The 288,358-nt window shown below is 47.2% G+C and overlaps 1 protein-coding gene across 2 annotated transcripts; it reads right to left on the reverse strand.

Annotated features, from left to right (window-relative positions):
• Nucleotides 1-40,063: 40,063 nt before the first annotated feature.
• Nucleotides 40,064-177,011, reverse strand: LOC147669065 (HAUS augmin-like complex subunit 3). Of its 2 annotated transcripts, none has more exons than XM_086948253.1 (6): nt 176,880-177,011; nt 140,753-141,666; nt 97,945-98,366; nt 59,350-59,563; nt 42,777-43,008; nt 40,064-41,557 (listed from the first exon to the last, which is right to left on the reverse strand). In XM_086948253.1, coding segments are annotated over exons 2-6 (1,776 nt in total). In that variant the 5' UTR covers nt 141,659-141,666; nt 176,880-177,011; the 3' UTR covers nt 40,064-41,555. The 2 variants fall into 2 exon arrangements, with proteins under 2 accessions (XP_086804379.1, XP_086804378.1); XM_086948252.1 differs by having other exon boundaries at nt 176,969-177,005.
• Between the last annotated feature and the right edge of the window lie 111,347 nt (nt 177,012-288,358).

Consider the following 288,358-nt stretch of genomic DNA (forward strand, 5'->3'; position numbering starts at 1 on the left):
CGTCAAGGTCTCTTTGGATCTCCTCCAATTTTTGTTTTGCATCCTCTACTGAGGTGTTCTCTTTTAACTTTTTTTCCATCTCATCTAATTCAATTCTTTCTATAATCAAGGTGGCTTGTGCGGTCTCTATAATTAGCAAAAGCCAATCTCTACTGCACCTGTTGGCTATAAACGTCCAGGTTTCTAAAAATTTTTCATTCTTAGTGAACAGACTGGGTTCATTCTTAACTTGTAACCCCTTCGGTATCATCCCCTTCTTGCAGTATTGTATTAGAAAATCTGAATGTAATTCAGTTCTAATAATTTTTTTCTTGTAATTCCAGAGTTCCTTCCACTGTTCTAAGTCAGTATTGTTTGCTGTTATTGTGTTTACACTTTTGTCGGGACAATTAACTAATTTATTAAATTGATCATCTGAGAAACTGAATACTTTAAAGGCGTCCATTGCATTAATTATGAACCACCGTGTGATAAATCACAACTCACTTTTTTTGTGAGGTAAAGAGAGAACACAACTCCCCAGTTAAAAAACTGTACTATGTTATCAGAAAAGTTATGTGTTGGGAGCTACCCTTTCTGTCAGGAAAAGGACTGGGTCAATAACTAAGAAAAAACAGGTTGCCTTTTCCTGAATGTTGTACCTTTCTAGGTGTGCCTCTTCCACTGGAGGTGGCCACCTCTGTATTAACCGGAATTGTGCAATCTTATCTAGGTTACCAAATTTACAACATAGGTTGTCAATCTTCCAATGTCATAAGGGACCATGTATGAAGCATAGATTTGTTAAAAAATATAATTCATTTATTCAAGATAAAGTTTTTGTTTAAAAAGTCATAATGTTACAAAACTGTTGCATTAAAAACCGTTCCACGATATATGTTCAATGTATATAGACAATATTACTAGCACATTTAAAAGACAATATCTAATGAATTTTAAAAAAATTTCTTATACAACATAATTTTCAAAAGCATATTCATAAAAAACACAAATGTTAGGAACAAAACTGTCGACGCGGCGTTTCGGTGCCCCTGATGTTCTTGCACCTTCTTCAGGACTTGTTCCCTGATTGGTCACATCTACAAAGACATATATCACAATATATTTCATTAGGTCCCGTCTTCTATTATCAGTTACATCTTCTATTATCAGTTGCATTTGTTCATTACATCATTTGGTAAATCTAACATTTGGTAACCTATATAGTCTTTTCTGCACACCCCAACTTGAGATTTGTTACAACTCTGTTGGTATACTTATTCCATTTATCTGTAAATTTAGAAGCTTCTAGGCTGTATTTTCTCGCCCACAAGGATAGATGACTGACTCGGTCTTTTATTTACTCTACTGCACGTTCTTACAGATGTATCTCGCTGACGGTCATTTAATACCAGTCGACTGGTTCTAGAGTACGACTCTTTCCACTCTAGTTTTGTTGGTCACTACTTTAGTTATTATTAACTTACCCAGGTTGTGTTCCCTGGGCCCTTTTGATCATATGAGTCTGTTTAACATCTGCTCATATCCTCTTTCCCTTCTTTTAATATGGGACTTCTTCTCAATCAGTTTTTTGGATGTTCTGTAGAGACTGTGGAAATTTAACCACTTCAGTACTGTCAAGTAAAAAGAGAACTGTTATATATCTTCACTTCTTTATGGCTACCTCCTATTCGATTTTTAGAAGTAGGTCTAGATGATCCTCACCGGTTTTTATTTCCACTTGTTACTTTATGTTTCAGGAGGATGCCTCTGGGAGCTCCCTTTCTTATTGGTTGGATACTTCCCGCCCCTGCTCCGTCTGAGGATAGGATAATCTTTGTTAGTGTGTCTCTATTATTCATATATTTCATATAAAATTGTTCCTTTCCTGTTATTTCTTACCTTATTAGATCTTTAGAGTTACTCTTAGTTTACTTCACTCAGGTGACTGATGATCTTTGGATAGATGCCTTTTAACTTGGCTTGAGTTTCTAAAAAAGGGGGGTGAATATTAAGGCTAAGTCAGAAATTGTCTATTTCTTTTAAAAGAGACTTACTTCTCCTAATAGCCTTCCCATAACCCTGTCTTTACTTACTTGCTGAAGGGAGCTGAACTGCGTGGCGTCCTCCTTGTCTCTTGAGTGTTCTCGATCTAATGAGACTGACTCCTGTCTGGTATTTATACCATCACTGATTGGTTCATTATCTGTCTTATCCCTCACACCTGGTTGCTGTTTGTGGGTGTTAAAGCATGGTGACCCGATTGTGGCCGCCATCTTGTAGTGGGATTGAGTTCTGTTTGTTTATTACTATTTTATACTGCTCTCATTCCTGTTCGATCTCTCAGCGTTGTTTACCATTTTCATTCATGTCTGCCTCTTTTGACCTATTAATGGGACTTTGTTCGGTTCCTATGCTGTTTATTTCTAATAGTAATAAATTTCTTTCTATTATTTATAGATATGCCGTGTTTATTTCCTACTAGGTCGTCGCTGGTTCTTTTCCCTGTTTAAGCGAACAACCTTCCTACACAAGTATTGTACCTTCCTCGGTGTCACCCGATCGAATCACGCTCCTTTCGCGAGCGCCATTTTGGATTGGGAAACCATTTATTATTTACTCGACCCCTTCGTGGTTTAGATCTCGGGTCTCTGGTATCCTGCTAAAATGTTCTGGGTTTTTGTTTCCTAACAGGTCGTCGCTGGTTCTTTTTTCTATTGTCGCGAGCAACCATTCTTAACCCGTTTATTTCTCACTGGGTTTAATTAGATCGAGTTACTCTAATTTAATGGATTCAATATTGTTCGTGGCCAGAATTTCTTCTGCTAGTTTTAACAGATTGGATCTGTTGAGAATGTCATGCCGCCCTTTAGATTTATATTCGGGGGCCAGTAGAATCTGATGGCACGGTGGATCATTGTTGATTGACACCGGCGCGCTTGTGGGCTTAATGTTGGAATTTTCAACTGTCCTGTCTGGTTTGATATCGTATAACTGTTGACAGTCGTTGCGAAGCCCTCTTCAAATGTAAGCTGTGACTGGTCGCAACTTTAGGATCGTTGCAGATGGTTTTGGAGTACTTGAATCTTGACATTGCGTTTTCTTTTCCCAGGGAAATGAGAGCCATCGATGGTCTGGAGGTTTCTGGTGTCATCTTGGGCCCGGTTGCACTTGCCGTATCTGAGCTCACCCTGATGATTTCTGTGTGGGCCCTGCTCTCAGTTGTTTTTGGGCCATTGTTTGTTTGCTTTGGTCCTGTGGGCTCCTCCTGGATTCTTGGGTGAGTTTTTCCGGGGTGACTCCCTTGGGGGTTATCCTTTGCTCTGCAGCACTGTTATTGACAGGGGTTTTTTTGTTTTCGACTTTGAAGATAGGGAAGAGTTCCTGGTGGACCATGTTGGAGTTTGCCCTAAGTTTATTTCTGGCTTTGCGCTGGCGTTTACGCTCTCTTTTACTCCGTGGTAAAACTGGCCCCGGAAGGGCCGCCACTGTTGATTCGCTTTGAGAAACGGGGCGGTTTGTTTGCACAGGCTCAAGATGATCATGCCTGGTTGTGGGTCCGTTTGGTGACAAAGGGGGGCCGTTTTCTGCCGTCAGGTTTGATTTTGATTGGGCGCTCTGAGGTTGACCGTTCAGCTTCGTTGGGCCATTGGTTGCTCCTGTGTTTGGAGCCTCACCTTCTTTTGAGTTTGTGTTCTGCTTAGCAGGAACCTCAGTGGGTTTTAGATGTTCTTGCTGTGTGGGGGTTGGCGATTTGGTAAAAACGTTTCCTCCCCTCAACAGCTTTACTTCCCTTATGACTGTAGTTAGACATTCTGGGAGCAGAGAAAGAGAATCTATGATTGGGGAGCAGCAGCAGGTTGATTGGGCAAGCTTCGTAGACGCTTGCGCCCGTAAGATTAAGGAATTGAGTTTGTCTAGTTTACTGTCTATCCCAGACGTAAATAGTGCCAAGGTGTTTAGTAGGTCGACCTGCACCTCCAATTTGATTGAATGGTAATTGAGTGCGTTAACTGTTTGCTGCAGAGTTTGTAAAAGTTGTGGCCAAGCACTGGTCCCGGTATTCTCTTCAATATTTTGTTTTTCGTTTGGGATCGGGCTGGACCTGGGTGAACTTTCAGACGTTTTGAAAAAAAGGGACAGGTCCGTCATAAACTGATCGCTCTGGACAGGCAGTGCTGGCTGGCTTTGAGATATATCCTTTGTGTGTCCAGATGGCGAAAATATCATGTACGGGGGGCTCAAAACTGGTGGTGCTGTTGTGGAAATTGTTGTTTGTGGGGTTGGGAATTGTTGACTGCTAATGGAGTGCTCGGGGTTGGTTTGTCCGTGAATTTGTGCCGTCGTTGTTTGGTGAAAAGAGGCCACAAGTGGCATGGTCGTGGTCGCTGCATTAGTTACCGTGGGTTGAGGCGGCATTACTTGGGCCACTGTTGGGCACATAGTGTTGTCCAGCTGGGTTTGTAACGCTTGACAGGGCCAGTGGTCCTTTTCTGGAGACACTGAAAGCTTGTCCGATGGAGTGGTCAAGTTGAGAATTTTTGCTGTTTTGGTCGTTACAGGTAGACCCAAAAATATAAACCTCTGATGGCTCGATTGCCCTCACGGTTTCAGGTGCCCAATGTTGCCCCAAGTCCCAGTTAACCGACCCAGGTTGGACCAAGTTAATCGAGCCTGGTTGCGCCAGGGGAGTAATGGTTGTTGCCTCCGAAGATTGCGCTCGTGGTTGTGGCGATTCCGCGGACTTAGATGACGTTTTTTTTTAAAGAAGTCCCGTATGCTTAGCGTTTTTTGTGTATTTAAACTATGGTTGGCGTTGGCCGAGACCTCTGTGATGCCGGGTTGTGTTGCTTTCCTTCTTTTGGACGCTGTGTACTTCCTCTCTTTTCCTGATCTCATTGTTTTCCGAGGGCCTAGGCTTGGGCTTGGACTCTTCTGGTTGCTCTCAGGTCCAACACCAGTGGTACTTTGTTGCGGCTTTGTTGCAGCAGCAGGTTTTCGAGATTCTAGCTTCTGGGACTGTATGCAGGTTAAGCGTTGAGAGGCTGTATTAGTGTATGGCACCCCCTGCTCAGCCCGTCCCTCCTGCGCAGGGTCTCCCAACCCTACCCCCACTCGCTGACACCACCTCAACACCCGCCCCTCCGGGTCGGACTGGAGTCCGAAAACAACTGGGGCTGCGTGCTGCACCACTCTAGGAGGCGCGTGCAGGCACCACAGGGCCTGGGGGTGAGATGGAGCCAACAGGGCCTGGGTGGCTAGTCAGGACCCGGCCTGTACTGGATGGAGAGCAAGGGGAGCAGCCCCAGAGCTGGTGGCTGCCGTGACCAGCCGAGCGGTGAGCAGCGAGTGAGTGATAACTGAGGGCGGTAAGCTCTAGGAGGCTGAGGCGCCCACAAGAGCAACAGGAGCGCCGCGAGGGCTACAGGAAGTAAGCCAGTGGGGAGAACTTGTAAAGAACTCAGGAACTCTGGGACTCTATGCGTTGAGCACAAACGCCGAGCAGACACCAGGCAAGCAGCGCGTCAGGGGCGGGGGGACCAGAGAAGGAACCGCCCGCTCACCGGAGTAAACGGTGGTGATGGTGCGAGAGATTTGGTCTCAAATTACCCTCTTGGTCAGCCCCTGTCAATCTCTGTGCCCCCACTCGCGTGCGCCGAATGCTGCCTTACCGTGAGTCTCCCGCAAGTCACTCCGGTCTCCATCGTCTCCCCCAGCGGCTGCAACGGCGTCCGTCGCCTCCCTGTGCCCTCGCCGAGCCCGCAGCTCCCCGCTCTCAGTGCGGCCCCCGCACGCCGCGCACCCGCCGCCAGCAGCCTCTCCACTCTCCTACGCTGCCACGCCTACCTGGCGAGCCTCGGCAGTCACGTTAGTGGGACGCGGCCAATCTCCAGCAGCCTCTAACGAAAAGGGTTTCAGTGACTACATATGTATATAATGGTAACTGTAGATGTTACTTCACTTTATACATATATAAAAAATGAGGTCTTAATGCCTGTTAATATTTTTTGAGAGCTCATCCAATCAAATATATCCAGCACACAGAAATGCTCATGAAAATGCAAAATCTCTGCCTTACTCATAATGCTTTTTAGGTTGAGCCTGGCCACCACACGCGCTCCTGCAAGGCATGCTGTATTTGAGTATGGACTTGAAACCCCAACCACTCTCTGCCCATATTTTTAATTGGTTTGTGTCATTCTCCTTTGTAAACGCTGCCTTCTGATTAGTTATTAGGTTTTTTAGTCCCTCCTTGGTACCGCCTTGTCTGCATCCGTTATCTCCCGTAACAACTGGACCTTTTACTTGTCTTGTTACATGGTCTGCTTTATCCTGGCTGTGCCCACTATTTTGTTAAATGATTTGCCCCTATTCCAACCACTATGTAGCAGCACACCACCCGCTTTTATTTTATTTACTAATGGCGGTCCGCTTTAACTATAGCAGCTGCGCTTATTTATTTATTTGTTCATTAGCGCCCATGTGGCACTTTCACATTCATAGAGGCCGTGCCCCTTTCTTTAGACAAGCAGAGTCAAAAGAATGGTGCGCAGCCTCTATTAAAGTGAAAGCGAGGCATGGGTGCTTTTACAAAAAAAATAAGAAACAGGTTTGTCAACTTGACAAACACGCTTTTTTTTGTCAAAGCACCCCATGCCGTGGTTTCACTTTAATGTTGGCTAAGCCCCTTCCTTTAGACGCGGCTGGTCTAAAGAAAGGTGCACAGCCTTCATGAATGTGAACGCGCCGCATGGCGCTAGTAAACAAACAAATATTTACAATGCAATAGGTCTCTCATTTTCGGGAGTGTAAGCTATTACATTGCCAATAGCTCAAACTCTCATAAATGCAGGACCTATTGAATTGCAAATGCTTGTTTATTCTACAACAAGAACTATCTCCAGAAGCAAGAGACTGCAATAGGGGCTTCCTTTGCAGTGACTTATACCAAACTATATATGGTTTGGTGGGAAAAGGAGGTTGCATGGTCTGCCAGCTACACATAAAATATGGAGAAAGTACTGCTTTCAATGCGCTTTATCAATGACATGTTCCTTATATGGTATGGAGAGGAGAACTTGTTACAAGAATATGCACACAAAAATATGAAAACAAGTTCAAAATCCAACTGACAGCAACCTGGAGCAACATCGAGTATTTGGATGAATCACAAAGCCAATAGTGACAAATTGTACAACCATGTCTTACACAAACCAACACCCTGTAATTCAATCTTGTATGGCAATAGTGGACAACCTACAGGTCTTAAGTGAAGTATTCCATTCAGTCAACTTTTAAGAGCACAGAGAATATGCTCCACGGATATTTTGGGAGCACTTTTCCCAAACAAAAGATTTGCTTCCTACAACATCTAAGGGCCGTTAAAAACCAAGACAAAGGTTTGCCAATAAGCAAACATTTCTGGGCAGTCACGGTGGGAATCCTAGCCGTCTGACTTTTTATGGTATCAAGCACATAAAGGCCTACCCTCCCAAAGGAGACCGTGAATGCATAGGGCTGTGTCCAGAATTATTCTATTATTGAAAACAGAAAAACCCTGGGGACACAATCTTGATGCTGAAATGTATGTCAATATATAGGCCGTTATGTGACAGTGCTATATAACGAAACTGTATGATAATGAACAGTAGTATTATGCAATAGATTATGACATCTCCATATGCGGTTTTAGTTATTTATCAACTAAAGTCCACATACCTGTCTAATTTATTCACTATTCTTTCATCTAAATCCTTGTTATATTTGTTTAGACAAAGTGGAAACAGAACCATGTTTTGAGTGTATTAAAAATATTTTTGGGTGTTTTATCACTCTACATGAGTGTTTAATTGTGATATTAATCCCTTAGCACTGTACAGCCCATTAAATATGTATTATTTTTTCATGGACTGTCTATGTCCCGATGTGAGTACCTACTCCAATTTCATGACAGTATTAGAACATTTTACATTCCGTACTCCCTAGACAGGAACAATTGTGCATCAACCAGAATGTTTATAGAATGTTTATTCATTTGCACTTTATAAAGGCCATTGACAAGTTTGGGGGCATTTTGAAATGGTGTTATTTACTGTATACATTATAGTAATGTATAGGGTATGTGATAATGTTATGTTGGTGGTGGCAGGGAAAGTTTTATTGACTATATGTTAATATCTAGGAAATTTGTTTCATTAGTCATAGATTATATGGTGGAACCTATATGTGCCAGCGACCACAATCTCCTCAATAGAACGATCCAGGCTGGGGTCGGAGAAGATCGCCTTATTCACTATAACCCAAACAAAGGGGTAAGGCACTGGGGCAAAATAAATCCTCCTCAATTTGAGGAAGATACAATTATAGCAAATTATCACTTAATTATGAGGTGTTTACAGCAATATTCCTCCCCAGATGAGGTTGTCCAGGAGTTTGAGCTGCTCTGCTTGGATGTAGCTAAAATGTTGACCAGACCGACCCATCGCAGGGAACCCCAAGAGTTACGGTTGTTTGACACCGAATGCACAAAGGCCCAAAAGGACCTTTTTTTTGTTTATTAGCATTTCAACAGCATACCTACATCTCATTCTTATATGTAAATGATGTTACAAACGCTTAGGTCCCTGTCGCATGAGATAACAGTTACAATAGAACAAACCTCGGTCAGAGAAGCAGTCACATAACACAGGGCCAGTTATTGGCATCTTAACAGTGTACAAACATATCTCATTCCTATATGTAGACGACATTGCAATATCTTAGGTACTTGTCTGATATAACAGCGACCACTCCAGAACAAAAACAGGTCAGAGCAGCAGTCTCATCTAACCAAGCTCATTAGGCCATGACCCAGCTTAGGATCAAGTTTAAATAGTTCTCAACAAGCCAGGGTAATAGCTAGAGTTCTCTGCGACACGACTCTCTGGACTTTATTCTAGGTGTGGAGGAGAGTCAAATGCATCACTGCGGTTTGCCCCGTCTCCTGCGTTGGCTTCCACTATGCTTGGGGGACCAGAATTGTCTGGTTGGAGAGTATGTAGCCACTCAAAGACCGGCCCCAAATATCTTTGGGTCTAGATTGTATTTGCATTCCTTAGTTCCCAATAGACAGACAGCCGGTTTTGACAAAATGTGACATCCTGTATCCAGAACTTACTCAAAGGGGCACATTCCCCCCACCCCCAATTCATAGCCACCCTGTGTTTAGCTAATAACAGCATAACATGGAGTTGCCGAACCTCAATCGGGGTATCTTTGACATATCCTAATAGCCCCACTGTAGGAGTAGGTGCACGTGAATCCCCGAAATTGCATTTATCTTACTAAAAATAACAAGCCAGTATTTAGTAATGGGGGCAGCTCGAGGCTAAGTGCAAGAATGTCACCGGAATGAGGCTACATCAACAACTGTCATCCGGCCGGAGTCCAAAGCTGGGTAGGCGTTCTATAAAAATAATGCAGAAACAAAATGAATTAAATGTAGCTCTTATTGGGAGACAGCATCTGCAACTGACCTCAACAGAACGCCCATTGTTCATCTGAGAGCGGAGGTGTAGCTCTATATTCTAATGGTGCAATGCTTTCGGTATAACCACCTGTGTGGAGCCCTACATTAGGTTATAAAGCCTCGTTATGAGCTTACGCGGTGATGATGCAGCTATTATGTGTTCAAGGGCTTATAATGCGCGTGGAGGATTGGGAAAGGTGTTATGCAGCTGGCGGCATGTCGCTCGAATACGGTGGTACAGGAATATCACAGAGAACCGTGTTGCAGTACCCCGCGGTGATGTAGGTGGGGCACGAAAGCTATTGTCTGGGCAGAGGTCAGCAAATCTACTCACACCTAGTTGTCGCAAGAGCTCCACCGAGCCCCTGTCCTTTAGTGTAGGGATTTGTGGATTATATGACAGGGGCATATAACAGTTCCAGCTGCGCTCTGTTACACAGTCCTTTCCGCACCCAGTGCAATGTCTCTATCGTTTCTACTTTGTTTATTGGGTGTCTATATGGCTGATAAAGTGCAACTGAAAGGGTAACAGGTGCCGCCCGGCCAGTCTCAACTGATACATGAGGCTGAAAAGGGGTAGGGTGTGAGCAATAGTGTAGAAATTGAGCTTGAGCGCAGTAGGCGTGTAGCGGAATGTCCGGGGTGCCGAGTCCAGCTTGAGCCAGAGGGAGCGTGAGAAGCTCCCATGATACCCGTGCTAGTTTCCCAGCCCAAATTAGCGAAATCATGAGAGAGGGCATTGTTTTAAAAAAACACTTGAGTGAGAAGGAGATTGATGAACAAATATATGAATTTAGGTAATATTTTTGCTATCGCTATTCTACCAGCAAGGGAGAGCTGAAGTTTCGACCAGGTTCCAATCTTCCCCTCTTGCCAGGCTACAGCTGGACCATAATTCATCCTCCACAGCTCCTGCCCGTTGGGACTCCGCCATATCCCCAAGTAATGTACCGGGCCATCCGCCCATTTAAATGGAAATTCTGCTGTAAACGGTGCAGTGTCATCCGTGAATGGGAATAAGACCGATTTGGCCCAACTGATTTGGACAGCCCCCAAATTTCAGAATCTCCTGGAGTATTAGGTGCAAGTTGCCCCTCTGGTTGTTTATGTATGAAGTGATATCATCAGCGTAGAGTGAAATAATTAGCCCTCTCGAGGAAAACCCCAGCCCCCTAGCTGTGTGATGCTGCCTGAACCTGGCAGCCAGTGGCTCCATAGCGATGGCAAAAAGCAAGGGGCCCTGCTGCGTCCCTCGGGTGATCTTGAATCAACCCGTTTAAACGGAGTCTGGCCATGGGTTTAGTGTGTAATACTTGAATGTATTTGATAAATGTAGAGCTTAGTCCTAACCTAGCCAGGATGGTAGATAAACAAGACCACTCCAGAGAGTCAAAGGCCTTAGTCGTATCAAGTAATGCCGCCAGTGCCTGTGTGTTTGGGTCCAAGTAATGCAAGACGGCAAAGAATGTGTGGAGGTATTGCGCCATAGATCTTCCGGGGATGAATCCAGATTGGTCTGGGCGACCTATCAATGGAAGAAGAGGCTGTAACCTATTGGCCAGCAGTTTAGCATATATTTTGGTATCCACATTTATCAATGAGAAGGGCAGATAGGAGTCCTGCTCGTTTGGGGGCTTACCAGGTTTTAACAATGATCGTATGATCGCTTCTCTCATAGTTGGTGAGAGCACCCTGGGTTCCAGAGCTTCCTTGTATACCGATAATGGGTGGGGGACAAGCACATCTGCATAGCATTTATAGAAAGCATTGGTTAGGTCATCTGAGCCGGGGCTTTATCAGCAGGTAAACTATTGATTACTTGGATGATGTCAACAATGGTATAGGGGACATCCAGGTATGTCCTGTGGGCTCCACCCAGCCAAAATAACTCAATAGAATCTAGGTAGGTCTGGAGATCCTCCGTTGAGTCAACAGCAGCGGGAGAGTACAAATTGGAGTAGAACTGTGTAAAGTTATCTAATATGTTCTGTTGCCCTCTAACTAGTTTGTGACTGTCATCAGGTAATCCTGGCTGGTGGGAATGGAGGAGTAAACGTACCAAAAGCAGGGAGAAAAGCAGGTGCATTATATGAGAAAGGATTGGGCATGGATGTTGAAGTGGAAAAAAAAATACTTGCTCAAAGGGTGGTAAAGAAGAGAAGGGATCAGACCCTGAAAAGAAAAGAGACAACAAACATTGGTGGGTGGTATCAGAAGAAAAAGTATTGAAAGGGGAGAAAAAAAGAATCAAGAGATGCACATTAGGAGTTGCCCTAAATGGGTTTGGCAGTGTCCCAGGGAGTGCATTTAGTACTGGCTACAAAAGAAGAAATATGGAAAGGGGAGTTCATATATGTATACAAACTCCTGCATAGAAAGACACAGGCAAAAGAGCTCTAAATAAGACGTTGGAGCTAGTGTACAAGCAGAGTACCAATTAATATTGACACAGGGGCATACACGCCTTTTTAATAGATGTGTGTCTATTGCGAAAAGTTTCCAAATAGAGCACTTTCCATTTTTGAATAGTTAGACACAATGAGGAAAAAACAGGTGAATTTTGGTGGTATGGCATAGCTACATTACAATGAGGAATTTCAGCCAGATTAGTGTTGAGACCTGATAAACCTTGGAAAGAGGTGGATAACGAACTTGGGATGTACAGGAGGTTTCCCATGTGACCACCACCAGCATTGCACACAGTTAGTGGCCTTCCCGTATGGTACAAGCTCTTTGTGGGGCACCCCACCCTTGGGGGATGGGAGCATGGGGAAGAGGGAATGGATTTAACTCAGGAGCATGTTAGGATTTTAACTACTGCAAACAAAACCTATGCAGATATAAATATGTGGGCTAAGTGTGGTGGGAAGCATGCAGCCATACAGTGTTTATTGGAAAACAGCAGGAACTGTTCAGGTAGACCAAGGAAGGAGCAGAGCACTGCTACAACAACCTACTAATAAAGGCCGTCACACTTATTGATATAGATAGATTAGAAGACTGGTTAGGTTTTTACCATAATAGAGAGGGTGTGGTGATGTTGTAGAGGGAGTTTAAAGGTTTCTGCCGATGCTACTAAGGTCACAGGTATAGGTGCTTTGCATACAATTTGAGATCAGCAAAATAAATGCCACATATTATGGGAGAAGCTGTAGAAAGAGGTAGCAGAAGGAAGGATGGCAAGTTCATTTGATCATTGCCAGACCTTATGGTTTCACTTTTGGGGGTTGTACTGAGGAAAACTGAAGGTGAATTCAGTATGATACATCAATCACCATTACCGGAATACATGTCAGTCAACTACTTCAGAGCTGAAGGGGACACAGCAGTGTGGTTTAAATCCAATGAGGTAGCAACTGAATTGGTGAGAAAATGTGTTGTATGAGCCAAGTTAGCTAAATGCAATATAAAGTATGCTCTGCGGTCAATTTTTCAGTTTCAAGGAGTTTGTGGGCAAAGTTTTGCCAATTTCTTGTGCAGTTTTGTGCACATTGTTTGAACCTTTCAGAATCATTTTATAATGAAGTTTCATTGCAAAATCAGGACATGAATTGGTTGCACATTATCTTGATTTTCTTAGTAGAAAAGATTCTGGTTGACGTGATGTTGCGCTGAAGTTTAAAGATATGGTGGACGACTTGGGCATGCTCTGGAATCTGAAAAGACCGAGGAACCCAGTACTAAGTTGGTGAGATGGACACAAAAATGGAAACAGGAATGCCTAAGAACAAGATTGAAGAGCTTGTAACTTTGCTTTAGGAAGCATTATAGACGTCACATGGACCAAACTTTTACATACTAGCCTATTGGTTGTGGTTGTGGTTCGGTGATATTCAAGGCATGTGCAGTGGAGCTTGGCACCAGACAAGGTTGCCCCTCATCTCCGCTGTTTGCCCTGGCCTTTGAGACATTTGCTCGGACAGTCTGTTAGGGGATTCATTATTGGGTTTGTTACTGTCTAATGATTGGCTCTACTTTTCCTTGTACGCAGATGATAAGCTCCTGTACATGAGAGGGGATGACTGCGATCTCAGGGGAGCTGTGGCTACTTTGATGGATTTCAGTCTTCATTCGGGTTTGGAGGTAAACTGGGCCAAATCTTTCATCTACTCCATTCAAGGAAATGACAAGGGTTGCAGACTCATTCAGTCTGTAGCCTTCTGCTCCATGCTACCGATGAGTGGTTGGGTTTAAAAAATGGTGGTGCTTCCATAGCTCCTAAATTTGGTTGAGGCCCTCCCAGTGAAACTGCTGTAGCACTTTATTCGAGATTTGGATAGTCTCCTGTTAACACTATATTAGGGCACTTCGCCATGCCGCATGGCCCTTCAGATATTGCACTTACTGACACAAGAGGGTGGCCTGGCTGCCTGTGACCTCAAGCTTTAAAATCTGGCAGTGCAATTCCAATGAGTAGCCCAATTACAGGCCCATTTGTAGGATGGCGTGGGTGCTTGTTAGTGCGTCTTCCCTCCAAAGACCTATTGCTTAACATTTTGATGAGGCCTGAACCCACCTGGACTGTGCACACAAGGAATGTTCTGATTAGAACGGCGCTCTTCATCTGGACTAGGGCACTTCAGAGGACACTCACTAAATTACTATATGAGTGCAAACTCCAGTTTCAGGCTGCGCTGTGTTGGGGGCGGCCTGGGCGATTGTCGGGGCTTTACAGTTGGATGTTGGTGGGGATCACTATCCTGGGTGATTTATTTGTGTATGGCGAGGTTTGCCCCTTCTCGGAACTACAAGAGATATAAGACCTCTCTATGGGGCACTTTCTGCTTTACATCTCCCTTGTGCAGGAGTTGGGCAAATGGTGGGTACGCAGAGTTGCAGAACTGCCAGAACATGCATGCCTTTATCAGCTCTTACTCGTCTTGGGGCAGATGAAGGCGATCACACTGTTACAGAGAGCTCTGCTAAAGGGTGCACAATTGGATCTGATACATCTGTCTGCACTGGGAGGAGGATGCCTTTGCCTGATTCGGCTTCTAGGAGGGTGTCTAGGAAGGCTTGCTTCAAGCTTATCACGTTTTATTACCTGTAGCGGGCTTATCTTACCCCCGACTTAGTTGATATGTATAAAATATTTAAACGGTGCGACAATGTAGTCCTTGGACCAAAACTTTGAATTGCACATTCAGGTTTTTTCTAGAACAGCAGGAACCGATGCTTTAGTCTGTTCAGGGCTGGGAGGTGGGATTCAGAACGTTGCCACAGGGTTGGCGGGAAAAAATTAGGAGCAACGCGTGACTTCATTTTTCCTTGGTTGGTGGCACTTTCTTATGTGGAAGAAAATAGGTCAACAGAGCAGGCTTTCAGTGTAGACAATGAGATAATGGCGGCACCTTTCAATGGTCAGAAAGTGAAGGATAAGCAATTGTTGAAACTATTACAATATTTCATGCTAGGCTGCCTGATGTTTATTGCCAGGTTACTGTTCACATCAAGCACATATCTAGCCTAGAAAACGGATGCTTTTTCTTATTCAAAATTGCAGACATTCCGTGGACACCTGGAGCAGATACGCAGAAAACTAAGAATAATAAGGCTAGTGGAGAAGTCACTTGCGGACAGTATGAGAAAAGCATATAAAGATGCATGGGTAGAGTTTTTGGCAGACGGTGCATGTTGTAGAGGTCAAGGTACTTCAAACATTAAGGCCAGAAGGGAAGTTGTGATTCGTTGCAAATTGAGTAACGCAGATCAGGGCATTTCAGCTATGAAGATTGCAAGAAAACGGGTATAGCCTTGTATAGCAAATTCTTCTGGGGTTATGTGCCCTCAGCTCCAAGCTGGGTAGAAGGATGTTGCAAGGGGGGCTAAAGAAAAAAGGTAGACTGAACACAGTGAGGGTATCCAAAATCAAGCACCATGTGGTGATGTTATTAAAAGGGCTACTGGGAGCTTATTTTTTCCCGCTTTGAACTGTTGTTAATACATGTTTTCAAGCTAAGGCTATTGTTTGGAGCTTTTAGGGTTTATAAATTGCTTGAAACAAAAAAAGGGGAAGTAAAGGAGTGCAAGATGTCAAATTTGTTGAAGGGAAATTGTAATTATAGATGAGAAAATCCAAAACAGATCAGGTATGCAAGGCAGGGAGAATGGTCCTAAAAAACATAGGTAGTTTGAAGTGTCTGGTTGAAGAGTTCACAGAAGCCGGAAGAGCTAAAGGAGCTCTGGTATTTTGTCATATGGATGCGAGGAAACTAGTAACCTCTCAAAGTCTAGCTGTCATGAGGAAAGTGTTGGTGAAAGTGGGTGTGGAGATGCACAACTTTGATACTCAATCTTTTAGCATTGGGGTGACATTTGAAGCAAACAGGTTTGGGTTTTTTCTTGATCTACATCAGAAGATTAGGGCAGTGGTCATTTGACTGTTGTATTTTTTATATTTGGCAGCTAGAAAGTGTGTTTTAAGCAGTATATAACACTTTTTCTTTGTTTTTTAAGTTGTGTTGTGGGGGCTGGGCTTGCTTGTATTTTCAGTGTGGATTATTGGATATTCCTTCATCAGATGGACAGCTAAGCAAATACACCAGAGACAATTTGTGAAAGTCTTTAGTTTTTGGGTGAATGATTTTATGATTGAATGGTGGGGTAGAAGTGGTGCCAGATTTTGCCCTGGTTTCGGAGTATGAGGCCCTGTCCTAATGTGTTGTTAGTTTATCTAGGAAAAACAACTTGGTTCAGCTATAAGGTCTGGGACTTATAAAGAGCATTTGACAACTGTAGGTAGAGTGTGGTCGGGCACATTTTCTGGACAGTGCTGTTGTGTCGCAATTCCTGACCAGGTCCCGAACTTACGGGTCAGGCATGGCAGGCAAGGGAGGTGACGAGGTGGCACGAGCGTGCGCTCTTGAAAAAGGGCAGCCGCAAATGAATAAAGACGTGCCCAAAGATCACTCGTGTCTGCGCCTTATTTAAGAAGCGTGCAATGCAAAATCTGGCGATGAGGATGGGATGAAAATACACCCCCCTCCAACTGCACGCTACAGCCACAGGAGAAGTCGCGCTATTAATTATACAAATGAACGAAGATCACCTCGGCACTGCAGTCCTGGCAAGGACCTCCTGTGAGAAGAGTCCCTAAAGCCCCAACTGAAAAAAAAGAGAGAAAAGGGGCACAGCATTGGGGTAAGAACTCTGGCTTTCACCCCTCCAACTGGCATATAGGCGTCACGTCCGGTGGCCATTTTAGAGTCAGGCGCACCCATAGAAACCCATTGTCTTCAGATCGGCGGCCAGGCAAAGAAGGGAAAAAGAAGCACCCTGAGCCTGCAAACATAGATTTTGAAGTCTTGCAAAGCCGTAAGAAGCGTCAAGAGGGACAGTGAAGACAGCAGTGCATCACCATGTCCATGCGACCTGACCACACAGAATGCAGCACTAGGTCCAGCTTCAGCCGCACCACAAGGGCCAATATTAATGGGGGTATCGCTCCTGCGGCCCCACGAACCGATAATGACTTCCGGAAACAGCATGGGCCCCAAGTGGAAAAGCTAGTTAGAAGATTTCGAAGACTTTATGAGAGGCTCAAGAGTAGATGATCCTGACCATCAACTTATAGCGTTAAAGAATTTAGTGGGGAAAGACATTGGACAAATAATCAAAGAATTACCCCCGGCAGACGCAGCGTCGTATACAGATGTGAAGGACACCCTGAACAGGAAATTTCTCCACAAACGCAACTTAGGTTATGAACGCTACACCTTCAATCTCGCGTTCCAAGAACGCGATGAATCCATGGGTCATTTCATTTCACGATTAAAGCACCTGGCACGATATTGCCAGTTCGACAACTTTAAAAGGGAGGACGCACTTCGCTTCATCATCGAAGGATGCCAGTCCGTATCACAGCAACGTCGACTGCTCAAAACACACTACTCGCTCGACGACATTGACGAACTCAATCAATCAAGAAATTTGTATAGCGCGCTACTCACCCGGAGGGTCTCAAGGCGCTTGGGGGGGGTGGGGGGGGGGGGGGGGTCCGCTACTGCTCGAACAGCCAGGTCTTGAGTTGCTTCCTGAAGGAGAGGTGGTCTTGGGTAGATGGGGAGGGAGTTCCAAGTCTTGGCTGCCAGGTAGGAGAAGGATCTTCCTCCCATGGTGGCTCTTCGAATGCGTGGAACGGCGGCGAGGGCGTGGCTGGTCGATCGTAGCTGGCGGGCGGATGTGTAGAAGATCAGGCGGTTGTTGAGGTACCTGGGGCCTGAGTCGTGGAGGGCCTTGTGTGCGTGGGTGAGGAGACGGAACGTGATTCTCTTGCTGACGGGAAGCCAGTGCAGGTCTCCGGAGATGTGGCTGTGTCGGGGGATGTCCAGGATGTGTCTGCGGAGGCGTTCTGGATGCTTTGGAGTCTTTTCTGCAGTTTGGCTGTGGTTCCGGTGTAGAGGGCGTTTCCGTAGTCCAGTCGGCTGGTGACGAGTGCCTGGGTGACCATCTTCCTGGTTTCGGTGGGGATCCATCGGAAGATCTTTCGGAGCATGCGTAGGATGTTGAAACACGATGATGAGACGGCGTTGACTTGTCTGGTCATCGAGAGGGAGGAGTCCAGGATGAAGGCCAGGTTGCGTGCGTGGTCTGGGTGCGCTGCCCAGGGCAGGGGGCCACCAGGAGTCGTCCCAGGCAGAGGGTGGTGATCCAAGGATGAGGACTTCCGTCTTGTCTGAGTTCAGTTTCAGGCGGCTGTTCTTCATCCACTCGGCTACGTCTTTCACCCCTTCGTGTAGGTTGGTTCTGGCGGTGGTTGGGTCGTTGGTGAGGGAGAGGATCAGCTGGGTGTCGTCGGCGTAGGAGATGATGTTGAGGTTGTGTTGGCGTGCGATGGCTGCGAGGGGGTTCATGTAGACGTTGAAGAGGGTGGGGCTGAGTGATGATCCTTGTGGTACGCCGCAGATTACTTCGGTGGCCTCGGATCTGAACGGGGGAGGCGGACTCTCTGGGTTCTTCCAGCGAGGAACGAGATGATCCACTCCAGTGCCTTCTCTTGGATTCCGATGCTGCTGAGGCGTTGTACTAGGGTGCGGTGGCAGACAGTATTGAACGCTGCGGAGAGGTCCAGGAGGATGAGGGCCGCTGTTTCCCCGTTGTCGAGCAGGGCTCGGATGTCGTCAGTGGCTGCGATGAGGGCGGTCTCGGTGCTGTGGTTGGCTCAGAATCCGGACTGTGAGTGGTCGAGGGATCCGTTTGTCTCGAGGAAGGCGGCAAGCTGTCTGTTGTCTGTCTTCTCGATGACTTTGGCAGGAAACGGGAGGAGTGCGATGGGGCGGTAGTTCTTGAGGTCGGTGGGGTCTGCTGATGGTTTCTTCAGGAGGGCGCTGAGTTCGGCATATTTCCAGCTCTCTGGGAAGGTGGCGGTGTTGAAGGAGGCGTTGATGATGTCTCCGAGTTGGGGTGCGATGATGGAGTCGGCCATGTTGAAGACGTGGTGGGGCATGGGTCGTTGGTGATCCGGAGTGGATGGTGTTCATCGTGTGGATGGTGTCTTCGGTGCTGACCGGGGTCCAGGCGCGTAGGGTGGAGGTGGAGGCGTTGGTTCTGTGGTTGGGTGCGTGGTCTGTTCGCCGAAGCTGTTGTGTATGTCTGCGATCTTGCTGTGGAAGAACGAGGCGAGTGAGTCGCAGAGTTCTTGTGAGGGAGTGATGTCGTTTCCGGCGCTGAGGTTGGAGAGCTCTTTGACGATGTTGAAGAGTTCCTTGCTGTTGTGTGCGTTGTTGTCTAGTCGATCCTTGAATGCTGACTTCTTGGTGGTGTGGATCAGCTTGTGGTGTTTGCGGGTGGCGTGCTTGAGTGCGGTCATGTTGTCTGTAGTCGGGTTTTTCCGCCAGGCTTTCTCGAGGGTCCGGCAGTTCTTCTTGGAGTTCATGAGGTCGTCGTTGAACCAGGAGGCTTTCTTGCTTCTGGGCCTGCTGGGGTGGTTTTTCAGGGGTGCGAGGTCGTCAGCGCAGTTGGTGATCCACTGTGTGAGGTTGTTGGCTGCTTGGTTGGGGTCCGTTGATCTGGCGGGAGGGTTCTGGTTCAGTGATGTGATGAGCTGGTCGGTGGTGATCTTGTTCCAGCTCCTGCGGGGAACCTGTTGCGGGTGGTGGTGAGTCGTGGTCCTTCTGAAGCTGAAATGGAAGCAGCTGTGGTCTGTCCAGTGGAGTCCGGTGGAGAGGCTGAAGGAGATGTACTTGCTGGAGGAGAAGATTGGGTCAAGCGTGTGTCCGGCGTAGTGGGTGGGGGTGTTCACCAGATGCTTGAGTCCGAGGTTGGCGAGGTTGTCCAGCAGGGTGGTGGTGTTGTTGTTGTTGTTGTTCAGGTGGAAGTTGAGGTCCCCTAGGAGGATGTAGTCGGAGGAGGCAAGGGCGTGCAGGCTGATGAAGTCTGCGATGTCTTCGCTGAATTGTGTGCGGGGTCCTGGGGGTCTGTAGATGAGGGTGCCTCTGAGTGTGGTCTTGGGGTCGGTGTGTATCTGGAAGTGAAGATGTTCGGCAGCTGTGAGGGTGTCGTCGGAGTTGGTCGTGATGCGGATGGTGTTCGTGTGGACGATGGCGATGGCGATGCCTCCTCCTGTCTTGTTGACGCGGTCCCTCCGGGTGATCTTGTATCCGTCCGGGATGGTGATGGCGGGCGCTGAGGAGGCGTTCATCCAGGTTTCCGTGAGGAAGGCGACGTCAGGAGATGAGTGTCGAGCAGGTTCCATAGTTCCACGGCGTGTCTGTGGACAGAGCGGGTGTTTAGCAGGATGCACTTCAGGTGGTTGCTGCTGGTGCTCGGCTTGGCGGGTGCGGTGCAGGTCCGGATGCAGGAGAACTTGCAGGATTGGCAGGTGAAGGGTCCGTGGGTGTGTCCTGGGGTGGCTCGGTGGCAGCCGGGGATCCGGTCGGTGTTGAGTGCGTTGAGGGTGGCTGCGTCGTAAGTCCGGCGGGTGGGATGGCATCTGCAGGGGCCAGGGGGTCTGGCGCTGGGCGCGGTCCAGGCGCAGACGGGCTTGCCTTTGGCGCAGCTTCGGCGCGCCCGCTGCGCGTCAGTGTGGACTCTGCCATAAATGGAGAGTGGGGGGGAGGGGCGAGGAAGGAGCAGCTGGGAGGTGGACGCGTGGTGGCGAATGGGAGGGCAGGGGCTACAGAGAAGAAAGGGGGGCAGGCCGCAGGGGAGCAGCGGCTGGGATCGGGGAGCGGGAAAGCGGAAAACGGGACAAGCGGGGAAAAGGCAAAGTACACAAGGGCAAAGGCACCAAGTCAAGGGCACCACACAGGGGAGGAAATGATCAACGAGCTGGCGCAGAGAACGAAGGAAAGCGGAAAAACGTGACAAGCGGAGAAAGGGCAAAGTGCACTAGGACAGAAGGCACCAAGTCAAGGGCACCACACAGGGGAGGGAATGAAACGACGAGCTGGCACAGAGAGTGTAGGAGAAGCCGGGGAAGCAGGAGTCACGGCCTCAGGGGCGGCGGCGGGCAGGCGGAGGTAGCGAGGAGCACCGGGCGCACTCAGGGAGAGCCACGCGGCGGGTGGAGCGACCGTCTCCGACGATGTCAGGTCACTGACATCGTCTCAGACGATGTCAGGTCAACTCATATGCATAAATGACCAAGCTGAAGAACACGGAAGAAAATGGAAGCCAAAAAAACAGAAAAGAAGGAACAAGCCCTCCGAGTTCAATCTCAGCCAGAATCAAGGCATCAGCTGGATCATCGGAGGCCTGACAAACACACAAGCTCGTCCCACGGTGGGACCAGAAGCAACAGGACCCAGAAACAATTGCCGCACTGCTACTGCTGCTGCCTAGACTATCCACACACTAGTACCTGACCAGCCCTGGGCTAGCAATGCAACACATGCGGGAGAGACAATCACTTTGAAGCCATGTGCCAAACCAGGCGTAAAGAAGCTAGGCCAGTCAGACGAAGTGTCGGGACACGTCACCAAGCTAGGGCAGTGCATGGCAGAAGAGACCGATCAACCAGTTCATCCAGGTCCAGCACTCAGTCCCAGGCGTCATATCGCTCCCACCGGTCAACATCAAGAGACTCGTCCGCATAACCTCCCATATCACAGGACAGTGATGAATATGTATGCATGGTAGCTGACCCAGACCGGCTGAAGAAATACCCACGACTAGATATTCAAATGGGTACCTACTCCGCTAAGTTTGTCTTGGATACGGGAGCATCATTGAACTACATTTGCACAACGGAATATGAAAAGATGTGCCCAAAACCGAAGCTAGAACCAGCTGCAGTACGCGTCTACACATGGGTGTCCAAGGAGCCACTGCCACGTCTAGGACGTTTTCCCACAATGCTAACTTAAAAGAACAGATCAATTCAGGCCCAAAGTCACGTCATAGAGGGTCCTGAAACTGCCAATTGCCTACTCAGCCTACCCACATCAGAACGGTTGAAGCTGGTGGAGATCCTATTCAAAGTGGATGACTCACCCGACATGATCATCAAATTCCCGAAGCGGTTCTCAGGCCTAGGAAAACTAACCAACGTCAAAGTTAAATTACACATCAACGAGCAAGTCCCACCAGTGGACCAACACCACAGGAAAGTACCATTTCACCTCCAACAAGTGGTCGAGGATGAGCTTCAAGATCTGCTGAGAGCGGACATCATAGAACGGTCATCCAGACCCACTCCCTGGGTGTCACCATCCCAAACGAGGATATGAAAACAAAGTACGCCTGTGTGTGGACATGCGTGTCCCCTAACACAGCCATAGAACTGGAAAGATACCCCGGACCTCATATTAGCGACATGATTACCCGCCTGAACGGAGCGACAGTCTTTTCAAAATTGGACCTCAACAAAGGATATCACCAGCTTGAATGCCATGAGAAGTCGCGATATATCACCACGTTTACCACTCATCAAGGACTCTTCAGATATAAACACCTCAGTTTTGGCATCTCATCAGCGGCGGAAATCTTTCAAGAAGTGGTTCGGCAGGTGATCCACCACATTCCAAACTCATTCAACTACAGCGACGACATACTTGTGTTTGGCACGACACGTGAACATGACAAGGCCCTAGACCACGTGTGCCATGCCCTTCTAAACACCAACCTCACACTCCGAGACAAGTGTGAATTCCACAAGTCAATTCTTAAGTTCTACGACCACATCTTCTCCAAAGATGGCATGAGGCCAGACCCCGACAAAGTATCAGCACTCGCTGACACCCCGCAACCTTGCGAAGTCAGTGATGTTCGGTCATTCTTGGGCATGGCCAGCTATTGTGCGAGGTACATCAAAGACTATGCAACCATCAGTTACCCACTGTGAGAGCTAACAAGACAAGGCCAACCATTTCACTTGTCCAAGGCATGCAAACATGCTTTCAACAAGATCAAAGGCGCTGTAAGTTCTGCCGCACATCTGGCTTACTGCAACCACAGACAGAAAACGGAAGTCACTGTTGACGCCAGCCCCGTGGGCCTAGGTGCAATCTTTGCCCAATATGACGATGAAAGAGACCAGCGGCATATCATAGCTTATGCCAGTCGCAGCCTCACCGACACGGAAAAGGCATACTTGCAACCGGAGAAGGAAAGCCTGGCCGTTGTGTGGGCATACAAGCATTTCCACGTATTAGTCTATGGGAAGCACTTCACACTCATTACTGACCATCAGGCCTTAATAAACCATTTTCGGCAACCCACGGGTGAAGATGCCTCCAAGGATCGAGAGATGGGGAATCCGCCTGCAAGACTACACCTATACCATTATTCACATACCGGGAAAGGCAGAACACCCAGCAGATTATATTTCACGTCTTACTCAAAACAGAGCCACAGACACGCACCTCTCTAGCTGAAGAACACCTTCACTTTGTGATTGACCAAGCACGCCCTCCTGCAGTCCCACTAGACGCCATTGTGGAAGCCACTGTCAAGGATGCCACACCCCAAGACGTTATGCAGCGCATCCGAGCAGACTCAAAGACCTCTCAAATCATCACTGCCATCAACATGCAAGAACTTTCATCCTTCAGACATGTCAAGGATGACCTTACAATCAGTGACAATGGATTATTATTGAGAGACAGAAGGATTGTCATTCCTCAGCAATTAGGACAAGGGACCATCAATCTAGCTCATGAAGGCCACAGGGGCATAGTAGCCACGAGGAAAGAGCTGAGAGAGAGAGTCTTGTTTCCGTCGCTTGACCAGATGGTAGAAGCCACGCTTCAAGATTGCCCGCAAAGCCAACTAATGGGGCGAGAAGAACCACACGCCGCACTGCAAATGTCTGATCTCCCGGACAGTGTGTGGCAACAAGTAGCCATTGACTTCTTCGGCCCACTAAAATTCTGGAAATATATCATCGTCATCATGGACGAATATTCTCGCTTTCTCATTGCACACCAACTATAATCCACAAGAGCATCTGCAGTCATACCAGTCCTTGACGAAATATTCGCAGGATGGGGGATTCCACTGACAGTAAAAACAGACAATGGACCACCTTTCAATGGACAGGAGTTACTTAGAATTTGCAGACCTATTGAACTTTAGACACCGGAAAATCACCCCCCTATGGCCCCAAGCCAATGAGATGGTTGAGCGCTTCATGGCCACCCTGAAGAAAACAATCCAACAAGCTGAACTGTCCCAGCGTGACATACAACCAGCACTCAATGAAGTCCTGAGAGCTTACAGAACAACACCACACAGCACCACCAACAGATGTCCCACCACCCGGATACTTGGGAGAACCGCGCGCTTCAGGATTCCGACGGATGCAGTCATACACTCCCGACTTCAGATCACGAGACACTAATGAACATTGATGGAGACAAGAAAGCAAAGATGAAAAACTACAGTGACAATCGGCGTCATGCAAAGACATCCAGCATCCAAGAAGGAGATTGGGTACTAGTGAAACAGGAAAAGAGGGCTAAAGCTGGCAGACGATACCATGCTCACCCTGAAAGTAGTGAAGAAGAAAGGAACCATAATCACAGCAGCCTCCACAACAAAGAGGACCACGAGAAACATAGCACACTTCAAGAAGTGCAATCCAGCAGTCTACAGTCGAGAAGACGATGCAGACAGAGTCACAGACACCGCAGACCCAGGAGCCAACAACCTTTAAGAACGTTTTAGCGCAATCAGCATGGATGAGCGCGGAGAACAACACCCTCCTCGCCGGCCACAGAGGACCACTCGAAGGCCGGTCCGACTCATTGAAGAACTTTGAAGAATAACAATCCAAGCTAAATGACAGTTTACAAAAGGGGAGATGTTGCGTCGCCATGCCTGACCAGGTCCCGAACTTCCGGGTCAGGCATGGCAGGAAAGGGAGGTGACGTGAGCGCGCGCGCTTGAAAAAGGGCAGCCGCAAATGAATAAAGACGTGCCCAAAGATCACTCGTATTGGCGCCTTATTCAAGAAGCACGCAATGCGAAAAGTGCTAGTATCTCAAAGAGCTTAGCAAGAAGAAGTGCAGCATATGGCAGTTGAAAAGGCCAGATACAAATTGAACAGGGAAATAAACTGTTTCTGTGCAGGTAGGAGTATTGGTGTGATTTCAGTTCAGTTCAGTTCAAAACGTCTTTATTTCGGTTTGTTAACCATAAAAGACTTCATAATCAATACATACATTATTCTTAAAATGCAGAACAGTATAAATATCCACAATGTTCATTAAAAACATCATCTGTGCATTAAACATTAAAACTTAATTAAATATACTTTAAAGACGTACAGAAATTCATTTCATATGAAAGATAAAAAATATATCATCCAGTTATGTGACTGATAGGTGCCTAGCCCTGATAACCCATACCCATCCTAAAAAATTTGCCACTCCTATGGACAAGCATTCGAGGTATTGGATCTTAAGATCCAGAATGCTTCCATGCACCCCCTTGTCTTTATCCTTTTACAAATGGGTTTAAGCCATTTGCAGCGGGGAGCTATGTATGCTGGACAGGCGAAAAAAACATGGCCTATAGATTCTTTTTGATCGTTACACCAAGGGCAATACTCTGTTTGATATCCACGCCATTTGTGTGTATATGACCTAACTGGTAATGAGCCTATCCTAAACTGATGGTAGAGTTTTCTATCCAAACCTTTAGTGAGGTTATCCCAATAAGGCTCTAAACAGACATCTACCTTATGGCTCAGGAACAATCCTGTCAGGGTTACAGATTGTCATGTTGTTCTTTTACAGTCGCCCAATACAATAGTTTAAATTCTTGTTTTGACGGAAAAACATTGTTTCCCGGATCGGACCACTGCAAACTTAAGCCCATGTTTTGTAGAGTGGACTTCACTACCCGGAACCACGGGAGGTTACCAGACCCCATAATGGATCTTAGGTCCAAGATTTAATTAGCAAATAAAATCAATTCTGGTGTGGTCCAAATGCGTCGCCACAAAGCTACCATCCTATAACATGCTAAATCTTTAATAGAATGGCAGCCCATATCCAAAAGAAGCGGTAATATCGGGGTAGATTGTGGGAGACCAACCAAACTCCGCAAAAACTTGTTTTGAATTTTGTCCAAAGGTGCAAGGTCCACAAAGCCCCATAGATCTGCACCGTAAAGAATTGCGGATCTAATTTTTGCGTTGTATATTTTTATTGCTGGTAATATCCTTTTGGTGTGTGAGCAACGTTGCTCCTTAACCAAACACCCCGTTAAACGAGCAGATTTCAGGCATAAGGCTTCAATCTGTGGCTTCCACTGCAACCTATAGTCTAAAACTACACCCAGATAAGTCATGACATTCACCTGTTCAAGGTCAATGCCATTCATACTAACATGGCTACGTTGTGGCTTATTTTTTGTTAACACCATGAATTTTGTTTTTGAGACATTAATCTCTAAATCATTAGTTTTACAGAAATCCATGAACTTATTTATGGCAGACTGTAACCCCATCTGAGTTTTTGCCAGGATCAACGTATCGTCTGCAAAAATGAGCAGAGGAAATTTTCTACCTCCTAGAACTGGGGCATCTGTAGGGGTGTCTTCAAGATACTGCACTACTTGATTTATAAATAATAGGAATAGGGTGGGAGCAAGCACACAACCCTGCATTACTCCGTGGGTAACTGGAAAGGGCTCAGTACCTGGCCCTGCCTGCCCCATCTTACTCTTGCAAAATTGTTCTCATGCATTCTTACAGTTACTTCCAGGAGATCTGGTGGCATTCCCATTTTGCCCAATGCAGCCCACATCTTCTCTCTCGGTACAAGATCAAAAGCGGATTTGAGGTCCACAAACGCTGCGTAGATTGTCCCCCCTCCTAAAAACACAACCTTCCAATAGATCAAGATAAATCTTAGCACTTGATCGATAGTGCTCGTGCAGGACCTGAAACCCGCTTGCATCGGAGATAATAGGTTGTCCATGCTCATCCAAGCCTGTATTCTTGCCAGAACCATTCTTGCTATGACCTTCTGCAGGGCGTCTATAAGACTGATAGGGCGGTAGTTCCCTGGTAATGATCGATCACTTTTTTTAAAGACCGGTAGGATCTCCGCCCCTCTCCATGAATCAGGAACCCTAGCCCCATTAGCTATGGCATTGGCTAAGATCGTAATATATTGTACCCAATTATGCTGGTCATATTTAACAAGATCTGCCGGGATGCAGTCCATTCCCGGGGCTTTGCCCGCTTGGACCAATCTTAATGCATTCTCAGCCTCTTTAGTGTCAAACGCTACTAAAAAACAATGCGTTGGAGGCAAGGTTAACTGGGCTATCTGAGCATCTCTTGGTGCCTCATTCGGACCACGGAACTGTGATGCATAGTGGGCCACCCAATCCTCTGCCGAAACAGGATTAGATGGTATTTGTGAGTCCTGGGTCCCTCCCCATTTCACAACGTCCCAAAATTTTATCTGGTTTGATGACAAGCATGCCTCCTACAAGTCGTGCCAACAACAATCTTCTCACGATTGCTTCGCCTTCTTTTGGACCTTTTTATAATTTATCCTTTCTGCTCTAATATCAGATAACCCCCTTGTTTTAATGGCCTTAATCAATGTGCAATGGGCCTGACGGCAGGATTTATCTTACTATTTCACACCAGGCAAAGCGCCCCCGACTTTCCCAAAAGTACCCGTCTTCGTAAAGTGGGTTTTCAAATGATCGAACAGTTGCTCATGTAAAAGGCTAATCTGCTCAAGTGGGCCTGAGTTAGCGATCACTGTTTTGGCTCTATTGACAGAGGTTGCAACTTCATTGGATATTTTGTTAAGGGACACTGTATCTTCCAAGACCCTACACCAGCGGACTCTACGGCAGTCATTAGTTAAGATGGCCTCACCTGTCATACTATTAGATGTATTAGTTCTACCGAACCCCCCCTCAATTTTCAGGCTTAGTGTCAGCGGGTTGTGGTCACTCTCGGGTCGTGCTGTAATTACCATATCATCCAGCACTGGCCAAAACTCAATTTTAATTAAAAAGTAATCAATCCTGCTAGAGTTTATACCACTGTCAAACGTTTCCTGCCCTATTTTGTCTGATTTCGCTCGTCCATTCACTGCTCTTAGGCCCCAATCCAAACATAAACCTAGCCAATGTAAAGCTGCCTCAGTAACCCTTTTGTTAGGATTAAGAGCAAGGACTGGTACGTTCCATATTTGGTCAACCTCTCCATAGCCGTCTTCACCCTCGCTAGGTAGGGGTTCAAAGGTGCGGTTTAGGTCCCCTGCCACTAGAATAAATTTGTCCCTCCCAATTGAATCCAATAATTGATCGAGGTCGTCAATAATTGCAGGGCTCCGCCCACCCGGTAGATCCCTTGCGTAAATATTGATAATAAATATATCATTTTGATTATCACTACTAAGCTTTAATCCCAAGATAACCATATTTTGGACTATCAATTCCAGAGGCCTAAAGCCAAGGGATTGCCTAATCCAAATTACCAGACCTCCTAATGGTCTGCCTTTTTGCCCCCTATTGGCTGGGTTATAAAAATTAATATAGCCCATGCGGAAGATTGGATCAGGAGCCCAACTTTCTTGGAAAATTACAATATCGTGCTGGTCTATAAACTCTCCCCAGTCAGCCCTATCTGTTTTCCCCTTTAATCCAGCAATATTCCAGGCGACTAATTTAATCACTGGTTACTGTCTAGAAAATACGATGGTTTGGCTTTGATTGTTGGCCACCTGGGGGTTGATTCTCGAACTCCCTTCCTCGACCAATAACAGGCTGTCTACCACATCGTCTATAACAATACTACTATCACACTCTCCCACACTATTTCTCCCCCCCATCGATTTTAGCGCCACCTCGTCTTTACTACACAGTATTGGGGCACAGGTTTGCAACACCTTGACTTTAGATGGACAGGAAACCACTAGATTTCTAGCTGTATCGCCATTACAGTTTTTATCATCTATCAAACACAAGAGTCAATCAACACCTTCCAGACCACTGAGCGGGTCATACCGATTCAGAAGAGGTGGATAGAACGGGAGATGTGGTACCAGACCCGGGCAAAACCTTCCTCTAGGTCTGTTGTTTTGGAGTGGGTGTATTTGGTGCGATAGTACATTACGCCTGACTCTTTGGGGATAAAAGTATTGTAAAGATAACGATTGAACATCTCCCACCTTACCAAACCTTGGGTTTCTGCGGATAAAATCCACCACCCAGGGATCCCTAAAACTGACTATAATACAGTCCCCCTCTAGATCTTTTGGACAATACCCCACCCAATTTAATCTCCTAACATTAAGGATTTCTGTTGAGGACATAGGTGGGAGAGTTCTGTTTTTATTAAGCCAGAATTTAACTTTGTTGTGGAGATCCCTATGTGTTTCAACTTTCCCCACCTCCAAGGGAACAACCCCAGTTAAGATGATAGTATATGGTGCTGATTCAGGAGGTAGGTTAATACAAGGAGGTTTAGGTTTGACAGACTTAGTTTCAGATTGGCCTTGACCCAAGGGCTTAGTTGCTTTATCTGTCTTACTAGGGGCAGGCTGTGTTTTAGATACTACGTCTTCAGTTGACGTTTTATCCCTATGTTTAGGAATTACCTTATTTTTCCCCGGCTTCAAATGAGCTCGTTGATGCAACTGGGATACTGGATTGGCAGTTGGCCCTACCCTTGAAGTATCATTGGTGGGCTTTGAGTGACCTCCATTTTGGATAATTCCAGTGTTAGCATCAGCTCTAGGTATCTTTCCCAACAGGACTGTGTTTTCTCTAACTAGCTGCTCCAACTGGTCCATTTTATCATTTAACAACCTTGTCCTTTCCAACAATGGCAACATTAGTGACTTCATCAAAAATTCTATTTTTCCCATAAGGGTGTCATCAATATTATTGGACGAGGGTTGAAGCGTGACTTGATCAATGGTTTTTTGGGGCACAGGGGTGTTGGTGAGGGGTATTGTTAAAGTCGAAGTAGGTTTAATTGTACACTTATTTTTGGATAACTTTGCAGTACCCCCCTTTTGGACTTTCTCGACCCTCTTACTCTTGTTATTTTTAGGACTAGGCGATGGTACCATAATCGGACTTGTGTTCCCTGCACTAGATATGGAACTAGAGTGGGCAGCAGTATTATCGGTGTTCAGTAAATCATCAAGAAGGGAGCTACCGGATGATATCTCCAAATCATGGGTAACTACATCATGTTCCGTAATCTCCGATACCAGATCTGGGCTTTTATATAAGTTATCACTAGGATCAAGATCACATAGTGGAACAGGGCATGCAGTCTGCCCCATTTTCCCCAGCAAAGACCGTTTCCCGGTTACTAAGTCAATAGAGAGTCGTTTTTCAGCAAGGGCAATTTCCTTTTCCAATATACTTGTTGTGCGCTTGAAGAAGTGGTCAATAGTGCCGGTAAATACTCCATTTGTTGTCGAGACTTGAACTAGTCTTTCTTTACCTGATCTTAGAGGCATTGTACCGTCTCTACTGAACTACCATCCAACCTTTAAAAATACAACCAGAATTAAAGGCGAAAACAACAGTCCCAATTTAAGAAAAATAAAGATCGGTAACCTAACCCCGTAACAGTACAGTTGAATAAAGTCTCACGTGTAAGAGTGGTGACCCAACCCGACCTCTATCGTCCTCGGACGGCCTCAGACGGCCCGCCCTTCGCACGGCACCGTCCCACGCGCGTCCCACTTGCGCAGGAATCGGCGTTGCTTTATGTAAGGGAAGTTGGGGGCGGGAAGAGTCACAGGTGCGCCTGGTGTACTTCGCGCACTGAGCTCTGGGACTCGCAGTCCCGCACCCTCCTCCTGACAGAGTCTATCAGCACCCCGGTGGCAAAGACCAAAGTTCGGCCAGGTCGGGTCTCCAGACGTCGTTCAAAGCGGCAAAAAGGCAAGGGAACACCAGCACCGGCTACGAGCGGCACCCGTGTGTGTGATTTCACAAGGTGGTATTACTGATCAGGATTTTTTGGTGTTGAAATAGGATGGTATCCAACTTTCCTTTTTAGGGAATGAATACTGCCTACTAGAGATCAGGGAGAGATTATTTAAAAAACCTAACAGTACAGCTATCGTGTTGAATTACTGTGCCTGAGCACTAAGCCGAGCCGGTTTAGGCCCTGCAGAGGGTATGCTGGCACATGGAAGCAATGCTGGGTAAAGGTGTGGAAGGACAGTGATTGGAACAGAAAGAGTATGGTGCCAATTATTTGGTTGGTTGGTTCATTTTCAAGTTGGAAGGTAGTTTAAGGGTGGTGCGGGATAGGTTGCTTAAACACATTAGTTACGTGTTTTTTTAATATGCTTTATTGGAGTAAGACATTCAGCTATCAAAGCAGCTAATAAAGCAGCCTTTAACTCTATCAAGTTGTCCTGGTTTCTGCTGCACTGTTCTGCCCAATGCTGCTGTCTTGTGCAGAGACGGAGAACGTTTATTCTGGGACAAGGAGGCTGGTCCTGAGTAACTCTCATTGAGGGCACTAGATGATGACGTACCCAGGTTAGGTTGCCTCATCTCATCCGGTGGTTAGGAGAGCCCTCCCACCCACATAAATACCCACCAGAGTATCCCACTCAATCGAAGACTCCACCAGAAGGAACAAGGATACCAGAAATGCATTCCCTTCGTATTCACATTGTGGAGGCAGGCAAAATACCACTCATGCTCACAGAGTGACTAAGGGCACCCCCTTGCTAGCTGCTGGGGAAAGGGTGCTATGCCATGATCAAGTACTCCCTGGTGTGGAGGTTGAACTCTCACACCATGGGAGGCTATCAGCAAGGGCTCCAAACCGAGTCAGTGGATTAGCTCTACAAATTACATGATGTCAGCATTTTAGACTTGTGTCGTGAAAGAGAAACACGTAGTTTCTCAAGCTCATTTAACATTACAACCTACTGCCAAGGAAAGTAATATCTATTTTCTCTTTTTGGTGGCATGTTTCAATTTCTGTTTTCTCCAACAACAGTCCATAAGGTACCAATTGTGCTTTATTACCGATTTGCAGGATGAATCTGTCTCATTTGACACCCAAGTGATCTTTAGTGAATAAGTGGTCTGTGCGGCTCAGCAATTACCATTACACCCTTTTGGGTGTAGTCTTTACGGTGATGCACTGGATGCAGTACCCGTATTGCTGATGAAGTTCAGTTGCAAGACTGGTGCAGAAAAAACATCTTCGGTCCAACATGATCAAATCTCTAAATTTCTCTGTAATCATAGAGGGATTTGAGCCCCATATTTCTGTGTAAACGGGAAATCAACAGGTGCTGGAATGGATACTAAGGGAGGGCGCTCAGTTTGGTAAAGTCAAGGCCAGTGATTTGACTTCATTGCCGAGCCCTGCTGTTAAGCTCCCTCATCTTCTTGCCATTTCAAATCAGTACGAGAATCCTTAAGCTAAGACTAGTGGAAACAATTGCTTCGTTAATGAGGTAAAGATGTCAGCTCCAAATTGGAGATTTTTCTTTTTTCCGCATCGAGCAAATTTGAAAGAGTTGGAGGAGTCAGGGGCCCCTTAACCCATCTGTTCCCATTAAGGCGGGTCGCCTGGGTGATTACATTATATGCATGGAGATTGCCCTATCCGTTTAGGCCCTTTTTTTGTCCACTTACAGGCGCAAGATTGGTGATGGAGGGAGCTAGTCATTTTTACTACTCAATTCAAGAACCAGCTTGAAATCTTTATTGCCATTGCCTTAATCATTGGACAGTATGCTGTTCCGTTTGATTGTAATGTTCACAAATATTCCAGAATCTAGACCTTTTACTAATTTTCCCTTTTTTGTCCAGCTTATACACCCTTTGTATGGAGTTCAGGCATTCACTATATGTTGGTGGTCCATCTTTCACCCATTTGATACATCTCTCTCTTCTGGCTAGCAATATTAATACAAAAAAATAATTCCCTGATCTTTACTCAGTTTAGGGTAGTTAGGGTTATGTTGATTAATCCCAAAAATAACTTTTTCCAAGCTTACATACACAGGCTGTTCCAACAGCTTGGATAGTGTCTTACCCAGCTGTCTCCAGAATTCCTCCAACTGTGCACAGTACCGAAACATATGTAGGTCGTCTGCTTTTTCCTCCCCACATTTGGGGCAGCATTTTACCATATGGCTGTTGATCTTAGTCAGTCTTTTTGGTGTCCAGTATGATCTATGAGCAGTAAACTAGTGGTTTTTCCTCAGGGGTGCGGATTTTACTACGCGCCAACAAGTTGCCATTGATGCTTGCCACTGATGGAGGATATCTAGCTCCGGCAGGGCTTTCCCCCAGATCGCACTCGGAGCTTTGTATTCGCTTTTGCTAGCTTGTATAAGGGCCCAGTACCAGTATGATATTTATTTTTTAAAGGTCTTTATGTTTAGTAGCTTTTGCTCAATGTTATCATCCCCAGTTTGATCTTCCATTTGGTGTCTTAACCAACTAGTGAGTTGGTAGTATTTGAATCTTGTAGTGCACCCAGGGTCTTTTCGTTAAGGGTCTCCGAGTCTATGAACAAGTTGTGTTCTATTAGCGGTCCCCAATTACTTAGGTTTCCTTCCCTCAGGGGGATTGCTAACTTGTTCTTCAGACATTCCGGTGTTCCTGGGGAGTCCCAGATTGGCACAAACTTGCTGTAATATGGGATTTTTAACGTTTTTCTTATTCCATAACAGATTTTTGCGGGCGACCTTAAAGTCTTTAACTTAATTTTCTTGAAATATTTGGGATGACGAAATTTGTAGAGAAAGCGGTTTCCTGCTGAATTGACTAAGGCAATCATATATACCGGCCATGACTCCCAGCTGACCGGTAACTTCCTGATAATTTTTAATTGGAAGGCTCTGCAATACTAGAGGATGTCAGGGCTTGCAATTCCTCCCTGTGCCTTACTCCTTAATTTCTTCCAGCCAATCCTTACCACTTTAGCAGCCCAGATGAAACTAATTAAATCGCCTTGTAGTTTTTTTTCTGCTCTATCGTAAAATTCAACGGAATACAGCTAAACAGATACGTAAACTTCAGTAATACATTCATTTTAATTATGTTTGATTTCCCAATAAAAGGCGGCTACAGACCTCCCCATGCTTTAGGGAGCTTCCTTACCTCTTTATGAACTTTGTCAAAGTTCATGCTAGCTATTCCCTCTATATCCTTTATGAGGTCTATACCCAGATATTTTATTTTTTCTTTCACCATTGTGTTTCCGAAGTTGGTATTCCACTCAAGGATTTCCGATTTAGTTTGATTCACCAGATATCCTGAGACTTTCCCAAACTGGTCTATAACCGCTTCTATTTACGGGGGGGGGGGGGAAGACAGCTCGGTCACTAGTAAATACCATTAAATCATCTGCATATAAGGCTACTTTTTTCCCCAGCTTTGGTGTTAAAGTGGTAGTATCCCCTCTTCTTCCTTTAAGAGACCTGCTAGGGGTTCTATATAAAAGTTAAAAAGTAATGAAGAAAGAGGGCACCCTTGTCTTGGGCCTCTCTATCTTTATTTTAAATGTAAGACAGTCATTTACTAGGACCTTAGCTGAGGGTTTTTTATAGATCTGTTTTATTGCATCTTTAAAATTGTCCAAGGTTAAATTTTGCAAGGGTTGCGTTTAAAAAGGCCAGCTAACCCTATCAAACGCTTTTGCGGCGTCAAACGTTAGAATTACTAAAAGTGCGGGTTGGTGAAAAACAATGTCTATACCACTTATGAGTTCATAGGTTCATTCGTATATTTGTCTGCCTTTAATGAACCTTTTTTGGTTTGGATGAATCAAGGACCCTGCCACTACGTATCTTTTGCCCAATATTTGTGTATATATTTTATAGTCTGTGTTTAAAAGTGAGATTGGTCTGTAAGACTCACATTTGTCTGGGTCCTTCCCTGGTTTTAATAAGATACTAATTACTGCATTATTCCAGGAGTCTGGGAGATCTTTTTTCCTCCAAGATGATATCATTCAGTAGTTCCGTCAAGGGGGTGGCCAGTGCTTCTCTTAAAGTTACATAAAGTTTGTTTGGGAGAGCATCTGGACCAGACGCTTTTACTTTTTAAAATCTTTTTATGACTTCCTCTCTTGTAATCTCCTGATTAAGGTCTGTTCTTTGTTCCTGAGATGCGGAGGGGGTTGTTACCTTATCCAGGATTTGTTTTATCTGTTCTGCTGTAGTCAAGGTCTCTTCCGTATAAAGATTATCAAAGAATTTTACAAATTCTTGCCTGATCTCAGTATCCTCTAAGCTACACTCAAGCTGCCCTTTTTGTATTTTTGTGACCTTGTTACGTGTTGATTGGGTTTCTGTCTTCCAGGCCAAACATTTGCCACATTCTTCCCCATATTCATAGTGCAATAGTTTGCTGGCCTCTCATCTGTCCCTAACTATTGCTTCAAGAAAATCCTCCAAGTCTTCTCTATTTATTTTCCTCCTTTCTTCTATTTCCAGTTTTTCCTGCGTAGTTTTTGCTTTTGTGGACTCTAGTTCAAGAGCTGCTAGATCTTTTTCTGTTTGTTTGATATAGATCCTTTTCTCCTCACTTTTGCACCCAGTGATATTAGTTATTTTCCCCCTGATAAAAGCCTTGTATGCATCCCAGGCTATTTGTTTAGTTGTTCCATCTTTATTTAACTGACAGAAAAGTTCTGTGTCCTCCGCTAGTTTTTCTATATGAGTTGTATCTGTGAAGAGGACGCGGTCTACTGTCCACCTCTGGCAGGAGAGAGAGGTTTTTAAAGGTGAGACTAAGGTGCACTGCTGAGTGATCAGAGAGATAGCCTGGTATGTGTTCGACCTTACGTGTACAATTGTGCAGGCTTCTATCTATCAGGAAGAAGTCTATCCTGGATGAGTGTCCCAGTCTTATTTTGTAGGGTGAATCTATAATTTTTATTTCCCTTTTCTTTCCGTACATCCACAATCCTCAAAGTCCTTAATGCACCTACCAACCCACTCTCATTTTTGGTAGGTTAAGGCAGTTCTGGACAGGGAATCTAGCCTCCTTGGGATTTAGGATTATATTAACCCCCTATTATTATGGGAGCTTGGGCTGTTAGAAGAGGAGTAGATTTTTTGGAAAGGTTCCGGGTCATCTATGTTGGGGCCATAGTATCCCACTATCGTGTACAGATTATTATAGATCCTTGCCTTTGCTAATGCCCACCTTCCTTTCCTATCCACCTCCGATGATTCGAGACTTGCTTTCAAAGATTTTTTTAATTAAATCACCACTCCCTTTATGCCGCAATCTTGGTTTGTGCATATACAATGGTCAAATCCCATTTCTGATTTTTAAGAATTGTAGCCCATTCTTCTTTCAGTAAATGTGTTTCCTGTAATATTATTTCACAGTCAATTTTTTTCAAACATTCCAGGATCTTTTGTCTACGTTTTTTTATCCTAAGCCCATTTGTATTCCATGATAAAATATTAACAGCCATCTGTTTGGAGTTTTTAGCGGCGTTTAACTGTCTTTAATCACCTTTGTGACTTTCGAGGGGTCCTTCCTCCTTTTTATTTTGCTCTTTGGACTTTTTTCTCCCCATTTTGCTCCTCACCATGGGCTTTGCATTTCTTTTTTTCCGACATTTTCTAGTGTGATTTCTCTACCGTAAGCCCCCCCCCTCCCTGGAGAAGCCTCCTTTTTCTTCTTTATTCTGAACAGATTTCTGCCCTTTTGAGCTCCTTACCCTTGAAACGTACTAGATTTATAGCAGTCTATCCCATTTTTCCATTTTAGGGGTAATCCTTCCGTTGTGTTTTTATGCTTTCAATGAAGCATTCAACCTCCTTCAGATCTCTTATGTTATGCATCTCGTTATACCACATGATTCTCAAGAAGGCAGGAAAATGCCTTTGGACTGTTGCTCCTAGCAATCTTAACTGCTGCATGTGCTGTCCCAGCTCCCATGGTCTGTCTTGGTTTGTTCTGGATATGTCTGATCTACATCTGCATGACCAGTCATTCTTTGAGAAGGAGCCTGCCTTGAGACCCTCACTTAGAATTCTATCTTTCAGGGTATATGTCTTAAAATTAATTAAGATCTTTCTAGGGGTTTTCCCTTTCCCGAATGGGTCTCGATGTATTCTTTGGATATCCTCTGCAAGGTTAACTGTTTTTGACCAGGGGATTATTTCCTCTAACAGTTGAATTGTGTCCCCTTAAGACCTTCTGTCACATTGAGGATTTTGAGATTGTTCCTCCTGGCATGATTCTCCAGGGATTCCATTCTGTCACTAATCTCAGTTTCTTTAGTTTTCAACCTGTTGATTTCCTCCTGATTAACCTCAGCCTTTTTGCTCAGTGACTACTTCCCCCTCCACCTGGGTGTCACAGTCTATGAGCAGGTTTATTTTTGGGTCGAGCCCCTCACAGGCTTCCTGAATCTTGGACTGATTTTTCTCTTAGGTCGCAAAGTTGATGGTTGATCTGGTCGTGCATCCAGGTCAGTATTTACCCAAATCTCTGGGGTTGGCCCTCTTTGTTCTGGTTCCAGTATCGAGAGTGCCCAGAACCATTTATTTTCCATTGATTCTATATTACTTTCAACCACTCCTGTGGATTTGGGGGTGCCTCTCCTGTGGCTTCGTTACTCAGGTTCATCTCTGTGCTTTTTATTTTCACCCCTTTTTTGCTCTGTCTTGCCGTCCTTCTCCTGTATTTTAAAATATGATCTCAAAGAGAGTGATTTTTTGTATATTGCGCAGACCGGGGTTTTTTAACTTCGCCCGACTTGCTCTAGAAAGCGGGGCTTGTGGTTGCCCTGAAATATGCGTTTTTTGGACCTTTTACCACTTTGGAGGTCATTTTGGCCGAGACAGATTTCTCGTCTTGAAAGACTTGATTTATATTGCCCGACAAGTGTCAGCTCCTAAGACAGTACCCCCCTTCTTTACCAGTATTTTGCTCCAAACCTTGGGTAATAGAGGAGGGAGCTGCTGCGGCTTCCGGGTTCCCAACCCCTTGGTGGCTAGCCGGTCCCAACCCTGCCAGAGTCTTTGCCCTTTGGTCTTCCCTCCTTCTAGAGACCCCCGCTCCTTGTTGTTTAACCAGACCCGTGACCCCTTACACTTACCGGCTTGCGGTGTCTGAGATACTTGCTGTCTCACTTCTCCAACCCCCAGGCCTTGGGGACATCACGCTCTGCTTACTCCCAGCATGTATGGCCATCAGGGTTTTTCTTCCACACTTTCTCCACAGTCAATGCCGTAGCTCTCCCCCGGAACGACAGTCTTGCAGCAGCCCTCCTGTTACTGCGGCGCTTCTAAAAAGCTTCAGCCCACACTCCTGCCGGGCAGCGGTGTGACGCTCCTTCGGGCTCCAACTTCTCCTTTCACTTTCTCGTTTTCTCTTACTCCCTTGATCTGAGCCTCCAGGAACGAGAGGCTACTCAGTGAGAATCCTTTTCAAAGCTCCAACTAGCATCCGAAAGCCAGGTAGGCTTCTTTTTACCAGAAGCTTGAAATGTATTCGAATTGCCTCCTTCCTACCATTTTAGCATGATTCCGGCATTGAACTGATTGTTGTTGGGCTCGGAGCTCCCGACCAAGCTTCTTAGCCGGCCGCCATCTTCTCCTCCCAAATTGGAGAGGTTACAGCTTGCGTACTGTGGTGCCTCTTGACCGCCCCCCAGCAATTCGACTGCTGAGTTGGTTAATTACTTTCTGGATAGGTTTCATCTTCATGGCTCTGCAGAGAATTTTGTTTGAATTTGTTGTTGCATATGAATGTTCCACCCAGACTTGGCTCGAATTTCTGGGGATGTGGGAATATGGACTGTGCACCAGCGAATGCATTCATCTTCTTCGACTTATAAAAGTGCTCAAAATCATAGACACACAAGGCAGCTACCCATCAGCAGCCAGTACCATAAACTGGACACTGTTTAAGATTGCCATTTCTCTGCGACCACCAACTACATGGAGAGGCTTTAAAGCTTGTGGACTGGACAGTTTGTTTCCCCTTACCCAGAGAGCCAGACACAGGCAGCATATGTAGTTCATTTAATCCCTTGAGTGAACCTTCTGGCAGCTGGTGCACGATACACTAGAAGGGCTAAGTGTGACCTAAGGATTTTGTCAAGCTATCTCCCTCGCAGCTGAAGATATTGGCCTTCTGGGCAAGCATGAACTGCAGGCCCTGGTTGGCAGATTCTTGTATCAGGAAATCACCAAAGTCTAATTTTCTTGGGCTTCAATCCAGCAACTGAAAGGCAGCAACTCCTCTAGATCGCTGTGACAGGGAGGTTCAATCGACTCAATCTAAGCAGGTAAAGCAATGAGACAGTTTGCAGCTGTGTTCCTGACATCGTGCAAGGGAACTACGTCACCATTGTGCCTTCTGGCATGTTATCAATGTTATCATTCTCCAAGACTGCTCTTTTGTGGCCAGTCCTGTTGATCATCTGGCATGGGTACCCTATTGGGAGGATAATAACCAGCTCTCCTCTTACGTGTCTGGCCTCACTCACTTGGCCCAGCTCCAGCTTTCCTCTTCTAGTATGCTAGACTCCTAGCGCGATGGTCACTGGCTGGACATAACTATATCTGCAGCCGGCACCAGCACAGGTTGGTGTTCACTTAATTTGTTTCCACTAATAAGGTATAAACTCACAATGGAAGATCAGTAAACCAGGGCCACCAAAGAGTTTCTGGAAACCTCCATGAGCAATTGGTACTTGCATGACACTCACATGGAAGACATAATCAGCCCTTCCAATGGCTCCAAAGATGGATGGTTTTAATACTCCTGGCATAGCAATGAACAATCAATGGTCTCCTGAAAGGGACTGTTTGGGCCTTCTAGCTCCAGTGCCACCGCTGCTTGTCTTTCTGTCGACTAGACTTCTCATGGGGCTTCTTTACTGGTACTAGGACCTACAGAAATGAAAAATAATGTGCACAATCCCGCCAGCATCCAGTAATGTGAACAATACCTTTTATTATAAGCCGGGTCACTCAAAGAAATACATTAAACATTGTTTTGTGTCATGTTCTTGAGAAAAATTATTTAAAATCTAAGTAACCTTATAAAGTGAGACAGTAGGGCCCACTGTGTTCCGATTCAGAATTAGCTAAATCAAAATGCACTCCTCCTCACATAGCTTTACTTGTTGGTGCACCAATTTGGGGCTACAGTGAGACAATATCCTGGGAGGTTAAAGTTGATGGGTAGCAGGACTTGTGGCATCTGCAGCGAAAAAAGAGGGTGCATAGTATTGCTGCATAATGGTTCTAATGGTCAACATAGCAGTAGAGTCCTGGCTCATCATGAGACTGTAGACTAGAGTAAGAGGTCCCAAGCACTCCTTTGTGGGCGGCAAGCAAGGACTCAGTCTTTGGGACGCCACCAACTTAACTATGACATTTGGCGGGAGCCATGACCAAAAGGTATAAAGAACAAATGGTGTAGTGAGCTATCCAAACTAAGCACAATCTATGCATCTCCGACAGCTGGGAAATCTCTCAGGCTGCCTGGCCATTCATTTGTCAGTTGGAAGGTGGATTTCGCTCAAAGTCCTCCCACAAACTGATGAAAGGAAATGAACTTATTTGAAGTGTGTTTGAAAATCAGCAGAAGGATGTGGGCCACCACTGCATGGCAGCATGCTCTGGAAGCACAGACTTGATATACATACATTATATATGTAGGCAGATAGGTAATGGGCTCTCATGGATGTAGTCATTGTAGTGGGAAACAGCGGAGTGCAATCCCCAAGAGCCGAGAAAGGTCCACAGAACAATTTGAAAAGGAAATGGTTTAGTTGTTTCTTTGATGACCCAATGGTTTTGATATCACCAGAGGGAACACTCACCCCTGAGTGTATTACCCATGCTGCAAGGGAGACACCTGATGTTAAGAACTAGTCAACAACTACCCCAAATCACTGCTGCCAGCGACAGATACTCCAGTTTGGGCCTGATCCAGACCAGGATCTGAAGTAGAACCATACACAAACAGGGCTGCAACCAAAAATAAGCAACTGGACACACTGCAACATGTACTAAGCTGGCAATGTGATTTCTGGCTCACAAGGGCTTATCCATCCATCCCCGCCTAGAGAAGTTAGCGTAGAGAACAGTGTTGGTGCATTATCTGCAGGGTGGTCATCTACCGGAGATTGCAATATTGACAAATGTCTATCACTAGTTCCATTGCATTCAGTGACAACACAGATGACAAACACCCCATCAGTAGTAAGTAACAACATTCAATTGCCACTATAGAACCCCATCAAAACATCAGACAGCAACATTGGAAAGTACCCCATGAACCACCCCTCTATTAGCTCTAATTGACCTACTTTTCACCACAACAGCAACATGCATGACACACTGGAATGCTCACTGGCCCATAGCAAATGGTCCAATCAATGATTGCAGAACAAGTGCTTCTTTTTTATAATGATACAAATTGGTGATTTGATCCTTCTTCTCTTTATTATAGGAACGTTGAGGAAGACTTCTTATCAAACTCCGCCACGGCCTGCTCAAACTACCAGAGATCCAAGAATACAGGGAAGAACAGTTTGTGCCTCCATCTGCCACCAGCACATCGGTTCTTTCCACTTCGCTTCATGGTTCCCCAGAATTCTCTATGCCTTTGGTAAGAGCTGGACCATGAGACTGACCACTTTGTCTCCCCTCTACAAACGATTCTCTAGAAGACAAAAACAAGAGGTAAAATGAGCAGATAAATGTAATTGCTGACTTGTGAGATTACATTTCCTTCCATCACACCGTTACGTCTGATAACTTCCTTCACTTTTAAACACCTACATAACAAGCCTTCATGGCTTCAATAAGTCACTGTTTATATGTTTAAGCCTCACATGAAGCGAATCCTATTCTTGGGAGAGGTGTCCCCAGAGCACTATAGTTATATCCCCCTTGTCGTCATCTCCAGGTGATGTAGTAAACCTATACAGAAAAGAGCTGTAGTCCAGCCGTTACTTTTTCAGTGGGAAAGTCACTGAGGGCTTGTACGAGTTGAGAGGGGAAATGCCAGAGCACAGTATGTGTTTCCTTGCCATAGAGTTAAAAACTCTCAACTTTCACAGTATGAGACTAGATTCGCTTTTCCTATAGTCTACTCTTTAAATGTCATGGTGCTAGGGAACATTGCCTCAAACTCCAGGAATGCTTGAAGGTGCCGCACCTCGCAAGAGGTCACCTGCCAGCAATGCATGGGGTTCTTTGAGTCCCCAGTAGGAATGGGACTGGCCTGGCAGCTGGACTATTCAGATAGCAGCTGGACCAATGTTAATATGCATATGACTGGTCTCTGCCTTAAGTGGCAGAGAGAGTGAAAACCGATGGTCTGGAATGTGGCTCGAGACTCGAGCTTGGCAATTCAGGAGACTTGCATTCCGAAAACATCCACTAAAGTCCCTAATAACGAATACAATATGCGTCTAACCAAAGTCCCTAATAACGAATATATATGCGTTGGAACAAACCAGTTCGCAAACAAATACGTTACTGTATCCGTTATCGCCAGTGCACATCCAAAACAAATCTGGTACACTCCCCATTTAGGAAACTCAAGCCACCTAATGCAAAACCCTTAATGCAAAGTTCAAACGGAATTCATACAGGAGCTACGGTGTTGAACTTAAGTGGATCTGCATGGTCCCTTTAGTGGATCCTCATAGAGTTACTTTTATCCCCGTTAGGTCTCCGTAGCAGATTGAAATTCACTGGGTTCCACACCCACCAACCCTTCTTTGTAGGATCCACTCGCCCGTACACTTTTAAAGTAACATAACAAAGACATCATAGGATGCTTGGAGAGGCAAATCTTTAGAAATATGTACTGTAAAGGAAAAAGTATTTCATTTTTAAGACAACAATGACACAGCAGTGAATTTGCATCTTACATTCTTTTTCACTTGGCACACCAGAGAAGGCGTAGGCACAGTACTCCCGCTCCTTCAGCATCTTCTTGAGCCGGCTGGGATCCATGAAGAAATAGACATACAGGTTTCTGTTTTTACAGCACTGGCTGTAGAGAGACGTCCACTTATTTCTCAGGTCTTCTTGGTTGTCAATATTGATGACGTCCACCTGAGCAATCACGTCAAGAAGCTCGTCAATTGACTCGGATAGCTTCTGTTGACGGGGAAAACCATATAAGAAGGGAAAGGGAGTTGACAGAGCACCCAATTTTAAATCTTTACATGATTTTGCAACAATGCTCGTCATTGTATGCAGAGGATTAGTTAGAGGAAAATCAACGAAAGAACATGCTCTGGAATTGAAACCACACCCTCTCCCCAGCAGGCAATAAGGCAATCAAAGAGGAGAAAAGCCTGTTGTACTTCAGTCAAGCAAATATCATCATTATGCCACTGTGTCTAGCCAAAGGCATGAAAAGCTTAATGTTTGGCGTACCCTTTTTCACAAATCAACTTGAAAGTAGGTGGGCCATATAACACTTTAGTTGTTTTCCCCTTGAGATATTCAGCAGCTAAAGTTCACAGCAAAGATTATATTTCCCATCACGCCTGCACAGGAAGTGACATCACTGGATTTCCAACCACCCATGTGCACAGCAAGTGACATCAATGGTTTCACACCAAAACGGTCTCTAAAAGAAGCAGCCAAAAGCAAGAGGACTTCATTTTCCATCATCCATCTGCACAGGAAGCAACATCACTGATTTCCTGCCCACAGCACGCTGCTCTCCGCCCCTATACCAGCACCTACTTAATTTTAGCTTCTATGCGGATTTATCCCTTGGAACACCAAAGGCATACCAAAGTCCAGTTCGTTTGCACCCATTTGTGCATGGACCGTGCCCATCACCAGGGACCCTTGTTTCTCCCCTTACCCAATGCAACCCTGCCATGATCCTCCATTCTTTAAATCCCAGCCCCAAAAACTGCTGCCACACCACACAACACGGAAGGAGCGTTCACATGTGCCTACTGCAAGTGCTCATGCATTCTACCACACCCTACACCCACCACTGCCACACAAACAGCACCCAGCACCCCACTCGCTCAAAACAGCCACCCGCTCATAACACCTACACAAAATACTACACTTGTATGCATGCTCAACACCTGCTCACTCACCAAACAGTTATGGGACCCACTGCACAACCACGCTCAGGACCTGGTCTTCCACACTGAAACATGACTAAAACCTCCAACCTCTGCACCAGACATCACTACAGCCATCTCCACCAGCTACAAGATCACAAGGCAAGGCTGTCGGCACAGGACTAAAGGTGGAGTCGCCATCATATTCAAGGGTACCATCAGCTGCACCAACTACACAGACACTTCCACCATCTATATGAACACCTCACCTTCAAGATACGCATCACAGACAACTTCTTCTTGGAAGTCTGGTTCAGCAAAGCCATCTTGTATCACCAAAGAGCCACCCCTCACTGGAACCAACCAACACAGCAGGAATAGCATCGCAGGGGAGGAGGGGGCTTCTTTCCTCCCTGTGCACTGGCCGGAGCATGCCAGCAACTTCCCAGAAGCCATCAAGGATCTAAACAGCTGGATCACCACATGTACTGACACATGGCTCACTTTGTGTGCAAACCAACGGCAAGAGCCTGACCACATGCCAGCTGGACAAAGAAAAACCGTGGCTGAGGAAGCGCCACTGCAAGCAACTAGAGTGCAAACGAAGAACAAGTCAAGATATCCCAGATATAGAAATCTTCAAATCATCTTTAATAGGCTACCACCGGCAGGAACGGAACAAACGCACAGCTTTTGCAGATCATATCAATGCCAGCCCTAACAGCAGCACAGAAATCTTTGCCATTATCAAAAATGTCACTGTGCCTCCTGCCACCTCTATCAACACCAGTTTCTCACAAGACCTTTGCAACAAGCTCTTGGAATTCTTCTGTAACAAAAATCATCTCCATATACAGCAACTTCTACCCTAAACCGGACCCAGTCACAGTCGCAACTCAACTGCACATCACAGCCGAAGAACGAACCCTGACCTCATAGCCCACCATCACCACTTTCGAATTTGGGGCGCCCATGAAGACATTCACTCGGAGGCACCATCTGACCCATAGCACCATCACATCTTCGCCAAAAGCCTCCTGTTGAACAGCGAAGCACTAAAACCCATCCCCAATGCCTCCAACACATTCCCAGACACCTGCATGTGTGGTGCTGTGCTCAGGGAAAAGCGGTCATCTAGCATCAGACAGAAGAATTGACTCTAAGAGTCAATTCAAAATTAGCTTTATTCGGTTGGGACAATCAACCATAAAAGCACAGAATATACAAACAATTCATTATAAAAACAGAGACGGGTACATCTGGAATCAAACGTGGGAGGGTACAATATAGTACAACTCTTACTGAGTACCATTATTTAAGGGTAGTTGATTTGAAAGTGCATAGGTGTAGCATAATAAGTCACTTCATGTGAGCAAATTAAAACATTAGCAGCTATTGGGTACAGTAAACATAGACATTATTGGATCGGAAGATACATTATAAATATACATTTGAAATAAAAACAGATAAAAAAAACTAATAAAAACAAGCACAACTCCAGTATGAAAGGCCACCAATTTTGCTGTAATGTAATTACATAATAAAAACTCAGTGATATATACAATATAAAGTGCAGGGTGCGTGAATCATCCTGTCCACCACTGGCTTCCTAACAATTTAAAAAGAAAAGGAAAATTCATTAAAACATCATACTTTTTCTGGCCTTAATAGAGCGGAGGATAAATGTAGCAGCAAAGAAGTAGATCCCCGGTTCTTCCATGGTGAGTAATAGTGTCATAGCAGCTTTAATAGTTTTAACCCCATGTTTTTTAAAAAGTGATTTAAGGAACGTAATTCTAAAAGGCAAAAACAAAATCACATAAGAGTAGAAAGTGCATAGTGCTCTGCTTTGAAGTCCCATCACAGGGACATGGGGAGGACGGATACTGTTTCATTATTGGAAACGCAACCAAGTGATGCACTAAACCTAGCCTCGTTCTGATCAGAACAAAAAGATGGGATGGTCTAGTGACAAAGGAGAGATACCCTTGGAAACCAGACGTATCAGTGTACATGTAGTAAAACTGATACGTAGTCTGTTTCCTGACTGTTGCCTTCCTCTTTTCTATCCTATGTGAAAGATAGATGCTTTTCAGTTCCTGTTTGGACAGTGATGGTAAATCGTTAGGATTTCCCAAAATAGATCTGTTGAATATATCACCATAGGATTTGATTAAATAACTAAGCCAGGGTATCTTAAAACCATTCTCCAATCTTAGGCAGTCATTGATAATGGCATTTGTAAAAGAAGTTTCATCTTTTGACCATATTTGTCTCCAAAGCTGTAGTGGTCTCATGGCTATTAGCTCCGACAAATAATTAAGACCGACTTCACTATGTACAAGTTCCATGGATGCTGAAGCTGGGAGGCATAAAAGCTTCTTTAAAAAAATATTCTCTTCAGATTGGAGATTTGCACATGGCTGGTGGCCCCATATGCCCGCCCCATATAATGCGACTGAGGTGCATCTAGCTTTATAAATATCGATCATATCTTTGATCCGCCAATCCCCTAAATTAAAAGCAAATTTAAAAACACCATTAATACTCTAAGTTTAACCTTAACGTTTGACCTCTCATAGTTCCATTCCCCATCTAACAAAGAAGAAATACGTAGGTAACAAAAGGTCTCCACATTCTGTATCTTGTTGCCCTCAACGGAGAATGGTTTCAAACTTTTGAATTTAAATCCGCACACCATTGTAAAGGTTTTAGTCTTGATTATCAACAACAACCTCTTGCTGATAAAGTCTGCAAACCCATTGATTAGCTTCTGGAGGCACACCGGGGTTCTTGATAGTAGTACGGCATCGTCTGCGTAAAGCAGAATTGGTACTGCCTTACCCTCAACCAATGGGGCATCTGCTTGGATTGTTTTAAGGGCCTTATCCACATCATTAATAAATAAAGTAAAAAGTAGTGGTGCCAACACGCAACCTTGGCGAATACCACGCTTAACTCTAAAATTGGGGGTGCATTCTCCATGTTGGCCGTACCTCACTTTAGTTGATAAATTTTCATACATCCTAGCTAAAAAATAAATAATAGGTTTGGGTGCACCGAGATTGATTAAAACAGGCCATAGAAATCCATGATTCACTAAAATCGAAGGCACTGTTTAAATCTACAAAACATAAAAACAGCCGACCCTGTTTGGCTTTGGTATATTTTCCTATTAAAAGTTCCAGGTTGATACTCTGTTCTAGAGTACCTAAGCCTTTTCTAAAACCATACTGGGATTGTGCTAAAATATTATTATCCGAGACCCACTCCTCTAACCTTATCAATAAAACTCTACTCATTATCTTAACCGAGGAGTCTAATAAGGAGATGGGTCGGTAATGTTTTACTTCCGATTTCTCTCCCTTTTTATAAATAGGGATAATAATGGATTCCCCCCATGAGGGGGGGGGCATCCCTACATCACTGCCACGTTAAAAACCCTCATAAGTATGGGCCCCCATAAATCTGGAATCGATTTATATACATCTATGGGGACTCCATCGGCACCTGGTGCTTTCCCCCCCTTGCGGTTACTAATACCTATCAATACTTCATCCAGAGTAATATCTAACTCTATTGTGGGCCACTTAAGGTAAGGGGTTCTAGCATCAGACAGAAAAAGTGACTAAGAGTCAATTTGGCTGACTTCCTGCTACAGCTACAGGGCCACAAAAGCAGATTAAGACTGCCTTGTTGTGTTGATAACCTAGAATGCCTGACAACCAATGTGCAACCTGTTGGGCAGAGATCTGACCCTAAAAAGTTGCACCCGAGTCTGCTAGACAGGAGAGAGTTGTTGAGTGCAGTTTGGTCGACCAAGACTGAAGTCATCACCAGTTAAAGGGAACGGCTTGTATTGCTGTAAGCGGAGGCACGTTGAATAGTGCAACCGTTTTTGACTGGACAGACTTTGAGGGACACTGACCTCTGTGGCCAGACTTTCCCCATCATGCTCGAGGTCTGAGAAGTAGCCCCAGGAAGACATCTCTGAATCAGCATCCTTTAGCATCTTCAGCATCTGCTTTCCTTGCATCAGGACACTCCATTGAAGTGTATGGCAGTTCATACATAGAACCTGAAACTGAACTGGAGACTGCTTTGACTGTTGATGTAACTGTTCAACCAGACCTCTTTGGCCTCTGTGATTCGCTTGCTGACAGAGTTGGTTGCCCAAAGCGGGCCTGTGTAGTAGGTTACAACCTTATAACCATTTTCCAAAAGTTGCTAGACAGTTCATCACAAGGATTTATTACATTAAATGAAACAGAAGTGATGTATTGTTCCTTTAAAAATTCCTATCTACGGAATCTTCCAGTGAATCATTGTCATTGAAGTGTCTATTTGAAGGTAAAAATACAACAATATTTTATAAATTGGTGTCAGATTTGTATTGAGTCTGGTTTCTTTCTTATTCAACTGCTTTGGATTACGATTACTCCTTTGAAAAAGCCAGACTGCTGAAAGCCACAGCTTCCCAGGGTTCAGCTAAGGTTTTTTTAAGAGAATCCAGCAGGACCCAGTACAGGTAGTGAGTTTATTACACTGTGAGGACTCTCAACCACACCATGAAAAAACTCCTTTCCTCACATTGGTGCCTAGCAGTGGGATCCAGAACGTTTGTTTTGGAGTACCAATCAGTTATTACGTTTTAAACGTAAAGAATCTGCCAAGTCAAAACTAGAAGGAAGTTCTTGTGATTGCCAATCAAGTTGCCAAGTTCAGAGTCTAAGCCCAGTTTCCAAGTGTTTGCAAACTTTTAAAACTTGTTGATAAAGTTTGAGGAAGTTAGTCAAAATTTTTGCAAAGTTTCTGGAAGTTGTAAAGAGTCAGGAAACATGGTGATGGACTAGGCCACCCTGTCCACTCTCAGGATCAATGACCTGAGAGTCCTGTGCAAGAATAGGAGGATCAACTTGCATACCTCAGCAAAGAAAGAGGATCTTGAGACACCTCACAGCCTGGGAAGAGACCTTCAGAGCTGAAGCACTCGTGGAGAACACCCAGACAGTGGGGAAGAGGATGATAACAGAAAGGCCATCAACAACAAGGAAGAGGAGGGAAAATGACATCCTGACCCGATCCCCACCCCCACCCCCACCCCCACCCCATCTACTCAAGGCTTCCACTCAATATCTGGCATTGCGAGGAACACAACATTAGAGAAGGGTACCAAGAGACCTCAAGGTCCGAGTAAGACCTGGGGGGGAAAAAGATCGGCCTTAAAGGAGAGGTGACTGGGTCTAGAGGAGAGAAGGGTCAAGCTGGGCATGAAGTCCCAAGGGAAGGTGACCACAACAGAGTGAGACAACCGCAGGGGGCACCAATGATCCTGGATTGTCTAAAGTATGTCAATTGGGATGACAGATAAGTGGCTGGCATCTTGTTAAAGAGCTATCAAGATGAGAAGGGTGGGTGCCCAGCACTGCTGTGTCCTTATTGCGGTAATTGGTGCCAGTGGTGGGGGAGAGGTAGGCTTCAGAGGATGAGGTGACAGACCCTCACAGAAAGCAGCACTTTTAGAGCTCTACGCTCCAGACCGGAGAGCAATACTCCAGGAGCACATCAAAAGCAAATACATTTTCTACGTCCATTATAATATTTGCACCAAAGAGGTTGTGCACGTACACCAAAACGTTTGACTATTTGGTCTGAACCCGAGGAGAATCAACAAATTCAGGAGCACCAATAGAGTGGCAAAACAGACATGGCTGGACTTTGTGGATGTTTAAGTAAAGGCACTGAATGGCTGGATTAATAGAAACAAGGTAGATACTTATGAAGAGCTCTATAATTTGATGGTTAACAAGCAGATCCTTACAAATCGTTCAGAGCAGATACACCAGCATCTGGTAGATTCAAATCGGACTATTCCCTGAGAGCTGGGCAAGATGGCAGATGAATGGGGATCCAAATAGTCCCATGGAGGCGTTCCGAAGAAAGGTGGTCAGGTCCTCATTCAGGGGGAAGAAGTAGGTAAAGACAAAAAAATAGTGTCCCCTAAAAATCCTAAAAAAAAAGCCCAAGGTGGGTAGTCAGCCCATGTACCATACTAGTTCAAGGGGAGGGGATTCTTAGAAAAGGATTAAGACCCTTCAAAGGCTGGGGTGTGTAAGGACTGTCAGCACCAACCAGGGCCGGCTTTAGCGTTGGTGGTGCCCATTGCAACAATGTTTGTGGCACCCCCAATGACCACCTCCACCACAAATACCTTCACAACCACCCTTTAGCAGTGGCCCTCATGTCTCCATAACCACGCTATCGCTCATGCATTTATTTTGTTTTATTGCCCCACTCATACCAGTGTAAGGTGTCCGAGCACTATACAACACATGCACATTACACAGAGACAATGAATCGTAATTGTGTAAATCAGTGTATAGGAAATGTTACATCAGACAGAGGAACAAGGTGTAGGAGTCAAAGGTCATCCTTACTGGTGGACAGTATATTTTAAGAATGCTTGCCTGAAGACCATCACTCCGAAGTTAAAACGTAACATCATGGTTGGGGGTTTGCTTTACTATTGAGAATTGATTTCTAGGCAAGTGAAACCTTTTTGCAACATTAGAATATTGAAAGACTGGGGGAAAATAATCATTACGATCTAATCTATACTGTGTAGTTTGCATGCAGCTCTTTGATGATAGTTAATAGCTCACAATTCTATTTTAGGATTTAAAATTTTAAATTGAAAGTAACAAAAGGGGCTCTCTGACAGAAGCAGTAACGCACGGACCTATTTACATTATATACACTTTGGGATCTGCATGGTACATGTGCTTGCAGCAGGCATTTTAACCTCCTGCGCTACTTCACGAGTCAAAATTTCCACTATCCAAAGCTCTGATTTCTCTGCAGCAGGTCCATCAATCACCAGAGTTGGCTTGACATTTTGATGGGTTCCTGAAAATTGCTGGAGGCAAGGAACGTGTCAGTAGGTTCTTTTAAAACTATATTGTACTTGAAAACACTGCACCCCTCCCAAAGTCAGCACCCGGTGCGTTAGCACCGATCGCACTACCCTAGAGCATGACCTGGCAGCAATGACACAAGAGTGGAGACTGAGTGCACCAAGAAACCACCCACTTGCGGTCTGCCCAAGGGCATTGGCAGTGTAGGAATTGAGATGAAAGTTGGCTCCGGGGATTCGAGAAGGAATACGGAGTTCTCCCTAGTATCACCGGGTGGGATGGAAGTTAAAACCTTTGTTACCTGGCATCCAAGCATGGAAAAGTACAGGCAGCTGCCAAGAATCAATGCAATCAAAGTCAAGGCTCTGAGGGATTCAGGTGCTAGCATAATCACGGTTACTGCCAATCTGGTTTACCCAGTTGAAATCACTTTCAATGAGGTGCACCAGATTGTAAACTCTGACAGTGATACACATTCCCATCCCATGGCTATGGTGGACCTTACTGGCCTGAGGAAGGAGGTTGTGTCTCCTGCCATCACAGTGGAGTGTCTGCTGCGATATTACCTGGAAATTTCTGCCTGGGAATGCGTGGAAAGGAGGGCTAATGTAGCAATGCTCTGCCTCTTTGAGTGAGTGGGTGTGTGATTAGAGCACACACAAGCATACTTACATGGAAGTCAAGGAAGCCTGGAGTCTGGAAGAATGGCCCAGGCCCATAAGAACAAGAGAAAGAACAGGAAGTCTGGTCAGCCGTCTTCCTATAGTCTTCAGGCCGAGAAGGAGCCCAACCCTGAGGGGAAGGGCCTGGTGCCTGAAAAGGAGTTTGTACTACCTTCCAAGCCTCCGCCCAAGATACATTATGTCGGGGATAGTGGCAGGACTGATTCCCGATTCGGTTCCTTCTATTCACAAGAAGCCATTCCCGCTATTGGGGGTCCAGAGGAGCATCAAGAGGAAGAGGCAACCATGTCCCCTCCCAAGGTGAGTGTGGACACCCTACAAAAAGTAAAATTAGTGGGCAGACAGAGTTTGTTCACCAAAGGGAGGCACTTACCTCAGACGCTTGGGTTCTTCAATCTATTCAAGGTTTCCATACAGAGTTCTATGGTTCCCCTCATCAACCCTCCAGACCACACACTCTTGGTCTTCTCTACTTCCCAGGCCACTCTAGTGGACTTGGAAGTGGGGAACCTTCTGGCAAAAGGTGCGATTGTTCTGACTCTGCTTCATCCCTCAGATTTCCTCCGCAACCTCTTCCTGATGGACAAGAGAGATGGGGGGGTCAAAGGATCATGATCAAATTGAAGGTATTTCAACGAGTGGCTGTTTTTCTGCCACCTCAAGATGGAGGGAATCCGTCTCCCCCGGGATCTCCTGCAGCTGAACAAATGGACGGTACCTCTGGACCTAAAAGATACTCATCTCAGGGTACCTACCTACCCCACTCATTGCAGTTCTCTCCAATTCCAGTGGTGTCTTCAGACATTCAATATCATGACACTTCCCTTTCGTCTGTCATCAGCACCATGGTGCTCCACAAAAATCTTGAAGTCCTTGGCAGGACATCTTCAGGCCAGAGGTATCCGTCTCATTGTTTATCTGAACGATTTCCTCCTTATGGGTCAGTGTCCGATAAAACTGACGGAACACCTGCACATGACTGTCGATCTACTGAAATCCCATAGATTTGTCATCAACGAGCACAAATTGGTAATTTCACCAATCCAATCTATAACCTTCCTGAGTTTCATGGTGGATGCGGTCAACGTAGCCCGCAGTCTTCCCTCTCGGAAACTAGCAAAAATAAATCATGAGCTCAGAAGGACAGTACACAAATCCTCCACATTCCTCTGGCCCATCGCCCGAATTGTGTAGTCTCCAATCATCCTCCACCCAGGTCATCTTCCTGGGCACCCCGCACTACCGGGCCTCGCAGCATCTGAAGGCCTACCATCTAAGACGCGGTCTCACCTATGCACAACAGGTTCCTCTGTCAGAGGAAGCCAGAGAACAGCTGCGATGGTAACGCATATGGAAGCCTGGAACTGCAAAGTCCTCTTCGGATCCAGGCACAAACTGGTAATCGAATCCGATGCCAAAATAGCATAGGATGGGAAGCTCGTTGTGGGGAGTCCTCTACCAAAGAAAAATGGCCTTTCACTGAGAAGATGCTCCACATTAACTGTCTAAATCTGAAGGTGGGGTTATTTGTGGTAAAATGTTGGACGAAGGGCAGGATCTGATGCGGTGTCGTTCTGAAAACGGACAAGGTGGCAGCAGCCTGTATTTATTAATCACCTTGGAGGAACAAGATCCAAAACTCTTTTGGACTTAGTCCAAACCTTTCGGCAGCATTGCCCAGAGAATCATATTTCTGTGAGAGCACAGCATCTCCCAGGTCAGACTAATCAGGGTGTGGACTGGCAATCCCACCATTTGCGTGACGCAAGCCTATGGAAACTGGATCCCTGGGTGTTCAGGGAACTGTGGGGTCCTTTCACAGGGGATCTATTCGCCTCCCATCTGGATCATCAAGTGGCCAGATACTTCAGCTGGCGGCTGGAACCCAATCGTGGCAACGGGTGTGTTTCTACAAGACTGAGGGAAGGAGACAGGGTACGCTTTTACCCAGTTTTAAAAAAATATATTTTTATTTATTGGTAGTTTGATTACAATAAAAAGGAAACGTATCACCCACAATATATGGTAGACGTTACTTATACGTTGTAAAGTTACAGCACTACATTACAATAAGCGGCCATGGATAGGTTAGGCACATTACATAATACGTTGGTTAAGCAGCAAAGGTACACAGTTTCTCACAGTAAGTATGATGGTGATCGATTCTGTTAGCAGGTGATCCATCGGCCGTCGCGAGCCGGCCAGCGTATGTAGGTGGTATGCTCTTTTGCGTCGCTAACAGTCGCCCGCAGTAAGGGGTTCCCAAACGTCACATGGTCTTGATCGTGGTGGAAGCAGTTCAGAATATATATTGCTCCTGACAGTAAGTGAAGTATGTCAGCCATTCCTTAAATTTGGGCGCCCTGCCCCTCCCCCATCTACATGCGATTTTTCGCTTTGCGATGAGTAGGCACACAGCTAGTAAGCGCTTAGTGCGGCCTCTATACCCCGGCAGGTATCCCAGGAGACCTATTTCGGGTGTTAGGTCTAACTGTCCTCCAACCACGTCTCTCAGGGCCACTTCCACCTCAGCCCAGTAGCGAGCTATTGACCTACATTCCCATGCAAACCCCCCCACTCCCTCCTGTTTACAGCGGTGACATTTGTTGTTATCGCGTAGTTGGAGTTTGTGCATCTTTACAGGGGTATAGTGCATTTTGTGGAGAAATTTAAAGTGTATTATCCTAAATCTGCTGTTTGCAGTAATGCGTTCCATTTGCCAACAACAATATGTCCAGGCTTTGTTAGTAAGCTGATGACCTAGTTCTGCTTCCAAAACCTGCTAACAGCAACTGGTGTAACGGAAGCAGTGTGGGGTGTTCCACAGTAAACGCAGGGGTGGCAGCACTAACGTCTTGTCTTGGGTGTATGTATAGAAATCTCTCCATTGTGGTGGGGAGGCGGTCTCTGAAAAAATCTATGTTTTTGAATTGCCCCAGGGTGTACATATCTCCCCAGGTATTAACGCCAGAGTTTAGGAGCATACGGTTGCAGATGCCTTCCTGTGTGACTGGCAGGTTTTACTGATCCCGGAGGGGGAGCAACGGGGAGTATAGCATGGGAATTTGGGAACGCTTAGCGAGAGCTTGCCACGCATTATTAGTGCAGGTTACTATTGACTTCTGTCCTCTGCCTTTTTTTTCCCCCCCCATCAGCTCCCAGGAACCCTGTGAGGGGGACAGGTGCCATAAACCCTTGCTCCACCACTAAAGGTGTTATGACGGGTGGAGGCTCAAACCAGTACGCTGCATAGTATGCTCGAGTGCGTAAATAGTAAAGTTCAGGATCAGGCGCTTCAACCCCACCCTGAGCAAACGGCAGTATAAGGGTACTCCACCTAATCCGAGGCCGTTTTCCACCCCATGCCAAGCGAATGAACCGACTTGAGCCTATTGAAGAATGGGTGGCCAGGGGAGAAAGGGATGTTTGTGAACAGGTATAACATTTTTGGCATGACCACCATTTTCATTAAGGCCACTCGGCCTGCGAGGGAAAGCGGCAGGGCTATCCATCTGGAGATCGATTCTTCTACTTTATTAAGGACTGTTCCGTAATTCGCTGACATGAGCTCCTCTCTGTATTTCATTATGTTATTGCCAAGATAACGAACCTCATCCTCACACCACTGTAGTGGGTAGGCCATTGGGAAGGGGGTTGTGCACCTGGTGAGCGGCATAACCGGAGATTTGCCCCAATTTATGAGGATTCCCGATTAGGGCCCAAATTTTATTATTTCGCGTATCATGGCATTCAACCCTTCTTCAGAATCGCTTTTACCCAGTTTGCCATGATAATGAGACTATCCACTCCGGTCCGACGGCAGCAAGCGGACGTGGTGGCAAATTTCCAGATACGGGGATATCAAATATGGTTTCCAGTTCGGATTTCTTGGGATTCTCCTATTAGTCTACCCTAATTTCCGACACTCCTCAATGATCCCCTGGGCAACCATCACAATCAAGTGCTGTATGGTTCTCTGAATCTCATGACTTGGTGGATTACAGGGAATGATGAAAAATCATAGGGCTTTTGAGAAAAGCTGTGGACTTATTCTGCAAGGCATGGGTGGATAGCACTTTCGAACAGGACTGATCGTCTTGAACTAGATGGTTGGGTTGGTGCGGTCAATAACATATGGATCCAGTGGTAACCCAAATTGTCCAATTTTTTTATTTTCTTGTCTCCTTGGCTTCAGAAGGAACAGCTTATTGTAGGAAGGTGGATATCTGACTATATGGTTACCCCAACGTTTTGCATAGTGTTTAGCTGGTTTGACTTAGTTGGCCAGGGATCCTGCTAATCAGGGCCCCAGGCTATCTGCTCTCACTGTAAAATGGACTCCATGTACTTTAGGTACATCTCCAATTGGACATTGGGTCACCTTATGAACCCCTGTATAGTGTACCATAGGTACGCGGGCATAGGTGCATCCAAGGCCTACCAGGGGCTGCAGCATGCATTATGCCACCTCTGGCTGGCCATCCACATTGACACAACTGGCTGATTACTCAGCTGGGGCAAGGTCGAGTAATCACCCCTTGCTTAGGTATAGTATCCCTATACCTACCATTACATATAGACACATATATACCTAAAAGTCACTCCTATGGCAGGCCTTGACAGTCCTGAAGGCAGAGTGCTTGGTGTTCTGTGCGATGGTGCTCTAGCATGAGCTGAGCCTGTCTGCAGCTTTCGGAACCATGTCCTTATAGCTGTTCCATGATATAGCCATACCATATACTCTTAAGTGCATTATAATCCTCGCGGTTAATGCTAACTTTGGTTTGGCTTTATCAAAACATGTTGTGTAAGTTGTCATAGGATTTGGAATACTACCCCCTCGCCAGTTCTGGCGACAGGGGTAGCATTCCACCCTTCTAGAGGGAGAAGACATGTTCCTGTTAATCCTGGTTAAAGTTAACCAGAGCCTCAGCATCACAAAATGGATGCTGCTGCCACAGACACAAGTCTGACCCCCTGCTGCTGGGAGTCCTTCCAGCGAGTGAGGCTTGGACAATAGGTTTCCTGTCTTGGGAGGTGCTAGCACCACCCCAGACAGGCCATAGTGTATTGGGGCAGGGAGGGCTGAATGAAATGAGACACTGCTGGGGCACACAAGGTGCTCCATGCATAGTCCGGTTGAAATCAGTTGCTGGGGCACTCCAGCCCCAGCTCTGGCGTGAAACTGGACAAAGGGAAAGGGGTGTAACCACCCCCTTCCCTGGTCCCACCCATAGGAGGGACCTAGCAGGTAATCCAGCCCCTTTAATCAGTATAAAGCTAGGAGCAGAGTCTAGAGACTTTATATTATCCTGAACTGAAACTTGAAACAAAACTCTGGACCTTCGACATTCTACTGCAACTAGAAGACTGAAGAATCTCCCTTGTGGTCAAGAAGTGACCACCCTGTGCAAACAGGCACCAACAGCGACTTGCCGGTTTGCCTTGTCGATGCTCCTGCCGGAGCCCGAGCACAGAGCCAGACAGGAACTGGACTTCCAGACTTCTGACCCCGACCCACATCTGCAGCAGAGCGGAGACTCGTGGAGGCGGCGAGAGACGTGGGACCGGACATCTTAAAAAACCTGCTTATTGCTAATTGTGCAGCTTCTGAGGCACCCTCGAAGTTGTGCATTGGGGATTGAAAAGCCCCAGCCCAGAGCCACTTTTACACCGACGCACAGCCCTCCACACTACACGAGTGCCGCGTGGGGCCTGCTGTTGCTTTTGAGCTTGACACGCCTTTCCGGTCACTTGCCCGTTAGCCAGTGGCCCCTGTGAAAGCAAACTTTGAATCTACACTGCTGGCCTGGTTGCTCCAGGCCTGCTCCTGCTTCCCTGAAAAAGATAAGCCCCCCCAGACCTTGCTGGTCTGACCCGAAGCGAATATTCGATTCCTGTGTGGATTGCATTTGCCAAGGCTCATTGGGTCCAATCCGGGTCCCGACGCCGCAGACATCTAGATCCATCGTGGAACACCTCGACTCCAGTGCCTGGTTGTCGTCGACACCTCCTGGACCTCGTGGCTGCAGAGCTAAGCTTAACGACATCACCTGATTGCTTCACGACATCACCTGGTTCCTTCCTGGTCACTGGCTAGTGACCCAGACTCTGCCCCCTCTGCTTTCAGGTACTCTTCATCCTCGATCCACCCTTGGATCCAACCGGACCCTTCTCTCCTGGTCGCCTGCAGCATCTTTTTACAGGTCTCCATAGGATTCAGCGACGAAACCAGACAACTTAACACCTATGCACCCAACTCCTGTGGGTGAGGTAACGTGAGTACTCAGGTGCTCCTGTGGGTATTGACTATCCAAGTTTCCTAATTTTCAGTAGCTTTCTCCTAGTCCATTCGGAAGGGTCCTAAATCAACTAGTTTCTGACTCTTACGTTCCCATTGTATTCCTATGAGAACCCGTGTGCGTGTTAAAACACTGCACACGCGTCCCATGGGCCTCCTGCTTCCTAACCTTTGGTAGTTCAGTGTAGTCCCAGCGATTCCCTAGGCCCTAGGCCTACTCCCTGTTCGTGACGTGGTTCTTATACCACTATTTTAGTATATGGTTTGCAACGCCCCCTGGGCTCGACTGTATTTTGTGCAACTTATTGTATGATAATGAAGTATCTTTATGTGCTTGTGCCTCTGACCTCATAAAGAGTTCACAGGGGTTGTGTTAGTAATAAATACATATATAGTTTACATATAACCTGTGTGGTGTCCTTCCATTTGGTATTCAAGAGGTTACATATTGTAAAACAGCTGGCTTCACATGATCTCCGAAGTTTTAGCCTAAGACTGCTTTGTCCATGCTACCACTAGGATAGCTGGTCTATAAGGTTGACTTTACAACCATCACTATAAGGGTTGTCTGGACTGATACAGGGTGCCCACTAGAATAGTGGACACCACATATCAGGCCAACTTCTCACAATTATAGGTCCAACAGTACCTTCCAATCTTTGCAGTCTATGATGAGATTGGTGATCACACTGAGGGAACATCCCTTGGTGAGTAAACTCCATTCGGAGGATTTGGTGGTCTATTCCTCTTGAACCTAGATGTTTCATGTTGTGGGATGTCTATATGGTAGTGCATTTGTTCGTCTCATGGCCTTCAAATGTTGGCAAAACTGGCTACCTTGTTATGCCTCATTTCTTGCAGGAAAGTTTCAGATGTCAGAGCCCTAAAAGTAACAGCTACAGTATTTACCCCAGATGGGGATACTTTCATATTTCGAGGAAACAGAGTGCAATTCTCATGTGGTTTTGTAGCTCAGATTTCCAGATGCCCCAAAGTTTTGTGGTGCATGCAATTAACATATACAAGTACATGACAAAGGATATTCGTCCCCCCGAGGGAAGGACAGCTGCTCATTTCCATTGAGAAACCCATAAGGTGGTCTCAACTCCCACCATTGCTAGATGGGTGAAATGGGTCATGCAGGAAGCAGACATTGACTACTGGGACTTTGACATGGACAGTTGCATTTTCCTCAAGCAGTCAGCTAACAAATGGTGTCTTGTGTCCTACACAATGCATAAAAGGTGTTCTTTTGAGCCATTGCTGTGAAACATATGGAGTGCATGCAGTAGCACAGCAGTGGTGCCATGGACTCTGATGCAAGCAATTTTTATTATCTCTTTCCACACCCATCCGCGAGATACTGAAATACAGCCATGATGGGGTGCACAGGGCCTCGGTGCCACTGTACTGACTGCACTATTCATCGTTACACCCCTGAAGGCATGTGGTAAGTATAACTAATGGTGGGTTAGCATCATCATAGGGGAACGTAGTGGAATACCAACCGCATGGTTTAATGGGAACCTCTTAGACGAGCAGAACATTTGGCTGTGGAACTTCTTCAACTCCGACTCCAGAGATGTCCACTGCACCTGGGGGATTACTGGGGTAGACAGCAAGGCACTCAATTTCTGCTTCAGTGCAACAGTCCAGTGCTTCGGGGAGGCATACTTCGTAATGGAAGGCTTGTTGCTTGGGGTCTCAAGCAGCTCCCAGAGCCTAGAAGACAAGTAACAGACTCAGAAAAGTAGTAAATGAACCATGGACCTACAGCAACACAGGATAAATATCCAACACCTCTCATTCAAATGTAAAAATCTCGGCCCAAATTGCAAACAGACTGATCATTTGCAAACCACATCTGCATAGGATAGGACTGTTCAACACGGATCCAGTAGGCTCACCCCATGCCACATTTTTAGGATAATTACTATATAAATTGGATCATTTTATATTCATTATATGTTAATGTATTTTACGTGGGAATTTTGAAAATATAGCCTTGAACCATCCCTTCCGATCATACACTGGAAACACCAGGACATCCCTTGGATAGAACTTTTATTAATTATATGTTCAGATTCTATCATCAAGGTAAAAGAAAGAAACTATTGGGAAACTCTTCTGTTTCCACTCTTATCCTTTGTTCACCATAGCCAATTCACAGACTCAGCATACATTTCTAGTTCATTAACTGTACTATTGGACCTGGCCCCCCTACATGGGCACTCTACATTTTGCCTTCCCTTGCTGAACCTGTTTTTGTTGACTTTTAGGACTCTGTGCACCTTACTCCTGCTAACCAGTGGTAAAGTACTTGTCTTCTCTCCCTTAAATATGGTAAAATTGGTATACATCTGATTGGGTTATTTAATTAACTTGTAAATTAAATGCTACTAGTGGGCTGCATCACTCAATGTTCTGCATTCTGTCCATCATTGTTCTTTTTGCATGTCACCCCGAGTAACACGGGTATGCCCAGACGTGGGTCCCATGCTTTCCATGCCACTGGAGTCAAGCTATCCTGGCTGATGAGGGCTGAAAGTCCGAAACCGGTCCTAGGATGCTTGTTACCAGTCCAGGGAGAACCTGGCCTGGCAGTTTGGGCTGGACTGTTCCCATGGGGCGCAGGGTCAAGATTTATTTGCATATGGCTGGGTCCAAACTGGAATGGCATGGGGAGCAAAAATACAATGGAATTAGGCCCAGATCTCTGTACTGAGGTGAATGTGTGACATTGTTCTGCATTCTGTCCATCAATTGTTCATTTTGCATGCATCACTCAATGTCCCACCAACTAAAGTAGCACTGTACATGTCTCAGGCCTGCTACTGCCGCCTGTAGTGCAGTTTCAAACCACAATTTAAATCGGCCTGGCAAAATAAAACTTTTGCCAGGCCTAAATCGTCCTTTTTAATACTTATAAGTAGGACTCCTAATTTTATGGTATTTATTTTTTGATATTTCCGTCTGTATTTATCCATATTTCATTTTCGCTCATTTAAAATATTTATTAATATCTATTTTGTGTAAAACTGAATTTGAAATTAGTTTATTGCCACATATATGTAACCAATTAATGTGCATTCATGGTTGAATGCTGGATCGGTTTTTATTATATGAACACTCACAGATGATAAATCAATTCAAATATATGAAAATTTCCGTTTCAAGGTTGTGCATATCTACTGCTGTTTAGGCCTCATCACTGTTTCCTTTATATTTTTTGACCCCTTACCTGTCAATCTTCACAGCTTTTGACCTGACAGTCGTGAATGACCGCATTTAAAATCTCTCTCAAAAAGAGAATCCAATTTCTGTTAGTATCCACATTTAAACCACATTTAAAAATAAATGCAGACGGGATAACACATGTTTTTCTGTCTGTATTTATCTGTAAAATTCAGTAAGAAAGAAAGCCAGGGAGTCTTACTTATAAGTCACCCCCAAGGTCGGCCCTAAAGGCCCTTTGGGCAGGGTGTGTCTTACATATCCTGACAGTGAAAGACACCTACAGGGCCGGACTGGGAACCACAACCGGCCCTGGCAAAATGCTCGGCCGGCCCCCACCTGGGGGGGGGGGGGGGGGGGGAGGGTTGGAGGGGCCGCTGAGCTCTTTGCCGGGTCCGGTTTTCGGACGATTTTGGTACAGGGACGATTTTGCAGCTATGCTGCAAAAACGGCCCTGTAACAAAAACGGACCCCAGGGGACCAAAACCGCCCCCCACCCATGCGGCGCACCGGGGGATTGCCTTGTGCCCGCTATGGCCAGTCCGGCCCTGGACACAAAGTGTTTTTGACATTGGAAAGGCCATCTCTCCCATAGATTAACACTGGGTTTCCCCGTTGCACTTTAGTGAAAACTTCAGATTTGAGAACAGATCAAGAAAGGTTTCTTCCAGTCATTTAAATTGTACTTCAAAACCCCCTTGAATCCTAAAGTTAAACTTCAAATTACTGTTCTGAAAATGCCACTTTTAGAAAGTGAACTTTTTCCCCCCAAACCATATGTGCCTTTCTGCTAGTGTCCTGGGTCACATAACTGTGAATGGCTCTCCTGTTGTGAGTTGTGCATTCATTTCAGACATGGTGACAAATGGTGCCTATTTGTGAAGAGAGAGGGTCTTCCTGACAGGATGGCTGGGGAGGAGCGGTACCCTGCCCAGATTACACTCAAAGGACCCTGCTTGCAACACACAAAGGAACCAGACACCAGGCTTACTTATGCCTTTATCACCCTAGACAGCAAGAGGTCAAACTCAGGGCAAGAACGGAGCAGGACCAGTTTGGAGAGTAGGGCAGGGATTTCTCTCACTCCCTGACTGGCACAAAGTTTGAATGTGGCACCTTCAGAACCTCTCAGCATAATACTCGGCCTATGGGAAATTCAGAAGAAATACTACCTTGGCTGAGTTTGTTGAGACTGGATGTTCTGGTGAAGCACTGTAAATTCAGTTAATTCAATGATGAGGAAGCTACTCCCCTCAGAGTGATCAATAGATATTGGTCCGGTTTCTTTTGCCGATGAATGCTGAAGGAAACTAGGTGCTTGGAACAAGTCCTCAAGGCTGCTTGTGCTGAAGTGTGTGCTGATCCTAAAGCAAATGACATGGAGGCCTGACGTGCCCATATTGCATCAGGCATGAGCATGAACATTAAGCTATGGTACAAGGCTGAGGGACACAAGGTTATGTCTCTACAGAAAAAGAAAGCATGTTACAGATGGGGACTGTCATTCCCACACAAAAGTAAATGTCCCACACTTTGACAGATATGCATTGGCTGTGGTAAACCGAACCGTTTCCTGATGACTTGCAAGGCAAAAAGAGAAGTAAGTGCGTCACAGCGTGAAGACAAAATGGCCGACCGAACGCTAACTCAGCGAGGTTCGACCCGCCCCCACAAGGCCAAGTGGTCACACCAACTGAGACCGCTTGACACCAAACTAAGTTGATTGTCGTCTAAATCAAAGAGTTCCTCCGCATCAGTTTCCAGTGAAAGCGACCATGACAATTTTGCAATGCCGATGTACACTTCAACAAGGCATGCATATGTGAGACTAATGAAATGTGAAAAAATCCAAACTGAAGAAATATCAACATGAAAAGCACCAAAAGCATGCGGACATTGTCCGAAGATCACTCTAAAGATAAACGGCATTCAATATCATACATAATTGACAGTGGCAAGTCAATAAATAATATGCGAGAAGTAGTATCAAGAATTATCTCCATTACCACAACTTACGAAGTCAAAAGCTAAAATATTCACATGGGCTGTTTCACCGCCCTTAAAAAGAGTCAAGGTTACTTTGTAGCCATGATAAAAGACAAGAAAACGGTGTTACAAGCACCTATTCATGTACTTCAAGGAACAGCTTCAAGTGTCTGTTTGCTAAGTTTCAAGACTGCTGCTGATATGGGACTGATATCCGTGAACTACAATATGAATGCTCATACTGAAATTGTAAGTCAATTTCCTTCATTATTTCATGGGTTAGGAACACTCAAACCAATTAAAGTAAAGTTACATATAAAATGAGGATGTCCTGTTGTTCAAACACACAGACAAATTGTGTATCACTTGCAAGAAGCTGTTGAAAAGGAACTTTATTTGTTGCTCAAACATGACATTATTAAATGCTCCACTGGTCGAACACTATGGATTTCTTCCATTGCAGTAGTGCCTAAAAGAGACAGGTAAGTAGCTGTGAGCATATGCGTTGACATGAGTCAGGCCAACAAGGCACTTGAACGAGAGAGACATCCTGGTCTGCACTTTGCTGATATGATAACTCAATTGAATGGTGCTAAGTTCTTCTCTCAACTTAAATAAAAGATATCACCAATTGGAACTTGAAGAAAAATCCAGGTACATTACAACCTCTTCTACGCATATTGATCTGGTACAGTAATGACATATTGGTATACAGAGCCACACAGAAAGAGCAGGACAAACCTTTTATGCAAGTATGTTTTTGCTGAACGATGTAGTCTTAACTCTCAATGCAGGGAAATGTGAATTCCACAAGAAAAGTTTGACATTCTTTTCTCAATGCCTTCTGATGGGGGCTTGAAACCTGAACCAGCTAGAGTGCAAGCGCTGTCTACTACAAATCCCCCATAGGGTGCAGGGGGTTGGGGGTGTTGAGGCACCTGCAGCAAAACAGCCAAATAATAGCAATGGCCTAATACTCTGTGAGCACCCTGCGCAATCCTGAAGGCATCCTGTTGCTGGGACACAATCCAGGTTCCAAAAGTGCAGAATTTAGTTGGCCTTATAATAGTCAACGGAATGTGGTAGCCCATCGGAAGCGGTGGACCCTGGTGCACACCCCAGACCCAGACTGCCTCGCAGGACAAAAAGAGGAAATGGCAGTCATGAGTAGTAGCAGATGCTGACTGTAGTAGTGTGGGGTGTCTATGGTTTATAGCTATGTCCGGGGCAGGCTGGAGAGCAACGAGCAGTCAAAAAAAAAAAAAAAAAAAAAAAAAAAAAAAGACACTGATCTCAGGACCAATCTGTGCTCCGCTGGCTTTGAAAGTCCCCATATCCTTTAGATGAAGGAAGAAATGGCAACCATGAGGCACGAGACAGATTGAGGTGATTGTGATGCCCTGCAGTGGCCGGGCAGATTGACACCGAGGTGATGAACATCTTGCACCATGGGGGCGTGGCTAAGGCGCCGATGTAGAAGGAAGCGGGACTCCGGAGCTCCTCCGTCCCCGCCTCGCTCCGACAAGCATCCTGACCCCCGGCTCGGACCCCGGACCCCCATAAGCACGTGAGAGGGTCTTGGGAGCACAGGGGATGAACTTGGCGCCCCCGGGAAGCCCTGCGACTCCCCCAAAAACTCTTGGTGCGAGGAGCGGAGCTGCCGGAGCGGCGGGCGCCCAAAATGGCGGCTACTGTCCCTGCCTGAGCTGCCTGACGGCACGGAGCCAACGGCGGCGGGGAGAGCGGGAGGGCGGTAGGAATCACCCACACTCCGGCGGAGGTCCCCCAATGCTGAGGGAAGTGAGGGGCACCACCTGACATCGTGGAATTGGAGCGCACAGAGGGCGATGAAACATCGAGCTGCCTGACTTAAAGATGGCGCCGCCCACGTGACTAAGGCTGCCCTGTCTTTGCAGGATACGGAGACCCCGACTCATTCCTACAAGGTGGGCCTGCCCTGCTGCGGAGGGGGGACCCCGGTGCCCCCGGCCCTGGGGAGTACGACACCTGAATTCCCTACTGGCCGGCGGAGAGCTGACTGAGGCGGCGGAACGCACGGAGGCTGCAGCACCGGCCGTTTGAGTAGGAGAAGCTCCCGGGCTGACTGAGAGGCGGGAACACTACCTGACCAGGGGCGGCGAACCACTGGGCACCCGCGGGCTAGAAGCTGACTGGGGGTTAGCGCTTGGGGGCGCCAGAAAACCTGCAACTCCCTGGGGGGGGGGGGGAACTCGCCCTACGTCTGGAGCGGAGACCTGGGCGCCCCCTCTCCCTGAAGGTACGACGCCCGCTCTCTGACTTCGCTGACCACCTGAGACCCCACCTGGTAAGGGGAGCGGTGGTGCGAGGGTGCCGTGCGCCTGCAACGAAGCAGGAGTAACGACCAGCGGTGCTTTGGGTCCCTGGAGAGGCACGCAAGCCTTACCACACGACAGAATGGTGAGAGGCAGCAGAAAGAAGGGCTTCGAGGCTCTGAAACTGGATGACCCGGGGCATCCCATGGAGGAAGACGTGCCGGCAACTGGCCCGGGGAACTCAACCCGTCCACGAGATCCGCCCTTGGGTGATATTATGCAGGCGATCGTAGCGTCGCGGGAAGCCCTTGAAAAGCGGATGGACACCATCGGATCAGACTGGTCCCTCCTGAAGGACGACCACAGGAAGCTGAAGGAGCGAGTCACGACCTCGGAGACAACCTTGAAGGACCTACCTGGGGAAGTGGCTACTCTGAGAGCTTCGCTGGCGGAGGTGGCGCAGAAAGTTCGGGTGCTGGAACTCAGGGCAGAGGACAGCGAAGGGCGCTCCAGGCGTAACAACCTCCGCCTAGTGGGTGTCCCGGAAAAAGCGGAAGGCCGGGATGCAGTCTCCTACTTGGAGAGCTGGCTGAGGGCTGTGGTGGCCCCGGAAGGCCTTTCCCCGTTTTTCGCCCTGGAATGCGCCCACAGAGTCCCGGCGCGCCCGCCCAAACCAGGAGCCCCGCCGCGACCGATTGTGATGCGCCTTCTGCACTTCCAAGATCGCGACCACATTCTCCAGAGGGCCAGGGACCTGCCGGACTTACGGATTGACAACAGCAAGGTCATGGTTTTCCCGGACTTCACCAGAGACGTACAAAGGCAACGGGCCTCTTTCATGGCAGTCTAGCGGAAACTGAGGTCGTTGCAGCTGTCCTATGCCATGTTGTTCCCGGCCCGGCTGAGGGTCGTCGCTGGGGAGCACACACACTTCTTTCTCACGCCACAGGAGGCTTGGAGCTGCCTTGATACTAGAGGGGAGTCCGGCGCGGATGCCCCCCCCCCCCGGCGTCCTCGCCTGGGAGATGCTCTGCTGAAACGACGCCGACGCGGAGGTCTGTCTCCCCGTCGGGATGGCAACAGGAACGTGCTAAGGCGGTGCTGGCAGTTGTGACCATCAGCCAGGGGAACGCCAGCCCTTCCAGTAGTGCATCGGAACAGTCGAAGAACAGTGCACTCAGTCCTAGCTCCAGTAGTGTGCACGATCTTTCGGAGGCGGACCTACCGGTGGCGACTCCCCAGACAGCGGATGGAATCCTTGGCTGACATGAACTGGTGTACCCTGGACACGTATGTAAGGTACTGGGTTGCGAGTTGAGACTGCCTCCGGACGCTGAGAGGTGAAATGTAGATGCCTCCTGGGACTTGTCTCCGAGCTGTGGGGGGGGGGGATGAGCTGTGGGGGTCCTCCTGACTGTTCCGGAGAAGAGGGGTGGGGGCGGGGGGGGCTTCGAACCTGCTTGGGCCGGCGTACTGGCCACCCTAGCCCGCTTTTGTTGATACACTTAATTTGCTAGTGTTTGGATGGGGATTCCACGTTGGTTGCCTGTCCTGGGGAGTGGGAGTTGGGGGAGTTTAGTTGGTCAGTTGGGGGGGGGGGGGCACCTGGGTTTGCCGGGGGGGGGGGGGGGGTCGCTGAAAGAGTGGATGAAGCTCGATGGGATCTGCAATGGGACCCGACTTAGGCTACAAATGTCTCACGTGGAATGTAAGAGGGATGCACACAATGCATAGGCGTCACAAGATCCACTCCTATCTAGTTAGACGAGGCATTCACTTCGCCTTCCTCCAGGAAAAACACATATTAGCTACGGAGGGGAAGGCGCTACAACGTAGATGGCGGGGGCCGGTCTACCACACTGGTTATTCTGCATATGCTAGGGGGGTGGCCATCTGGATAAGGGCGGGGGTGCCGTTTCAATGCACTCAGCAACTAATTGACCCAGAGGGGAGGTATGTCGTGGTGCGAGGCAAACTGGATGGGAGGGACCTGACACTGGGTTGTCTGTATGCCCCGAATGTAGACCAACCTGCCTTTCTCTCCTTGCTGACCAACAGGCTGGCCCCGTTTTTAGTGGAACCTTTGCTCCTTGGAGGGGACTTTAATAGTGTGACTGACACTGCACTGGACAGATCGCACCCCCAACTGCCGAATGCACCGGCTAGCAAACTAGCGCTTGCGCGTTCTGCCTGGCAATGCCAATGGACTCTGGTCGACTCGTGGAGAGCTAACCACCCGTCGGATAGGGACTACTCATTTTTTTCCGCCCTTCATGACCTACACGTCCGCATTGATGCCTTCCTGTGCTCCCAGGATGTGCATGCAGAGGTGTGCCACAGCGAGTATCTCACGCGCACAGTCTCTGATCACAACCCGCTACTTGTGCACCTGCGCTGGTCGCAGCGGCGCCCAGAAATCCCTGCCTGGAAGCTGCGCCCAGAGGCGCTGGAAGATCAGCTCTTCTGTTCCACAATAGCCTCGAACATCGAGGCATACTTTCAGGTCAATGCGGGCACAGCGGGTTCAGCCGCGATTGAATGGGACGCCTTTAAATCAGTAGTGCGGGGACAATGCATAGCGACGGCGTCGGGGGTTCGGAAGACATTACACGGGAGGACGAGAAACTACGGGTGCTAGAGAGAGCGAGGCCGGAGCGACCGGACACTCATGAGGCCCTACTTGAGGCGCGGGAACTGGTGGCGGCGACGGTGGAGCGCCTCCGGTGCTTTGACTACAAGGCCTATCTCACACGCGCACACTCTGAGATTGATAAATCGGGAGCTCTATTGGCCTGGCTGGCCAACCCGGCACGTCGGAGCTCGGTCATCCTTGAACTCAGAGATCACTCGGGAGTGGCGCGATTTGACCAGCAGGGGATTAATGAAATATTCTACGACTACTATACGGAGCTTTACCGTAGCCGCGTCCTACCGTCAGTGGACGACTTCCAGGGATTTCTGGAGGGACTAGATTTGCCGGAGCTGGGGGAGGAAGACGCGAAGCTGCTCGGGAACAAAATTGAGGAGAGGGAGGTGAGTCGCCATCAAGAGTATGGCGAGGAACAAGACACCGGGCTCTGATGGGCTCCCTACGGAGTTCTATCTCACCTACATCGACCTCCTGGCACCCCGATTGGCATGGCTCTATAATGAGGCGAGACGGCTGGGCAGCCTTCCTGTGACCACTGGCGAAGAGCTTATCGTCCCATTATTAAAACCAGGCAAGCAGCCATGGGACAGGGCCGCATATCGCCCCTTGTCCATGCTCAATCTAGACTATAAGATCTTGAGTAAAGTCTTGGCGTCGCGCTTGCTGCCCCATATGTCCGCGTTGATCCACGTGGACCAATCCGGCTTTATCCCGGCCCGCAACACGGCGCTTAATATACGACGGCTCCTACATGTCTTGGAGGCCGAAACCTATGACGGTGATGAGGCGGTGGTGTTCGCAGTCGACATGGAGAAGGCCTTTGACAGCCTGGAATGGCCTTACCTTTTCCATGTCATCCGCACAATGGGGCTAGGCGAGGGCTTCGTGGATTGGACGACACTGCTATACCGGAACGCAATGGCGAGGGTCCGAACGGGAGGGGTCATCTCTGAGATGTGCGGTGGGTAGGGGTACCCGCCAGGGGTGCCCTCTCTCCCCCCTGTTTGCCAAAGCGGTCGAGTCCCTTGTGGCGCGGGCGCGGCTGGGACGGGCATATCAGGGGTTGGATGTCTATGGGCAAGTACACCACATTGCACTATACGCCGATGACCTGCTGATGTTCTTGGCGGACTCGGCTGCCTCTCTGCGTGGGGCTAAATCCCTCCTACAGTCACTAAGCAGGGTGTCCGGCCTCCGGGTGAACTGGACGAAGTCCTGCCTGTTTCCGGCCCGCCCACGTAGAATGTGTCCGCAGTCCATGGACGGGGTGGCGTGGGAAGAGAGGAGTCTTCGCTACCTAGGCACCTCGATCTTCCATGATAAGGCAGACATCCTAGAGGGTAATATCGGGTTGGCGGTCAGGCTCACTAAGGCGAACTTCGACTTCTGGGGAACGCTCCCATTATCACTAATGGGAAGGGTGGCACTCCTTAAGATGGTGACCCTGCCGCGACTGCTCTATTTTTTCAGGACACTCCCGATCTGGATCCCAGTGAGCTACTTCCGATGACTGAAGTCGATGGTGATTGGCTTTCTGTGGGGGGCGGGCAGGCACTTCTCCGTCCCAGAGCAGAAGGAGGACTAGCGGTGCCAGACTAAGAGCTCTACTACCTGGCGGCCCAGCTGCAATGGCTGACACAGTGGGTCGCGAGAGCCAGGGGAGGAGAGGGCGGTTCAGGGGAACCGGCGGGACCGGTTCAGGTGTTATCCCGGATGTTCTGGGACTCCCGGTGGGAGATTTCCACCTCACCCAGGAATTTGCGACGGCCCGGAAGTGTTGGAATAGATATCTCTGGAGGGGCCGTATTGCAGTCCCATACGCACCAGAGATCCCGCTCAGGCTGTGCGGAGCGCTCCCGCATGGGGGCTCATGGCACCGACTGGAAAGCTGAGAAATGCAGGGGCTGACGTCCATGTGAGACCTGTATGAGAATAGAGTGCTGCTGCCTTTTGACCTCTTGGGAGACCGCTTTGAATTGGCGGTGGGGGGGGGGGGGGGGGGGGGACTTCCTCCTTCATGCGGCACTGACGGCAGCAATCCGCAAGCATTGGAAAACAGGCATGACGGAACCGCCACTGTCTCTGGGCTGCCAATACATAGTGATGATGGCGGGAACGGTCAAGGCCGTTATGTGCCTGTATAGGCGCATGGTTTCGAAGGCTGTCACCCCACTGCTGTCCCTGAAGGCGAAATGGGAGGCTGACCTGATGACTGAGATCCCTGAGGAGACGTGGTCTACCATAGTGGCACGGGCCCGGAACGGGACGCGCAGCGCTAGGTTTCAGCTGGTGCACTTTTATGTCCTGCATAGGGCCTACCTGACACCCCTGACAAACTGCATAACTATTTCCAGATTCATCCGGTGACCTGCCCGCGATGCCCGGCGGACTTGGGTGATTTCCAGCATATGTTCTGGTCCTGCCCAGAGTTAAGCTCCTTTTGGCAGGAGGTAGTAGATAGCCTAAGGGAGGTTACAGAGAGGGACTTGCGACTCACCATGGCGCACTGCATCCTACATTGGTTCCCACACACAAAGAACAAAATTACTAGCAAGTTCCTGGACCTGGGGCTACTTTTAGCAAAGCGTGCCATAACATCCAAATGGAAGGCGAGTAGGGGCCCAACTGTAGAGAGATGGAAGGCGAAGCTTAAAAAATGGGCCCGGTGTGAGGGGGAGCTCCGTTTGCAGGCTGCACTTCGAGCAGGCACCGACAGCTCTGGAGGGGGCCAGAGCGTGGGAGAAGTTGGTCTTAGACCCCACACTTTTGGACCTGGATGATGATACCCCTGAGCATAGCCCTGCTCCGGCGGAGCAGCCGCCTGGGGAGACGGCGGCCTAGCCTCCATCCCTTGTTTCCCTACTTCCTACGTGTTGACTGACAGTTTTGGTTGAATACTCCTGATGGTCTGGTTCGGGTCTGGATTAGCCGGGATGAATACAAACTCGCACTGGTGGTACTCTGGCACGCCTGGGGGGGTGGGGGGCAGGGAGAGGGGCGAGGGGAAAGGACTAGGAGAGGGGGGTTGGGCGAGTTGGGAGGGTGGGGGGATGTTGGTCTGGGGGAGGGGAGGGACTTGGTTTGTTAAGGTCGGTTAGAATTGGAGGAGATGAGAGGACCGAAAAGCAGCCCTACTATCCACTGGTCACCTGGTTGTTACTGAGCCATACTGTCTTTCCCAGCTCATGACGGTCTCCATTAATATGCCACTCGACCCCCGGGTTGTGAGCTAATTGGCTGTGTGACACATGCAAAGGAGAATCGTATTCATAACGAATACCGGTTGGAATGGAATATATGGAGTTGCTTGTACAACATGACTTGCTGCAATAAAAAGATATTTACAAAAAAAAAAAAAATGAACATCTTGCACCATGGAAGTCTTGATGAGGACAGTGTCAGCATCCTGCATAAGTGATTTGGGCTGAGTTAGGTTCGCATAGAGCCCAAGCAGTGGCCGTAGGAGGACAAATCTGAGATCCCAAGCAGTTCCTGAGTTCTACACTTTCTGGTGTCTATGATGAACCTCAATCACTCTCATCCCATCCCCACCCCCCTTCCCAATCCTGGGAGTAGCCTTTGGGGAGACCATGAGACTAGCGATAGCTGGGGTGGGGAATTCAAGGTTTGGGATGCCGTCAGTTGACTACATCCCATGTAGTGTCCTTCCCAGGCTGGGTACTCGCCAGAGACAATGCCACAAAACAAGCTTAGTATAACATGTCTTTATTCTTCTACGTGTAACCACAAAATCAACATTCTAAACCAGCATTCAATTTACTACGCTCTAATGCTTACGTCACAGTTCTACGGAGTCCATCAGGAGCCACAAAGATTCTGTCATTACAATATCACACGACACTACATCTCCCCTTAGTTAAATACGAATATCATATGTTTTTTACAAATATATGCATTTAGAGCTTTTCAGTGAGTCTTCATGGTACTTGGATCACATGTCCAGACCGTGTCTGCAGAAACTGGAGACCAGCAGTAGAAATGTTCATGACTGGCATTGGTGACGGAGAGACAGCAGCAGTCAGGAGTTCTTCCAAGGCCGGACTGGCCGTTGCGGGCACCGGGCAATCCCCCAGTGCGCCGCAAGGGTGGGGGCCGGTTTTGGGCCCCTGGGGGCCGTTTTTGTTACAGGGCTGTTTATGCAGCATAGCTGCGAAATTGGCCCTGCAACAAAATCGGCCGAAAACTGGCCCTGGCGAAGAGCTCGGCGGCACCCCCAACCCCCCGAGGGGGGAGGGGGGGGGGGGGGGTCGAGTACTTTGCCAGGGCCGGTTTTGGTTCCCAGTCCGGCCCTGGGTTCTTCACTTGTCATTGCAGATACTGGGCCTGAAAAGACATAAGTGCCTGACGAGCGATGAGCCACACATCCAAAATGCGTGGAATTCTTTTTTTGGGCAAATATTTTTATTATAATATGAAATGAAAAAAGGACACACTACAGCCATGACTATTTGTATCAGGTTATACAGTCTTGCACTACAACCATAACAATGCATCTTTACTGCTATCATCAGAAAGTCCCAGGAGTTAATCTCCATTCTAAGTCATTCCCCAGCAGGCCCATCAACCTTGCAGCTGCAGCCCCATATCATTCAAGTCTTGTCTCCAGACAGAAGTACATAGAATGAAATGCGTGGAATCTGTGCAATTGAATTCCCGGGACATTGGGCAGTCACCATATGTCCTTTGCTGGTCACAACATGAAATGGTTCAGCATCAAAAGGAGCATCAGACTCATTTTCTATGCTGACAAACAAGAACTTGATCTCCTTCCTTGAAGGTGACATCTCATAAATGTTGACGTTTATCTATGTAGGCGTTCCTTTTCCGCTTAGGACAAGTCTTTCATGCAAATTTCTTCCTTGGTATTTGCTCTTCTGTTGGTCCATTGAGGCAACTTGGTCTTCATGGCTCTCCCGAAAATAAAGGTTGCAGGGATTCCACCTGTTGTCGAGTGACGGGTCAAGCAGTAAGTCAGAAGAGTAGATATGGAACAGTTTTAAGGTTGAGCTAGTCTAGTACAGTACGCTGGACACCTTTCCTTAGAGTACTATTAAAACCTTTGACAAGACTATTGGCCTACGGCCAGAGAGGGGTGATCTTCTGATGCTTCACATTGAGATGACTGAGAAAGTCTTTGAATTCTCAACATTTGAAAGGTGGACTGTTGTCAGACTTTCAAATCACAGAAACACCCCAAATCGCAAAGATGCTGTCTAATCTCTCAATGACACATTCTTGAGTGATAAATGAGAGCTCTTCAATCTATGGAAAACAGGCATACTCATCAATGATCACCATCAGGTGATGTCCATTAAGAGGACCAAAGAAGTCCACTTTAATTCTTTCCCATGCATGCATGCCATGGCAAATCTGATATTCTTAACGGGTGTTGAGTGGTTTTCGATGACGGGCGGTTGCATAGATAACAGGCCTTTAATTATTTTTCAACCCTCCTATCGAGATATGGAAACTAGACTATCTCGGAGAGCTCGTTTGGTGGCAACAATGCCATGATGTCCTTCATGGGCCATTAGAATTGTCTGTTGTTGCAGACTCTCCGGAATGACTATTCATGACATTCGTAGAATAAACCCTTTCTGAGTAATGGGCAGCTCATTTTTGACATTCGTAAACTTTTGATATTCACTGTCACTGGTAAGAGGTTGAGGGTGCTGGTACTAAGACTGATGTGTCATAATGTCTTTGTCTCAGTAGGTCACTATCTTGACTTGTGTCAGCAACAATTTGTTCAATCCAAATGGCAGCAGGAGTGCTTGATTTCACTATGACATTTATGTAAGCAGACTTAGAAGGGGTGCCAGGGCATTGTAGAGAAACTCATAAGTAGTCGGCAGGGTTCTCATCTTTCCATGGACGATGCACAATGGTGTAATTGTACTCTTTCAATTGCAGTTTCCAAAGTTAAATGAAAGGAGGCATTTTTGCTTTTTGATTTCCATACATAGTCAATTATGCTTGATGATCAGTCACATGGGCGAAGGGCTTCCCATACAAAAATACGTTAAAAAGTTCACAAGCCCACACCACTGCCAAACTCTCTTTCTAAGGTTGTGAGTAGGTACGTTCAGTTTGGGACAAACTTCGGCTGGTATATGCCACAATACTTGGAGCATTTGGGTGTCCGCTGTGCTGTGGAAGGATGGTGCCCAACCCAACAGGGCTGGCGTGAACAACAACCTCAGTATGAAACTTCGAATCAAATATGCCACTTCAGTAGTGTTCTCAATGGCTTGCTTGATTTTCTGGCAGCTTTGCTCGCACTCATGTGATCAAAGAAAATAAATATTATTTTAGACAAGTCTCTTAATGGCGCACTAACAGTAGCAAATTCTTGTATGTATCTTGAGAACGTAACATGGAAACATCTTGTGAGGGACTGGCACTCGACAGTGCTTGCACTTTAGCTGGTTCGGGTGTCATGCCCCCTCTCAGAAAAGATCTAGCCAAATTTTTTTTAACTTTGTCTTATGGAACTCACATTTCTCGGCATTCAAAGTTAAACTAGCATCAGTGAACAACTGACACTTGAGTGAAAGCTTTGCCATGCTTCTTCTGGGTAACTCTGAAAACCAATAGGTCTTCAATGTAATTGAAGGGATTCATGGCAGGTTGTTTGATACACAATCATCTTTGACTTGCTCTTTGACTAGCTCTGTAGCCGATGACACACCAAAACTTAGTCTCCTGTAAATGAATAGATAACATATGTAGAAAAGGTTGAGGACATATGGTGCCTCCCGAAATGAGAAACCAAGAGCCTTGCTGATCTTTGTGGGGAATTATCTGGCCAGGCAAGAAATTATGGACAAGGCCAGACTACAAGACAAACTCTCCTTCAAAGGAATAACCTTTTTCACAAGACCTGACTTCTGTCATGCGACGGTAGAAAGGAGATGGAGGCTAAGGAAGTTAATCGATCCCTTTCAGAAGATAGGTTGTGAAGCCTATCTCTTGTTTCCATCCAGGCTGAAAGTTATACTGAACGGACAGACTAGAATGTTTCTCTGAAATTAAAGCACAGGGTTTTTTGACGGAGCTAAAGGAAAAGAGAAAATGTGGGGAGGCTGGGACACCTGCTACTAAATGATTAAATGTCTAAATGATTAATTTCACCAGGCAGTGTATTAGCACTAGCTTTAGCGTCTAGTTGTTCGCCTAAGTGAAGGGAGAGAGGTGGGAGCGACACTCTAGGGGCTAGGAGGCAGTCACACTTAGGTCAGAATTGACCTATTTGCCTGTATTGGGGGTGGGGGGGGGAAGGGGCACAGGACAGAATACAGGGACAAGAACCAGGACACATCAAAACTATGAAACTAACCAAAAGGAACTCAGGACACATGTAAGGGAAACAAGGGCTGCATTCATGTTTAAAGAGTTAATTTTGGCAAAAAAATCAGTCGAAAACTTAAAGGCAAAGATAATGGCGTGGGCAGTAAGGGTGGTACAGAGGGTGAAAAATAAAATTCTTTTGAGTCAAGAGGTTCGGAAATAATAAAGACTTAGGATGAGTTCAAAAGTTAAGGTGTTAACAATGAATGTATGTGGGTTAAATGATAGGCTGAAAAGACAAAAAATAGCCCTGTTAATGAAAAACACTAAGGCAGAATTTATATGTTTACAAGAGACCCATATAGAAGGCAATAAGCCTTTTTTGTTAGAACAACTGGGGCTGCGTGTGCTGGCATATTCAAAACAGGGGGCAAAGGTCAGGGGGGTGGCCATCCTAACTAAACTATTTAATGTTAGTACCAGGAAGAAATTAGAAGATCTTTGGGGAAGGTGGGTCCTGATTGAGTGCTTGATTGGAGAGGACTGGGTTACACTCGGGTCCGTTTATGGGTCAACGGAGGACGACCCTGAAATATTCGAGTTTCTGGATATAGAACTGGCTACCTGGGCACCAAGAGTGATCCTCGCAGGAGATTTTAACATCGATGGGGCATCAGGTTTGGGATTGAGCACTAGGGGCGTATATCAAGGGAGGAAAAAGAGGGTGTGCAGAGCAATCCTAAGTATGGCCAGTAACAACGCCTTGATGGATGTCTGGGAAGAGCTTAAAGTGGTCGAGGACGGCTTTACTTACTACTCGGCCCTCCATAGGAAGTGCGTCCGCCTGGATTACTTTTTCACCTCCGGGTTATCTTTAAATGCCCTTACGATAGCAAGGCTACCCCGTATTTTGTCTGACCATAACCCACTATTACTGACAATAATGGGTAGTGGGCTTAAAAAGGCAGGCTAAATCATGGACATTTGAAAGAGAACTCTTGACGGATGCAGACTATATTACACACATGCACGCTTGGATAAAGGGCTTCTGGTATATCAACAGAGGGAGTACTAATCCAGGAAATGACTGGGATACATTTAAAGCTGGGGTGCGAGGTGAAACATTGAGCTTTAGCATAGCTAAGCAGAAAAAGGAGAAAGCCAAGGTAGATCAGGTAAATAGCGACTTGATGAATGCAGAGACTTGAACAGGCTATTGCAGAGGGGCTAGAGCTGGAACAATACTTATGGAGGTCATGGTGGCTAAAGCGGATGCAGAGGAGAACATAGCAGTAAAATCAGCTAAGATATATGATAAGAGAGAGCAATCCTACGAATATAGTGAAAGGGCAGACACTGGCAGTACGCACGAGGCAGAGGTTGGCAAAAGGCGAAATCAATGAGATGAGATAGTAGGGGCAACATGGTTTCAGATAGGGAAGGTATCCTCGAGGTCTTTAGGGAGTTCTATAGCAAGCTTTATCAGGAGGAGCAGGATAGGGATCCTGCAGATATTCAGAGGTATCTGCAAGAACTTCCAAGTAAGGTTCTACAGGATACAGATAGGGACTCTCTCGAGATGTGCTTAGAGGTAGAGGAAATAAAGGGAGCTATGCTCAGCCTGCCTTCTGGCAAAGCGGCCGGACCGGACCTAATACCCGGGGAATTTTATAAAGTATTTTATGCATCAATCATCTCAGAGCTAGTCAGGACACTTAGGGAGGCAAAGATAGGGCATTCCATACCAGCCAGTTGGGCAGGGGCAGACATTATAATCGTTAAAAAAGGAAACCCTGCTACAGAGCCCGGGTCATACCGCCCTATTACACTGATTAATGCGTATGTAAAAAAAAATTCTAAAGCATTAGCGAACAGACTTGCTAGGGTAATAGTACAACTAGTAAGCATTAACCAGCATGGATTTATTCCACAAAGAGGAACCACACTCCATGTTAGAAAGATGATCACGCTATTTGATGTACAAGGGGTGGAGGCGAAACCAATGGCAGCTATGTTATTAGACGCCGAAAAGGCCTTCGACCGCGTGGCGTGGGAATTTTTGTGGGCAGTGTTAAGAAAAGGGAGAATTGGATTAGGATTTATCAAATCAATGCAATCACTGTATATAGGACCAAAGGCGTGTGTAAGGGTGAAGGGTGAATGCTGGTCGTACTGTGCCATTTAGAATTACACTGGGCACACGACAGGGATGCCCGTGCTCACCCCTGCTCTTTGCACTTTATATAGACCCGTTCATTAAGAAACTGGAGTTAAATGAACGAATTAGGCCGCTAGATACTAAAATGGGACCGATAAAGGTACTAGCATACGCAGATGATATCGCGATTATCACACCTTCACCGGCAGAGGCTATCAGTATAATAGAGCAGGAGGCGGAGTATTTGGGATGGTTGCGGGGTACGCATTAAATAAAGCTAAGACACAAATTATAAAGAATACATACGCAACATGCACAGATTCACGGGTGGTGGGCGAAGGGGTCTATTTAGGAATAACTATTACAGCTGACCTGGGCAATTTAGTGGATCTAAACACTTCTCCTATCATCGCGAAAGTGAAGAAAGATCTGGATAGGGTGCACAATCTGCACATGTCCATAGTGGGTAGGGTTAATTTTATCAAAATGAACATCCTTCCGAAATTTTTATACTTATTTAGAACTATCCCCTTATTTTTTTGTCCACTTTTGTTTAGTAGAATAGAGCTTATAATAAATCGGTTTATTTGGTCACAGGGCAAAACAAGAAGGGCACTAAAATTTATGGCATTGCCAAGAGAGAGGGAGGGGTGGGCACTACCGGACCTGAGACTCTACTATTGGGCAGCAATGCTGCAGCAAATAACGTGCCTCATAGGCGGGGCTGAGATGGAAGTAGAACTTTATACCGGCTCAGAGATTTTTGGTTTTATTTTAGGCGAGGAGGCACAAAATGTGTTTCTAAGATATACTGAACCGAGCTACTTCAAGAGGACCAGATTCAAGACACTGGTGGCAGCCTACAAGGTCTGGAAGGCAAAAAAAAGTGGCGGATTTGCTTAACACGATCAGCACATCATAGAATAGAATATCTCCCTTGTTATGGATTTATACAATGTCAATTATATCACTCTGTTGGAGTGCAGGCCTGATGTAGTGCTCATCCACCTTTTAGCACCAATCTACGATCCCCTACCCACTCAAAGTGAGGCAGAGTTTCATATACAATTTACAAACAACCACCAGTGCACATCCTTTTTAGTCACTATTATCAAATGGGCATCCGGCCACGTCAATCCAATATCTCAAGTGTTCTTTTCATCCACAATAGAAAAGCACAATGTTCATTAGTATTCAATGTTCTTTTAATAATTATTTTCTTGTCACAGCCGACGCGCGTTTTGCCCTCCGCGGGCTTTTTCAGGGCTGTAATTTACATACAAGACATAGCACCATATCAGATTTGTATAATATGGGCCACCTTCTATTCATCATTTACCTATTAACATAGGTCTAATCCACACATGTGGATTGTGCCACCACCACCTGCAGAGTTCCGGTGTGCAACTCGTACCAATTTGATTCTCACTCATATTTACTGATCAATTTACTATTATTCCATGTACTGAGGGCACACCCACTTTGTGCGATCAACTTCACCATAATACCCATGCCTTACTCTAAATATTGGGGATACAACAGGGGGTTGCTGAACTGTTCCTATGGAGAGCTAAGGAAGATTTAACTGGCGTGACCAAAGGTGTTAGAGTAACACCCTGGGGCATCCATTTTGTTGGATGTAGTTGCCTCACACACCCAGAAGGGTGTCATGCTTCATCATAGGCGGTTGCTCCTCGTCGGGGAGGCGGTGCAATCCCCGACGGGCTCACCTCAAAGAGGGGCTCTTTGGCGGAGATCTTTTTATCCAACAGCCTTATGGTGAGGTGGGGGTGTGTGGGCAGGACGAGGTGTAATTGCGTGAGGGATATTAAAATGTAGCAAGGACTATGAGCTCGAGCTCGGCGGAGAAGGGTAGGTCTGATAACGCGGACACAGGAGATTAGAGCTAAACCCTTGGGCTCATCCCTGATGTTTTGTCCCGCCGACCCCTCATGTGGCACATAGTCCTTGACTATTAGGCATAGGAGAACCCACAGAGGTAACAAACCACACACATGACACTAGCATGTTTCCCCTCACTTTGTTAAGGTCCTGATGAATCGCGGGTGACTATACCCACTGCGAGAAACATGTCGACCATCTTCACTCTTAGTCTCATCTAGGGTCACCCGACCTAACCTGTTGACACCTAGCGAGCTAACCCCACTTTTTAACTGCAGCCAGGGGACCCCCAGAATAAAGTGAATTCCGGTACCCCTTGCTACATTTTAATATCCCTCACGCAATTACACCTCGTCCTGCCCACACACCCCCACCTCACCATAAGGCTGTTGGATAAAAAGATCTCCGCCAAAGAGCCCCTCTTTGAGGTGAGCCCGTCGGGGATTGCACCGCCTCCCCGACGAGGAGCAACCGCCTATGATGAAGCATGACACCCTTCTGGGTGTGTGAGGCAACTACATCCAACAAAATGGATGCCCCAGGGTGTTACTCTAACACCTTTGGTCACGCCAGTTAAATCTTCCCTAGCTCTCCATAGGAACAGTTCAGCAACCCCCTGTTGTATCCCCAGTGCTAGATACGGACACAAGCTGTTACTGGACCTTCCACCACTCTGAGTGGTAAATTGTGTCCGTTGATCAAATGATCAACTATCTTGCCTCCCTCTTATTGATATAGATTTACTCTAAATATTCCCAGGCACCCACTGTGTATTTGGTGGAACCACGTGTTCTGTTGATTTGATTGCCAGTATGCCAATTACCACAAACTCTTTTAAACTATATTGCTAATATGAACTCTATAGTAGCACTTACCAAGTACTTTTTAGGTGAGCAGCATGTGTTCTAAGAATCTATAACTGGTAAAAAACCTTTGAGCATTGTTCCTGTGAAAGTAAATGGACGTGATATAAACATTGTGGCAAGTATATAGCTAGACAGTCACTTCAGTTATTATATAGGCATTCATTAATCCACAGGCTTACCTCCAAGCCTTTCACTATCACACGTCAAAAATGCTGTATGCGTAGTTCCTTAGTCTAGGATCCATCCACGTGTTGTGTTTCAGAGTTTAGACGCGCTATTTGGAGCCTTGATAAGTTCCAGCTGAAGTATCAACAACGTTTTTGCCATCAGTTACATTGGCCATGCAGATCTCAATGTCTCTACCATTCCAATACACATATATATATATGTCCAAAGTTTTTGCAAACTATAATTTTATTATCACGGTCGTGGGTCCACTCACATAACAATGTCATTGTTTTAAAACTACTACATTACTCTTATATAATTAACATCTTTAGTTAAAATGAATAATAGATCTCTAAAAAGTCCCCAAGTGCGACCAAAGTTGAGACCAATTAATCTATGTTAATCTCAGATCGAACCGTCCCTCCTCGTAGTGCTAACAGTGGATGCTCCAATCAGGCCAACGTAAATATTGTGTCTAAGACAAGCGATATGACAAACACCTTTGAAAGCGTGTTTCATTTCTCGACCATTATGTAACAAGCGACTCGCGGACAAAGTAATCCCGCCTTTAGTATTGCACACGTTAAGCTTAACTAAGTTCTAACAGTCCTAAATTTACTGAGTTCTAGTTTTCGAAGCTTACCGCCATTGCGCGTATAGTGGCGTTGGAAAAGGTAGCCTCCTGCCACGTTTCCCTTCCGAGGCCCTCAGTCTCACCTCCCCTTTGTTCCTGTGAAGGGCGACGACGGACCCATTTCTGGGTCTAGTATCGCAATCTGCAGTCACGATGCGGCCATTTTGAAGTGTCTGAATTTTCTATTGAATGAGTCCGATTCTCATACCCACCATATATCTATGCCTACATTATATCCATTCCCTGAGGAGATGTAAAGCCAAAATGAAGCGTTTTTTGGAGTACAGGTTTCAGGTGATCGCACTTAGCTGTCGCTCTCTTCATGAAACAAAAGGTATTAATCAATTACGATTTAAATTTGCATATCTCAATTCAATTTGTTACTATTTCTACTGGTATCTTCATTGCATAAAATCTATTCGTTCTCTAATATCATATTTTAAAAACAAACGAAACTAATATCACAAACTTATTATACATGTCCTTGAAGGGCACATGACATATCAACTTATCCATCAATCAATGCTACCCCAGACATGAACTCTTTACATTTCTCCCAGATACTACAAGCAATAGAAGGGGGGACATGGCTGTACGATTAAAAGGCTTTATGCCGAGCTTATAGCACACAGGGGAGACGATTTAGGTAAATTTGAAGCAAAATGGATGGATACGTTAGGGACTACAGAGGGGATTTTTGAGAAATCATTGCAGATGGGACAGGAGATGCTCCGCTTTTCATCATTGCAAGCCCAACACTATAAGACCCTGTATAAGTTATACTACACCCCGGCCAGAATTGCACAGTGGGGGGGCACACAAGGGATAACATGCCCAAGATGCGATAGTCAGGAGGGAGATATAGTGCATATGTTTGGCGAATGTCCCAACCTGGCCCCCCTGATAAAAGAAATCGAAGGGTTTCTAGATAGATCGCTGAATTGTAAATTAACGATGTCACACAAAGTAATATTGATGGGATTGGACGGGACTGGAGAGCAATCACAGTTGGAGAACTTTGTATTTGTAGCCATGGCAGTATTCCGTTTATACATAGCTTCAGCATGGCGAGATAAGCTTCCCCCTACTATGCAGCAATGGTTGGCTAGGCTTATGTAAATATATAACATGGAAAAAGCATTATATGCAAGGAAAGGGAAGAAGAGCAGAGCCCTTGGTCTTCAAATATGGAAACCAGTAACAGATTGGAAGAATAGGATGGCGGGAAACACAGAACCGCCGTAGGGATGCTAGGCGCGTCTGAAATTGTAAAATAGGAATATTAATCACGCTGTATCTATGGGGATATGTTTATGATTATTTGATTCTCCTTAACGTTTTTTTCCTTTCTTTTCTTTGCCTGCTGTTCTGATTGTTTTGATTGATGCTCTTGTTTACCCTTTATATTATGTTATGTTAGGCCAAAGCATTGAAACCTGAGATATAGAAATGTCCTAGAAGGTTGAAACTGGATTGTATTTTTTGTTTTTCTTATGTCCTGTGCAGGGCGGGGGGGGTTAAGGGGAATAAATGTTGTAAAAATCTTTGAATAAGAAGTTTAAAACAAAACAAAACAAAAAAAAGAAAAGGTTGTAATGTACCAGCACTTCTCCTAGAGTTCCAACTGATGATATCCTTTAATCAGATCCAGTTGAGAGATACCTTGGCCCCAATCCATTGTGTTATGTTGGTGATGTACAGACCTGGATGTCCTTCTCTTTCAATGGCCTTGTTTGCTTAATGCATATCCACACAGATGCATACAGCTCCTTCACTGTACTTTTTGAGTACTACCACTATGGGAGAAACCCATGGAGTTGAATACGTAGACCGCTCAATGATATCGTGCTTGAGTAAAGATTCCAGTTCCTTTTATCCAGCTTCCGGCAAGTGAAAGGCAATTTGTCTGTGTGTTTGAGCAATAGGACTGACGTCCTTATTAAAGTGTAATTGGACTTTCATAGTCTTGATTTTTCAAAACCAATGAAACAGAGGGAATTGACTTACTATTTTGTGATCAGCATTCATGTTCTAGTTCACGGATATCAGTCCCACATAAGAGGCTGCGCTGAAGCAGAGTAAATAGGCGCTTGGCGCAGTACATAAATGGGTGCTGCAATTTTTATTTTCTTATGCTTCATTGTAGCCACAAATGTCCCTTGACTTTTTAGTGTTGTCGATGCAGCCCATGTATAAACTTTATTTTTTGACGACGTACGTCTTTTGCTTTGGCTTATTTCTCACTTTCATGACTGACTCATTCTCAGCACCTCTGGCCTCCATGTCAGCAGCTTGTCGATCAGCATGCTCCTAAACTCTGGCAGCCATGAGAACTTACCTCAGACTAAGAATTTCTCTCAACATTCATCGTCTGAACAAATCTGATAAACATCAGTCAATCACTCTGAGGCATGTTGCTTCCTCATCATTAAATTCATTGAACTTCGTGTCAGATGAGCGTATCCAGCCTTTCAACAAATTAGTCGATGGTCTCACCAGCTTTCTGTCTTTCTGGACTAAAGATGTAGCTTTCGTAATCTACTTTTGGTATTGGATTGAACTTTATATTCAAGGCTGCTTTGATTGGACTGTATGTAATGGTCAGCTCACAGTATTTTCTTTAGGACTTCTTTTAGACCTTCACCAGCAAGATTTTTAAGGTACTTGATCATTTTCTTATTTGCTTATTTAATCGCATCAATGAAATCAAATGACTCTTTCCAGGCAGTCTATCTGTTGCCAATATTCAACTTTTTGGCAGTATCGAATAGCGTGGTGGTTTCAAGAAGACAGCTGCATTGTAACGATTGGTGCAACATACTGACCAGGAGAGTATAGTTCTCTCTACCACAGCTTGCCGATCTTGTCCATGCAAACCATCTGAGGCCTTGTGACCTGCTGGCCTCTAGATCATCTTTGATAATGCCTAGAAACAGGACTTCTTTCTTGGTCTCCATTGGGGAAGCAAACAGTCACCATTCCGATCACCGTTCTCGGCTTTCTTCACTTTGGAAAAATTTGGAGTTGGTTCTGAGCCCAACTTTGTCGGGGACCCGCTTCAGATATGGATGGCTCTGCAAGCACAACCCCAGGTGCTCTCTATGGGGTTACTCCTTCCAGCTCTGTGGCATGATGACTGTTTATTCCGAACTGGTAAGCAGAGAACTGTTGCCTATATCACTTTGATTTTAAGCATTTTTTTTGCTGTCTGTTACCTGGTTGATCACTGCCTCACAGCACTTCAGTCCACACCAATGTATGGCTTTGAGTTGCGTAGTAGCGCAGTACCTCTTTGTGTGTTCTTTCCCGCAGGTTCTCAGCTACTGATGTGTAGTCCTTACCGTGGTGTTTTCAATCCCTTCAAATGCTTTCCAATTAACTGGGGTTGCTACACCAATGCAAACTATCTGGGAGTGCACTGTCGATCTTCGGGTTACTTGGCCCCTATCTTGGCACCTGTAGTGGTTTCCTCCTCAGCCTGGGTACTTGCCAATGACTACGCCACACACAGTGCTGAGTAGAACACGTCATTCTTCTGCGTGTTATCACAAACCCAACATTCTAAACCAGCATTCAATTTACTAAGCTCTAATTCTTATGTCACAGTTCTACAGAGAACAAAAAAACAAAAGGATGGGTTGAGGGTCCGAGGGAATATTTAACGACCTCTGCACAGTTACATTCCCCCTATCAAGATATAGAATACATAAAGAGTAACTGTGGGTCTTGAAAAAAGAATGTCTATGTGTGTGTTGATGACTATGTGTATGCCTCGAACTTAGGGCAAACAGCCGGATATTTACACTGTGTGAAAAATATCCATCAGTTACTTTTCCTGTGCCGCCCAATTCATCATCTGGACTACTTCACATAGTAGGCAATCCGTGTTGTAACCATCTCTAGAGGTATTATAATGAGATGGTTAACTGCAGTGATGTTGATGCCCAGAGTGATCAGTGGCTGTTATATGTTTGTAACTGAAAGCAGTGCATTGTGAAAAAAAGGGAATGTGCTTGTGTTAAAATTGGAGAGTTTACGCAATAATATTCTGGAGCCGTCCACTTCCAAAGTTATAAAAACATATGAGTGCAAAAAAGTCAGATGGTTCAAACAAATAACTTCTGACTGGGTTTACTGGTCGACATGTTTCTGCGGAGATTTAAAGACCCAAAGTGGGTCTACCGCTTCTTCAGGACCCATTAACTATTTGCTACTGCTCAGAAATTATAAAATACACAGTGAACACACAAATGATAATAAATATCACCTGTTCACTCCTGGTAGTCCTCCTGTAAAGATAGAAGAAATCCAGATGTCAAAGTCACCAAAACACGCAACACATAGACAAACACAAGAACAAAGCAGGATAACAAACCATCATTAGTATGGGTTACCACGAACTGGATTAAATTATTGTTCTTTGTACATATAGGTTCAACTGAACCCGATTTAAAAACAAAATTGCAAATTCAACCTCTGGCTCACCTCAGTTGCGAGAGGAACGTGCTTCTCCTCACCTGGCATGCAGCTCAGGATAATGGGGCACCGCTCTAAAGTATAGAAAAATGTTTAGTCATAACAGTCTCCGCGACCACTGAACAGATAGAGACTCTGTAAGTTTCTTAATTCTAAGAGCCAACACAGCAATTCTCTCCCGTATTGTTCTCTGTGCTCCAAACGTTGTACTCATTGCATTTTAAAAATACTGCGGCTAAGCGATTTGGGTATTTACCATTTCGTATACATACCGCAGACAATCGAAGACCTCTACCGCGGTTGATGCTTGGTTCTTTTTTTTAAAAAAAATACAGCGTTTAAAAATACTGCGGTTAAGCGGTTTGGGCATTCACCATTTTTCCACATAGCGATACAGGTCCCGTATCGGTTGTATATCTAATACTACACCTGATGAGGGCAGCAATACTTTTAAGAGAAACAGACAACAGTTAGTCGGTTTGATTATCTTATAAGAATCGTGCGACATAATGACCAACTTTTGAAACATCATACTCTGTACAGAGGGTAGAGTGGAGAGCAGTTTTCTTTATATACGAATATGTTACTAGCGAGTAAGAGTACTTCTACAGCCTCGAAGAAAAACAACTTAGATCGTTACTCATTCGAGGTTGCTATTAACATCACTCTAACGCTATATAAGTAACGTTTATACCACAAAATACAGGCATTTCGATCTGAGTCTGCTGTTTAAGAAAAAGGTAGACATAGATGATCCTTCCTTTTAGCTCTACTATCAATTAGATTTTGAGTACAACGTTTGGAGCACAGAGAACTATACGGGAGAGAATTGCTGTGTTAGCTCTTAGAATTAAGAAACTTACAGAGTCTCTATCTGTTCAGTGGTCGCGGAGACTTAGGACTAAACATTTTTCTATACTTTAGAGCGGTGCCCCATTATCCTGAGCTGCATGCCAGGTGAGAAGCACGTTCCTCTCGCAACTGAGGTGAGCCAGAGGTTGAATTTGCAATTTTGTTTTTAAATCAGGTTCAGTTGAACCTATATGTACAAAGAACAATAATTTAATCCAGTTCATGGTAACCCATACTAATGATGGTTTGTTATCCTGCTTTGTTCTTGTGTTTGTCTATGTGTTGCGTGTTTTGGTGACTTTGACATCTGGATTTCTTCCATCTTTACAGGAGGACTACCAGGAGTGAACAGGTGATATTTATTATCATTTGTGTGTTCACTGTATATTTTATCATTTCTGAGCAGTAGCAAATAGTTAATGGGTCCTGAAGATGCGGTAGACACCACTTTGGGTCTTTAAATCTCCGCAGAAACATGTCGACCAGTAAACCCAGTCAGAAGTTATTTGTTTGAACCATCTGACTTTTTTGCACTCATATGTTTTTATATCTTTGGAAGTGGACGGCTCCAGAATAAAGTTATTATTGCGTACACTCTACAATTTTAACACAAGCACATTCCCTTTTTTTCACAATTCACAATGCACTGCTTTCAGTTACAAACATAACAGCCACTGATCACTCTGGGCATCAACATCACTGCAGTTAACCATCTCATTATAATACCTCTAGAGATGGTTACAACACGGATTGCCTACTATGTGAAGTAGTCCAGATGATGAATTGGGCGGCACAGGAAAAGTAACTGATGGATATTTTTCACACAGTGTAAATATCCGGCTGTTTGCCCTAAGTTAGAGGCATACACATAGTCATCAACACACACAGACATTCTTCTTTCAAGACCCACAGTTACTCTTTATGTATTCTACAGTTCTACGGAGTCCATCAGGAGCCACAAAGGTTCTGCCTTTACATACCGACACTACACTACACCCGGGAGGACGCTGCTCTTGTCAGACTTCCATCCCCTGGCACACAGAAAGCCTGCCATAAAAATCTAAATTGGAAAGGACATCCATCCATACTGTGAGGGTGGAGAGGGGGCGAATAAGGCCTTTAATGTCTCATGGAGACATCCCTCTCAGGGCACTATTATATCATGCCATAGCAGTTATCAGGCTGTCATCAATCTGAACTGTGGTGTTATGATCAGGGGTCTTTGAACCAAGCTGGGATTTCCATCCTTGAGGTTAATTTTATTGCAGTCCCGATCCTGTTTAGGACACTTAAGAGCCCCCTCACCCAGCCAGGCCGGCACACAGGCTCTACGCAGTGCTCTCATTTGGCAGAATCGATGGGCCTCTGACGCTTGAAGAATGTGGCACCCTTATGTCCGTGCAAATACCCACGAGTCAGTGGCGCAGAAAACATTGTCTCAGATTGGTCAGATCTGGCTCCCAGCTCCCGACATACTCCACCTCACAAATCCTCCTTCCCTGGGGAATATCAGATCATGTCCCTTTCCTCCTTGAGTTAGCCTCCCCTGTGAAGCACTTGAGACCCTTGTGGACTATCAACGCCTCACAGATTAGGACTGTGCAGACTTTGTGGAGACTAAGATCCAATCATTCTTCGAGACAAATCAGGGTATTGTGGAGTCCGCTAGGGCTCTCTGGCCGATCAGCAAACCCACTCCTAGAGAACTGATCAAAGGATACGTCTGCAGCAAAGAGGCATGTAAGTTGCCACAAATGAAAGACTTGGGGTCTCAGAACCTTACTATGGAATGACAACTGAGACACCAGCCTTCAATCAACCTGTACTGCAAATTGAAGCCAGAGAGGTCTGGTTTGAGACAGGTTCCCCCGGAGGAGGCCAGGCAGTGCTGGAAGACCTCAACCCATAGGATATATGACCAAGGGTACAAATCTGGCAAGCTCCTCTACTGGCTGGCTTCCAGGGATACAGCCTCTAGTATAGTGCCCTCTTTTCGAGACACAGCAAACTGCCTTCATGAGTGAACCTCAGTGGTAGCACAGGCCTCTGTGGACTACTATTTCAAACTTTATGCGGAAACCCCCAGGCCCCCGCGAGAACCATGATCTTCCAATACTGTGGGATATTCCACTACTGTTGATTTCCAAATCCTTGACCCACGACCTTGACCAGCCACTTAATTTTGAAGAGATTGGAGAGGAGTGGTCAGTATTGAACCCTGGAAAAAATCCTGATCCAGACGGCTTCCCAATAGAATATTTTAAACGCTTTTGGTCCCACTAGCTCTCCTACCTCCTGGCATTTTACATTGAAGCAGCGAACCAAGGGTCTTTTCCCCCGGACCTGGATATGGCAACTACTGTTGCAATCTCCAAGGCGGGCAGCCTCTAGACTGGTGCTTGTCATATCATCCCACATCTCTTATTAATGTGGATATTAAGATATTTGCTAAACATGTGGCTACTCTACTCTAGGCACCTGGATTTTTCCCTCCATCTACGCTAATCCCATCACTCTGGTTCAGGCTAAAGGGACCCTTTCACTGCACTTCACCTTCCAAAGGGGCACTCGTCCGGGCTCTTCCCACTCCTATTTGCTCTGGCGATCAAGCCACTGGCAAGTCTTAACTGCTGTGATGTTCAGGTGTGGGGGATGGTCTGGGGAGGGGGATTTGAAGAACGTGTGGCACTGTGCATTGATCTATCGTTATTCCTCAGAGATCTGCAGTACTCAGGCTCACTTTGCCCGGAGATTCTCCGCTTATAATGTGAAGCCGTTGGACTGTCAATGTATCTAAATCCCTGCTGGTGCCAACCAAGGAAGACATGGGTAATTGGTCCTGGTGTGCCACAATCCCATAACGCCATCTATCCTTCAAATACCTGGGAGTTACAATTCCAGTCTCCCGGAGTTGGCATGGAGCCTTAATCTGAACCACCTCACAGTTGGGCTGCAGAGAGATCTGCAACACTGGGGCAGCCTGCCTCTGAATCCCCTGGAGCATATAGTTCTATTTAAAATCAAGGTGGTGCCACGCTTTCTATATATTTTTCTCAAACTTTCCCTATTTGTTCCCAAGGAGATGGCTTCAGGCTCGGTCATTGAAGGTTGCCACCTTTCTCCAGATGGGGAAATGCCACAGTATGGCCTTTGGCTAAGGGTGATGCTCTCCATAAGAAGGGGGAATGGGAATGTCGGACCTTTACGCTATTACCTAGCTGAACAACTCTATGACTGGTTTAACTGGGTGGGATCATCCTGCCTACCGGTAGGAATTGAATCTGCTGATGGAAGCAGACTTCTTCCACATGGCCTGGGCCTGTACCAGACTGACCTCCTTTTGGGAGGGAGTGGGGGAGAATGGAATGGACCTTTATGGGGGGGTCGCTTGGATGGTGGTCAAATGTTACATTGCATGTAAATAGAAATTCCAAGAGCCCCAATCATTAGAGAAGTGGAGAGGGGGGTAGATTGGTGTGCCCAGCAGGAGCAACCGATTTACGAGATATGGGGCTGCCCCCGGAAACATGAAAAGATTTGGGGCAAATGGTGGTGGTACGATGGGCTAGATTTTGCAACTACATTGTTGTATACTGGTCTAATGAATAGTGTGTAGATGCTTGGAACTGGTCATATTGTGTGTTACTAGTGTTCTTTCACCAAAAGTCAATAAAAAATGTGGTTATCAAAACACCACCTTGAGAGCTGCTGCATTATGGGAAGGGAGAGAAATGCAGGCTCCCACCATCAGCAACAAAACAAACAAAAAACACAAACCCTGATCTGGTCATTCACCTGCCTCACAATCCCAACCAATAATATCACAGAGGGTGGATGCAGAGCCACCACAGGCTGTGACAGACTATACTGTAGGCAATCACAAGACAATTGGCTTACGATACACAGGTTTTTTCAAATGTGGGTATTGCACGATGTGCAGTTGGGCCAGGGACAACACAAAATGTTTTACAGATATGAGACTGAGAAACTATTCTATACGCAACAATCTCACATGTCACACTAAGTTTGTGGTTTATATTATAATGGGTAAATGTGGAATCATTTATATTAGGAGTTCGATAAGGGATCTCAAGGATCGGATATATGAGCTCATAAGAGCAGTAAAAAAAGCTGTAAAAAGTACCTGTAGAGGCACACATAGGAGCGTGTAAAGCACAGGGACGTCACAAGAACTTTTGAGTTCTTCGGTATAGATCATATACCACGTGACCTAAGGGGAGGAAATAGAGCATTAACCCTTAAGAGATGTGAAGTAAAATAGATTTTGCGTTTACAGACAGCTCTAACTGGACTCAATACAGATCAGGAACTCCGTTACTTTCTAGGACATAGGTAATTTGGTTTATAGTCCTATTACGATTATCGGCACAATAGGGTCGCTGAGTTCATGATTGTAAATAATGAATGCTTTAGCGTTGAATTGTTATAGAGTTGTCGAACATACTTACCAATTGTGCCTTGAACTCAGAATGTATATGTGTATCACAAATAGGTATCAGGTATATTTATACATTAATTACTATATAAAATGTACTAGTTACAACACAGCCAAGTCCCTTGCATTAACAAAGACGAACATGCAGGAGCATGTGTGTACTTTTGTAAATGACTTTGTAAGATACGACCCAATTCTGTCACCTTGTCGTGTTTTTTTTTACATGTGATGATGGATGCGTTATTTGCAATTCACACCACTCATGTATTCACATTATACCTGATTGTCACCACTCACCTGTGAATTTTGGATACTGTCTTTGTGATTATGTTCCTTATGTACTTATATTGTACTTAATTTCCACTGCTCACCCGGGAAAGGTAGTTTAATTTTTTCTATGGATATTTTTTAAAAGTTATAACTAGATGTGGGGAGTTTTTGTATAAGATGCTGTCATATTGTATTACTGAATAAGCTCCGTAACACGGACCAGATGGATTTTTTTTGCTATACACAATTGGGGATGGCTAGCTTTCAGATGGCAGGTTTGATACGAATGATATACAAGATACGTGTGTTGTGATGTATGAGTACATGTGACTTACGGTTTTGCCGATTTCGTTCTAAATTAACACAGACATAAGAAGTATAGTACATGGACTCGATAATTTCCTTTCAGGAGGGATTAGAGAATATAGTCGGATACTATAACCGGACTATGAGGCAAATGCTTCCTATTCACTCGAAGTACTTCAGTACCATTTTAAGATGGCGGTGATAACTGACCTCACGCTCTTCAAGCATATATTTTTGCACGCTTTCGTAAACACAGCGTGTGAGACTGAGTAACTGACACAGAGACGCTGTGCCGGGATATTCGAGACGCCAGACCGTACTCGGGAAAGGCAGTTCTGCCAAGTGTCATGAATCACGGGTTAGACTAACGCATTTCAGTGGGGTGGTCCGCTTCACCACACCGAAATGCGAAGTCATGCATATAGCGATTCCTCAGCTGTGCCTACCCGGTGGGCAGGAGAGCCCTGGCTGCAATTAACTCAATTTTGCTGGAGTCGAGAGGCAGACAGCTTGTGGTACAGTGCCGTGGGGGCTGGCTGAGCTCATGATGCTTGTAACAGTGTAACAAAACTCAACTCTGGAGTCGTCCATCCTAGTGCTGCCCTTAGCTCGCAGAGCCACTGGAATTCAGATCTTCGGGTCTGCTGCCTGCAATGAGCTTTCGGCGTAATTAAATCAATTCCGCGACCGGACCGATGAGTGCTGTTGCTATTTATTTCAGACACATAGGCCTGCCGCCTCCTGCAAAAATACCCTTAATGCCTGCTCTTCAAAACTTTGCTGGGGATTGAGAACACATGGTCAATTTAAATATAAGGACAGTGTGGTAAGTGGCAATATCGGGAATGCTCACCTTCCCTGGACTACTGCTGCCCCCCTAAATAAGTAGGCGCTGTTGCCTGCCAATATGTTAAATTACTTCATAAAGTCTGGATGGGGGTATTGCCTCTCTATCCTGGGAACAGGGACTTAAAGGTTTCATTATCATCCTTGACATTCCTTTGTGGGTACTGTGATTTCAATGAGAGTCGGTGGCCAGATGGGCAGTGGGCTGGTATAGGGATGCACCAGACATATGGATTACATAAATGGCAGACAGACACAATATGTACAAAATAAGATCCTGGACCGTACACGGACCTAATAACATGGCTAAAAGATATAAAGTTCAGGCCTACTTGAAACTGAGAGGGGTGCACATTGCCATCTTGTAAGAAATGCACATGAATAAATGTGAGAGGGCAGCACTTTGCAAAGGATGGAGGGGCCACGTCACATTCACTGAATAATCAGCCTTTGCCAGGTGGACACTGATCCTCCAAGAGAAAATAGATGCAGAGGGGCATTACACTATCCTTAGTGACCTTTTGGCAGGCAGGGATATCACCATATTGAATGTCTGTGTCCTTAACTCGGATCAGGGAACCTCCAGCACTATCTCTCACGCACTTGCCCCATCCATGCCCCTAGCAGTCCTCATTTGAGGGGACTTTAATTGTGTAATGGACTCTGTTCCCAACTTCTCCCCTCAGGCAGGACTGGCTTTTGGCGTGGGTGAGCTGTGCCCAAGCCACTATTTTACAGAGAGGCTCGCGGAGCTGTCTGCATTTAAGTCCTGCAGACAGCAGCATCCCTCTTACTAGACTCCAATGATTCAGACTAAACTGCTTTTAATCATTTTTACTTGAGGCGGGTGCAGTTTTACACCCTATTAACCCCCTTACTTCCCCTTCCATCTCCCTCTCACCCACCTGCCGACACACATCAACACTGCGATTCGCACCACCAACAACCTGGTACAAGCGTGATTGAGCTACGCTGTGGGGAGGTGCAGAGAGTTTGTGCTCAGAGAACAGTTACAGCTTTGATGTGTGAATGACCTGTAAACACAAAATGGAACCCCTGCTACCTTATTTTATTCACCAGCTGCAAGGAGGGCACTGCATTTCTTTCTATGGTGCTATCCAAGCAAGTGCCAGCTCTGCCCTCAGAGATTCTCTTGCCACTCGCTTTGCAACAAAACTTTACACCTGGCAGTAACCCTGGTGTCTCGGACATATGACTGGTCAACCTCCAGATAGGGACTACTTGTACTTTTCTGCCCTGCACAAACTCCATGGCCGCCTTGAAACATTTCTATGCTCATAAGACATGCTAGACTCAGTGGCTGATAAAGAGTACCTTCCAAGGACCAACTGAGACCATAACCCACTCCTTCGGACCTTATCCTGGGGTACAATACAAATTCTTATCTCAAGCTGGAAACTGAAATGCAATACCATGGATAACCCTATTTTTCGTGACACCATATGAGAAAAGGTCTGACAATAATTAGCTGATAACGAAGGAATCACCACCTCTGTACTAAACGAATGGGAGGCGTTCAAATTAGTTGTAAGGGGACAATACATATTCGAGTCTGTGTATTCGTCGAACACGGATGACAAAAGTGCAACCCTGGAAATGACAGATGTCTAGGACAGGATAGACCTGGAAAACCAGAGCTCCAGGGTACACTCCTTGATGCTAAAGAATCTGTTGTAGAGAGAACCAAACGCCTCCGCTGCTTTGGCTACAAAGAATATATGATCTAACCACATGTGGAAAGAGAAAGCTGGACCCCTACTGGCATAGTAAGCCAATCCAACCAAATGGGGGCTTGTAAATCCTAGATACAGACACAACCCGGGATGGCAGAATCCACAAACAGGATCAGATACACCAGGCCTACACAGATTACTATAACATGCTCTAAACTAGTAAATCCGGACAACTGAGAGGACAGTATACAGATATTTCTAGAAGGGCCACCCCTTCACCACCTGCTACTGGAGGATGTGGATGAACTAGTGGCGGAAATATCAGTGGAAGAAATTACGGTGAAGGTGAGGAGAATGGCCAGAGGTAAATTTCCGGTCACAAATGGACTCCAAGTAGAATTTTATGTGACATATTGAGATACTAGCCCCCTCGATTCACCACCCTAAACCATGAGGCACAGGAGGTACACTGCCCCCCAAGGGCTATGAGGGAAGGGCTAATAAATCCCCTAATTAAACCAGGGAGGCCTGCCACAGATGTGACAGCATACAGACCACTATAAATGTTAAATGTGGACTATAAGATACTCCCAAAAAGACTCCTTCATCACATGTAAAATCTTACCCCGACCCTGATCAAAATGGGATTACACCAAGATATAATAAGGCATTGAACCTTCAAAGAATGCTGGCTATGCTGCTGGATGATCTGGGAATCCAAGTGGAGGCTGTGTTTAAGTCCATGGACATCAAAAAGGTATTTGATAGCCATGAGTGTGACGAACTCTATGCTGTCCTATCACAAATGGGTCTGGGGCGGGGACTCCTTCGCTGGACGCGACTTTTATACTCTTCTCCCACAGCGAGAGGGAGAACGGGGATGGTGATTTCCAAACAGTGTTTAGTAAAAAGGGATACCAGACAAGGCTATCCAAGTCCCCAATATTATTTGCCAGTGCAGTGGAACCGCTGGCATGTAGAGCTCAATTGGGCCACCATTTCACAGGGATATGTACCCACGGGATCACATATTATATTACACTTTATGCCGATGATCGGATGCTTTTTCTAGGGAACATAAGGGAAGACCTGGAGACTGCAGTACAACTCCTTAGCAACTTTAGTTTGGTGGCTCAGCTGCAATGGTACCTGTGCTGTCTAAAAGGAGATGTGGAAGGGGAAACCGAGGATGACCCAACACCCCACCCCAGACACCTTGTTGACCCTCCTTCTAGACCCCAAATGGGATGCCCCTGGAAATGGAATTGTAGCAACCTGAAAGTAATTACACACTGTTGGGTGTGCGCCCTCCAGAAGTCACATACTCTTGTGCCCTTCTCACCCACATTTCCTCTAAGGGTCCAGGCTGCTCTAACAAGAGTAGAACACAGAGGGAGACTACATAGATGGGTAGATATGAAGGCTTGAGATGCTTGTTGACCCGTTCCAGGATAGGAACCAGCTAACCTTTACAAGTTTAGATAAGAATACAATGTCTTAGCAGGTCATTTCCTGCTCCATTGCGAACATGCGACGACACTGGGGAAGGGTAGGTACCAAACCACCGACACACCAGGCCTGCCCCTTCTCTGCTCTACGGAGGCAACACACAAACTGGTTTTGGGACTATATCATACACTACAAACAGATATGACCCAACGACTCACACAGCTCAAAAATGGGAGGAGATATAGCAGCTTCAATATCTTAGGGGGACTGGACTAAACCCCAATTAATGATCCCAAAATTATCCCATAATGCACAATTTAACTTAATCAACTACTATGTACTGGCATACCTTACTCCTGGCAGACGTAATACCCATTTCCCTCACACAATGCATGAATGCCCCAGGTGCCGCTTAGAGGGGGAGGGAATGTTGCACATGATATGGGGGAAGTCCACTGGTGAATGGCTACTGGTCGAGATACACCATTTCCTGAAAGATGTTATGGATGATAACTTGAATTATCTCCAATGACTTGTATACTTGGGTTTAACCCAGGCTGTCCAAAAAGAAATTGGAATCCAGATTCATTGATCTTGCATTGATATTGGTCAAACGCTGAATAACAATGTGATGGAAAGCCCTCACCGGACTACAGACTGATAGATGGAAGACAGATCTCCTTGGAGAAGAGGGGGCACGCTCCCCAAAGTCGCAAAGAGGGACATAGGATTATTAGAATTTGCTAGAGCATGGGAGAGCCTCATAGAAACAATGAGAGAGGGGGAGACAGGGAATGAGGAGGATATGACCTCTTCATCTTGAATGCTAACCCCACCTGCTAGCCCTGTGAAAGTGGCTTCAGAATGACGGATCCAAGGTGTGCTCTCACTATCCAGATTGGGAGAGGAGATGATCACTGACACGGAGTGCACCCCGACAACGTTGATCAAGTCCCACCCGAATGGCTACATGGACGCCCTAACCTCCCGATTTCCTTTTTACCACCGCCTTATTATATGATGCAAGACACCACAGGGGTATGGGGAAGTGAAGGGGTGGGAGAGATCATTGTTGGGTTAGCATGGAATTGTTCACCTATTTGTAGACTATAAGCCTGAAATGTAACTACTGTTATGCACTTCTGTACTACCGTGGTGGATGTGGGACAGAGGGGACGACCTTCCGATGCTTAAATATTCCTTTCTACTACCCATTGTTTATCCTACCCTGCCCAGAGATCCCCTGAGATACATACCTATTAGCCATGTGCAAGCATGGTGCAAAAGTACAAAATTCGATAAAATATGTTAGCAAAAAACATTGTATGTACGATCTACGATAATCGAACAGATCATATATAAGTTGTATTGCAAGGGACAAAAACTAAGTCATATCTCCTCCAAAATGAGTACTGTAAATTTGTAAACTTACACCTCTCTAAGAAAATGTACTCTACTATCAGACTCGAGAAATACCACTTGAATTGTTTTTTCCGCCCTATATAAATCCGGTTTTTCAAATTCTCTGGGCTCTATGAGGGAGCCAAGAAACACGGTTCCTGCTTGTCTAATACAGATCGCACCACAGTGAATCTTCCTAACAATGAACTCCTTCGATATATAGCAAGTGCTTTGCTCACGGAAGTGCCAGGTGTGGCATAAACAAAAAGGATGAATTTGGGCCCAAGACATAATGGTGCGGTCTCTAATCGATAAAAACGGGGAGTGGAGTTGGCCTAACGATTAGGGTGGTCGACGTCGAATCTGGGGAACCGGGTTAGAGTCTCGGCAAGGACTCTGAACATCCTGTGATTCTGGGCAAATCACTTAATCACCCCGTGCCTAACAAAAATTAATGTGCCCTCATGTAATGCAACTGGTGCTATGTAAGGCGCTCTGATACCTTCGGGTCGAGTTTGTGCTACATAAAACTCTGTAAAATAAAAACAGTATCATACAGTTCATTTTTGTAAACGTAGTCCTACCAGCAAGTCAATATGAGAAGAATCTTAAAAGGGAACATATTCAAGGGACCACCACATCAATCAAAGTGCACATGAGGCAAAGCAGTTTTGAAGGCCACTGAGGACTTTTTAGTCAAATGAGCATCCTTGATATAACTGGGGTACTTAGGAACCACTCATCAATGCCTGAAAGTATCAAAGAACCACTAGCACCACAAACTATTGGATAACAAGAGCGGACATAGATAGTTACCCTTAAACAAGCACCATACCAAAAATGCACGTAAAATGAGAACATTTCTGTTAAAGACAGCTATGGCAAAGGCACGAGAAAGACGGTGTTAAAGACTTGAGTAGGTTAATGGCAAAATTAAGAAAACTTAATGAACTTTGTTTTGTACAGTCTTCATCTTCTATCGGTGTTCTGTTTAAACCAAAAAAGGGGGTTGCACCACAGAGGGGAACAAAGCTATTTCAGTTCTTATTCAAGCAAAATGTATTTCCTAAAACAAACCGCACATCAGGAGTAGTGTAACTATCAATTAAGCAGCTAAACTGAAATATCTTATGACCTGGATGGGCCTTACCTCATCACAGTTTGGTCTTTTCTCTCAATTCGGGGTTGAGGAGGTATTTGGGAGGAGATACTAGAGTTCCCCATATATGTCAACCGTTCCTCTAGACCAGAGACTTTAGCCCTCAAGTCACTCCTAATTTCCTCAACCAAACGTGCAGTTTGGCCATGATTGTGCAGTTCCACATCCAGAGCCAGAGTGAGCACATCTTGCCGGGACCTCTGTTTCAGGATCTGACACACCACCTCTTCCTGCTTGGAGGACAGATATTGAAGTCGAACCATTTCTGCATCAAAGTCTGCACACAGGACAGGCAACCTGAAGCAGGATGCATTTTCATCGATCAAGGAAAGCAATTTCACACTCAACTGTGCCACATCCTCTTCCAGAGCGTGAAGCTGCTCGTCCAATCCAACCACCTTCCATTCGGGCAACTGAAAGAAATAGAAAAACATTATTCAGCCTAATTAGGCTAACACAGTTGTACATGCCACCATACCGCAGTCACATCAAACCTAATAAAGAGAGCTTACCCCGCATTGGCTTGCCTTGGAAGTTCTATTGTCCAATTGTTCAGACAGGTTTGCAAGCAGACATAGGCACAAGGAAGCAAGTACTCAGACTCTGCCTAAACGTGATTAAATATTTGCACTTGGATGGGCTGCTCTTTTCGTTGCAATTTGGATGTACAGGTGAACTTAGCTGTTCACTAGAAACGTGGAAAGGCACTTCAGGCTCAGAAGTGGTCTGATCAAATCATTAAGGTGTGCTGGCACTACACCAAAACTATAGTGCCAGATGTGAGCTATCAAAACATTAACATTCCAAAAGGTGTATGCCAAGTAAGCCGCTCATAACCACTTTATAATTAAGGCTACTGTGTACAGTTCTAAAGGCCACGAGTGCATGTCAGTTCTGGAAATGTCATTGGGTTGTCTGCCCCATGTTTTGGTGTCAGGGCATTCTCCAGACAAACTCAAAGTTTAAAGACATTCAATGAGACCAGCACGAAGGCCTGGTAGAGAAGGAGATCGCAGATCGATCACAAAAGGCATTCGAATGGTTTTAAATGTACATTTTAAAGGAACAGAAGGGGCAAAAGGGGAGTGGCAGAGGAGGATTTCTTTTTCAGATTCAGAAATAATTTCCAGGAAATATGTTCTTATAGAAATATTGCACACATTTCCAGTACATTAAAAAAAAGGAAAAAAACGGATACTTTTAGTAACCTAAAACAATGCGTGGTTGCATCCTTCAGCCACGACTACTTAAAGATTATACAGTTTAAACTATATAAACTTTAAAACTTCCCCCCATCCAGACCCAATAAAATCCCCAGCCAAAAGTCTCATATATTTAAAACCTTTCGTTAAAAACAGTACATAATTAACAAACAGAAAAATAGTTACTTCTAACCCAATCATCAGTTTAAAGTCCAATGTGCATTTAACAAAGTAGCAAACAATACATTTGACCCCAATCAGGATTCTAAAGTGCAATATGCATAGTAGGTTCTCACAACCTTCCTATTAGGAGAGCCTCTAATTTAATTGACGTCAGTCACCTTACTGATCATAATGACACCCATACAGACCTAGATCTTAAACCCTATGGGGAAGATAATACCAGCTGAGTCTTTATGCTTTTACACAAATATTGACCAACGGAGATAGCTACATCTCCGAATCTACGACTATTAATCAGCTACAGCCCCATTTCTCGAGTTTGAATCTCATTTTTAACACAGGCAGAAGTATCTTTTTCCTTGCCTCGGTGAAGAATACACAATCCAACAATAAGTGGCTCACTGAATATTTCCTCCTTCTCTTACAGGGGCACTGACTGTTGTTCTTTACAACCTCGGTCTTCCGTTTGCGTCCATTTATCAGACCTCCCCTTTGAGATTGAAATTGGCAGCTTCCAGTCTTTAAAGGGGCAAGCACAGTGTAGGTGTAAAATGAGCATCTGCCTTACTGTGGACATAACTACTGCAGCCATATAGTCTTGCTCAGGTGAAGTCCGCTTTAAGGGCGTGTTCGTCTAACACGTTTCAAGTCTCTCTTGGCACATCGTGGCTCTGAGGTGAGAACGTGCTGCTCAGCTGAAAAGGTTTACACTCTTGCTACATTTGAGAAAAATCTTCTCCTTTTCTCATGATCGCGGGCTCCAGCACCCGTGTCTTTGCGTTACAATGCCTAATGATTCCCATACAAAAGGTGTTGAAAACCCTATACATGTTCGTGCCTTATTTTTGCCAAGGGAGCTTCTGTTTCTTAGGGTTTCAGCAGCATCCTCGGTCCTCCCCAATCTGAAATTCAGACTCCGATGGGTGTGCGCGCGGATTCTCTTCAACACAGATTGCATACTGGTATTAGGATTTGCTGAATTGGGGGAGCAATGTATGGGTGTTAGTTTTACCTTGAAATACTCCTCTGTGTTACGTAACCTCTACATGCACACCCATGTACTTTGCTCTCCTTACTGTGTCTCCCATAGATACACAGCATTCAGTTAAGTACTCTCAAATTTGTCCCCGTCTTTCTTCATACAGAGACTCCTGCCATGCTCTTCCATCCACAAACTCTCCTCTGCACTCACTTGCTCTCCTCTAGAAGAGCGATCTTGACTTACTACTGCAGATCAGGAAGAGGTGCGGTCCTTCATATTTCCAAGCGCCCCAGATGTACGCAAACACTCGCCCATGGCCTTGTTGGGCCTAGAGACCAGGGGTTCCGACAGAGCAGCCTTTTAGACACCCAAGCATGGTCTTCAGCGCTCCTCCTCCTCCTCATCGGAGACCTCCGCCACGTGCCCAGAATTCAGAGCACCAAGGAACAAGCATTTACAATGCAATGGTCTCGGCATTATTATTAAAGGTAGAGCTATTGGCATTGCTCATGACTTTTTTTTGTCTTAAAATCATAAATAAATGGCATTGTCATTTACACTGCCAATAGCTTAATCGCTCGCAAATGCATGACCTATTGCATTTTCACCCACACAGAGCCACACACACACAGCCACCCACACAGAGCCACCCAGAGTCATTCACATAGAGCCACCCTCACACAGACAGAGCAGCGTCCACGACCTAAAAACGGAGGCAACAGGCGAGTTCCAGTGGTGAGGTCTCGACTTGCAACAAACTGCCAAGAAACTTCCACAATGTTCCTTGCCACAGAAAACCAGATCTTATCTCCAACACTATCAGCATTGCTACCAATAGCAACACAGCAGCCCCCCTGTGCCCTATGAAAGGACCAGCCTTAACCCCCCCCCCCCTTCTCTCTGCGGGCACACCACCCTCCTCCACGGATGCTCCTGTGCCAGGCAGACTGGCTCTACAATCCTTAATGAAATGCCAGCTCTTGCTGTATCTACAAGGGTTGTGTCGTTGCTACTGTAAGTACGTTATGTACAACATTGTTGCTCTCTCTCTATGTCTAATTGTCATCCCCTTGCTTCTCCTGGGCCAGTCAATGCACACTCGACAGCTACACCCTGCCTATCAGCGTTTTGAAGAGCCTAGAAGCATTTGAATTGTGGATTGTACGCTACACAAATACACATAAAAATGGACGGGCTACACCCGTCTCCCCTCAGTACACTCACAACAAACTCCGAGTCACTGGGGCCTGATTCACAAGCTTGGACACCTGACTATCTAGATCTGATTCACCAAGAATTTCCTGCAACTAGACGTGTCGTACTCCAGCCTTAAGAGTGACTTACTCCTGTATCGGCAGGAGTAAAAGATGCCCCGATTCACAAGGCTTTTTTTTTTTTTTAATGAGAAAGCATGTTACCCCTCCCTGAAAACACACTTTTTCTTACACCTACGCCTGGAGTAGGACATAACTAACTACTCAGCGAAAATTCTATGCATAATGGAACTTGGATGTTTCCTCTGAGGAGCGTACTCTTTCCGCGGTCTGTAAATGAGAGATAGCCTTGCTGCCTAAAGCGCCAACCTGTCCTACCAGTACAGGCCCCTGCTGCTCTGGTTTGGACCTACACAGAGTCTCAACCACCTCAAATAGCCAAGCACAGGGCAGGCGCTCGTCCAGTGCAATAAATACTGATTTTCGAATCTCGGGACCTGAATCCTAATCCCGGCATCTCCACTTCAGAATAATGGTGTGAGATCCTGGGCATATCACTTTATTTCCCTATAAACGGCTGTTTTCTTATCTGGCCATCCCGAAGCGCTTAGAAACAGGTCACCCCACAATAATAAGCGTCCCCTGAACATAGGCCCTCTCCAGCGAGCCTCGGACGCTCTCTCCGGCTCTGGCCCGCTATCACTGCTCATACTTCCACTTAAACGAGCGTTCTTTGCTTCCAGGGGCCCGCGTGCTCCCTGGCGTGGAAGGAGCGGCTGCTTCTTTCCCGCTCATACAATATAGAACCTGTCCTACCAGTACAGGCCCCTGCTGCTCTGGTTTGGACCTACACAGAGTCTCAACCACCTCAAATAGCCAAGCACAGGGCAGGCGCTCGTCCAGTGCAATAAATACTGATTTTCGAATCTCGAGACCTGAATCCTAATCCCGGCATCTCCACTTCACAATAATGGTGTGAGATCCTGGGCATATCAGAAAAAAATCCAAATGTAATATTGTTCTTATAATTGTGTTCCATTTCTTAATCTGAAGTAAACAGCTATCGGTGCACTGCCCAATTTAATGAAAATAGTTTAGGTCCAGTTGGTGCTCAGCCTTGCCAGGTGTAGATTAATTGAATCAACTCATAGAGGAACACCATTTTATAAAGCTAGGTAGCTAAACAAAAGTTGTTCATCGGACTTTTTCTATTGAGTGGCGGACAAATAATTCTGCATGGACAGTACTAACTGAAACAATTTGTGAGACCTATTAAACTAGGCTGGGAAAGAAGTCGTTAACAACAGTGAGTAAAACGCAAACGGAAACTAATGCAGAGGCCCAGTCTGGGTTACACAGACAAAAAAAAAATTATCTTTAAACCTCATTTACACACAGAAACTGAACAGATGTAAAACCACAATGTTCAACACTCCGTCCATCATCTCCTTGTGTTTCCTTTTATATCTAGTTCCAGCGCCTCAAATAACTAATCTACTTACTGCACAAAAACCAATGATTCATTAAAATGAATGTCTCTGAATGACATCAAAATGTTGTATTAATTATGGTAACAATTACAAACCCTAGATCTCTGTTGGGAGTATTTTGCTTTATTACTGGAAGCTTTATGGTCGTTTGTAAACACTGGGAAGTTGTGATCATTTGTGTAGCTGGCAAGATGTCTGTCAGTTAAACGGTCCCTGCTGACATCTGGTGTGAGCTGAAGGTCACAAACTGGGAAGGACTGTGCAGCATTTCATTCTTCTGAGGTTTATTACTGAATTGCTATTAAATCACTTAACATTGTTATAGCTCTGAAATGGTAAATGTTTCCACTGTATGTGTAAAATGAGGCATTGCCTTGATGAAAGGCAGAGGCGTTGCTTGTCTGAGGTTCAGCACAAATAGGGGCCGTGTTTGAGTCTGTCTGTCTGTCACTGGATGTGAGTGCTGTTCTCGTGTTAATCACCAGAGGGGGCGGGGTAGCAGTTGATAGGGCTGTCGTCGAGTTCGCACCTCGATGTGTCGTGGATGAGTGAAAACACACCGTGTGTGACGCGGACCTGAGCAGGGCCACGGAGCAGCTACTTGGGGGGGAAAGAAGAAAGGCCTAGAGGCACCCTGATAGATGGAGGCGCTATACCGATGTGAATAGCACAAGGTGCCCCGGCTCCTCAACTCACGGGACGATCTGCCAGGCGCTATACCTACGAGACCTCGCTATACCATGTGAATGACACAAGGCTCCGTCTCATTATACACCGGATGATCTGCTAGGCGCTATACAGACGAGACCTCGCTATACCATGTGAAGGACAAGGCTCCGTCTCATCACACACCTGATGATCTACTAGGCGCTATACCATGTGAAGGACACACGGCGGTCCTTCTCAGTATACATCGGATGATCTGCTAGGCGCTATACCATGTGAAGGACACACGGCGGTCCTTCTCAGTATACATCGGATGATCTGCTAGGCGCTATACCATGTGAAGGACACACGGCGCTCCTTCTCAGTATACACCGGGTGATCTGCTAGGCACTATGCAGACGAGGCGGCGTTGTACCAATGTGAATATGACATGCCATGCTGTGGTGCGGCAGTGGCAGTGCCACGCCAGGAGAGAGGTGGGCCGGGCCTGGCTCTCTGCCACCGAAGCCGGCCCGGTACTCGCCCCCTCTCCCGCGGTGCCCTGTTTCCTTGCACACTCCTGTGCTCACCTCATGCATAGAGGGCTGCCGTGTTGCGCGCCAGTCTCTGCTCCCTGGTTTAGGGGCCTTGGACCTGCTGTGCGCGCTGTAAGCAGGGGGTGAGAGGGCAAGTTCATCATCTCTGCCCCTTCTCCCGTCGCATCTCTTGGGGCTCAAGCGGTTGTGCACAGTGAACTGCACCTTTCTAGATTGAAGGAGCGCCAACTACGCGCGAGCATAAGAGCACCAGGAAAGAGTAGTAAGCCCCAATGCCGCATAAAGATCAGGTTACATTCACGCAGGTTCGATAACTCCCGAATCACTGTTTCACGAGGAGTTCACAGCGAATCCAATAAAGTATAACAACTTCCCGCCTCCTCGCGGTTTTTTAGTTTTCACTTATGCTTTTTTTCCCTCTTCAAAACCTCGCTCTCTGTTTTCATGGCTAAAATCACTCCCATCCATTCCTGAAGTGCTTAGTAAACGAGAGCAGGTTCCTTCCTCCTGGCACACACCGCGCGCTCTCAGAGTTAGCTGCATACCTCGAGGGTAATAAACATGTTAAAGTTTCCAAAAGCTCCTCTAATTTAGTTTCTGTTTCCATTAGATGCCGGGTCACTTCAAACACACCCGACGGAAAGATAGACCAGAACAAGACAATCCTCACCGGCAGACGAGAAAAAAAAAATGGCGGCCACAAGCGTCCGAACATTTTCGGATTCGGGGGCGTGTTTTGCTGTTCTGAGTGACGGATGACGTCACCATCGAAAGAACAGCAAAACTTACGCCCCCGAATCCGAAATAGACTGGGCTTGTTTGGAGTGACTCCCTTCTCCTCCAATGGCTGGCCTCCGTTTAGGAAGCCAGCCAATGGAGGAGAGAGGCGGGTTCAAGCCCCCTTACTCAAAGTCCTAAAATCTCAGATTTCCGGCTGGCAAGCCAGCCGTCAGTCCGAGACCTAAAAAGGGGAAGGGTACATACAAGCCTCAACTCTCGGATTAGCACCATCCAGCCCTTTAGCTTGTGGACCCACAGGTATATGTATCGATGAGCGAAAGGGAGAAGTCTATAGTTTCAGTGCTTTTTGCGCATCAGCGCAATAAGAATATCAAAGATTACATCATACATTCCCGGTTTGAAAACACATCCAATAAACAGAACTTTATGCAGAGATTAATTGTTACCTCTCTGCCCATTAAAGGCACTATGCCGTGCTCCTCATGTAAATCTTGTAATACCATCATTACTGGGTAACAGTTCACTCATAATGGTCATACCACTAATGCTAACTGTATGTGGAACTGCAAAACTTCCAATGTCATTTATTTTATTCAGTGCCCATGCCTACTTGGATATATAGGAGAAACTTCCAAAAGTATTCAAGTTAGACTATCGGAACATCGCTCTGCCATAAGAACCAAAAAAATCTTGGCTCCAATGGTAAAACATTTTCTAGAGCAAAATCATAGCCCAGAAGAATTCAGGTGGCGTATTTTGGAGAAAATACACACACCTGAAACTAAAGGAGGCAGCTCAATTCAGAAAAAACGAGAAGTCTACTGGATTTTTGTCTTGGATACTTTTAAGCGCGGATTAAACAGCGATATCCCATGGGAGAACGCAATATGTTGATCCTGTGATCCTTTTAATATAATGGCGATCCATTAAATGAGAAAACAGCTAGTGAATGTTCAATACAGAATATTCCTTTATGGTGAACCATTAGAATCAGGGACAAATCTGTTTTTGGCTTCCAATTTCTTTTATAATTGTTGTCATGTTGTACGTTGCCTTATTTTAATTAATTTTAATTATATTTGGGTGATAAATTCTTCAGTTTTCTATCTCCTTGGTAGATCTGTTTGCATTCTTTTGGAAATGCTAAAACATGATGTTCGAAACATCACGTTTTCCCTTTCTCTCTATCCAAAATAGAGTCCTGAGTAATTAGTAGTGAGTCCTTTATCTATTTTCTTATCTGCAAAACCATGTGACCTCTCAGGCGGACCTTCTAGGCGTTTTATTTGACTTACCATCGGCATTGTGAACTGAGCCCTTTGACTATTTTTACTATTTCGAATATCACGTGATTTCTTAGGCGGGCTTTTCCAATCAGCTTGGATTTAAAAAGCCGTCTATTTCACAAAATGGCGTTTTTCAATCCTGCGTAAAACGTCGTAACCAGTCTGCCGCCTCCGGTCCATTTGAATCTTATAATAATAGGTAAGCGCTATGAGATGTTTTTAACTTACCCCGTGTCACTAAATCGTACGTGGTATTTTTAGATTTAGTAATATATTATTCCTTCTTCTTAGCGGTGTCACATCGGCAATCTACCTCATATCAGGAGGAATCCCCTTTTCCCTAACGATACTCGGCGCAGGTACGCTTATGTAGCTACTGTGTAATATTGATATAATACTTATAAAAAGGACTGTGTAATAATTCTTTGTATTTTTTCGCTTTTCAATATTCATAGAGCGCATTCTTTATCTTCTAAATTATCCCGGAGGCATATCGTAAAACTTAAAACTACCAGGTAATTCGCCATTTCTTTGATATACATAATTTTCGCCGCAATGTGAGGTAGTGTCATAGAATTGGTATCCTCCGCTGTCTTTTACATATTTTTGTCTTAAATGAATTGAGTATCAAGTGAAATTATACCCATTTTCTTGCCTTGGGAGCATGGTCTACCCTCTCCGATACAAATATATATGCCTTCATTTATGTTGTGAACGTGTAATTAGCAATACCGAAAAGAGGCCAGTTTTCCCGCAACAAACTATAATGTATCCATTTCTGTGAACTTGGTACTGTCATTTCGGTTTTAAATATTCGTGTCTTAAATGAATCAAGTAACAAGTGAAATTATATCTATTTTCTTGCTCTGGGAGCATTGTCTACCATCCCCAATACAAAATTATATGTCTTCGTTTAAGCTACGATCGTGCAATCAGCAATACCGAAAGGAGGCCAGTCTTCACGTAATAAACAATAGTATATCTATCTTTGTGAATTTGGTACTGTCATTTCGATCATAACAGTGGTCCATTCATCTCCTTGCTGTTTTAAATATTAACAAGGTTTTACAATCTTGTTTTTTCATCAGACATTTTAACATCGCAATAGAAGTTGCTGGACTAAAAGTAGAAATCTGTAAAAATATGAAGTTTCGCAGATGAAGATATATATTGGAAACTGAAATATTATTCATTGTAAGTTCCCAATTATATCTTACAATAAATTTACAGTATAGTTTTAATATGCATGTGCTCAAAGTATTGTACTTATCTTCCCCCCTCCCCCCCTTCTTTAGTTATCTGTCCTAAAAGAAGGATTACTGGCTCCGTATCCTGTTGAGCTAATAATACTTAGAAAATCTGTAAGTATGGATGTACTTCCTGTAGGTTGACACTATAAGACCTGGTCTCCTGATAATTTTGTGACCTCTATAATAAAATATCATTCACTATGTGAAGCGATTCTTATCGTTTACGCTTCTCCTTTTTTGGAGGCCCATATTGAATATGAGCAATGAAATAAATATTATTGTGAACATGTTCTGTTTTTTATTAGAATTCTATAATGGCTTGTCATATAAAGAGAGGTTGGAATGTTTGGTTATAAAAGTTGATAAATTGAAAAATAAATGATTTAATAAGAATGAATTTATATTTTAATGTTCAAATGATTATATGAGATCTTTTCTTATATATTATGTTTTATCTGTAGGTAGTACGTGGCTACTCCTGAAGAAGGCGCTTGTCGCCGAAACGCGCGTCGTGAATTGTGCCACTTTTGAATTCATTTTTTACTTTAATTGTCTTTGTATAACTTTGTGACTGATATTTCTTTGTTGAAGTATATTGATATGTTGTTGCAGAAGAATATACTTCTGTGTAAAATGTGTTTTATGTCTTTTTAAATGAGAATATTAATAAACTATAGAACTTGAAATACACTTGTTTCTTTCCTCTCTGTCGATTTTCTATATGACAAGCCAACTGTAATTGCCTAGGTTGTTGCCTTTCATATGCTATAGTTTTAGTGCATACATTGCTACAAAGGGAGGTGGAGTTAGCCGCTTACCCACCACAGTGCCACATGGGCCTAGTATTCATGTAGAAGACATCCTTAAAAAAAAATTATAATAAGTTTAAGTTCCATCCCCAACCAGACACAATTTCCTTTTCTATGATTTTTTTGTCGCAGGTGAACCAGATCAGCCATCATTCTTAACAGGATATTCAAACGTTGTCCCAACATAATTGTTCTAGACATCAGAGTAGTCTGATCAACTCTAATAAATTACACAGTCGCTCACCACGAAGCAGGAGGTAGTAAGACGTGTGCAGCGAGAGGAGAAAAAGAAAAGAACGCAGAGAATCAAAAAACAGGACTACCAGGGCATAACTTGCATACTATGGACTGTACCTCGCATGTCAATTCCTGGTCAACAGTTCCCATCCCTAGGGCAGTTGCACATAACTGCAGTCGGATAATGAGCACAGATCAAACTTACTCCACATCGAAAGTATCCCTTCCGACTTCAGTAGGTCTAAACTTTTCAGAAAGTTCTCACCTGACTGGAAATGTTCTGCTTTCTAATTGTAGCCTGCAAAAGCTTAAATCAGAGTTTATTTCCTCAGTGGAGACCTCCTTCTCGTGGGAGTGTCTGGACTCAGACCTAGAAACAGGAGATGGCCCCCCCCAGGAATCGTGCCTGTAATACTTGCACACGCTTCGAGCAAGTTTAGAACCACAATGACTGTTACCAATGGCCAATATGGGGCAGCTAGTACAGTGTGCTGATTAGTTGTTGTTCTGCCCCCCCTCTGAAGAACAAGAACATATCTACTACTCAAATTACTACATATTTATACTATACTAATTTTCAACGCTAATCCTTTATGGGTTCCGGAGTGGCGTGCTACTCGCCAGTAAAGCGCTTCAACACCCATCAGGGGTAACAAGTGCTATAAGAATGCAAATCATGCAATTACAATACAATACAATACACACACATTCATCCCTTGTTCCATCACATCGGGAGAGATTCTTCAGGAGTCTGAGGGGATTCTCAGCAGAAACCTAAAACGGGCACTTTTCTTTAAAATGATCGAATGTTTCCATTCTCAAATAGAGTCCTAGAATACAACAAATCACACAGGTTTTTGAAGACATCAAGAGTTTTGTATCCCCTTGCTTATTATTCCGCAATGATTTACTTTTAGCAGGCGATATTGCTCAATTACTATTCAAGTGGACTAAACCTAGCAGATAAGTCCTTCACTTTACACTCCAACGCCACCTGTTTGTCAACTCTTTATGTAAATATGCGGTGCAGAAATCAAAGTCCAATAAAGGTTTTTTTATTTACCTTTCCTCAAGTTGGTTTCACAATTTTCTCTATCACATGCTCACTTTGTCAATTTTAAGGCTCCATGCAAACAAGCATTTGCAATGCAATAGGTCTCGCATTACGAGAGTTTCAGCTATTGGCATTGTAAATAACAATGCCTTTTATTTATGTTTATAAAACAAAAATAAAAGGCATTATTATTTGCAATGTCAATAGCTCAAACTCGCGTAAATGCGACACCTACTGCATTGCAAATGCTTGTTTACAGATTGTGGCTGCTGTTTGACCAGGGCTCACACCCCAGACAACCAACAACCTAATTTCTTTCAGCTCTGGTTTTCAGTGAGGGTCGACTGAACACATTGTTACATGTACTAGTGAGCAGCTTTTATTAGAAAGCTATTTAAATAACACGTTTGATACGGTTTAAAAAACGTCTTTTTATGCATTTCCTTAGTGCCTTGACTGTGTTTCTATATTGATGAACGAAGTTATTTTATGCTTCTCCGATGATGCTGAATGGAGTCCTCCTATTTTTGTGATATATCCCGCTTTTAGGTTTCAAAATCCGGTCATCCTATTCTAAGATCATTTTTTTAAAAACATCATTTTAATAAACGCTTCTCATTGTAGTGATATAATCTGCACGTTAAACATACGCACCTTTTCAGTTCTGAAGCGAGTTTACCACAATTTCCCCTGCGTTTGTGCAGGTTTACATGACAAACATTTCCAAGGCTTGTCTCCTGCCGGGCTCTTCGAGGCAGCACCCACCCCGGCTCCCGCTGTTAACTTGGTATAGTAATGTATTGGTTACTCAATGTTAAATAGCGAAAAGCCTAGAGATGCAATGGTGTGTTAAAATATGAGATAATGTTGCATTTTTAGCATGCTTTATGTCTCTTGCTATGCACGAGGCACGTTATCCCGTGGGGTGGGCGAGTGCTTGGTTGGAGGGAGCTGTACTTGCAATGAAATCTATGTGGGGAGAGTTTTGGTGTTACTGTTTGGGGTTGATGACGAATGGTGCTCGGATCCGGTCTTAAATCACAGCGCTTAACAGTGAGCTGGAGGAAAAAAGCGCTTGGGGTAGACACATGTCTGCAGGTATGAGCTACTCAGGAGGTTCCATGAGATGGTTTTTAGGTGACCACCGACCATCACACACCTCCTGTGCGGAACGCAGCAGTAAGTAAACGCGACCACTCTATATATTTCTGGAGGGTAAGAGGGGGCTGCTGGGGGGGGGTCTGCCTTAAAACCCCCCCACTGGAGCGAGTTTTGAATCGAGGCTGGAACAGAGGCACATGACAGCGTTCACCTCTGCAGCTGGTGACAGGCGGGCGCTGGACCTGAAGGGATGGGCTACATTAATATCACCTCCCATGGCAGCCGTATTACATGGAAGCTGCCCAGTCATGGTGCTAGGTGGACATTGGATGCGTGTCCTCCCTGTACTGAGTGAACTGACTTAGGACTGATGGGGCCTCTCTGTTTGTACATCCACGTCCTATTGCTTTTTCTGTTGTTACCAGCAGCAGGGTGTATTTTAGGAGACCACCCCCTTCAGAGGGCAAGGCTAATGCAAGCCCTGCCGTGTCTGGAGGCGGTCGTGGAGCCCACAAGCAGAGTAGTGTTTGTGAATTCCTGGAGGTGACCTTGTTCTGGTGTCTGGCTCGGAGCGCACTTGGGTTGGGGGCTCTCTTCCGACTTCAGGTGGTGACCAGCCTTCTGATGAATCATGCTCCTGTCTATACGAGGCGGACCCATAAGCCTTGGATGGTGACATGCCGGGGTTGGCAGGCACAGAAATTGATGAAACAAAACTGACACCATGAATGACAGCACGGCGCACTGTCTGCATGTAGCTGCACTATGCAGCCATCTTATGCCCGATGCGGCCTGCCATTTTAACCTTTGTTACCAACAAAAGCGTGCATCTGGGGACTTTTCACTGGTAGCCACAGTGAAGTATCATGTCTAAGCACTAGTGCAAGGAGTGGGCATCTCGGGGTGATGTCGATCAAATTGTCAAGACCACGCGGGTACTGTCGTGGGCACCCGAGTACCACAAGATCGTGGCATCTTTCTGTGTTCGCACAGGAGAGAACAGGTCTAAAAAAAAAAACAATGACGTACCCATGGCTATCTCCCACATCCGGGAACCGGGGGCGGAGAGCCGGCTGGAGCGTTTCCAGGTCAACAGAGGCGGCTGCAACAGGGACGCGGCGTCCGCTTCCACCCGGTCTCGGCTGCTGCTTGAATTATGCAATCCAGGCCAGGTGATGCGGCGGAGATACCAGGGGAGTCGTGACAAAAGAGCCAGGTGAGTGGGGGGGGGGGGGGGAGGGTGTGTGTGCGTTTGTGTAATCGCGTGTGTGTGTGTGTAAGCGTGTGTGTAAGCGCATGTGTGTGTGTGAGCGCGAGCGCCCAGAGAGTCAGCCCGCCAGCAGAAGCACGTCCTCGAGGTGAAATCGCCGAGGTAATGCACGTAACCACCCCCTCTCAGCCATTCCCAGGAAACCCACAACAATAGGTTTTTCGCTGGAGCAGCGCTATGCGCTGCTAACACCAGCGAGACCTAAAAAGGGGGCAATTTCTCATTAGTGCCTCACCCCCAGGGCTTTAAGTGGGCAGGGTCCTGCCGGTGCTCAGAACCGGCATTTCTATAAAGCAGGTTATAAGACAGATCTCTATCGAGGTCTTCATTTTTGCCTCAATATCACGGTGAAAAAGAATGTTATCTCTGCAACAGGATCAGGCTCGCAACAACACTTGGGCTGAAAGGGCTTCCGAACAGGACCACTCTTCACTGCTTGTGATGTAACTTCAAAGAGTCTCTGTTAGACATGGGATTTCTGGTTGGCTAGGGCATGCGCCTAAGCCATGCAGAAACCACCACTCTAGTCAGGGCAAGGGAGTTACACGCTGAAGATAACCCCTGCTCACCCCCCTTGGTATGAGCAGTCAGGCTTATCTCAAAGGCAATGTCTAAAGCGTTTATGCACCACACACTCAAGCATGCACCAGTATCCCCTTAGACACCACAAAGGAAACTCCCACGTAGGTATGTAGAAAAATATAACATTTGTATTTTTAGACAAATGCAGTAGGATCAATGAGTCACAGGTTTGATATAGAGTGTTCAAAAAAGTGCATTAAGTTTCATTAACCGCATTAGTAAAAGCACATGTCTCTTGCAACAGCATAGAGGGGCCCCAGTTGCCACTGATCCTCTTAGCAAACCGAAACACGGGCTCCTTTATCCAAAATAAAGGTGCCCCAGTCACTACTGTTATTTATTAGGATTTCACATGCTCTCCTTATCATAGAAAGGGGCCCCCGTTGCCCCTAGCAAGAACAATAGTACCACTTAAGCCCTCAACCCACTCAGGGTCTCTGAATCAACAGTGTGCAGTGGCTCAGACCCCAAGACTGAGCATTACCTGGGCCTCCGTCTACTCTTGCAGCTACGGGCTTCTCTGTTGTGCGAGGGGGCCCTGGCTGGGGCAGACACCACCACCACCTGCAGGGAAGAGAGCCGCTCTACTCTCAAGCGCTGCTCCTGCTCCAGACTGCCAGGGCCTTGGGTGGCGGGCAGGAGTTCCAAGCGGCCCAGGGAAACACCAGCTTGAGGTTTCCTCCGCCTCCCGGCCGCGGGGGAGGAAGCCTGGGAGACGCTGCATGGGGAAAATGGGGCAGCTATTTCTTGGAGAGGGCGTCCGTTACTATCCGGCGGCTGCGACTGATGTCCTGCTGGGCGGGGCTGAGTTGATGACTGCTTCCCTACGCGGAGATATTCCAGTTGCTAGGCAACGTCTCGCAGCAAAATATGCTGCGGTGCTGCGCCTTTCCGTCGGAGTGAATCCTGGCCCAGGACTCGGTCCGGAGGCGGTGATTGGGCTAAAGGTTCTTGGCGGTTTTCTCTTCTGGTGGGAGGGGGGGGGGGTCGGGGGAGGGCGTATCGCGGCTCCCAGAGGTACACAGAGGAAGCGAGACTGGAGGCGGTTTATAGGTAGGCAGGCACTTAGCGCTCTCCTCCTTTAACGCTGCAGACTCCACAGCGATCACAGCACATGAAGGGCTGTGTGAGGGCATGCACACACAGCGCAGTTTGGAAGAGAAATAATTGGAAACATTGATGTCCCAGTTTCCTACAACAGGAGGCCAGCACACACTGCCCCTTGGAGACTCCTCTCAAGCAGGGGGTGGACACAACACACCGCAAAGTACCTTTCCTTTCCAGAATCAGCTATTGCAGGACAACACCAGACAGCACACAGCAGAGGGGCAGCTCTTCACCTCCAGTCTCTCCAGCTCTTCTCCTTGGCAAAGGTTCCTCTTGATTCATGAAGTAGTCTAATTTACTGAGGGTTTGGGCACATACCTACACCCCAAAATGTCTTTGAAGTAAGGGTCTCTGAACCCAGTACAAACCAGTTCTGTGTTCACTTGGTGCAGCATGACCACAGGGGGGTGGGGGGGGGGGGTGGAGTCAGCATTGTGCAAGGAGACGGGCTACATTCAGGTGTAAGGTGAATCCCCTCCCACCACTCTCAATGCAGCCAGGGTCTATTCAGTGCAGGGCTGGGTCATCAAGGAAGGGCCAGGCACACCTCAACCCCCCGGAGGCCATCTACAGCGAATGCAGATCCTCCGTCACTGAAACCAGACAGTCATTCCACAAACAGACAGAGGATGGTTGGACTAGAAAATAGCCACTTTCTAAAAGTGCTATTTCTAACACAATCTAAAAACCATATTTTCGAAGAAATGTGTTATTTAATTCTGAGTTCAGGGATACCAACCTCCATTTTTCTATTTTGTCCCTATGAAAAGATATGCTTGTTAAATGTTACAAAGCATTCCCCATTCTGTCCTATAGGGGCAAAATAGCCTTTCAATAGTGAAAAACGAAATTGGCAGTATTTCACTATCAGGACATGTTACACACACCAGTACCTAACCTACCTTTCACATACACTGCAACCTGCCCAGGTGGGTACCTTGGGCCAACCATAGCGGTGTCCTATGTGTACTAAAAGGGAAGGGTTGGGCCTGGCAAGTGGGTGCACTTGCCAAGTTGACATGGCAGTTAAACTGCGCACAGGCACTGCGATGGCAGGCCCGAGACATCTTTTCAAGGCTATTCAGGTGGGTGGTACAATCAGTGCTGCAGGCCCACTAATAGCATTTGATTCCCCAGCCTTGGCACACTCAGTCCACTTTACTAGGGACTTATTGGTAAAAAATATGCCAATCAGGGAGAATCAATCACCATACCAATTTATACAGGGAGCACTTGCACTTTGACACAGATCAGCAGTGGCAAAGTGCCCAAAGTATCTAAGCCAGCAAAATCAAAATCCATCACGGCATCAAAAACACAGGATGTAGAGCCATAAAGTCGGGGGACACCATGCCAAGGATGCCAGGTCTAAAAGGCTCGTTCTAGTTCTTTCAGTCTCATCATTTCAGAAATGAATCATTTTCAATATTATATACAACAGAGCCATTGTTGCTTTTTTATCTTGTGCAACTAACAACCATTGACAAAGCCAATAGTCCTGGCTTGTTGTAGGTGTAATGTTACTTGTTGTATTATATATTCAAGGGCAATGACAGAAGCAGCAAAATACCAGTCCAGCGGCACACTATGATAACACAGATTTTTAGCTTGTGTTTTTAAGCCACGCCCTTAATGACATCGGCCACACCCCTTAAAGAACCCAGTTCCGCCGTTCTTTCATCCCACTCAAAGCCCTGCCTGACCCAACATTCCTCTCCTGGGCCCTCCTCAGCCACCGTATTGAGCACAAGGTCATAGAATTAACATAAAACTGGACTGAACGTGGTGTAGAATTTGAGGCTGGGCACTTCTGCACTACAAAGAAAGCGTGCATGCCTTAACTTATGCCCATCTTCACTTCTGAACAACCAACAGGCCAGCTAACTGGGGTAATGTAGATTCTAAATCAGAAAAAAAAAACACGTTGCTTTTATCTCTACGACGATTCCCCAGTCCCTGAGGGAGAAGTCATCTCCTGAAGCATGACACTGCCATTTCTTCACTCTAGTGCATGGATGCACACACCCAGCTGTCTGGATTGGAGTGGCAGGGATGCCAAGTCCAGTATCAGCATCCCTGATAAGACCTCTCTCCAAGCAACAGGTAGAAACATGGCTACGCCACCATTCTGGACATTACAAACAAGAATTCTGGACATTACAAACGAGGCGAAAGACACCTCTACACTGCTCCGGAGAGAGAAACTGTGCGCAACATGGATGCTGAAAAGCATTGTACCCATTCAACCCCCCCCTGGCAGACCACTCCCATTGTTGCCTTTTTTCACTCTCCTTTTCTAAGCCTGAACAACCCAACATGCATTGCCTCCTACTTTTTCTCCAACCAATGAGATGCCTCAGAATTGAAGTATACTTGGCTGCCTAGGATTTGTAGTGCAATAAGCTACCATGGAGCTAGAACCATCACCAAACCGAGACACACCAACAACAAAACAATGATTAAACAGACAGATCTCCCAAGGTGCAGTCACCCAATATTTGATAAGTTGCTGTTGGACTCCCAACAGCTGCTTCAAGCCAAATACCTTCTACATACCACTTTTAAAATCACACTTGGTATTTCTCAAGCAGATCATGCACAATACAAACGGTATGTTATTTTAATTTATAATGCACACAAATCACCCCGGGAGGAGTAAATCAGTACGAATACAAGGCAGAAATTAAAACTTTTAGAATAGGTACGTTTTAAGCAGTTTCCTGAATAGGAGATGATCCTTGTAGATTAGCATTTGAGGCGGCAACTTAATCCAGTACAAGCATTTGAAATACAATAGGTCTCGCATTAGGAAAGTGTGAGCTATTGGTATTGTAAATGACAATTTTTTTAAATACGCGTTGGCTTTGAAAATATATAAATTAATAGTATTGTTATTTACAAAGCCAATAGCTTACGCTTTCCTAATGCGAGTCCTATTGGCTATGGCAATGCTTGTTGGTAGCAAGAAAGGACAGTGCTGTTGTGGTGCCGAGTGATGATGTGGTGGTGTCCCAGAGTGGTGCAGAGTGATGCGGTTGTGGTGCCGAGTGATGCTGTTGTGGTGCCGAGTGATGCTGTTGTGGTGCCGAGTGATGCTGTTGTGGTGCCGAGTGGTGCTGTTGTGGTGCCGAGTGATGATGTGGTGGTGTCCCAGAGTGGTGCCTTGTGATGATGTGGTAGTGTCCCAGAGGGATGTGGTGGTGTCCTGGATATGAGAGAGGGTGAGAGAGAGGGTGAGAGAGAGGGTGAGAGAGAGGGTGAGAGAGAGGGTGAGAGAGAGGGTGAGAGAGAGGGTGAGAGAGAGGGTGAGAGAGAGGGTGAGAGAGAGGGTGAGAGAGAGGGTGAGAGAGAGGGTGAGAGAGAGGGTGAGAGAGAGGGTGAGAGAGAGGGTGAGAGAGAGGGTGAGAGAGAGGGTGAGAGAGAGGGTGAGAGAGAGGGTGAGAGAGAGGGTGAGAGAGAGGGTGAGAGAGAGGGTGAGAGAGAGGGTGAGAGAGGGTGTGAGAGAGAGGGTGAGAGGGTGTGAGAGAGAGGGTGAGAGAGGGTGTGAGAGGGTGTGAGAGGGTGTGTGAGGGTGTGTGAGGGGGTGTGAGGGTGTGTGAGGGTGTGTGAGGGTGTGTGAGGGTGTGTGAGGGTGTGTGAGGGTGTGTGAGGGTGTGTGAGGGTGTGTGAGGGTGTGTGAGGGTGTGTGAGGGTGTGAGAGGGTGTGAGAGGGAGAGGGTGTGAGAGGGAGAGGGTGTGAGAGGGAGAGGGTGTGAGAGGGAGAGGGTGTGAGAGGGAGAGGGTGTGAGAGGGAGAGGGTGTGAGAGGGAGAGGGTGTGAGAGTGAGAGGGTGTGAGAGTGAGAGGGTGTGAGAGTGAGAGGGTGTGAGAGTGAGTGGGTGTGAGAGTGAGTGGGTGTGAGAGTGAGTGGGTGTGAGAGTGAGTGGGTGTGAGAGTGAGTGGGTGTGAGAGTGAGTGGGTGTGAGAGTGAGTGGGTGTGAGAGTGAGTGGGTGTGAGAGTGAGTGGGTGTGAGAGTGAGAGGGTGTGAGAGTGAGAGGGTGTGAGAGTGAGAGGGTGTGAGAGTGAGAGGGTGTGAGAGTGAGTGGGTGTGAGAGTGAGTGGGTGTGAGAGTGAGTGGGTGTGAGAGTGAGTGGGTGTGAGAGTGAGTGGGTGTGAGAGTGAGTGGGTGTGAGAGTGAGTGGGTGTGAGAGTGAGTGGGTGTGAGAGTGAGAGGGTGTGAGAGTGAGAGGGTGTGAGAGTGAGAGGGTGTGAGAGTGAGAGGGTGTGAGAGTGAGAGTGTGTGAGAGTGAGAGGGTGTGAGAGTGAGAGGGTGTGAGAGTGAGTGGGTGTGAGAGTGAGTGGGTGTGTGAGTGGGTGTGAGAGTGAGTGGGTGTGAGAGTGAGTGGGTGTGAGTGTGAGTGGGTGTGAGAGGTTGTGAGAGTGAGAGTGTGTGAGAGTGAGAGGGTGTGAAAGTGAGAGGGTGTGAGAGTGAGAGGGTGTGAGAGTGAGAGGGTGTGAGAGTGAGAGGGTGTGAGAGTGAGAGGGGCTTCTCACCTGGACGCCGCACGCCGACCAGCTTACAGTGGGTGTGAGAGTGAGAGTGAGAGGGTGTGAGAGTGAGGGTGTGAGAGTGAGAGGGGGTGAGAGTGAGAGGGGGTGAGAGTGAGAGGGGGTGAGAGTGAGAGGGGGTGAGAGTGAGAGGGGGTGAGAGTGAGAGGGGGTGAGAGGGTGTGAGAGTGAGAGGGTGTGAGAGGGTGTGAGAGTGAGAGGGTGTGAGAGTGAGAGGGGTTTCTCACCTGGACGCCGCACGCCGACCAGCTTACAGTGGGTGTGAGAGTGAGAGGGTGTGAGAGTGAGGGGGTGAGAGTGAGAGGGGGTGAGAGTGAGAGGGGGTGAGAGTGAGAGGGGGTGAGAGTGAGAGGGGGTGAGAGTGAGAGGGGGTGAGAGTGAGAGGGGGTGAGAGTGAGAGGGGGTGAGAGTGAGAGGGGGTGAGAGTGTGTGAGAGTGAGAGGGTGTGAGAGTGAGAGGGTGTGAGAGGGGGTGAGAGTGAGAGGGTGTGAGAGTGAGAGGGGTTTCTCACCTGGACGCCGCACGCCGACCAGCTTACAGTAGCTGGAGACTCTGCCCTGTTTGCCACCGGAGCCTGCATCAGCCTGCATCAGCAACTCGCCGGACCCGCTTTGCGGGTCCCGCAGCGCGGCCATAACCGCGGAAGCTGCTTTGTTGAAGGGGCTGTTCTCTACTGACCGGCAGGGCTGCGAGCACTAATCAGGGACTCCGAGGACCAGGAGACCCTGCACGCCCTATCACGATCAGCTGGGCTGCTCTCCCTGCCGGCCCCGCCCACCCGCCCACGGAGATAAAGGGCTGCACAATTGGCAAGCGAGTGGGTTTCTCACCTGGACGCCGCACGCCGACCAGCTTACAGTAGCTGGAGACTCTGCCCTATTTGCCACCGGAGCCTGCATCAGCCTGCATCAGCGGGTCCCGCAGCGCGGCCATAACCGCGGAAGCTGCTTTGTTGAAGGGGCTGTTCTCTACTGACCGGCAGGGCTGCGAGCACTAAGCAGGGACTCCGAGGACCAGGAGTCCCTGCGCGCCCTATCACGATCAGCTGGGCTGCTCTCCCTGCCGGCCCCGCCCACCCGCCAATTACACTTATTGCTATTTAAAGGTAGTCTTGTTCCCGCTGCGCGGGAGTGCTCGGGGGGAGCCCGGGAAAAGGGCGGGACAGTCTGTGGCCGTCCGTGGTCGGACAAGGTTGGGTTGAGCCCGGACCCCTGTCAAAATTGCTACCCAAACAATGAGCAGCTTTACATTTATCGTGCGGGACCTAAAGGCACATTGATATAGTTTGTCTTTGAAAGGGAGGGTGATATATAGCATTTAAAGTACAGAAGGTTAAATTAAATTAAATAAATTGAAATTCATCATGCCACTGAGATCAGGGAAAGAACGTTTAGTTCAGTTACAAACATCAAAGGGTGTAGTTTCTGGCCCACTGGATGCCTTCATCATCACTAGAGCCACAGGGATTCTGGAAAAAGAAATAGAAATGGTGGAAAAAAGGCTGTCCTTAGACTTAGTTACTGGAAAGCGCTCTTCGATGGGTGGCTTGGCATTAGCTAAAAGTCATGTCCCCCATGCAGCATCCAACTGCATTTATTCCATGGAGACTGAGGCAATAGTCCATGTGGATGGAGAGGGGGTGGCCCTACCCTCATCCCCAGACACTAGAGTCCCGAAACTTAATGTCAGCCAGTCAAGGGAGGGGGATGAAAGCCAGAATAATGGGGACAATGAACATAACTCGGACAATTCTTCTCAATCTATTGATTCCACCTCACCTAATTTGACTGAGGTGGATCCTATGAGTCCGAAATTGACATCTCGCAAGAGAAAGCACGATTCGAGCCCCCAGGGGGCGAAAGATCAAAAACAGCCTAAATTGAATGACACCCGTAGTGTGCTTCTACCGGCCCCACAACCACCCTATGGTTTTCCAAATGTGTATTGTCCTTCATTCACTCCCTTGGGGTCATCTAATCCTTGCCCAACATGCCTCAATAGTGATGATATACTTTTGGTCAAAATTGAGGCTATGTTAAAAACTATTCTGCTTCCGGTTTTGGAGCAAACAAGGCTGATGACCTCCAAAATCGATGCTCTGGAAACTCTAGTTAATACTAATCTGGGCATACTGCAAAAACTATCCACCTCTAGTCCTGTGGTAAGGGCCCGTAATCTGACACTGGGTAAAACCAAACCAGCTAGCAATCCCCCAGCGATTCAGGTAACTAAGCCCGCACCATCAGGGGTAGCTATTAATAAATTTATAGCAGGGGCAAGGTCAGTTAACACATCTACTACCGCTAGTGGAGGTTCCCTAACACACGCACTAAGGAAAAAAGACCTACCCTAACCTAATCCAGATAAAGCGAACCCTTCTATGTCAGAAGGCAGGACAAAACCATCCAACAGTACTCCAGCTCAGACACCTAGTAGGGGAAAAACTAATCTTCAACCCCCTAGGACGCCGTTTGTGGGTTTACAAAAGAAGCGTTTAGCACCCCGAGTTAATTTACCCCCGGAGGCGACCCAATACACTATAGTCTTAACTGGTGTCGCTCCCTTAAGAGATGGTATTAAGGAGACACAAGGGGAATTGCGTAATAAAGCAATATTTTGGCTAAATAAAAACCGTCCCCTACCACCATCATCTCCAACAGAAATTCTTTATGTAAGGAGAGTAGATTGGGTGGGTAACGGCACCAAAGATCTGGAAGGGGACTGTATTCTAATTTCATTTAAAGACCCCTGGGTGGTCGATTTTATACGACGGAAAGCCAGATTTGCTCGCCAGGGTGATGTCCAATCCTTGGATCTTGCTTATTTTTACCTACATAGACATAGCAATTATCCCTTAGGCCCAATTCAGTGGAGAGCGAGAGACGGGAGGTATAAAGGGCCAAGAACACCTCACTTACAGCAGTACCCCCTACTCTTTAACCACTTTGGGCCCCCGTCTGACCTGGAGCTGGTAGACTGACTGAATACACCTAGTACGATGAATAACCTCATTGATGTTAGCGGGAATGAGGCATACACTCTACATCAAGCCCCAATGGTATTTGAATCTGGTGATCAGTTTACACCACACAAAATGGAATAAATAGTGGCCACGTTAGAGGGGGAAAGCTTGCAAAAAAAAAAAAAAAACAGAAGATACAGGGGAGAGAAACATGCCTACACGGACTACCCTAATGAATCCTTTCCCCCCCACTAATCTTAGAAATAACACAGCAGAACCCACAACAGCAACATTTAATATGGTGTCCTGGAATGTTGCGGGAATGAAGGCTCGCATGGACTCTGAGGACTGGCTGGAGTTTGTCGATAAATATGACGTTGTGGTATTACAAGAGACTTGGGTACCCAAACCAATACACAAAGCAGGCTTCATAAACTTTTTTAAACCTGCAATCAAGAGCAGTAAAGGGCGAGCATCAGGGGGACTGACAACGTGGGTTAAACAGGCATGGGGATATAAAATCACCGAACTTTATGAGGACAATCCCGACCTACTGGCCATCAAGTTGAGCAAGGGAGGCGGACAGGATATGATCATCATTAACATTTATTCTCGTGGCCTCCCTGGTGGTCGGTGTCCTCCGATTGTGGATGTCCTGGATAGACATTTAGCGGGGTTGAGTAAAGAAACCTTAATCCTCCTAGCCGGCGATTTGAACTGTACAATTGAGCCGCTCTACGTTGCAGGGGATAGCTGGGGGTCCGCAGAGGACGCAACATGGAACATACCGGATTTACTGACCAGTAAAACTGTTAAAGCAACGGAGGCTGACTTGAACTGGACTGCACTATGCCTCACTTGGGGGTTAAGGGCAGTAAATGGACGCTCCCCCTCAGACCTTGGCGCCAACTTTACTTTTGATAATGGACTGAGGAAAAGTCGTATAGATTACTTCCTTTTAAAAATGGAATTTTGGTCACTGATGGTTGATATGGAAGTTGTCCCTCACCCAGAAAGTGACCATAACCCCCTGTCATTGAAATTAAGGATGCATGGTTTGGTAAGACCTTAAGACCCAGATCCAGATCCCACGGGGCAAGGGGTGGTAATCCTATCTAACGATCGCAGGAGGTTGAAATGGTCAAACATATCAGGAGACGAAACCCTACAGACTAATATAGAGAATGTGGTTATGATTGCATTAAACAAAATGCTGCCAGAGGATACTGGGAGGGGTACCTTAGAACCTAACACAATCATGGACCTGCATGAACTCTGTTTTGATAAGCTCAAGTTTCTCCTCTCCAAACCATGTCAGAAGGGTGTAGCACGACCACATGCTATTCGGGCAAAGTGGTATAACAAAGAATGTAGGGAGGCTCACAGTAATTTGGTTGACAAAGCTAAATCTAGAAATATGTGTGCTGTGAAGGAGGCTAGGACACGGTATAACAGAGTTCAGTGGGAAGCCAAAAGGGTGTGGGAGGATGGTTATTGGGCCGATCTCTTGGATGCTTCCAAGATGAACAACCAGACCAAATTCTTAGGACATAGTAAAATGGGGGAAGGATGTGGATTCCCGTACTCCAACCAATCATGTGTCCCCAGAAGCCTGGATAATACACTATTCGTCCCAATTTAGTATGGCGGACACTGATCCTCCCCCTATGCTGGATAAGCTGTATATAACGCCCACACGTGGAGAAAATCTGACCTTTACTAATATTGAGGCGGAGTCTGCCCTTGGTTTGACTCAGCGGGGGAAAGCACCGGGGTTGGACCAAATACCAGCGGATTTGTTCAAAGCAAATACAGATCTCTGGGTGCCATATATAACTAACACAGCAAATACCATAGCAAAAGGTGCATGCATCCCCAAATCATGGAAGGGGGCCGAGATCCTTCCAATATATAAAAAAGGAGACCGGTCTAATCCGGGCAATTATCGCCCGATTAGTTTAATTGACTGCCTCCAAAAGGTCATTGCTCGAATGATCTTGGCTAGAGTGCAAGGGTGGATGGAATCAGAAAATATATTGTCACCCATGCAGGCAGGCTTTAGATCTGGGATGAGCACCATCGACCAGGTGTTGCGATTCTGTATGATTTTCTGGAAGGTGGTCATGCTCGGCGGTGGTACTATCTTTGCCGCATTTATAGACCTGAAGTCAGCCTTCGATTTAGTGCCTAGGGGCAAACTGTGTCAGGTATTGAGGGACCTTGGGTTACCAGGAGAACTACTCGAGTTAATCATTAGAATGCATGAAGACAACTACGCGAGGGTAAGGTGGGGAGGCCAAGGACAATATACAGATTCCTTCCCGGTCACTCGTGGAGTTCGCCAGGGGTGCGTCCTTGCGCCCACACTTTTCCTGCTCTTCATTGATCAGGTAGTTAAATTTTTCTCGGCCACCCATACCGACGCCCCATCATTGGCAGGGACAAAATTCCCCATGCTTATCTTCGCCGACGACACCCTACTCCTATCCAAGACACGGATAGGCCTACAGCGGGCCTTTAACTGTTTTGAGGAGTTTTGTGTGAAAAATGATCTCCAGGTAAACATGGGTAAAACAAAGTTCATGGTTCTAACTAGGAATAACATTGTCCGTAGTAATGTAAAAATGAGTGGGGTCAACTTGGAACAAGTTGAAACCATGACTTATTTAGGGGTCACTTGGGACCGCCGTTTGGTATGGAAAGAGCAAATCGCGGCTCAACAGCTAAAATTTGCTCAACTCACCGGTTGTCTTTTGCGTGAGCAGAAGAGATCCATAACAAAACGGGTTATCCCTGCTATGAAAATTTATGATACTAAAATAAACGCCGCCATACTTTATGGCGCTGATTTATGGGGATTTATGGACCTCTCAAGTCTTTATAAAACTCAGTGTAAATTCCTTCGGAACTTGGTAGGGTTAACTCAATCCTCTCCATCGATACCCCTCTGCCATGATATGGGATGCTCTCCAATTAATGATATGGCAAGATTTAGAGTAGTGGCTCTCTGGAGGCGTTTGTGGACCTCCCCGGATCTTACTCTATTTGCAAAGGAGTTAGCAGAAGTGAGGTCGATGGGGGGCTCTGAAAGAATCCCCTGGCTTCGCTCCGTGAAAAGGAGCTTGCAAGATATGGGATTAGAAAATCTGTGGGCTTCTCCTGGTACCAACACCTTCCCATCCAAAAAGGAATTCAAAGAATTATACTGGGCCTCGATTCGCCAATCTTTGGTAATTGCTTCTAGTTCTGGCAGTCTTACGGGAAGATTCCTAAGCTTTAAGCTGGACCCCTCCCGTGAGACTTACTGGGATATCATCACCAGATCACTGGATAAGAAACTTTATCATCAGTTTCGAGTAGGTGCCCTACCGCTGAATTCATTTACATCATCTTGGGGTAAAGAAACCTCAAGCTCCTGTTGTTGGTGCCCAGGCCAAAAGGAAACAAAGGGTCATCTATGGTTTGCCTGCCCGCAGTACTCAGAACCTCGCACCAAATGGTTAAAACCTCTGTTTCAGCGTCTCTCATGTAGAAGGTCCTCCGAGGCAATTTGGGTCTTAAAAACTAATACCTCGGAAATCTTTGTGGTATGCTTGGCTAAATTTTTAGGCTGGGCGTGGGCAATAAGGGCCAGAAGGAACTCTCATTAACTGTACTGTGTATGACTCTATTAATTCTGTAAATTGAAATTTGCAAATTTTAGCTTTTTTAGGTCCAGGTTTATCTCTGTCTTTGTAAATTTTCGAGGTTTAATAATTAGTTTTAGCTGTGATTCAAGTGTAACTTAATAACATGGTTAATGTTTTTCTTTTTCACTTATTGTATAGTGGTTAATATGCCTTGTAATGTTTTTTAACTCTGTCTTTTATGATTTTATCATCGAAATAAAGACATTAAAAACCTGAAAACCTGAGAGGGTGTGAGAGTGAGAGGGTGTGAGAGTGAGAGGGTGTGAGAGTGAGAGGGTGTGAGAGTGAGAGGGTGTGAGAGTGAGAGGGTGTGAGAGTGAGAGGGTGTGAGTGAGAGGGGGTGTGTGAGGGTTAGGGGGTGTGTGAGGGTTAGGGGGTGTGTGAGGGTTAGGGGGTGTGTGAGGGTTAGGGGGTGTGTGAGGGTTAGGGGGTGTGTGAGGGTTAGGGGGTGTGTGAGGGTTAGGGGGTGTGTGAGGGTTAGGGGGTGTGTGAGGGTTAGGGGGTGTGTGAGGGTTAGGGGGTGTGTGAGGGTTAGGGGGTGTGTGAGGGTGAGGGGGTGTGTGAGGGTGAGGGGGTGTGTGAGGGTGAGGGGGTGTGTGAGGGGGTGTGTGAGGGTGAGGGGGTGTGTGAGGGTGAGGGGGTGTGCGAGAGTGAGGGGGTGCGAGAGTGAGGGGGTGCGAGAGTGAGGGGGTGCGAGAGTGAGGGGGTGCGAGAGTGAGGGGGTGCGAGAGTGAGGGGGTGCGAGAGTGAGGGGGTGCGAGAGTGAGGGGGTGCGAGAGTGAGGGGGTGCGAGAGTGAGGGGGTGCGAGAGTGAGGGGGTGCAAGAGTGAGGGGGTGCAAGAGTGAGGGGGTGCGAGAGTGAGGGGGTGCGAGAGTGAGGGGGTGCGAGAGTGAGGGGGTGCAAGAGTGAGGGGGTGCAAGAGTGAGGGGGTGCAAGAGTGAGGGGGTGCAAGAGTGAGGGGGTGCGAGAGTGAGGGGGTGCGAGAGTGAGGGGGTGCGAGAGTGAGGGGGTGCGAGAGTGAGGGGGTGCGAGAGTGAGGGGGTGCGAGAGTGAGGGGGTGCGAGAGTGAGGGGGTGCGAGAGTGAGGGGGTTCTGAGGGTGTGGGGTGGTGTGAGGGAGAGTGAGAGGGCATATGAGGGTGAGAGAGTGTGAGGGAGGGTGAGAGGGTGTATGAGGGTGAGAGGGTGTGTGAGGGTGGGTGAGAGGGTGAGGGTGGGTGAGAGGGTGAGGGGGTGTGTGAGAGTGAGGGTGAGTGAGGGGGTGTGTGAGAGTGAGGTTGAGTGAGGGGGTGTGTGAGAGTGAGGGTGAGTGTGAGAGTGAGGGTGAGTGAGGGGGTGTGTGAGAGTGAGGGGGTGAGAGGGGGTGAGGGTGAGAAAGGGGGTGAGGGTGAGAAAGGGGGTGAGGGTGAGAAAGGGGGTGAGGGTGAGAAAGGGGGTGAGGGTGAGAAAGGGGGTGAGGGTGAGAGAGGGGGGGTGAGGGTGAGAGGGGGGGAGGGTGAGAGGGGGGGGAGGGTGAGAGGGGGGGAGGGTGAGAGAAGGGGTGAGGGTGAGAGAAGGGGTGAGGGTGAGAGGGTGTGTGAGGGTGTGCGAGGGTGAGAAGGTGTGAGGTTCCGAGGTAAATGGTGGCAGAGCAGGCGTTAACAACGATAGAGGCGTAAGGCTGATCTGGGAAGTGGGAATGAGAAGGAGGGGGGCCCTGTCCTGCTCCTGGTAGCCCATCAGCAATGCAAACTTTTACAGTAAAGTTAATTAACAAGTAATTTGCATTTGCAATGCAAATCCATACGCTGGAAGTGGGCATTTCAGAGTTAGATACTGGCGTATCGTGTAGGAGACTATTCGGATCTTAGCATGGGTTATTGAAAATGTGTTTACCATTTCTTGCACGTTATCTTCCCTCTTTGTAACATGCTATGTTGATAAATTACACAGTAAATGTGGCTCCAAAAACATTTGTATACTCTCTACTCCGACCAAGGCTGGAAGTAGTCACTAGTTACAGACCTGAAGACTGGATGTGCTCTCTCTGAACACACTGCAGCGGCAGAACTGTGAATATCGGCCCGATCAGATCTGCACACAATTTGTCATAGATAGACTATAAGCACATTGCATGGAGAGCAAATGTTCCTTCTGCTGGTCTATGAAGCAGTCTGTAAGACATAGACACACTACATGCTCTACTGCACAACCTCATGAACATACTACAAAGTCCGCAAGGGCTAAAGCTAGAGCTAGGCAAACCCAAAGCGCAGCATACATATATGTACGGAAATCTAAGATGAAGCAAAAATAAACACAAGGCTCACGGTGCCCTCAAGCCACAGTCTAGCACACCATGACTGGAGATCCATCTTAGGCGGAGCCATAATGAGCGAGCAGCCAACAGAGCCTGTAAGTCCCAGTGGGGTGCACATGTTACTATGGTAATCCCTAAACTAAAGCCACAATAAACATGTGGTAAATGGAGACTATAAACAACAAGCTCTCGGCATTGCTGAGGGGGAGGCGGGGGAGCGGAGCGCATTCCTTTGAAGTCTGATGGGGGGGGGGGAGCGGCAGCCTTTGAAGTCTGATGTGAGACACAGACAAATGGTGGTGTGCGATGTGGTTGGTTTGTGCACGCGCCTTTCCCACATGAACTGTGGCTAATCCGCCCTTGGCAGACTTTTCGGATCGCTTACTAGAAATCGACAAAACAAGCATTGCTTTAAGCAATGCTTTAAGTAGAGACCTAAAAATGGAGTTAGCATGCATAAATCTTAATTCGCTGAGTTGGACAATGGCACTGAAATTTCAATTAGGATACAATGCTGATAAAAATGTTTGGAGTTCAAAAGTCGGTGAACATAGCAAAACACACATTACTTCAGCACAGCTGAGCCGAGGCCAACCATTCCCAGCAGAAAACTGCCAGATCCAAACACCTGTGGCTTCTTCAGAGAATTCATTGCTCAGCGCCTCTTGGCCGGCACACACTTCTTTATTTTGAAACAGTAAACAATGTTTTATGAACCTCCGAATGGTCCTGGTTTTTAGTTGTATTATCCATGCATTTCTCAAGCTTGTTTTACTTTCTCTTGGTTTTCTACATAATACCCACATGGTGCTACTGTTGACGACACTGTTTGGGTACTCGGGATGAAACTCTGCATTTCCCAGGCCCCTCTATGTTTCTATTATTATACGGGGTTAGCAGAGTCACAGCCTCAACAGGGACTTAGTCATTCTCAGGATTTTGTCTGAATTGTGCTATCACTCTTAACAAAAGAAGCTAAGGATTTCCTAGCAAATATACTGCGGTTTATGTCGCACAGGTACCGCACACTCTGCTGCAGAGCACCATTCATCACACACTATGACAGGAAGAGGCCACCGTGAAAGCCAGAGTAGAGGCAGAGTGTAAGACTAAACGTTTTTCCAGGAGCTAAAAATGAGTTCCCAGCTTCATTAAAAGCCTGGTTATTAGAGGATGCTCACTAGCCCGTCACATTGAAATGAAACCACACTCTCTTGTGAGCTAAGAAAGGCACATGGTGTGCCCTCATAAGAGGATGTAAATAGGAGCAACCACATAACTGCAAACGACGACAATGAAACAAGGCCACGCGCCTTGCCAGAGTTGGTTCTTTATCTCCTCATTACCACGAAATGAAGCAAAAATATATACCTATACATATATGGTTCATGCCAAGGTCGACAACAGTTGTTTTACAAAGTAAACAATCAACATTGCCCAACTTTACGGTTTCTTTCGAGTCCTCGAAATCTCTACACTCCACTAACATTCCTGCTTTAAACTCTACAATACTTCATATTCTTACCTCTGGGTGGTTCGAGATGTTCAACATAAGTGCCCACAATTAACCACGGAGTGCGTGTGCGTGTGCGTGTGCGTGTGCGTGCCTTCAGCCGGCCTCAGTAACGCTGTGTGTGTGTGCGAGCGAAGCGCGTCCACAGACCCTAAGCGGCTCGTGCACCGCTCTGTCTCCCTTGGGAGGCAAAACAACAACAATAGGTCTCGCTGGCGACAGCGCTTTCGCGCTGCAAAGCCAGGCGAGACCTAAAAAAGGGGCAAGGAAAGAAGACTACCAGCCCCCTGATCGGGACTTTCTGAACATAGGGACAAGTGAGCAGAGCTTTGTCGCAAGATCTTAAAAGTCTTGGAGGGGGTGGGGGCAAATAGAGAGTAAGCTTTGAATATTGCTTCCTGTAAGTGGTAATAAAGGAAAGGCGCTTCTAAAGAAACATGTGGAAACATGAGCCTACGATGGCCAAAACTTGTTCTTTTATGGTAAGGGATTGAGCCATCCGGACTCCCAAATGTTCAACTACAAGTTTAGGAGTAGGGGCCATACCAAGTTTTAGGGACCATCAATCAGGCTTTCAGAGCTGCTGGGCCTTCCCAAACATAATAATCTCAGTTTATGCTGCATTTAACTGGAGACACTTTTCAGTCATTCCAGGTACAAATTGCCTCATTCCTGCAGAAAAATATTCTTTCGTTTTAACCAGATATTTGTCTAGTTAGATTAGTAGCCGAGTTTTGTCCACTTATGATATATTATCATAGACAAAGGCTCTGACAATTTTGGCAAGGGGGGCAACAAATGTTAAAACGTGTAGGGCTAAGGCATTAGCCCTGTGGCATCCCTCTGTTCAGAGTCATGGTACAAGACTTACAGGGACCAGGAATAACAGTTTGGGACCTGTTTACACACAATTTAGCACCAAAGGTATAGTTGTCCAAGCTCTGGACACTTAACATGACACACTCTGTCCCAGAGCAACATACATCTGAGAACCATTCAGCTAAACCGCTTAAACCACCACTTCCAAGAAAGCACATTGTGTGTTTTTACTTTTTAGGCTGAGGTTTGTTACTAAAATTCAATACAAAAACATTGTAACTCTGAAATAGTTACATGGCTGGAGACTATAATACTTGTGTTGTGTTTCACAGGAATTGCATGTTTTGCATATGCTCACTCTCTGATATCTACACTGTTGCACAATTAAAACCGTGACAGTCCCACTGCTACCTAGTATGCAGTACAGGACCCTCCTAGCACTTACAATCTTTCTGACTGGCCGTGAATGCATATGTGTGAACCACGCATGCACTTACCACACATGCCTTTTCAACGCAGTTCAAAACACAAATGCATTCTGAAAAGGCATTCCTTTGCCAGTGGGTAATTGCAGCCATTTGTCGTAGGGACAACAATGCACTTTGGAGTAGTATTTTTTACTATGCGAACTGCAGTCTGGGCAATTGTAGGAAAAGCGATGGGCTTAAAGTGAAACATCCATCCAACAAGGCTTTTCCTGAGGCAAGTCGTTGTGATGACATGTGTGGTGGGAGAGTTCATTTTAAAGACCCACTCATGGCTTGGACGGCATTGTTAAGGCACAGCGTGGTTTGAGCCACGTTGTAAAGCCTGTTTCCCCGTCAGAGAACCATGCAAATATGAGATCATGTGACTTCTGAAACAAATGGCACACTATCAAAAAATGTGATGCATGGTGGCGTGGCCTGGTCGGCCAACATGGCGGACACAGATTGATTAATTGTGGCGGACGCACCAAGCTGAATCAGACTAAAATCCTCCTCTAACTCCGGTGAAGTCATCCGAGGTTAAAACGGATGAAGAATCTGCCCCGAGTGCCTGGAGCGGAATCGGAGACAGATTGTTGCAGTGACAAAGAGAGGGGGCTTGAACACCACAAGAGACTCACAGCAGACCAGGCCCAGCGTCCTAAGCCTGCTGCCTGATCCTAAGCAGAAGTGGCTGGGCCCCGAGTAGGGGGCGCGATCCGTCCCTGAGGTGAAGAGACAGGTGGTGCCGGGGGACTAAGAGGGCGCGGCCGTGCTACTTCTGCCCTTACCTCTCTGGGCCCAGATTGGGTGGCAGTCTCGGCTTCAGCCGTAGTCCGGGTGGCGGGGGAGCCTTGGTGGCCCACTGGGGTTCCTGCTGTCATCACGGGGCTTGCCCAGGTGTCAGCCGGTGCGGGGACGTGCTCCTTGGGGCTTTGGAGGGCGAGGGGGGGGCCGGGTGCCGTACCTCCGGAGCCCACTCGTATCAGGGCACGGTGTCCTGGTCCGTGTCACGCCTGGTCTCCTTGTGCACTAAGCCAGAGAAAGCTGCCTGAGACAGACGGACCCGGAGCCGATTCTCGCGTCCAGGGACTCTGCGTTCATTGTACGCAAGCAGCCATATTGTCTCCTACCTGCAGCGACCCCAACTGAGGCTCTGATCTAATGAGGCTGCATTACATTACAGTTTTGCGGGCCCATGCAATACAGTGAGCAAACAAGAAGTGGTGTGCTCTTGTGCGGTATCTATCTGGACCTGGGAGAACCAAGAAGACCCAGATTCCTGCTAGGCTCCTGACTGCACAGTTCGTGGGTGTGGAGGGGAGTGAGGGTGTACCGCAAGCTGGTGGTCCAGCGAGCCAGGTCCCCCTAGAGGCCTGCTTGGCTGTTCACGGATGACAGGAGCGGCTGGATTAGATCCAGTGCAGCTTGTGGTCAGGCAGTAGACGGATTCCCAGAGGGTCAGCCATGGTGCACTCCCTAGAAAGTCCCCGGGAGTGGTTGCTTGGCATCCCCTTGACCAGGAGGGCTTCATTGGACCTGCACCTTCCAGCGGGCATAGTTGGAGTAACCAATTGGTGGTGCCGCAATGGTGAGAGACAAACCAGGAGCCACAGGCCCAAAACAAAGCACCCTGGACCAATTTGCGACGGACATGGGCAGGGGCTCACATCCTGGCCCCATACCAGATAATGCGGCGCTCTTAGCGGCCATCACACAAGCAAGGGACACTTTGGATGCCAAAAATCGGTGTAGTCGGTATGGAAGTCTCATTTATGAGACAGAATCTGCGAAAGGCTGTTGACCGTATCACAGAGGCTGAGACGCGGGTGTCCTCCGTCAAAGATAATGTAACGACACTCCAACGCCAAGTCAATAAATGGATAGTGATATCGCAGGAACTTGCCTCCTGAGCGGAGGATACAGAAGGCTGTGCACAGCGCAACCAACTGTTTCGTTGGTTTTCCGGAGGGCTGTGAGGGTAACTCCATGAATCCCTTACTTACCACATGGCTCAAAGACTTGCTGCCTGCGGACATGATCTCAGCCGGCTTCGTGGTGGAGAGGGCTGACTGGGCACTCCTAAGAAAGCAACCTCCTCTAGAGAATCTGCGCCCGGTCATTGCCAAGCTGCTCAATTATGCAGCCAGAGAAGCAGTGCTACAGTATGCCTGACTGAATAAGGATAAACTAGTCTTTGAGTTCAGGCCTATTATGATCTTCCCGGACTACATGCATCTTGTGCAACAAGAAAGACAGTCTTTCGCAGCCGCAAAACGGACACTGCGCGACCTTAACATGTCATATGTTGCTATATCTTGCCCGGCTCCGAGTAATATATAACTCTAAAACATACTTTTTTGACTCTCCCGAAGCACAGTCTGAGCCCCCGAAATTGAGACTTGTCTAGACCCTTACATACAGGACAGCTCTATCTTAACAGCCTTCGGGAAACTAACAAAACAATCTGATATTACAATCATTGGCAGGACCAGACCCCTGAAGGCTGCAAGATGGTTCAATGGAGTATGTTCAGCTGCTCACACGGAGCTTATACAGGCCCTAAAAAATACCCCTAGAGATAAAACTGAAATTAGGGACAAAAGAAAGTCCTACAAAATTGCAGTCCTCAATAGGAAGAAGGAGTTAAGGGTACAAGCATGGGATGCCCTTCAACAGGCTAGCATACTGAAAGACAGCTCGAATTTCTGGCTGGTAGTTAACAGCCCCTTTCACTCCGAAATTCCTAATTCCAACACGGATTGCTTAATTCCAGCAGATTAAGGGGTTTCGCATTTTGAAAATATTTTTAGTGATCTGAACCTGGGTGTAACAAATGAGCATAGCGAAGAGGGACAAACTAGTACACTACTGCACTTTAGTGTAGAGGAGGTCTATGAAGCAATCACAATACATCAGGCGGAAAGGCCCCAGGCCCTGACGGGGTACCGGACGATCTATATAAAGCAGATCCAAATGTATGGGCTAGCATTTTGTCAAATGTTTTTAATGCCGCATGTTCACAAGGATACCCAACATACTGGTGGAAGGCAGTCATAATTCTCATTTTTTAAAAAGGCACAAGGGACAAGCCTACATGTTAAAGGCCAATCTCACTTTAGATTCTACTGTCAAACTTATGGGAAAAGTCAAACTTATTCGTTTAACGATATGGCTGGATGACCGAAAGGTTATTTCAAACCTGCAATATGGTTTTAGGGCAGGAATACGGACATTGGACCAATGCTTACATTTACACTTAGCAATAGGGAAGTACACCATTGTCAAAAAGGGGATAATACATTTGGCATTTTTGGACCGGACACAAGCCTTCCACTGTGTTAACAGATCAAACTTGTGGTCCATTCTAAGTGATATGGGCCTCAAACCAGAGCTCGTGAATTTCTTACACGCTACTCATGAGAATAACACAGCAGCTGTCAAACAACAGTAATGAGGATTTAACTACCGCCTGGGATGTCAAAAGAGGGGTACACCAAGGTTGTATCCTTGGGAGATTTTTTAATAGCCAGCTGCAAAGAAATCCCTAGACTTGGCAACAAGATGATCCCCGCACTTTTATATGCAGATAACAGTCACATTAGCTAGAACGGCAGTGGGTCTCCAATCTCTTTTAGATGCTTTTATAGCTTTTATGGACTCTTTAGATCTTTCAACACTTTAAGAAATCACATACTAGTTCTATTGGCCCTTGAAAATCCCAAAAAAAGACCAAATTCTATTGTAAAGGGATAGAATTAAAAAGGTTCCAACTTTCCCCTACTTGGGGTACTTTTTGCGAGCGCGCGTCATGGCTCCCACAAATCACACAAAAAAAAGAAAGAAAAATAAAAAATAAAAATAAAAAGAACACTCTCGCTACAGCAACAGGGGCAACACTAAACTTTGCCAAAAGACTAGGGTCAAAGCCCATTTCACACTGATGAAGATACATAAGGAAAAATGTATCCCTATGGCAGTGACATCTGGGGTTATAAAGAAGTAAAGGACATTCAGCTTGAGGAAGACAAGTTTTTACGCAAGATCTTGGCAGTCCCGCACTCCACCCTGGCATATATAACACATGAAGTACAAGGGGTGGGTTACATATCAGACCAGATCGCAGTGGCCCCATTAATGTGATGGCTGAGAGTGTGGGCAAGCCCTATTATACATTTAAACCAAATATTAATTACTGATTGTCTAGCGGTAGATGGAGCTGAATATATCCCCTGGCTAAAGTACTTAAAGGAACTGACAAATTGGTTATACTGCCCGGATTTATTCTGAAGTCCTAAACCCATGGATAAACTTAAAATAATAAATATTAAATACCAGTTTCTGATTAAGCACCAGGGCTTAAGGGAAGAAAAGGAGCCGTTAAATCCAACAGTAAGACGTTATGTTACTTTATCCATGCATAACCAAGTCCAACCTTACCTATGAACTGTTGGTAATTGTTTTGACTGAACAAGATTTCCTTTGCAAATGGCTTCCTGGCTCTTGTCATTTCCCCAGGGCTTTTCTAAACCTGGCACCTTAGAACCCTGTCTAAACCTGGCACCTTAGAACCCTGTCCTTGTGACAATTTCTCTGAACAGGACATTCTCCACTTTATTTTCTTTTGTGATTATTAGGTCTCCTTACGAAAGAAATTTATATTACCTTTACTCCGAGATTGTCACTTTGTGCAAGTTAGGCCAGCCCTACTGTACCTCCAAATGTTATCTCCCCCCATGGTCTGTTTTGGGGTTGCTAGTTTTTTTTTTTAACAGGAGCAATTAGGCGCAGATAAAAAATTGGCTTTTTAACTGTCATTATGTTTTAATAGGTTTTTACTCGGAGACCCACTACGTGTCTTAAACGGGAACTATCCGATTCGATTGAGTTTGCCCCATTGCACATTACACCTTTTACAATGTTTTTGTACGGCAAGTATACAGGGTCTTGGTCGTCTGAATGACACTAGGAATATTGTAAATATTGACTATTTCACTTTGAGTTTCCTTTATTCTGCACTTTGCACTTTATAAAATGTCCATGTACCATATGCATCCCAGTGATTAGATTTTCTGGTTGATTACAGGAACAATGCAAGTTGAGGTTTTTTTGTATTTGACCACGTTTGCTCATTTGCACTTTATATTTCATATTATGTGTTTGTCTTGTATGTATTTTTAGCCTTGGTTACTTGGCTGATATTAGGAATGCTTTAACAAATCCCGTATTTTTTAAATGTGTTAATGAATTGCACTGTTGAAGTATATGGTTACTTTTATGACATTATGTTGTCGAATAAAGCATTCTTGACTTGACTCTTCCGAAGCAGTTTACATGGTCAGACGAGAGGGCCCATTTGAAACCGCACTCCCCACTACCACTGGAGTCTGACTCTTCTAGAGGCTCGCAGCGGAACAGATTACGCAGGACAAAAAACGAAATAGTGACATCGCTCCGGGTCTGACTGGCACTTCTCGTGCCCTGATTGACCCACAGTCTGATACCTCGCGGACATAATTATGCACGTCCATAGTTTGGAGTTACTCCGCCTACTCTGCACCCAAAGAAGGTGTAGACTATGCACTGACCTGCACGGACACTTGCCCCCCATGGTTTATGTTCTATGGGATGGGTGGGATCCATTGGGGAGGGGGGCTCTGGGATCCTTGGTTGGGATCCTGGCGTACTCCTCACAGCAACAGATGCTCCTAGTTCTTGGCAGTATCGGGGGTGGAGGGGTTGCAGAGGGGGGGACATTTGGGATTCAGAGTGGTTATTTTGTTGTTTACATGCGCAGATGCACCTCCCTATCTCCATTTGGCATACTATTACTCACGGACCCCCGCTTATACACATGGCCACTCAGGCAGCAGTAGCACACGTAGGTGACCTGCCAGTGGTGACATGGAATGTTAGTGGGTTGCTCAATAAGGTCAAACAGGGGGGCTGTCCGAAGACAGGCTACATGCTACAGGGCTGACATTCTCCTCCTACAGGAGACATCTCGTGGGCAATAAGGCTCCCTTCCTCGCAAGGTTTGGGTACCAGCAGGTGTTTCCCGCGGTTTTCACTAGGGGTTCCAGCGGAATAGCAATTCCTAGCCACTGCCGCGTTCCCTTCATTTATACCAAACACTAGACTGACCCTGGTGGCAGATTTATCTTCTTGTTGGGAATGCTCTACAAGGAATCACTCAACCTAGGCAGTGTGTACGCTCCCCCACCTCTTGGGTAAACGTTTGTAGAGAATGTCACCCGACTGTGGGGCAAACTCCCTGCGGGCCTGTCTCTCTTAGGGGGCAACTGGAATGATACCATGTCCCAACTTGATCGGAGACTGGGATCCGGGTTAGATCCTCTGGCTGTTGCCACAAAACTGTCACTTGCCAGGGCGCTGGGTTGGGTGGCATACCATCCCGCTGAGACAACCTACACAGCTGTTCATGGTTCCATGTCTTGCCTAGAATACCCGTTTACACCACAAAGCTATATACATAGATTTGCCTGGGTCTCATCTTCTAAGAGGGTTGTCCGATCATTCTCTGGTCACAGTGACACTCCTCTTGCAACATCAAAAGCCTCCCTTTAGATGGCAGATGTCTCCCTGGTATCTGCAGGAACCCGATTATCAAGTGTTAACACAGAAATTCAAGAATATTTCACCTTAAGTACTGACTCAGTACCGTCTATTGCAACCCTGGGGAGGCCCTGAAACCCACTATCAAAAGGCTGGACATCAGCTATAGGGCTAACGACAAACAGAAACGCTCCGCACAGCAGACGGAGTTGGAGACTCAGTGTATATCCTCGGATACTCACTATGCTCAGGATCAAACTCCGACCCTTCAAAGAAACTGGTCCCTTGTGCAACAGCAGCTACACCAACATCTAATTGAGGAAGCAAAAGAAGTCTGGCTGGCATCTCAATACCGCATATACCAATGGGGAGACAAACCCAGCAAAATGTTACACAGACTGTCAAGCTGGGCAAGCCCCAACCACATTTCCAACAATTTGGGGTAAAGATGGTGCCTTACTTACATCCCCTAGGGAGGTGGTGGAGGAGTTTGCGCATCATTTTGCTGCATTATATGCCCGGAAAGAACAGCTTTCGGAGGACCAGATAGAGGTGATTAGATCAGATGCAAGATCAGTTAGATGACCCCATTATCTTAGAAGAGTTGAGGGCTGCTTTGACTGCGATGCGACCAGGGCGGGCCCCCGGGGCCCAATGGGTTCCCTATGGAGTTCCTCTGCTCGAATATGGTCACACTGGGCCCCCACTTGCTGGAAGCAATACATGAATCCCTTGAGAAGCAACTTCTGCCTTCAGACTGGCGCCAGGCTGAAATTGTCCTCTTTTTAAAGCCCGGATTTCCACTGGAGGACCCGTCCTCCTACCGCCCTATCTCCCTAATCAATTTCGAATTCAAGTTATTAGGGAAAGTCTTAGAGACCGCCTGCGGGCCTGCATCCATGATTTAGTCCATTTGGACCAATCCGGCTTTATGCCACAACGGGCCAAACGCCATAACATCCGTCCGATCCATAACACTATGGCCTTGGCTCCGGAGCTAGGCCGCCCGCGGATTTGCTCCTAGCCAATATAGATAAGGCCTTTGATTCCATTAGCTAGGAGTATTTATTCCAAATATTGGAGGCGATCAATTTCGGTCCAATGTTCCTGGCCTGCGTGCGCCTACTGTATACTAAACGAATGGCCTCAGTACAAATTGTGGGTCATCGATCCCCCTTCTTCCTCATCAGCCGTGGCACACGGCAGGGTTGCCCCCTGTCCCCCCCCCCCCCTTCTTTTTGCCTTGGCGGTAGAGCCCCTGGCGGCATGGGTTCATGGGGATCCGGTTTTTAGAGGCTTTGACTGGCCACACTTACAGCCAGACCGTATTGCACTATATGCAGATGGCGTCTTGTTTTTTTATGACAGACCCATGGATCTCGGGCCCGCGTATCCTGCAGATTCTCCGGGGCTTTGGACAAATGACTGGGCTTCACACTAACCCCGCTAAATCAGTATTGTTCCCGGTGTGCAGTCAGCAGGGTAGAGCTATGTGGGCATCTCAGCTCAAACATGCTACAGAAGGGTTCTAATATCTCGGAGTGTTTGTGTCTCCCTGTCTGAAGATATCTTGAGCGCGCAACATAAATCCGCTCCTTGCCAGCCTCTGCAACAAGACTACTGTCTGGTCCTCCCCACCTCTCTCGCTGTATGGACCTTTGGCCATCTTCAAGATGGTCTTGCTCCCCAGAGTGCTCTACGGACTTCAACATTTTCCATATCATATACCACGAGCGTGGTTTGCCCAAATTAACGCTATACATAACAAATTCTTATAGGGGAGGGGAGATTAGAGTAGCGCTACAGACCTGTGCGCAATCCACCTACTGCGGCGGCATCTCTGCCACTGATGTTTACTACAATTACATAGCTGCCCACCTTTTAGTCATCCATGATTGGTGGTATAATTCACCTGCGGACCCTACGTTTGCTCAGGAACATACTGCCATGGAGAGTACTCCCCCCTCCTACGGTTGCTATTTATTGCACAGAATCTGGACTTTCTAAAACATGCTACTCAAACGAAGATCCGATTATGGCGGTACACTGTCCACCGAATGGGGTGGCACATGCGGGTCACACAAATGACGCCCCTGTGGTACCGCAACTATCTGCGCCAGGTGGTCGCATTGAAGGGGTTCCGCCAGTGGGACCGGATTGGCATTTCCACATTAGGTGACGTTATGCAGGGTACCACCCTAAAATCGTTTCAGTAACTGCAGGTAGAATTCCACCTCCATAAAACCCAGTTCTACAGATACCGCCAGTTACACCATGCTTTGAGCTCCTCACTTACAAACTTACCGGACCTCCCTGAATTTCATCCATTGGAGGGCAGTTTCCTCATGGGTGATCTAGGCGCACACACACTGCGACAAATCTACCAAACACTGACCACACATTCCATCACGACTCTTCACAAAACGAGGAAGGCGTGGCAGGATGATGACTGTGCGGAGGAGATAGCTAGTCGCCGGGGCGCTGCGGTAGCCTCCAGATACTGTCTTATTCAGTTTAAGTATGCCCACCGTGCATATTACACCTGTTTCTGTCTCTGGAGGATGGGAGTCATTGTAGCCCCTCAAGGTCTACTCTGCGACAGGGAGGAGGGACCATTTCTACACAAGGTATGGAGTTGCACTGCTTTACAGACCTTCTGGTGCAGAGTTTCGACCTGCCTTAAAGAGGTACTGTCCTGGGACCTTCCATATGATCCTCGACTATTCCTGCTTCATAGCACAGAGGGCATAGGTGAGAATAGCTATAAGCAGCACTGACTTTTCCTTGCTCTCACGATCGCCAAACGTGATATTCCGCAGTTATGGAAGGGTACCTTACCACCAACAATAGGAAAGTGCCGACAAGAGCTGGACAAATGTATGGGCGCAGAGATAGTGTTTCAAGCGAGGGGCTACCCCCAAAAGCATAGAAAAATATGGGCTAGATGGGCGGAGTACTGGGCTATTGTCCTCCCTCTTCCTTCACAATCCCCGTAAATATTTCCATGGGCTTTTTGTGGACCATAATGTATGAGGTATGGTTTATTTTCTTTGGGTATTCACATATATCGCAATTTGCTTGCCAATGCGGGTGAGGTGGGAAGGTCGGAGTAAAGTTTTCAGTTTCTTCTTGTTGGTTTTATATAAGAATGGTACCCATGGGTGTCCCCATGTCTTGTAACATGTCCATATATTGTTTTCAATTGGATTATGTTGGGCGATCGCCCAAATGGTACTATAAAAATGCAATAAAATATGTTTAAAAAAAAGTGTGAGGCTCTATGCCGCATAATTTGCCTTGTGCCGTTACATCATTAAGTTTACTGTGCAGCATAATTTGGTGCTCTGCCACATAATTCCAGTGGCCCTGTATATAGTAAATAAGAGAATGCACATTTATTAATACACTTGTTTCAAACAAAACATTTTAGTCGGGCAAGTGCATTTTTTTACAAGGTGACTTTTGTTCTTGGGTTTTTCTTCAGGTCTTTTTGGAGAAGGGCGGGGGCTACACTTGAGAGGATATATGTGGGGGGAGTGCTTTCCAATGCACTAACCTATTTCTCATCCCATACCTCTATCAATATATCCTCTACCTCCACACTCATTCATTCCAAAACCCATACCACTACTATGATCCCCAAAAATACCCTTTCTAGACTCTTCCCTCCACCACCAGCATCATCTCATACCTCTTTTACCCTTTTCGATGGGTCGGACAGCCCCCGGCCGTCCCACGTCGCGGTGGGCGTGTGCGGACAGCCAGGGGCTGTCCGAACTGCGCACAAAGTTAGGAGTCCTAACTTTACCACTCCTAAACTGAGAAAAATCCTAACTAAGACTTTCGGTATTCACAGACGGCATTTGGGAGTCCTAAAGTTAGGACTCCTAACTTCTGGGGATACCGAAATGAGTAAGTGCCTTCTGTGAATACCAAAAGAAGTAGGTGCCTTCTGTGAATACCAAAATGGTAGTAAGTTTAGGATTTTGTCTTAAGTTAGTTCTGTGAATCGGGCCCCCTGTCTGGATCATATGTTCACGTTCTTAACCCAACTTTTTGTCTTTATATTACTATGCACTCCTTGCACCCCCCTAATGCCTTTCCTGTTGGATGAATCTAGTAAGGTTTCATCCACACAGAAACTTAGATGGCACAGGTGAAAACTGTGGTGCAAGCTCAATTTGGTAGAACAATGGCTTGGAATAAGAGGACTTACCTGGCTGCTAAGTGATCCCAACAACTCTTCAGCATACTTCAGTCCAGTAGAGGTTCTCTGCTCGGTTGCTTCAAGGGAGAGATGCTCCCTCAATCTGCGGACATAATTCTTTTCTAGCTGTAGGAGTTCTTGTTCCAGGTCTTCTTTGTTCTCAGTGCTACATTCCAGCATTTCCTTTGTTACCTCCTTTATCGGTGCAGCATTAAAGCTTGCCTCCTTCACTAGCGTTATATATTCTGTCACAGCTTTCATACAGGTATCCTCTAGGCTGTTATACGGAGATAGATTGTTCTCTGAGAATAAAAGAGGTGTGGTTGGGGGCCTGCAGTATTCATTGTGCCAAGGTATCAGCTTCGGGATTATTTTACTAGTTTGTGAAAGGGTATCATTTTGCTTGATATTTTTATCTCCCAGTTTAGGGTAAAGCTGTCTCAAATCCCTCTCAGCATTTTTCACACAATCATTTAGAGAGTTGGATTGATGTGCCTGAATGGAGCAGCAAGCTTGTACCTTGGCCAATACAGTATTTTGCCGCTTCTTGAGGCATCGGAGGGGCTTTACTTCTTTCTCCAGAACCCATCCCTCCACAGCACTGCTGATCATGGACATTTGCCAGCTCGACACAGCTTGTTCCAACTCCTCTTCCACCATTATGGTCTCTTTGGCAGCTTGCAACTGTTGGAACGCTTTTATTTTGGTTTGGGACACCACATTGCTTTCATCCAAACCACAGAACCAGTTGAGGAAGTGTGCAGACTCTAGGTCCTCGTACAGCCAATCAAAACTATTTCCTTGAAGGTCCGCTGCTTTAGGGTAGCCAATCCTTTGTAGTGTTTCCACAAATGCAGAGCCCCGGGATCTAACACCATCCAAAGTGGATCTCCTTGACTTTCCTCGAGCAAACATGGTACATGCTAGAGGGGGAGGGGTGGAGAAACAAAATAAGAATATAAGAATCGTAGTAAATGCGCTGTATGAAGCACACAACTCTAGGATTACTGAGCATGAAGGAGAAAAATATGACACCACCCAAAAATTAGTTATTAAAATGCATGAATAACTGTTTGGGCAGAAGGAGTGCACAGATATTGAATGAAGTGCTTGCAAAAAGGTTTACAGTGGCAAAAAGCTTATGTCCTACCTTCTTCTTGAGCGTGCTGTAGGGCCCAGTGAGTGGTACAAAAGGGGGTGGTGATGGACGGAGCATCTGAATCAATCAAACACTCACACCCAGTCAAAAGATCTGGGTTTAATCCATCACCGTTCTTTAGCCCACTCTGCCACCCCAGTTCAGACATGGCTATATGCAAATCAGTCTGACCTTGTACCTCATGTGAACAGTCCAGCCCGAACTGCCAAGCCATGTCTTCCCTGGACTGGAAACAGGCTTCCGAGGACCGGTTTCTGGCATTCCAGCCGTCTTCAGCCCGGCTTGCTTGAATCCAGTGGCAAAGTGAGCAAGGGACTCACGTCTGAGCATACCCTGCCACACTTATGGCGGCCAAAAGCGGTACAAAAGGGGGTGGTGATGGACGGAGCATCTGTCCATCACCACCCCCTTTTGTACCGTAGGGCCCAGTGAGGCACTGGAGTCCTGAATATGTTTGGAAAGATGACATGAAAAAAAATAATGCCTTCAGGGTTTTGGTTCAGGGTTCCTCACCATGGTGTAAATGTCTTTCGCTAAACCAAGCGAGAAGTTGCCTTTATAGTGTCAAGTGCTGTGGGTGGCCATTGGCAAAGGATGACCTATGTAAAGACAACATCATTCACGAGATCCAAAATGAAGTGATAAAACATCCAGACAATGCAGCAATGAGTATACTAGATCCTCCTCTGAACCCCTCATAAGGGGGAAGAAATACAGGTTAAGCATTAAATACATCTAAACATTTTTTTGTTTTTGTTTTATATAGTATATACTTGCCCAAGGATATCTGAGCGTTTTACAGGAGTAAACAAGGAGATGATGGATGGAGCGTTTATATTTTTCAGACCCTCACTCCCAGTGAAGCCAGATCTTCCCTGGACAGGAAACAAGAATCCTGGGAACGGTTTGGGGGTTTTACCCCTCATCAGCCAGGCTAGCTGGAATACAGTGGGAAAGTGAGCAAGGGACCCACGTCTGGGCATACTCTGCCAACTGAGGGTAAACAAAGTACACGCAATAAGATAAAAGACTGAGCACTGAAACTTTTCAGACACTCACCTCCAGTCACTATTAGATCTGGGTTGAATCTAAATGTGCCTAGTATAGGAATAGTACGTTTCAATTCTATTAAGGACACAGAGGCGAGGATTATGCTTTTCTCTCTTCGCTTTATTATCCAACCAATAATTTCAGCAGCCAGAAAAGCATCAAACTTCAATCATTTCCTAAAAAGGGGGAAAGAAACCCCAATTTACAAAAAAACCAACAGAAGACTCAAACGGGACTACAATTCCTATAGTTCCAAGAGGTATTGTCCCATAAGGCCATCAAAAGTGTTCATGCCATCTACATAGATCTTGGCTGTCCTTCCTCTTTCTTCGCGTGAAGCACGCAACATCGTTACTGGCCCTGTTTTGCACCATAATTTCCTAAAAGAGACAAAGACAACGTAAGGGGTCACCATGGACAACCTTACTGTGTCAACACTATAAGCACAACCAAACCACCAGTCTGTAACACTAGCAATACCATCAGTAACTACTGTAAATATTGCAAAAAAAAAAATTACTTACGCACATACAGGCAGGCTCACACACGTTCGTGCTACGGGTGGGATAATCCTCGCCTCGGTGTCCTTAATAGAATTGAAACTTACTGCTACTATGCTAGGCAAATTTTGATTCTATGTCAGAACCGGACGCTCCGATTATGCTACTACAAAGCTTGCTTACCACCAACTGAGTGACCTCCATGATTAGCTTGAAATAAAACTTTTGAAGGTGGAATCAGAGGACAAATCCACGGCACGCATCATGTCCTCCAAACGGGCTCCTAGAGAAAAAGCCTTAGAAGCCATTGCACCTCTGGCTGAATGAGCACCTAACTGTTTTGTGTCGATACCCGCCTCTTGCATGACCCAAAGCACCCACCGAGCTATAGTGGGTGAGAAGACTGCTGTGTGTGGTTTTCTTAAGGCAATAAGAGGTTAGCGTTCGCACAGAGGGCAGAATTCTTGAGTTAAATCCTCATATGCCTAAAGACAATTCACGACACACAATTTAGGCGTATCTGAAAAAGCTGGGTATGAAATTGTCAGTGACCACGATTTAGTACGACAGGCCACCGTGAACGTCACCCCATCAGGAGAGAAATCCCTTGCTGAAATGTCCAATGCGCAGACATCCGAAACCCTCCGACAAGAGACCAGGCAAAGGAGCATGGCCAACTTGGCCGAGAGTTCCTTCAAAGAGAGCTATTTATTGGGCTGCCAAGACAGGAAGAGATTCAAAACCAAATTGATGTCCCACAGGACAGAGTAACGCAGTTCCAGGTGCAATGAAAGACGGATGCCCCACAGGAGCTTACAAACAAAATGATGCTCCCCGACTGGAGCACCTTCCACCGGGCAATGAGCCGCCGAAATTGCAGAATGAATAGTATTAAGAGAGCGATACGCTAACCCACCTGTTGCCAATTTAAGATGGGACACCTGCAACCATGGGATCCAGACTACGTCTAAGACACCAACGCATCCACTTTGACCAGGCAGAACGATAACATTTTGAGTTGCTGTCTGCCCAGGTCTTGGATAAGAGTTCCTAGGCTGATCTTCAAAGGCCAGGGAGCAACCAACGCTGCCTGAAAGCCACCTGGCAACGAGGCTGAGAGACCCCTCAGTGACTAGGTGCTATTGCTCCTCATACGGACTCAGAAGGAGCTGAGGAAATCGGGGGGGGGGGAGGGGGGTAGGATTGGATAATCAGTTCCAGAAGAACCGGATACCAAACTTGGGCCCTCCAATACGGCGTCACCATCCCCACCTCCACTCTCTGACGGCGGATCTGAGCAGCTGATTGCATGCTCATCGTGAAGGGGAGGGAGACGCGTAACCCTTCTCCGGGCTCCAATCCTGAAGGAACGCATTGGTGGCTTCTGCGAGAGGGTCCAGCCTCCAGTTGAAGAAGCGCGGGACGCAAAAAGGTCCACTGTAAACTGTCCCCAAACACCCGCCAGCCAACGGAAGACCGGGACATCCAGTCGATTGACTGGAATCGACTAGATGTCTCGAATGCCAATCCACCACCCCGCGAGATACTCCACCGCCAAAAAGATATGACGAGCTGTACTGCATTCGCCATTTTACACGTGCTAAATTGCATGTTGACCTAGATTCCATGTGATGCTCTGATCTTCCATTTTGTTGCATCCCACTTCCATTTGTGCTGCTTGCCCTGTAGTTACACTTCAGCAGTAACAAAGATGTTTTTCACGTAAACCAGTACAAGCTGGTGCGAGAAATCTCGTGAGGTTGTTTTGTACCTTGCGTTTGTTTTGGTGCATTCTATGCTCATCTCTAGGACAGAGGGAGGATGTGCTGTGCAAGGCTCTCCAAGGCCAGAGATAGGGAACGGAATGTCTTTTGCCGCGGAGCACCCAAACAGAATCTGGCCAGGTCTGTATGGGTGGATCTGACGGAGATGTGGTCAGCACCTACGATGGATAGATGGGCGAGAACGCCTACTAGAGGCTTCTCAAACGTGTTGATTTAACTATAAAAGCGGTGTCTGTGGGGTGGAGCTGAGGAACTCAGTCTTGGAGTGGACACACTCACAGGTCGACTTTGGTGCCCGGAGAGATTACTTCCTGTGCCCAAGTCTGTACAGGGTTCCAGACTTGGTGTTTTCGGTGCTTGGCCAGGGATGTTGAAGACGCCAGTGCAGACGCATCTAGTGAGGTGCTTTGTACAATATATATATATATATATATATATATATATATATATATATATATATATATATATATATATATATCCTACTGGCGGTCGCCAGTAGGTATATATAGCTAGGATTTTCTTGAATAGGGATTTCTGAAAATTCTATGTTGAATAACTTTGGCGTTGAAGGATGGAATTGGCTGAAATTTTTAGGAAAATGGCACATTTTGTTTCTGAGCGTCCCCTGAAAGTTAGGGGGGGTTTCTTGAAGTGGGGGCCGAGAAAAAAGGGGGGTCCCAAAACGTGTTTTTAACATTGAGTTTACCATAGGGCGGTTGGACTCACTTTTAGCTCGAACTGCTGAATGGATTTCCACCAAATTTGGTAAAATTGTAGGGACTGGTAGTCCGATGTGCCTTTGCTAGGTCTCAAGATATGTGCTCAAGTGGATTTTGAGTATTTTAGGTTAAAAAAAACTATATATCTGTGACAGCGTCCCGGTAAGCGCCCCGGTTCGCGTACCAGACGCGTAACGGAACTTTGCGAGGAGAAGCGGATTGGCTCTCGGGTGTCTGTAAACATTATAAGCAGTCCGGAGCGGCCGCCATCTTGTGTCTCGGTAGGATCGAGACACAAGAGGTGGCCAAAACAAAGGGGGAAATGACCATAAGGGGCATAGTAGATCCTCCCTGACCCCCTAGGTTTGATGTGGGGGCTTTAAAAGGGCCCCGCGGGCCAAATAAAAAAAAAATAATTCGTTTTTTTTGCGCGGGGAGCGCCCGGTACGCGCACCAGGAAGCGGTCCGGGGAGCGTACTATGGGGAAAAAAGAATGATAGACTTTTCAAATATTGTATGTTTATTGATTGCTCATTTTGTTGTTTTTTTTTGTTTTTTTTTTTTAATTAAAGTAGCAACATGTAGGTACCAATGCAGAGTCAAAAAATAATATACACCGTCTCCTTTGTAGATATCTTGCATGTTGTTTCAGAAGTTATTGTGGTATATGGAATTCATACCATAGTCTGTCAGGAAAGCAGAAACAACATGGAGGCAGGAGATGAAAAAGAGATGTTAAATACACATTGGAGATAATATAGTGGGAGAAAGGAAGTAACTATGAGCAAACTTACTATGTAACACAAAAAAGGTGCACAGTATATTTTAAGTCTCACTTTATATTATATCTTTTGGGGTACTTTTTCAGCATTTTCAAATAAAAAAAAAAAAAAGAATAATGTCCCAAACAATTTTGACTTATAAAATTTACATTTATGGTTCTGATTTTTCAAAATCTAAAAGAATTTGTAACATTAATTCATCTGGTATGTCCTCCTTTTAATTCCATGATTCACATTCATCAACACATTTAATTAATTCTTCGTCTACAGTGTCATCCAAAAAGTCTATTTCTTCTTTTTCTTCGTTAGGATTGTTTTCAATCTTAATTTGAAATGACATTTTATTTTCATTCTGTTGTGCTTCCATTTTCTTGCTGTAAATTGCATAAAAAATATATATATCAGTAGAGATAGGGGACTGTTGGGTTTAAGTTCAGACAGGTACTTGTGAGTTTATAACAGAGAAGTTATCTTTGGGCACTGTATGGTTTCAGGCAGGAAGTAGAACTATTAAAAAGTGCCTGTGAAGAAGCCTAAGTAAATTCATAATTATACCACAGAAGCCTAAATCAATCCATAATTATAATAAACAAGCCTTTCTCAATGTCTAACTCTTACAGAGGGCCAGTATATAACTATCTGAAAACGTTTTCCCAAATTAATTTAAAGTGCATAACATAGTTCTCCTTTCAAATTTTTAAAATAACATCTTACCTTTCAAAAAGAAGTTTAAGTTGTCAGTGAAAATGCTCTTGAAATGTACTTCAGGAAGTAGTAGTCAAAATGGCTGTGTTTCTCTCTCTTTCTTTATGTATATTCAGGTACATAACCAATCAAATGTCATGAAATAAAAGTAGAAAATGAAAGTAACATTTTAATTGGTTGTCAATTCCAACACTTCATATGTGTTTTGGTCATGTAATTTACCTCAGGATATTTAGTCATGCCTACAGCATAAATGTCTCAATGGAATTCCATCAAATTTGGGTAAATGGTAGGGACTGCTATGTAGTAGGGCCTATTCTATATGTGATGAAAGTGTCTCCAGTGGTTTTTCTGTAAATTACTTTCCCACCTTTTTTAAGCGTGCGCTTCCCGGTGCGCGCCCCGGTACGCGTACCGGCAGCGTTACGGGAGTCCTCCATTTTGAGTTTCGGTAGAATTGAGACACAAGATGGAGGGCAAACAATGTTCGGAATGGGTAGAAGGGGGCACGGTAGACACTTCCTGACCCTCTAGGTTTTCTGAGGGGGGCTTAGGACACCCATATAGGCAAAAAAAAAAATTCGCGTGGGGAGTGCCCGGTACGCGCACCGGGAAGCGTACCGGGGAGCGTACTTTGGTGAAAAATAGTAAAAAAAGTAAGAAAAAGAAAAACGTTTTGAATGATCAGAGGTAGGGTAGCACAGAAAAGAGCTATTGGGTTCTGTGGCTGATTTAGGTACCTTTAAGTAGGTTCAAATGCACAGTCTTAAATTTAGGAGGAATATTCTATTCCCCTCATCTGAGAAGTGCACACCATCTCCTCTGTAGATATCTTGCATGTTGTAATGCAAGTTATTGTTGTATATTGAACCCATTCCATAGTCTCTCATGTAAGCAGAAACAGATTTATTCACATGTTTCCGTGCTTTCTCAAAATGTGGACAAAATTGGTTGGACCACTTCCATTTCTGTCTTTGGCATATATTGCAATATACCAAGGCAGTTTGTGGAAAAAGTGTCATCAATTGATCAAAGGTGTCCTTTAAAAGCATTTCCAGACCAACCCCAGTCATAGTGCCAAAATCATTTCCACCACAGTGCACTATTAAGAGGTCAGTGTTTGTCAGATGCATAAAAAAAATTATATTAAAAAAATATAAAATATATTTTTCCTTAAAAAGAAAAATACATTTTTCAGCTTATGATATTTGCAAATAAAAAACCATTGAAATTCACTGAAAAAACCATAGGTTATAGACCATATATAGTTAGGAATTAGCATTTACAAAACCTTGAAAATTCACTGAAAAAACCATAGGTTATAGACCATATATAGCTAGGGATTAGCATTTACAAAACCTTATTTTACTCACACAAAACCATTGAAATTCGCATATATAGTTAGTTGCACTAACTATATATCGCGCACCCGCAATCCACTGCTGATGATGTCACATATTACATCATTCATGACATGGTCAGTGACATCACTGATGACATCTCAAATGACATCACTGATGACATCACTGATGACAACATCCAGTGACTGTATGTTTCTGTAAAGTTAAAATATGTCTTACAGATTGAAGAATGATTGCATGTATAAGTGTCTGGATGAAGGATTTAGTAGGTGCATGACTGACTGTATGAGTGAGTGATTAAATGTGTCTCACTGAGTGCATGGGTTAGTGACTAAACTGTCTTAATTTGTGCATCATTATGTCTGTTGTTCTGTAAACTGCTGTATGTGTTGATCAGTAGCTATATGAGTAACTATATGGGTTATTGATTGATTGCCCAAGTATTTGTATGGGAGACTGAGTGTGTGTGGGTGGGTGGGTGGGTGGGAGGTGTATGACTGTGCATAGATGTGTGAGCAGTTGATTCACTAGATTTATGGGTTCAAAAATGCATGTGGAAACAGCTGTATGGGCGGTTGACTGTGTGCATGAGTGTATTGGTGAGTGAATGGATATCGCAGTGCTACATGTCAAAGTAAGTACATATGTAAAACACAGTACATGAGAGAGTTGACATATATAAATAACTGTGCATAAGAGCCAGTGAATGTGTGAGTGGCAGTATGGATCATTGTGAACTTGTATCAGGGATTGTATAAGAGAGTAAATATGTGTTAGTATATGTTTGAATAAGTAAGGTGTTGTGTGTATAACTGTATAGTTGAGGAAATGGAGGTGTGATTGATTCTTTGCATGACTGACTAGGTGTGTGAGTAACTCCATGGATGAGTGACAGTCTGCGAGTGTCTGTTTACACTGAGTGTATCTAAGGTTATATTAGAGTCTGAAGATGTTCATCGTATTATCATATGAATGATATCAGTAATGTCAAATGAGATGTCATCAGTAATGTCAAATGAGATGTCATCAGTGATGTCATTTGAGATGTCATCAGTGATGTCATCAGTGATGTCACTGACCATGTCATGAATGATGTAATATGTGACATCAGCAGTGGATTGCGGGTGCGCGATATATAGTTAGTGCAACGAACGATATATGCGAATTTCAATGGTTTTGTGTGAGTAAAATAAGGTTTTGTAAATGCTAATCCCTAACTATATATGGTCTATAACCTATGGTTTTTTCAGTGAATATATATATATATATATATATATATATATATGCGCAACAATCTCTGCTTTCTCTCGCATATATATATGTATTCATTGTTTATTGCCTTTCACTCGGTGCCTAAGAATTTACTAGCTTCAGTGACTTATTGCCCACGTCTACGATATTAATAAAGCTCATTTTACCTCCAGAGGAGTGTTGGAATTTGTGTAAGTAAGTGGTGTGCATAAGTTCAGATTACGCAAGTGGGCAAGGCAATACATGAGCTAGGCAGTATTCCCAAAATACTTCTCTAGATTCGCCAATGCCTGAGATCGAGGACCCCCCCCAGGTGATTGACACACCAGACCGCGGAGACATTGTCCATTTTTAACAGGACACAAGACTGTACTTGGTTCCTGGTCCAACACTGGACGGCGAAGGACCCCGCAAGGAGCTCCAGACAATTGATGAGTAACACCTGCTCTTCTAAAGACCAAGCACCTCCTGTGGAAATCTCTCGGCAGCGGGTGCCCCATCCCTACCTGCTGACGTCAGACTATGACGAGGTCCAGAGCGGACCCGAAAATTGCTCAGCCATTCCACTCTTCCATGTGAGTGAGCCACCACGACATCTCATCCTTCACTTCCGCTGAAAGGCAAACCAATTTGTCGTAGGACAACCCTCTCCGAAGGTGATACACTATCGGGCCATGCAGTGCCTAAAGGCGTAGGGGACCTGGGAAGATTGCCTGGATGAAAGAGGACAGAAGCCCCACCACCCGGGCAATCTGCTGGTGTGAGTCTTGGAGATGGTCTGCCAGAGCTCATGCCGAATTTTGGCCATCTTCCAGGATGGCAGGCTCAAGGAAGCGCTGATTGAATCCACGACGAACCAGAGAAAAACCACGCTCTGAGCCGGACTGAAGACGGACTTGTCCACGTTGATCGCAAAGCCAAAGTCATGCAAAAGCGACACTGATTGATGCAGCTGCACCAACAACTTCCTGGGATACTGAGCCATAATTAGGACATCATCCAGGTAAACAATCATACGGACACCCTGAGCAACTCCACCACCGGATGGAGCACCTTTGTGAAGCACCAAGGTGCTGAAGAAAGACCGAACGGAAGGGCGGTGAACTCCTAAATCTGATCCCTCCAGCAAAATTGCAGAAACCGCCAATGTGGTGGGTGAATGGGGACCACCAAGTACGTGTCCTTGAGGTCCAACCACACCATCCAGTCGGACGGAAGAACATCCCGGAGGTGGTGAATCCCCTCCATCTTGAAATGCCGCTACACCAACCACCCATTGAACTCCGTGAGGTTGATGACCGGATGGCACCCCCATAAGGATTGTACACCAAGAAGATGTTGCTTAAAAACCTATTGGGGAGCAGAGTGGAGCGACAAACGGTCCCTTTACGTAGCAACGCAGAGACCTCTTTGTCGACCAGCTGTGCATCCGCGATGGAAAAAGAGCTGGCACGGGGGAGGCACTGCTGGCACGGGGTTTCGTAGAACTCTATATGAAATCCTCGGATGGTCTGCAAGACCCAAGCATCCGTTGTGATATTAGTCCAAGCCCCTTGAAAGAGTGCCAAAACGACCGCAGAGACAGGCGTGCGCCACTGGCAAGGGACTTACCATTTGAACCTCCGCCACCGACGTTCTTAAAGTTTCCACGGCCTCTGAACTGTTGCCCTCTTGTGGGATAAAAGTCGGAGTAATTGGCGTTGGAACTATATTGTCCCCGCCCGGAGCCTGGTCCTGTTGGGAGTGTGTTGCGCACCACGGCTGATCGTGCAGCCCCTGCCACGACTGGCCCCTTGAGACCCGGGGCTGGAAAACCCTCTTCATACTAGACTGGGCCTTGTCCAGTGAAGTAAACGTGGCCACGAATTTGCCTAATTCCTTTACAAAGGGATCTCCAAAGAGACCCCCTTGCGCCACTGCTCCGGCCTCCGAAGAGTCCAGGTCCCCTAACTTAGGGTCCAACTTTATTAACAAGGAATAACGGCGTTCTGTCGAAAGGGCACAGTTAGCGTTGCCCAGGAATATTATAGCATGCTGCGCCCAATTTGAAAGGATGTCTGGGGAGAAGGCAGAGCCTGACACCTTAGAGTCCTCCGCCATGTCTTATATCTTGGTCAAAGGACCTATCGCGTCCAACAGCTTGTCTTGGCAGGAACGCCAAGAACGGTCAATACTTTTGAGGGTTCTTCATATACTTGTCCAAGAAGGTGGCCATCTTGGAGTCGAGCTCTGGTGTGCAGGCGACCTTCCCTTCTAAAGTGGGCCTTGGGCACTCAGACCTCAAACAGCCCCTAGCCTCCTTCTCTAGGGGTTTGCAGAGGCGCCGGCCACAAACTTAGCCACCGTATTCCCAGGGTTCCAGGCCACTGACCCTGGATGAATTATTTCATCCGGGTTCAGCATACCCGAATCGTCCTGCGGCAGAGAGGCAGAAGAGCCAGCAGGGCGCCAAACCCGCGAGGACCCCGCATCATCGTTCGAATCCCCGGAGGAATCCCTATCCTTGGTCGCAGAAAACGGCACGGAGGGCAGGATGGGTTCTGGAACAAGAGGCGGGCAAGAGTGGGGGGAACCTAAGCTCAAAAAAGAGCACTCTTCAAGTGATCAAATGCACCCTTGTCCACCCCCTGCGCTTCTGCAGAGCCACCCTCCGGACAATTCTTCTTTGGGGGTGAGACCCCTCCCCAGGGGTGGGAGTACTGGCAGAATCTGGGGCTTGTAAATGGCCTTGCGCCAACTTGGTGCACTCCTGTACAATCCTCTCAGAGAGGCGCTGTTCCATGGACCCCACAACCTCATTCATACAGCGGTAAATAGGAGTCTACTGCATCAAAGAAAGCATCATCATAGGGGAGGTACTCATCTTGGACCTCCTCCTACACATAGAGATCATCTTGCTCCACTGGTACTAACAGCTAGGGTAACTAACAACCAAGCTGGAAATTAATCAAAGTGTCACAGAGGCAAAACCTGGATGTATGGTCATGGGGAACCCAGAGAGGATGTGGGCTGACCAAAGGACTGCAAGTCTTTTGAACACGCAGGTCAAAGAACTGCCTAAGGCTTGTACCTTTCCCAGGCGCGCGAAGGCCATCAGATAACTGACCACGCTGAAGAAACCGCCTCCCAGCGCAACCGCACAAGAGCACACAAACCTGCCCGCAAGCGATTAAAACGCGGTATCACCACAATACGGACCCCCGCTGGGGCGTGAATTAATGGTGCTGAATGCGGGAAATATAGACCCCCTCACCTTTGCAGGAAATATAGACTCCCTCACCTTTACGCCGCGCTTGGGGCGTAAAGGTGAGGCAGTGAGGGGACAAGGCTCCAGCGTCCAACTCTTGCAGAGCATCTCCTCAACTGAGGAGACCGCACCGTGGTAGCAACGAGACGCAGGCGCGCCCATAGCGGTCCAAACGAGCACCGCAAGACAATCGGCATTGGCCGTGTAAGGAGTGCTCACGCGGCCGATAGGGAATCTGTGAAAGCAGATCCAACCAACAGTAACAAAACAGCAGGAAAATGCAGTACAGTCCCCCATGTGCTTCCCGATTCCAGACAAGTGCCCAGGGCAACAAAGCATACACCAACAGGAAAAGAGCACTTAACTGGCTGCAAAGAGGCGAAGGAAGAGGCAGGACAGCCAAGATGGAGGGTCTATGTAGATGGCATGAACACTGTTGATGGACTTAAGGGACAATACCTCTTGGAACTATGAGATTTGTAGTCCCGTTCGAGTTTTCTGTTGTTTTTTCTGTAAATTGGTGTTTCTTTCCCCCTTTTTTGGGAAAGGATTGAAATTTGATGCTTTTCTGGCTGCTGAAAAAATTGGTTGGATTATAAAGCGAAGAGAGAAAAGCATAATCGGAGCCTCCAGTCCCGACATAGAATCCATCATCTTTCTTTTGCTCATTTTGCACCTCCAGTTCAGACCCAGCCATATGCTGGATCGAATAGTGACTGGGGGTGTGTGTCTGAAAAGTTTCAGCACTCCGTCCATTTTCTTATTGTGTTTGCTTCGTTTTACTTGAGCACCAGAAGCGTTAGAGACTGGCACAATCATTGTTTGTTAGGCACAGTGAGATTAAGTGATTTGCCCTGAATCACAGGATGCCGAGCATCCATGCAAAGACTCAAACTCAATTCCCTAGCTTCGAGGTCGACCACTCTGGCCATTAGGCCACATCCGCTCTAGCCGTTCGGCCACCTGTATTCATTTATAGATATGATATAATATAGCAGAGACATTACTCCTAAGCATTAAGGACTTAATAGAAACAGAACTTTGCATCGAGATTTAGAAGTTACATCAACAATAAATATTGGGTAGTAAGATATAAGCAGGTACGACAAAAGAAGTAAAACATTACCCAAGATTTATCAGTTACGAACGCTGAGTAACAAGGTGTAAATAGGTACCAGTCTTAATTAAGACTAATATAACACCAAAGTAGAGTGATAAATCTCAAGGCAAGCTTCAGTGAAGACTATATGCCCGACAGAAAGATTAACTGAAATGTCTTTCAAAAAGAAGGACTTTCAGTTCGGATTTAAAAGATGACCACTGAGGGAGTGTTGCACAAAGCTTGAGGTAAAGAAATCCAGTTAAGGCTGGTCTAACCTTTTAGAAGGTGAGCGGGTTCTCAATGCAGCGCTCCTGCATACCAAGATTGGTTGCTCTAACCAGATCGCTTTAACATAGTAGCAAGGTGTTGTGGAGTGGAGCTGTGAAGGACCTTGCCAATGATGCAGACAGTTTTGAATTTTGGTCTGGTTGCAATGGGAAGCTGAGATAGCATTAATAATACTAGAGAGGTATGGTAAGTCTTTTTGACCTTTGAACCGAAAAGTGCTGCCGCATGTTGATCTACTTTAGTGGAGCGAGATGCCTTTTTATAAAAATCAGTCAATAGAGTAATGCAGTAGTAGATTCTCGATGGCACCAGTGACTGCACCGGTGAGGTGAGGACAGGGCCTGATAAAGTATCAGCAGCTTAGAAGGCAAACTCTGTATTGGTGATTAATAGCCCAAACTCCATAAGAAAATAGATGACTGGAATGCAGAAATGATGTAAAGTATCACCTGGATATCGGAGAGGGGCAGCACTATGAGCGGGAAGTGCCTTGAGTGTAAGTGGCATTTTGATTCTCTCCCCATAGTACTAGGCCATTTTCGTTTTGGCCATTCATCCAGTCAGAGGAGTCATTTTCCTTTTCACTGCTTATCAAGAGAAAGGGGGTGGCGGCAGTGTGGAATTACCATACCACACACAGCTTGGTCCTATGAAGATCTTTATCAATGGTATCCAGTACATGTCCAAGTAATATCCACAAGTTACAGAAATTAAGAGCCCAAGAGCTGCCACCATCCCAACTGTCTTGCCTCCTTGCTCTACACTCACCCAGAACTCTAGAACCCCCATATGGCATTCGCCATCATCACCTCCACACAGCACCAGACCATACTACACATCTTCCCCTTCACTAACTAAAGAACAAACCAGATCAAAGGAAAACAACATACATAGACCACACATAGAAAACAAAACTACACATGTACAACGACAAATAGCTATAAGATTTAGTCAATAAATCTTCTGGTTATTTTCTTGACAAGGGAACTCCTCCTAGGTATCACAACCAGATCCTTGCTCCACTTGTAAATGTTAGAACCGGCTGTCTCTAGTTGGCAGAGGTATACACTTCTGACAAATAGGGACACACCTTTTCTAGTCAGGGCAAGGGGATGACACCCTTTGATAACCCCTGCTCACCCCCTTGGTAGCTTGGCAGAGCAGACAGGCTTATCTCAGAGGCTGTGTGTTAAGCATTTATGACCACATACAGTAATAAAGTGAATACACTACAAATGGACACGACACAGTAGTATTATAAAAATAAGTATTTTTATATAAGGCTTAGCACAAGACCAAATAACGACAAAAATATACACAATCTTAATAAATACTCTTAGAAGGGAAAATAATAGTTCAAGTGTAGTTTCTTTTTAGCACAAAGTCGTTTCGTATCAAAGCAACTCTTCTTCCTGGAAACACAGTTCTTGGCAACAATGTAACCCACACGGGAGTTACACGACGTCGAGGCAAAGTTAATCCAAAGGTTCGGCGTCGACCGCGAGGAGCGCTACGTCGCGCCCAGAGTCACACTGATCCCCCAACAACACAGTACCTTGGAAAATGAAGCACACGATGATCAGCGGCGTCGAGCACTCCGGCGTCGCGTCGTCTGTGTCGATCAGGCCTCAGCAGATGTCGATGATTCTGTTGCAAGTGTGAGCAGCGCTCACGGCGTCGAGAGGGCACGAGGGCGATGCGATCAGCAGCGGTGCAGACACGAGGTCCCTTGGAGCTGGAGCCGAACTCACTATTCACTGGCGTTGCTGCTGGCATCGATCGGGCCCGGCGTCGAGGAAGCGGAACACTGGAGCCGTTACTCACGATGTCGAGCTGGATTCGGCGACGTCCGTCGGCGTCGAGATTGCTGGTTCTTTCAGAGGTGCTGGATTCACAGGTTCCAGCAAATAGCACTTTAAGCAGATGAAGACCTTTAGCCCTGTGACTTCAACAGGATACTGGCACTCTTCCAGTCCTTGGAGATTTTCTTAGCAAGCGTGAGAGTACACACAGAGTTCCTCTCTCCTGGTTCCTTTGCAAAAATAAAGAAGCACTGCAGGATTCCCCCCAGCAAACAGCACACTGGCAGAAGGGGTAGGCAAGTCCTTGGATCAGCAGGCTTCTTGTCCTTGGTTTCAGGGTTTCTTGTCAGAAGTGATCTAAATTCTTGGTTCAGGGGTCCTTCTCTTATACCCCTTTTCAGCTTTGATCCCTTTGTCCATGCAGAGGAATTTCCCAACATCCTGGGTCTGTTGTGGGTGGAGCCAGGCAGAGGCACCTGGCCTATTCACTGAGCAGGGCTGGGTCCTCAGACGCCCAGCAGGAGGTGGAGCCAGTAATGTCACCGGCAGGAGCAGAGCTATTGGCCTCCTGGTAGGAGGTGGGGCTAGGATCGTCCATGGCAGGCACAGAGCCATCAGCCGCTTGGCAGGAGGTGGAGCCAGCATTGTATCAGGCAGGGCAGGCTATCAGCAACTACTCTCCCCCTACTCTCAACGCAAATGTCCCACTCATCCCACACTGACTCATTCAGACCTCTGGAGCCACCCAGCTCCTGTCACACACACGCAAAACCAGCAGAAACCAGAAATTGTTAGACAAGAAAATAGACACTTTCTAAAAGTGCTATTTTCAAACCCAGAGTCCAAAAACCATCCACACCAACGGATGCGTAATTAAACCCCTAGTTCAGGGATACCAAACTCGACATTGCAACATGCTCCCCGAGCCAGCTAGGATTATAGCATTAATAATCCCGGCGGCCCATTCTAACTAATGGAGAGCAGGTTACCTCGCAATAGTGAAAAACGAAGATGGCTGTAATTCACTATTAGGACATGCCAACTTGGTCGGGCGCGTCCTACCTTATACTTACAACGCACCCTGCCCGTGGGCCTACCATAGTGGTGACTAACATGAAGTTAAGGGAAGGTTTAGGGACTGGCAAGTAGGTGTACTTGCGCAGTCAGCGTGACAGTACTAGACTGCACGTAGGTCTCGCAATGACAGACCCGTAGACATTCTTTTACGAGGCCGCTCTGGTGGGTGGCACAACACGTGCTGCAAGCCCACGAGCGGCATTTGTATTTACAAGCCCCGGCACTCCTGGTGCACTAGACTAGGGACTGACAGTAAACCAAATAAGCCAAACATGGAATTCAATCGATACATCAATTTAACATAGGGAGCACTTGCACCGTGGCACTGATCAGCAGCGGCACAGTGCCCAAAGCATTATCCAGCAAAACATCGTAAAACAGTGGAGGCAAACAGAAAAAATGGAGGAGAGACTCAAGCCAATGATGTCAGGTCTAACAGTAAACAATCTTGTTTCCAATAGATTCTTGACCAACTGATTTCTCACCATCTTCCTCCACAACTTTCTTAACCCTCACCACAGGAGACAAGTTCCATCATTGCCCATTAGCTATCTGTACAGAATTTCCACAAACCCATTTTACCTGTATGGTTTCTCTAAATTTGGACAAACCTTGACTCACAGTAGAGGATCTTTGACCCGAACCTAACCACCAATCTGTACCTCCAAAGCATTTTTGTGCTTACTCTTACTCTCCAATTCACTCACCCTGAACCTACTAACCGCATCACTTGTAGCTCTGGCTTTTCCAGCCAATGCTTTTAAGTGCAACTCATTGTGGATCACACCCGAGATCCAATCCAGACAAAGACATGAGCTGACACACCTTCCTCTCATCAACTCAAAAGGCACCTGACATGTGACTGAATGCAGAGTAGTACGATAAGACCAACTAGTGTCCCTATTGGCATCAGCACAATCCACTCCAGATCCAAGGGCAATCTGCACACACTCCACCAACACTTTGTTAAATCTTTCAACTTTTCCATTATATTGAGGTCAATACAAAGATGTGTGTACATGTTTAATGCCATTTTTGCTGAAAATAAACTTGCATAGATGTGGAAGTGAATTGTACTGCATTATCAGATAAAACCTCTGCTGATATTCCTTCCCTATAAAATACCTCTTTGGAAAACTTGAGTTCACTGGCAGCCACACCTTCAACCTCAACCCATCTAGATAACTGGTCCATCAATACAACCAAATACATCATCTGTACTAGAAAAACATGAAAAAGCTCACCCCCCCCCCCAAAATAATAAATCAACCGATACTTTCTTCCACACACTATCCGGACTCACTACAACTTTAGGCTCAGGAACTGAGAACTGAGGTCACCAAGTGCTTGTCACTAATGCAACACTAAGCACAATCCCCGACAACTTCATCCACCTCTCTGTCCATGGATAGCCACCAGTACCTTGTTCTAATGCATCTTTTGTTAGCCGTCATGCCCAAACGACCAGCATGGGTGGTTTCAATTATTCTTTTTCTGAAACTCCCAGGAGGAATACATTTTTCTACTCTAACAAGAACACCACTCTCAAAAGATAATTCATCAGCCACCTTCCAGTACGTTTGTAAATCAGATGTAATTTTTTCTTCTCTTGGCCTGCCTTACAAAACATATTTAATTACATCCTTAAGATCCACATTCTTATTAACAGCGTCTCACCATTCCTGCACACTGCCACACACAACATCCTAAATCAATGCTATTATGCATTTTTCAACCTCTTCTTCATTAGATTCCACTTGGTCAACAACAGATAGCATTGATAAAACAATCAGCTTTACAATTCTTTCCTCCAGGAATATACACCACATCAAAATTAAATTCAAGTATGTTGACAGATAGCCTAGCAGTAATTTCTTAACTTTGTGCCCATTCAGAATGTCCACCAAAGGGCGATTGCCCATTTGTAGACCAAATGAGCCTCCCCACAAATATAACTTACATTTTTTTTTTTTAAGTTGTTTTTATTGTATTTGAAAATAAGAAACAGATACAGGAAAAAGACAGAGAAAAACAAGCGGCAATATTGCAGCAGCACAAACATTAGCCTTGCAGGAACTTCCGACATACCCATTAGAAGCCTCGAGCTACAGCCAACCGCAAAAAGCGGAGTCCGTAAAGATAGTGACGGCTAAGGGTTTCAACCGCCAGACGTTCCTCAATATCTCTGCTGATTCTTCCATGAGGAAGGGCAATCCAGTTACACTAAATGTCTTGGGAGATTCCCGGGTAGGCAAGTTCCTCCCTCAGTCATGCAGTGCCGCAACAAATACAGAACTCCCCCAACTATGCTCCCTTCCCACCCCCCCGCTGTCCTCCCTCCCCCCCCCTCCCCAGGTGGTGGCGCCAACTCACATTCTCTCTCTTCGCTACACACTCACATCACTCGGGCAATTAGACCTGGAAAAGGTGAAGGGCTCGTAAGGCCGATGGACAGACAGCAGATGGCAAACCATTCGAAAAGAACCTGACTAATGGCCCCCACCGGAACATAAAGTTCTTAAAGTTGCCCAAGAAGATGTCCGCCATTTTCTCCATGCTCATCAACCTCCATAGCTTCGCGTGCCATAGTGACATAGCCGGGCCGTCGGTCTCTTCCAGGCCGCAGCCAGTGTTAGCTTAGCCGCCCCCAAACAAAGCCACATAGTTTGTCTGCTTTCGTCTGATGTTCCAATAATGGATCTCGGAGGCCCAGGATAACAAAGGACAGGGAGTCCGGAATCGGGTATCCTAACATGTCTTTGGTATGAGATAAAATTTCGGTACAAAAAGGTCGAATGACTGGACAGTCCCACCAGATGTGGCGAAAGTCTCCCAGTAAGCCACGGCCCCTCCAGCAGCGATCCGAGGTTGCCGGGAATATGCGATGAAGTTTTGAGGGGTAGAGGTACCAATCAAACATAGTTTTGAAATGGGCATCTCTTAGATCCGCTGAGTGATTGTGGGTCTTAATGTCCCGCCAGAGACCTTTCCATTCACCTTCCGCTATGTCCCTACCCAGCTGACCTTCCCAGTGGTCCATATAGCGGGGACGAGGGGAGACCACCGTGCCAAGCAACAGCTTATATAAAAAGGAGATCGTTCCTTTCATCGTGGCGGTCCGTAGAAGAAAGGCCTCGAAAGGCGAGGGTGGTCTCGTAGCCGCCTCTCTCAGACCGGGCGAAGTTGCCCAGTGGATCAGCTGGGCATATCGGAACTGTTCCGTGGGTGGCAGGCCGTAGTCCCGCATGCAATTAGAGAATGTGAGGGGCTCCGTGCCATGGAATAGATGCGTAAGGGCCCTACAACCGCCCTCCCTCCAAGGCCGAAATGGTCCCTCCTGTAGCGCCGGCGGGAAGGCCGGATTTAAGTGCAAAGGAGTGAAGGGGGAGGGGAACGACGTCCAGCGCTCGTCTCCCGATACCGTGTCCCACACCTTCAGGACAGTGCCTGTGGGAGTGGTGACGTAAGCATTCCTAGGCCTGTCTGGCTTGGGTTTCCAAGCCAGGTCCCAGATCGACCTCCCAGCCACACTCCTATCCATGTGCAGCCAGTGTTTTTCAGATTCCTGCTGCGACCACTCCACCAAGACCCGCAGTTGTGCGGCCTTATAGTACAGGTGCATATCCGGGAGGCTCACTCCTCCCTCCTCCCTCGGGCGCCTCAGAGTCGCATAGGAGAGGCGTGCCCGTCCACCCTGCCAGATGAATTTCAGCAAGAGGGTCTTCAGTCGTCGGAAGAAATCCATCTCCATTGGTATAGGGAGGGCTTGGAAAAGGTATAGAAATTTAGGAAGGAGGACCATCTTGATGGCATTGATCCTGCCCAGCCAAGTAATGTATTTCGGCTTCCACCGATCCAGTTCCCCCCTCACAGCCGACAACATAGGCGGAAAGTTCGCTGCGAACAGGGAGCCAATAGAAGGTGTCAGTCGGACCCCCAAATAGAGCAGGGAGGCCGGTGCCCATGCCAACGGCTTAAGCGGTCGCAATCGCTCTAACTCGGCCGGTGGGAGTGTCAAGTTCAAGATATAAGATTTATCAAAATTAACTTTGAATCCGGCTACTTCTTCAAAGCTGGACAGCAGAGTTTTAATGTGCGGCAGAGATTGCGCCGGGTCCCCCACAGAGAGTAGCACATCGTCCGCAAAAAGGGAGATTTTATGTTGTTCCCCCGAAAAGGGGAGTCCCTTTATCAGCTCCTGTTCACGCAGCGCGATGGCCAGAGGCTCGATGCTTAAGGCAAAGAGCAGAGGTGAAAGAGGGCAGCCCTGTCTCGTACCCCTGGTGTGAGCGAAGCCGGCGGAGCGGTGTCCATTAACCATCACCCTGGAGCAAGGAGCGCTATAGTTCGCGCGAATCATGGTAATGAATTGGTGCGAGAATCCAAAGGCCTCCAAAGTACGGAACATGAAGTTCCAGTCTACCCGATCAAAGGCCTTTTCCGCATCCAACCCCACCAGCACTGCCGGGAGACTGAACCTTGTGGCCTTCTCAATGAGGTGAATCACCCTCCTCAGGTTGTCGTGCGTTTGACGTCCCTTAATAAACCCTGATTGATCTGGGTGAATGATGGCCGGCATCAGATCCCGAAGTCTACTTGCAAGAATAGCGGAGTATAGCTTAGCATCCATGTTGAGTAGAGCTATCGGGCGGTAGGACAAGCAGTGGGACAGGTCCTTCCCCGGTTTAGGAATCACGGAAATCATAGCCTCGGCCATGGAGCCCGTGGTGCGACCCGTGACTGCCATTTCGTTGAAGAGGGGTACCAAAAATTCGCAGAGCTCCGTAGCAAAGGATTTGTAGAACAACGCCGTGTAGCCATCCGGACCGGGAGCTTTGTGGAGCTTAAGGTCCCTGATAGCCTCCAACACCTCCTCTCTAGAGATAGGGGCCGCAAGCAGTTCGTTCCACTCTTTCGACACCCGTGGAATGGGGAGGTCAGCCAGAAAGCGATCCTGAGCTGCTTGATCTAGGGAGTCACCCCTATAAAGTGTCTCATAGAACCGGCCAAAGAGGTGTGCCTTATCTGCATCACTGTGGCGGAGCGATCCCGAAGAGTCCAAGATGCCACCTATATACTCCCTTTCCCGTTTATCTCGTAGTTGACGAGCCAGATGTCTGCCTATTTTATTCCCCTGAGAGTAGGAAATGCGCCGAAGCAGGGTAAACTCCGCACGGTTGGCATAGTGGGCCTTTAATTTACCCCGCACTGCAGTCAGTGGTCTCAGAGTAAGCCTAGACGGGTTAGCTTTGTGGGCCTGCTCTAAGGTAGCCAGTTCCGCCTCCAGGTCCTCCCGCTCCTTCCGCCTCAACCTATTGAGGTTGGCGTTAAGGTGAAGGCACGTGCCCCTTATAGAGGCCTTACACGCATCCCAGGTATTAAAGAGGGAGGTGTCCGATGCCGGATTGAGAGTCCGGAACTCCCCTATTGCCCTTCGCAGTTCCTTGCAGGAGATGTCATCCCTGACAAGCGCCGGTGGAAAATACAATTTCTTCACTCCATCCCCCCCGGATGGCCAGTGTAGCCCTAGTACCAGCAAGCTATGATCCGATACAGACAGAGGGAAAACGCTAGAATCCCGGATATCCCCTTGAAGGGCCTGGCTCACAAAAATATGGTCGAGCCTGGAGTAGGAGTGATGAGCCTGGAGTAGGAGTGATGAACAGGGGAGAAGAACGTGTAGTCGCGCGATTGGGGGTGTAGGAATCTCCAGCAATCAACCAAGCCAAGTTCACCAATCATACCCTGATTCTCAGCGGAAAACACACCAGCACCCGCCCTCTGCGCCCGTGAGCCGTCTAGATCTCTGTCCCAAACCATATTAAAATCCCCCATAAGTACCATAAGGCCTTCGGCAAAGTCCCCCGCCTAAGCATGGGCGAATTTTGCGGATCTCGCGTTCGCGAATTTTGCGGATTTGCGAACTCGCAATCCGCAAAATCCGCGAATTCCCGCGAATTTTTTTTTTTTGTGTTCGCCCGTGTTTCTGCCAGTTCGCGAGGGTTTTTACAATTTCGCAATTTGCGAACTTACCTGTCGGGTCGCAAGTTTTGCGAACTTGTTGTTTCTACGTGTCCAGCCTGTTTGGGACACTCTTCTTCATCACTGCCACTCTCTATCACCACTGCCACTCTCTGACTACTCATGCCACCCTCTGGCCCACCCATGCCACCCTCTGTTTCATCACCACACCCTCTGGTTGTCCAGTGTACATTATTTTCGGCAAAGCAAAGCACACCTTCCCTGCCTCAAGTGACCTGAAATAATTTGGGGCTGATTAATGTGTCACAGAATATTTTTTTAGCTGGCACCTGCTTCCTTAGTGCGCCCTGATTAGTGATCTTTTGCACTTGCTAAGTGCTTTCATTGTTGCAAAATTAGTTACAACACCTGCCCTGCCCCAACTGACAATAATGAATTAGGGGCTGCTTAATGGATTTTAACTTCCAGCCTGGCTCCTGCTTGTCTCCCTTAGCTGTAATTCAGGACCTTTGTGGCATATGTGTAACTATTCTGAGGTTCAGAGCAGGGTCACATAATAGTTGCAACTGGCAACTGAACTCTGGAGGGGCCCCTCAGGAAGCACTACAGGAAATGGCTACTAATGATGAGCCTGAACTTTTGAACCTGGCAAGTAGTTTCAGTTTTGCTAAGATCGTATTTCTGCAATTTAGCACTTATTCGCGGGGCGCGAAGTTGTACTGGGAAGCCGCGAACTCACGCGAACAGTGCGAGCAAAATCCGCTGCTCGCGGATTTTGCGGGAGATTCGCGAATCTCGCGGATTGCGAATTTCCCGAAAATCCGCAAAATCCGCGAGCGAAACGGATTTTCCGCCCATACCTACCCCCGCCCTGTCAAGCAGGTCTCGGAGAAAAGCATTCTGCCCTGAGTTGGGGACATACACCACCACAAACGTACAGGTCACTCCATCGAGCACTCCCTTGACTATAAGCCACGTCCCTTCCTTGTCACAGCTAATCCCCAAAGGTTGGAAATGTAGAGACGCTCGAAAGAGAAGCGCTACTCCTCTATGTTTAGTGGATGCAGAGGCCCTATAGATTAGCGGGAAGTGTCTATGGCGCAGCCGGAGTTCGTCTTTACGCGCCAGGTGGGTCTCCTGGAGTCCCACAACATCCAGGTGATGATCAGTAAGATATTTCCAAACTTTTTGGCGCTTCTGAGGGGAGTTAAGTCCCTTGACATTCCATGTCCCAATACTAAGCGGCATAAGGGAAATTTAGAATCCACCCCTGTCTATTCGATGCGAGTGCCTTCCCACTCCTCCAGTGCCTAGGAAACAGACCCGCCTGGCCCCGCGCCCCCGTCTCCACCGGGTCTACACAGAACCCTGTACCCCTTACAGTGTCCGAAAACTCAAGACCAGCAACAGCTTCCACCCAGTCAACAGTCCCACCAAGAGGCCCGACAACCAAGAGCACCAAGAACACAGAAGCAGTGAGAGAAAAGCATACCATACATTCATACCAGGCGCCACCACCACCCAACCCCCTCCCGCCAAGCCCCCCACAACACCCCAGTGCCCCTCCCCCCAAACCAAACCCCAACTCAAAAACAAACAGATATACTTAGCAGTCCCAACGAATAGTCCAAGATCGGTGCAGCGCACAGAGTAGTCACTGGGAAGGGGACGGGAGACTCCATGCGGGACTCCCAAGGCCTCGGTCCGGGGTGTCTTCTCACAAAGTACCACCATACCCACGGAACCTGAGTACACGAGCCCCTCCGGCGCCCTCAGGCCAGCAGCCCACAAGTCAGGCCGCTCCGGAGCTCTGCTGTGAAGTCGTCAACGTCGCTGAGGCAACGGAGGCCACCGCATCTCCCCTCTCCTGTAAGCTGGTTGCTCGGTCAGGCCACCCGCGACCTGTGCCAAGAGGAGGATCGATGCCGCCTCGTCAAAGGGCTGCCCGCCCCTGAGGCCGGGGACTCATCCTCTATGCCCAGTAGCTCCTTTGCCACCTGTAGGGAGCGGATATGTGCCAGCTTATTCTGCCACCGGAAAACTATGCGGAAGGGATGGCCCCACGAGTAAGGAATGTTGTGGTTCCGCAGAAATGCTGTCACTGGCCTAAACTCCTGTCTTTTCTGAAGAGTCGTTGCCGCCAGGTCCTGATAGAGCTGCGGGCGGTGTTCCCGGAACTGCAGAGTTGGAACGTCTCGCGCTTTTCTGAGGATTCTCTCCTTTAGCTGAAAATCACGGACACAAACGAGTATATCAGGGGGCGGCCCTCCGCCCCTCCGCGGTAGACCAACTCCGTGGACTCGATCCATCCGAATCTCATGCACATCCTCCTTGCCCAGGATCTGAAGGAAGAGCTCCTGCACATAGCCACGTAGATCACCCGCTTCGCCATCCCACGGCACCGCTCGTATGCAAATGTTATTTCTTCGAGAACGGTTCTCTAAGTCTTCCGCATGGGATTGCAAGTCCAAGTTCTGTTCTGTGAGCCTCAGCACGTCCTGCTGCAACTGGTGGACGTCGTTCGCCATGCTGAGATCATGATCCTCCAGCATGGCCACTCTCTCCCCAATGCCGTCCACGTCTCTCCGCACCTCCCGAAGATCAGACGTCAGTTGCGCTCGGAGGTCCGAGATATCCTCCTTGATGGACTTAAAGAGGTCAGTCATGAAAGCTTTGGTGACCGGAGCCTCATCGTCAGACCTTTTAGGAGAGGAGCTCGGGCCAGGGGAAGCCGGCTGCTGGGTGTTCTTCAGCTGGCCGTCTTTACCGTTCTTCCCCTTGCGCAAAACGGTAGACATTGCGGCCCTCTTTGACTTCCTGGGAGACACCACAGACGGTGCCCCCCGCAACAGGACAGAATCTCGTCAATGCCCCTTCCACGCGTCCTCGGCGTGTGCCCAGATCCCCAATTGCTGTCCCTGTTCGTCTCAGTGGGTTTAGGCAGACCAGGTCCAGTGGAGGCAGCCTCCGCAGCTCCAGCCCCCGCCCCCACACCAATACCAAGGGCGTTGTCATACCACCAGTCGCAATGCTGCGAGAAAGTCGAAAGTCTAGGGGACCGACCTTCCCCTGAGGCCCACAACGCAAGCGGGCACCCCGACCAGCTAGGCCTCACTCCAATGACGTCCACCCAGCTCCACTCATTAGACCGGTCTCGCCCGCCCAGTGCTCTAGCAGAGTCTCATCCCCTGAGCTGGAGGAGGGGGGGGGGGGAACCCAAACTCGTGCCAAAAGTCTCCTTTGTGGTGCCAATCGCTCCTACCTGGGGCAGATGTCTGTCCTCACGATCCTCACGGCCCCCTCAATGCCTGTGTCAGCGCTCCTTGCGCACCTGCTGCTCGCACCGGCTCCCCACTGCAGCGTTGCTTAACTCCGGGGGGCCAAGTGCTCGCGCTGCCTTGTGCCACTGCCCCAACCACCAGCAACCGGGCCAGACCGACCAGGCGCGTGCGGGACCAAGCAGGAGGCTGTGGCACTCACCACCTCGTTCCCGCCTCTGCACACTTCTGTGGGGGTCGACCGCGCTCCCCCGGGGGACGTCCCAGCGCCAAACCACAGTCCGGGCCGCCGTGTAGCAGCGCGGGTCCCGGAAGCAGCGCAGACCGCCTCCCGAGCTAGGCCGCAATCCACGGCCTCAATTAGTCTGCTGGCCGCGCTGCAGCTCCAGTGGTTCACGGGCGATAAGCTCCGCCTCCTCCCAGGTACCAGGGGTCACGGTGTTGACCAGGCTATTCCTCGTTGCCGCTAGGCCCCCGCAGCACCCTACCGCAGTGTCCAGGTGCTCTCGCCAGCCTCCGTTCGCCGTACACCACCAGGACTTTCCGAACTGCCGCCCTGCGCCACAGCTCGCAGCGCCGCACAGGCCACGGGCACCGCTGCTGGATCCGGTCCCGCGAACATGGGCTCAGGCACCATCGGGGATCGCACCACTGCCGGCCACCTCTCTGAGAAGGCTCCAGAGCGACCAAAAAGCCCAAGGGGATGCCCGGGGCCGATGCTGAACAAGGCTTTGTAGGGCCCTGCGCCGGAGGGGACTAGAATCACTTCCTACTCCGTCGCCATCTTGGCCACGCCCCAACTTACATTTTTTAACTCCCCAGGTGCAAGCGAACATCTTTCTCGATCACAGAGTATCTGGTTTCCACTTCAGATAATCTTCTTGACGCAAACCCAATGGTAGAATCCATTGTTCCATCACTCTGTGAAAGTACTGCTCCGATTCCATACCCACTTGCATCCACAGTAACAAAAGTTCTGCGACTAGCCACATATGGTTAAAGCTCTTGCGCTGAAATCATTTTTTTTTTTTTAATCATAACTAAATTTCTTTGATAAGAAGTTCAAGTAAAACCTGTTTTTTTCCCCCTTCAACAAGTGTCTGAAACACTTGGTTAGATCTGAATGGTTCCTTACAAATGTAGAATAGAACTCACACATCCCTAGGAAAGATATAAGTTGATCCTTGTCCTGGGGATGCAGAGCCTTTACAATCGCCTCCACCAAACCTTGTTTAGGTTTCACCACTTCAGAAGACAAGATATGACCCAGATACTCTATTTCCTTGACCACAAAAACACATTTGCTCTTCCTTAGGGTAAAACCATTTTCACATAAAGCATTAATACTCTCTTGAGAATGTCACCATATTCCTCAAGTCTTAGCAAAAACCAGAATGTCATCTTGGAATGCCACAAAATTCTTGATACCTAGCAACAACCTGGTCATAATCTTCTGAAAAACGGAAGCAGCAGATGCCAGACCAAATAGCATTCTACAAAACTGAAAGGTACCATCAGGTGTGACAAAGGTTGTAAGAGGACAGGATTCAGCCTCCAACACTACCTAATGGTACGCTGCTTTCAAATCCAGCTTAGTATACCATTCGGACTGTCCAACTACTATAATTAAATCCTCAATTCGTGGCAACGGAAAATTCTATATCCAGATGGCATTGTTTACACTTCTTAAATCAATACAAAGTTGTAGTTCAACTGAGCTCTTCCTGGCTAAAACTACTGGAGATAACCAGAAGGTGGCATCAACTGGTTCAATAATACCATCCTGCTGCATGTTTAAACCAACTGGAAAATTTATAAATGACAAAGACACAAATGTGTTTGCCATGTACCACTGATAGTTGCACTAAAAGTGTGTTGAAACCATAGGAACTAAAGTAGAGGTGAGAAAAAAAAAGTTCTAAAAGTTCACAACACAAAATGAGCACAATAATGAGCATGCCAGTTGATGCGGGGTAAAGGTCCAGTGAACCAAGAAACAAAGAAGAAGAAATCAAAAAATATATATATTCCAAACGTTATGAGAAAAAAAAAAACTATTTAGATTTGAGCATGTCATTCGCTGTTAGCACCTCCGTCCACTGGATGGCAGACTCGAATGATCTGCTAATGCCAGATACGTTGAGCGTGCGGATCACCGCCAGCAAAGGAAAAAAAATCCAACCTAAGTAAATTCCCACAGCAAGGACGAAAAGAACATGCAGGGATCACCTACGTGCAGGGCTCGAGTCGGGGTACCACGCTGGTGGACGGGGTCCCCCCACTTATTTTACTGAGTGGATGCTATCCCCCCCTGCCAAACAGCTGTACTTCACTCTTTGGCCTCTCTGGGACGAGATCGGAGCTCACAGCACGCTGCTCACGCGCGGACTTCTCAGATGCAATCGCATCTAGGGGGTGAGCGAGGGAAGGCAATGAGCCCGATGGTGCAAGCCACCTTTCATGACGTCACTTACTGTTGTGACGTCACTTCCGGTGACTGCGTCCCCCCCACTTCTTTTTTTAGAACTTGTGCCCTGCCTACGTGTGAGAACTTAGTTTGCACTCAAACAGTGCATAGCATTAGAAATGACGTTCCTCGAACGCCGCACAGCTACCGACTGCTGACAACAGCACGATCCTGCTCCGACAAAGACGTGGTCCCAAGACAACCTTGTGAAAGAAAGAGGGACAGTCTGGAGCATGTGAATGCGCGCGCTGGCACAGGGAATAACGGCAGGTAAAGTTTGTAAAGCAATAAACCCAAAAAAATTACCAGACACGCCATAGGTCCTCAGTATTCAAGTTGAGACAGGAAGAAGCGATCAGTCTCCCGGGCTCTAGTAACGCCGCCAAACTCCTTGATCTGTCCGCATTCCACATACCGCTCCTGAGTTTTCCTCATCATCAATGTTGCATTTGCAGCCAGCCCCCAGGCAAGGAGGAGTGCAAACTCTAATTTAGCGATAGGTGGTTGCAATGCTTCCCAATTTGTATGCAGCAGTCTGTGGGCAGGCAACACACAGTGTGTGCCCTGCACCCACCAGGTTTGTGCTGCTTTACTTAATAAATGACGGCTCCAACATTTGTCTCAGCGTGTGCCACACAGTAGCAATGGTGTCAGGAGGTGCTATAAATACATGACGTAAGCATTTTTGTCTGGGGATATGGGCCACACTAAAATGCATTAGTTTAACACCTGATGAGTGGTAATTGGCAGGGCCGGGCCAGATTTGTTAATGTCAAAGAAACAAGTAGAAAACGACAACAGTCAGGGCTCGGCTTCGTTGATTGTGAAGGGCAGGGACGGAGTCTCAAAAGTTCCCTAAATCATGTACTGCAGTGTGTGAAGTTTAGTCACTGCAATTAAGAAAATATTAAAAACGCAAGACCAAACACTCTGAAAGCACAGCACACTGGTGCAGCTGAGCTCATACAGCGTGCCTTGTCAGGTGGTTGGGGGCATTATTATTGCGCGACTAGTGCATTCTTGTGCGGTGTTGGGGACACCAGCACAATAATGCATCAGTCTAACTCCTGATGTGTGGTACTTTTTCAGGGATATACAGTCCTGTTCTGATGCTTTTACTCCTTTTTGTTCACCACTTTCCAAAATCTTTGGAAAATAAACATCACGGACCGCAGTTAACTTTACGATCCTTTTGCTGCTCAGGTCACGTCAGTATATTAGGAGCCAAGGGGGAAAGGAGGGAGAGGCCGCCCCACACTCAGAACATGATAAACAAAACAAGGCCTCACCCTCTAAACACTTATTCCCATTAATTGTGACGGAAACCAGGGGTTTCAATAGCCTTCTCAATTCCCTTATATGTGTGCAGTCCAACTACTCATATAGGTCACAGTGTCCCTTTTCACAGAAAACACAAAATGTCAACTACCATCCACATTCACCACCTTTCATTCGGTGAAATAAAATGTGTGGGAGAGGAGAGAGAGTACCTCACGGTAGAACCGCCAACGGGGTTACTGGCTAACTATTACCAGTGTACCCACTTATCATTGGTAGCTCCCTCTCTTTCAGTGAAAGAGAAAATGAGAAAAAGACAAGACGAGAAGAACCAGTACTTGTTCTCCTTCTTGAGAACCACAGACAGTGGTGATCACTCGTGTAATAGTAAGACAAGACAGACAACACTTACTACTGTGTATTTACATATACCAAAATAACCCAAGTGAGAAATAATAAGTGTAATTCTCACCATTAAGATTGCAGGGCTTGCTGGCCACTCAACTTTTATTCTGGGCTGCAAGCTCTCCAAATTAAAAATGGTTCCTATTAAACCATGCCCAATACTTCATTGCCAATGCCAACATGTTTTGTTGCTTTATTTTTGCGCAACTACATCAGGGCTAACAGGGGTTCATCTACTCATTCTTACACTTTGTGTTTACATACAACACATGTAATGGTAGATACTGACATATAACAAACTTGAGCCAGTTATAAAAACCATCCTATGCCTGCATCCCAGGCATAGTGAGTAGTAAAAAGCTATGGTGGTACTTAGATTATTTAGAGTATAATTACCTGGGGGTTGCGAAGTTACAGCATACCCATAACCCTCCTCATTGGGTCAAACGATCACGCGTCCCTATGAAAACCATCCACAGTCTGGTCTTCTGTAATTGTACATAATGTATGCTTGTAGTGCCAATTACCATGTAGCACATATTCCAAGTGACGTGCCACTTCCATAAACTTAGCGTAAACTCAACCAAATGTATAGGCTCACCTTTAATAACTGCCATATTGTCTGTAAAAGATCTTACCGACCGGCAACGTCCCTCTTACCAATGCCGCGTCCCACCGGCGTTATTTGGAAGCTCCAGCTTGGACAGCCCGGTTCCCTGTGTATTTAGCTCCCAATCTGGTCTCGACCAGCCAATGCGTCTGCGTAATCATCTGATACACGGCGTCCACAAAAGTGGCAGCCATATTAGAGTGTAGGGGAAAATAGCTCTAAACAACTACCACAACGAAGTTAGAATTATAAATGCTACATGTATGCCACACCTGAATGTTTACCGCACAATCCTTAATAAAAATTGTGTTCGAACGAGGTGCAAAATATAATCATGTGTGTGTCACAGGCAAGCTATTTTTTCATTTATATAAAAAATGGGGGAGAGAAACCACCAGATCACACGCCCACAATTTTTCTTTCAAACACAACTGCCACTATGACCAGTCACTCATGCGCTTTTGTTTAACAAAGGGGAACCTTCTGTTATACATAACCCAGGCTCATCACATTGCCCTGTCGGCCATCTTGGAACGGGGTCAGCACCTAATTAAAGTCATCATTGTACAAAACTCCATTTACTGATTTTATTCCATTCAATGGAATCATTCAATCCTTCCCTATCTGCTAGTTCTAGATACATCCATCTGGCCTCTTTCCTAGCCAGTATATTTTCAATATTATGTGTTTCTCCCAACACCCTTTCCAGGACCATCCACTTGAGATCCCTTGGTTCGTGTCTTTTAATCACTAAAGTGTTGTACCAAGCGTGTAGAGAGCTTTGATAGTACTAAGATGTTCCTATATTCGGACCTTCACCTTTCTTGATGTCAAACCGATATAGTGAAGTCCGCAACTACAGGTCAGTCTGTAAATCACACGAGATGTGTTACAATTACTAAATTTTGTAAGATACCAGATCCTCCCATCTCTCAATGTTACCAGCTTTGTTGTCTGAGTCAGACTACATACAGAGCAGCTCGCACACAGATAGTGCCCCGCTGGGAGGGAACTAACATATGGAGCAGTTGGAATCAGAGTGTGGACCAGCTTGTCCTTAAGGTTCGGGGCTCTTTTGCAGGCGAAACGTGGATGTGGCATCTTATCGGTGCCAGTATCGAGGATGGACCAGTGTTTCCTTACAATTTGCCTCATCTTAGTAGATAGTGGATCAAAGGTCGTGACCACTGGTATACAGTCTTGCTTCTCCTTCACATTCCTTTCCAAGAGTGCTTCTCGGGGGTATTTGAAGCTCGCTTCCGTGCTTGCTTGACTACTCTCATTGGATAGTCCCTCTCTACAAGTTTATTCACCAGTTCCTCGGATTGTTCCATGAAGGATTCAGTGGACGAGCAATTGCGCCAATAGCGCAAAAACTGGCCCACAGGGAGATTATCCCTTAAAGCTCGAGGATGGAATGACCGGTAGTGGAGTAACGAATTCCTGTCCGTTGTTTTATGGTGAACATTGATGGCCAATGTACGTCCCACTTTGTTATATGTCATTAGCTACCATTACAGGTATTGTATGTAAACACAAAGTGAAAGAATGAGAAGATGAACCCCTGTTAGCCCTGATGAAGTTGCGCAAAAATACAGCAACGAAACAGGTTGGCAATGAAGTATTAGACATGGTTTAATAGGAACCATTTTTAATTTGGAGAGCTTGCAGCCCAGAATAAAAGTTGAGTGGCCAGCAAGCCCTGCAATTTTAATGGTGATAATAACACTTATTTCTCAGTGGGGTTCTTTTGGTATATGTATATACACAATAGTAAGTGTTGTCTGTCTTGTCTTACTGTTACACGGGTGATCACCACTGTCTGTGGTTCTCGAGAAGGAGAACAAGCACTGGTTCTTCTTGTATTTTCTTTTCCTTTTTCTCATTTTCTCTTTCACTAAAAGAGAGGGAGCTACCAATGATGATAAGTGGGTACACTGGTAATTGTTAGCCAGTAAACCCATTGGCAGTTCTACGGTGAGGTACTCTCTCTCCTCTCCCACACATTTTTTTCAACGAATGAAAGTGGCGAGTGTGGATGGTAGTTGACATTTTGTGTTTTCTGTGAAAAGCTGCACTGTGACATATATGAGTAGTTGGACTGCACACATATAAGGGAATTGAGAAGGCTATTGAAAACCCTGGTTTCTGTCACGATTAATGGGAATAAGTGTTTAGAGGGCGAGGCCTTGTTTTGTTTATGCTGCTCAGGTCACCTCTGAGCTAGGGGTTGCAAGATCAGTCCCAGGGTAATGGAAGGCGATCCCGGGGGTCGCTGATCCAACCCCTGGCGACCTCTAACTGACGTTCATAAAATACAACTATTCAAGGCTGAGGGTAGTAGAAGTATCAACATTGAAGAGTTTGACATTTATATAGCGCAAACATAACCCAAAAGGTGCTAGAGCGCTTTACAGTAGCACATAGAAGATGTAAAAACATTGCAAAATACCAGCTTACAGAATTATAAATGTCTGGGGACGTATGTAATAGAAGTTGCATCAGTGAGCACGCTGTCAAATGGTAGAGTCTACTGTAATGGAGGTAGTGCAGTTAATCTTACTGCAATGGTCAGAGGCCAAGCTATGGAGGTGAGCACGTATGTTCCCACTAAAGATGTAAACGAAGATGTCATTTGAAGGAGAAGGGCTTTCCGTTCTGTTTTGAAGATCGTCATAGATGATGGTGGTGAATAACTTCGGAGGTAAGGAGTTCCATTTTGTGGTTACGTTTTCCGAGCAGGATAGTGCCAGGAGACATTCCTTTTTACAGGTCAGAGGTTCTAGCAATAGTCCTTTGGCATTTCGTGATGGCCTGGTGCTTCTAAATAGCTTAAGTTTGTCCACAAGGTAAGGAGGATTGGATGCGTGTAGGGCCATTGTGGTCATACATGCCATCTTGAATATTATCATATTCTCAATGTCAGCCGCCAGCAAGTAACCAGCATAAGCAAGGTGTGATCATTCCTGTCATTTTCCGTATATCACCGTTCCCCAGCCGAAATTCCTACCTGTATGCTCCTCCAACCTGGTTACAGTCGTTATGCAAGTGAGCCAGAATGGTCAGGGATGTCATCGTCAGAGTTTTTCAAGCATTCCACAAGCACGTCTGTAGTGAGAGTCAGACCACAGGACGACACTGAAAGTAAGTGTATTGCTGAACATGACCCAAGCTCTAGTCTTACCTACAGAGCAACGACCTTTCCTCACCTCTTGGAATAGTACTGCTCCCTCATGGCCCACCCACCTCCGCAAGGTCTCCCTCCATTTGGCAATCTGAGGGGCCGACAGAGGCCTTCTATTTAATAGTGATTACTTTTTTCCCTAGCACAGGTGCTAAATCCACAAATCTACTACTGACTTTATGTTTAGCTGAACAGGGAATCCCCCCAGCAGGCAAAACAATGGAGTGCTTGGGAGGTGCCTGCCTGGGATTACTCCTTCCCAGAATTCTCGCTGTTCCAGACAAGCCCAGCCCATATGTACCATCTGAGCTCTTTGTTTACCCACATCTAGGGCACCTCACTTCTTGTGCCACAAAATGCTGCAATATTCTCCCTGGTGTAAGATACACCCTACGCAAGAAATAATAGTTAAGGAGTTTAAATCTGGCGTTCCTGGAGACTGTGTATATGTTAGTGAGTATCTTGGTCCAGTGTGATTCCGGAATCAGTTCTGGAAAGTCCTCTTCCCATTTTTGACTTAGCTCTTGGATGGCACGTGTAAATCTGTGGGTAATGCTCTATAGAGGAGTGTGATGGCATGCATCCTTCCAGAGGAAGTACATGTGTGGCTGCCTAGGTGCACTGCTATCCCCTTTTTTCCAGTGGTTTAGTATAGTGATAGACAGCGCGCAGTGCAGTAGAAAGAGTCCCAGGTGAATCTTATAAGCCTCTGTAAGATCTTCAAAGGAAAGAAGTATGCCATACTGAAGTAGTGTGGCTCACTGGTTAGAGGCAGCAGACCCGAGAGCAGAGGACGGCCCGGGACCAGGGTTCGATTCCCGGCGCGGCAGGTTTCTGGACCAGGGTCAGCGGACTCGATAATTCTCTCGCCTCGGTGCCCACTCTGATCAGCGATCACACTCGGCAACTCTGGGCATTAGCTTGCTTCATCTTCACTAACGGCCCCACCAGACCGCCGGGGATGCCTGGTCTCACCCTGGAGATACCCATTAAGGGACCATCTCTCAGGGAAGCCAGGAAGGGTTTCGCAGCGGTCGAAGCGCCTTGGGACCCTACGGGTAAGTAGTGCGCTATATAAAATGCCTATACATACATACCTCTAGAGATCACCCACCTGGGTTGAGACCATCCTTGTCCATTCTGTCACCCTGCATAATGCACCATTTTTTTCATACATTCTAGGGCCTGCAAGGTAATCCACACGCTCTTCCTCATGTTTTTACCCTGACCCCACCTCAGCGCTCCCAAAATTAGCAGGTCCAATAATTGGTGTTCCTCAACGAGTCGGTCCAGGTTTTTCATTGTGGCACGTGTGCTTGCTTATTTTAACTAATAAAATCAGAACCACAAGACCTAAAATAAAAAGCAAAATCCTGGTTTGCACATGCTCCGCTGCTCACACAGACCGGTACACTTGAGCGAGCTGCTTTTGAATGAATAGAAGTAAACTTTAGGACAGTGAAATTGTTTCCACTTCCAAATGGCAATAAATACTACGGAGCTATCAAGTTTCCAAGTTCACGTGTTAGTAACTTATTCAGCCATCGTACGCTGGGAGTTGCAGTCCTGTCCGATTTAAATCAGGTGTGTGTTTGTGGGGGGCAAAGGACTACAAATCCTGTGAGTGTGAAGCAAAAACCTGGCCTGGACGATATACTCCCGCACAGAAAGCTGAGAACTCCGAATAATTCCACTAGAAATAAACATAATTTGTTAATTTTTAGACAGCGTCTCTTTCAATATTATTAAACCAATTAGAATTGATAATAAAATAGAAGAAAAATACATTAGTCAAGTCCGTTAAAAAAGCATTAAAAACACACACACAAACATACACGCACACTAAAATGTAAACGCTCTATATGGTGTATAGGCCATGCACGCTGCAGTGCTGACTACCACTACGTAATGCTACAGAAAAGGCAGTGAGCCTTAGCACGCTTAATTGATAAACTCGAAAAAGTACTGGTTATACAAGACATCTCACAAACACGCACATCTCGCATCTAATCAAAACGTATTTCGGTAATCGAAACGCAAAGTGGATATCTACTCAAATACGCAGACTTCTGAACAAAAATTCCTAAATTAAAACGAGGAAGAACCTGTCTCATCGCCAGAAGCCTCAAAACCAAGAAAAAGTATTAATTTCCATCCAGGCTTGGTGTACGTATGCGCACCTCGACTGACTCACCAGCACGGTTGATTCCACGCATAGAGAAGCGACCTTTCACTGCACCGGAAGGACTAACGCTCTGCTCAGTAAGTAGGAATAAGAAATAAGGGGCTGAGAGACCAGCCACCAGGTGCGGTCAATTAACGTGTGGATCGATTTCCTGTAAGTGTGTGTCATGTCTGTAATGCATCCAGGAAGAAGTGGATGAGCTGCAGCGAGCAGCTCTCGTTTTTACCGTTCATAATCCCATGCACAGGCTAGGGTGACACCCTCCTTCCTCCTTATGCGTTGTTGCCTGACCTGTATACTTTTCTGCACGACGGCTACCTACACCGTGCCCTGTGTGCTCTGCATGATTTTTCTGTCCCGCAGATCAGTGCTGCACGTTGTTGATCTACACCAGTGGAGAGCAGTGTGTATTTTGCCACACAAGACCAAAGGTCGCAATAATTTTTCAAAAAAAGGAATCTTATGCATGGGCTAGGGATTGGTTCTCAGCACAGTATCCCCGACTTCTTAGAAAATTAAATAATAATAGCAGAGTAATACGCATTTGCAATGCAATCAGTCTCGCATTTGTGAAAGTTAGAACTTTTGGCATTGTAAATGACAATGTTTTTTATGACATTTCTTTTTATTTTTTACTTATAAATAAATGGCATTGTTATTTACATTGCCAACCTCAATGAAGGTCGAAGTCTCACAATGCCTGTCTCACAAGGCACACAGATACACAGCAGTCACCCGCTTCACAAGGCATAACATACACTCAACTTCCGGCATCACAAGATACAAAATGCACTGCAGTACCTTATGCAAAATGCACAAAGTGGGAGGGGGGGGCGGGAAAGGCACGGACAGCGGGAGGGGGGCGGGCAGGCACACGGACAGCGGGAGGGGGCCGGGCAGGCACACGGCAATCTGTATAACATATAGAGATTTCATATCAAAGTGGTGTGAGGGGGAGAAAAGTGTTGATTGAGACACTGAAGAGCATCTTCTCCCCTTCCACAAATATTAATATCGTTTGTTTCACAGTCCCATATTTTCAGAACGAAAACATTTTCGATTATAATTATCAATAGCAATGTAATTGTGTTTACTCATTCATCTAACACTGCTAACAAGGACTGGTGAAGCCAAAAAGTCCTGCATGTTTTAGGCCTATGTTTGTTGTTTTAAGTCTCATCTTTAATTGCGAAGGCCACACCTCTTTGAAAGGATTCCTAGTTATGCTTCCCTGGCCACGCCGCTTTTTAATAAGCCCCTAACGTTTTCATTCCACTCCAAGCCCTGAATAAAAAAATATTGTTATGGAACCTCTGCAGGTTTGTGCCATATGTACTAAGTCTGTGCGGTTATCATAGATTGCCACCGCGTACCTAACCATCTCATCGCTATAATGCGGCAAACCCAGTGGTATCGACTTCATGAACATGCATTAAGGTGTACATGCCGTTTCGCGGCACACCCTTTTATGTGGTGACATAAGTTGTGTTCAGGTGCTACCGCATGACTAGTGAGATCTCCCTAAAATGTAACTTAGGCTGGACACTTTAGAGCTAGATAAAGGCTTTTTGCATTTGTGAGCTTGTCTTCATTAACCTACATAACATCTGTGCAAAACCCCCATATGTTGTGCTTTTTATAAAGTATGAACCCCAATATTGAATTTAAGCACTGGGAATACTCCACGACCCTTTTCTAAACGATTTACATGCGGCATACAGGCTTTCATGGCACGGGAGGGGGGCGGGCAGGCACACGGACAGCGGGAGGGGGGAGGAAACGGCAAGGAGGGCGGGCAGGCACAGGGACAGCGGGAGGGGGGCGGGCAGGCACAGGGACAGCGGGAGGGGGCGGGCAGGTACACAGACAGCGGGAGGGGGGAGGAAACGGCAAGGAAGGCACTCACCTGGACTTCCTCCGTCAGCGGTCGGCCGCAGAATGGCGAAAACAAACATTAAAAAAAAACGAAACTCCGCCCACCGCCGCAATGACGATCGGAGAGGGAAGAAATCGCGGGAACGCCCACGAATCTGGTCCGGCCCTGACGGACAGATCCGGCTTCTAATGGCTAGCCTCCATTTATGGAGCTAGCCAATGGGAGCCGGGGGACGTTCCTATATCCCATATTGTAATCATTAGATTTCGCCTGCGCGAACTGCACGCACGCCAAGTTGTAAGAGTTGTGCATTTTATCACTGATAAACGTATTTAGCGCCATGGGTCTATCCTGGGGCAGACATTTGGAGGGTTAGTGAGTCAATGAATATATACTAGTTACAGCCAGACAGCCACAATCACATGGTGCCACAAACCGACAAAAAGAGATGCAGAGACTCGCTGCCCGTGCGTAACAAGACACACCAACTCATGAAAGCGCCACACACCAACAGTCGTTGCCTAATGCTGCACACAGTGCACACTTTTGTGAACGGCCACACAGGCATATAGAGGCCTGCTCTCACAGGCATACACACACACACACGCAGGCATAAACTAGTCTTACGGTGCTCCTACCTGCCCTAATTCCAAGCCTGTGCACTGACACACACACTGATACACACATGTGAACAGTCATATAGGCCCATACAGACATACATGCACAGACACAATCGAACACTCATCTAACAGTGCCCCGAGCACGCTGCTTTCTTAGTTTGAAAACTGCACACACACACAGATGCACACTGCAGCATACATGTGTAACCAGAAACAAAGTTCAAGGCAGACGTGCAAACACACCAACACGCACAGTGTTTACTAATGTTCTAGTGCACGCCTGCCTTAGCTCTGGTTCAAAGCTGCACACACACGGAGTGGTAAACGTGATCACATTACTACACCGATCGAAGGCTCCCTGTCCGTCGGGAGGGCGGAGGGCTACGCTGGGAGCTACAGTGACCCGTGGCAGGGTTGGATTAGGAATGCACATCGGCCCGGGCACACAAAAAAAAAAATTGGCCCACATTTGCATAAACACTCCTCATATCACTGCGTTGGTGTAATCTTTAAGAGGGGGGGGATTAAAAAAATGCATGCGTTAGTTTACACTGGTGAAACAAGTGAGGCCCCCTGCCCCCGCTCAGTATGTGCAAACATTAATGGGAACCCGAGAGACAAAGGGAGTGATACCTGTGCTAAACGGAGGTAATGAGCGCCCATCCACCTCTAGAAAGGCCACTCAGACTCCCACTGGGCCACTGACTGTATCAGAAGAACAGAGACAGCGCCCAAATAGCCCCCCAGACTGCTAAAAAAAACAGCCCACTGCAGCCCTCGGACACCGGCCCCTCGGGCATTGCCCGGATGCCCGCGTTATCAATCCGACGCTGACCCGTGGCCGGTGAACAGCGCAGGGGCCTCAGGCTGGCGGGGAAGGGACAGGGCCGCGGGGCCATCGGACGTGAGGCGTGGGCCTCCGGAGAGCGGGGGGGCTGTGTGTCTGCTGGGGGTTCGGGGCAGTAAACATGGCCCGTCCTGCAGCCTTGCACCCCCGGTCAGCCGCCTGTGTATGTGAGTCTGTATGTTAGCTTTCGAGTATTTCTGTATTTGTATTTGTTTCAGTTAGTGAGCGTGTTGTCTGTGTGTGCATGTTAGCATGTGGGCTACCAGATCATGGTATAATTATTTAGCAAACTATAATTGTGGAATTTCTGTTTTTTCAACTGTTTGATTACAACCAGAATGTGTCTAACTGAGATTTAAGGAAATACATAAATATGATACATGATGGGTACCTGGTTATTGCTTATGCTGCCGATGTACTATGGTCAGTGCCATTAGTAAACCAAGCAGTACGGGAGTGAGGATAGGTGATGGTGCCGCTGCCTGCTTGAGGGGGCAGAAAGGGGCTGCGCTACTTACTCCGTCCTCTGCGACATAAATGTATGTTGGTGCGCCTCATGGAGTCCAGCTCGGCCCCCGGCCGCTTTTGCCATTGAATACGGTAACTTTTGCCGATGTCTGCATCGAGTCCCACTGGTTTCCTCAGTGGCGAGCGTCCACGGACGTCACCTTCATCATGGGGCTGTAGCGCACGGCGGAGACACCGTCGCCGTGAGCGTGCACATCGGCAGCTCCGAGACAGACTTACGCGCGCAACCAAATCCCATGCGCGTGTGGCCAGCTCTTGTCTCTCCCTCTCCCATTGACGATGCTGAGCGCGTGGCCAGCTCTTGTCGCCACTCGTTGTCTGCTGAGCCGACGACTATAGTTCTCGGCGAGAACGCGCTTTGCGCGCTTCTAGCCGAGAATTAAAAAGGATTGAGACTTGTGCCGAGGAGCTATTGAGCGAAGAAAGCAATGGTAAATCTATTGACTGAGGAGAGTCTGTGTGCTGAAAATAAGTGAGAAAGGACAAGGCCACGAGGTAAGGTCAGTCCTTAGAGAATTGTGAAAACAATAACCGGTGCTTGGATACTTCACATGTATAACTTGGAACAAGCGTTCACACAGAACCCATTTTCTAACAAAATATGATAGTACAGGAAATAATGGATAGATTTAATCTTATGAAAAACAAGAATATTTTTACAGAAAACAAATTCTGTTTCGGTTTGATCTGAAAGAAAACCCAGCCAGTATTCAAAATAAATTTGGTTCAGCTGAATCGAAGTTTATTCTTTCATAAATTAACAAATCATGGGTCACAAAGTCAACGGTCAGGTGAGTTGTGAAGAGATATTAAGCACAAACCCCAAGTGCTAACAACCAAAATCATCAAAAAAAAAGAGAAAAGGTGACAATGGGAATAAACGTACATGGTATACTGGTTATTGCTTTGTAAGACAGCCAAATTACATTTACATATATTTTAAACACAGCGGATAAAATCCCAGTGTTAGTTCACAATAAGGTCCGTCTTTTTTTGGTGTTGACGACGTTACAACTAGGGGTGGCCTTATTTTGCGTAGTCGCCCCAACGCAAAGCTCCGCGAAACGGTAAAAAATCTACGAGAGCACGCAGAGTTCCATGAACATGCGGAATTGCTTGTTCAGCCCGTTCGCGATGCGTTTTTCCTGTTCGCGAACACGGTTTGCGTGCTTGGGGGTAAATATCTTGCGAACACGCATTTTTGAAAGCGCGAACAGGCAAAAAATTCTATGAAGCAGCGGATCGCTGAATTTTTGGCAATTCAGCGTTCTCCGTGGAACGCAAAATTACCCAAATTCCACAAGCGGAATAGAATTTACTGCCCAGGCCTAGTTTCAATCCTTTCTCAGAAATCGGGGTCTTGCCAGGACAAGGGTGAGCATGGGGAATGGTGGTGAAGCTGAGGTGGTCTCCCGCTTCTGTTAAGACCACTGGATGACCAATGCTGAAATAAGGCATGGGCATTTTCCCTACAAGCTTTCTCTGATAGGGAGTTCGCCTTTACAAACTTATATCCGCGACAGGTTGATATCCATGACACTGCCTTAATTTACATTGTCAGCTTTCCTCATTTTTTATGGTTTTGGCTGTTAGCACTTGGGGTTCGTGCTCAACATCTCTTCACCACTCACCTGACCGCTGACTTTGACTCATGAATCTTTTAATTTATGAAAGAATAAACTTCGATTTGGCTGATTCAAATTAATTTTGAATGCTGGCAGGGTTTTCTTTAAGATCAAACAGCAACAGAATGTAAAAAGATGTTTGGTAACCCAGATACTAGGGCGCTCAGCAATGTATAAGGGAAAGGTCTAATTAAAAATGTAATTCCGGTGCTACCGGGGGGGGAAAGGTCACCACAACAGAATGTATTTTCTGTAAAAATATTATTATTGTTCATAAGTTTAAATCTATACAGTATTTTCCCTTGCTATCCTATTTTGCTGTTAGAAAATGAGTTCCATGAGAACGCTTGTTCCAAGTTATACACTGCACTCCCATGTTCACATAGATGTTTGGGTCGTGCTCTTGTTAATTTGAACTGGATCCTTCACATGCCACGAGCGACTGTCCCCGGTCCTATGGAGAAGTGTAAAATACTGCAGTATTCAGCCAGCATACGTTTCAAAGCGGGTTGGATATGTGTGATAGTGACAGGTGAATGCTTTAGTTCCTATTTATGCTGCTTGTGGGCCTGTAAGTTCTAAGGCGCCACCGAGAACACCTCTATTCTTTCTGCATTTTAAACCGCAAGTTTGACTGGAGGGCTTCGAGTCACCGGCACTCAATGTACCCACTCTCAGGGTGGGGGGTCCTGGTTCTGGACGCAGAGATGCGCAGGCACAAATAAACACTGGTCCCGGAGAGGTCCAGGTGACTGAGCACATGTGCACCTGATAACCTCAATCCCAGAGGCCTCCACAGTCAGGATGAAGACATAAATGAACAATTAACATCAGCACCGGAGTGGTCCAGGTTCGGGGCGCCAAGGCACCTGCACACAACTTAACAACACTCCCATAGCCTTCCAACTTCTGGGAGCTGAGGTGCACATGCACAATTCTGTGGCAGGACAGGAGGCTCAGATTATGCTTTCTCGATTTCTTTACTACAAACAGCAGCCAATAGGAACACAGTAAAGAAACGAAAAACTACAACTCCCATGAGCACTTAGGTAACCATAGAGAGCATATCCCTAAATAAAGAACCATAGAGGGCAAGACTTCCTCTTTCTTTGCTGCTTCGCAGCCAGTTAAGTCATTTTTCCTTCATTATCTTTCACTGTTGTGATTCTTGTATTACTGGCTTTGTGCTTGCCTTGTGCGCTCGTTGCGCTTCACTGCTTGCAGCGTTATTTGTTCTTTCGCCGCCGCCTTCGGCGTCTGCATTGCCGCTGCTACGCTCGTTGCGCTGTGTTCGTTTCAGCTTGCCTTTCCGCCGTCTATCTTTGGAGAGTGCGGGTTCGCCTCTCGTTCGGCTCGGGCGCTTTGGTGCCGCCGTCACTTGTGGAGCGGGACTGGGGACTCGAGCGGTCGCACGTTTCAGTCGCGCGCCGCTCTATTTCCGCATTTGCAGGCGGGCGTCTGCGCATGCGCAACAGCCCTTTGTTGACTTTTCCGTGTTCCTCACGGCTTTCCTGACACGCTAGAGGCGGCGTTCATAACAGCCTGTGCCCACTGCCTGCCGGATTGCTCCCCACTTGACACCCTTTCTTATTTATAGTTGGGGTTGGGTAATAAGTAGAGGCTTTGCCTAGAGTGGCTTTCTGCAAGCCTGTCCCTCCACTTTAAATCACTTTACGTGGGGAGCGTGTTGCTCTCCATAGTTGGCTTGCTGAGGGGTTGTCACTCCCCTGACTGGGTCACTTCTGTGTCCTACTCCTTTTTTCCTGTGTGGGCCTTTATCTTTCTATCCTTTCAGCCTCAATATATTTATCATGGCTGGTTATGAGGAGGAAGACTCTTACTATTACGACGAGGAGCCTGAAGACTCTTTTGAATACAATTTGGTCGATGCACTTGACCAAGGGGTGCAACATTCTGTCAATTCCGCGCTGGTCCGTGCCATTGGGCCGTTGAAGCGTCATCTGACGGACTATGCACAGCAACAAGGTTGGATTCCTTCTTCTGCGTCTGCCAAGCTCTCTTCTAAGTCCCCACGGAATCCACACAAATCGGACTTTGTAAAATTGGCCAAATCTTTGTCAAGCTCCGGTGGTTCTAAGAAGGCTATGCCCTCTACCCCGGATATTGAAGATACCTCTTCCTCGTCCTCCTCTTCTGGTCCCTCTGCCCCTCCTGCTAAGAAGTCGAGGAAGGAGCATTTTGTTGACGCATCGGCGCATCCACCGGTGCTTACCTTTGAGCCTACTGACATAGTCCATCCAAATTCGAAGTCCTGGCTCCCGGCTCCTGAGGTCGCAGAGTACGTCCAAGCCCATATTCGGGAATCTTTTGACCAGGAGGTGCGTTCGCGTCTTAGATCCGAGTGTCCTCGCCCGGATCTGGTGAACAAACTCGCTGAAACTCCTGAGGTGGATCCCACAATCCTTACTTACCTTAAAAAGTTGACGAAGGACCCCAAGAAGGGCATTGATAGATCCTGGCGTCTGTGCCAGGATAAATTGTTAGATCTACTCGGTCCACTCACTAAAATTCTGGACTTAGGTTACCAGGATCAGGGGTCTGCTTATGGCATCGACCCGGACGAGCTGATTGGTTGGGCCCAACGGGCTATTTGCCAGTTGGGCAATGCGAATTGTGCTCTTTCTACGGAGCGTCGCCGTTCCATTCTTCTTAAAATGGACCCACGTTTAACAGAACTGGCTTCTTCAGAATCGGGGCCCCTTGCCCAGGGCCTTCTGTTTGGTCAACCGTTCCTCAAGGAGCTGACGAAGTTTGTCTCTACATTTAGTGGCCTGGATAAGGCGCAATCTTCGCTACGCAGGGCGTTCCGCCCGATTTTTGGCAGGGCCGGACGCTCCAAGGGACGTTCGTTCGGCCGTGGTTCTGGCCAACAACGTGGCAATCAGTCCCAGCAGGGTGGAGGTCAGCAGTGTTCCTATTCCGGTTCCAAAACCAATTTCTACCCCTCCCGCAAAGGCCGTGGGCAGGCCTCTAAAGGCGGTTATGGCAGACAACAGGGAGGACGTCAAGATTTCGCAAACACAGGTGAGCCTAATTCCTTACGATTCAGTTGTCCTGGGGGGCAGATTGCAATATTTCCTCCCCAATTGGCGTACAATCTCCAGCGATGCTTGGGTGTTACAGACAGTTCAAGGTTACCACATAGAGTTTTATCATCCTCCCCATCAACCTCTCGCCCCTTCTCCCCTTGTTTTTTCCCAACGAGATCAGGCCGTCATCTCTACGGAAATCGAGTCCCTTCTGAGAAAGGGAGCCATTGTACAGACTTCTCTGCATCCTCAGGGGTTCGTCAGCAATGTGTTCCTGGTGGAGAAGAAGGGGGGAGGTTCTCGCCTAGTGCTCAATCTCAAGGAGTTCAACAACGGAGTGGTCTATTGCCACTTCAAGATTGAGGGCATCCATCTTCTCAGGGATCTCCTTCGCCAGGGCGACTGGATGGTTCGCCTGGATTTGAAGGACGCTTACTTGTCCATCCCCATCTTTCCGCCTCATCGTCGTTTCCTTCAATTCCAATGGTCAGGGACGTGGTTTGAGTACACGGTTCTCCCGTTCGGTCTCTCGTCCGCTCCGTGGTGCTTCACGAAGCTCCTGAGACCAGTCATGGAATCGCTGAGGGCGCGCGGCGTCTGATCGTGTATCTGGACGACATTTTATTGATGGCTCAGTGTCCTGTGCAACTGCAGTCCCATTTGGCATGGACGGTCGACCTGTTGCAGTCTCTAGGTTTTCTAGTGAATCCTCAAAAATCTCATTTACATCCCACTCAGTCGATCGAGTTCCTGGGTTTCCTAGTCGACTCAGTCTCTTGACAACTGCTCTTACCCTCCCAGAAATTCAGGTCTATCAAGAGGGAGTTGAGGTTACTGTTGTCCACACAGAGTGTATCCTTACGATCGATCGCTCGGATTGTCGAACTGTTGGCCTCATCCATTCAAGCGATCTTTCCGGGTCCCTTGCATTATCGGCCCTGCAACGTCTCAAGATCAGGCATTTGCAGAAGGGTCTTCGCTATTCCGATCTTGTTCCTCTGTCACCAGACGCAAAGTCGGAGATGCTGTGGTGGCTCAACCACATGGAGGCTTGGAACAGGAAGGCCCTGTTCGGCTCGACTCCGGATGTTGTGCTGGAATCGGATGCGAGTCTTTGGGGCTGGGGAGCCCGGTGCGGGTCTGTGACAATGGGCGGCCGTTGGTCACAAGACGAACTGAGTCTTCACATCAATTGTCTGGAGCTCCTGACGGGATCGTTTGCTATCCGCAGCCTTGCTCCTCAGGCCACCAGCTGTTGAATACTGCTCCGCATGGACAACACCTCTGCGGTGAGGTATGTGAGCAAACTGGGAGGAACGAGGTCGAAGCTTTTGGCCGAGATTGCGAAGGACTTCTGGCACTTCTGCCTTCAGAGGAAGATCACTCTTATTGCAGAGTATCTCCCGGGTCGCCAGAATCAGGTGGCCGACTGGAACTCTCGCCCTCTGCTGGATTTCAGCGATTGGCGGCTTCATCCCCGTGTATTTCGGAACCTGTCTCCCCTCTGGGGTTGGCCTTGGATCGATCTTTTCGCCTCTCGCCTCAATGCCCAGTTGCCCAAGTTTTACAGCTGGCTTCCGGATCCGGAGGCTCTGGCCACGGATGCCTTTCTCCAGACTTGGCCCCCTCATCTTTGCTATGCGTTTCCCCCATTCACGATGATTCAGCGAGTCTTGGCACGAACAAAGCACCTCCAGTCAGAGGTCATTCTGATAGCTCCTCTTTGGAGGGCTCAGGCATGGTTTCCGGATCTTCTGGAGATGAGTTGCTCGACACCGTTCCTGCTTCCACAGAAGTGGAACTTATTGTTGGATCCTCTGCTCCACCCACATCCTCTGGTTCTGTCAGGTCAGCTCCGGCTGGTTGCGTGTTGCCTTTCGGGGAACGCTGGAAAGTCCCTGGCTTATCTGGAGACGCTTCGCGATTTATCGATGAGGCTTGGGCCCCCAACACGCACAAGCGTTATGCATCAGCTTGGCGGCGATGGTGTGGTTGGTGTTCTGAACGAAACTTGGATCCCACTTCAGCGGATGTTACTTTAGTAGTTAATTTTCTTGCCTCCATAGCTTCTTCTGGTTCTGCTTATAGGACAGTCAATTCCTTTCGCTCCGCTGTTCCTGCGGGCCACAATTTTGTTGACGGGAAGCCTATTGGGGAGCATCCCTTGATTTCTAAATTACTTCATGGCATTCGGCTGGTTAAACCGCCTTGTCCAAAGTATGTGGCTCTTTGGGATGTCTCCATTGTCTTACGTTTTCTGGAGGCTTGGCCTCCCAACTCTTCCTTGTCTCGTAAGCAACTTTCAGCGAACTTGACAATGCTACTTTGTTTGGTGTCTTGTAAACGCATTTCAGATGTACGAGCGTTAGACCTCGCGGGACGTTCGTTTTCTCCGGAGGGGGTCACTTTTACAGTTTCCCGGCGCACCAAAAGTAACATGTCTTCTGTGACTTACCCAGCTTTTCCTCAGAACCCACAGTTATGTGTGGTCCAGTGCATAAAGGATTATGAGGTAAGTACTGCTCCTTTTCGACAAGATTTGTCTGGGCAGTTGCTGATTGCTTTGCAGAAGCCTTTTAGGCCTGTGGCGCCGGCTACCCTGGCCCGTTGGGTACGTTGGCTTATGTCTGAGGCTGGAATTGATATCTCCATTTTCGGAGCTCATTCCGCTCGGGGTGCCATGGCCTCTAAGGCTTTTACTGTTGGTGTGAGTTTGACGGACATTATGAAGGCAGCTGATTGGTCTTCCGATACTGTGTTTAAAACGTATTATTTTAAACCCATTGTGGATATTGCTTCTGTTGTGGTGGATCAGCTTTGAACAAGCATAATCTGAGCCTCCTGTCCTGCCATAGAATTAAAAATTTGCAAACATTCGTGACAAGAATTTTCATTTCTATTAAGGACACGGAGGCGAGGATTATCCCATCCAAATGTAGTTTACCGCATGTATCATGTCTTTTCTCCTTGCTGTGGCATTGTGACATGTTTTTCTTGCACTATATCCCTACCCCTTTGTATTTTACCTTATGGTACTGGGATGGTGTATTACGGCTCTGTTTTCCTTCTAGGTTCTGACCAGAAGTGAGATCCTTCAGTTTTTCTCCTGCCTTGGTTCCGGTCTTTTGGATTCTGGACCCGTGGAGTTCTGCCTGCTCCAGTCTCCTGCTCCTTGGTTTTTCTTGGAATGTCGCCTGATGATCGTTCTCCTGTTGCCTACGGATGTTTCCTCCAGGCTGTTCTTCGGTTCCACATGAATTGACTTTTCATTGACTTATTTATTTTACTGACCAAAGAAAGAGGAAGTCTTGCCCTCTATGGTTCTTTATATAGGGATATGCTCTCTATGGTTACCTAAGTGCTCATGGGAGTTGTAGTTTTTCGTTTCTTTACTGTGTTCCTATTGGCTGCTGTTTGTAGTAAAGAAATCGAGAAAGCATAATCCTCGCCTCCGTGTCCTTCATAGAATTGAAAATTCTTGTCATGAATGTTTGCAAATTTTTAATTATCGGCCACTGAGGGGTCGGGTACTGGGTGCAAGCTACCCTACAGCCCAGATGGTAGGGGTTCTCAAGGCGGAGGTGTGCGAGCACTATTCCAGTCTGCCACCAGAGGGAGCCAGCGTCTGGGGAATGACACAGGAATAACTAGGCCTCCGCCTCTTAGGGTTTGACGTTTGGAGTCGGGCTAGTGATGGGCAGTAAGACATCTTGTCGAAGCCTCTCTCGGTTAGGGGGGTCTCATGCGGACTCGAACCTGCAGCAGGGCTGGGGTAGGCGGCTGTCTCGTTAGTTCTGCAGGGGTGGAGCTTCCTGGAGGCCGGGGCATGAGGGTTTGTGTTAGAATCAACATGCCGCAGGCAGGGTTTCTCTTCGGATGGCGGCTGTCAGCATGCATTCGTCATATATGTAGCACGCAAGGCCCTGCTCATTTATCTTAATGATCTTCTGCAAAGAGGCACCTGTGCTAGGACTGAGCTCTCCAGCGTCAGATGTCACCCGAGAATAGCTCAGCTAACCCAGGGTTTTTCTTTGCATTCTGGTACATGTCAGAGCTTCAAGTGGGCCGGGGCCTGCCGGTTCTCAGCACCGGTAGTTCTAAATAGCAGGTGCTGAGACGGGTCCCTGTCGGGCTCTCCATTGTTGCCCTCACCCTCGGGGTGAAAAACAAATCTCAACTCCAACAACAGCGCCGCCCTTCACTGCCTTTGAGGTAACTTCAAAGACACTCGTAGTTCTTTCACAATCTTTCAGAACGGAAGCATTCACAATATTATATACAACAAAGCCACAGCCGTTGCTTATTTATCTTATGCAACCAACAACCATTGACAAAGCCAATAGTCCTGGCTTGTTGCAAGTACCAAGTTCCTTGTATCTGATATATCTGGATGCAATGACAAGCAGTAAAATACCAGTCGGGCAGCACTATGCTAAGCACAGATTTTAAGTTTACGTGTTTTAAGACACACCCTTGATTCCATCGGCCACGTCCCTCAGAGAGCCCCCAGTTTTTTTATCTCACCTAAAGCCCTGGTAGATGTACTCCTGTTAATCCAGTTCTATACTCGGAGCTAAAAGCTCCAGAATACGGAGAACAAGGTGAGGACTGGACGATGAGCTGGGAAGCTTGGGAGCAGGACTGTCTTGTAGTCGAATACATACATGCATGTAGGGGCATACCCCACGCGTGGTCCCGTGATGTCCTGTCCTCAGCTTGTATGCCCATTTGGAGACCCTGCTCCACACTTACTCTGACCTCAGCTCCGGGTTGCAGTGCAGACATGGACTTTCACGCCAGCCTTGGTTTTAAGCCGCCAAGTTGCACACCTCGAGTTAACAAATAACTCCACCCCGTGGGGTGCCCCTACTCCAAGCTTGAATTGAATAAATTAATGCATTGTGGGCACTGTTAGGTGCACTTCATTGGTTGTGGAAGCACACCCGAAAACAATGATGTGTAAAATGTAAGAACAGGTTCAGGACACGTGTGTTGTGGTGACGAGGCACACCCCGAGGGAACCAGATATAAGGTTCTGTGCACTTCACTGTTTTGTTTTACGCGTTCAGATATCGGGGGGCACCCCGCCGGCTCCCGTCCTTGCAAGACCCATGTCGTAAGAAAGCCACGTCTTGGGGTCAGTTCAGAATAGGGGTGTCCGCCCACCCCAACTCCTCCAGCGGGCCAGTGTATCCGACCCAGACAGCCAATACACATCCGGGCTGGGAGCCCTGCACCTCCAGACACTCTGAGGGGTGACCCGGCCCAGCAGCGATGGACTTGCTAATGAGGGCCATTGTTATTAATTAGCCAATCACCTGCTGCGCCGAACATTATCAATAACAAAGGGCGCTGGGGCTCCCACACCTCCAGGGCCCCAGGGTGGGGGCAGCCTGCACACCGGTGGCAAGTACCGCGGCCATTATGCAATATTCCTTAATTGCAAAAACTAATGAAGCCCCCCAGCTTTCGGGCAGGGGCCCGCCCCCTCTCTTTTAATGGAATGTTTGTGCTCTCAAATGGGTGTTAATGTGGCTGAGAATGGGAAACTTCAGAGCTGGGTTTCGGAATGATAAAGACCCTGCACCTCAAATGGAAACTTTAATCGTAGCATCGACGGCGCAGGGAGAATGTCTGTTCATTTTCACTACAATTTTAATCACTTGCCTGAGACCAGTTCATCCGTATCATTGGCAGTGTTGTAAAAAACATTATTTTAAAAAATAGGAGTTGTTTGCTATCTTGCATTGCGTATGTGACATTATCGAAACAGAATTTGGTAACAGAAACTCTGAAACACCCCCTTCCCTTGGCTACTGGCTTTCATTTAAGAATGCATTGCATTCTGGGATTTGTAGTCTTTCTTGGGCCATTTCAAATACTCCAAATAGACTAACATACATAATTAAAATAACCGTAGCAAGTAAGGGCACCATGGCCAGCCCACTGCATGTCAACTGGACACAACATGACACATCTTAAATGTGGCACTGAAGTGTGTTTATGTCAGTCCAGCCCACTGCAGGTCAGTGGGGCCTTTGGAACCGACCAAGACTGAGATCTGCCCCCTGCACGTCCATACATACGAAACATTGTGGCACAGGGTCGGACTGGCCTATATGGCACTCAAGCAGTGCCCGATGGGCTAGTCTGACTGGTGTGTGGCAGTTTGTGGGCTTGTTTAAGGGTCAGGGGGGTCGGCCTGCACTGTTGATTTCCTTGATATCTCCCCAAATATTGCCTGCAACAAGCTCGATGCATGCCGTCTTCCACAGTTCATACAGCGCGTCTTTACAAGTCCAAACTGGCCGATTTACAAATGTGGCCACTTTTATTTCTGTGCCCGGGCATATGTTTTGCCCAGTCCCAGCCTTTAATGGCATACGGTCCTGTTGCATGCCAGTTCAGGCCGTGCCAAGGCGCAGCTGGGAGGGGCTGCGTACTTTCAGACTCCTGGCACAGTAAAGGGGTCACAGGTTTGCACCCTATCTACCAGGGTTCGTTTAAGATTATAACTCACATGCACTTTATTTGTATTCCCTCTGCTTGTGCTGGAAGTCGCATTTCTACCTAGTTATGTATACATTATTTACACTTACGTTCCTTAAGGAATGTGCCAGCCCTCGGGTCCAAATACCCCTTTCATTCTACACAGACCACACGGGTGACGCAGTCTGCATCCACGTTTTTTGCCCAATCCTGTTTTCGTTTCCAAAACTGATTACACATACAGGCACTAACAGAATACTGTACATTTGGGATCAGATCTTGTCCATCCCCAGAGGCACAGATCACGCGCTCTAGAGTGGCCTCTACCCCTATCTCGTGTTCACTCCTGTGGGTGCAAAGCTCTGAGTGGGTGCCCTCCTCCCGCGTGGACGCAGAGCTCGGACGATCTATTCCACTCACACACCGTCGGGCGCCGCCTCTTGAGATCTGTGATGCCGCATGATGCCACTATGCCCAAGCCAGGCGAGTGCCTGCCTGGGCGGCTGGTGTAGAGTTATAGACGCAGCTGGGTTGCATCTGACATAAGATTAATATGAACAACGCCTCTGGAGACTGTCACAGGATAAAGGCGCTAGAATGTGCCTTGTACATATTACTTCGCCGACAGCAGTACCAGTGCCCCTGAATCCCTTCTCCAGACAGCCAATACACAAACCGGGGTAGGAGGATGAACTTCCAGACAGGCCCTATTATGGCCGCAGGAGCAGCTGAATGGGACGGGCGGGGCCTGTGCGGCAGCCCCGACCCTGAGCTGTGATTGTGAATGGCCCCCCAGGCCGCTCGGCGGGAGGCCCATCACATGCACAGTCCTCACCTGGAAGCCTCCATCAGGCCTCAGGGACATGTCCTGGCGACGAGGCTTGTATCCAGAGCGTTCCGGCACCGCATCTGACTAAAGTGCATGATGTGGGGGGAACTCGAAGTGGGTCAAAGGGACCACACGTGGGTGCCAGGGAGAACTCAGGAACCCAGAAAACCCAGTGCCGAGGATCCGAGAGGCATTTTTGGTTTTTCACCAGCACCCTCCCACCCCCCATACAACTGTCTGGTTGTGAAAACCGACAGCCACGACGGCCCGAGGCGCAGGAAGGTTCTTCCATACACATAAGGTCGCTGTCTTTCCACTGCCCTGCTCGTCTTATAGGGTGGACGGGAGCAGAACTGTTAAACCATACACCGGACACTTCAGCGACAGCACAGGAGACCCTACAACAGGCCCCAAGAAGAGCGGGAACACCTGCCGGGGCTACCCCAATACTGAATTTAAGCATTGGGAATACTCCACGACCCTTTTCTAAACGATTTACATGCGGCATGCGGCTTTCATGGCACGGGAGTGGGGCAGGCAGGCACAGGGACAGCGGGAGGGGGGCGGGCAGGCACAGGGACAGCGGGAGGGGGGCGGGCAGGCACACGGACAGCGGGAGGGGGGAGGAAACGGCAAGGAAGGCACTCACCTGGACTTCCTCCGGCGGCGGTCGGCCGCAGAATGGCGAAAACAAACACATAAAAAAAAATTTAAACTCCGCCCACCGCCGCGATGACGATCGGAGAGGGAAGAAATCGCGGGAACGCCCACGAATCTGGTCCAGCCTTGACGGACATATCCGGCTTCCAACGGCTAGCCTCCATTTATGGAGCTAGCCAATGGGAGCCGGGGGACGTTCCTATATCCCATATTGTAATCATTAGATTTCGCCAGCGCGAACTGCTTGCGCAGTAACGCCAGGCGAAACCTAAAAATGAACTACAATACCCATGAGTACTTGGGTATCACATGAAAGATCATAGAGTAAGCAGTATAAAACGTCCCATAGAGTATACCACATCCTCTTTCTTTGCTGCTCCGCAGCCAGTTAAGTGCATTTCTCTCTTTTTATGATTTTCATGGTGCCTTAATTACCTTATTGTGCTTTGTGTGCTTTTTGCTGTTTGGATATTGGCTCGCGCTTCCTTTGCGCATTGTTGCTGTGTCCTTTGATTGCTTTAGGAGGCTTTGTTTGCAGCTTCGTGCATTGTTTTTCTCCTCGGCAGTTTTCGTTTGTTTTTTCTGCCTCTGGGGAGCAGGTGTTCTACTTCCCTGGTAGGGCGCCTTGCGCCCGCGCCTCTATTCAGTGGTGGAGCGGGAGACTGGCGCTTGGAGGCTCGCGCGCGGTGCGCGAGGGCTCTTCTGACTCTGTTAGTAGGTGGCCTTAACTGCGCATGCGCGTTGCGGCCATTTTGCATGTTTATCTCTGCTCTGGGCGCTAGAGGGCGCACTGCAGCATGGCCGCACTGCTTTGAGGCTCCTGCAGCCTGGAGAATTAATCCGACCATTGATCCTTGCAGATCGTCGCCTGTTCCTCTTCTGACCCCGGATCCTTGGAGGGGATGCCACTGTCTACACTCGGTCCAATTCTCACATGAATCGGAGCTTCCTAGCCGAAGTTGTATGTGAATGAAAATACCCCCGAAAGACGCTCTGGAGGAGACGTGCCCTATTGTCCGGCTCTCTTGCCTACTCGAGGCCACGGCGTCACACGTGGGGAGAGGGCCCTAACGCGTGTCTCTCGGAGAGACTCCCTGGTGAGACGCTCTGCAGCGGGCTGCGCTATCGGAGGATGGAACCGGCGCTTTGATCCCGCACGGGCTTGTGCGGGGCTCTGCTGGGGGCGATACGCTGCACAGGGACTGAGACGGACCATCGCATGCACCGGGCCGCCGGCCGTTGCAGGTGGCGGCCATTACGCAGACGGGAGTGGCGGGGTTCTTGAACCTGCTCGTGCCTCCGTCTGTTGTACATCATCACCCGCCTGGAAGGTCTGCTGTGAACATAAGGCAGGTGATGCGGCAGTGGTGGACGGCGCTGTGGGCGCTCGCCGGACATACTGTTGAGGCACTGCACAGGTACTGATTGGCGCCATTGGTGGCACCGGAGCCGTGGGCTGGGGGAGACGGCCGCAGGAGATGTGCTGAATATACCGTGTTCTTTAACGCTGGTGCCCTGATATATTTGTCCACAAGCTGGAATACTTCCTGATGGGCGGCTTACCACATCTCCCCTACTGGTCTCTATTCCGTGCTGCTCGTTCTGGTGCATGTAATTCTGGCGGCTTGGCGACGTCACAACTGCTATTACTGGGACCTGCACATTACCCTTGGTGCTGACTAGAGAGGAGACCTGCTTTCCTGCCTATCCGTTTGTAGAGCTGTGTTACTGTCGCGCCCGCACGGGGCTACTTAACCTGCTGCCGTGAGGGTCATCCTCTGCTACTTAGGGTGTGGCCACTCTTGGGGCTGCTGGGGAGAGATACGACCTATGGAATGCGTCTGAGTTGTGCAGGGGCCTGAGTTTTGCAGCCTGGTCTGGGACTCTTGTGTGCTGTGCATACTGGCCAGAGACGGAAGACACTCCGGTTGGATCACGTTGCGGTAAGTCCTGAAGTGTCTTTGATCCTCATTGTGGACCCCAGTGGGTGCTGATACAGACTGCAGGCGTGTTAACATGGGGAAACCGGACAATAAACAGCCTAAACTGTCCTTTGATTCTATGGCGGCCAGGAGGGGTGCTCGTCTTGCACAGGACGCCGGGAGCTCTAGATCCCCCCCACCTGTCACTGACACTGCTTCGCAGCCTATTGCCCCGGACTTCCAGCAGATGATGCAGGAAATGAGGCAGGGATAAATTATCCTCACGAATGGACGCAGTTGTGCAAAAACTTGATGTGCATGAGGAGCGCCTCACTACGGCGGAACAACGCATCTCGGACCATGATGATACTGCAGCCACTCATACGACACAACTGGCGAGAATGGATAATATCTTGCGGGTAATAGCTGCGAAGAACGAGGAGTTGGAGGCCAGAAGTCGGCGTAACAATATACGCGTGGTGGGCGTACTGGAGACGACAAATGTGGGGAAGATGGAGACGTATGTAGAGAGACTCCTGGTCGGTGCGATTGGTGCGGAGGCGTTCTCTACGCAATTCATTGTGGAGCGAGCGCATCGTTCCCTTGGACCGCGACCGGCCACGGGTGCCCCACCGCGCCCTATCATTGCACGCCTCCTGAACTACCGAGACCGTGACGCGGCTCTTAGGGCGGCCCGCACTGCCCGTACGCTCTCCTTTGAAGGGGTCAACTTCACTATATACCCAGACTTCACGCCGGTGGTGCAGGAACAGCGGCGCAAATATTTGGCGGTTAAGAAGAAATTTAGAGAGCTGCAGGTGGACAATGCTCTGCTGTACCCCGCAAAGCTGAGAGTGACCCATCAGGCAAAGCAGCATTTTTTTACGAACCCACAACAGGCAGAAGACTTTGTGAAGCGCCTCAGACGGGAACGTGCTGCGGACGGCCGACGAGCTGAGGAGGGACAGGAGGGGTTCCAATCGGCGGAGGAAGATGCTTGATCCTACCTAATTCCTAGGCAGTGGCTGCTGTGCACTCTTTGGACGGATACGTGGGTGGCCGCTCCCGTTGACTGTGCTCTCCTGGCCTTGTACTTTTGGAACTTGCTGAGAGGGATAACGGATTGGACCATCTGGGCGCCACTGAGGGTCGCTGGAGGAACGTTGGCCGATGATGGTAATATGCTCCAGGCACCCACCCCCCCACTACGCCTGGGCCGTACATACGTCCTGCGAGAAGGATCATGGCGTGGTGTGAGGGGGTGGCCATGTGCACCTCTAGAGTACACCCCGGAGGGAATGCCCCACTGTTCTTGAGGTTCTTTTTGTGAATGTTTTGTTGGGTGGGTGCTGAGATGGGTGGGGGGGTGGGTAGGGGTCCTGACAGGTTGGGGTTAGTCAGGTGGGAGGGGGGAGGAGGCACTGTGTTGGACTTGGCCCTTATGGCAGGTTCACCCCTAGACTTTTTGCTTGTAATGGTGACCTGGTGATGGTGATTTTAGGGTTCTGCGCACTTTCACTGTGTCCCAGTGGAAAGTGTGTGCGCACTCTGAGTGCATGTGATGAGATAGGCCTGCCCTCCCATAGGAATGCATGGGGAATGTATGTGTCCCTGGTAGTTCCTGATGCGTGGGGTGTACAGGTTCGAATCTGATATGTGCGAACTCGGGAGAGTGAATGCTTCACAATGGTGTGTGTTGCATGCGTGTGTCATATGTAGAAGTGCCACTTCCAGGAGTTGGCATATTAATATAAAATGAGTCTGGCGTGTGATTGGCTGGAGCAGGCTGGTGAGCCTGGCTCCAGGAAGGCTGGATGGGTCTGCCCGGTGGTGAGTGGGAGATTAGCATGCTGATGGCTGGGGAGGAGTGTACCTGTGGCCTGAATGAGGCTGGGTTTTCCCCAGACAATGCTGGCTCCGCCCCCCTGTGGTGTGACTGATGTCCCTAGCCCTGCCAGTGAAAGAAAGGGGTGGTTGGGCCATCAAGGGTACTCAAGAACCAGCTGCGACTGGTTCCGCCCCCACCCTGCACCTTCAGACAAAGGAATGTACTGTATAAAAATGGGGCTGTGTCCCCACAGAAGTTGTTCTTTTCCTGATCCTACTTGAGGGGGCTGCTGCTGCTGGGGCCAGGAGGAACCGCCACTTGGACTGCCTCCCTGCCTGGAGGGCCAGTGAGCTGGCCCCTGGCCCAGCCTTGCCCCCCCTGCCTGCCCAAGGACTTGCTGGAACTCTGCCCTGCTTGCTGAGGGCACCTGGGAGCACTTTATTCTGCTCGTAGCGCTAGGAGCGCGCTTTATGCCCTCTAGCGCTTGGAAGTGCTTTATTTTTGATTATAGCGCTGGGAGCGCTGTGTTAACTGCCTATAGCGCTTGGGAGCGCTTTGCCTACCCTAGCGAGTGCTACCTCGCTTATTTGTAGTTAATTTGTCGCCTGGCAGGTGCCCACCCTGCCAGGGACCTTGATGCCCGTTTTCGCTCTTGCCTCGAGGGTGCCGACCCCTCGGTAACTTCATCCCCCGCCTACAAGTGCCTGGAACGGGCCACCGCGCTGCCCGCGGCGACCCGGATGTGGTTGGCCGGCCGGCCAATCAGTGAGCGGCCCGACGGAAGTCCCGCCCCCGCAGCTGCGACCCGGAAGCCAGGCAGGCCGGGGGCAGGACAGAGAGGCAACCGGAAGCAGACAGGAGGCCACCCCGTGCTCCGGTAAGGGGAGAAGCCGGCGTCTTTCCTTGTCCCCCCCAGGCTCCCAAAGCGAGGAAGAGCCCAGGGGAGAAGTCTGCAGAGAGCCCCGAGGAGCGGGAGCTCTTGTGAAGAAGACCGCCGCCTCGAGACCGGTGAGTGCATCGGGGGTACGCGACTCACGCGAGATGCTTGAGATTTGGTAGGGGCGGTCGATTTCTCCCTGCGGAAGCGCACAGAAGCGCTACAAAGCGTCCAGGTGGCATTTTTGTGTTGAGCCCGAGAGGCTCAGGGGGCAAATCTTAATTCTAGAGCCCGGAGAGGCTCCAACGTCGTGGGGGCATTCTGGCTGCAGAGCCCTGAGAGGCTCTGGGAGGGCCATAGTTGCTTTGAGTCCCCAGGAGGGGGGCTCCAACGAAGAGGCACATTGTTTTAGATCCCCGAGGCTCGTGAGTGCCTGTATATTTGTGGTAGAGCCCAGAGGAGGCTCCAGGGGGCATTTCCTTTTGCCCCACCAGTGTGCTAGAGCCCTGAGAGGCTCAGGGGGACAATTTAGTTCTGCAGAGCCTGCGAGGCTCCAGCGTTGGCCCCATCCTCATCTCCAGCTGCCCAGCACTTCGTGGGCAGCTGCCACGTTTAGGACCCTGACATTGGGACACATGGACAGTCACAGGTGGTGACTTGTGAGTTTGGCGCAATTGTTCATTTTGCTTACACCTCTGAATGTATTGTTGATGCATCATGTGTTTTCCTCCTTACACCTCTGAATGAATGTTATGCATTGCATCATGTGTTATGTGCTTACACCCCTACAGGTATAGTGATACTTAGGTAGTTGTTTTCTCCCTAGTACAGGTGGTGCTAGTGAGGTCCTGGTTACCAGTAGTGACTGGTTGTATGTTATTTTTGCGCTACAGTAATAATTCTATGATCTAAAAAGTGCTATTTCTGAAAGTGTTACTTCTGATTCCTGACAGTGGTCCAGGTGGCCCTGTCTTGTAAATATCCCCTGTAAATTCTGCCCGTGCCCCTGGCACATTGTAAAGTGTGTGTTTTTATCTAATGTGTTTTGGTGTAATACAAAGGCTATTTTTACATAACCTTGTGTGGAGTTTCCTTTGTGGTGGGCCTTGGGTGTTGTTGCTGGGGTGCGTGCGCAAATACTTAACTCATACCGCCTCCAAGTTTAGCCTTGACTGCTCGCGCCACGTTACCTAGAGGGCGAGTAGGGGTTATCTTGGCGTGTAACTCCCTTGCCCTGACTTGGGAATGGTGATCCCTGACTGACCTCGACGCGAGTCTTGGCCAGCCAGGGTCCCGTTTCTAACATTGGCGGCAAGCGGTAAGGATAAGGATTTGTGTTTGCGTTGTACCACAGTGGCAACTGGCCACTACAAAGCTCTGCATTTTAGATAACCACATTTTGGGGATTATTGTGTTTTTGGTGAAGTTCCATTATTGCTTCTCCTGAAGAGTGTCATTTGATAATTGTGTTCAGTACATTTGTCCCCCGCCCTGCTTCCAGAGTTTGGTACCTGTGTCGCTTTTGGTCAGGTTGAGAAGTCAGGGGTGGTAGAAACTGCCTTACCGATCCGAGGGGAGGGTGTGTGTGGATGAATGGTGTGTTTTCCTGGACGCATGAGTATGAGTTTTCTTTGATAAGGAGAGTGTTGAAGTTTTGGAATTGTGTACTCTTACTTCAGATTGCTAGGTCCCTTGTGTTGCACGTGTCTGTGAGCATCCTGTCAAGATGGAATCTCCTTTTAACCTCTGTGGCCTGTTTAAGTACAGTGTGCATGAGTTGGTACGGTTTTGTGAGGAGAGAGACATCCCAGTGAGTGAGTCAGACACCCAGTCCAAGCTTAGGGATAACCTGATCCTATGGCAGAAGGATGACTGGGAACGTGAGCACAGTGAGAGGGAGAGGGCCCGGGCCGCACACCAGGAGGGTGGTGAGTCTGAGGGGAGCCCTGAAGAGTCTGATGTGGAGAGTGAGTTTGACAGTGGATGGGCGCCAGCAGAGAGTGAGGACCCCATAGATAGGGAGTCCCTTGCTGGGTCCAGTGTAGGAGGCAGCGCCTCATCCCTTTCCCGGTCCCTGTCCCCAGAGGAGTGGGTAGATAGGAGGGAAGAGAGGGAGCACCAGCTGGCTATGGAGAAGCTCAGGTTAGAGCATGCCTGGGAGATGGCGCAGCTGGGTGTGAATGAGCGGACTGCAGAGGCTGAGAGGGCCTTGGCCAGGGAGAAGATAGCCCTAGAGTGTAGGTTATCCCCTGACCGCAGTCATAATTTTCTGGATCCCCCAGGGAGGGTGGAGTCCAGTGGTGGCAGCTATTTAAATGTTAGTATAGACAGTCCCACTCCCAGTTCCCCGAGCATGGTACCTGTTTCCCCAGAAGAGGAGTTCAGGGTGAAATTCAGGAACCTTAGGAGACTGCCTCACCAGGAGTGGGGGGAGTTTGTGGACGACTGTTCTGATGCAATGGAAGATTGGCTGGCGGCTAACCCGGACGATGAGAGGGACAGAGTAGTGAATATGTTTCTCAAAGAGCAGTTGCTCAGTGTTGTTTGTCCAGAGTTGCGCCAGTACCTGTTGAAGTCTGAGTACTTTAGTCCTTGGGCGCTTGCTGAGGAAGCAGAGCGCTGGGAAAGTGCCAGAGGTTCTGCAGAGTCAGGAAGGGTTGAGTCCAGTGGTGGCAGCTATTTAAATTTCAGTGTAGGAAATCCCACTCCCATTGCCCCGAGTATGGTACCTGTTTCCCAAGAGGAGGAATATAGGTTGGCATTCAGGAACTTTAGGAGGAAGCCGTCTCACCGAGTCTGGGGAAATTATGTGCATGATAGTAGTAGTGCACTGATGGATTGGTTAGAGGTTAGGCCGCAACAGGAGTGGTGTGGAGTGATCTATATGGTTCTGAAAGAGCAGTTCCTCAGTATTTGTTGTCCAGAGTTGCGCCAGCACCTGTTGAAGTTGGAATGCTTTGATCCTTATGAGCTGGCAGAGGAAGCAGACCGCTGGGAAGGTACCAGGGGTTCTGTAGAGTCATTGGTGAGTGATTCCGACAGTAGTAGTACAGGTAGCTTCCAGCCCAGTGTGGTGGAAGAGGCTCAGTGTAGCCCAGCTAGGTCCCAGTATAGTGAGAAGGGTGGAGAGGCTGACTACCTGGCTCAGTGGAGCAGGAGTCAGTGGGAGGCTGAGAGTCCTCAGATGCCCGAAGCCCTGTCTCAGAACCTGGGTGGTTTCTTGAGGGAACACCAGGTTAGGGACCTAGGCTGTCCTGTTAGTACACTTGAGGAGGATCTCCTAGTGTCTAGGGAACCTGGAGCGTCTGTAACTAGAGCTCCAGGGGTTCCAGTGTCCGGCAGTGTCGCTCCAGTTGGGAGGGCACAGAAGTCCGAAGTGAGGAGTGATTGGGGGATGAGTTTCCCAGTGGATGCACCAGTGGACCAGGGACTAGCCAGTTGGGCTAGATCTTCTTGGGGGGACCCGGGTGGTGCCACTTCTGGTCTGGGGGATCGTCACGCACTGTCAGGTGGACAGAAGGCGGGAGATCTGCGCCAGACAGACAGTCACACGACAGATGTGTCATTTGTTAGCCTCAGGGGGATTGTGTGTGAGTCCCCAGAAGTCCTGGAGTGCCAGGCAATTGTTCCACCAAAGGTTTTAGACCGGAGGTTGGATGGCCAGGTTCAGGTTCAGCCTGACCTGAAGGGTAGGACGACTGTAACCAGTGTCCTGACCGGTTCTTCTTCCAGAGGAACTTCTCCAGGTGGGAGAGGGCAGACCTCTGGAAGGGGGTGCAGAGGGTGGGAGAGCCCACCTCTGACCCCGGTGCAACCTGAGGGGTTAAACCCTGGGTTGGAGTGGCGTTGTAAGGGTACCCCTCGCAGGAGGAGGAGGAACCCTGGAAGAAGAGGTAGGGGGAGGAGAGCCTTCCCTGAGACTCCTGGTCCGCCTGAGGTTGTAGGCCCTAGGCTGGAGAACCAGAGGCAGTCTAGTCCTGTCTTGCAGACAGGGAGAGTGGAGAATGGCTACTATGTACCAGGGGTTACTACCCCCCGCTCTGCGAATTGGCAAGGACCAGTGGCACCTGGGTGGCCCAGGGCCTGGTCCTGGCCGCGGACAGCTTGGGAGTACCAGTGGGGTAGCCCTGTTGGTCCAGATAGTGGTTTTAGAAGGAATCCCATGGGTTCACCGTGGCGTAGAACAGGAGGGTGTCCCTGCAGTTGCGGGCCTGCGTCCGTGTTCTATCGCCCCAAGCAGGGAAGTCCATCACGGTGGTGATTGTTCTCCCCTGCGTTTTGGCTGGAAGGGGGTCGTGTTGGACTTGGCCCTTATGGCAGGTTCACCCCTAGACTTTTTGCTTGTAATGGTGACCTGGTGATGGTGATTTTAGGGTTCTGCGCACTTTCACTGTGTCCCAGTGGAAAGTGCGTGCGCACTCTGAGTGCATGTGATGAGATAGGCCTGCCCTCCCATAGGAATGCATGGGGAATGTATGTGTCCCTGGTAGTTCCTGATGCGTGGGGTGTACAGGTTCGAATCTGATATGTGCGAACTCGGGAGAGTGAATGCTTCACAATGGTGTGTGTTGCATGCGTGTGTCATATGTAGAAGTGCCACTTCCAGGAGTTGGCATATTAATATAAAATGAGTCTGGCGTGTGATTGGCTGGAGCAGGCTGGTGAGCCTGGCTCCAGGAAGGCTGGATGGGTCTGCCCGGTGGTGAGTGGGAGATTAGCATGCTGATGGCTGGGGAGGAGTGTACCTGTGGCCTGAATGAGGCTGGGTTTTCCCCAGACAATGCTGGCTCCGCCCCCCTGTGGTGTGACTGATGTCCCTAGCCCTGCCAGTGAAAGAAAGGGGTGGTTGGGCCATCAAGGGTACTCAAGAACCAGCTGCGACTGGTTCCGCCCCCACCCTGCACCTTCAGACAAAGGAATGTACTGTATAAAAATGGGGCTGTGTCCCCACAGAAGTTGTTCTTTTCCTGATCCTACTTGAGGGGGCTGCTGCTGCTGGGGCCAGGAGGAACCGCCACTTGGACTGCCTCCCTGCCTGGAGGGCCAGTGAGCTGGCCCCTGGCCCAGCCTTGCCCCCCCTGCCTGCCCAAGGACTTGCTGGAACTCTGCCCTGCTTGCTGAGGGCACCTGGGAGCACTTTATTCTGCTCGTAGCGCTAGGAGCGCGCTTTATGCCCTCTAGCGCTTGGAAGTGCTTTATTTTTGATTATAGCGCTGGGAGCGCTGTGTTAACTGCCTATAGCGCTTGGGAGCGCTTTGCCTACCCTAGCGAGTGCTACCTCGCTTATTTGTAGTTAATTTGTCGCCTGGCAGGTGCCCACCCTGCCAGGGACCTTGATGCCCGTTTTCGCTCTTGCCTCGAGGGTGCCGACCCCTCGGTAACTTCATCCCCCGCCTACGAGTGCCTGGAACGGGCCACCGCGCTGCCCGCGGCGACCCGGATGTGGTTGGCCGGCCGGCCAATCAGTGAGCGGCCCGACGGAAGTCCCGCCCCCGCAGCTGCGACCCGGAAGCCAGGCAGGCCGGGGGCAGGACAGAGAGGCAACCGGAAGCAGACAGGAGGCCACCCCGTGCTCCGGTAAGGGGAGAAGCCGGCATCTTTCCTTGTCCCCCCCAGGCTCCCAAAGCGAGGAAGAGCCCAGGGGAGAAGTCTGCAGAGAGCCCCGAGGAGCGGGAGCTCTTGTGAAGAAGACCGCCGCCTCGAGACCGGTGAGTGCATCGGGGGTACGCGACTCACGCGAGATGCGTGAGATTTGGTAGGGGCGGTCGATTTCTCCCTGCGGAAGCGCACAGAAGCGCTACAAAGCGTCCAGGTGGCATTTTTGTGTTGAGCCCGAGAGGCTCAGGGGGCAAATCTTAATTCTAGAGCCCGGAGAGGCTCCAACGTCGTGGGGGCATTCTGGCTGCAGAGCCCTGAGAGGCTCTGGGAGGGCCATAGTTGCTTTGAGTCCCCAGGAGGGGGGCTCCAACGAAGAGGCACATTGTTTTAGATCCCCGAGGCTCGTGAGTGCCTGTATATTTGTGGTAGAGCCCAGAGGAGGCTCCAGGGGGCATTTCCTTTTGCCCCACCAGTGTGCTAGAGCCCTGAGAGGCTCAGGGGGACAATTTAGTTCTGCAGAGCCTGTGAGGCTCCAGCGTTGGCCCCATCCTCATCTCCAGCTGCCCAGCACTTCGTGGGCAGCTGCCACGTTTAGGACCCTGACATTGGGACACATGGACAGTCACAGGTGGTGACTTGTGAGTTTGGCGCAATTGTTCATTTTGCTTACACCTCTGAATGTATTGTTGATGCATCATGTGTTTTCCTCCTTACACCTCTGAATGAATGTTATGCATTGCATCATGTGTTATGTGCTTACACCCCTACAGGTATAGTGATACTTAGGTGGTTGTTTTCTCCCTAGTACAGGTGGTGCTAGTGAGGTCCTGGTTACCAGTAGTGACTGGTTGTATGTTATTTTTGCGCTACAGTAATAATTCTATGATCTAAAAAGTGCTATTTCTGAAAGTGTTACTTCTGATTCCTGACAGTGGTCCAGGTGGCCCTGTCTTGTAAATATCCCCTGTAAATTCTGCCCGTGCCCCTGGCACATTGTAAAGTGTGTGTTTTTATCTAATGTGTTTTGGTGTAATACAAAGGCTATTTTTACATAACCTTGTGTGGAGTTTCCTTTGTGGTGGGCCTTGGGTGTTGTTGCTGGGGTGCGTGCGCAAATACTTAACTCATACCGCCTCCAAGTTTAGCCTTGACTGCTCGCGCCACGTTACCTAGAGGGCGAGTAGGGGTTATCTTGGCGTGTAACTCCCTTGCCCTGACTTGGGAATGGTGATCCCTGACTGACCTCGACGCGAGTCTTGGCCAGCCAGGGTCCCGTTTCTAACACACTGCATCAGCAGTGCGTGGTCCACTTGGAACTGGGGGATGGGGTGTTGATGGACGCGACTGTGCATCCGACATGACTGCCTATCAGGATCGCTGTCTTGGTTATTTCGAGACCGTACTGGGTCTGGACTATCTAAATGCGCCTAGGGGGGGTCCTATGCCTTCTGCTCACTGTTGCTGTTGCCGTGAGGGAGGAGGGGGGCGAAGGCGGGGTCCTCCAGATACGAACATTGTCAGTGCTGGTAGGATACTATATGCTGGGGTTGCATTGTTATAATAATAATAATAGGGAGTTTTGTAGAGCGCATGGTGACGCCAGACGGCGTGTCCCCGCCAACAATTGTTGTTGGGGTTGAATGCGTGTCTGTTACACGTGAGTTGTTGGTTGGGGCTGGGAGGGGGGGTGTCAGGTTCTGGGGATGGAGGGAGACAGGGATGGATGTGGTGTGGGGCTGGCATGGGGGGGAGTATATACAAGTATTGCGGTCAACTGCTCTGGACCGGGGACACGGGATTGTCAAATGGTTGCATATGTCACGTTGCTCATTGACCACGGGTAATGCCAGATAACATGTTAGATAGGATATCGATCTTGTCCTGGAATGTGCGTGGGCTCAATGATGCCAGGAAATGTAGGAATGTACTACAGTATTTAGATAGACATGCAATACAGATAGCTTTACTGCAAGAAACACATCTGCGTCAGGCGACTGAGCCTACATTTGGGAGGCAGTGGGCCACAGTGAGGAAGTTTTCATCATACTCATCATATGCACGTGGAGCTGTTATACTGATTAAGAAATCGCTTTCTTTCCAGGAGATGGGAGTGCGGGTGGACCCAGAAGGGAGATATGTGTTATTGTGGGGGAGGCTTGGGCAGGTCACAGTGCTCTTTGTGAATTGTTACGCGCCAAATGTCGATACGCCTGCTTTTTTTCTTACACTCTGGGGTCATGTTATTGCAGTGGAGGCCTCACATATTGTCTGGGGTGGTGACTTCAACTTGGCGATGCGGGCAATGGAGGATAGGTCGGAAGGGAGTTCTCAATACAATGTACAGGCTAGAGATGTGTTTTAGGGCATTGTAGAGGAGGCGGGCCTGGTAGATAGCTGGAGATATGCTCACCCGGGTGGTAAAGAGGGTACGCACTTCACGGCGCATGCTCGCACCTGGGCGCGATTGGACTATGTGTTTCTGTCCAGGGGACTTGTAGTGGGGATACATGAGGTGGAACATCTCCCCAGAACATACTCTGACCATTGCCCGGTTAAGGTTATGCTGTCGGTGCCGGGGCTTCATAGACCGCGGCCACCCTGGAGGCTGTTTCCTTCTGCCCTATTAGATCCCATATTCAAGGCAGAGCTTGGAGAGGAAGTGGAGGCGTTTTTCCCAAGAAATAGGGGATCTGTAGACAGTGTGGAAATGATATGGGAGGCGTTTAAGGTAACGATCCGGGGTGTCACAATATCCAAGAGCTGTGGTGTGCTCAAGACCATTGTTCGTACTCTTGCAGGGTTGGAGGCTGACTTAAAGCTACTAGAAAATAGAATGCAGACTAGCTCTGACTCGGAACTTATGCGCCAGTTTAGGGACAAACTGTCTGAGTATGAGGAGGAGGCGGCCAGGGAGGTGAAGCACAGGGGGAAATATTGGACTGCGAGAAGGTACTGCGAGGGTGAGAGGCCTGGGAAGGTACTTGCTGCGCTCACAAGACACCAGCGGTTTAGTGCAGATGTATTGGAATTGGTCTTGCCGGATGGTACGCGTTGTCGGAACACGAAGGAGATTCAGGAGACATTTGTGCAGCACTACACGCAGTTATACACTACAAAACAAGCGGAAGAGGTTCAATATGGGGGATTTCTAGATGATCTGGCGTTATGCTGGCTATCGGACGATCATAGGGCGTTCCTCAGTAGGCCCCTTGAGGTGGAGGAGATCAGAGGCGCCATCATGTCTTTGAATAATGGAAAAGCTACGGGGTTGGATGGGCTCCCTGCCGAGTTTTACAAATGTTATGTGGATATTATGGCTCCGGTGCTCAGGGAGGTCTTTGAGGAGTCCCTGGAGGTGGGGATACTACCGGGGTCCATGAGAGAGGTGGCTATCACCTCTTTACTTAAACCGGGCAAGGATCCCCTAGACGTAGATTCCTACCGGCCTCTGTCACTACTTAACTGCGACGTCAAGATATTGGCGAAAGTTCTGGCGGCACGGCTCTCAGAGCTTATGCCCACCATCGTGTTGCCAGATCAGTCTGGTTTTGTGCCTGGTCGGGCGACTTCGCATAACCTTCGAACTCTATTCTCTCTGATCCCGACGATAGCTCCGGACCTCCCTGTGGCCGCTGTTTTCCTAGACGCTACAAATGCGTTTGATTCTGTGGAGTGGAGTTACCTAGTAGATGTTTTATGTAGAATGGGTTTTCCTCGGATCTTTATTTCATGGGTCAAACTGTTGTATACTGAGCCGGTAGCGAGGGTGGTTGTGAATGGTGTGCTCTCCCCCCAATTCTCAATCACGAGGGGGACCAGACAGGGCTGTCCTCTTTCTCCCCTTTTATTTGCTATTGCCATAGAGCCACTTGCCTGTAGAATTCGCCAATTGCATAAACAAAGTGCGTTTAATTGTTTTCAGCGCCAAATAGGGATTTCTTTATATGCGGATGATGTTACGTTATATGTGAGAGATCCGCAGGCACATCTCAACGCGCTACTGCGAGAGCGTGTTGCGTTCGGAGGTATATCTGGTATACATATTAATTGGCAAAAATCTCAATTTTTCCCGCTCACTGCAGCGGTTCACCGATTCCCACTGGACTACCCTCTGGAGTGGTGTGATTCGGATCTACGATATTTGGGCATTATGGTGTCCCTGGACAGGGAGGAAACCATTAGGCTTAATTATGGCGTTGCTATTACTAAACTGGCGGATAATGTCACCAGATGGATGTCTTTGCCTCTGTCTATGGCGGGTAGAGCGTCGCTGGTGAAAATGGTGATCCTACCCCGCTTCCTGTACTTATTTCAGAATATTCCCTATCACCCGGGGGCGTATTTTTTTTAAACGTCTCCGCTCGGAGCTGCTTCGCCTATTCTGGGGGGGTAAACAACCGAGATTAGCATGGTCTACTTTAACACTGCCCTACGATTGAGGTGGATTTGACATCCCTGATTTTGAAATTTATTATATGAGCGCTCAAGCGCAATATGCATATCACTGGATGCGGCCCACGCCATTTATGCCTCAGATAGCTGCCGAACAGTGGATTGCACATCCTCTGCCATTGGAGGGCATGGTGATGGGAAACGTCGGTGATGTGGATACGCACCAGACCACAGTGACTTGCACGGTCGATGCCTGGACACGTGTTGCGAAGGCATTGGATCTCACATTCCTTTACTCGCCTGCGCTACCCCTAGCTTATCATCCTGCCTTGTCCTTGCTACAGGAGGCAGGGTTTCAACGCATGTGCAAGCGTAATGGGACGCTTACATGGGGGGATCTGTTCCGCAAGAGCTCTTTTCGTACCTGTGAACAATTTTTTGGTGGAGTGGAGCCTTCTCCTTTGGATGTGTTTTATTATGTCCGGCTGCGGCAGGGCCTGCGGACACTGCTGCCTGGGTTCCCCAAGGAACCGGGAGTGGCTTTACCGCTTCACGCGATGTTAATTTCTGACGGACGTCACTTGGTCTCTAAATTGTACGGCACCATCAGGAAACAGCAAGTTGCACCGGCTAGTCGTGTGCGCGAACAGTGGAACCTTGAGCTCGGAATCGACTTATCTGATGAGCAATGGGCCTACTGTTGTGGCGTGACTGCCAATATCTCCTCTAGCTGCCGTCTAAAAATCATACATTACAAATTCATACAAAGGTTCTACTATACTCCGGCTAGAAAACTCAGATTCCGCTTGGCGGAGGACGATAGGTGTGTTCGTTGCCGGGCGGCGGGGCCCGATTTCCTCCACTTGGCATGGGAATGTGGGGCCATTTTTGAGTACTGGGTGCAGGTCCATGACGCCCTGCAGGTCATGACTGAAGATGCGGTGATGTTTGACCCCGTAGTAATGCTTTTGGGGTACACTAAGGAGGTGCCGGCACTTTATCGTAGGTTTGTGGATGTGGTTCTACTGTTGGCGAAACGGCGAGTGGCCTGTCGTTGGGGTCGGGGCAGGGTGCCGAAATTCAAGGAATGGTTGGACGATGTCATATATTGTCAGGATTAAGCATGGGCGAATTTTGCGAATCTCGCGTTCGCGAATTTTGCGGATTTGCGAATTGGCAATCCGCAAAATCCGCGAATTCTCGCGAATTTGCGGATTTTTTTTTTTTGTGTTCGCAAGTGTTTCTACCAGTTCGCGAGGATTTGGTACTAGTTCGCAATTGCGAACTTACTTTTCGGCTCGCAACGGTCGCGACTATGTTGTTTCTACGTCTGGTTCATCATCACAGCCTCCCAGCACCCTCTGTTTCACCACTGGCACCCTCTCTTTGACCCATGCCACCCTCTGTTACATCAATGCCACCCTCTGGTTCATCATCACTGTAGAAGATGGGGGGGGAAAAGCAAGCCCACCTGCCCTGCTTGAACTGACATGAATTAATTTGGGGTTAGTTTATTAACAACACCTGCCCTGCCCCAACTGACAATAATGAATTAGGGGCTAATTAATGTGTCACTGAAAGAATTTCAAGTTCCAGCCTGGCACCTGCTTGTCTGCTCCTTTAGCTGTAAATCAGGACCTTTGTGGCATACAGTTAAGGTCAGAGCAGGGTCACACAATAGTTGCAAGCAGGCAACCGAATTCTGGAGGGCCCCCTCAGGAAGCACTACAGAGAATCGTTACAAATCATGAGGTTGACTTTTTGCACCTGCTCATTGCTTTTGCTTTTGCTAAAATCGTTTTTCGGTTTTTTCGCGCTATTCGCGGGGCGCGGCGTCGTGCGAAACCGACCGCGGAAGCCGCCAATTCGTGCGAATGAGCATTTTATTTTTTTGCGGCTTGTTGTTTCGCGAGTTTTTTTGCAGTATTCGCGAGCCGCTTGCAGCGCAACACGCGAATTTACCCCAAGGTCGAGTACGGGCGCGGCCATTTTGTTTGCGTGACGTATTTCCGTTTCCGCCCGCTATGTATAATCTCGCGCAGTAAGCGCATTGCGAGTAGAGGTTCGCACGAGATCGCGCGGGAAATCTAGAGGTTCGCACGAGATCGCGAGGAAAATCTCGCGCAAACTTACTTTCGCGCTCGTGAACGGGCGCCGGCCATCTTGTTTTTCATTCATTTCCTGTGTCTGGGCATGGTGTTTAATCCTCTTGGTATCTTTGCCATCCTTTGCTTGCTTTCAGTTTTTTTTTTACGATTTTGCTTCTTATCTATCCCTCTCTTTTCCTAGCTGTATATTTTTGTCTTTTCTGCTATTTTTCTTTACTTTTAAACTACTTTTTTAAACTCTTTTCTTTTCTTCTTCCCTATCCTATTCTTTCTTAATTTTCTACTTCTTCCTACCTTACCTGCCCAGACCATGGTCAAGCCAGGCGCCGTGAAGCTGCCCAGGCACTTGAGGGCCGCAGCGGCGGCGGGGAGTAGTGCTGGACCCAGTGCCAGCACAGCATGCGGGAGATTGAGGGGGAAGCAGGTGACGCGACGGGAGATATTCAGCCCGGAGGAAGTGGGCGCGCTGGTCTACTTCGTCCAGCGCCGCCTGCCCAGGACCATCGCGGGAGGCGGCAGGATCGCGGCCGGCGGCTACAACATGCGGGAGCGCCGGAAGCGGTGGGAGAAGGTGTGCTGGGCCATATCCCACCTCTACGGGGTCCAGCGCACCTACAGCCAGGTCACCCATCGCTGGACGGACCTCCTGGACCGCGAGCGCGACCTGCTGGACCAGCTCGGCTTGGAGATCCCCGGGCTTGGTGAGTAGTAGTAGCCATTTAATCACTCACTACTATGATGTTTTCTCCTGCTCTGTGTTGTTGTATTGCAAATATTTGTTTTTTACATGGAGCAAGCCAATAATGCCGCTGATGACGATTACATTGTAGTTAAATTATATTTCAAAATCTTCTGTGCATTTCAGGTGCACTGCTCTCCTTCTCAGTGGCGTTGCTACTATGCTTATTTGTTTTCTATTTCGTGGTCTCATTGGCCTGAGTAACTATTATGTATGAGTGTACTTTACAGAACTGCGTAATGCTAGACACTAGGGGGCAGATTACATTTACAAGCCCCTTGCGCCACGTTTACGTTGCCTTGCGTGACGCAACAGCGGCGTAAACGTGCCGCATCCCTGCGAGTCATTTACGACATGACGCATCTAGGGAGATGCGTCACGTTATAAAGCCATGGGCCTGCACCACAATGGGTGCGTTCCTAGTACGCAGGGTGGGCGGTCCGGCGGCTGTGCGCCTCGCAAAATTGCCTGCGTGAAATCTACAAGATTTAACGCAGGCACTTCTGCGACGCTGCTACGTCAATTCAATTCCTTATGTCTGCTCGAAGCAGGCGAAAGGACTGACACAGCATGTTAAGTATTGGGTGGCCCTGAGCATTACTGGAGTTGCATTGCGTTGGCGACGTGACTCCAGCGATGCGCCGCTCTTACGTGACGAGATGCGTCACGCAAGTGCCTACCCTTGCGCCAGGGTGCGCCGCATTGTAAATGAGGCGCATCTGCCGTGTCGCAAGGGTAGTTTTGCGTGACGCATTTGATCTGGCGCATCTCTGGAGATGCGCCAGAACGCGTAAGTAAGTATGCCCCTAAGGGGCAGAATTGCAATTACCGTCGCATCCCTGCAAAGTAGCAGGGATGCGCCATTAATTGTGCGGCCCGCTACCACCACCAAACATGGTGCGCCGTATTTGCAATGCGGCGCACCATGGGCCCAAAACGTCACCGAAGCTTTACTGCTGGAGTTGCGTCGCAACGATGGCGCAGCTCCAGCAATGCTCTGGGGTACCCTATCTCCCCAATGCTGGGTCAAGCCGTACGTCTGCTTCAAGCAGGTGCAGGGTTTGTGTGACGCATCATTGTCCTAAAAGTGACTGATTGAAATTTTGTAGATTTCCCTCAGCCACTATTAGGATGTGTTCCAGCGCAGGAATGCCCTCCCTTGCGCCGGAACGCCCCCTGATGGCGCAGGGCTTTATAACGGGATGCATCTCCCAAATGCGTCAGGTTGTTATAATATTATACGCCGCACCATGGCGCCCTTTTTTGTTTAGCTGCTGTGTCACAAAAGTCACGCAAGAACGGCGCAAAAGAGCCGCAAGGGGCTTAAATCTGCCCCTTCCTTTGTACCCCTGACAATAAGAAAAATAGTGGCGGTGGATTGATAGTTTGACTATTTAAATGACTGGTAATGTAGCAGGCAACTGTTAGTGTTGTCACTGATCTGACTGAAATCACAATGGAGTTTGTCTGTCACTTTGCGTCTTGCCTGCGGACTGCTGCCTGCCAGTCCTAGGTGAACGTTTCAGTACTTTGTTTAGTGAGTTACGTGACTTTCGAAGTCACAGGTCCGCAAATAAATGAAAACTAACCCTAATCAATATAATTTCGCGGAAATATTTTGTTATTGTTCTTTTGAAATGTTTGATTTGGTTGACATTGACAAGCAACAATCATCCATGTTTTCTGTTCTTTCTTTCATGTTGTACGTCAGCTCCCCCCAGGGGCGAGAGGAGGACACAGGAGCAGCAGGCGGCGGATGCTGTTCAACAGAGCCAGGATCGGGCAGGCGAGGGCTCCTCTGCTGGCCCCAGTAAGTTTTCATTTTAGACTAGTACCTATTTTTCCTAGCGTTCCTCATTTGATTTTTTTCAAAATTGTCTTTGCTCTTCTTGTAGACTGTATCTAAATTCTTATCCTGCCTCTACTATGACTCCCTGTGGTATTACTAGATTATTCTTATTAGTCTGTCTGTGTAGCTAACTAAGATTGCACGGTTGGCGAAACTCCCATGATTCTAGTCAGCAATAGCTCTATCAACTTAGTGCAGTCCTCTGGGATTGTCCATAATGTCTTTTGAAGTGTTCTATCTGGACTCATGCTTGCAAAAATTGCAAAACCTTTCGCTCAGTCACTCTAGTCTGGACCAAAATACACAGATTGTATTTAAGTTTAAAAGCTTTATTAAAAGTAAACACATTTATTAAAATTAAGTCATAATAAAACTAAACGTTTAACTGATAATGGAAAAGTGGTTAGTGCTGACGATTAATTGAAGACATTTCTTGTGGTCGAGCCGAGCTCTCACCTGGTTTCAACTTGATCTTGTTGTTAGAAGTCCATCTTCTGTCTGTGTGGAGAAAAATGGTGCGTGTTAAAAAAACAGCCTTCATCAGTTGTGCCAAAAAGTGCAGCAAGACAACCTTCCCTGGAAAAAGGGACATTTTTTTCAACTTTAACGTAGACAGTCACAAATTACATTGTTTTCACATGTCTTCATTCCTAGACCAAAGACTAGTGAGTGCTTTATTCTAACATTCTTAAATGTACTTTGTAGGTGGAACATCTGGTGGCGGGGCCAGTGTGGAGGTGGTGGTGCTCGACACGGAGGCGGAGGGCGATTCTTCAGGGGAGGAGGCGGCGGCTGTGAGAGTTGAGACGGTGGTGGTGGCGGCCAGAGGTAAGCTCTTATATATTCCTTACTTATTGAGATTGAAGACTAGCTGGGAAGGCAAGAATATGAGATGCATGGCTGGGTGAATGATGAAGCAATGATGGGTGGAAGGACAACAGCCTGGGTGGGTGACACAGAAACTGTATGTGTCCATATACCTGGATCATGCTACTATCTGACTCTTAGATAGCATATGTGTATCTAGAGCAGGGGTACTCATAGTACGGCCCGCGGGCCGGTGGTGGCCCGGCAAGCCTTCCTTGGCGGTGCGCAGACCTTGCAGACAATCACTGCTCCCCCGGCCCCCACAGAGCAGAGGCTTTTTTGTATTTCACCTGTTAGCGCCCCTGCATCTCCACTCTGACAATCACTGCTCCCCCGGCCCCCACAGAGCAGAGTGGAGATGCAAGGCCACAAAGAGGTGAAATAGAACAAAGCCTCTGCTCTGTGGGGCCGGGCAAGCAGTGATTGTCAGGGTGGAGAAGCAGGGGCGCTACAACAAACAAAGCCTCAATAATATGTTAATGGTCTTTTAAAGACCTGTTAAGTACTTTGGTGTTGTTGTCTGTGTGTGCGCGTTGAGGAAGCGGTCTCAACCCGGGCTGAAGGCTGACACAGATAGACACACACACAGTGAGATGACAGAGGGGGAGGTAGAGGGAGGGCAGGAGGGAGAGAGAGATGGAGAGGGAGGGCAGGAGGGAGAGCAGGAGGGAGAGAGATGTATGTAAATGCTGGGTCTGGTGGCTCAGTGGGTGAGGGCATCTGCTGCAGGGACCTGTGTGCAACCTCATGGTCACAAGTTATCGTTTTGCTTTAGCCCCGCCCCCTCTGACTCCGCCCCCACCAGTGCGGCCCTCGGCCCCAAACTACACTGTAAATGTAGCCCCTGAGAGAAAGTTTGTGAGTACCCATGATCTAGAGAGAGTAGACGGTCAGTGGATGAACTAAGTGTAACTTTGAAGAGCATGTAACACTGCACCCGCACGTCCGTTCCAGTGTAGGAAAGGCAAGGAAAAGAACTTTTAATTTTGTCCAAATACTACCATCAATAGTAGCAGTAGTTTGTATTGCAAGCACTGCATAGATCCGGTTATTACGGTGGCCACTCCCTACCTCTCTTAATAAGTTTAGTAGTACTCAGTCATTCATGTGTGGATGTATCACTGGTCACTCAATAAAAAGCAAAGCACCTAAAGTCATCCCATATATAAGCAAAAACATCCCATGTGAAGTGATAGATAATCAGATTATTTATCTTCTTCAATTTTCCATTTCTAGTACTCATTTCCACTGTAGGGTGAAAGTTAAATTAATTAAGCAGTAGCCCTTGAGTTGTAACAGAGTATTCTCAGTGCCACCCGTAATAGAAAAGTAAGAGCTTCACCACCTGCATGTACTGGACGGGTACAGTAACGCAACGCAAGTCTAGGTCACTCCTCATGGCGTGCGTCTCTTTTTCTCGGGTGCAAGTTTACTGCGCTGGCATTATGCCGGCTTGCAGAAGATAACGTACCAATTTTCCATAACAAGAGACAAGAAGAAGAATAAGACTGGTGTACTTTCATAGTCGACTCCAATGGAAGTCCATAGTGCTCGTAGAATTTGTTCCTTAAACTCCCACTAATGTTAGAGCAAGGATGAAGAAGTGTGAGGTTAGATAGATACTGGCCTCAATAGTTATGTAATGCGTTTGCAAGTTGCTAGTTGTAGTGCAACACACATTTCTGCTGAATGATTGAGTTAATCTTAAGGAGCATTGGTTACAGACTATGTCTTTCTTTCTTCATATAGGTTCTCCTTCCAAACGAACAAGGAGGAAGGAGCTGGCTAGAGCGGCCCGGCAACGGAGGATCGATGCCACTGTGGCCGAATATCGGCAGCTGGTGGCCCTGGAGGACGAAGAAAGTGTGCAGTCGACCACAACAACTACGTCGTCTGCATCGGCCTCCGTTCCCCCACGGGCTGCCAGTGCCACCCAGCACAGTGGTCCACCCAGACTGAGCCGGGCTGCCAAAGCCAAACGCCACCGCCGAGTAGCAAGGACAACAGCTACAGCTTCCTCTCACAGCCGTTGCACCTACAAGGCATTGAAGGCACGCCTGCGCCGCAGTACCCTGATGGTGTCCCGCCTCCAGCAGGAGCTCCACCACTTTTCCAACCAGTTGGAGGGGCTCTGCGTAGAGCACGCCTTGCTCCGCCAGGAGCATGATGCCCTGGCCCAAAAAGTTGACAGCATCCACCCATAGTGTCCCTTGCCCCTTTTTTAGAGACTTTTGGGGGGTGGGAATTGGGAGTTGGGTTTTTGGGGACTTTTGAAGGACAATCGTTGGGGTTAGGGAGGGTCTTGCGGGAGATTATTTTGTTAGGGATATAAATATACTTTTTCAAACTTTATCTGAGCATACCCGTTTCTTACTGCTTGCCTGGTGGGTGGGGGTTTAACGTTGACTTTGTTTTCCTGAAAGTTTAGTTCCATTTTCTTCCTTTAAGTGTAAATGCCCAAATGTTTTCAACACTAAGTGCCTCTCACAGACTAAGTGAAGTGAATCCAAGAGTCCTAGGACTTTAGTAGTACTACCTTCAGTCTCTCGTCTCTCGTACTAATACTCCATTATACCCCCAAACCACCAAACGCTTATCTTACCTGTAATTTGTGTTTGAAAGTAGGGCTAGACCCAGGGCTGGCTCCACGGGAAACAGCGAATATGGTTGGCAATCTTGGTCGGATAACATTTCCTCATAGCGGTGGTACTAGTGGTGTGACACAGTGGCAGTTGCATGCCTATGAAAAAAAAGAAAATGAAATCTGGTTTGTCCTCCTGAGCAATTCAACGGTACAACTGAGAATATAGCAGGTGACAGAAGTACAGTAGAACAGTGCCACATTGTAGCCTAACAAATGGTAAAGTATAACTACTGATTCGGTTGAAGTTCTTTCACATTAGCAATGGTTCTTTGTCAAGCAGAGTAAGAATATATCCTCGGATTTCTTCACCAGCCTGTTGCTATCACCTTATCCTCCCCAGCAAGTGTGTGGATTTATTGCTGTCATTTAGTCACACATCAATCAAAACCACACAGCCCGGGGGAAGAGGGTTAGGGTTTGAAAAATGGATGGGTACGGGGGTTTTTGGGAAAGGTTTTGGGAGACAAGAAAAAATAGCACAGCATAGACAAACAATTGTGAACATAAACAAATCTTTGGGTACAAACCTATCCATCAATCTTTGAAAGTGCATGCACTACTGCATACATGTCAGTGAAAAGTAAGTAGTACATTCGACAACTGTGGAAGAAAGAATGCGACAGTACAGGGCCTGTGTGGAATTATTGATAACGATATTCAACATAAGGTCTCTGTAGCCAGATACCCGAGAGCCTTGCTGGTCACTATAAATCCATTCACAACAACACTCAATGGGGTTGGTCTGGAAGGTATAGTAGATAGAAAAGGAGAAATTGCTTTTTTTCTAGGTGTCCCCTCACTCACCAGGGTTGCCCCTTGGTGACATGCTTCATCATTGGGGCCATCCCAGTCCTCTACGGCCTGGGGCGTGCTGCGACTTGCGAATTACGTAGGAGCACTTACAAATGACTATGTGTGGTGCAGATGTGATAGTGGAGTGGACTAAGTGATGTGTTAAGGGATCAATTTAGAAGCAGAGAGAGATCCAAGAAATGCAGTCACAGTCAGAGAAAAAGGCAAGGGATACTGTATCTATGTGGTTGTAGTGGTCCTGTTGGAAGTGGTAAGTAAGTTGCCTGCAGAAAAAAAATCCTCCTATTAGCGGCACTCCTCCATTGCAGCCGACGCTTCGTCCATCGATGTTGGTCACCAGAAGACACCCTGTAAAAAAAGCACAGCATAGACAAACAATGGAACATAAACAATTCTTTGGGTACAAACCTATCCATCAATCTTTGAAAGTGCATGCACTACTGCATGCATGTCAGTGAAAAGTAAGTAGTACATTCGACAACTGTGGAAGAAAGAATGCGACAGTACAGGGCCTGTGTGGAATTATTGATAACGATATTCAACATAAGGTCTCTGTACTTAGCCAGATACCCGAGAGCCTTGCTGGTCACTATAAATCCATTCACAACAACACTCAGTGGGGTTGGTCTGGAAGGTATAGTAGATAGAAAAGGAGAAATTGCTTTTTTTCTAGGTGTCCCCTCACTCACCAGGGTTGCCCCTTGGTGACATGCTTCATCATTGGGGCCATCCCAGTCCTCTACGGCCTGGGGCGTGCTGCGACTTGCGAATTACGTAGGAGCACTTACAAATGACTATGTGTGGTGCAGATGTGATAGTGGAGTGGACTAAGTGATGTGTTAAGGGATCAATTTAGAAGCAGAGAGAGATCCAAGAAATGCAGTCACAGTCAGAGAAAAAGGCAAGGGATACTGTATCTATGTGGTTGTAGTGGTCCTGTTGGAAGTGGTAAGTAAGTTGCCTGCAGAAAAAAAATCCTCCTATTAGCGGCACTCCTCCATTGCAGCCGACGCTTCGTCCATCGATGTTGGTCACCAGAAGACACCCTGTAAAAAAAAGCACAGCATAGACAAACAATGGAACATAAACAATTCTTTGGGTACAAACCTATCCATCAATCTTTGAAAGTGCATGCACTACTGCATGCATGTCAGTGAAAAGTAAGTAGTACATTCGACAACTGTGGAAGAAAGAATGCGACAGTACAGGGCCTGTGTGGAATTATTGATAACGATATTCAACATAAGGTCTCTGTACTTAGCCAGATACCCGAGAGCCTTGCTGGTCACTATAAATCCATTCACAACAACACTCAGTGGGGTTGGTCTGGAAGGTATAGTAGATAGAAAAGGAGAAATTGCTTTTTTTCTAGGTGTCCCCTCACTCACCAGGGTTGCCCCTTGGTGACATGCTTCATCATTGGGGCCATCCCAGTCCTCTACGGCCTGGGGCGTGCTGCGACTTGCGAATTACGTAGGAGCACTTACAAATGACTATGTGTGGTGCAGATGTGATAGTGGAGTGGACTAAGTGATGTGTTAAGGGATCAATTTAGAAGCAGAGAGAGATCCAAGAAATGCAGTCACAGTCAGAGAAAAAGGCAAGGGATACTGTATCTATGTGGTTGTAGTGGTCCTGTTGGAAGTGGTAAGTAAGTTGCCTGCAGAAAAAAAATCCTCCTATTAGCGGCACTCCTCCATTGCAGCCGACGCTTCGTCCAACGATGTTGGTCACCAGAAGACACCCTGTCCACTGCCTGCCTGATGCTGAATTGTGGCTCGCTACTGTGAAGCCTGACTCCATCCTTTTTTCCCCATTGCAGAGACTGAAACCCGGCCTGTAATTATTCAACGAAAAACAGGAAGTGATATAATATTACAACACCACTGATAAATAAATATAAGGTATGTAGGCTGTGGAGTGCAAAAAGTCACAATTTGATTTTCCTAGTAGACAGTACAATATTTTTGAAAGTGCATACTCTGAGTCACCTTTTGAAGGATAAATAAGTATGGGCAAATTAATGTAGCGGATCTTGCCCGTCAAGCTAGGTGTACTGTAAACTGTGTTTTAGAACAAAATTAGATCTTCCTAGCAGTGCTCCCACCCAGACCCTTACTAAAGCCAGTCGCAAAAATGTAGAAGACCCCCAATCAAATCTCAAAAAACGAGGCCTAGCAGAAAACTGGTGACAAAACTTACTTTGAAAGTAAAAGTAGGCCGAAGTACCCCCTTCCTAATTACCCCTTACCCACCGTGGATTGCATTCAAACCACTTGCAAGCAACCAAGCAAAAGTAGCCATAGCCAGCATCGCTCCAAGACTCGAAATCCCCCCCACTCAAACACATGCAATAGAAATACTGCTAACCCTAACGAACCCTAAGTTAAGAATAGTGGCAAATGCTTTCTTTAACTATGCCAAATCCCCCCTTTCCCACCATGGATTTTCTTCAAATGACTTGCAACCAAAATTACACATTCTCACGAGTGCTCTAAGACCCCAGAACTCAGTAGCAAAAATCTAGAACACCCCGAAACACATGCAATCCTGCTGCTAGGGCTAACCCTAACGAACCCTAAGTTACAAAAAGTGCCAAAAGGCTTTTCCGCGAGGATTTTGTCCCAACCACTTCTACCCGGTATTAGACCTTCCCAGGAATGCCCCAAGACACGCCAACCCACCCGCCAAGAAGCATAACACCCCCAAACAGGCCAAAAGCATAATCTCATACTTGCAATATTTCTCGGCCTTCGGTCCAAACGCGCTGCGTAGCTAGGCCATAAGTCGGGGTTTGCCACGACGGATTTCCTGAAAAGCAAATGCAATCAAGATTAGAGTGTCCCAGCAGTGCTCCCAGACCACGAAACTCACCCACAAACACCAGGAAGCCCCCCAAACAGGCCCCCGAAAACGCTACATTGAGCAAAATGTCAGAAATAGCCAAAAGAAAATCGGCCTGGATTTTGTCCCAACCACTTCTACCCGGTATTAGACCTTCCCAGGAATGCCCCAAGACACGCCAACCCACCCGCCAAGAAGCATAACACCCCCAAACAGGCCAAAAGCAAAATCTCATACTTGCAATATTTCTCGGCCTTCGGTCCAAACGCACTGCGTAGCTAGGCCATAAGTCGGGGTTGCCACGACGGATTTCCTGAAAAGCAAATGCAATCAAGATTAGAGTGTCCCAGCAGTGCTCCCAGACCACGAAACTCACCCACAAACAGACGGAACCCCCCCTAAGAGCACCTCAAAGGCAAGCAAGTCATCAAAAACACAAAACATTTTCCGCCTGGGATTTGGTCCAAAACACTTTTATCCGGTATTAGAGCTTCCCAGCAATGGCCCCAGAGCCGTCAACCCAGGAGAAAACGAGTAGAAGACCCCCAAACAGCCAAAGAGCAAAAGTACAAAAATGGGGACTTAGTAAATTTTTCACAAATTTCACAAATCACTCCGCGCGCGCTCTGCAGCTAGGCCCTAACTCCCCTCTGCCACCATGGATTTGCTTCAAACCTCTTGCAAAGTAAAGTATATATAGCCAGCAGTGCGCCCAGACCCCGAAACCCACCCACAAACACCAGGAAGCCCCCCAAACAGGCCCCCGAAAACGCTACATTGAGCAAAATGTCAGAAATAGCCCAAAAAAAAATCGGCCTGGATTTTGTCCCAACCACTTCTACCCGGTATTAGACCTTCCCAGGAATGCCCCAAGACCCGCCAACCCACCCGCCAAGAAGCATAACACCCCCAAACAGGCCAAAAGCAAAATCTCATACTTGCAATATTTCTCGGCCTTCGGTCCAAACGCGCTGCGTAGCTAGGCCATAAGTCGGGGTTGCCACCACGGATTTCCTGAAAAGCAAATGCAATCAAGATTAGAGTGTCCCAGCAGTGCTCCCAGACCACGAAAGTCACCCACAAACACCAGGAAGCCCCCCAAACAGGCCCCCGAAAACACTACATTGAGCAAAATGTCAGAAATAGCCCAAAAGAAATCGGCCTGGATTTTGTCCCAACCACTTCTACCCGGTATTAGACCTTCCCAGGAATGCCCCAAGACACGCCAACCCACCCGCCAAGAAGCATAACACCCCCAAACAGGCCAAAAGCAAAATCTCATACTTGCAATATTTCTCGGCCTTCGGTCCAAACGCACTGCGTAGCTAGGCCATAAGTCGGGGTTGCCACGACGGATTTCCTGAAAAGCAAATGCAATCAAGATTAGAGTGTCCCAGCAGTGCTCCCAGACCACGAAACTCACCCACAAACACCAGGAAGCCCCCCTAAGAGCACCTCAAAGGCAAGCAAGTCATCAAAAACACAAAACATTTTCCGCCTGGGATTTGGTCCAAAACACTTTTATCCGGTATTAGAGCTTCCCAGCAATGGCCCCAGAGCCGTCAACCCAGGAGAAAACGAGTAGAAGACCCCCAAACAGCCAAAGAGCAAAAGTACAAAAATGGGGACTTAGTAAATTTTTCACAAATTTCACAAATCACTCCGCGCGCGCTCTGCAGCTAGGCCCTAACTCCCCTCTGCCACCATGGATTTGCTTCAAACCTCTTGCAAAGTAAAGTATATATAGCCAGCAGTGCGCCCAGACCCCGAAACCCACCCACAAACACCAGGAAGCCCCCCAAACAGGCCCCCGAAAACGCTACATTGAGCAAAATGTCAGAAATAGCCCAAAAAAAAATCGGCCTGGATTTTGTCCCAACCACTTCTACCCGGTATTAGACCTTCCCAGGAATGCCCCAAGACCCGCCAACCCACCCGCCAAGAAGCATAACACCCCCAAACAGGCCAAAAGCAAAATCTCATACTTGCAATATTTCTCGGCCTTCGGTCCAAACGCGCTGCGTAGCTAGGCCATAAGTCGGGGTTGCCACCACGGATTTCCTGAAAAGCAAATGCAATCAAGATTAGAGTGTCCCAGCAGTGCTCCCAGACCACGAAAGTCACCCACAAACACCAGGAAGCCCCCCAAACAGGCCCCCGAAAACACTACATTGAGCAAAATGTCAGAAATAGCCCAAAAGAAATCGGCCTGGATTTTGTCCCAACCACTTCTACCCGGTATTAGACCTTCCCAGGAATGCCCCAAGACACGCCAACCCACCCGCCAAGAAGCATAACACCCCCAAACAGGCCAAAAGCAAAATCTCATACTTGCAATATTTCTCGGCCTTCGGTCCAAACGCACTGCGTAGCTAGGCCATAAGTCGGGGTTGCCACGACGGATTTCCTGAAAAGCAAATGCAATCAAGATTAGAGTGTCCCAGCAGTGCTCCCAGACCACGAAACTCACCCACAAACACCAGGAAGCCCCCCAAACAGGCCCCCGAAAACGCTACATTGAGCAAAATGTCAGAAATAGCCCAAAAAAAATCGGCCTGGATTTTGTCCCAACCACTTCTACCCAGTATTAGACCTTCCCAGGAATGCCCCAAGACATGCCAACCCACCCGCCAAGAAGCATAACACCCCCAAACAGGCCAAAAGCAAAATCTCATACTTGCAATATTTCTCGGCCTTCGGTCCAAACGCACTGCGTAGCTAGGCCATAAGTCGGGGTTGCCACGACGGATTTCCTGAAAAGCAAATGCAATCAAGATTAGAGTGTCCCAGCAGTGCTCCCAGACCACGAAACTCACCCACAAACACCAGGAAGCCCCCCAAACAGGCCCCCGAAAACGCTACATTGAGCAAAATGTCAGAAATAGCCCAAAAAAAATCGGCCTGGATTTTGTCCCAACCACTTCTACCCAGTATTAGACCTTCCCAGGAATGCCCCAAGACACGCCAACCCACCCGCCAAGAAGCATAACACCCCCAAACAGGCCAAAAGCAAAATCTCATACTTGCAATATTTCTCGGCCTTCGGTCCAAACGCACTGCGTAGCTAGGCCATAAGTCGGGGTTGCCACGACGGATTTCCTGAAAAGCAAATGCAATCAAGATTAGAGTGTCCCAGCAGTGCTCCCAGACCACGAAACTCACCCACAAACACCAGGAAGCCCCCCAAACAGGCCCCCGAAAACGCTACATTGAGCAAAATGTCAGAAATAGCCAAAAAAAAATCGGCCTGGATTTTGTCCCAACCACTTCTACCCGGTATTAGACCTTCCCAGGAATGCCCCAAGACACGCCAACCCACCCGCCAAGAAGCATAACACCCCCAAACAGGCCAAAAGCAAAATCTCATACTTGCAATATTTCTCGGCCTTCGGTCCAAACGCACTGCGTAGCTAGGCCATAAGTCGGGGTTGCCACGACGGATTTCCTGAAAAGCAAATGCAATCAAGATTAGAGTGTCCCAGCAGTGCTCCCAGACCACGAAACTCACCCACAAACAGACGGAACCCCCCCTAAGAATACCTCAAAGGCAAGCAAGTCATCAAAAACACAAAAAAAATTCCGCCTGGGATTTGGTCCAAAACACTTTTATCCGGTATTAGAGCTTCCCAGCAATGGCCCCAGAGCCGTCAACCCAGGAGAAAACGAGTAGAAGACCCCCAAACAGCCAAAGAGCAAAAGTACAAAAATGGGGACTTAGTCAATTTTTCACAAATTTCACAAATCACTCCGCGCGCGCTCTGCAGCTAGGCCCTAACTCCCCTCTGCCACCATGGATTTGCTTCAAAACTTGCAAAGTAAAGTATATATAGCCAGCAGTGCGCCCAGACCCCGAAACCCACCCACAAACACCAGGAAGCCCCCCAAACAGGCCCCCGAAAACGCTACATTGAGCAAAATGTCAGAAATAGCCAAAAACAAAATCGGCCTGGATTTTGTCCCAACCACTTCTACCCGGTATTAGACCTTCCCAGGAATGCCCCAAGACCCGCCAACCCACCCGCCAAGAAGCATAACACCCCCAAACAGGCCAAAAGCAAAATCTCATACTTGCAATATTTCTCGGCCTTTGGTCCAAACGCGCTGCGTAGCTAGGCCATAAGTCGGGGTTGCCACCACGGATTTCCTGAAAAGCAAATGCAATCAAGATTAGAGTGTCCCAGCAGTGCTCCCAGACCACGAAACTCACCCACAAACACCAGGAAGCCCCCCAAACAGGCCCCGAAAACGCTACATTGAGCAAAATGTCAGAAATAGCCAAAAAAAAATCGGCCTGGATTTTGTCCCAACCACTTCTACCCGGTATTAGACCTTCCCAGGAATGCCCCAAGACACGCCAACCCACCCGCCAAGAAGCATAACACCCCCAAACAGGCCAAAAGCAAAATCTCATACTTGCAATATTTCTCGGCCTTCGGTCCAAACGCACTGCGTAGCTAGGCCATAAGTCGGGGTTGCCACGACGAATTTCCTGAAAAGCAAATGCAATCAAGATTAGAGTGTCCCAGCAGTGCTCCCAGACCACGAAACTCACCCACAAACAGACGGAACCCCCCCCTAAGAGCACCTCAAAGGCAAGCAAGTCATCAAAAACACAAAAAAATTTCCGCCTGGGATTTGGTCCAAAACACTTTTATCCGGTATTAGAGCTTCCCAACAATGGTCCCAGAGCCGTCAACTCACCTGCAAAGAGGTACAACAACACCCCCACAAGTGCTGAGTCTTTCTTCATTGGGCGTAAACCAGCCCTCTGGTTTGATGGAAATAGGAGTCTGGAGGAGGAGGATAGAGGAGCATGTTCTTCTGAACTTGTGAACCTGAGGAATGCAGACTGCGGCAACTTCAAATCAATTAGCAAACCAGCGAAGACAGTTCTGCTGATGGGCTTGATTTTGTGATTATCTGATTAAAGTTTGAAATATATTAACTGTGCACAACAAAGAAAGACAGACACACAGGAATAAAAGTGAATAGGGACGAAAAAGAAAGTTATTGATTCGTTGTCTCATTTTCAGGGCTCGGTATCACGGTCCAGGAATGAGAATAAGGCTTCGTCATCATATTCTGCGAATTCAGGCAGGGTGAGCTCAGTGTCACCTGACAGAGTAGAAATTCCCTCATCTATGTTGCAGGCCACCTCCTCTTCATCCGGCACGCTCTCTCGTACTCTGAAATCTGGTGGTATGAGGTGCTGATTCATCTTGATCATTGTTAACCTCTCCACATTTTTGGGCGAGAGGCGGCTCCGTTTGGGAGTTACAATGCCACCAGCAGCACTGAAAACCCGTTCAGAAGACACGCTTGCGAGTGGGCAAGACAAGTAGTTTAAAGCCAGGTTGGTGAGCTGTGGCCACAATTCTTTTTTCCCATGCCAATACGCCAATGGGTCAGAATTAACATAGACCTCTGTTGAGTCATTCAGATAGTCCTTCACCATCGACTCAAGGTCCTCATCCAAGGTTCCTCCACTTTGCTTAGCTCTTGCTGTGCCTCTGACCTTTTGAGAACCAAACCCACGCAGAGCTAGCCAATCCTCTTCAGCCTCCAATGTTTCTGTTGTGTTTCGTGCAGATGATCCGGTTGCCGGTGTCTTTAACGGCTGAGAGGTCACTTGTGCCACAGCCACAGGTGCAGAAGTGGATTGTTTTGACTGGGGATGGCCAGCTGATGTACTGCCATTTCCTTCAATTTCCAGCCGTTCTGTTTCAAACCTCTTGGCTGACAGGGCTAGCCAACGTTTGTACTTTGGAACATGTTCATCATCAAAAGGAAAGAATGCTTGGCCTGCCAGCGCCTTTTTGTAGCGTGGATCCAGAATAGTAGCACAAATGTAATGCTGTTGTGAGTGGATCTTTTTAAGACGTTCATCACCTTGTAGGAGCTCTAATAATTGCTCAGCCAGAAGCAAAGAGTCTTGGTTTTTGTCATCTTTTTCAAACACAGAACACACCTCCTTCAGTTGGTCCTCCAGCATGTACAACAATGGGATAGCTTTTCCCAAATTAGAGTCCTCCTTGCTGACTGCACGCGTGAAGAACTCAAAAGGACAAAGCATGCGTGTCAGGCTTTGAACTATGTTCCATTGCGGCCCACCCATCCTCAGCTCCTCTGTACCCTCTGTAAGGAAATATTGATCGAGTTCCGTATACTGCTCATACAGACGCTCAAGCATGTAGAAGGTTGAGTTCCAACGTGTTACCACCTCCTGGATGAGTGCTTTCACTGGCATTTTACGTTGATATAGCAGGCTCCTCAGCTGCTTCCGGGCCTTAAAAGAATGGCTGAAATGCTTGCACATTTTTCGGCAGTTGTCCAATACACTGTACGCTGCACTGGCTTTATTAGCCAAGAATTTTTGGACAACCAGGTTTATACAGTGCGCCAAACACGGCACTCTGAAATAGTAACCGTCCCTCATGGCCTTAACTATATTGGCGCCATTGTCCGTGGAAACATAACCAACCCGGCGTTTTAGTGGGACAGCCAGTTAAGGACCTTTGTGTTAAAGACATCCAAAATGTTTTCTGCTGTGTGACGTTTCTCCAAACCAAACATGGCTAGTGTTGCATGTTTCCGAGCAGCTTTAAAAACAATGTTCGTGTCAACACCTGTGTTTAGCTTTGCTTTAGCCCCTGAAAAAGAGACCCAGTGTGCAGTGATGCACATGTAATCAGCGCCTGCGCCACTGGTCCACATGTCTGTTGTCAGATGTATAGTGTGAACAGCACTCTTCTGCAAAGCTGCCCCAATCACCTTCAGAACATCTTCATGTAGTGCTGGAACCGCAACTCGGGCAAAATAGAACCGGCTAGGAACCTTCCATTTAGGGCAGAGCGCTGCCACTAATTCTAGAAAACCAACCCCTTCTACAAAAGAAAAAGGGAGAAGGTCCAGAGCTAGCATTTTAGCCAGCTTAGTGTTATACAGATGCGTCATTGGGTGGTTGCGTTCATATTGCGCTTCTGTAAACAACATCTTTTTAATGTTGTCCTGGACCAAGGATTTACGGGATGATGATGATATCTTCGACCCAGTTACGCTCGCTGATGAACTTTTCCGCATTGATGTCTCACTCTCTCCCACACTCTTAGTGTGGCTCACATGGGGTGTGCTGCTGACAGGGGTACTGGGTGTAAGTGAAGTGTTTGAATCGTCTTCTTCCTCCTCGTCATTATCAGATGAAACAGCATTACGTGCAATTCCGGCTTCCTCGATCGCCTGTAGGTGCGCAAACCATTTGACAGTGTGCTTTCTTTCAAGATGACCTCTCTGGCCTCCGGTACCATAGTTGGAACCCAACTTACCACGACTAACTCGAAGCTTACACATGCTACAAATGGCTACGGTTTCATTTTTTGGGCAAACACTAAAGAAGTCCCAAACTGCAGACTTGAAATGTCTTTGGGGGCCGGAGGAGGCGGCGATACTGGTGGTGGTGGTCCTGCTGCTAATGCCAGATGAAGTGGAGGATGTGGATTGCCGAACTTCAGTACGTTTTGCACTTTCACCACCACGAATTGAGGTCGAGGATGAGGTGGGTACCTTCTTGCGAGGAAGAAATATGGAAGCGGTAGGTTTTGGTGTACTACTTAACTCCAAATCTAATGATTCCATTTCCATTGCCTCCTCGCCGACATCATCATCACGCTCAGCAGCTTCTCGGGATAGGGTCAAAATGTCTCTTTGCTGCATGCCCGGTGGGGCTGCAGTGACCTTTGTGATGACTGGCTCGTCGTCATCGTGAGAGGCTTCATCACCAGCAGTATCTGTCACTTCTTGTTGAGCCTCATCACACTCCATAGGTATGAGTTTTTGGACGACCTTCCTTTTACGCTTAGGTACCTGTGTCAGATCATGGTGTGCCTCACTGTCAGACCGCAGTTGTGGTTCCCAAGACAGATCACTTGCATCAGAACGAGGTGGGCTTGAAGAAGATGTAGACACCCCCCTTGATCTTTTCCTTGCTAGGGATGTGGAAGACAATGAATGATCATCAGGAGGAGTGGCTTCCAATGATACCTCGGCTTCATTGTCGATTTCCTGATGTGCCCCTACTTCGGGAGGAACAACTATTGTGGGCACTTGTGAACCTCCATGCACCTTTGCTTGCGCATCTCCTTTTGCTGCCTCTCCTTCCACATGTACTTGGGCGTGTACTTGCACATGGTGTTGTTGTTGCGGCTGTGGTTGTTCAACACTTGTCAGATGAGTTACAACAACCTGTGTAGATTCAGGGACATTGCTGCTACTTTCTTGCGATGAGCCAACATCACTGGTCGATGGTGATTGGAGAAGTACACTGACTGCCTCTGAAGCACTCAAGGGCTTTGACTTAAGTTGGCGTGGTGGTGGAGGCACTGAACCCAATGGAGCAGGGGTGCTGCTCCCAGCTTGGTCCCCAGCAGATCCTGCTGCTGCAGGCGTACTTTTTTTTTTCTCCCAAAAAACGTGGCGGGTGGCACACCAGCCTCCTTGGTAACTTGCTTCTTCTGCTCCTTACTAGCAACTTTCTTGCTAGAGGAGCTACGGAGACCTTTCTTTGGGGCCATCTTCTTCAGAGCAGGTCAGACAGCAGGCCGCAGTTGCACGAATTGTAGAGTTGTCTGAGGCCAGACGTGACGTCGCGTGACGTTATGCTGCACACACACACCGCTGCAGGACTTCTTCCTGGCACTGGTGGTTCTCTTGAGTCTTGTGCACCTAAAAAAATGGAAGACAGAGGAACATCAGTTCAGTTATACAGCACAAAAAAATCGAAAAACACTGCAAAATCAGCACAATCCCAATCCATCCATGCCCTCCATAATGTTTAAATTCAAGACAACCCACAGAAAGACTAGGCCCATGCAAGACTCACTACCCCTGGGCATAAATAAAGGTTGAAAAGTAGGCAAAATGGTTGCAGGCCTAACAACAAAGCCTGCATTCAAAATGGCCACTTGCCTGCCAGCACATGGCCAGTGCCTGTAGCTGCACTCAAAATGGCCACCAGCCACATGGCCTGTCCCTCCCCATGAACACCCCCAAAAATCGAAAAACACTGCAAAATCAGCACAATCCCATTCCATCCATGCCCTCCATGATGTTTAAGTTCAAGACAACCCACAGAAAGACTAGGCCCATGCAAGACTCACTACCCCTGGGCATAAATAAAGGTTGAAAAGTAGGCAAAATGGTTGGAGGCCTAACAACAAAGCCTGCATTCAAAATGGCCACTTGCCTGCCAGCACATGGCCAGTGCCTGTAGCTGCACTCAAAATGGCCACCAGCCACATGGCCTGTCCCTCCCCATGAACACCCCCAAAAATCGAAAAACACTGCAAAATCAGCACAATCCCATTCCATCCATGCCCTCCATGATGTTTAAGTTCAAGACAACCCACAGAAAGACTAGGCCCATGCAAGACTCACTACCCCTGGGCATAAATAAAGGTTGAAAAGTAGGCAAAATGGTTGGAGGCCTAACAACAAAGCCTGCATTCAAAATGGCCACTTGCCTGCCAGCACATGGCCAGTGCCTGTAGCTGCACTCAAAATGGCCACCAGTCACATGGCCTGTCCCTCCCCATGAACACCCCCAAAAATCGGAAAACACTGCAAAATCAGCACAATCCCATTCCATCCATGCCCTCCATGATGTTTAAGTTCAAGACAACCCACAGAAAGACTAGGCCCATGCAAGACTCACTACCCCTGGGCATAAATAAAGGTTGAAAAGTAGGCAAAATGGTTGGAGGCCTAACAACAAAGCCTGCATTCAAAATGGCCACTTGCCTCCCAGCACATGGCCAGTGCCTGTAGCTGCACTCAAAATGGCCACCAGCCACATGGCCTGTCCCTCCCCATGAACACCCCCAAAAATCGGAAAACACTGCAAAATCAGCACAATCCCATTCCATCCATGCCCTCCATGATGTTTAAGTTCAAGACAACCCACAGAAAGACTAGGCCCATGCAAGACTCACTACCCCTGGGCATAAATAAAGGTTGAAAAGTAGGCAAAATGGTTGGAGGCCTAACAACAAAGCCTGCATTCAAAATGGCCACTTGCCTGCCAGCACATGGCCAGTGCCTGTAGCTGCACTCAAAATGGCCACCAGCCACATGGCCTGTCCCTCCCCATGAACACCCCCAAAAATCGAAAAACACTGCAAAATCAGCACAATCCCATTCCATCCATGCCCTCCATGATGTTTAAGTTCAAGACAACCCACAGAAAGACTGGGCCCATGCAAGACTCACTACCCCTGGGCATAAATAAAGGTTGAAAAGTAGGCAAAATGGTTGGAGGCCTAACAACAAAGCCTGCATTCAAAATGGCCACTTGCCTCCCAGCACATGGCCAGTGCCTGTAGCTGCACTCAAAATGGCCACCAGCCACATGGCCTGTCCCTCCCCATGAACACCCCCAAAAATCGAAAAACACTGCAAAATCAGCACAATCCCATTCCATCCATGCCCTCCATGATGTTTAAATTCAAGACAACCCACAGAAAGACTGGGCCCATGCAAGACTCACTACCCCTGGGCATAAATAAAGGTTGAAAAGTAGGCAAAATGGTTGGAGGCCTAACAACAAAGCCTGCATTCAAAATGGCCACTTGCCTGCCAGCACATGGCCAGTGCCTGTAGCTGCACTCAAAATGGCCACCAGCCACATGGCCTGTCCCTCCCCATGAACACCCCCAAAAATCGAAAAACACTGCAAAATCAGCACAATCCCATTCCATCCATGCCCTCCATGATGTTTAAGTTCAAGACAACCCACAGAAAGACTAGGCCCATGCAAGACTCACTACCCCTGGGCATAAATAAAGGTTGAAAAGTAGGCAAAATGGTTGGAGGCCTAACAACAAAGCCTGCATTCAAAATGGCCACTTGCCTGCCAGCACATGGCCAGTGCCTGTAGCTGCACTCAAAATGGCCACCAGCCACATGGCCTGTCCCTCCCCATGAACACCCCCAAAAATCGAAAAACACTGCAAAATCAGCACAATCCCATTCCATCCATGCCCTCCATGATGTTTAAGTTCAAGACAACCCACAGAAAGACTAGGCCCATGCAAGACTCACTACCCCTGGGCATAAATAAAGGTTGAAAAGTAGGCAAAATGGTTGGAGGCCTAACAACAAAGCCTGCATTCAAAATGGCCACTTGCCTGCCAGCACATGGCCAGTGCCTGTAGCTGCACTCAAAATGGCCACCAGCCACATGGCCTGTCCCTCCCCATGAACACCCCCAAAAATCGAAAAACACTGCAAAATCAGCACAATCCCAATCCATCCATGCCCTCCATGATGTTTAAATTCAAGACAACCCACAGAAAGACTAGGCCCATGCAAGACTCACTACCCCTGGGCATAAATAAAGGTTGAAAAGTAGGCAAAATGGTTGCAGGCCTAACAACAAAGCCTGCATTCAAAATGGCCACTTGCCTGCCAGCACATGGCCAGTGCCTGTAGCTGCACTCAAAATGGCCACCAGCCACATGGCCTGTCCCTCCCCATGAACACCCCCAAAAATCGAAAAACACTGCAAAATCAGCACAATCCCATTCCATCCATGCCCTCCATGATGTTTAAGTTCAAGACAACCCACAGAAAGACTAGGCCCATGCAAGACTCACTACCCCTGGGCATAAATAAAGGTTGAAAAGTAGGCAAAATGGTTGGAGGCCTAACAAGAAGCCTGCATTCAAAATGGCCACTTGCCTGCCAGCACATGGCCAGTGCCTGTAGCTGCACTCAAAATGGCCACCAGCCACATGGCCTGTCCCTCCCCATGAACACCCCCAAAAATCGAAAAACACTGCAAAATCAGCACAATCCCAATCCATCCATGCCCTCCATGATGTTTAAATTCAAGACAACCCACAGAAAGACTAGGCCCATGCAAGACTCACTACCCCTGGGCATAAATAAAGGTTGAAAAGTAGGCAAAATGGTTGCAGGCCTAACAACAAAGCCTGCATTCAAAATGGCCACTTGCCTGCCAGCACATGGCCAGTGCCTGTAGCTGCACTCAAAATGGCCACCAGCCACATGGCCTGTCCCTCCCCATGAACACCCCCAAAAATCGAAAAACACTGCAAAATCAGCACAATCCCATTCCATCCATGCCCTCCATGATGTTTAAGTTCAAGACAGCCCACAGAAAGACTAGGCCCATGCTAGACTCAAATACCCCTGGTGAAAAGGCCACAAGTACAGCCCCAAAAAACGAAAATCACTAAAAAATCACCACAATCCAATGCCATCCATGCCCTCCATGATGTTTACATTAAAGAGACCCCACAGAAAGACTCAGTCCATGCACCACTCACTACCCCTGGGCAAAAGGCCCCAACAGCAGCCAAAAAAATCGAAAAACACACTAAAATCAGCACAATCCCATGCCATCCATGCCCTCCATGATGTTCACATTAAAGAGACCCCTCAGAAAGACTCAGTCCACCCACCACAGAGTACCCCTGGGCAAAAGGCCCCAAAACAGCCCAAAAATCGAAAATTCCAACATTTTTGTTGCAGCAACTGTAATGCCCCAAACAAACTTACTTGTAAAATTTCTAATCCAACAATGATCCAAAGAAAGTCAAAAAGGCTTCAAATCCAAATATCCAGCAGCATCCACAAAAAGTATTCCTTCCAGCTCCAGATCCAAATGAAAAGTGACCAGGAGATGGACAAAGCACTGGGAGGAGCCTGCTGGACAGGAACAGGAAGTTGAAGACTGTGGGGCACTTCCTTCCTCCCACCCCCCTCCCCCCTCCCCAAAATGGACTCCTCGCTAAAAAAGTGCAGGCAAATGTCAACCTAAGGAGTTATTCAGATAAAAATCATCATTTCAAGAAGGTTTATGCTGCTTGCTGGTGGATTTCTTGTGCAGAATTGCACATTTTATATTTTCGTTTGTGCGAGATTCTTGCTGCTCGCCGCATCTCAAATCTCGCAATTGCGAAGTACCGCGAGACGTGATCTCGCTGTACTCGCGTTGACAAACTCTCGCTCTCAAGCCGCGATGACGTAATCGCGCTCGCCAAATCCCGCGGGATCACACAGCAAGATCCAAAATGGCGCAGCACTCGCAAACTATCGAGAAAAACAACCCGGCAAACGATGATAAACGCCGCGCGCCGCAAAAATTGTATCACCAACGCCGCACGCCGCAAAAAAAATCCGCTGCGTGCGAATTTGCGGATTTTGCGAGAAATTCGCAAATCTCGCGGATTGCGAATTTCCCGAAAATCCGCAAAATCCGCGAGCGTAACGGATTTTCCGCCCATGCTTAGTCAGGATCAGTACAATGTATATGCCGAAATGATGCCTGTGCGTTGTCGGCCTAAGGATTTCTGGAGCCCGTTGCAGGTTTACTTACTAACCAGGGCTGTGCAGGATACTGAATCAGAGAGTGAAGATCGGGTTGGGATTGGTTAGAAGCGTAACGCTTAACGGAAATCCTGCTATACCTATCGGATTGCGTGTGCCACAGCGGGTGGGGCTGACCTACTGCCCTGCTGGGATAGTGCCTGAGGGGGCGAGAACGTTTAGTCACTGCAGTTATGGTGATCAGCTACTGAGTGCTTTGTCAAGGGTGCTAGTGGTACCTCAGCCAGACAAGTTTCGAACTATGGGGGAACACTGACTACATCGACATTAGTTGACTGCAATGTGATATGCGTGATTTAGATCTACAATACTGTGGTTCCTAACTGGCCTCTGCTGATATGTTATACATCGCTTGCTTGCAGAATATGTACTCCTACTTTTGTCTGTTTCGTGTTGTAACCAGGCATGGAAAACTGATTGTTAATATCTGATGCTGGAATGCAATGTCTCTGTATCTGCGCCAGATTTGTGTATACCCCACTGATGTCACCTGCTTTTTCTTCCAATAAAGGTTTAAAAAAAAAAAATGTTTATCTCTGCTCCTTCACAGAGTTTTCACCAGCTGCATCGCGTCTTTGATTGCTCATGCCCACTGCCTGCTATTTTTAGCCCCAAATTACGCCCAATTGATAAATATTGCTTTGGGCTGCATAATTTTCATTTTTTTGGGTCCTCTTGCGGAACTAGCCTTGTCAGAATCTGGCCCGTTGGCACAAGGCCTATTGTTTGGCCAACCTTTCCTCAAGGAGTTGACAAAGTTTGTTGCGACTTTTAGTGGGGTGGATAAGGCTCAAGCTTCCTTGCGGAGGGCGTTTCGCCCGGTTTTCGCCAGGGCCGGACGATACAGGGACGATTGTTCGGCAGTGGGTCCAACCAGAATTCCCAACGTGGATTTCAGTCCCAACGTGGCTGAGGCCAGGACTCCGGTTATAACAACAGGAACAATTTCTATCCCTCACGAAAAGGCAGGGGCCAATATAAAAAAGGACATTACGGCGAAACCCAAGGAGGACATCACAATTCCAATACTTAAGGTGAGATTGATCCCGGCTTCAGAGGTGGTATTGGGGGGCAGAATTCCGTATTTTCTATCAAACTGTCGTCTGATCTCAAACAATGCATGGGTCTTGGAGACAGTTCAGGCTTACAGGATAGAGTTCTACCATTCCCAACGTCAATCCCATCCTCCTACCCTTCTAGTTTTTTCCCTTCAAGAGCAAGAGTTCATTTCAGCAGAGATCGCCTCTCTTCTGCACAAAGGGGCTGTCACTCAAACTTCACGCGACCCTCAGGGCTTCGCCAGCACAGTTTTTCTGGTCCAGAAAAAAAGTGCGGGTCCCGGTTGGTGCTCAGTCTCAAAGATTTCAACAAAGGGGTGGTTTATCGCCACTTCAAGATGGAAGGCATCCATCTCTTGAAAGACCTTCTTTGGGAAGGAGACTGGATGGTCCGTCTCGATCTGTAGGATGCGTATTTATCGATTCCCATTTACGGTCCTCACTGTCGGTTCCTACAATTCCAATGGCAGGGGAATTGGTTCGAGTACAAAGTTCTCTCGTTCGGCCTCTCATCAGCACCTTGGTGCTTCACGAAGCTTCTGAGGCCCTTTGTCGAATCCTTGAGAGCCCGGGGTATTCGTCTGATCATCTATCTGGACGATATTCTGATCCTGGCGGATTGCCCTCAGAAGTTGATGACGCACTTGGAGTGGTCCATCAGTCTATTACAATCTCTGGGTTTTCTGGTCAATCCTCAGAAATCGATCTTTCTTCCATCTCAGTGAATGGAATTTCTGGGTTTCAAAGTCGATTCCCTCTCTTGTCAACTCCTCTTGCCCAATCAGAAAATGTGTTTGATCAAGAGGGAGTTGAATTTTGTTTTGTCCAAACAGAGTGTGTCGTTGAGGTCTATAGCTCAAATTGCAGGTCTGTTAGCTTCCTCAATTCAGGCAATTTTCCTGGGCCCTCTTCATTACCGGGCGCTTCAACGTTTGAGGATAAGTCATCTCCAGAAAGGCCTTCGTTATTCAGATCTGGTCCCTCTTTCAGAGGAAGCGAGGTGGGAGATGATATGGTGGTTGGAGCACATGGAAGCCTGGAACGGGCGTGCCCTGTTCGGAGCATCCCCGGAGGTGGTGATAGAGTCAGATGCCAGTCTGTGGGGCGGGGGAGCCCGTTGCGGTCCGTTGTTGACGGGAGGTCGATAGTCTCCAGAGGAGTTGTCTCTCCACATAAATTGCCTGGAACTGCTAGCGTGATCTTTTGCGATCCGTTGTTTGTCTCCACTCCAAACCAATTGTTGCATACTCCTCCGCATGGACAATGTTTCAGCGGTTCGGTATGTCAACAAATTGGGCGGGACGAAGTCCAGGATTTTGTCGGAAATCGCCAAGGATTTTTGTCACTTTTGTCTTCAGAGGAAGATCACAGTTATTGCAGAGTATCTTCCAGGTCGCAACAATCTGATTGCGGACTGAAACTTGAGACATCTTCGGGACTTCAGCGACTGGAGGTTGCATCCTCGAATGTTCCACTCTCTATCCTGTGTTTGGGGACGGTGTCAGATCGACCTATTTGCTTCTCGCCTCAACACTCAGCTTCCCCTGTTTTTCAGCTGGAGACCGGATCCAGAAGCCCTGGCCACGGATGCATTTCTGCAGTCCTGGCCATCAATCTTGTACTACGCCTTTCCCTCGTTCATGATGATCCCCAGAGTACTGGCTCGCACAAAACATTATCAGTAGGAGCTGATTCTGATCACTCCTCTGTGCAGGGCTCAAGTTTGGTTCCCAGTTCTCCTGGAAATTAGTTGTGCGGTGCAGCTCCTTCTTCCCCAGTGGTGTAACCTCTTGCTGGACCCTCTCCGTAATCCACATCCTGTGATCGAGTCCGGCCACCTTCTCCTAGTTGCGTGGCGAATTTTGGGGACCGCTGGCAAATCCCAGGCCTTTCGCAAGATGCTACCAGATTTATCAGCGAGGCTTGGTCACCCAACACACACAAACGTTATGCAGGGTCTTGGAAACAATGGTGTGATTGGTGTGCTCAACGGGAGGTGGATCTCGCTTCAGCGGATGTCTCTCTGATTGTTAATTTTCTGGCTTCCATCGCCTCGTCCGGCCTTGCTTATCGAACAGTTAATAATTTCCGTTTCGCTATTTCTGCAGGACATGTCAATATTGATGGCAAGCCTGCCGGTGAACATCCTCTGATTTCTAAGTTGCTTAAAGGTATTCGCCTAGTGACACCACCTTGTCCAAAATATGTTGGCCTGTGGGATGTTTCCATTGTTTTACGCTTCATGGAAGCCTGGCCTTCCAATTTCTCTTTATCTCGCACGCAACTTTCTGCCAAACTGACTATGCTCTTATGTCTTGTTTCATGCAAACGTGTGTCTGATGTTTGTGCTCTGGACCCGGCGGGTTCCAGTTTCACGCCTGAGGGTGTTACTTTTGCTATTTCCAGATGCACTAAATGTAATACGTCTTCTGTTACCTATCCATCTTTTCCCCATAATCCCAAACTTTGCGTAGTTCAATGTGTTAAGGATTATGAGGTGAGTACTGCTCCTGTTCGTCAGGATATGCAAGGTCAATTGTTAATTGCTTTACAGAAGCCTTTTCGTCCTGTCACCCCAGCTATGTTGGCCCGTTGGGTCAGATGGCTCATGTCTGAGGCTGGTATTGATGTCTCCATCTTTGGTGCACATTCCGCACGAGGGGCTATGGCTTCAAAAGCCTTTTTCAATGGAAGGGACTTTGATTGACATCGTAGAAGGCCACTGATTGGTCGTCTGATTCTGTGTTTAAAATCTTTTATTATAAACCGATTGCACATATCGCTTCTGGTGTAGTGGATCAGCTTTGAACAAGCATAATCGGAGCCTCCTGTTCTGACATAAAATTCAAAATTTGCGAACATACGTGACAAGAATTTTCAATTCTATTAAGGACAAGGAGGCGAGGATTATCCCACCCATCTTCCTGCATTTTGCATGTGTTGCCTTGTTATTGTTTATTACTATTTGCATATGGAATATTGTTTATTACTGTTTCTTGTTTTTACACCCCCTATTTATTTATCTTCTGTGCACAAAGGATGTGTATTACGGCTCTAGCTCTCTTTTCAGGGTCTGATCATAAGTAGAGAATGCTGTTCAGCCCTAGTCATCCTGCCTGATGGTTATCTTCAGTTTCCCGTTGTCCAAGGCTTCAAGTGTCCGGATCTTTCAAGGGATTTCTGTTCCGCTGGTTTCTTTCTTTTCTGGATTTTCATATTGGACTGACCATTATTTTCACTTTTCAACTGTTTTCGTCGCCAAAGAAAGAGGATGTGGTATTCTCTATGGGACGTTTTATACTGCTTACTTTATGATCTGTCATGTGATACCCAAGTGCTCATGGGTATTGTAGTTCATTTTTTCCTAACTGTTTTCTTATTGGCTGCTGAGCATTTCTAATAAAGAACTTTTTGTACCGTGACTCTGCCCTGAGAGGTTGCTGCATTATTTGGATTATCCTGCTGGGCTTTTCATCTTGCCTTTCAAGCCAACAACTCGTGGAACCCGCTTCGCGTGTCCCGCATCGTGTAGGAGGACTTCGGGGGACTTGCTGCTGCTTAGTGGCGGACGCTACAACTGGGGAGCCTAGGGGCAGTGCAGCAGGGCTGCGAGCGATAGTGCGGGGACTCCATCTCTCAGGAGTCCCTGCTTGGCCAACTCGTAACACCTGGCCCGCTCTCCCTGCTAGCCCCGCCACCTGCGCATAGGTCACTTATTAAACTCTTCCTGATCGCCGACCCGGTGGGACTTTTTGCACCGTGACTCTGCCCTGAGAGGTTGCTGCAATATTTGGATTATCCTGCTGGGCTGTTCATCTTGCCTTTCAAGCCAACAACTCGCGGAACCCGCTTCGCAGGTCCCGCATTGTGTAGGAGGACTTCGGGGGACTTGCTGCTGCTTAGTGGCGGACGCTACAACTGGGGAGCCTAGGGGCAGTGCAGCAGGGCTGCGAGCGATAGTGCGGGGACTCCATCTCCCAGGAGTCCCTGCTTGGCCAACTCGTAACACCTGGCCCGCTCTCCCTGCTAGCCCCGCCCCCTGCGCATAGGTCACTTATTAAACTCTTCCTGATCGCCGACCCGGTGGGACTTTTTGCACCGTGACTCTGCCCTGAGAGGTTGCTGCATTATTTGGATTATCCTGCTGGGCTGTTCATCTTCCCTTTCAAGCCAACAACTCGCGGAACCCGCTTTGCGGGTCCCGCATCGTGGAGGAGGACTTCAGGGGACTTGCTGCTGCTTAGTGGCGGACGCTACAACTGGGGAGCCTAGGGGCAGTGCAGCAGGGCTGCGAGCGATAGTGCGGGGACTCCATCTCCCAGGAGGACAAAATGTTACTGGGCCACAAAAGGATAGGAGGCACTTTACTTAAGGAACAACGCTCCTCAACTAGCAAACCCTTAGCCCCAGTTGTGGAAATATACAAAGCCAGAGGGGTTAGTGCCACTCTATATGGGGCGGAGCTGTGGGGTACCTGCAACCTGGATCCACTAGCTAAATCAGAGAACAAATTCTTGAAAGAGCTGATGTCTCTCCCCTGGAGTACACCAACAGTGCCAGTGCTACTGGATTTAGGTTGCAGACCTATTAGGGACCAAGCACAACTTCGACCCCTGCTCCTTTGGGCACGGTTATGGCGGGTGCCCGAATTAGTTTCCTATGCGGAAGCATTATCTGAGGTTATGTCCATGGCAGGTTGGTCCAGGATCAAATGGATGAGGGACGTCAAAAGATTATTGGTGGAGATAGGGTTACCTGATGCATGGACTTTGAAAACTGCCCCACCTAAAGCTACGATTAAAAAGTTATACTGGAACTGGGTCTCTGCAAAATTACATCTAGACTCATTTCATTGCAACTCTACTGTAGCTTTTGTGAGGATCAAGGATGTGGTGGCTTATGAACCCTACTTAGATATTATCTCCATTCCGTTTGACCGCACCCTGTATTTTAAGTTTCGAGTGGGGATTCTACCAGTAGGCGATGTAGTCGCCCGCTGGAAGCGGTCTTATCAACTTTCCCCTTTTTGTGCATCCTGTCCCACTCGAGTAGAGTCTGTAGCTCACATTTTCTTTGAGTGTCCGGACTATCGTGCACCGAGGACTCGCTGGCTAAAACCTTTATGTAGACTCTTAGGCACCCGCCAGTGTATAGTGGCAATGCGTATTTTAATGACTGACACATCCTCTGTAGGCATGGGCGGAAAATCCGTTACGCTCGCGGATTTTGCGGATTTTCGGTAAATTCGCAATCCGCGAGATTCGCGAATTTCCCGCAAAATCCGCAAATCCGCGAGCTGCGGATTTTTTGCTTGTGTTCGCGCTGCTCGCGGCCCGAGGCGCGGGCAGCAACAATCTCGCACTCGCGAAATTACAAAAATTACAATTGGGGAGGGGTGAAGGAAGTGGCCCAGTCTCCAACTTCCTGTTCCTGTCCAGCAAGCTCCTCCCATTGGGGTGGGGTGAAGGAAGTGCCCCAGTCTCCAACTTCCTGTTCCTGTCCAGCAAGCTCCTCCCATTGCTTAGTCCATTTCCTGGCCACTTTGAATTCGATCTTGACTGGGAAGCATTACTTTTTGTGGATGCTGCTGGATATTTGGATTTGAGGCCTTTTGGATTACTTTTGGATTCTTTCACAAGTAAGTTGATAAGTTGATGTTGTTTGTTTGTGGTGATTTATTTTTGTGTGTGTTTTTCGACTTTTTGGGGTGGGTTTGGGGGTTGGCTATGTTGGTGGGGGGCCATTTTGAGGCATGGTCCTGCAGGTCCTGGCCATGTGGATGGGGTCAAGCGGCCATTTTGAAGTCAGGCAGTGTGCTTTGTGCCCTAGGCCCACCCAGTCTGCTCTGATTTCTTTCATGATGCCCAGGGGGCCTAGAACTCCCGCGGATTTACCGAAAATCGGATTTTTTTGCTTGTGTTCGCACTGCTCGCATCCCGCGCAGCAACAATCTCGCACTCGCGAAATTGTAAAAATTACAATTCTGCACATGAATTGAAAACCACCAGGCTTATTTATGGGTGCATGCATGATACAACTGTTTTGTTGAATTTTAACATGATTCTGGCCAGGGCATGGATGGCATTGGATTGTGGTGATTTTTGTGTGTTTTACGACTTTTTGGGGTGGTGTTGGGGGCTTGCTATGTGGGTGGGGGCCATTTTATTGCCTGGTCCCGTGTGGGTGGGGGTCTAGGGGCCATTTTTAAGCCAGTTTGTGTGCTTTGTGCCATAGGCCTGCACCCAGTGTGCTCTGATTTCATCCATTATGCCCAGGGGGCCCAGAATCGGTCTGTTCGCGGATTTTGCGGGTTTTTTGCCACGTTCGCGTCGTGAAGCAACAATCTCGCACTCGCGAAATTGCAAAAATTGCAATTCTGCACCAGAAAACCACCAGCAGGCAGCATAAACCTTCTGAAACTTGATGGATGGCATTGGATATTGGATTGTGGTGATTTGTGTTGTGTTTTTTGACTTTTTGGAGTAGGGGTTGGGGGCTGGCTATGTTGGTGGGGGCCATTTTGAGGCATGGTCCTGGCCATGTGGATGGGGGTCAAGCGGCCATTTTGAAGGCAGGCAGTGAGCTTTGTGACATAGGCCTGCACCCATTTTGCCTTGCTTTCACCCATTGTGCCCAGGGGGAGTCAGTGGTACATGAAACTACAACCCTCTCTGTGGGCTCTCTTGGATCAATGTTAAATTCCTGTTTCCCAAAAATTTAGCAATTCTTATTTTTGATATTTCCATATTGTGGTGTGCACGTGTGTATTCATAAATGCCTACTTGCGAACTATTAATTGAAGCGCTACATATGCAACATATATTTAACTGATGTTCCTCTGTCTTCGTTTGCTTTTAGGTGCACAAAGTCAAGAACTCCGCATCATCGTTGAGCATCAGTGCCAGGAAGAAGTCCTGCTGCGGCCTGCTGTTCCGACATTTGAAGAAGATGGGTCCAAAAAGAGGTGGCCGTAGCTCCTCTTGCAAGAAAGATGTCTCTACTAAGGAGAAGAAGCAAGTGGCACCACTTACCAAGGAGACTGGTGCCTCGACCACTAAATTTTTTTCGAAAAAAGAAAAGTCCACCATGAGTGCTGCACAGGTAGCCTGTTTAGTGATTGAATCACCAACGACCAGTGATGTTGGCTCATCGCAAGAAAGTAGCAGCACACAATCAACACAGGTTGTAACTCATCTCACAAGTACTATTCAACAACCAAAGCCGCAACAACAACTGCATGGGCTACTGGTACAAGCACAAGTACATGCGCAAGGAGCTGCCCGAGAAGGAGCTGGCCGAGAAGGAGCTGGCCGAGAAGGAGCTGGCCGAGAAGGAGAAGGCCGAGAAGGAGCTGGCCGAGAAGGAGCTGGCCGAGAAGGAGCTGGCCGAGAAGGAGCTGTCCGAGAAGGAGCTGTCCGAGAAGGAGCTGTCCGAGAAGGAGAAGGCCGAGAAGGAGAAGGCCGAGAAGGAGAAGGCCGAGAAGGAGAGGTCCATGGAGAGTTGCAAGTAGAGGTCAGTGAAGAGGCCCATGTAGCGGCGCATGGAGCGGTGCAAGTGGCCACAATGGTTGTTCTTCCAGAAGTAGGGGCACAGGAGGAAATTGACTTTGGAGCCGGGGTATCATGTCAGGAAGACGAAGCCACTCCTCCTGATGATTCATTTTCTCCCAGCTCCCCAGCAAGGAAAAGATCAAGGAGGGTGTGTAGAAGTTCCTCTTCAAGCGCCGCTCCATCAGATGATCTGGATCTAGAATGGCAACCATCTCCGACGTCTGAGAGGGAGGCACACCATGAGCTGAGAAAGGTATCAAATGTTAAAAGGAAGGGCCCCGGAAAGCTCATACTTATGGATCCGAACGTCGGACTTGATGAAGTGGTGCATTCTGATGTTGATGAACAGGATGACAGCAATGACCTAGTCATCACACACGTCATTCCAGCCACACCGGCCATGCAGCAGACAGACATTTATACCCTATCCCGACGTCATGCTGAGCGTGACCCTGGCGACGTGGCACTGGTAGCACCACCAACGCAGTCAAGTAGTACAACAAGTTCAACAAAACCTACATCTCCCATATTTTCTCCCCAGAGGGGAACTCCATCCAGCTCGACTCCCTCAAGTAGGGTTGCTGCAATAATTGCACAACCCAGTAGATGTCTGCAAGGCTCATCCACCACTGCTTCATCTGGCATTGGCAGTATCATCTCGTGCGGCAAAACCAGAAGTTTCCAGTCCCCAGTTTGGAACTTTTTTAGTGTCCATGCAAAGCATGAATATATAGCCGTTTGTTCCTTTTGTAAGACTAGAGTTAGCCGTGGTAAGACTGGTACCAACTATGGTACCGGAGGCCAGATAGGTCATCTTCAAAGAAGGCACGCTGTCGAATGGTTTGCGCACCTAGCAAATATCAAGGGAAAGCAATCCCAAAGGGCAAGTGGCCAAAATATACCCGTACTAGGTGTTTCATGTGAAGATGACGGGGAGGTAGAAAAAGCGTCAGACATTTGTCCGGTTGCACCCAGTACCCCTGGCAGCACCACACCCTCCGGAACACATAGGAGGCACACTGAGAGTCTGGGAGACACACCAATGCGGAAAATGTCAACACTGAGCACAACTGGGTCGAATAAGGCATCAGCATCATCCAGTAAATTTGTCCAGCGCACCATTACAGACATGTTCTCCGCAGATGCGCCATTTCAACGCAACCACCCAATTGTGCGCCTGTATAACACTAAGCTGGCTAAAATGCTAGCGGTGGACCTTCTCCCTTTTTCGTTTGTCGAAGGTGTGGGTTTTCTTGAACTCATGGCAACACTGGCCCCTAAATGGAAGGTTCCTAGCCGGTTCTATTTTGCCAGGGTTGCTGTTCCAGCACTACATAAAGAGGTGCTTGAGTTGGTTGGGGCAGCTTTGCAGAAGAGTGCTGTTCACACTATACACCTGACAACAGACATGTGGACCAGTTGCCAAGCCCTTGATTACATGTGCATCACTGCACACTGGGTCTCTTTTTCAGGGGTTGCAAAACAGATAAATGCAGGTGGTGACTTGGTCGAGATTTTTAAGGGTGCTCGTAAACATGCAACATTAGCCATGTTTGGCATGGAGAAAACTCATACTGCAGACAACATTTTGGATGACTTTAACAAAAAGGTCTCGCAATGGCTGCCCCCAAGAAATTGCAAGGTTGGTTATGTTTCTACTGATAATGGCAGCAATGTAGTTAAGGCCATGGAGGACGGTGACTATTTCAGAGTGCCGTGTTTGGCGCACTGTATGAACCTGGTCGTGCAAAAGTTCTTGAAAAAAGAACCTGCAGTCGAGAAAATACTGACCATCTGCAGAAGAATATGCACACATTTCAACCATTCTTTTAAGGCCCGGAAGGAGCTGAGGCGCCAGCAAAATGTACGTAGAATGCCAGTGAAAGCACTTATCCAGGAGGTGGCAACACGTTGGAACTCAACCTTCTACATGCTTGAGCCTCTGCATGAGCTGTTTCCAGTAGTCAATGAGTATTTCTACAACCTGGGTGGTGATACGACAGAAATGATGCTAGCGGTGGAGCAATGGCAGCTAGTTAAAAGCCTGACAGACATGCTTCGTCCTTTTGAGGTCTTCACGCGTGAAGTCAGCAGGGAGGACTGTTCTTTGAGCAAAGCTATCCCATTGTTGCTGAAGCTCGAGCACCAAGTCAAGGTGGTGTCTTCAAAATTAAAGGATGCTGGAAAGAATGAAGCATATGAGTTGGCGCAGAGATTATTACAACGCCTAGTTAGCAATGAACGGCTTGTAAATATCAAGAAACAACAGCACTACATGTGTGCTACTATTCTGGATCCACGTTACAAAAAGCCATTGTGTGGCAAAGTATTAATTCCTTTTGAAACTTCAGATGTTACAGAGTACAAAGGTTGGCTAGCTCAGTCAGCCATTCGTTTTGAAAGAGAGCGGAAGGAAACTGTAGGAGAAGACAGTACTAGTGAATCGTTAAGTAAGAACAGGGTTAACCCAAAGAAGTCGCTGGGACCTGGGTAGCTAACGTTAAGAGTAAGGGGTCCCAGTGAAAGAAAGAACATGTAATTACATAAATTATTAGAATAATGCTGATCTACAAAGAAAATACCTCTATAATGTTTTAATCACATTATAGGAAAAGAGCGATATTACACATTCACAAAGCGTATACAATTGTAGTGGTATAGGTGCCCCTGGGGGTGGAGGGGAAGTGATATAGTGAAGGTAGGGTGGGGGGAGGGTTTAGTGACAATAAAAGCGCGATATTGATCAGATAGTAATAATAAAATTCCAATGTTCAGTAGTAGACAAAATAAACGGTTAATCAATGTCACAGTTTCAAAAAACATGCCCCAATGTCCATTTTATGCAAGAATAGTGGGTTGAGCGGGGCTGATGGAGGGTAGGGATGTATGTCGACGTTTCGACCCTTGGAAAGCAGGATTAGTCGAATTCCTTGCACATGGGTCTTCTTCAGGACGGGCGGTATAGTAGGGGCAGCCAACCTAGTATTAAAAGGATTATTTAATTAATTATATGCTGGACAAGTCTTTTGTCTGCTCTAGGTGGGTAGGGTAAACAGTAGACGTACCTGCGTACATCCGATTGGGAATGGAGTTATTCCAGAAAAAGGTCCATGACATTGGTTCAAAACCTTAAGGGAAATCATAGTTACACCCATTAGAAATATAATTATCTGATTAAATCTACCAACTTAATAAAATAAATTGCCAGGGGACTTACTAGTAAGGTAAAGTCCGGATTCCCTGTTGGGTCCTAGTGCTGGACGGGGAGCCACTCGAACAATCTATCCAATAGGGGAAACAACACTTAGGATTGGACCTTGTATAGCCAAGACTCGATTAAAGATTCAAACCGGGGTGGAGCTTACCGAATGGCTTGAAAGTCCGCTGGTGTATTATATAATTTGAGGAGGGTTGCTGAATAAATCAGGCGCGGTTTCTGTAGGGCAAGGAGAGCACAATGAGGCGTCATTATAGTGGGTTAGCGCGGAAGCATGATTATATAGTTATATTGTAACGCCGGTGGGTAGATGGGCTTACCGGTCGGCTCAAAGCTCGGCGTCTAACTCGGGTTCCTCGCGGGCGGGGAACTTCCTGATACTCTGGTTGTTATAGTAACCGGGGTCACGTGGGATGGATAGTGAGGAAAGACTCCCGGGGATCGTCCGTTACCAGGGTAACGTGATACGATAAACTATCGTAGAGATGATTGGTTCTACGTATACGATAATTTCAAGGATTCATAGTTGGAGCTAGATGGTGATTAGACATATTAGTCTGTTGGCCCCGAATAGTCGGCTGGAAAGGACAGAGGCAACCGCGATGGGGGTCACGAGCATGCGATATAGGGCGCAGTGGGTCCGCCGATATATCCCAAGGGGGAATGGTCATGATATTAATGTTACATTACCACGTATCAGTCACACAATGGTAAAGGCAGTTTGTATCAATAATAATTTAGGGGGTAGTGAGTCCGCTAACACATCCCAGAGGGGAATGGTAATGATATTAATGGTACATAACTGCGTACCTATCACAAGATGGTAAAGGCAGTTTTTATCAAAAATACTTCAATGATAGTTATGTGGACATCGCATATAAATCAACAGAGGTAGCATACCCGCCTGTTTGTTATATGGCAATTATTAATATGTCATAAAGAGTGTACTGCGTACCTGTCACATGACGGTATAGGCAGTTGCAATTTGCATATATATCACAGTAGATGGTTATCTTTAGAAGGTCCGTGAACATCATAAGGACAATAGTGATACATTTTAAACCAAGGTAGCAAGCTGCGATAAAGAACTGTCATGTTCTACCCCCTAATTTATTATTGATACAAACTGCCTTTACCATTGTGTGACTGATACGTGGTAATGTAACATTAATATCATGACCATTCCCCCTTGGGATATATCGGCGGACCCACTGCGCCCTATATCGCATGCTCGTGACCCCCATCGCGGTTGCCTCTGTCCTTTCCAGCCGACTATTCGGGGCCAACAGACTAATATGTCTAATCACCATCTAGCTCCAACTATGAATCCTTGAAATTATCGTATACGTAGAACCAATCATCTCTACGATAGTTTATCGTATCACGTTACCCTGGTAACGGACGATCCCCGGGAGTCTTTCCTCACTATCCATCCCACGTGACCCCGGTTACTATAACAACCAGAGTATCAGGAAGTTCCCCGCCCGCGAGGAACCCGAGTTAGACGCCGAGCTTTGAGCCGACCGGTAAGCCCATCTACCCACCGGCGTTACAATATAACTATATAATCATGCTTCCGCGCTAACCCACTATAATGACGCCTCATTGTGCTCTCCTTGCCCTACAGAAACCGTGCCTGATTTATTCAGCAACCCTCCTCAAATTATATAATACACCAGCGGACTTTCAAGCCATTCGGTAAGCTCCACCCCGGTTTGAATCTTTAATCGAGTCTTGGCTATACAAGGTCCAATCCTAAGTGTTGTTTCCCCTTTTGGATAGATTGTTCGAGTGGCTCCCCGTCCAGCACTAGGACCCAACAGGGAATCCGGACTTTACCTTACTAGTAAGTCCCCTGGCAATTTCTTTTATTAAGTTGGTAGATTTAATCAGATAATTATATTTCTAATGGGTGTAACTATGATTTCCCTTAAGGTTTTGAACCAATGTCATGGACCTTTTTCTGGAATAACTCCATTCCCAATCGGATGTACGCAGGTACGTCTACTGTTTACCCTACCCACCTAGACCAGACAAAAGACTTGTCCAGCATATAATTAATTAAATAATCCTTTTAATACTAGGTTGGCTGCCCCTACTATACCGACCGTCCTGAAGAAGACCCATGTGCAAGGAATTCGACTAATCCTGCTTTCCAAGGGTCGAAACGTCGACATACATCCCTACCCTCCATCAGCCCCGCTCAACCCACTATTCTTGCATAAAATGGACATTGGGGCATGTTTTTTGAAACTGTGACATTGATTAACCGTTTATTTTGTCTACTACTGAACATTGGAATTTTATTATTACTATCTGATCAATATCGCGCTTTTATTGTCACTAAACCCTCCCCCCACCCTACCTTCACTATATCACTTCCCCTCCACCCCCAGGGGCACCTATACCACTACAATTGTATACGCTTTGTGAATGTGTAATATCGCTCTTTTCCTATAATGTGATTAAAACATTATAGAGGTATTTTCTTTGTAGATTAGCATTATTCTAATAATTTATGTAATTACATGTTCTTTCTTTCACTGGGACCCCTTACTCTTAACGTTAGCTACCCAGGTCCCAGCGACTTCTTTGGGTTAACCCCGTTCTTACTTAACGTACTTCGTGCAGACGCTGTCTGCGAGGTTTTTCCTTCTTAGAATTCATTTCTATATGATAGGGTATTCATATAACTATGGTTGAACGTGAATTACTATCCTACTCTGAAGATTACATTGACAAGCTCCTTGAGGATCCAACCCATAATTTTTTGACAACTGATGTGCCCACCTTAGACTTCAGTCTAAAGGATAAAATCCAACGGCTAGAACGCCTTGAAAAGAAATTGATCCGCACCCGCTGGCACGGACATCTGCTCACAAAATACCTTAAGGAAAACATCATTCCGATTGGCTTACAGATAAAAATCGAACCGGCCATCTTTGTTGAGGTTCCTAAATTCAGGGAAGGTTTCAGTCACATATCCAACAACTGCTCTCGCCATTGGATGGTGCTTGGGATAGAAACAGCTGCCCAACAGATCCTAGTACTGACTAGTGAAATCAAGTCACTCCGCGCAGAGATCGCCGCAGATGTTAATTTGGAAGGAGCAAAAGAAACATTGAATAATCTGGAAGCCACTCTAAAGGACTTTGACCTCACTACTCAAAATCGAAAATTAGAGAAACTCGCCAGAGACATAAGACTATATGACAAAAAGCAAACCTACCCCTACCTTCAAGACGACTATTATAAACAGGACCAACAAGGTAGATTCACTAACAGAGGGCGAGGCAGTTTTCGTGGTAGAAGGAACTACTCAACCTTCTCGGATTCCTCATATAGTTCCGAAGGCGAACAGGAATTTGCTGGCCCTAGTTGCCAATATAACTATCCGGACTACGGGTATCAGTCACCACAATATCAGCCTTTTTTAGGTCAACGACCCGCACCATGGCGCCCCCCGAGAGGCAGAGGGAACTTCTCCAACAGAGGCCAACCCCGGGGACAGAACCAGAACAACACCAACTGGGACACCGGACGAGGCCAAACGTCCAAACAGGTTCATTTTCAGCAGGAACAGCACGGAGAGAGAACCACTCGGAACAAAACATACCGCTGGTAGTACGAACATCTAATATGAACCCTGTGGTGAATATATCAGACTACACCCTGAACGAACAAGAAATACGTGCATTAAGCAAAGGACTGTCATATGTCCCAACCAATAGACCTGACCCATTCACAGTTCGTACCGAACTGTATACATTTTTCCGAAAAGTCAGACTTAAGTACTTCTTTAGAAATGCGGGCCCATACACGAATCCATCCTGTACAGGTTTGAGGACCTCTTCTACGTTTGTTCCACCGTCCTGCACCATGACCAATAAAATTCTGGCATATGAGGCAGTCGTATGGAGGGATGTGAATTCAACTTTAATGAACCATACCTATACCAGGTACAATACTAGTAAGACTGAAAAGGATGCTCTCCAATCATTGGCCAAGAACACAGAGGTTGTGATTAAACCTGCTGATAAAGGCGGTGCCATTGTGATCCAGGATATTAAGAAGTACGAGTCTGAAATTCAACGACAATTGATGGATGGGATCAGTTACCAGAAACTACGCTCGGATCCCTCACAAGCGATAGCACGTGAAGTCTTGGAAATCACACAACTTGGACTGGAACTGGGCTTTTTATCGAAACACGAATTTGAATATCTTAACCAACCTCACCCACGTCTAGCCACGATATATACTCTTCCTAAGATTCATAAGGATATGTCCAATCCACCTGGACGCCCGATTGTCTCGGGTTGTGGCTCGATATTAGAACCACTTGGAAGATATATTGATTTTTTCTTAAAACCACTGGCGGAGGCTACCCAAACATATCTAAGGGATACTCTACAAACTATAAATCTAGTTGAAACGTTACCCTTTGACCCTGTGCAACAATTACTAGTTACCTGTGACGTAGTATCTCTGTATACATCCATCCCACAAGAGGAAGCGTTAGCAGTCATCATGAGATACTTGGAATCTAGACCAGCACCCATGCGAGTGCCATCCGAATTCATCATATCCCTACTCCGGGTCGCAATGACAAAGAACTTCTTTACCTTCAAAAATGACTTTTTTCTTCAAACTCAGGGTGTGGCAATGGGGGCTCCTTTTGCCCCTGATGTAGCCATTCTATATATGGCAGCCTTTGAGGATAACAACATACTAAACACCAACAATCCCTTTCATAACCATCTTAACATCTGGGTTCGTTACATAGACGACATTCTAATAATTTGGAACGGTGATTCTGCCACACTTAATGAATTTCATCAATGGTTGAACCAGCAATCATCTCACCTGCAATTCACCATTCAATCTGACAATCACAGTATAGACTTTCTGGATATCACCATTTACCATCATCAGGGCCAACTTCTAACTACACTGTACAGAAAACCATCTGAGAGGAACTCCCTACTTCAATACACTAGTCACCATCCTCGTGCCCTCCGAGATAACCTGCCATTTGGTCAGTTTTTACGTGTCCGTAGAAACTGCTCCACCAAAGAACATTATTTTCAACAGTCTGAAGAATTAGCTGAGCGTTTGAAAGCCCGCGGCTACCCAAAAAGACTCGTGAAAAAAGCTCAAAAAAGAGCTTGGTTCTACCCACGAGAAGAACTCTTAAAGACTAAAGATCCCACCGACACTCAGCAAGATCGGATTGTATGCGTGACGACCTTTTCAACCAAGAGCAACCTAATTAAAAAGATTGTTAATCATCACTGGCAACTGGTTGCAGACGACATCCAGCACCCTGGCACCCCGCTACATGCCTTCAAAAAATCCAGAAGCGTAAAAGACTATGTAGTACGCTCGCTCCTTCCAACCAGGGAAGACCCCACCATTAGATCACTTTGGAATCTCCAACCTATCACTGGCCACTTTAAATGTGGCCAATGTAAAGCCTGTGATAGTTGCATACAAACTAAAGAATTTTCACATAACCAGAAAAAAATCCAACTGAAAGCTCTAAGCAACTGCAACACCCCCACAGTGATCTATGCGATTGTGTGCCCCTGCAACTTCATCTATATTGGGCAAACCCAACAAAAAATCAAACAACGTGTCCTGCAACATATGAGCCGCATTAGATGTGAAGTGGCCGGTGCCCCATTAGTCGACCACTTCAGATCAGCTCAACATCCACCTGAGAGTCTTAAATGGGTTGTGATCGAAAAAATCAATCTTGGCCCCAGGGGAGGTAACATATCCAACATACTTAATGTCAGGGAACTAAAGTGGATGTTTTATTTCAACTCTATAAATTCAGGTCTCAATGAACATGACAGTTCTTTTTCTCAGCTTGCTACCTTGGTTTAAAATGTATCACTATTGTCCTTATGATGTTCACGGACCTTCTAAAGATAACCATCTACTGTGATATATATGCAAATTACAACTGCCTATACCGTCATGTGACAGGTACGCAGTACACTCTTTATGACATATTAATAATTGCCATATAACAAACAGGCGGGTATGCTACCTCTGTTGATTTATATGCGATGTCCACATAACTATCATTGAAGTATTTTTGATAAAAACTGCCTTTACCATCTTGTGATAGGTACGCAGTTATGTACCATTAATATCATTACCATTCCCCTCTGGGATGTGTTAGCGGACTCACTACCCCCTAAATTATTATTGATACAAACTGCCTTTACCATTGTGTGACTGATACGTGGTAATGTAACATTAATATCATGACCATTCCCCCTTGGGATATATCGGCGGACCCACTGCGCCCTATATCGCATGCTCGTGACCCCCATCGCGGTTGCCTCTGTCCTTTCCAGCCGACTATTCGGGGCCAACAGACTAATATGTCTAATCACCATCTAGCTCCAACTATGAATCCTTGAAATTATCGTATACGTAGAACCAATCATCTCTACGATAGTTTATCGTATCACGTTACCCTGGTAACGGACGATCCCCGGGAGTCTTTCCTCACTATCCATCCCACGTGACCCCGGTTACTATAACAACCAGAGTATCAGGAAGTTCCCCGCCCGCGAGGAACCCGAGTTAGACGCCGAGCTTTGAGCCGACCGGTAAGCCCATCTACCCACCGGCGTTACAATATAACTATATAATCATGCTTCCGCGCTAACCCACTATAATGACGCCTCATTGTGCTCTCCTTGCCCTACAGAAACCGCGCCTGATTTATTCAGCAACCCTCCTCAAATTATATAATACACCAGCGGACTTTCAAGCCATTCGGTAAGCTCCACCCCGGTTTGAATCTTTAATCGAGTCTTGGCTATACAAGGTCCAATCCTAAGTGTTGTTTCCCCTTTTGGATAGATTGTTCGAGTGGCTCCCCGTCCAGCACTAGGACCCAACAGGGAATCCGGACTTTACCTTACTAGTAAGTCCCCTGGCAATTTCTTTTATTAAGTTGGTAGATTTAATCAGATAATTATATTTCTAATGGGTGTAACTATGATTTCCCTTAAGGTTTTGAACCAATGTCATGGACCTTTTTCTGGAATAACTCCATTCCCAATCGGATGTACGCAGGTACGTCTACTGTTTACCCTACCCACCTAGAGCAGACAAAAGACTTGTCCAGCATATAATTAATTAAATAATCCTTTTAATACTAGGTTGGCTGCCCCTACTATACCGCCCGTCCTGAAGAAGACCCATGTGCAAGGAATTCGACTAATCCTGCTTTCCAAGGGTCGAAACGTCGACATACATCCCTACCCTCCATCAGCCCCGCTCAACCCACTATTCTTGCATAAAATGGACATTGGGGCATGTTTTTTGAAACTGTGACATTGATTAACCGTTTATTTTGTCTACTACTGAACATTGGAATTTTATTATTACTATCTGATCAATATCGCGCTTTTATTGTCACTAAACCCTCCCCCCACCCTACCTTCACTATATCACTTCCCCTCCACCCCCAGGGGCACCTATACCACTACAATTGTATACGCTTTGTGAATGTGTAATATCGCTCTTTTCCTATAATGTGATTAAAACATTATAGAGGTATTTTCTTTGTAGATTAGCATTATTCTAATAATTTATGTAATTACATGTTCTTTCTTTCACTGGGACCCCTTTCTCTTAGTACTAGTGAATCAGCAGGCCATCAGGCGTCCCAAAAAAGCACTCTGTGCCTGTGGCAGAAGTGAGTGTCTTTTCCTCTGAGCCGTTAACCACACCAGCAACCGTATCATCTGCACCAGGCCCAGGCGATATGTCTGAAGAGGATTGGCTAAGTCAGCTAGGGTTTCCTTGTCCCAGAAAGGACACAGAAGTGCAAAGTACAGGAATCCGGGAGAACATTGTTTCAATGGTGCAGGCCTACCTGGATGACTCAACAGCGGTCAATATTACTGAGGACCCATTGCCGTATTGGCATGGGAAAAGAAACATATGGCGAGAGCTCACCAACCTGGCTATCAATTACTTGTCTTGCCCACTCGCAAGCGTGTCTTCAGAACGTGTTTTTAGTTCTGCTGGTGGCATTGTGACTTTCAAAAGGTCCCGCCTCTTGCCCGCAAATGTGGAGCGGCTCACCATGATAAAGATGAACCAGCACTTCATACCACCAGATTACAAAGTACGAGAATGCACGCAGGAAGAAGAGGACACCAACCTACCTGAGGAAAGTTCTCCTCAGTTACCAGAAGTACTACCGACTGAATTTGCAGAGTATGAGGACGAGTTCTGCTTCCCTGACAGCGAGTTCTGAAAATGAGTCAATGATTCATTAACTTTATTTTTCGTCCTTATTCACTTTTATTCCTGTGTGTCTGTCTTTCTTTGTTTAGCAAGTGCTTGATCCCATTCACAACAAAACTGTAATCACCCAATCAAACAACAAGCCCATCAGCAGAACTGTCTTGATTTTGATGCCGCAGCATTCCTCAGGTTCACAAGTTACTTGCCAAGAACTCAGTCCTAGTCGTCTATCCTCCTCCTCCAGACTCACCCTATCCATTTCCCGTAATGCTGATGCCTGGATTCCGCACAATGAAGAAACTTACGTTGACGAGTCCCCTAAAGAGGTACTGGAAGTAGTGAGTCCTCATTTAAATACATTTTGCTAAGTGTGGCTTTTTTCCCCGATTTGCTTTTTGGCTGTTTGGGGGGTGTCAAACTTGTTTGCGCTTGGGTTAACGGGTCTTGGCTGGGCCATTGCTGGCAAGGTCTATTAAGGGATGAAATTGGTTAGGAGGAAATGGGAGGTGAAAATGTTTAGGCGTTATTGCTCGCTTGCCTGTCATAGGGTTGCTGTCTGTGGGGCTTCTAGGGTTTTGGGGTCTGTGAGCACGGCTGCCACATTTCTAATGTTGATTGCTTTTGTTTTGCAGAAAATCCACGCCGGGAAACTCCAGTTGGGGCCCTGCTGCAGAACACTTTAGGACACTGTGAATTCCAGGTGGAGCCAGCCCTCAAACACAAATTACAGGTAAGATAAGCGTTTGGATGGGAGGTAGTATAATGGAGTATTAGGAGAGGCGAGAGAGTGACAGTGGTACTAGTAAAGTCCTAGGACTCTTGAATTAACTTACTCTGTGACAGGCATTTACTTTGGAAAACATTTGCCAATTACACATGAACGTTTAGGCGTTATTATTGCTCGCTTGCCTGTCTTAGGGGTGCTGTCTGTGGGGCTTCTAGGTTTTTGGGTGTGGGTTTTGGGGTCTGTGAGCACGGCTGCCACATTTCTAATGTTGATTGCTTTTGTTTTGCAGAAAATCCACGCCGGGAAACTCCAGTTGGGGCCCTGCTGCAGAACGCTTTAGGACACTGTGAATTCCAGGTGGAGCCAGCCCTCAAACACAAATTACAGGTAAGATAAGCCTTTGGATGGGAGGTAGTATAATGGAGTATTAGGAGAGGCGAGAGAGTGACAGTGGTACTAGTAAAGTCCTAGGACTCTTGAATTAACTTACCCTGTGACAGGCATTTACTTTGGAAAACATTTGGCCAATTACACGTGAACGTTTAGGCGTTATTCTTGCTCGCTTGCCTGTCTTAGGGGTGCTGTCTGTGGGGCTTCTAGGTTTTTGGGTGTGGGTTTTGGGGTCTGTGAGCACGGCTGCCACATTTCTAATGTTGATTGCTTTTGTTTTGCAGAAAATCCACGCCGGGAAACTCCAGTTGGGGCCCTGCTGCAGAACGCTTTAGGACACTGTGAATTCCAGGTGGAGCCAGCCCTCAAACACAAATTACAGGTAAGATAAGCGTTTGGATGGGAGGTAGTATAATGGAGTATTAGGAGAGGCGAGAGAGTGACAGTGGTACTAGTAAAGTCCTAGGACTCTTGAATTAACTTACTTTGTGACAGGCATTTACTTTGGAAAACATTTGGCCAATTACACGTGAACCAACACGATGACAGTGTTCAGTAAAACGAACTTACTGCAAAACCACCACCCACCAGGCTCAAAAGTAGTAAAAAACAGGTTTGCTCAGATAAAGTTTGAAAAAGTATATTTTTATATCCCTAACAAAATAATCTCCCGCAAGACCCTCCCTAACCCCAACAAATAAATAGTCCTTCAAAAGTCCCCAAAAACCCCAACTCCTAATTCCCACCCCCCAAACGTCTCTAAAAAAGGGGCAAGGGACACTCTAGGGATGCATGGTGTGGACTTTGGCCTCCAGGGCATCATGCCTTAGGGCCAGGGCATCGTACTGCTCCCGGAGGATGGCGTGGTCTAAGCGGAGGCCCTCCAACAAATTTTGATATTCTTTCAACTTCCGGACCTCCGCCTCCAGGTCGGACACTCTGTGGATTGCACGGCGCAAGAGAGCCTTTAGAGTACTGTGAGGGGCAGCCTTTGCTGCTCGGCGGTGGCGTCTGCCAGCCCGGCTCCGTATCGCCGGAGCACTGCGCTGACCGGCAGAACGTGGGGTCACGGAGGAGGATGCAGGTGTCCCATTCGATGTACTGGACTGCGTGTCCTCCCCCTCCAGTTCCACCAGCCGCCGATATTGGGCAACAGTAGCATCCAGCCTCCGTTGCCGGGCCAGTAGAGCCTGCATACTCCTTGATGGTTTTGATGTTTTAGTATTACCAACTATATGAAGAAAGAAAGACATAATCTGTAACCAATGCTCTTTAAGAATATGATTAACACAAAATGATTCAGCAGAAAGTTGTGTCACAGTACAACTAGCAACTAGCCAGCGCAGTACAAAACTAGTGAGGCCAGTATCATGGGCGTCCGCAGGGAGGGGCAAGGGGGGGCGCTTGCCCCCCCCCCCCGGATCGCAGGTCCATCCAGTGCTGGCCCAGTGACAAATTACAATATGGTAATTACAGCAGGCTGGGACCGACAGACAGATAGAGGCAGAGACAGGGACAGAGAGATAGAGAGGGAGATGGCGAGGGAGAGAGAGAGAGGGATTGAGACTGAGGGTGACGGAGGGAGGGAGACAGAGAGGGAGACAGAGAGACGGAGACAGAGGGAGACAGAGAGACGGAGACAGAGGGAGACAGAGAGATGGAGACGGAGGGAGACAGAGAGAGAGGGAGACGGACAGAGTGAGTGAGACAGAGGGAGAGAGAGAGAGGGGGAGAGAGAGCAAGAGAGGGAGACAGGCAGAGAGGGAGGGAGACAGAGAGAGAGAGGGAGGGAGGGAGACAGAGACAGACAGAGAGACACAGACAGAGACAGATGGAGGCAGAGACAGGGAAAGGGGCAGACAGGCAGAGACAGACAGAGAGACAGAGAGGGAGACAGAGGGAGGGAAACAGGGACAGATAGCGACAGGGACAGACTGACAGATAGGGGCAGAGACAGGGACAGACAGAGAGGAAGACAGAAGGAGAGAGAGAGAGGGAGGGAGCCAGAGGGTGACAGAGGGAGGGTGAGGGAGGGAGACAGAGAGAGAGAGACAGCGAGGTAGAGGGAGACACAGAGAGACAGAAAGAGGGAGACAGAGAGAGAGAGAGAGGGAAACAGAGAGAGGGAGGGAGACAGAGAGAGAGGGAGGGAGACAGAGAGAGAGAGGGAGGGAGAGAGACAGAGAGAGAGACAGAGAGAGAGAGAAAGAAAGATGTGTGTAATGTGTATGCCAGGTCTGGCGGCTCAGTGGACGAAGGCATCCGCTGCAGGGGCATGAGTTCAACCTCATGGTCATAGTTTTTTTTGTTGCTCTAGATCCACCCCCCTCCCCCACTGACCCTGCCCCCTTCGGTGCGGCCCTTGGCCACAAACCACACTGTCAATTTGGCCCCGAGAGAAAGTTTGTGAGGACCCATGCTCTATAACCACATCCTCCTGATTTAGATTGAATTGTTTTTTTCTGGCATTTTTTGTTTTTCCCTCTGTTTTAATGTAGTTGCCAGGTCGTCTGCTGTGGTGCCGCACAAGATTTTTCTCTTCCCCCTATGGGGTTCTTTGTTTATTTAAGCTCTATGTCGTGTTAGATTTAAAAAAAAATGTATTTAATACTTGTGCTCAATCATGTCAGGACTCAGGAGATGGTGATGATGTTGCCCCCCCCCCGGAAACATTTCATAGTATTTTCGTAGTTCATCCAGTGACCGTCTACTCTCTGTAGATACACATCATATGCTATCTAAGAGTCAGATAGTACCATGATCCAGCTTACCTCTACCCGCCACCACCACTGTCTGTTTCCTCACAGTCTCTTCTTTGGCCACTTGCGCCGCCTCCTCCCCAGAGTTGTCCTCGGACTCTGAGTCGACCACCACCACCACATCCGAGCTGGCCCGCCACCAGATGTTCCACCTACAAAGTAGATTTAAGAATTTTAGATTACACCACTCACTAGTATTTGGTCTAGGAATGAAGAAACGTGAAAACAACAGAAAAAGTAATTGACTGTCTACTCTAGTCTAAAGTAAAAATGTCCCTCCTTCCACGGAAGGCTGTTGTCTTGCTGCACTTTTTTGTCACAATTGATGAATGCTTGCTTAATTTTAACACACACCATTTTTCTCTGAACAGACAGAAGCTGGACTTCTAAGGACAAGAGCAACATCAACTTCAAACCAGGTAAAAGCTCGGCTCGACCACAAGAAATGTGTTCCATTACTCATCAACTCAGCACCAAGCACTTTTCCATTTCCTGCTAACTTAATTTTAATATATGTGTTTACTTTTACTTTTAATAAAGCTTTTAAACATGAATAGACTCTGTGGTTTTTGGTCCTCCAGACTAGAGTGACTGAGCGAAAGGTTTTGCAAATTTTGGCAAGGAGGAGTCCGTGCCGCTGACACTACCAGGTTTATACAGTGTGCCAAACACGCCACTCTGAAATATTATTACTTTGGTGTTTAGTGTCCATAGTTCGGTTTGTGGAGAATTGTCCCTGCAACAGTAGTATTATGGATTGTGCTCCTATCTAAACACTATTTCAAAAAAATTAAATTAGGAACGCTTGGACAACAATAGGTCCTCTATATTTAAATGAAAACTTACTGGGGCCAGCAAAGGAGCACTCGCCGCCCTGGCCTGCATCCTCCTCCTCTGGAGCCACAGCATCCTCCTGTTCCACTTCCGTCTGCTTGCCCCTGGGGGGACCTGACGTACAACATGAAAGAAAGAACAGAAAACATTGATGATTGCTGCTTGTCGATGTCCTTGTCAACCAAATCAAACATTTAGAAAGAACAAGAACCAACTATTTCAGCCAAAAAGAGGGCTACAAAGGAAGGACTGCACCTGAGCCTCTACTCTAGGGGCAGATTTACAAGCCCCTTGCAGCTCTTTTGCTCCGTTCTTGCGTCACTTTTGTGACGCAGCGCCACAACAAGAGAGGCGCCATGGTGTGGCGTATATTAACAACGTGACGCATATGGGAGATGCATCCCATTTCAAAGCCCTGCGCCATAAGGGAGCGTTCCAGCGCAAGGGAGGGCGTTCCTGCGCAGGAACGCATGCTAAAAGTGGCTATGGGGAATATATAAAATTTCAATCAGTCATTTAGGACAGTGATGCGTCACTCAAACCCTGCGCCTGCATGAAGCAGACGTACGGCTTGACGCAGCATTGCTGGAGCTGCGCCATCGTTGCGACGCAACTCCATCAATGAGCCGCCTTTACGGCACCGATGCGTAACGCTTCGGTGGCGTTTTGGGACCATGGTGTGCCACATTGTAAATACGGCGCACTATGGGTGGTGCTGGCGTACCGCACACTTTGCAGGGATGCGCAGGTAATTGCAAATCTGACACTTAGGGGCACACTTACGAGTTCTGGGCTGCACACCAGAACAAATGCGTAACGCAAAACTAACCTTGCGTCATGGCAGATGCGCCGCAATTACAATGCGGCACACCCTGGCGCAAGGGTAGGCAGATGCGTGACGCATCTCGTGACGAAAGAGGGGCGCATCTCTAGAGTCGCGTCGCAGGCGCGATGCAACTCTAGCAATGCTCAGGGCTACCCAATACTCAACATACCGCATCAGTCCTTACGCCTGCTTCAAGCAAGCAGGCATAAAGAATTGACGTAGCAGCGTCGCGGAAGTGCCTGCATTAAATCTTGTAGATTTCACGCAGGCACTTTTGCGAGGCGCAAAGCTGCCTGACCGCCCTCCTCCCCCTGCGTGGGAACGCACCCATTGTGGCGCAGGCCCAGGCCTTAACGTGGCGCATCTCCCTAGATGCATCACGTTGTACATGACTCGCAGGGATGTGCCACGTTTACGTCGCTGTTGCATCAGGTAAGGCAGCGTAAACGTGGCGCAAGGGGCTTGTAAATCTGCCCCTTTGTGTCTAGCATTACGCAGTTCTGTAAAGTACACTCATACATTACTCAGCCCAATTAAATGAACACAAAATAGAAAACAAATAAGCAGTGGCACCGCCACAGAGAAGGAGAGCAGTGCACCTGAAATGCACAGAAGATTTTGAAATATTAATTTACCTCTACTATCAATGTAATCGGCAGCATTATTGCTCTTTGTAAAAAAGTTAAAACAAACATTTGCAATATAACACACAGAGCAGGGGAATAAACAGAGTAGTGAGTGATGAAAAAATTGCTACTACTACTCACCAAGCCCGGGGGCCTCCACTCCCAGCAGATCGAGCAGGTCGCGCTCCCTGTCCAGGATATCCGTCCAGCGGTGGGTAACCTGGTTGTAGGTGCGCTGGACCCCCGAGATGTCAAACAGGGCCCGGCACACCTGCTCCCACCGCTTCCGTCGCTCCTGGCGGTTGGTGTAGCCAGCAGCGATCCTGCCGCCTGCCGCGATGGTCCTGGGGAGGCGGCGCTGTACATAGAAAACAAGTGCGCCCACCTCCTCAGGGCTGAAGATCTCCCTGGGCACCACCATTTCCGCCCTTAAACGGCCACACGGGAGCCGGGCACGGGCTGCGGGGCCCGTCTTGGGCAGCTTCACTGCTGGCTTCACCATGGTCTGGGCAGGTGGTAGCAACAAGGAGAAAAAATGAAAAAGAATAAGACTAGGGAAGAAGAAAATAAAAGTTTAAAAAAGTAGTTGAAAAGTAAACAAAAGTAGCCTAAAACACAAAAATATAAAGCTAGAAAACTAGAGGGATAGATAATAATTTAAATAGATTCAAAAAATATTAAAACAAGCAAAGGATGGCAGAGATATAGAGAGGATTAGAAACACCATGCCCAGACACATAGGAATGAATGAAAAACAAGATGGCGGCCCGATCACGTGCGCGTAAGTAAGTTCGCACGCGATTTCTCTCGCGAACTCGTGCGAACTTGTATTCGCAAGGCGCTCATTCCGCGAGATTACACATAGCGGGCGGAAACGGAAATACGTCACGCAAACAAAATGGCGGCGCCCATACTCGACCTTGGGGTAATTCGCACGAGTTCGCGGCTTCCACGGTCGATTTCGCACGACGCCGCGCCTCGCGAATAGCGCGAAATTACAGAAAAACGATTTTTGCAAAAGCAAAAGCAATGAGCAGGTGCAAAAGTTCAACCTCATCATTTGTAACTATTCCCTGTAGTGCTTCCTGAAGGGGCCCTCCAGAATTCGGTTAGGTTCCTGTTAAAAAAAATTTACATTGCAACAAAAAGGAAAAGGAAAGGAAAGGGAGCAGACAAGCAGGTGCCAGCCTTCATTAATGTCAGTTGGGGCAGGGCAGGTGTTGTTGTAATTTAATTTTGCAAAACTTAAAGCACTTAGCAGGTGTGCTTTGCTTTGCCACAATAATGTACACTCACTGGTCAACCAGAGGGTGCTGTGATGACACCGAGGGTGGCATGGGTGTGCCAGCCAGAGGGTGGCATGGGTGAACCAGAGTGCTAGTGTTGACAGAGGATGGCAGTGCTTTGCTTTGCCCCAATAATGTACACTGGTGAACCAGAGGGTGCTGTGATGACACAGAGGGTGACATGGGTGAGCCAGAGGGTGGCATGGGTGAACAAAGAGAGTGCCAGTGGTGACAGAGGGTGGCAGTGATGAAGAAAGGCTTGCAAACAGGCTGGGCACGTAGAAACAACAAGTTCGCAAAACTGGCGACCTGACAAGTAAGTTCGCAATTTGCGAAATTGTACAAAACCCTCGCGAACTTGCAGAAACCTGTGCGAACACAAAAAAAAAATCCGCGAGGATTCGCGGATTTTGTGGATTTTCGCAATCCGCAAATTCGCAAATCCGCAAATTCGCAGATTGCGAATCCGCAAAATCCGCCCATGCCTAATCCTCTGTGATTGTATGTTCTGTGTCAACATTTTTAAAATGGGCTTGGTTGATTCGTACTAGAAGCCTTTCCTTGTCAATTTAATTCAGGTTTTAACCTTTTTAAACAATTATTTCCTTGTTTTAATTTATTGTGTGTAAACAGATTGCATTTGATAATTATTGTAAATTGTATTGCTGTAAGCTTTTATGGTATTCTTCTTACAGAAATAAAGCCTATCAATCAATAAAGAAATGAGAAAGCATAACCCTCGCCTCCTTGTCCTTAATAGAATTGAAAATTCTTGTCACGTATGTTCGCAAATTTTGAATTATGTGGGATTATGTGTAATCATTGGATGTTACCCAAGCCTCCAACTAATTAAAAAAAAAATGATATACAAAGAATCATGTGTGTTTACTACACACCTCCTTTTCATATGTAAAAGGATCATCTGCAGTATGGCCCATGTAACATTTTATTGTATTGAAAGGGACTAAGACATTAAGGTAAAGTTACAAAATAAAATGGCACTTAAACAAATACCCCGTCTACAGACTGTACAAGTTTCTCAGTGCAGTAAGTCATTGTACCAGACGTTTAACTGAGCTTGTTGGCACACAGAGTTAATGACTGCCAAGTAGCTAAACGCCAAGCAGCATCCCCTTAGCCAATTATGGTTGTTGTGTTTGCACTGGACATGCACATAATCAAAAAGGTAAACACAAAACTACAAATCCCACAATGTAGTGTTCCTGCCCCCCCCACAAAACGGAACGAGGTAAATTGAAACACAGTTCCCTTCATTTCCCACGTAGCATATTTTCATTACAAGGAAATTACCCGATAAGATTAGCAAGACAGTTCCGAGCTGCCTGCAGCTGGAGATACCACTGTTTACCTTGGTGTATTTATTTTCTAGTTTAGCTTTCAGCCACAGCAGTATTGTGTTTTCAGAAATAGGAACCTCCGAAAACAACTGACTTATGTAAAAATGAAAATATACGACCTTCCCCCGCTATTTGTGCTTGAGGCTGCATTGTCTGGTTAATAGGAGTGTTCTTTTTATATGCCTCTCATTCCTGCTAGTGTGAGGAATGGCCATTATGATAAATGGGGTAACCCAGTACAATATCAAAGGACCTGGATATCGATCGGTAAGAGAAACAGTGGTCCTAGACGATACTAGCCATACTCAGTATATACTTTGAAGTATGTCTAATAATAATAATAATAATAATAATAATAAAAATTCCTTTATTTAGATATAAAACATATCTTTAAAAGGTCGCACAAATCACACTGTATACGATTTTATGTAGTAAAAGAATGATTAAAAGAGAAGCAAACAATACAATGTGGCTTAAAGCATGCCAGTTAAAACATTACAATTTGAAGATTAGCCCTTCCGGTCTTTGCAAGTTCTATTAGAATGCATATTCAGATTTAGCGATGAGCAGAGACCTCAGCAGTGTCCATTTTATCTAGGTTACGGTATACTTGCTGAATAAATTTGCCCAAATTTATGTTTAAAATAATATTATCTAAAGACAAAGCAGCAGTAATGGCATGCCTACAGGACCGAGCCCCCAGCCTGTTCCATTCTGGCTTAAGCAGACGCCTGCGTTGAGAATTAAATGTAGGGCAGAGGCAGACCACGTGCAAAATTGTTTCAGTTGCTAACCCGCATCCTCTACATGTTGTGGCCTCCTTCTTGCGGCGCCAGGTGGGTAGATTTTGAAGAAAGCGCCAATCTCCCATTCTTAGAGCAATCAGACAGCGCTTTAGATGAAGTGAAAATGTTGTGGAGAGGTAGGCAGCAGGGGTTAGTCGTTTGTAGGAATTGACTACTGCCCAGGAATGACTACGCTTTGTGGCTAGAGCTTTGTCTGCAGCCAGAGATTTCATTCTTACACATTTTTTGATTATATTTTTAAAAACGGTTGTAGCATTGGTCTGTACAGTCTAGTGCTTGGGAGGGCGGAGCCAGGAGGAGGAACAGGAGGAGCCGGGACCGGCCGGCGGGCAGTTAGAGTAGGGATAGGGACAAAGAAGGACGTGTGGAATAAAGCTCCTTTATACACATAAGATATTTGTCTGTCATTATTGTGCGGACATGGCAACTGGCGACGAGGGTGGGATGGGCATGACCACTGCCCACAGAATCCCACGAGAGTGCCCTCTCCCATGCAGCGTCGAGGAAAGGAGAACGCTGCCGTGTGGAGCTGCCGCCTGAAGAAAGAGGCCAGCAGCAGGTGACCTTCTCCCCAAGCCAGACGACGAAGGGAGCACGAAGGAACCGGGAAAACGAGCGCCAGAGCGCCTGGAGAAGAAGCGCTCGTTCGCACCAAAACGTGACTCACGCGTGATGCGTGGGAATCGGCGTGCCCTAAAAGAGCAGAAGTCGGGAGCCCACTCCGACTCTGCCTAGCGCCCCGCAGTGGTGAGGATCGCTGTGGAAGAGGGCGCTGCCCCCAAGAAGGCCAGCCGGTAAGTGCTGTCGAGCGCAGGGAAACGGAACTTGAGTGCGCCCCGACATCGGGACCTCACGCCCGATGCGTGAGCTTCGGCGAGCTGTCGCCGAATGAGCGCGAAGCGAAAAGAAGCAAGGTGGGAGCCCACCCCAACCTTACCTGAATGTGCTGGCTGTGGACAGGTGTGGAGAACTGGAGAGGTGCTGGTGTTCCTAGGACCGGCGGCCGGTGAGTCCTGTTTTGAATCAGACAGGGTCTGAATGGACAGAGAGAAAGTCTTGTGTGAACTGGGATGTCAGAGACGGTGGCCATTTCGAAGTCAGGCGGCCACAAGGACAGACCCTGTGCAGTGTGAGAGCAGCCATCTTTGAGTCAGGCAGTGCCAAGTTAACAAACCTTGATCAATGCAAAAGCAAGATAAGCAAACAAGCACAGACACATGCAAGAGCTAGATAGAAGCGATATGTAGACACAAATGATCACGAGCAAATGCAAGGAGTATAATAAGAAAACAAACCCAAGCCAACGCAAGAGACGTAATAAGGAAACATAAACAAGCACCAGGAAAGACGAGGACAGATGCAAACAAGCACGAGCGAATGCAGAGAGTGAACCAGAAAACAAGCAGTGACAAATGTTAGTGAACTGCAAGGACAGGCATTGGCAAGTCTAAAGGAACAATCAGCGGCAAAGGTAACGAACCAAGCACTGGCAAAAGCAAATGCGCGAACACTGACAAATGTGAAGAGAACAAGCATATGCAAAGGAAAGGGTGAAACAAGCCCGAGCAAACACAAGAGCTAACAACACAAGCAAGCACGAGCAAGGACAAGTACCAAAGTAAGCTTCAGCACCACGTGAAGACAAATAGCTACGAAAGCAGAAGAAGTCAAGAAAACAACTGATCCAGAAGCAGGAGCAAACAAATATAAAGGAAGTCTTCTCTCGTCAACTAAGTGACTGGTTAATCTGCATTAGTTTGGAACGAAACGCAAGAACACTGACAACGTTGCCACGTATCACTGCGGAAGCACCACCGATCACCTGCAGGTAGCACGCAACACCAAGGAAAGCGGAAATTTTCAGAGCCACGAGTCACGTATGGTGCAACTGAATGGTGGCCAGTTGACCTCAGGAAATCCTTATCCAACTCACAGAAGCATACCGAGACAGTCGCGCCAAGGGCGGACAACATACAGTATTCACCCGGGACCGGCGAACCTTACCACAATTCAAAGGAGACGACCAAGCAAAGACTAGCGGCCGAAAAGGGTCAGCAAAAGAAAACAAGAAGGAAGGAGGAAACAGTCCTGTGACATCGGCATGCCAGCACATTCCACCATCATGTCGGTGAAAGAGGAAACACATACATCGAGCCCCTGCATTGGAGTGCCACCCCCAGTGACACAGACCAGCGACCAGAGTTTGGGTCCAGAATGGAACCGGTGGCTGGAGTCACTGGATGCATTTCTGGACGTGATCGGAGAGCAAAGAGATAGTAAACGTCTACTACTACTACTCCAATTGGTGGGTCACGAAGGCCCACGCCTGATCAGAACCTTCTCAGCAAAGGATACCGGAACATATACGAAACTCAAAAAGGCGTTATGTGCTCATTTCATCACAAAGGAAGATGTCGATCATGAACGCATTGTTTTCAACCAGGAGAATCCTTATCAAACTTTGCAACGCGGTTACCCAAGTTGGTACGATACTGTCAATTCAACACATTCACAAATGAGGAAGCTATCCGCCTGCGGGTGATTGAAAGCTGTTCAGAACCGGACACAGGAGGGCCAAAGCTGGAGAGCGAGCCAAAACAAGAGAAGTGTCAAGAGAGTTGCACATCAATGCAAGAAGAGAAGATAAGCGAAAGGAGACCTCCCTCAGGTTTGAGCATAAGATTCAAGAGGCAACTGAAACCAGAAAAAGGAAGGGCGAAGGTAGACTAGAGACAAGGCAGTGGGAGAGGCAAAGTGACATAAAACACTCTGAGTCAACAACGCGAAGACAAAAGACTGGGATGATCCAGAATCATGACAGCCTCACAGACATAACCTCAGGGAGTTATTCAACTTCAAGGAGTCACTTAGTAAATGACACAAACTATTATGAAGAAGAGTCAAGTGAGATAGCTCACAGGGATGGAACCGATGTCAGCCTACTCAACGAACATGAAGAAAAGACAAGCTATAGAATATCGGACCAGTCATGTCAACTCTGGGAGCCGGTACACGAGCACACCCGAGCAATCTGCGGGTCACCGACTTTCACAGACAAGTCCGAAGAAACATGCAGTTGTAGGAAACACCACTCCCCGGACACAGACATCAGGGCTCCCAGCGAGCCAGAAGACGAAAGAGACCTCACAAAACTGGGTGATTCACTCCGACACCAGAAAGTGAGAGGCAAGTACACTCAGGACACCCATGAAAGTGAGGGAACTGAGAGGAGATTAGCAACATCATACGAGAAGGGCAGCAACGAAAAGCCTTGCGATCGAACAAGAGAAATACACGCTTGGCTTTCAGACAATCATTTCACTGAAACAGCATGGAAGACATGGCGAGACACATACCCCAAGAAGTGTCCCACAGACAACTCTAAAACTGAGAGTCGTTTGTCACAGCCTACCAGTTCAAGAAGTGCATCTGTCCACACACATTCGAAAGAAGGGTCTCGTAGAAAAGCAACAAGAGATCTCTCTGATTCAGGGGACAAGTCGGTACAATCACTGAGGCCAACAGAATCAAGTTCACGACAACATCCATGGCACCGATCACCTGAACGGACCTTAAACTCAGAGACTACTTCACTCATCCAAAACAGCATATTGCACGCAGATGTCTCGGAACATTTGATTACCCCGTCAAGCAACTTGTCCTGTCTGTCGCAGTCATATCCGGACTTGAGGAGGGTACCGTCACCCCTGAAGGGGTTTGCGAGGCTGACTCCAAGAGTTGTCAGAAAAGGGGCAGCCATATGGGGCACTGCACATTGGCGTGGGAAAGGACTGTCTCATCACTCCGTCAAGGAGACAAGTTGTGTTGGCAAAGATGGGTCTGCATCGCGGAGACAAGAGGGGACGAGAACGGAACTTGCCCATACTCCCATGCTCGAAGAGTTCAACATTTACAAATGCAAGTGGGAGCAGATAGAATCAATAGGATCTGAAAACACCGTGCTCAATGAGTTCAACATCTGCGAATGCGGGTGGGAGCCGAGAGGATCAATAAAATCTGCATATGAGTCCCACAACCAAACCAAGACACTCAGTGCTCTATCCTCCAACATGCAGGATCGTGAGCACGAGAGCATTGATGCCCCTGACCGAATGGGTAAAGGAGGTGAACTCACAAGCGGATGCTCAGGAAAACATGTGTCACAATGGAGAACGGACTGCCACTGCCACGCCGAGATATCAGTAGTTACACAGCAGAACGAAACCGTGATACCTGTGGAATTTGAGAACAAGCCGTTCACGCACGATATCTCACGCTTTCAAGAACGCGTTCCCGTAGTCAAAGTCGTTTGTGATGAGACAATCGGAAGATCGACGACCAGAGACAGACCCATCACTGATTCGACCTTGCTGATGCTTGAAGACAAGACTGAGTCTGAGTTCATGCACAGAGACACCCTCCTGTGGCCCAAACGGACTGTTTGCCGACTCATGGGGCCGAGTGGACACTTGCGAACGTGGTAGGAGTTAATTTCATTTTGTTAACAAAGGGGGAGATGTAGCATTGGTCTGTGCAGTCTAGTGCTTGGGAGGGCGGAGCCAGGAGGAGGAACAGGAGGAGCCAGGACCGGCCGGCGGGCAGTTAGAGTAGGGATAGGGACAATGAAGGACGTGTGGAATAAAGCTCCATTATACACATAAGATATTTGTCTCTCATTATTGTGCGGACATGACAACGGTCTGACTGGGGTTAAGGGCCCAGAGTTCGGCAGCTGACATTTGGTGAATATAGTCATTCAAGAGGCGGCCGAATGTTCCCCCTGGGTTGGTCTCATTGATTTCTTTCTAGGTTAGAGATTCTAGTGTACCTGGTTCGGCCTGCCTTAATTTGTGACACAGCTTAAGATAGGTGCCGACATTAGAGGCTTCATAGTTAGTTAGTCCTAGCTCTAATCTAATCTGGGCCGGGGAAGCGGTGCTCGGCAAGTGAAGTGCCTTTCTGTAGATTTTAGTGGTGTGTTTGTTTAGGGCAGTATTCATTTTACCTTTAAAGATCTCTATGCCATATGAGAGTGAAGTATGTCTATGAAGTCAATTCATACTACCGAAAACAATTAATACAGAGGCGCTTTCAACAAGAGAGAGCTCACAGTTTTAAAGAGGCCACCCAGAATATTATTTAGCCATCAATTTATTCAATCATGATTTCATAGAATGAACAATATTATATAAAAGCATAATATGCAACGTACACTATTATGTTTATGGGCATTTTTGGGCAAGAGAAAGAAGGGAAAGTTAGTGCTCATGTGTAAGATAGAAAAATGAAAGCAAATATCATCAACAATGTATTAGGAAAAATAATAAAAAACATTAAGACAGATGGGATCCAGCGTACAGGCCGGTACCCCTACAGTATGGGGCGGTATGTGAGGAATGGAGCAGTAAAGGTTACCTTGGTCACGCTGCCCATACCTCACAAGGAACGCAACTTGCTAAAAAGACTGGTACGGCTGGGTCGATTAAATACACAATGAAATATACTCACTGCAGCTTATTACACTAAGGAAAAAATAAATTTAGATAAACGGGTGGAAATGGAAAAAAATAGCATAACACCAGGAGCCCCTATCCATAACATATGGACTACATGTGTTATGGAGTTCATCCAGGTGTGTGTTCTTCGTTGATCAATATTGGGGGATAAACCAAGAATGCTTCAGACAGGAAAAAAATACCTCCCAAGCACAGACCAAATTCTCCAGTAAAACCGTCCTCATTCGGAAATCTCTCTGCCCTACAACCAGTGCTTTAAATGGGCCTGTACTCCCAGGTACTCAGTACCAGCACTTCTCATTTTTACCAAGCTTAGTACCGCCACTTCTCCACTGCCAAGGAGAGTACCGGTACTCAAGAAATGTAAGCTCATTGCTGCTAGTGCTGCTGAGTTCGAGGCAGTCAGAGTGGAGCAGATCTGTAGAGCACTGTGACATCAAAAGCGCCTCTCTAACCCTTAGCTGAGCCACCGCTGAACCATTCAGCAGAAGCTCATTTGCATTATGCACGGGATGTCCAGGTGTTGGGAATTTCACTGTCCTGCTGCGCCTGACAGAGTAGGCCCCATCCAGGCCCTGCTCTGTCAATCACATTTGCACTGTCACTGGCGCTGCGAACTAACTAAGGAATAATCAGAAGTGCGCCTTTTGTGTATTTGTCTGCGTATGTGTTTGTGTTTACCTGATATTGTGTATGTTTGAGAGAGAAATGAGATCAGAGAGGAAAAGAATCGGGACACTCGGGGGATATTTGAAAAGAAATGCGTGGAATGGCCTTTTTCTGTGTGTATGTGTGCGCAGTTGTGAAGGAGAGTCCTGATTTTATTAAAAACCAGGCCAATATCTTTTCTTACTGTTTATTTTTCACAGAAATTTAATGTACTACCTTTCCCAAAATCCAACTCTTCAAGGCAGGAAATGACAATTAATCTATGCAATGAGGAGAGTGATAGATGGAAGAAAAACAAGTGCCCTAAATGCGGATTGAAGTCTTCTAATTTGTTACATATGTTTGCTACTTGCCCAGAACTGGGGAAGTTTTAGGATGATGCGAGTAATCATACCAGGATTTGCCTTAGTTTAGAGCCGCAATTAACAAATAAGGTGATCAAGCTGGGGTATAGTGGTGTGGAGGACGTAGGCCTAAAAAGTCTTCTCAGTGTTATAATTGTTTCCGCCAGGCTGTGCATAGCCAGGACATGGGTTTTGACAACACCCCCAAGAGCTGCTGAGTGGTGGTTAATCTTTAGGGGAGTGTATGAGAAGGAATTTGCTTTAGCTAGAACCAGGGGATCGCACTCTATTAAAAAATTGAACCGAATATAGGGTAGGTTTAATTGGGATTCATCTGGGTTTTTATCCAAAGTAATTTGGTTTATTTTATTTTGCCTAAAACGAAAATTTTAGTTATTATTCGTCTTCATCGCTTATCTCATGGTTTTTGTTACAGCTTATAATCTGATTTATTATGACAGATAAGTGTTGCACAAAAGTATATCCTTTTGACTTATGTATTTTCTATACTTTATATCTTTGCATTTTGGAAACTCTTTTTTCCTTGTTTGTTTCTTGATCAATTTGACAATTGAAAAAAGAAAAGGGTGCTGTTTGCCAAAATGTACCTACAAAATGCCAACTGTAGCATTTTGCAGAGGGTAGGCAGAGAAGTATTGCCTCCTGAATTCCAGTGTTCCAGTGCCAATATTTTGTCAAGGGTGCTTCTATAAGCCAAGTGGATCGGCAAGCATAACAACACATGCTCACTTACATTCACTTATTTACACTTGTTCTATCATTAGCACTGACTTCCACTTATTCATTTTCACCTACTCTTGCACATTCACTCTCACCCTGAATCCCTCATTCACACTCTCTCATTCACTCTCATTCTGACTCATTTAAACTTACTCACTCATTTTCACACACACACATCGACGAGCCCATATACAAACATGCATGCTCACACGTATATAAGCTCTCTCACCCAAACTCACTCTCACCCACATGTACGTACACAAGATACATTAAAACCATTTTATTATTCTTATCTAAGATGTCAGTGAAAGTCCAGATCTTGCTTCTCCACTTTTTATTATACTAAGGGACCGATTACAAGTTTGACGGTGATATTCGTCCTCTACGACACCGCTGCGCTGGCGATCTTCTGCTAACCATATTAAGAGTTGTGCTGTCTGAAACATTGACTGTGGCCATGGTGGTTTACCCATCGGGACCGTGGTGTTCTGCAATCTTGTCGGTGTGCCCACCGACGTCATCAGGTCCACGGTCCGTCCGCTGAGCATGTTACGACTTCACAGTTGTTTCTGGAATCTCCTAGAAGTGGTTAACAAACTGCAGTTACCCAACTGCAGTTGACCACTGCCTTAAATGCATGTTGTCAACATGTATGGTAAACTAACGATTTCTCACTCCAACTTTAATAAATATGCTAGACTTCTTTTGCCCCTTCTCACTTGTCTGCCATGCTACAATTGATCTACACTAGTTATGTAGGCTACCATTTCTCAAGTGTTGGTAAAGTGTGATTGAAGTGACTACAACTAGCATGAGACTTTGTGACTGGAAGTCTAACCAAGATGCCAGACTCCTTTTGCCCCTTCTCACTTGTCTACCATGTTACAACTGATCTACACTAGTCATGCAGGTTACCATTTTTCAAGTCTTGGTAAGTTCAGATAGAAAAGTTATCAATACTTCCATGAGGCCCTGTGACTGCAACTTTAACCAAGATGCCAGACTTTTTTTTGTCCTTTCTCACTTGTTAGCCATGTCACAACTGATTTTCACTCATCATGGACTGTGCAATGTACAAACAATGCTCGACTCAGATATACGTCTGAATATTTTGTTTGATGGTGTCCTGGACCCTTCGCCTGAAACTATTGTTGGCATGAGTGACACCATAACAATGATCTACACCTAATATATGTGAGCCATGAAGTAAACTCCACTGATTAGCTATGCCAGGTGACCCCTTGATTCTGCACTTCACACATGATGAACACTGCTACATATACAGCCAAGCTGAGTGTTTGCCTGTATTAGACACAACTAGACCTAGGAATGGACATATGCACATGTTCTGATTATATTGTGTTTGAAGCAGAGTTTTGGAGCTGTCGTCTATTTCTAAAGCCAAAAGGACACATATATGCACATCTAATGAACTGTTGAAATGTACTACATCTGTTGAATGTCAACAAATGTCTAATAAACAACTTTAACTCCATGCAAATAGATTACAATACTAATCTCTATCTATTTTGTTCCATTTGGTCCCCATTTACTTTGACACAAACAACGTGGATGTAGATACTTCATTTCCACCATTAACAACGTTTTCTATTTCTCAACAGGTCGATCCGGCACTGCACTTGTAGAGGTTGGAAACTGAACGGAATTCCTCTCCACCCCAGGATGAAGCCCTTAGCAATGACAGCGCTCCTGAGGAAGTGGACATGGATGATGATCCTTGCCCATCCGGTCAGCCTGGGCAGACGCCAACAGTGGGGATCACTGTGCCCACAATAACATCTCCCACCCCAGTTGCAACAGTACAGCCAACCATGGCTCCCAAAACCTGTAGACCTAGCACAGTCAGTACTATCCTGTACCCCACAGTCCTGGATTCTAAGACGACTAACACCACCCCAGTCATGGAGGAACGAGGACTCAGTAGGAAGGTGCAGTCTGTGCCAAGGGCACAGGGCCGTGGGGCTAGGCATCATTGGAGGGTAGCTGTGGTCCCCCGAGTGAGCCCATCGAGGCCACAGACACCCAGGCTGCCATCACCCAAGTCCTGGGAGTCTACCAGGACTCCCAACATGCCACGGGCCAGGTATTGGCCAAAATTCGGGAAATGAAGCAGCTGCAGAAGGACACAAACTAGGAGGTTGCTGCCATCCATACCGAGGTGGCCGGCATCCGCACTGGTAGGTTGGGTTGCTGCGGGAAATCACTACCACCCTCTGCAAGGCTTTTCTACCTTCATCTATCCCTTCCTGTCACCCAAGTACATCCAAACCATCAACATCTACAGCAGCCACAGGAAGGGATGTCCTGTCAGAGGAGGACACACCTGCACTCACCCCTGTCTCAGCAGATCCAGGGGGGAAAATGAGGGGATGTCCACATAAAAATCCAGGAGCTTAGGAAGGCAAGACACCCACCACCGCCAAGAAGAAACCTTGCCCCTAATGTCCTCCTGCCTGTGCTATACATTCACTTTGTTGGATTATTCCTGCCCACGTTTCCGTATCTGATAGGAGGAGAATGTTGAACCTTGGTCTCCTGAAAATGTGGACTCTACTACAATGGTTTCATCCACCATGACTGTAGACTTCACTTTGTGTTTGCACTGCATAATTTTAAGTTAATTTCTTGATTGTATCCTTGTTCACCTAATTAAAAACACACATCACCAAAGCCTTGTCTCATGTTGTAATTCTTACATATAGCAATGTGAATGTTCTACCATGTGAACTTTACAATGTCAAAACGAGAGGCTTCTGGAAGCATGGGTGTGTTGCATGTAAACAATGTTCAACTCTGCACCACTACCATGTCACAACACATATATACAAGTGTCTGGGCTGAGAGCATCTTTATTCCATTGTTCAAATCATAGTTTGACACATAGCAAATAAGACATCATTCAGATATTCTGGGTCAATATTCACATAATCAGTTGAAGAGGAAGGGATACATCTGATAATATCCTATACAATAGGCAACAATAAATTAGGTCTACATCAACAGGAGCCATATTGCCAAGCTCACAAAAGTCAGTGATGTGCCACAAGCACTTTGGCCTACACTGAGGAGACATCAACAGCTACATACAGTTCATACACAATGAGGAATTAGCCAATGTGAAGGGTGACTAGCATGAATTGGGCACCACACAAGATTTGTTTGGATCACATGATGACACCCATATTACATTTGGACCAACACACCACAAGGAACAAGTCCAATGGAAGCCAGGTAACTTCCATCCTGTCGATGTGCAAGCTGTCTTGGTACCGGCTTTGTACACCCAAACTCTGTGACAGACATTCCCAGGACCAATCCATGTCCACTTCGTACATCTGAACAGCATCATATACCTGCTAATGTCACAACTCTGAAATTTCCAAATCCAGAGCAAGATGCCATGGTGAAGGTACCTAAAACAGATCACAGAGATATCAGCTAAGAAACCATCCTACTCCTACACATCACATTGTCAACTTCTAGAGAACACAGTCCAAGACAAAATTTACAGCTGAAAGCCACACTTACAATACCAACACCTTTCCACACATATTTTCAGACCCCTATATTCCTAGTATGTAGCATTAACATCCTCCTCACAACATCACTGCAAGAGTTGCAAGAATTGTCAAAGTCTCAGGAGAAATAGTTTTGGATGAGATCTTGATGCAAGTCAGCTTCTTCCTCTTCACCACTATCATAATTATCATTTGGTATTTCAGGTTCCTCTATTGGTGGCTCTTCATAGCCTGGATATTCTGCAGTGTAAGGGATGTTACCTCTCAGGCAGTGGTCCAAGTGGGGGAATAATAAGTAGGGGAACTGTGTCATGCAATAGTGTATAAATAAATAGGCAAGGAACATAAGTATAAGTCACTTCTCCTACCCCGTCACCACTCCTTCCCTGTTATTTCCCCTGCCCCGTCACCACTCCTGCCCGTTTACCGCTCCTGCCGATTCAACGCTCCTGCCCGTTCACCGCTCCTGCCCGTTCACTGCTCCTACCCATTCACCACTCCTGCTCATGCCTAATCACTGCTCCTGCCCAATCACTACTCCCGCCCAGTCACTTCTCCTGCCTCGTCACTTCTCCTGCCCTGTCACTTTTCCTGCCCCGTCACTTTTCCTGCCCGTCACTTCTGCTCCGTCACTTCTCCTGCCCGTCACTTTTCCGGCCCATCACTGCTCTTGCCCCATCACCGCTTCTGCCCCGTCACCTCTCCTGCCCCGTCACTGCTCCTGCCCCATCACCGCTCCTGCCCCATCACTGCTCCTTCCCCGTCTACTGCTCCTGCCCCGGCCACCGTTCCTACACCTTCACCCCACCTACCCATTTACAGCTCATACCTATTTACCGTTCCTACCCATTCAACTCTCCTGCCCTGTCGCTTCTCCTGCCCCGTCACTTCTCCTGCCCTGTCACTTCTCCTGCCACGTCACTTCTCCTACCTTGTCACTGCTCCTGCCCCATCCACTGCTCCTGCCCCATCCACTGCTCCTGCCCCGTTCACTGCTCCTGCCCCGTTCACTGCTCCTGCCCCGTTCACCTCTCCTGCCCCGTTCACCGCTTCTGTCCTTTCATCGCTCCTGCCCGGTTACCGCTTCTGCTCATACCTAATCACCACTCCTGCCCCATCACCACTCCTGCCCCGTAACTTCTCCTGCCCCCATCACCTCTTCTGCTCCGTCACCTCTCCTGCCCCATCACGTCTCCTGCCACATCACCACTCCTGCCCGGTCACCAGTCCTGCCCGGTCACCACTCCTGCCCGGTCACCACTCCTGCCCGGTCACCACTCCTGCCCGGTCCCCTCTCCTGCGCGGTCACTTCTCCTGTCTCGTCACCTCTCCTGTCCAGTCACTGCTCCTGACCCGTCACCTCTCCTGCCCCGTCACTTTTCCTGCCCCGTCATTTCTCCTGCCCGTTACACCTCCTGCCGGACACCTCTCTTGTTCGGTCACCTCTCCTGCCCCGTCACCTCTCCATCCCTGTTGCCTCTCCTTTCCTGTCACTTCTACCTGCCCAGCTACTTCTCCTGCCCTATCACTTCTCCTGCCCCGTCACTTCTCCTGCCCATTACTTCTCCTGCCCAGTCACCTCTCCGCCCCATCACCTCTCCTTTCCTATCTCCTCTTCTGTCCCTTCATTGCTCCTGCTCAGTTCACTCTGTGTATAACATTGACAAATTTCACATAGTGGCAAGTTCCCCACAGTACTTTGTCGGGGGAAAGCTCCTCTGTAATCACTAACTCAGCATGATATGCTAAAGGCGGTGCATTGTTATTCGAAAGGGGATAATCAGCCTTAATAGGAATGACAATGGGCCTGCCCTCAGTCTGTGAGAGCTCAGGGAGGGGCTGCTGCAGCCTCTGGAGTTCAACAGAGAAGTGTGAGCCGCCCCTGGAAGCTAAATGAAAAAGGTATCGTTTTTAAGTTGGACTATTCTTGCAGTCCCAGGATGCTTTTTTGAAAGAAAGAAGTAGAGGAACGATTGAAATCATTTCTAAAAGTAGAGGCACGCCATGCCCTTCCGATCCCGCCCACGTCTACCACTGCTCTCAGGGAAATGTTGTGGAGCATGCAGCAGGCCACGGTGATCTTACACTTAATCCCAGATGAGTAGAGGAGGGCTCCCCCAGTCTTGTCCAGACATCTGAATCTGGTTTTCAGGAGCCGAAAAGCCTGGTCCACTGGTCGCTGTTTTCTTCCATGGGCCTCATTGAAGAAGACTTCCTCTCCGTAGTAGGATTCCTCAACGGGGCCAACAACCATAGACAGTTGGGATACACTGAGTCTCCTAGATGACCCACACAAAGTTAGGACAGATCACAATTACCTACAAGCTAGGCCCTCTCCAGATGTAGTTCTAACATCAGCTAGGGTATGGTGCTGTTCCACGGTATGAAGGTATCATGGGCAGGTCCTCAGAACTGGGCACAGACATTTGAGACGTACAAATCCGCAAAGCAGACAACTTGCACGTTGATAGAAGGGAAGTGCTTCCTGTTGACATACACTTGCTCCCTGGCCTGTAGTGGTACTAATGCTGGTCTCCACTGGGTATGGGTTCCCAAGCAGTAAGGCCAAACCCTGCCTTAATTAGTATCAAAAAAGAATGCCAGTACTGCCAAATGATTCTAGGGGCTTAGTAGATTCTATACATATGAACCAAACAATATGTAAGGAAGATTCAGATCATGGAATTAATCACTTTAAATTTGCATTTTATTTACACTTTTTCTTCTTTACTTATACTTTTTTTTACCATTTCAAAGATTTTTACAAAACATTATAGTGAAACATATTACAAAAGACGAACATCAAGGTACTTTTCTCATCAGATCTCATTCATACTCATTCATACAACTAGACATTTCATTCATACTCAAAAACATTCATTCAACTAACAGTCTGAAACAACATATACTTTTTACAATTTATATACACTTTATGACTCGGAAACCATAGAATCTCATTTGTAAAAGTAAATCCCTTTAGTCAAAGAGTTGTTCAATTTTCTTATGGTTTCAACGTGAGAACGTTATCTGAGAAGGTCTACGCATTTCAAACTCCTTAAATATGGAGTTCTCGTCAGGACCATAGACTGTAAATGAGAAACAAGGGGAACCTCTATTAGTGCGTGATCTCAAAATGTATAAGCTGCTTTTGGCTCAACACCCACTTCTCTGCTTCTTACCTCTCTAATTGTCAGTAGGATGTACCTCATAAGTTCGTCACCGTCCGCGGAGCGGGACCACCTATATAACAAATGTGCACGCTATTGAAATAACTCAAAAAATGATTCAAAAAATGATGACAACACTCACTGTCACACAAACTTTTTAGGCATACTCACTTAAAGATGATGATCTTTCTCTTTAGTTCTAAAACAAAGCATGATAAGACATTAAGTCAGTGACCTATTTTTTGCTGTAATGGACCGTGCCTATGGCGTTTTAAGGAGTTTCGAATCTTACCGGTTTTGTTGTTCTCAACCACTGTGGATTGGATTCCGTTTATTTGGATTGACGATTCGCAGAGCGCCTGGGGGAACCAAGAGGAGTTTGTTTGTGTTAGACACAGACATCAGTGGCGGTGTTTTTAGTGGATCGTACCTTTCGTTCGCAGTGTGTTCTGGCTGTGTCCCGCCTCACGCTCAGGGATGTGTTGCTCTGTGGTGCTATTATTTCCTGTTTTCAAAGTCACATGACTTTGTTGTGTACTGTGGTCGCCATCTTTGTCTAGTCATTTTTTCTATTTGGATTGACATGTGTGCACTTGACGCTTGTTGTGGTTCCTCATGAAGCAAGGTGGTCATCCTATTGGTTTTGCAAATTGTGTGCCATGTTGAATCTGATGAAATTTGTGTATGGTTCCTTCATCGGGAGTTCGCTTGGATATGGAACCTGTCCATGGGTCCTATGCATGGTTATGTCTTTATGATAGTTATAACTTGAACATCTCAGAGAGTTCATTTAGTACGTTTGTAGCTGTATTGAACCTTACGATCATTGATGCTTCTGTTTTTGATAATTTGGCATCCAGGTCTCCTCCTCTCGGATCTTGTTCCACTTTTGGTATTATTGTCCATCGTAGTTCATTGTCTCCATGGTTCTTCATTTGCCAGTGATTGACTAATGGGGCATTAGGTACCTTTCATTTAATCCTCCATTTATGTTGCTGGATCCTTAAACGGACCTCCTGATTGGTTTTCCCAATATATAGGAGGTTACATGGACACTTGATTCCATAGATGACCGATCGTGTTTTACAATTTGTAAACATCTCATGTTTCCATGTTACTCCGTTATGTTTAAATGTTGCTCCTTCTTCGGTGGACTCACAGCAATTACACCCTCCACATTTATGATGTCCCATCACTGGGGGTAAGCCCATCATGTTCCTTAGATTAGTGGGTGGTTTGATTGGGAGTGCAGCTCTCACCAATTTATTGGCTAGACTTGATTCTTTTTTGAAGGCGAACAGTGGGGGTTCGTTCAATTCCTCACTTAGATTTTTGACCAAGTGCCAATTGTTATGCACCACTTTTTTTAACATGTTGGAATTTGGGCAGTATGTGGTGACTAGAGCTATTCGGTCCAATTTCTTTTTTGCTTTTTTCTCCAACAGATGTTCCCGTGGAGTCCACCATGCCCGTTTTTTTGAACGGTGTAGGAGTTTTTTAGGATATCCGCGATCGATGAGATTGTTGGTTAATTTTTCAGAATGTTTTTCATATTCTTGCCGATCTTGGCAATTTCTCCGGATCCTAAGGTATTGCCCATATGGCAAATTCTCTTTTAAACTGCGGGGGTGGTTACTGGTGAAGTGTAACAATTTGTTCCGGTCGGTTTCTTTTTTATGTAAGGTTGTAATCAGATCTCCTTCATGGAATTAAAACATCAATTACATTCCATCATTGATGAAGCTTCCGAAAAGGGATTCCTTGGAAAAAAGGAATTGGAATATCTGAAAATAAAACACCCAAGAATTCCTCTTTTTTACGTACTACCAAAAGTACATAAAAATGCCAACTCTCCGCCCGGACGACCCATAGTGTCCGGATGCGAGTCTCTCATGCAACCGATTTCCAAATTCGTGGAATTCTTCTTGAAGCCATTTATCCCTGATGTAAAATCTTACATCAGAGACACAACCAATTTCATCAACAAACTACAGAATGTTAAATTTGACAGAAGATCTGACTGGTTGGTTACAATGGACATAACATCCCTATATACGCAAATACCGCAAGATGAAGGAATACAGGTTCTCAAATATTTTTTGGAAACCAGAGAGAAACCAGAACAGGTTCCGACAGAATTCATTATACAGTTGGCCCAGTTTGCACTCAAACACAATTACTTTTTCTTCGATGGTGATTTTTACTTTCAGACAGGAGGAGTGGCTATGGGCTGTCCATTCACCCCGGAATTAGCCATCCTCTTCATGTCAATCTATGAGGACAAATTCATTTACCAAGACAACCCCTTTGGACATTCAATCAATCATTGGTGTTGGTTCATTGACGACGTGTTCTTTGTGTGGTCTGGCTCAGAAGAAGAACTCAAGCTTTTCAATCAGTGGCTGAACAATAGAACAGAAGAGATCAAATTTAGTCTCATGTACTCAAAAGACAAAATTCCATTCTTGGACGTTGAAGTATACCCTTCGGATGAAGGAGATCTGATTACAACCTTACATAAAAAAGAAACCGACCGGAACAAATTGTTACACTTCACCAGTAACCACCCCCGCAGTTTAAAAGAGAATTTGCCATATGGGCAATACCTTAGGATCTGGAGAAATTGCCAAGATCGGCAAGAATATGAAAAACATGCTGAAAAATTAACCAACAATCTCATCGATCGCGGATATCCTAAAAAACTCCTACACCGTTCAAAAAAACGGGCATGGTGGACTCCACGGGAACATCTGTTGGAGAAAAAAGCAAAAAAGAAATTGGACCGAATAGCTCTAGTCACCACATACTGCCCAAATTCCAACATGTTAAAAAAAGTAGTGCATAACAATTGGCACTTGGTCAAAAATCTAAGTGAGGAATTGAGCAAACCCCCACTGTTCGCCTTCAAAAAAGAATCAAGTCTAGCCAATAAATTGGTGAGAGCTGCACTCCCAATCAAACCACCCACTAATCTAAGGAACATGATGGGCTTACCCCCAGTGATGGGACACCATAAATGTGGAGGGTGTAATTGCTGTGAGTCCACCGAAGAAGGAGCAACATTTAAACATAACGGAGTAACATGGAAACATGAGATGTTTACAAATTGTAAAAAACGATCGGTCATCTATGGAATCAAGTGTCCATGTAACCTCCTATATATTGGGAAAACCAATCAGGAGGTCCGTTTAAGGATCCAGCAACATAAATCGAGGATTAAAGGAAAGGTACCTAATGCCCCATTAGTCAATCACTGGCAAATGAAGAACCATGGAGACAATGAACTACGATGGACAATAATAACAAAAGTGGAACAAGATCCGAGAGGAGGAGACCTGGATGCCAAATTATCAAAAACAGAAGCATCAATGATCGTAAGGTTCAATACAGCTACAAACGGACTAAATGAACTCTCTGAGATGTTCAAGTTATAACTATCATAAAGACATAACCATGCATAGGACCCATGGACAGGTTCCATATCCAAGCGAACTCCCGATGAAGGAACCATACACAAATTTCATCAGATTCAACATGGCACACAATTTGCAAAACCAATAGGATGACCACCTTGCTTCATGAGGAACCACAACAAGCGTCAAGTGCACACATGTCAATCCAAATAGAAAAAATGACTAGACAAAGATGGCGACCACAGTACACAACAAAGTCATGTGACTTTGAAAACAGGAAATAATAGCACCACAGAGCAACACATCCCTGAGCGTGAGGCGGGACACAGCCAGAACACACTGCGAACGAAAGGTACGATTCACTAAAAACACCGCCACTGATGTCTGTGTCTAACACAAACAAACTCTGAATTGCCCTTCAGGTTCCCCCAGGCGCTCTGCGAATCGTCAATCCAAATAAACGGAATCCAATCCACAGTGGTTGAGAACAACAAAACCGGTAAGATTCGAAACTCCTTAAAACGCCATAGGCACGGTCCATTACAGCAAAAAATAGGTCACTGACTTAATGTCTTATCATGCTTTGTTTTAGAACTAAAGAGAAAGTTCATCATCTTTAAGTGAGTATGCCTAAAAAGTATGTGTGACAGTGAGTGTTGTCATCATTTTTTGAATCATTTTTTGAGTTATTTCAATAGCGTGCACATTTGTTATATAGGTGGTCCCGCTCCGCGGACGGTGACGAACTTATGAGGTACATCCTACTGACAATTAGAGAGGTAAGAAGCAGAGAAGTGGGTGTTGAGCCAAAAGCAGCTTATACATTTTGATATCACGCACTAATAGAGGTTCCCCTTGTTTCTCATTTACAGTCTATGGTCCTGACGAGAACTCCATATTTAAGGAGTTTGAAACGCGTAGACCTTCTCAGATAACGTTCTCACGTTGAAACCATAAGAAAATTGAACAACTCTTTGACTAGAGGGATTTACTTTTACTAATGAGATTCTAGGGTTTCCGAGTCATAAAGTGTATATAAATTGTAAAAAGTATATGTTGTTTCAGACTGTTAGTTGAATGAATGTTTTTGAGTATGAATGAAATGTCTAGTTGTATGAATGAGTATGCATGAGATCTGATGAGAAAAGTACCTTGATGTTCGTCTTTTGTAATATGTTTCACTATAATGTTTTGTAAAAATCTTTGAAATGGTAAAAAAAAGTATAAGTAAAGAAGAAAAAGTGTAAATAAAATGCAAATTTAAAGTGATTAATTCCATGATCTGAATCTTCCTTACATATTGTTTGGTTCATATGTATAGAATCTACTAAGCCCCTAGAATCATTTGGCTGTACTGGTACTAAGGCAATATGTGTGCCATCAATGGATCCAATCACATGTGGGTTGTGACCAAAAGCATAGAAATCCGCCTTCACAGTGGCTAAATCCTGATGTCTGGGGAACTGGATGTAGCTCTCCACGTGTCTCAAAGTTTTGCTAGCACCTCCTGGACTACCAGACTGAACATAGGATGTGACAATTCACCCAAAATAGGGACAGGGTATTGAAACAAGCCTTTGGCCAAAACATACATTACAGCCATTAGTTTCACAAGTGGTAGGATTGATGTAGGATAAGTGATGTGAGGTATTAAATCAGGCTCCAACTGATGACATAAGTCCAGTATTGTTTGACGATTCAAATGAAATGTCTGGATCACATGTCGCTCTTCCATGGTCTGAAGGTCTGAAAATGGGATGAACACTGGAGTCTGGCATCTTCTCCCTTTCCCATGGTAACTATGTGAGGAGTAACACACAAAAATGTATTTTGGTTTCAGTGTGAACAGTTAGGCAAAAGTCATGTGTCTGAACATTGATGCTTCATGAAGCATTATACATTTCACATCATCATTGACAAATCTTGAACATCCACCAGTCATCACCAATGTGGCCTTCACAGGTCTGTCAGAACTGTACACATAATCAAATCAGAAATTGTAAATTGCAACTATGGTGATGGTAGAATAAGATTTCATGTGAAATACTACCAATCACTGTCTAGAGTGAGCAGCACACATTTTACCTATGTGCACAGTAACGCACAACACAGATTAAGGGGCCGATTATGATAGCTGTTTTTCCGCATCCTCCGGGCCGGCGGAAGCCACCGCCGGCACGGAGGATGCAGAAAAACCGCTGCGGAGCCTCCAAAGACCCACCGCCAAATTAGGATGGCTGGTGGGTCTGGAATTCCGTCCGCAGCTTTTCCGCCGTGGTCGCCTTCCGACCGCGGCGGAAAAGCTCTAACATGGCTGGCGGTGTCTATCAGACACCACCAGCCATATTAGGATGGTGATGAATACATGCTTTTCCACGGTGGCTTTTCCGCCGTGGAAAAGCATACGGACTTTCACTTCGGGGGCCCATTGCGGGCCTCCTGGGTGAAGGGGGGGTGGGGGGTGCACATGGGGGGTACCTATGGTACCCCCCTGCATTTGCGTGGACAAAGCGGCAGGCACTGCGCAGTGCCTGCTGCTTTGTGCATAAAAATGCAATGCATGCATTTTTAACCTTGCAGCGGGTGCAACTTGAAGCTGCACCCGCCGCAATGTTCAAGATAGAGGATGTGACCGCCACCCTGGCGGTCACATCCTAATCTACTCGGAGGGAACGCCGCAGCCCCTGCGGACGTTCCCTCCTCCTCAGGGGTCGCGGACGGACTCAATTCCGTCCGCGATCCTAATGACCCCCTACGTTTTGTACTGGACATGGCATGGGAACAGAGCATTTCAAATGTAATAATTGTTGCCCTCATTTGTAATGGAAGTGATGCACTTAACTGTCACCAATACAGTTTTTCCAACCTCTAACATGGCGAATGCCTTACCTAGCTAATAGGAAATGTCAAAAGTCGGCCTTGCGGTGGGCGGTCGCATGTACAGCAGACACAGCCTTAGGCTAACATTAGGGATAGTGACTGTAGCGGTTCAATGGCTGTGTACGCCGAAGCTGATGACGGCATATGTGTGTGACGGGGTGGGTCGTACGTCCGAGGGACAAACCCAAGAGGTGGACTGGTGGACAGTGGGCCCGCTTTTACCTGCTTCTGTCCCCTCTATGCAGCAGCCCGCTCCATACCCCCAGGAGGACGGGCCCGTAAAAGATGACACTCACCGTTGGAGTTACGAGGAGTTGGAGGAACCTGGTACCTTTAACTGGGAGGATACATTTGACGAGTCCCCGCCCCTAGCCAGCGTCACCACACGGACCGCGTCAAAAGGAGGAGGAACCCCGGAAGCGTCGGACGGCGTTTCCCCGGAGGAGAGAGTGTTACATTGCGAAGGGAAGAGTTGGAGAAGATCGAGCGGAGAGGAGAAGGACGAGACGGACCCGAATCAAAAGACCAGAGGGGACCCCGAGAAGCCAGGAGGCCACCGACTTCACAAGTCGCCCCGCCACGCTCCTGCGGGAGGAGCGTGGCTCCAACAGGTACGGGGCAAAGTATCGGGTTGGGTGGGACAACGTGCCCTACCTACGGAGTAGCCTGCATATATTTGTAAAGCGAAGGATGACAAAGACTCTGGCTCTGGAACCAGGGAAAGTATGGGAACTACGTACCCACACCAATTGCAACAGCACCCATGTAATTTATCGCATCACTTGCCCATGCAATCTCTCATATATCGGAATGACTAGCAGGAAAATAAAGACACGCATTTGTGAACACCGTAGCACTATCCAGTGTAAAAAGAACACCACCAAATTGACCAATCACTTTCTGGAGATGGGCCACACTACCAACGACATGCGATGGGTAGTAATTGAGACCATTAACCCGAATGTGCCTAACAGCCAAGAAAAATTACTGAATGAAGAACAGAGGTGGGTCTACCGCCTGTCTACCCACAAGACAGGCTTGAACGACAACATACCGTGGAACAGCTTGAGCAACCACTAACCACACTTGCCTAATGTACCTTGAGCAAGTTCCCACCCAGCCCCACAGATAAATTAATCCACCTAAACCTTTTGCTATACTTTGCCCCACAAGCATGGTGAATTGGCATGTACTGAATACCTACCTATATGGTGCTACAGGCAGCCCGTGCATTTCAGCTGGTTTTTCTCCCATCGTTGTACCTTAACACTGCTATGATGAACCCCCACCTACTAGTGAGACCAGCGCTCCATCCAGATATTAGTCAAGGCCCCTGTCCGCGATAGAGATATATATAGAGTTCTTCAACACACCAACTCAATACCTCATCCCCTTTGTCACACTTGGCGCTGTCTTTATCGTTAATACACAGTGATACGGTGACATTATAACCCATCCTAAGATGGCCACCACCGCTTCCTGAATCGAAATCCGCTCTGCACATGTGCACTGACGCGCTTTGACTTCCAATGGCAGGGCGACTCTCGCCGCTTGCCGACACCCGGAAACACAAACAGTAGTCAGTATTTAACCAAGACGCCACCGGCAGTTATCCACCAGCCGGGACGCCGAGGGACCCGAACTAGGTTTCTCGCAGAGGACCCCTTTTAATGAAGTAAGGTCTTGCCTCCTCCCCCCTGCCGTATGCCAGGATGCTCCATTGTTCCGGTTACCAGCGGAGTTCACCATTTTTCTTTCAAACTCCCACAGATCGATACCCTTTCCCCCGGCCCCGAATCACTGGAACAGAATGTTACAGCGAAGTAATTCTGAGTGCCATTTTACGTAATTTCTATATGTTTGTTTGTTTCACTGTGCATTACAGCCCGTGAGGGCGCCACTTTTTAAAGAATACGTAATTTTTGGGAGGAGCAGCGCCGGCGACCAAGATGGCCGCTTGAGCACCGGCTCCGCCGGCCACCACATCCTGCCTTGCCATCCGGCACACTATCCTGAGCCCCATCCCTACCATCTGGTGGGGGACCCGCTCCTGAGCCACTGGGCGAAAATCCGAACGATTTGGGCTCTCGGACGACTTGAATTCATCGTCTGGAACTTTTGGGGCCTATTGGGTGCGCCACCGGGACCCAGCGTGTGGCGCTGCCCGCTTTGGAGTTCAACGACAATGGCGAGAGGGACCGGAAGTGTGCGGTGACACCCGTCCCGTGGAAGTCGCGTCCCACTCGAGTGGCTCTCAGACCCCATCTCAAGCTTATTGACTTTGCACACCTACGCAACTACGGTACAACCTGTGGCTGCGCCGATTGCCCTTGCGAAATAATGGTTTATCCGGCTGGCTGAGTTGGTGGTCGCACAGAAGCTGAAAATGGCGGCGAGGGGGATCCCGAGAAGCTACTTCCAAAAACGCTGAGGAACACCAAACCGGTCCAGTCCAATAGATTGGAAAAGTACAGTTTCTCCAAAGAGTCCCCGGTGGACGAGAAATGCACGCAAGTGAGTAGCCATAATGATGGCCCGTCTGGGGCAGACCCGACATTAAAAGACCTGATGGCGGCGATCACCGGGATTCAGTCATCCCTTGGTAAGATGGACACCAAGTTGGACACTGTCCACATCGAGGTGGGCCTAATCCGAGCGGACCTGACTAAAACCACGGAAAAAGTAAAATCACTCGAGATTAAAACATCGAGTCTCACGGACGATGTGTCGGACCTCCAGCGAGAGGTAAGGGAGTTGAAGGAGTCTCGGACCCAATTTGCTCGCAAGCTGGACGAGTATGAAGGACGGGTGAGGCGCAACAACGTCCGTATCCTTGGCATACCGTAGAGATCAGAGGGGCAGGCCCCGGATCTATTCGTGGAAGATCTCATCCTGAACTATCTAAAACCCAAGGGTCTCAGCAACTTTTTTACCGTGGAGAGGGCCCACAGAGTACCTGGCGGCCGCCCGAAGACAGGGGCACCCCCTCGCCCTATGATTGTCCGCATTTTGAACTTTCGGGACAGAGACACTATTCTGCAGACTGCAAGATCCTCTGGTCCTCTGGCCTATGAAAACGCGTCCCTCCTTTTTTTCCCTGACTTCACCTAGGCTGTTCAGAAACAAAGGCAGGGTTTCATAAACATCAAAAAAGGCTGCGGGCCTCGGAACTCAAATACTCTATGTTGTTCCCTGCCCGCCTTCAAATAGAAGGCAACGGCAAAGCCTGGTTTTTTGATCACCCAGACGCGGCATCGGACTGGTTGGACCGCATCTAGGGGCCTGGTACCGAAGGAGACACCCCGATGGACAATGAGGAACAATGATCCCGTGTTGGTCATTGCAGTTGAACAGGGTGGCAAGGGAACTGGTTTGATGGGGGAGATCTCTTAATCCCCGCTGACTTTGTTAATATTCTGTTTTTTTTTTATTAGCACTGATGGGGGTTCGTATGCAGGTTGGGATGGGGTGGGCTGGTGGCCTGTTGTAAGGTACTCCTCCATTTTCTACGTTTAGATATTGTAGTTAGTTATGAGGCGACAGGCACACTGCTGGTTGGGGATGTGCACACGATGCATGCAGGGGTGCTGGGTGGGGGCTTGGGGGGTTGGGGTGTGGGAACTTTTGTTCGTTGATTTGTGTTTTGTTTATGACCTATGCTTGCAATGGATGTTGCGTAATGCTTTAGAATTTTCCGGAGATGAATATGGAGTCAAACGGGGTTTGGGTGTGTCGGTCCTCTGTTGGAATGTGAATGGCCAGGGAGATAAGATCAAACGTGCAATGGTGGGACAGCTGATCAGGCGCCGGTTGCCAGATGTAGTCTTACTCCAAGAGACTCATCTCATGGGAAAGAGATGTATGGCGCTACACAGGGGTGGGTATAAATTGGTTGCCCACGCCGGTTACACCTTAGGCTCTAGAGGGGTGGGGATACTGGTTAAGAATTCCTTTCCGCTCACCATATGGGCTACCTGGTCTGATAATCGTGGCCGTTATGTCGGTGTCTCGGGGCTGTGGGAGGGCAGAACAATTACGTTCCTTTCAGTTTATGTACCCCCCACATTGCAGACAGACACTTTTTGTGACCTGAGTAGGATGTTCTTGTCGTTACGCATTGGCATCATGGTGATTGGGGGGGATTTTAATGCAGTCATGGACGGTGAACTAGATAGATGGCCTTATTTATTTGCGGTGTTGGAGAAATTCGGGTTTGGCCCAGAATTCATACGATGGATCCGTCTCCTGTATTCCGCGCCACTGGCTCGGGTAGTGGTCAACAACCACAAGTCCCGTGATTTTCAGCTTGGGAGGGGCACCAGACAAAGATGTCCCCTCTTGCCACTACTATTTGCTCTGGCACTGGAGCCGCTTGCGGCCTGGGTACGATGGGATAGATGGGGTAGTCTTACTCCAAGAGACTCATCTCATGGGAAAGAGATGTACGGCGCTACACAGGGGTGGGTATAAATTGGTTGCCCACGCCGGTTACACCTCAGGCTCTGGAGGGGTGGGGATACTGGTTAAGAATTCCTTTCCGCTCACCATACGGGCTACCTGGTCTGATAATCGCGGCCGTTATGTCGGTGTCTCGGGGCTGTGGGAGGGCAGAACAATTACGTTCCTTTCAGTTTATGTACCCCCCACATTGCAGACAGACACTTTTTGTGACCTGAGTAGGATGTTCTTGTCGTTACGCATTGGCATCATGGTGATTGGGGGGGATTTTAATGCAGCCATGGACGGTGAACTAGATAGATACCCCTCCCGTGTGTTACCCCCCTTAGTAGGTGATTGTCGGAGTTTGTTACTGGTACGGGCATGGTGGATGGGTGGAGGCTGCGATACCCTGTAGACTTGGAATACACGCACACATCCGCGGCACACCACTCTTTCTCTAGGATTGACTATCTTCTGTTGCCTGTGTCGCAGGCGGCATTTGTCCAGGAAGTGCGCCATCTGGCCAGGGGAGTGTCTGATCACTCTCCGATATGGTTGCAG

This window comes from Lissotriton vulgaris, unplaced genomic scaffold, assembly GCF_964263255.1.
Source record: "Lissotriton vulgaris unplaced genomic scaffold, aLisVul1.2 SCAFFOLD_1082, whole genome shotgun sequence".
Classification (NCBI taxonomy): Eukaryota; Metazoa; Chordata; class Amphibia; order Caudata; family Salamandridae; genus Lissotriton; species Lissotriton vulgaris.

Coding starts and splice junctions, on each gene's coding strand:
- LOC147669065 (XM_086948252.1), bottom strand. CDS start 176,990: ATGCGTGGAATCAACCGTGCTG. Junction 141,667..176,968: donor GCGTGGAATCAACCGTGCTG/GTGAGTCAGTCG, acceptor CTCCCCCTCTAG/CATGTACCATGTTTGCTCGA. Junction 98,367..140,752: donor TGGGATCACTTAGCAGCCAG/GTAAGTCCTCTT, acceptor TATTTCTTTCAG/TTGCCCGAATGGAAGGTGGT.